Source organism: Dipodomys merriami, unplaced genomic scaffold, assembly GCF_024711535.1.
Source record: "Dipodomys merriami isolate MVZ:Mamm:240054 unplaced genomic scaffold, mDipMer1.0.p SCAF_5, whole genome shotgun sequence".
Lineage (NCBI taxonomy): Eukaryota > Metazoa > Chordata > Mammalia > Rodentia > Heteromyidae > Dipodomys > Dipodomys merriami.
The window spans coordinates 41,416,892-41,656,508 of NW_027206068.1; the positions used below are offsets into that span (position 1 = coordinate 41,416,892).

The 239,617-nt window shown below is 36.4% G+C and overlaps 4 protein-coding genes and 1 non-coding gene across 8 annotated transcripts; 1 reads left to right on the forward strand and 4 right to left on the reverse strand.

Annotated features, from left to right (window-relative positions):
* Nucleotides 1-18,881: 18,881 nt before the first annotated feature.
* Samd9 (sterile alpha motif domain containing 9) lies at nucleotides 18,882-45,740 on the reverse strand. Its single transcript, XM_069996498.1, has 2 exons — nucleotides 45,554-45,740; nucleotides 18,882-25,942 (listed from the first exon to the last, which is right to left on the reverse strand). The coding sequence occupies exon 2, from the start codon at nucleotides 25,932-25,934 to the stop codon at nucleotides 21,177-21,179; it is 4,758 nt and encodes a 1,585-aa protein (XP_069852599.1). The 5' UTR covers nucleotides 25,935-25,942; nucleotides 45,554-45,740; the 3' UTR covers nucleotides 18,882-21,176.
* Nucleotides 45,741-50,201: 4,461 nt separating this feature from the next.
* Nucleotides 50,202-70,647, reverse strand: Samd9l (sterile alpha motif domain containing 9 like). 2 transcript variants are annotated; one of them, XM_069996500.1, is made up of 3 exons: nucleotides 70,385-70,647; nucleotides 56,239-56,444; nucleotides 50,202-55,408 (listed from the first exon to the last, which is right to left on the reverse strand). In XM_069996500.1, exon 3 carries the CDS (start codon nucleotides 55,385-55,387, stop codon nucleotides 50,651-50,653), a length of 4,737 nt encoding a protein of 1,578 aa, XP_069852601.1. In that variant the 5' UTR covers nucleotides 55,388-55,408; nucleotides 56,239-56,444; nucleotides 70,385-70,647; the 3' UTR covers nucleotides 50,202-50,650. The 2 variants fall into 2 exon arrangements, with proteins under 2 accessions (XP_069852601.1, XP_069852600.1); XM_069996499.1 differs by having other exon boundaries at nucleotides 56,239-56,447.
* Nucleotides 70,648-84,940: 14,293 nt separating this feature from the next.
* Nucleotides 84,941-125,142, reverse strand: Hepacam2 (HEPACAM family member 2). Of its 3 annotated transcripts, none has more exons than XM_069996501.1 (10): nucleotides 124,967-125,142; nucleotides 116,538-116,888; nucleotides 114,134-114,418; nucleotides 106,520-106,816; nucleotides 98,601-98,726; nucleotides 98,488-98,512; nucleotides 98,364-98,401; nucleotides 97,077-97,150; nucleotides 93,733-93,842; nucleotides 84,941-85,212 (listed from the first exon to the last, which is right to left on the reverse strand). In XM_069996501.1, exons 1-10 carry the CDS (start codon nucleotides 125,043-125,045, stop codon nucleotides 85,134-85,136), a joined length of 1,464 nt encoding a protein of 487 aa, XP_069852602.1. In that variant the 5' UTR covers nucleotides 125,046-125,142; the 3' UTR covers nucleotides 84,941-85,133. The 3 variants fall into 3 exon arrangements, with proteins under 3 accessions (XP_069852602.1, XP_069852604.1, XP_069852605.1); XM_069996503.1 differs by lacking the exon at nucleotides 84,941-85,212 and adding an exon at nucleotides 88,938-92,183; XM_069996504.1 differs by lacking the exon at nucleotides 84,941-85,212 and having other exon boundaries at nucleotides 93,729-93,842.
* An 8,207-nt stretch (nucleotides 125,143-133,349) lies between these two features.
* On the forward strand, nucleotides 133,350-236,724 carry Vps50 (VPS50 subunit of EARP/GARPII complex). The gene is made up of 28 exons (XM_069996505.1): nucleotides 133,350-133,481; nucleotides 140,266-140,334; nucleotides 149,686-149,808; nucleotides 150,987-151,058; nucleotides 153,877-153,930; nucleotides 154,912-154,982; nucleotides 155,849-155,966; nucleotides 156,044-156,079; nucleotides 157,686-157,768; nucleotides 167,074-167,116; nucleotides 168,401-168,499; nucleotides 172,319-172,459; nucleotides 182,722-182,854; nucleotides 186,742-186,833; nucleotides 189,743-189,837; nucleotides 190,136-190,234; nucleotides 193,416-193,506; nucleotides 199,380-199,556; nucleotides 201,259-201,377; nucleotides 203,218-203,324; nucleotides 213,411-213,532; nucleotides 216,098-216,178; nucleotides 222,986-223,134; nucleotides 224,167-224,263; nucleotides 226,750-226,908; nucleotides 230,541-230,662; nucleotides 233,580-233,769; nucleotides 235,849-236,724. The coding sequence occupies exons 1-28, from the start codon at nucleotides 133,449-133,451 to the stop codon at nucleotides 235,966-235,968; spliced, it is 2,895 nt and encodes a 964-aa protein (XP_069852606.1). The 5' UTR covers nucleotides 133,350-133,448; the 3' UTR covers nucleotides 235,969-236,724.
* LOC138810273 (small nucleolar RNA SNORA40) lies at nucleotides 215,785-215,909 on the reverse strand. The gene has a single exon (XR_011367079.1). It is a non-coding gene; the product is annotated as a small nucleolar RNA SNORA40 (small nucleolar RNA).
* Nucleotides 236,725-239,617: the final 2,893 nt, after the last annotated feature.

The window sequence follows — 239,617 nt, forward strand, 5'->3', positions numbered from 1 at the left end:
CTACTTAAAGATAAACATAAAAATTTCTTCTAAACAAGACTACACAGCTGCTGAAAGAAACCATCATCTTATGCGTTTGAGATACTTTCATATGAAAGCAGACTACACAGCAGAATGTGCAATATTGTTTCAGTTCTGTAGACAAGTTCCTCCCCTTTCCCTTCCTTCTGTCTGTTCCTCCTCCTCTCTTCCCTCTTTCCTTTCCTTTCTTCCTTTTTTTCCCCCTCCAGTAAATGCATAGATATGCCCCAATGTATCCACAGGACACAGTTGTCACTGTGGGTCTGGAGCGGATGAAGAGGGATGGCTACTGACAACTAATCACTTTTTATGTTCTGTTTGCCTGTATTGTTTGATTCTTTTTCTTCTGGAATAATGTGTGGTTGTTTTGTACGAGAAAGGAAGGCAAGTGGAAAAAGAAAGAAAATAAGGGAAGGAAGCAAAATAGAAAAGAAAGATGAAAGAGAAAAGGAAGGGTTGAGGTTTGGGATGTGGCTCAGTAGTACGGCACTTGCCTACCACACTTGGAATCTTGGGTTTGATCTCCACCAACGGAGGAATAAGAAGGAGGGAGACAGGGAAGGAGAGAGAGAACAGCATCTATCTTCTAGAAGGAGCTTAACCATCAAGGTTCTGGGAAATTGATCCCTTGTAGTCTAAGCCTTGACTTCAGAATCCTTTCCTCAATATGGCTGGGAATGTTTCTTACTTTTGAAGATGGAGTAGTAGATTCCAGAACCCCCTTTGGTAATGATTTTCATGTATACTGCTCTGTCCGGCTTCCTAGTATCTTTTGGAACATTGCTTTGCCCACCCCATCCCCCAAACCCCAAATCTGTTCCTCCCCCGCTCCCCTCATGGAAACAAAAGCTAATTTAGGAACTCACTGTTAATTCTAGTCGACCTTGTTACAGGAGAGGGAGTGACTGCTTTTATCTTTGTATTTATTTTTCATTTTTAATTCAAAAAGATTTTATTTGCGTGTATTTTCTGGAAAAACTGAAACAAATAGAGTGCATGATGTAGGATAGCCTTGGCATCAAACTAGCCTGAAATCAAGTCTCCAACCAGCTGTGTGCCTTTGAGCAAAATTGATTAATATAGCAGGTGCTGGTGGCTCATGCCTATAATACTAGCTAGTCAGGAGTCTGAGATATGAGGAAAGAGGTTCAAAGCTAGCCCAAGCAGCAATGTCTGATACTCTTATCTCCAATTAACCAACAAAAAGCCAGAAGTGGAGGTGTGGCTGCAGTGGTATAGCTCCAGCCTTGAATAGAAAACCCAAGCAAGCATGGAAATCCCCAAAGTCCAAATCCTAGTACCAGCACACAAAAATACCAATCTTTCCTGAGTTTCCTAATTTGGAAGACAATTATAATCTTAATAGTAACGATGACCATAATAAGTTTTCTCCTAGTTGGGAGGCCTGTTGTATGGATCATCAATGATTAATTGAAGTGTTGGGCTTATTAAAGTTGCTCAATCAGGGTTCCATTGAATGAAAGCCCCTAAAATAATCCAGCATGCTAATGGAGCAGTGGTACAGTAAGAACTTGTATCTCTTTTCTTCAAGGTCATATATTTGAACTTGAAGGCCAGATCCCTTTACAAACAGGCTTTTCATAGGGTTTCTTTGAGGCTAGTAAAGTTGAGCTTGGGTTGTGGTTCAGGAAAGAATGTGTGACTGTAGTCCAGGATGTGAAGGGTTAGTCTCCATATCCCCAGATGTCCTTCGTCCTCACTGGAAATCTTCACACTACAGGAAATGGGACTAAACTTCATCAGAAGGGAAGAAGAACTTCCTGCCTGATGATTTCCTTCCCTAGATTCTTTAAAAATAGACTAGCTTACCATTTGTCAATTTTAAAGATGAGAACAGAATAGACTTTTTTTTCAAGGACCCCTTTCATTCCATTATATTCTGTATGCAGTATTTCTAAAAGGAATAGAGTTTGTTAGCATGTACAGACTGAAGACAATTTGGAAAATTTTTAGAAGTATTTTTTTCTGAAGTCATGGGAAATGCTTTTTGTCTAACCTTGTATGGGTATTTGAGTCAAACCTAAAAAGCATGGAATTAGGTTTGAAATTCAATTTCTTGAACTTAGACTGCAGCCAAATGAGAATAAATGTAGAGTAATACTGTCATCTAGTGGTTATTATGTGTTACAGCTACTGTTTTAGGCAGAGTTTAACCACATCTGTACACACACACACACACACACACACACACACACACACACACACACACACACACACACACACACACATACACACACACACACACACACACACACACACACACACACACACACACACGCACACACGAAGTTATACCTGGACTGTGCTGGACTTGGGAACAAGTTCATTCTTCTCATTTTTAAGATCACATTAAAATAAGTTTTAAGACATATGTTAGTGCTTATCTTTTCATTCGTGTTTTAATTTTACTGTGTAGTGTAATGTGATCTCTGTGAGCATTGATAAATTTGTTGAGATTACTTTTGAAAGTTAGCCTTGCTAGATTTTTAAAATTATTGTTAAATAACATTCATAAGAACAGATACTATCTTTTTGATACTTTTACAGATTTTTTTATACATGTCTATGAAACATAAATATTATGGACCTGGTTAAGGTTTCTGCAGTCAGGATTTGGGGGTATAGACATTTCTTGATTTTGATTTGCCAGCTCCTGAACTTTTTTGTGTTATAATTGCACAAATTTATTCTTTACAATTTTTTAACTTTTAAAATTATCAGTATTAGCAGTACAAAGGGGTTTCAATTCAACATTTCAATGTATGAGTTCATGCTCATTCTTATTATGTATCTTCTTAATGAATGAAATGCTACTAAGTTTTAATTATGTGGTTTCTCTCTTCATTTTCAAGACTGCATTTTGCCTTCAGTTCCTTTTTAGTGATACTGATCCTATTAAAATAGCCTTATTGTATCTCTTAAGAAAAGAATTAGCTTGGTATTTCTTAAATATTTTCTATGTCCTTTTATTTACGGTGTCTCTTGTAACTCACACATGACTATTTTTAGAAAGCAATTGAGATTCTTGTCTTTTAATAGATGAGCCAAATCTATTTATCTATTTAGTGAGTATTGATATGTTTTAAAGCTGGCTTTGTAGTCTGTGGGGTTAATTCATCATTGCATTTTATTTTTTCTACTAGCCTGTGTCTGTAAGGTTATTAAAGTTCTTCTCCCAGGAGAAAAGGCTTCCTTTCCCCCCACACCCTTGTAAATGTTTGTTTCTTGTTTTCTTTAATGTCTTCCATTCTGATTGGGTTGAGATTTTTTTTAATTTTTATTTATTTTTTATTGTGAAAATACTGTACAGAGGGGTTACAATTACATGGGCAAGATAATGAGTACATTTCTTATCAAGCATTGTAGCCTCCTCCTTTGTTTCCCCTTCACATCCCTTCCCAGCCTCCCCCCCACTCCCCCCCCAAAGTTGTAAAGTTCGTTTTTGACATGACAACTTGTACTTCTCATTGTTGCAACAGGTCCACCTGTATCCTTATTTAAACGACTTGTTTTCCCCCTTCCCCTCCACAAATTATACCGACATCAAATACAGTGAAAGCAGGGGTTATACTGTGGGGGAGGGACATACAAAACAACAAAGAAATAATCTTATAAATGCGTTAGAAACAAATGCATGAAAGAAAAAAATTTAAATACATATCTTAGGGTTCATTTTCCTAACATCACCTTATGTGACCTTTTCTGCTTGACTCGTACATATACTAGATATTGCAAATAAGGGAAACCATGGGGCCTATGTTTCTTTGGGCTTGGCTTATTATGTGAAATACTCTTTAAAAAAAGGAATTAAGAAATTGGGTGCTGGTGGATCATGCCTGTAATTCTAGCTACTCAGGAGGCTGAGATCTGAGGATCTCGGTTCAAAGCCAGCCCAGGCAGGAAAGTCCATGAAATTCTAATCTCATAAACCACCAGAAAACCCAAAGTGGCTCAAGTGGTAGAGTACAGAGTTCAAGCCCCATGACCAACAACAACAAAAAAAAGGATTAAGAATTTTAGCCTCAGTCCATGTCTCTTCCAGGAGGTAATTAATTCTGTGTTGGAAGTCTCTGCTCACTTAAAGTATTCACCACTTTTAATTGTTTCTTTGTGATAGCTTTCCAAAAACTCTTATTTTATGTGTGTATATGTTAATAAACCTCATAATCCCAATCCCAATGGATGCAGTCAATTTGGGTTGAGATTTTATAGCTAAAGATGTTAAACATTTAGGCCCTATTGGATTGTTTTTATTATCTTCACATTTTTCTCTTGTTTAATTTTTACTAGAAATAATTATTACTGTGAAATAATGCAAACACACAGATAAATATAAATGTAACATAAGACACGTATGTGCTCTCCACCCACTTTATGTAGTTTTAGTAAATCTAATGTTCTGCTATAATTGCTTCAGGATTTTTAAACATAAAATATGGAAGCCCCTGTGTGTCCTCTTCCATCCTGCTTCTCCTCTCTTCTTCAGAGAAAGTCTCTTCCAAGACAGTAGTGTTTAATTCCTTGCATGCTTTTCCTTTTATTCTGTGTCTTTGCTTGCTAAATGTTGATGCAAATAAAATATCTCCTATATTAGTATATGACATTCATTCATGTTGACTGATGTACTCTAGCAGATTATTTAAATTTCTGTATACTTATATATTATACATATTTTTATATATCTGAAATTCACCACTCATTTTTCTGTTGGTAGGTATTTAATTTCCTCATGAAGTTTTTCCCTCCCTCCCTTCCTCCCTCCCTCCTTCCTTCCTTCCTTCCTTCCTTCCTTCCTTCCTTCCTTCCTTCCTTCCTTCCTTCCTTCCTTCCTTCCTTCCTCTCTTCCTTCCTCCCCTCCCTCCTTCCCTCCTTCCTTTCCATACCCTATCTGTTGAATAGCTGGTAAAAATTTTCTTTCTTTCTGTGGGTTGTCCATTGATTCTGATAATTTCTTTAGATGTACACATACTTTTTAATTTGATGTGATTTCCATCTGTGAATTCCTATTCTTTATTTCCTGGGAAATTTATAAAGAAAATATCTATACTTGTATGTATCTTCCAGAATTTTTCTGAAATATTTTCACAGTTTTAAGGTTTTAAGATCTTTGCTACATTTCATGTTTATTTATTTATTTATTTATTTATTTATTTATTTATTTATTTATTTATTTACTTATTGTACAGGACAAGAGTTGGTGGTCTAGTTCTAGTCCTCTGCTTGTAGATAACTAGTTTTCTGAACAGCATTTTTAAAATAATTTAATTTTATTGTCACAGAGGGGTTATAGTTACAGATGTAAGGTAGTGAGTATGTTACGCCCTGTTTCATTATTTTCCCACTTTCCTTCCTCCCAGTTCCCTCACACAAGTTGCACAGTTCATTTCCAACATATTGCCTTGTGAATATTGTTGTTACATTAGTTTGCATTTTTCCTCTGTCTCACTATTTTATTGTTCCCCTTCCCTTCCCTAATTCAGATAAACATATATACAATACCCAGAGTACCAAAATCAAATACAGTGACAACAGGAGATAAACCATAGGGGGAAAAAAAGAAAAGAAAAAAGAAAGCACAGTACATTAAAAAAAAAACAAAGAAAAACCTCTTGTCTCCATATCTTGGAGTTGATTTTGCTTAGTATCATCTTATATGGTCATATGTACAGTTATTGAGCTATTCTGCTCATCTGCTAGGACTATCCTAGACATATATGACTTATTACAAATGAGGTAAGCCATGTGATCTATGTTTCTTTGGGTCTGGATTACTTCACTTAATATGATTTGTTAAAGACATTGTGGTTTTGGCTCCTTTATCAAATATCAAATAGCTGTGGCTATGTGGTTTTATTTATAGGTCTTCTATTCTTGTGTGTGTATGTGTGTGTGCTGGTACCATGGTATTTTTTTTAAACTATAGATCTGTAGTACAGTTTGAAGACTGGTATTGTTATTCCTCTATCATTGCTGTTTTTGCTCAAGATTATTTTTGAATTTTGTTTTTTTATGCTTCCTTATGAATGCTAAGATAGATTTTTTTTCTATTTCTTCAAAGAAGACATTGAATTTTGTGTGGGTGTTGCACAGAATCTATAGATTTCTTTCAGTACCATGGCCATTTTCATGATATTATTTCTGCCAATCAAAATGGACATAAGTGATTTTTCTGGTGTCTTCAATTTCTTTCTTAAATATTTTATAATTTTTATTTTAAAGGGCTTAGATATCTTTGGTTAATTTTATACCTAGTTTTTTTTTTAAAGGCCATAGTAAGTAGAACTGTTTTCTCTTATTTCTTTCTCAACCTATTTGTGCAGATATATAGAAAAGCTACCGATTTTTAAATGTTGATTTTATATCTTGTTACATTTCTGAATGTTTATGAGATCTAGGAGTTTAGGGATGATCTTTTAGGGATTTTAAATAGTTTTCCAGTTTATTTGAATTATCAGTTTTATAATCTAGATTTCATTCATATTTTTATGGTAGCCTGTTTTTATCTCTAATAATATAAACTTGGATCTTTTTTTCTTTCCTTTTAGTAAGATTGGCTAAAGGTTTATCTATCTCATTTATCTTTTCAAAGAGCCACCTTCTTGTTTGATTGACTTTCATATATAATCTATTTTATTAATTTCTTCCCTAATATTATTCCCTTCCATTTGCTAATTTGGGGTTTGGATTGGTCTTATGTTTTTGGGAACTTAAGGTGTATCACCAGACTATTATTTAGCATCTTTAAAATTTTTGTGGTGCTTGTGGTTACAAAAATTTTTCTTACAAAAAATTTCAGCATTGCCTTTGCTGTATCTGAAAGTTTGTAGTAGGATAGACTTTTTGTTCTTATTAAATTTAAGGAACATTTGCATTTTCTTTTTTATTTCTTCAAGGAATCACTCATTACTCAACAATGTGTTTTCAGTGTTCCTGTATTTGAATATTTTCTTTTGATGTTGAGTTCTAGTTTTATTCCATTACAGTCTAATAGAACACAAGAAGCTATTTAAATTTTCTTATATCTGCTAAGACTTAAAATATGATTTCTTTTGGAGAAAATTCCATGAGATGGTAAGAAGAACGTGCATTGTGCAACTGCCGGTAGAAATTATTTGTAGTTAAATTTTAGTCTATTTGGTCTACAGTGTCATTTAATTCTGAAATTTGTGTTCTTTTTTGTGTGGATGACATCTACTGGTGAAAACTGGGTATTGAAGTCTCCCAGCATAGTTGTGTTGGAATCTGTGTCGTTTATTAAAGTTGGATTCACAGATGTTTGGTGCATATATGTTAACAGTTGTTGTTTCTTCTTGATGGATTGTTCTGTTTATTAATATGAACTGGTTTTCTTTGTCTCTTCTGACTAATTTTGGTTCAAAGTCTACATTAGGTGTGAGTTACAGCTATTTCATAGTCCATTTGCTTGGAAGAACTTTGTTCACTGCAAACTTCTTCTTTTTTTTTTTTTTAAGTTTGTGAGAAGCATTTCTTTTATACAACAAATGGTCAAGTCTTGCCTTTTAATACAACTTACCATGCCAATCAGTTGGTCATCTAGCAACACAACTGCCTTGCTAGTGAACTTGGTAGTGTGAAAAACCTCAGGCTTTTTTTAAGAGTTCTGAATCCCCAGTCACTGTGCCCCTCACAGCCATCACTGATGTATCAATCTCAAGAGTAGCAAACCTGAATCTTTAAAATGTGTAGTAACCCTCTGGTGGACAGAATTCCCCTTTCCAAACTATTACTGTACAAATATTTTTTTGCAAGATAGTCTGGAGCAAGAAAATCATCATTCACTGCTTTGACAATTTTTTTTATTGTGAAAATACTGTACAGAGGGGTTGCAATTACATGGGCAAGATAATGAGTACATTTCTTATCAAGCATTGTAGCCTCCTCCTTTGTTTCCCCTTCCCATACCTTCCCATCCTCCCTCTGTTCCCCCCTGCTAAGTCACAATGTACTGAAAATTCTGAGACAGTGAACCTCAATAAGCTTTGATTTTCTCAGGTGTTTTGTCACAGCAACCCAAAACTACTACATTACTTTAGCCTTTATTTTTGTTATGACTATTTTCCTGTCTGATCTATATAATACCTCTCTATATCTTTCTGAAGGTCCACATTTCCACTTGAGAAGTAATATTTCTCCTGAGTCTGAAAAACCTATTTAGTATTTCTGGTAGTTTTGAGTGTCGTGGCTATGAATTGTTTCATATCTTACTTCCTAAAAAGTATATCTACATATTATTTATTTTTAGGAATATTATGTATTGAAGGATATTATGTCCATTTTACTGGCTATACAACACCACATTAATTTTTTATCATTATAAAGTTTATTCTAACATCTTTTTGCTTCCATTCTTTCTGTTTAAAACTCATCTAGAATTCTTGCTTTGCCCTGAATATAAAAATGTCTTTTCCTATGACTCTTTTAGAAGTCTGACTATACTAAGTTTTTATCTGTTGATGTTTTTTGACTCTCTGGGTTTATGAATTTAGAGTTTTATTATTAAAAAATCAAATTTAGGTCAGGTATTGGTGGCTTGTACCTATAATCCTAGCTACTTAAGAAGCCAAGATCTGAGGATCATAGTTCAAAGGGTTAGGGGAGTCAAGGAGACTCTTATCCCCAATTAACTACCCCCCAAAACCTGGAAGTCAACCAGACCTTGAGTTTAAGTCCCAGGACTAGAACACACACACACACACACACACACACACACACACACACACACACACACACACACACACACACACACACACACACACAATCATATTCGGAAATTTTGATAATTTTTATAAGCCTCCTTTCCTCTAGTTATACCAAGGTGGTTTGATGTTACATCACAGGTTGTGAATGCTGTTTTGACTTCTAAATGTATCCTCTGTTTCTTTATTTTGAATAATTTTTATTGACTTGTGCTTAAGACCATATATTACTTTTCTGCAGAATAGAGTTTGCTTTACTCCAGAATTCTTCACTGTAGGAATTATTATTTTTCAGTATTTTTAAATCTTCTATTTTTGGCTAAGGTTATTCATTCTTCCATTATGATCATCTTTTCCTTTTTCTTTTTTTGTAGTGATGGTGACTGAACACAGTGATATAATACTGAGCTACATCACAACCCTTTCCATAGATTAAAAAACAAAAACAAAAATACAGTCCAAAGCAATCTACAAATCCAGAGCCAGGCCCATCAAAATCCCAACACTGTCTTCACTAAAATAGAGAAAACATGTAAAAATGGCCAATAAATATGTTTGGTCATAAAAGAAATGAAAATCAAAACAGTACAAAATTTCAACTCACCCCAGTTAGAATGGCCATCATCTAGAGTACAAACAATAACAGGTGCTTGCACAAATGTGGGTGAAGAGGAACCCTAGTACACTGTTGCTGGGAATGTAAGCAGTATGGAGGTTCTTTTAAAACCTAAACATAGAGCCGGGAGCCAGTGGCTTACGCCTGTAATCCTAGCTACTCAGGAGGCTGAGATCTGAGGATCACGGTTTAAAGCCAGCCCTGGCAGGAAAGTGCATGAGACTCTAATCTCCAATAAACCATTAGAAAACCACAAGTGGCTCTGTGGCTCAAGCGGTAGAGTGCTCACCTTGAGCTGAAGAGTACAGGGACAGCGCCCAAGCCCAGAGTTCAAGCCCCATGACAGACAAAATAAATAAATAAATAAATAAATAGAAAGAAAAAGAAAAACAAAAAAAGCCCTAAACATAGAACTAACCTATAATCCAGCAATTCCACTTGGGCATTTATGCAAAAGATTACAAACTGAGCTACAGTAAAGCCACTTATACAACCATGTTCACTGCAGTACTATTCCCCATAGCCAAGGTATGGAATGAGGACATATGCCCCTAAATGGACAAATGGATCAAGAAAATGTGATATATATACACAGTGGAATTTTATTCATGCGTTTGAAAGAATGATATTATATCATTTGCAAACCCATGAAAGGACCTGGAAAAAAATCATGTTAAGTGAATTAAGTCCAGCCCAGAGAAAAAAAGAATATGTGTTTTCTTTCATATGTAGAACTTAGAATTAATTTATAAATATATAAACAAACGCTTCAAAGTGGTATCCAAGTGTACCTAAGTGTACTGAGGGGATTCAGGGGAGAACCTACATGGTTTAATTCCTTAGGCTAACTCATACTCCAACAAAATAAACAGCAGGAAACAGGTTCTTGAAAGAGGAGGTGAGGATCAAGGGGAATGGGATAGATGAATGAAGAGAGGAACGGGAGGAGAATGCAGTCATAAAATTTGATGCATACCTTACAAACTTAAGAAAATTGAGGGAAAGGATGGAAAGGAGGGATGGGGTAGAATGATGAAAGGGGTGGCATTGATCAAGATGCATTGTATTCATAAACTGCTTTGTTGAATGGCAACTCCTTTGTACAACTACTTAAAGATAAAATAAGCATGCATTGGCCATTCTTTTCTTAAAGTCTCTTTCTATTAATTCCAATATCTATATTTTATTTGAGTTACTCTATTGATAGTAATGTTGGTTATGGGTCACATTGCTATTTCTTTTCTATCGTAATTTTTAACTGTATGCTTCACCTCACAAGTAATCAGAGTAGGGTTTGAATATATTTTTGTTCATTTTCTGCTCCACCAAATTGCAAACTTAATTTTTTTTTTTCTGATGTCTATCTAGAGGGTTTGGCAATCAGGTTTCACAAAGAATTTAACTGAGCTTTAATAAGTTTGTTTACTTCACTTTTCAAACAGGATAAAAGAAACACCTCATTTTTTTGTAAGTGCACTTCTCTCCATTTTTCTGCAGTGTGGATGATCCTTTTGATCTTGTCATGACTTGAGTTTACATAAATGTACAGTTAGGCCTTAGACTCCAAACATTTAAAAAATTATTTTCTGCTTTCAACCTTATCTGTACTATTATTCAGTACGAATTACTGCAAGAAAAGTACTGGTAGGTTTAACCACTTAATTCTATTTTGCATGTGGGTAGTCTTACTGATTTTAGTGTGTGTTGGGGGGGAGAGAATGGGGGTTGGTGGAGATTGCCTTTCCCTTCACGTCAATGAAATTTGACTGGTTTCTGTTCCCAGGGGAAGGTCTGCTGCTCCGGCTCTTTTCATGTGGCTTAATTACTTGCCTTTAGGTGTGGGAGTAACTGCATTTTTTGCTCATATGTGGTAAAGATAAAACTTTTCAGGTTACTCAGTGTTTTCCTATTGTTTTTATGGAAAACCTTTCAGATTCTTCTATGTTTAAGCTGGAAATGGACTTCTCTTGAACTTTAAACAAAATTCAAGTATAAGCCAAACATATTGAACTGCATATATTTCAACTATGCATATAGGATCTGATACATTTGATTCTTGATGCTGTTGATGTTTCTTTCTCCTGTGTCTTTGGCTACCTTTCCACAGAACTGAAATGATTTCTAACTGGTTGATCATATCCCCCAGTAAAATATAAATCACATAAGAAGCATTTCTTCTTGGTTGGGACTTACAATATGGCAAAATGATGGTCCTTAGTTATCTTTGATGTGGGAAAAAGTGAAGGAAGAGATGAAATACCTTAGCAGATAATACACAGATTTTATTCAGGATTCAATTCTCTGCTAAGCTACCCACTAGTGTTTGATCCTTGCACAACGCTTAATTTCTCATCTATATAATGAATTTAATTTCTCATCTGTATAACTGAGTGTCCTCCTTGTGAAATTTAAGACAACAAAATGAAACACAAATGTAGGATGAGGATAACTGAGCTATAAAAACGAATGTGAAAAAGGCTAGATGAGTACCACAGCAGATTCTGTATCATTCAGGATAATGATGGGTAGTGATGGTAAAGTTTAAGCCTTGGTGGCATAATCAGTCTAGTATCTAGTGAGTCGGCCAGCGTGATCAACAGTGCCTCCTGCAGTATGTTCTATACTGAGCATAAATTTTAAGAATAAGTAAAATCTGAAGCACATCTAGGAAAGAGTTACTTAAGGGGTCTGGAAACAATCAAATGTCCTCAGTGGAATAATTTTATATTTGGTGATGCTGGTGTGTACAGAATGAAAGAGGCATATTTCAATTGGCTAATATTTGAAGTCTAATAGTCTTACCAATAGGGAGGAGACTTGATCTTCATTCCATAGGGCATGATTAGAACGAGTTGGTGTCATGCACAGGCCATAAATTTTGCCTTAAGAAAAACTGTCTGATGGTGGAGTGGCCTCATAAAACAGAGCTGATCCTGTTACCTGAAAGCCTTCTGATGGATGAATGACCATGTTGGGTAAAATCAGAGCAGGATTTCTACAGGGAAGGGAAGTTGAATCAAGTGACCCTGACAGCCCCTTCCAACTCTGAGTTTCTGTGATATCATGACTCACAAAGTCTTGGGAGCTTCTAAGTAATACCAGATGTAATTGCTGAGGGTGGATTACTACTTAGCTTGGGAAAGGTTCCTAGAAGAAGATAAAAAATAATTAGAAAAAGATTGACTCAACTGAATATTGGGATTTGTAAATATCCATGGAGGCCTCCATGTTGACAAAAAAAAAAAAAAGACAGGGTTTTAAGGAGTGGTGAATCATTATGGTCTGTGTTTTGAGGTACATTGAGATGAAATAACCTGTTCTACTTCTGTTACTGTTACTGTAGCTTCACCAAATAGGGTTGATTTTTTTTTAATCTTAGAGTTGTGATTTGTCAGTTAGCAGTTGGTTAAAGTGAATTAAACCATTTGCTAAAAATGTTTTAATTGGTAGAATTAATTTTTTTCTTTGGTCAGTCATGGGGCTTGAACTCTGGGCCTGGGCGCTGTCCCTCAGCTCTTCAGCTCAAGGCTAGGGCTCTACCACTTGAGCCACAGTGCCACTTCAGGCTTATGTGATGCTGAGGAATTGAACGCAGGCCCTCATGCATGCGAGGCTAACACTCTACCACTGAGCCAACTTCCTAGCCCCTGAATTTTTTTCTTTCAGTGGTAGTGTAATTTGAACTCAAGGCCTTGTACGTCTTCACTTACCAGGTCCCTAGTCCTTTTTTCATTTCGTTTATTTTTTAGATTGTCTCACTTTTACCCAGGGTTGGCCTATGAATCTGAGCAGTATCCTTCTATCTCTGCCTGTGAAATGTCTAGGATTACAAGTATGTAACACTATACTGAGCTTGGATTTTTTTGACATAAAGCCTCACTAACATTTTTTGGGGGCCCTGGGTTGGCCTCAAATCGTCATCCTTCTATCATAAATAGCTAGGATTATAGGAATGTGCCACCATGTCTGGCCTGAAATTTTTTTCAAAAAAAAATTAAAAAGTTTATAAGTGTTTTAGATGAAACATGTGTCAGAAAGTTCTGTCTGATACCACTGTTTCTATACTTTCTTCCACAATAAAACCTCCTAAAAACCTTCCATCAACATTTTGAATTCTATAGTACAAAGACTGGAAAACAATCCAGGAAATCACTAACCTCATTTGCCTTCAGATAAGTGAAGGTAATTGTCTGACCAGAGGGGAGGTAAGGAGGGAAAAAAAATCCAGATATGAATTTTGCTATTAGCATATGTATATATATATCTAGATATAATACATGAATGTGTACTATATATGCATATATATATAACCTAAACAATGTCTATAACTTAAAGTGATATGTTAGTTGGTCCTGGAAGGCTATAACTTAGTAAAATAATGTGGTAAATTTGGATGCATACAATGGAAAGAGCAGCACTCAAGTATGTGATGCATGTATCATTAGGTCTTACAGAGGAAATGGTAACTGCACAGCCAATAGAATTAGTGGTGACTATAGGCTCTCTTGATTCGATAAAGAGTGAATAACATATAGTTAGATCATTGAAGATGGATTCTACTATACAGCACCAAAGATTCACATTTCTCTGATTCTAAATCTTTGCTGATGTGTTTAAAAGAATGAAGAACTTCCTTTTCTATTGTGTGCCTACTGCATTACTTTCCAGTAGACCATACTCAAAACAATTTGTAGGTAGCTACACATGTGCTCTACAAATCTCACAACCTATCTTTACCCTTCCTTCAGATTCTCTCCTATATGAACCACAGTAATAGTACTTCTCTGGCCCTCTGGCTTCCCATTAGTATTTCTTATTTTCTCAACAAGAAACTGGAGAATATAAGTGCCAGTGGTTTACATCTGTAATTCTAGCTACTTGGGAGGCTGAGCCCTGCTAGAAACATTACTCAAGAGATAGAGCACCAGCTAAGCAAGCAAACTGAGCCAGTATGAAGCTCTGAGTTCAAACCCTGGTACTGGCAAAAAAAATTAAGTATAAAATGAGACATCAGGAAAATTATATATATGTAACTTAAACCATACACAATTTGTGCATATTTATATGTAAAAAAGCTATTTATGCTGAGTATTGGTAGTTCACCCTTGTAATATTAGCTACTTAGCATTGTGATTCAAAGCCAGCTCAGGTAGAAAAGTCCAAGAGATTCCATCTCAAAATAACCAGCAAAAAATCTAACTAGAGGCGTGGCTCAAGTGGTAGAATGCCAGCCATGAACCAGAAAGCCCTGAGTTTAAAACCCCAGTTCTTGAGAAAAACAGCCAAAGCTGTTTGTTTACTCATTGATCTCACTAACTTAAGTTATAGTTATACTTACAAAACCAACTTTATGAAAACAAGCTTAAAAGTATTATTATGACAAATAATGTATAAATACATTTTTCATATATATACATGAATTTAGTTAGTTAATGAGTTTCAAGTTTTTGTATAAATTATTTGACAGCAGTCAAAATCTTTTGGTAATTAATTTTTTTGAGATGCCTGGAGATTCCTGTGCAATTGTTAAGAAATAATGCACAGTGCTCCAATAACATCCTGTCCCTTTTTTCTCCTAATGGAACCATCTGGAAAACTATGACATAAAATCCATCCCCACAAGGACTGCTTCTGTTGGTTTTCTATGGCCATACCCATCTTCCTCCTGATTTCCCCAGATCCTTGACTACTGACAACCACTATTGTCTTCTTTGTGTCTACAATTCTGTCATTTCAAGAATGATGTATGAAGAGAATCCTTTTGTTTTTGGCTTTTTACTCAGCTAATTCTCTGAAGATCCATCCAACTTGTTATCAGTTGTTCATCCCATGCAGTTGCTGAATAGTATTTCCTAAAATGGTTTAGTATTTCCTAAAGTGGTTTGCTTAACAATGTTCTTATTGAAGGACTCACCTGGGTTGTTTCCAGTTTGGGGGATATTATGAACAAAGCTTTTTAAAACATTTAAATGTAAGTGTGTGGAAGAACCTAAGTTTTAATTTCTTCAGTTTGTTAAGTTTCTAACACTACAGTTGCTAGATCAAATAAGTGTTGCATTTTTAGGTTAAAAAAATCTTTCAAAATTGTTTTCTAGAGTTTTTAATGACATTTTATAACCAATAGTCCTACAAGCCTGATTTCTACTTTCTTTGCATCCTACCAGGGGATTCTGGTATATGTGTAATGGTAAGGCATTGTGAATTTAATCAACATTTCTCTAATGGCTAATAATGTTGACCATCTTTCTATATGCTCACTTATTATCCATCTACTTTGGTTAAATATCCATTCTTCTCTCTCTCACTCTCTCCCTTCTCTGTCTCTGTTTGTCTGTCTGTCTGTCTGTCTGTCTCTCTCTGTTTCTCAATAAAACCCAGAACTCCAGCACCTTGTACATGCTAGGCAAGTGCTCCAATGCTGAGCCATATCCTAAGCCTCCCAGATTCAATGTCCAGTACCAAAATTGGTTTTTAAATTTTGATCAACTCTAATTTATTAACTTAGAAATTGATTTTGATTTTGGTGTCAAGTCTAAGAACTCAGTCTATCTCTAGATACTAAAAGTTTTCTGTTACGCTTTCCCCCCAATGGTTTGTAATTTCATCAAATTGTAAAAACTTAAAACAATTTAAGTCTAAGATCTATTTTGAGTCCATTTTCGTATACAGTATGAAGGTTAAATTAAGGGTCATTGTTTTACCTATGCATGTCTAGTTTCATTTGCTGGAAGTCTATATTTTCCTTCCTGAATTGCTTTTACATGTTCGTTCAAATTCAGTTGAGCTTATTGGGCAAGTCTTTTCATGATTTCTCCATTCTGTCTCACATGTTTTTCTCTGTCAGTGCCATGCAGACTTGGTCACTGAAGCTGCATAAGTCTTGAAATCCTATTTAGGCTTACTCTGTATACTTTCTTCTTTCTGAAAGTAGTTTTGGTTTTCCACATTTTTTGTATTTTCATATAAATGTTATGGCAGTTTTGTCAAATCTATAAAAATTGTGCTGAGATTTTGATAGAAATTATATTAAACCAAAATATCAATTTATGGTGGACACAATGAGTCACCATGCTCAGTTTCTACTTTAGCCTAGTAACATGGGATTTGGGGGTATTGCTCCAGCATTGAATCCTAAATACAAACTTCACTTGCTTTGATATTTTATTCTTTTATATATTTCTGAATTCTATTCACTGAGGATTTTTTTTTGTAGGTCATGGAGCCTGAATTCTGGGCCTGGATGCTGTACCTTATCTCTTCAGCTCAAGGCTAGTGCTCTACCACTTGAGCCACAGCACCACTTCTGGATTTTTCTGCTTATGTGGTGCTGAGGAATTGAACCCAGAGCCTCATGCATGAAAGGCAAGCACTCTACCACTGAGCCACCTTCCCAGCTCTCATTCACTGTGTTTTAAAGGACCTTTGTGTTCACAAAGTGTATTTGTATCTACTTCAAGAGGGACTCCGTCTCTGTCTGGTTTTGCTATCAAGGTAATCCTAGATTTATAAATAAACTGGAAGCGCCCCTTCTTTTTATATTTTCTGGAAAAGATGGTATAGAATTTGTTTTTGTCTTTTTAACTGGTCAGGCAGAATTCTTTAGTAAAAACACTAATGCCTTTACATTTAATTTTGGGGAGTTTTAAAATTACAAATTCAATTTCCTTAGGATGTATCAGACTATCAAATGAACTGTTTCACACTGAATAGTAATTTGTGCATCTCTCAGAATTGCTTGCCTTCTTTTACATTATATATAGAAGACTTGTCTATCTCTGTATGTGCAGAGTTTTCAACTATTTCCTTATCTTTTTGAGACTGTGAAGTTAGTTTTATTCAATATTGGTCATTCAATTCTTTTTATATTAGTGTACAGTAATTGTACAAAGAAATTGGTATCATTGTGATACTTTCATACATGCATATTACGTACTTTGGGTCATATTCTCCTTCTTTAATACCTTCTTCATATCCCCTTTCTCCTCCCTCTGACCCCTCCCATTTCCCTCATGGCTCCTTATTTCACTTTCATGTCAGTTTTTTCTAAGTTTTATGCCATGTGATAGTTCTCTAGGTAACTTTTTTTGAGGAACCTCTGTGCTGATTTCCATAGTGACTGCACTAATTTACATTCCCTTCAGCAATGTATAAGAGTTCCTTTCATCTAGATGCTGGTGGTTCATACCTAAAATCCCAGCTACTCAGGAGGCTGAGATTGGAGGATCACAGTTTGAAGCCAGCTATGGCAGGAAAGCTTATGGGACTCTTAACTTCAATTAATCTCCAAAAGCTGGAAGTGGAGTTATGGCTTAAGTGGTAGAGTCTATGCTTGAGTAAAAAAGCTCAGGTGTAGCACCCAGGCCTCATGTGCAAGAGTTCCTTCTCTACTCCACATCCTTGCCAGAATTTGTTTATTGTTTTTTGGATAATAGCCATTTGGAGTAGGTGATGGAATCTCAATGTAGTTTTAATTTGCCTTTCCCTAACAACTCAGGATGTTGAATATTTCTTTATGTATTTAATGGCTGATAGATTAGATGGAACAAATGTTACTAAATGTCTTGAAATATTTCCTGCATATGTTTTCCATCTCAGTTTTTATTTGAATTTCTAAAAATTCTTTCATTCTTTTTATTCTTTATAGTCTATATTTGTTATATGTTTCCATTTTGTTGCTGAGACTTTTAATGTTTTTATGTCTTTCAGGTAGTTCTTTATGCAGCATATTTCTGACAGGTATTTCAAGGTTTTTGCAAGATAGCTTTGATACTGTCATAGTATCTCACAACTTTCAAAATTGTACCCCTAACAGTAGCTACCTTGACAGATGTGGCATGTTTGTTAGAACAGATTAAAATGACTTCAGGTATTAGTATGATGCCATTGATTGTGTCTAATCCTATCCCTAACATAGGGAAGAAAGTGGACAACAACATACAATTATAATTTTATCCCAGGGCAAGATAAACTTTTTGGGCCTTCATCATGACATCATCTGAATAGATCTCCACATCATATAGAAGACCACATTGGCCTCTTCTATTGATGGCATTCTATTGAGGCAGAAGAGCATGAAACAAGCACATTGCCCCAGAGAACAGAGAAATCCTATGAAGATTTAATTTTCAGTTAAAATTGCTATATAAATAAATAATATCTGTATAAGTAGAAATCTGTATAAATACTAGTATTTAATGCAGGCTAAAGTAAGTTCAAAGAACATTACTGCTACATTTCTTTTGTTGTTTTTCTGTTGTTAACACTCTGTCTAGATTTGTTCACAGACTGTTGAAATTCCAAAGTGCTGCTTCAGATTTCAAGAGATGAAACACAATACAAGAACGCAGTAAACAGCTCATTTCTGTGAATGGTTAATTCTTGTTTTATGTGATCCTCAACATTATTTCAAGTCATTTGCATGGACCAGTGAATCTGAACTATGTGGAGACCAACTTCTTTATTCCTTAACACTAGCAATAATATTTTTTTCCTGTATCATTCACAGCTCACTTAGATTTTTAAACATTTATTTTTTATTGTAAAAGTGATGTACAGAAGGGTTAAGGTTACATAAGTCAGATAAGGAGTACATTTCGTTTTGGACACCATTACCTCTTCCCTCATTTTCTCCCAGTTTTTTCCTCCCCACACGTCTCCCCTACAAGTTGTATAGTCATTTTCAACATAGTGTCTAGTAAGTATCACTGCTGCATTTGTTCACCCTTTGTCCCACCATTTATGTGCTCCCCTTATCCTCCCCCAAACAGATAAACATGTGTAAGACAAAAAGCACAGAGATAAAAAAACAGTGACAAAGAGAGAAAAAAATCAAAACAAAAACAAAGCTAAAACAACCAAAAAACTCTTGTTTCTAAGTGATCTTCCCTTTGCTATTTCCTTCTGAGATTTTTTTCTTTTTTCTTTTTTGCTAATACAATCCAAATAGCCAAAAGGAGAATATTGTATATTGTGCATTTTTAGGTTATCATTTGTTTTGATAGTATTGTTGGTAAACATTTTCTTTTTGATCACTGAATTATATTACAATTCATTACAACTCCATTACTATGCCTTCATGCTTTCAAGAGTTTCAAAAGTTTCTGATGCCTTCCTCTTTTGGCTGTACTTGACTTAGGAGATACCTTTGTGTCTGTCTGCCTTGTGGAAGAGTCATTCACTCATTCATTAATAAAAAAAATCTCTCCTTTTGCTATGACCAGAATGTGTCCCCCTTCAAATTTATATATGACTTAATCACCTTGGTGAAAGTTTTAAGAGGGTGGTTTAAAGAAGTGAGGAAGGGGCTGGGAAGGTGGCTCAGTGGCAGAGCGCTTGCCTTGCATGCCTGAGGCCCTGGGTTTGATTCCTCAGCACCACATAAGCAAAAAGAAAAAAGCTGGAAGTGGCACTGTGGCTCAAGTGGTAGAGCTCTAGCCTTGAGCTGAAGAGCTAAGGGACAGTGCCCAGGCCCAGAGTTCAGGCCCCATGACTGGACCCCCCCCCCAAAAAAAAATAAACAAAAAAAGAAGTGAGGAAGTCATAAGGCCTTATGAATGGGATTAATGACCTTATAGAAGACAAATGAGGACAAAGCAATTAGACACTAGACCATTAGTACCTAATCTTAGGCTCTAAAACTTTCTTTACAAATAATCAACTCTAGGATATTGTGTTCTAATAGCATTAACAGATTATGATACTTTCCAAGTTTCTTGTTTTTAAAATCGAATTCCAATTTCTAGGGAAGATATAAAACGAAAGAATCATGACAGCATGTTTGTCGCATTTATTCAGAATCAGTCAGACTCTTATTTTCAAAAGGCAAACATACTTTCACTACTCTGCTGTTTTTTGGAAAATAGACCTGGCTTACTATAATGTAGAACTATATTTTATCTGTTAAAAGTGATAAATGTCATATACCAAAATGAGTTCTAATGAATCGAAATGTGTATTTTTCAAAGGAGGTGTCTAATAATCAATCAATTAGACGAGAAAGACATAGTGTTGGCAGCAAAGAATAAGGCTTAGCCAACTTTTTCAGTAAAGAACCAAAGAGCAGCTGGGTGCTGGTGGCTCATACCTGTAATCTCAGGAAGCTGGGATCTGAGGGTCGTGGTTCAAAGCCAGCTCAGGCAGGAAAGTCCATGAGATTCTTATCTCCAATTAAGCACCAGAAAACTGGAAGTGGCACTGTAGCTCAAGTGGTAGAGTGCTAGCTTTGAGCTGAAGAGCACAGGGACAGCACCCAGGCACAGAGCTTAAGCCTTACAACTGACAAGGAAAAGAAGAAAAAAAAAAGAACCAAAGAGCCAATCTTTTAGGCTTTGTAGACTATATTGTTTCTATTTCACCTACTCATATCTATTATGGTGGTACAAAACCAGCCAAAGATAAAAGTTAAACAAGCATGCCCATGTTGCAATAAAACTCTATTTATAAAGACAGGTAATAATCTTGATTTGATCCACAGGCTGGAATTTGCCAGTTTCAGTCATTCAGGAAGAAAGAGTTTATGAGAGGTTATTTACATATTTATTTATTTTGTGGTGCCTTGGTTTCCTTAAAACTAAGGAAGATACTTGCTACTTTCTAATCTCTTTTCTTCCTTCTTTGCTGTAATCCGTATAGAATTTATAACCTGCTTAACATGGGAAAAAATTAAAAGTTGGTTGTACAGGGCTGAAAATACAGGGGTTATATCTATTAATTTGGCAGTTTAAAATATGTTTGTAGGGTCTAAAATTTTTTTAATAGAGAATTCCAGGACTATATTCCTGGAGGGAGAAAGAAGTTAAACTTTAAACAATTTTAATATCATAAGCAAGTAGACCTCCAATAGAAAACCCCAGATAAAAAGACACTTTTTCTATGCTTCTGCCACTTCTAAGTTGACCTAAGAAAGTGGGTTTGATGGGTATTGTGATTTTTTCATTGATTCCATATTCTACATATAAAACATTATTTTCAGCTCGTCCCTGTAAACGAAGCAAAAGTTTTTGGACTTTTTCATCTTCCCACACATCTCCACTTTGCCACAAGGAATTAATATCAACTTTCTTTCCAAAGCATTGATCAATTTTTCCTTTGTGGACAAGTCTGTTTGTATTGTTACCCTTTCCAAGAAAGAAATAGGCAATTGGTTGCTTTGTACGATACATGTGTTTATATCGCCCCCTGAAGGAAGTTTGCAATGCCTGAGCATACTTTTCCATTTGTTTAGAATCTTGATCTAACTTTTGGTTTTCTGGCCAGAATAAGAGGGAAGCTAAGAAATAAGGTTCTGGAAATCGATGAGTCAGTCCTATTGGTTGCAAGACATCTCTAAGCTGTTCTTTCAGCTTTTTAATTGGCTTTACTAATTTGGAGGTGGGTTTAATACAAGAGAGAATGATATTAGCTAAGATGAAATTTTGCTTTTCCTTTTGCTGTAGTCTGGTAGTGCTTTGTTCAAGGAGGAAAGTGTACTTGTTCACTATATCTTCCATGCTGCTTACTGACTCTTCTTGACTTTTGATAAGATATTCCAAGAGCCCAGAGAATTTGTCAGCTTTTAAAGCTTCCAGACTTCTTCGATACCTCTCTACTTGAAGTGGCAGACTAAGTTTTGAGCCAAGATCTCTGTTTCGTGTTTCTGCTAAGGGACCAAATATATCTAGATACTTATTAAAATTTACAGCCACCTTCCTCCTAGTTTTGGCTTCTTCATTTTGCTTAATGTTATTCCTGGGTTTGAGAAGGACAAAGTAATCATCAAAAAAATCAAAGGACTTTTTCAAAGAAGTATGCAAAGTAGTTAGATAAGGAATGAAGTTCTTGAGGGCTAATTTAAATTCATTTTGATCCCCTGGAATGTCACATTTTCCTGATACAAAATTGATCAGATCTTGCTTAGACAGTTCATTTTTATTGTCAAAAAAAGGAATGAGCTGGAGAATCTGGATCGCATAGAGCCCAACTTCTATCTCCCCTTGATAACCAGCTATATTGTATGTATCATACCGCCTTTTTGACTTCTGATACAACCTTTCCTTCACATCATATTCTCTATCTTCACTTTGTTGTTGTGATTCTTTGAATGCATCTGAGGCCTGCACTGCTAATTCCAAAAGCTCAGTTAGTTCGTCAACTGAAATGTTCCTGTTTCTGGCATTATCATCTATCCACCATCTTATTTTACTTTTGTAAACTTGACCCAGTGTATCTGAGATATATGAATTATCAGGTTGTATCTTTTTTGCTTCTTTTGCCCAGTATAAAGCATTGCTAAAGTCCTTCTCTTTAATGTAGAAATATCTTGCCAAGGCTTGGCAAATGAATGCATTTGGGTTGAACCGATGGATTGCTTCAAGCAACACGGTTTTAACAGCCTCATTTCCTTCATCTTTATGTAATGCTTCAATGAATGGGGAAAACCTGTTCTCTGTTTCACCCTCATGTTCATGTCGCTGTCTTGTGAGCAGCAATGTTTGCATATCTTGAAAAAATTTGCTTTTTCCTATGCCAGAATCATAGAACAAATTTTCTGTGAGCATATCCAGGATGATTTGACTCTTATCCAAGTTATAGCTTCTTTTCAGTTCTTCCAGTGAGAGTTCTGCAATCAGTGGGTGACTGATCCGGATCCCCCAATACTTTCCACATTCTATCACCTCAGTTTTGATCAGGATTGTTGAATAGGTGCCCATCTTATCTTCAAATTTTTCTGGTCCCCAGAAAGCCTTCTTATTTGCGATTCCTAAATAATCTTCACACTGTGATAGGGAAATGGTGGTATCGGGCACATATGAATTCAGAATAGCCAGAAAAGAAAAGAGCTTTGCTTCCTTGGTAGAAATGTTCTGTCCTTTCAGAATATTCCTGACCACCTTTTTGATGTACTCTTTATCAAAGTTGCTTTTCATGATCATGAAAGAATAGAAATCTTCAAAGTTTTTATGCTGTTCTTTGATTTCTTTCAATTTAAGCTCAAAAGCTCTCTGTTCTTTGGAAGATAGTTGTTGAGTTAGTGCAATACTGTCTGTAATCTTTGCACTTTTTTTAGGATTTTGAGATCTTGTGCAATTTAGGATGATCACGAGAGGTTTCTCATACCGAATGTACTTGTTAGCTACAGCTGTATGAATGGAGGTCTGCAGAAGATAGACATTATCTTGTTCTTCAAAATCATCGACGAGGAGCAGTACAGGCAAATATTCCTGATGGTTTGTGGCTCCATACGTGATTAAATTGGTTACCTGTTCTCCGATTTCTGAAAAATCTACTGTCTTGTTTTTTAGCACAGCACATCTGAATTTCTTCCTTAGCTCCCAGAGAATATGCATTGCAAGGGTAGTCCCTCCACAGCCTGGATGATGGTAAAGATGAATAATTTTGGCACATGTTGGTTTAGATGAATCCGCACAGTTCTGAATCATTTCTTCAAGTCTTTCATATTGGTCCCGCTTGACAAAAGGTGAAGAATAGTTTTGGGAAGAAAAGTAGAAATTCCACCAGGACACTTTGCCACCTCGATAGAAATCTTCCTCTTTTGATGCCTTAAATTCCAAGAACTTATTTTTGTCTTTCTCCAAGTGTGTACCTTCACATTCATTTTCACAAAGAATTTCCAGAGCAGTCATGATATCTTCTTCTTTTTGCAGAAGGACAGTAGATGAACCAATAGATGGCAAAAATCTATTTGATGTTTGAGTTACAGATTTTAGTTTAAGAATAGTGCCATTTATCTCTTCAAGATTTAAAGCAGATATACAGTGGTTTGATAACTCATCTTGCTGTTTTGTTAATCTTGCTTCAAGCAGGTCTTTCCATCCTTGACATATGTGTGAATTTGCACAAATACATAGTATATTTTCCATTCCTTTTAGATCTTGATAGAATGCACAGAAAGTTTCAATAAGAGGGTCTCGTGGATCATCCACAAAGGAAAGTAATAGAAACACCACCAAAAACTTCCCCCGTGGCATTATATCTTTATGTGTAAGAAATGAAATGAGTTTTCTGACATCAGAAGCTCTTTCTCTTTGCCAGGAACTTGGATCTAAGGGTTGATATTTTTCACTGTCAAGGTCTGACCTGCCATTGCAGAAAATCCAGCTGGGTTGCTGGTAAAGGTTCAGAGTAAGAATCTTCTCATCTGATGTGGATTTTTGTTCTACAAATAGACTTGGAAAGTGAAGATTTGCTACTCGGCTTTCTTTGAAAACTTTAACTGCTCCATTGCTCTCAGAGTCAGGATCAAACTCTAACACAGCAAACCATTTAATTTCCTTTAGGAAATCTAAGTGTTTTGTTTGATTTGGATGGCATTTGTTTATTACAAGAATGTACCAGTAATAGTATGAATTATCTAACAAGTCTTGATTTCCTGTCAACAGTTTAACTAGCTTTTGACCCTCACTATTGCTTCTAATTGTTTTTTCTTTGGCTTTTTCTTCTGCTTCTTTCCTAGACTCTGACATTGCTTTTAAGTCTAATTTAAAAGCTTTGAAATCAGTTTTATTTTTTAAAATGTTTTTACAGTTGGGCCCATCTCGCACAAAGATAGAGTATTTTGAACTTGGTTTCCATGTATTGTTGCTGTGGTTTTGCATTTTGATCTGGAAATAATCTTGTCCACATTCAGAATATTGTGGAATGACATCCACTTCAATAACAAATCTGTCAGAAAGAGTGCTATTTGGCAGTAGAACTTCCACAAATCTTGGTTCTCGAATGCACTTCTTTGCTTGTTGGACCTGATGGGATTCAAAATACTGATGTATCATAAGATTGAAGTGGTTAATTAGGGCTTCTTTGGTGTCACTGGTGACTTTTACACCAATAATTTCTCCGTGGGGTTTGTCCTTGACTCCAAAATGAATTGTGCCATTGGTACGTGAATTCATACAAGCTGAAGCAAATCGGAAGGTCTCATTGCTAAATTTCATCTTAATATCTGTTTCTGTGGCTCTCTCAGTATCTGTGAGAGCTTTGAATTCATGTACCGGATCAATGAGATTGAGTGGTCCTGTTTCAGGCTGTAGAATGAAATGTGATTTATAACGATATGGATCACTGAATTCATCAAAAGGGTATGGGACACATGTTGGTTCTGGGGATAGCTGTGTTCTCTGTAGCTCTGTTTCATTTTCTGTGAGCTCATTTTTTGACTTCAACCCTTCAGCCCCTGAACTCCTGTTAGAGGTATGAGCCACATCTGAATTCTCTTTAGCACTTTGATTTTGCTTAGGTGTCTCTGTATTTTTCATTTGCATCGAAGTTTGCTTTTGAGTAACATTTTCACTACTATTTTCCCCCTTAGATATCTGAATAGAATCTTTCGAGGATGTTTGTTGTAATTCTTTGAATAGTTCTTCTATTTGGATAGCTGTTCCATGTGTTATGCCTAAATCAACAAGACGTCTTCTATTTAACCACTTCAAGATCACTCCGTTCACATCCTCAGCAAACAAGATTTCCCTGTATTTTTTTTCAATCTTATGACTTTCCAACCACCGGTTTACATCCTGTTTTGTCCAGTCATTGGTATTGGATGGAAGATTTAGTTGCTCTGCCATTTTGATAACTGTGTAGAGAAAAAAATTAACTTAGTATTTTACAAGTAAAATTTAAAAATAATTTTTTTTTTTGTTGTTGTTGGGGCTTGAACTCAAAGCCTACATGCTGTCCCTGATCTCTTATTGTTCAAGGATGGTAATCTATCACTTTGAGCCACAGCATCACTCCTGATTTTCTGGTGGTTAACTGGAGATAATCTAGCAAATTTAGAACATGTACTTTGATACTCAGATAGGATTTTTGCATAATATCAATATTCTTATTTGTGCATTTTCAAAATCTTATTTTGTTTGCATTCTCTACTTGCATTCTTTATCTTTTTAAATATATATTTTTATTGTAAAGATACTGTACAAAGGTGTTACAGTAACATGAGTAAGGTAATGAATATATTTCCTATTGAGCATTGTTACCCCCTCCTTTGTTTTTCCCCTATCATCTTTTCCTGCCCCTCCTCCCTAACTCCTCCCTCCCCCGACATTCTTTATTCTGTGTTGTATGTCTTCTTCCTTTGTAGATGTTGATTGCTGATGCAGTTACATGATAGATTTTTTTTTTAATGAGGAAAGCACTGTAAAATTTACACTTTTTCCAGTCTGTTCACATAGTAATAAGAATTTATACAGATGTTTCATGTTTAAACAAAATTAAGAGCATGTTAAAGTTTATCTGACATATTAATTTTTTATTGTGAAAATACCATATAGAGGGGTTACAATTACATGGGCAAGATAATGAGTACATTTCTTATCAAGCATTGTTGCTTCCTCCTTTGTTTCCCCTTCCTACCCCTTCCCATCGGCACCCCCCCACCCCGCCCCGCCCGCAGCCAAAATCGTAAAGTTTACAACTTCACAACTTTTTGTTGTTGTTGTTGTTGGTCATGGGGCTTGAACTCTTGTCCTGAGCGCTGTCCCTCAACTCTTCAGCTCAAGGATAGCACTCTACCTCTTGAGCTACAGCACCACTTCTTGGTTTCTGGCGGTTTATTGGAGATAAGAGTTTCATGGACTTTCCTGCCTGGGCTGGCTTTGAACTGCGATCCTCAGATCTCAGCCTCCTGAGTAGCTAGGATTCCAGGCGTGAGCCACCGGTGCCCGGCCATATTAAATTTTATAAATATAAATATGCATTTTATTCTGTGTCAATGTAATACATATACTATTCATAAAATAAGAACCAGCCATTCTACCTTGTATAACCCCCAAATAGTAATAAAACATGTCCTTTGTTAGTGTTGTTTACCTATAAATAAAACAAATCTGTAACCATATAAAAAAAAGAATCTTATGGCTTTCCTTCCTGGGCTGGCTTTGAATTATGAGCCTCAGATATCAGCCTCCTGAGTAGGTAAGATTACAGGCATGAACCACTGACATGTGGCAAAAAAATTCATTTTTATAGGCAATACATGTGTTCTAAAACTTAGAGTTCCTATTACCATTTTCTTCTATACCTTTCCAGAGAAATATCACAAGTACAAATATGTGAGCACTTTCTTCCTTACATGACCATGAACAATCCCCTTTTCCTTTATTCTCTAAGTATGTGTTAGGGATGCTTCCATTCTGTACATATAGAAATGTTTCGTCTGTTATTAGCTATAATCTGTACTTGTGGTATCATTTCAGAATATTCAATTTTGCTATAGAAAATAAGAAAAAAGAGACAATAAACAAAACTATGTATAGAAGTGAGTAGTTTTGTAGTTGGGAATGTGGCTTATTGGTAGAGTGCTTGCCTAGCATGCATGAAGCCCTGGGATCGATTCCTTAGTACCACATAAACAGAAAAAGCTAGAAGTGGCACTGTGGCTTAAGTGGTAGAGTGCTAGCCTTGAGCAAAAGCAGCTCAGGGACAGCGCCTATGCCCTGAGTTCAAGCCCAAGGACTGGCCAAAAAAAAGTGAGTCATTTTCAAACATTTATGTCTATTTTTTATTTACTAGATATCAATGAACTGAAGAGAATATGTGTTAAACAAGAGGAAGGAAAAGAAGGACCAAATGAATATTAAGAATTCATGAGACACAGGAAGGGCTTAATGTTTTGGAGCTATTAATTGAGTTTATCCATTAGTAACACTATTCTGATCCTTTATGTCCCTTACTCAATAATAAAAATAAATTAATAAAATAAAATAAAATCCAGAGTAGCTTATTGGGTTATTTAATTACCGATAGCTAGGGTCAGGCAGAAAAGTCTGTGTCCCTATCTCTAATAATAACTATCACTTAGTGACTCAAGTGGTAGAATGCCATTGAGTAAGCAAACTGAGTGAGAGTGTGAAGGTTCTAGTTCAAACACTAATATTGCACAAAAGAAGATATCTAACTGTGTCTTGTACATATCTAATGATACAGCTAGGTTGAAAGAAAAAAAGAACAGACAAAACTTGATATAATTCAAATATTTATCAATAAATCCAGGAGTAGATATGCTAATGAGAGATAAAGTAGACTTTAGAGGAAAATACATTACCAAAGACCGGAATATGATATATTGATTTTTAAAAAGCCAAACATGATGTTATAACAATTTCCTAAAATGTATGCACTAGACAAAAATTGCAGAAAAATGTGTGAATACTGATTGAAACTTTTCAGATTTAAACAAATCCACAATTATAGTTGCAGTGCTGAAAAACTTTGCCTTACCAATTGATACAAAAATTAGAATAGTGGACATATAGAAAAAACAACAATATCATCAACAATACCAAATTCTATAAAGTATATTTATAGAACACAGCATTCAAGAACAGCTGAATACATTCTTTTCAAGTGTCCAAGCCTGACCATATCATAAATTATAAGGAAATGTCAACAACTTAAAAAAATTGAAATGATACAGAGTGCTTATGACCTGCAATACATTTTTGCCTGAGAATTAAACTCATATCTTCAAATTCTAGTACTTGAGCCATTCCTCCAGTTATCTTGTTTTTACTATGTTCTTTCTTTTACATAAAATTTTATGCTATGGGCTGGGAATGTGGCTCAGTGGTAGAGTGCTTCCCTAGCATTCATGAAGGTCTGGGTTCAATTCCTCAGTACCACATAAACAGAAAAAGCTGGAAGTAACGCTCCGTCTCAAGTGGTAGAGTTCAAGCCTTGAGCACAAAGAAGCTCAGGGACAGTGCCCAGTGCTTGAGTTCAACCTCCAGGACTGGGAAAAAAAAAGAAAAAGAAAAACCCCCAAATAATATAAACATTTATTGCAAAAACCTAGAAAAATAAGACCAAAATAATTTGAATGGAAGAAGACAAGAAATGGGGCTAGGAAGTTGGCTCAGTGGTAGAACGCTTGCCTTGCATGCCTGAGGCCCTGGGTTCGATTCCTCAGCACCACATAAGCAAAAAGAAAAAAAAAGCCAGAAGTGGCGCTGTGGCTCAAGTGGTAGAGCACTAGCCTTGAGCTGAAGAGCTGAGGGACAGCGCCCAGGCCCAGAGTTCAGGCCCCATGACCGGACCCCAAAAAAAAGAAAAAAAAAAAAAAAAAAAGAAACAAGAAATAAGAAAGCTAAGAGGATGTCAACTACATTTACAACAGAAAAATAATGAAGAAAATCATTGAAACAAAGTTAAAAGACCAATAAAACAGACACATTTCTACAAAATATAATAGCATAAAAAGAGAAAACCCAGTTTGCTAATGTGAAATTGATAATTAGAATATTCTTATAATTTCAAAAAAATCTGGCTTTATAATTTTAGAGATCTCCTATATACGCTGTCACATAGACATAATTTTGGTTGAGAATTCTGTTAAATATTTAAGGAATTGATAGTGATTCTACCCAACATATTCTCAAAAACAGAAAAAGATAAATACTTTCTAATTTATCAATGAAATCAGAATTATCCTATTAGAAACACCAAAAACACTATAAAGCATAACTCTATAAACCTTTATATATTCATAATATAGAAGAAAAAATTCTTAACCTAATTATTGCACATAGAACTTACAACATAGAAAAAGAATTATAAAAAAAGGAAAAAAAAAGAAAAAGAATTATAACCAGACCAAACATTTATTCTAAGATGCAAGGTGACTCGATATTCCAAAGCTGATAAATAAAATAGGCCATTACTATAGGCTATAGAAAAAAATCACACAATCACATAAAGTTCAACACATGTTCAATTCAAGCTAACCTAGATGAGAGTAGAGTCTCATAAAAACATCCATTAATGAAAATCTTACAGCTATCTAGGTATGATGGTGCTAATCCCTGGGAAGTAGAGGCAGGGGGATTATGAGTTTGAGATCATCTTGGGAAGAAAAGTAGTGAGACTGTCTCAAAACCAAAATTAGTAGAATGCTGGTAGCTCATGCCTATAATCCTAGCTACTCAAGAGGTTGAGATCTGAGAAGCATGGTTCAAAGCCATCCTGACAAGGAAATTCCTTGAGACTCTTATCTCCAATAAAATACTCAAAAAATCTGGAAATGGCACTGTGGCTCATAATGGTAGAATGCTCACCTTGAGCACTCTACTGGTGTGCTGGGATATTGAGTACCTTGGATAGTGCCCTGGCCAAGAGTTCAAGGCCCAGGACTTGCAAAACAAGCAACAGCAAAAGGGAGGGTTTGTGGTATAGTATGATTTGTGCACAAACATGTCTATCTGTCTATCTAGTTGTCTACATGAAAAATATGCAAAATGGTGATAGTTTCAAAGTTAGCAAGTATTCTGCTTGCTAAAAGATTTTTGTCAATGAAAATTTTGAGATCTGTCTACAAGCCAAAGGGAAAAAAACAGGCAGTTTTAAAAGGTCTTGGAAAGGAGTTAAAAACATTTAAATTGGCTGTGATTTATGTCATTCCTTATGTCTATCTATGCTAAAAGTTAAATGTTGTACATCTGATCATGGATGAAGCTAAGCTTTTGTTTTCCCATTTTCTCCTCTGTGCATTGATCAACTCTCTTTAAGATCAAGGGACCAGAGTAACTCAGGATGCAGTTTGTTTCCATGCATGGGAAAATGCCCAAAGAATAAAACAAAGTTGTCACAGCTGCCTAAACCAGTGGCACCAGCCTGCAAAAGCCAGTGTGAACCAGGTCTTTAATCAGTATGTGTAGAAATTTTGCAGGTAAACAGCAGGAGGTGCGACAATCATACATGCTGGAGAAGCCATAGTCTAGCCCAGATCCAGGCCTTGCTCCGTCACACATGACCAATGCCTGATGATTCGGGGTGAAAAGCACAAATCCTGCTGATTTGGGGTGAAAAGCACAAGCCACTTCAAATCCACTGAAGCTGAGACTTTTACATCCTCTGGATTTGTTTGTGTTCCCTTCCCGTCCACCTATTGGTAATATTAATCCCCACAAGTTTTGTCAGATGTAACTTTGGTCTTTAATTAAATGCTTATACAACGACTTTTACAACTACTGCCTTGACCACTTTTGTTGCATTTAATTGGAGTAAAAGTGGCCTTTTGAAAGATTCATTGATCTGAAACCTGCTGTTTGAAGCCAGTCTGGGCAGAGAAAGGTCCCTGTGAGATTGTCATCTCAAATCCACCAGCAGAGCCCTGGAAAAGCAGAGTTGATTTGGGACTCAAAGTGGCAGAGTGCTAGCCTTGAGCTGGAGAGCTGAGGGACAGCACTCAAACCCTAAGTTCAAGTTCAGCAATCAACCAAGGAAAATGCCAAAGGTGCATTTATCCCAGCATGGAGGACATTCCTGGGACCCTGGCAATGACAAGCCACTGCTTAGATGGCAGAGATGGTGTCATTTGTGCTCGGCCCTACAAAAATTAATCAGAGCCAGAAGGTCATGGGAAGGTAGCTCGTAAGCATGCCTTTCTAATGCCCATAATGTCTACTTCATAACTGGGCAGGAACTTGACAGTGTTCTGTGATAGTGGGTAGTAAAAAGCTAAGGTTGTGAAATGTGGGGGATAGTTTAAATCCCAACTTCCCTGTATATGCTCAAAGTCTAAATTGGCAGTGACTTTTAGGCTGGCAACAGTCACATAAATTCACCTGTCAGGGAAAGAAAGTTTGTGGATCTGAGATTATGTCCCTATTGAGATCTGTCTAAAAGCCTACACAGGTAGGCATTGTTAGGGTCACTAGAGATAACTTTCCTCAGCCAGCCAGGTATTTGTTAAAAGATAAATGTTGTAATTAGTTGCAGTTTAAAAACAACTACTGAGTTTTGTTATTACAAAACTCCAGCAAGTAATTGTTAGCCAATTGTTAACAAGTTATAGGTAAACTCTATCTCCATTGATCTCCTTGTTGTTTTAATTGGAAATAAAAAGGGCTTTTATGACAAAGACTCCTTTCTCTACAGTTCAAAACTGGCCCAGGCACAAAGAATCCCTCTAAAACTCTATCTCCTAACTAATCAGCAAAGAACTGGGCTGGAGGCATGGCTCAAAAGACTCTTACCTCAGCCGGGCGCTGGTGGCTCACGCCTGTAATCCTAGCTACTCAGGAGGCTGAGATCTGACGATCGCAGTTCAAAGCCAGCCCGGGCAGGAGAGACTGTGAGACTCCTATCTCCAATAAACCACCAGAAAACCGGAAGTGGCGCTGTAGCTCAAGTGGTAGAGCGCTCGCCTTGAGCTGAAGAGCTGAGGGACAGCGCCCAGGCCCAGAGTTCAAGCCCCACGACCGACAAAACAAAAAAAACAAAACAAAAAAAAAGACTCTTACCTCTAAGTAACCAGCCAAAGGCTGGAAATGGCATTGTGACTCTAAGTGATAAAGAACTAACCTCAAGGGCTGGGAAGGTGGCTCAGTGGTAGAGCGCTTGCCTTGCATGCCCGAGGCCCTGGGTTCGATTCCTCAGCACCACATAAGCAAAAAAAAAAAAAAAAAAAGCCAGAAGTGGCGCTGTGGCTCAAGTGGTAGAGTGCTAGCCTTGAGCTGAAGAGCTGAGGGACAGCGCCGAGGCCCAGAGTTCAGGCCCCACGACTGGACCCCCCCCCCCAAAAAAGAACTAACCTCAAGCAGAAGTGTTCGGGGACAGTGCCCAGACCTTGAGTTCATACCCTGTGAATGTCAAGTGGGACAAGGTACCCCAGCAATGAGCACTGAAACCCCCAGGATGAGATCAGTCCTGACAATGAAACCATGGAGAGGAGTAAGAGGAGATAACATTCTAAATGGAGTCATTTTACACTTGCCATTTCAAAATTAATCAGAGATCAAGAGAAGGAGTTGCTTGCCTACCTAATGTCATATCTATCTTCTAAGTGGACTGAAAATTACGATCTTGCCTTTGTTACCTGCTATTTGTATTTATAGTAGCCTCTGGCTGGTTACTCCCAACCAGTCTACTATGTTCATCCCTACCCAGTTACAAAAATCCCTAGATACCCCCTTCTTGCCCCCAGTCCAGTTATTCCTCCTTCCCTGTAATGGGACACAACAGGGCTTATGCTCCAAATGGAGCTTTTCTGGCCCATGGCCACTGTGTGTTCTCCTATGTCATTCATGTTAATGACTTTGTCACCTTGTCAGCTTTTTGCCTGACCTTCCCAAAAGTTTCCTTTAACAGGATAACAGCCCCCCACCCAGGCACCCTTGGTACAAGTCAATGCCATGCTGTTCCTACAGGCAACTGGACACTTCACTTACACTACCCTGCCTTGCCCAGTGCAGACCCAGATCCTAATGACCCCAGCTCCAGGGACTCCTCGACACCCCCAGGCCAGCAGGAAGTAGCCAAAAGAGCCCATGACACCCTTTGTTCTGATATTGTCATGCAAAAGATGTGGACCTTTACCAACCAACTGTCAAGCAAATGCTTCTTGGAAGGTATCTGGCTGAGCAACAAATCAGGGACCCCTGACTACTTCACCCTTTTACAGCAGAAAGTAGCTCCAGAAGAAAGAACCCCCTCCCATACCCCCGGCCTGGTACCCCTATTTTTATTAAACGACAAAGTGGGGAATGTTAGTAGTATCCCCACCTTTGGTCCTCAGTTCCACCTAGATCTGAGTTCCTCAGTGCCCTATAGATCTCACAATACAGCTGGCCACTCCCTTGCATTCACTTAACTCACTTCCGCCCTCACTTTCTCCTCCAGACCTGCCTGCCACTGGTTAAAGGCAGATGCCATGTGCTCCCTCTCCCAGGGAGATATGGCCACCATAATAAACCTTATAATAATCTTTGTCCTGTGCCTGCCTGCCTCTGCATGGTCCCTTGGGATGGTGGTGAAGGACTCTTACAGAATTGGCCAGTGCAATAAAAGAGCAGATTCACAAACAACTAGAAGAATACAAAGAGGAAATTATGAAGAAAACCCACCATTCAAAATATCATTAACAAGAAGACAGAAACTTTAAATGTTTCAATGAAGGAAATGAAAGATGATATTAACAAGGAGATAGCATTAAAACTTCCTTAAAGGATATGAGAAACAAAATCAACAAAGAGCTTGGAAGCATCAATAGCTCAAACTCCTTATAACAAATTACAGTTGAAAGCATAGGAAATAGCACAAAAGCAGTTGAAAACTGGGCATTAGGAATTGAAGATAAAGCAGAAGAATTAGAACATAATGTCAAAAACATGGAAAAAAGCACTTAGAACATAGCAAGGGGACATTCAAGAATGAACCCCTAAGATATCGACACAGAGGTTTTTCTTGGTTGTTGTTTTTTTATTGTAAAGATACTATACAGAGGGTTACAGTTACATGAGTGAGGTAATGAGTACACTTCCTCTTGAACATTGTTAACCCCTCCATTGTTTTCCCCCTACCATCCCCTCCCTCCCTCCCTTCCCCGAGGTTCTTTTTTTTTTTTTAATTGTGATTAAGTGATTACATAATTTCCTGAATTTCACAGTATTGTGGAATAATGATGCTCATTTAAAGTCACAAGTTCATTCTAACTTTCCTGGAGCAAATTGTCTATCACATTCTGTAACATATAACGGTGTTCACATGTTATACACCATATATGTGATCAGCAGTGTGGGGATATTTAGTAGTGGTTCAACCAAATGAGTGGGAGTTCTTTGTTTCTTAAGTCCTGTTAGTTTTGTCGTACCACCTAACATTTTGGATTTAGCATCCACTTATCAGGGAGACCATGTACCGTTTGTCTCTTCGTTCTTGGCTTACCTTGCTCAACATGATTCCTTCTAGCTCCATCCATTTCCCTGCAAATGCCATTATTTTGTCATTTCTAATGGCTGCATAATATTCCATTGTGTATAGATACCACAATTTTTGGATCCATTCATCTGTGGTGGGGCATCTGGGTTGTTTCCATATCCTAGCTATTGTGAACAGTGCTGCAATAAACATGGAGGTGCATGTGTCCTTGTATATTGTTTCCTGTTGTTCAGGGTAGATGCCTAGAAGTGGTATGACTGGGTCGTAAGGGAGGTCAATCTTTAGCTTTCTGAGGACCCTCCAGACTGCTTTCCAAAGTGGTTGTATAAGTGTACATTCCCACCAGCAGTGTAATAGGGTTCCTCTTTCTCCACATCCCCTCCAGCATTTGTCGTTGGCTGATTTGTGGATGTGGGACATTCTGACTGGGGTAAGGTGGTATCTCAGGATTGTCTTTATTTGCATTTCCTTCACCACCAGGGATGATGAACATTTCCTCATGTGTTTCTTTGCCATTTTTATTTCTTCATTTGAGAAGTCCCTCTTTAGTTCCCTTGCCCATTTAGTAATTGGTTTATTAGGTTTGGGAGGGATTAGTTTCTTGAGTTCCCTGTATATACAGGATGTTAACCCCTTGTCTGATATATTGCTGGTAAATATTTTTTCCAAGTTAGTTGGTTGTCTTTCTAGCTTAGTTGCGATAGATTTAGCTGTGCAGAAGCTTTTTATTTTAAGGTAGTCCCATTTGTCGAGTCTCTCTCCAACTTGTTGTGATCCTGGGACTCTGTTTAGGAAGTTCCTTCCTGTGCCTATTATTTCAAGTGTCTCTCCTACTCTGTCCTGAAGTAGTTTCAGAGATTCAGGTTTAATGTTAAGGTCTTTAATCCATTTTGAGTTGATGTTGGTGCATGGTGATAGGCTGGGGTCCACTTTTAGTTTTCTGCATGTGGCTGCCCAGTTTTCCCAGCACCAGCGGTTGAAGAGGCTGTGTTTCTTCCATTGTATGTCTTTGGCTCCTTTGTCGAATATCAGCTGGCTGTAGGCCTGTGGATTTATTTCTGGATCTTCTATTCTGTTCCATTGGTCTTTGGGTCTGTTTTTGTGCCAGTACCATGCTGTCTTTGTTATTATAGTTCTGTAGTAGAGTTTGAAGTTTGGCATGGATAGCCCTCCCATATTGTCTTTATCCCCTAGAATTGTTTTGGCTATTCTAGGTCTTTTGTTGTTCCATATGAATTTTTGGACTGTTTTCTGTATTTCAGTGATGTATGTCATTGGGATTTTAATAGGAATTGCATTGAATTTGTATATTAGTTTTGGAAGTATTACCATCTTTACTATATTAAGTCGGCCTATCCAGGAGCATGGGAGGTCTTTCCATTTCCTAGTGTCTTCTGCAATTTCTTTCTTTAACTTTTTATAGTTCTCATTAAATAGTTCTTTTATATCTTTGGTTAGGTTAATTCCTAAATATTTTATTTTTTGGGAGGTTATTGTGAATGGGGTTGCTCCCTTTATTTCCCTCTCTTCTTGTACATTGTCAGTGTATAGGAAGGAAACTGATTTTTGTGGGTTTATTTTGTATTCTGCTATTTTGCCAAAGTGATTTATGATTTCTAAGAGTTTGGGGATGGAGTTTTTGGGATCGTGAAGGTATAGTATCATGTCGTCTGCAAAAAGGGATAGTTTAACTTCTTCTTTCCCTATGCAGATCCCTTTAATGTCTTTTTCTTGCCTTATTGCCCTGGCTAAGGGTTCCAGGACTATATTGAAGAGGAGTGGAGACAGTGGGCATCCTTGCCTTGTTCCTGATTTTAGGAGAATTGGTTGTAGCTTTTCCCCATTAAGTATAATATTGGATATTGGTTTGTCATAAATGGCTTTTATTGTTTTTAGAAATGTTCCTTCTATTCCTATTTTCTCCAGAGCTTTTAGCATGAATGAATGTTGAATTTTATCAAAGGCCTTTTCTGCATCTGTGGCGATAATCATGTGATTCTTGACCTTGGCTCTGTTGATATGTTGGATTATATTTATTGACTTACGTATGTTAAACCATCCCTGTGTCTCTGGAATGAAGCCTACCTGGTCATAGTGTATAATTTTTTTATGTGTTTCTGGATTCTGTTAGCTAGAATCTTGTTAAGGATCTTTGCCTCTGTGTTCATCAAGGAAATTGGCCTGTAATTCTCCGTTGGGTCTTTGCCTGGTTTGGGGATGAGTGTGATATTGGCTTTGTAGAATGAGTTTGGGATAGCTCCCTCCTTCTCTGTTTCTCTGAAGAGCTTGAGGAGTGTGGGTATTAGTTCTTGTTTAAAGGTCTTATAGAATTGTGCTGTGAATCCATCTGGTCCTGGGCTTTTTTTTGTTGGAAGATTTTGATAGCTTCCTGTATCTCGTTATAGGATATTGGCTTATTTAATTGGTTAACTTCTTCTTTGCTCAGTTTGGGCAACTTGTATTTCTCTAAAAATGCATCCATTTCTGCCAGATTTTCTTCCTTTAGGGAGTATAGCTTTGAAAGTAGTCTGTTAGAATTGTTTGGATATCTTGGGTACGTGTTGTGATGTTTCCCGTGGCATCCCTAATCCTATTAATATGGGTTTCCTCTCTTCTTTTTTTAATTAATCTAGACAACGGGCCATCAATTTTGTTTATTTTTTCAAAGAACCAGCTTTTTGTTTGGTTTATTTTGGTTATGGTTTTCTGATTTTCTAATTGGTTAATCTCTGCTCTTAATTTGGTTATCTGGCTTCGTCTAGCAACTTTAGGTCCCATTTTTTCTTGTTTTTCTAGCTGTTTTAGTTGCAACATGAGATTATTTACTTGGTCTGTCTCCATTCTCTTGATGTGGGCACTGAGGGCAATAAATTTGCCCCTCAGGACTGCTTTTGCTGTGTCCCACAAGTTTCTTTGTGAGGTGTTTTCATTTTCATTGAGTTGTAGGAAATGCTTTATTTCTTCTCTGATCTCTTCTGTTACCCAGGCATTGTTAAGGAGTGTGCTGTTCAATTTCCATGTATTAGAGAAATTTCTGTGGTATGCTTTGTTATTGAGAGCTAGCTTGATTCCACTGTGGTGAGATAGGATACAAGGGATTATGTCGATCCCTTTGTATTTGCTTAAGTTCCTTGCATGAACTATGATATGGTCTATTTTGGAGAAAGTTCCATGAGCTGCTGAGAAGAATGTGTACTGTGTTGTTTTAGGGTGAAATACTCGGTAGATGTCAGTTATTTCCGCTTGAAGTATGGCCTCACTTAATTCGGTAGCTTCTTTGCCAATCCTCTGGTTGGTAGACCTGTCCTTTGGTGAGAGTGGTGTGTTAAAGTCTCTTAGTATTATCGTATTGGGATCTATTTTATTCTGTAAGTTTGAGAGCATTTGTTTAACATATCTGGGTGCACCAATATTTGGGGCATATAAGTTGATGATGGTTATATCCTCCTCTTGGATTGTTCCATGTATTAATATGTAGTGTCCGTCCTTGTCTTTCTGTACTGATTTTAATGAAAAGTTTATTTTGTCAGATATCAGGATAGCTACACCTGCTTTCTTACTGGGGGCATTTGATTGGTAGATCCTTTTCCACCCCTTCACTCTGAGTTTGTTTGTATGTTTGGCTGAGAGGTGGGTCTCCTGAAGGCAACAGATGGATGGGTCTTGTTTTCTGATCCAGTCCTCAGTTTGCTTTCTTTTAATTGGCGAATTCAGCCCATTTATATTAAGAGAAAGTATAGAGAGATGCATTGTTGTCCCTGCCATTCCGTTTTCCTAAGTTTTTCTTCTTTCCTTTCCTCCTGTGCTTGCTCAGTTAGACTTTGAGTAATGCCTGTTTGGGGCAGGTCCCAGTTCCTGGTTGCTTTCTTCAGGTTGTGTCCCCCCTCTTAGAATTCTTTGTAATGCTGGCTTAATGTTTATGTATTCATTTAGTTTTTCTTTGCTATTAAAAGTTTTCAGTTCTCCATCGAATGTAAATGCTAGCTTTGCCGGATATATCAGTCTGGGTTGGCAGTTATTGGCTTTCAGGGCTCGTATGGTGCTTTCCCAGGCTTTTCTTGCATTCATTGTTTGTGTGGAGAGATCTGCAGTGATTCTAATTTTTTTCCCATTGTAGTAAAGCTCCTTCTTCATTTTTGCTGCATGCAGGATTGTTTCCTTATTATTCAGATCTATCATTTTTACTATAATGTGTCTAGAAGTGTTTCTCCTGGGATCTTGCTTGTTGGGTGTTCTATAAGCTTTTGTAATGTAGGTAAGATGGTCATTTTTGGGGGAAAATTTTCATTGATTATCTTGTTAAATAGGTGTTGCATTCCCTTGCTCTGGAATTCCTCACCTTCGTCCACTCCGATTATGCGAAGGTTACATTTCTTGGCATTATCTGCTTGCTCTTGAATTTCCCTTTGGTTTAATTTGAGTGATTTTTCCATATCTGTCACTTTTTGGTCCAGTTGGTGTATTCTGTCTTCTGTATCTGACACTCTACCTTCCATTTCATTCACTCTGTTGACCATGGCTTCTATTGTGGTTTGCATGGAGGAAATGGATCCCTTTATTGATTCAATGTTGGTTCTCAGAGTACTGATCTCAGTATGTATTACTTCTAATTTGGTGTTTATCTCACTTCTTACTGAGGTTTGTGCAGCTTCTATTTTTGCATCCAACTTTTGTTTGATATCCTGTATCTCTTTTGATAGTTCATCCTTGTGCTCTTTCAATTTCTGATCATTTTCTCGCTTTATTTCTTGAGTCATTGCCTCTAGCAACCCTTGGATGTAGCTTTTGTCTTCAATTCCTGCTTTGCTCCCACTGGGGCTCTCCCCTGCATGGCTGCTGGCTTTTGAGGTGAGCTTGCTGTCCTGGGTGGTGGTGAATCTTGTGATTTTTCTCTGTGATTTTCGCATGGGGGTTCAGGAGACTGCTCTGCAATTTTGTTTTGGTGTGTCTGTCTTTGCTTGGTTGCTGATTCTGTATTGGTAGAGAGAGTCTGTGCCTGATCTGGGTTCTGTTGGGAGCCTATTTCCAGCTGCTATTCTGACCTACTTAGGATCAGCTCTCTGCTGTAGATTGCTGGCAATTCCCACCTTTGGAAGGGTTGAGCAGCCTAGACTGCTTGTGTTTGCTCCTACGGGTGCTCTTGGGAAGATCAGATGCTCTGGATGCACTCTCCCAAATACTGGAGTCTGCTATGGGCTCCTGATGTGTTTTTGTTTGTTTGTTTGTTTTGGGCTGGTTGTGGGCTTGAACTCTAGGTTTGGGTGCTGTCCCTCAGCTCTTCAGCTCAAGGCTGGCACCCTACCATTTGAGCCACAGCACCACTTCTGACCCTTTTTGCTTTTGTAATGCTGAGGAATCAGATCCAGGGCCTCATACATCCAAGACTATCACTCTACTGCTGAGCCGCCTTACCAGCCTGAGCTCCTGCCTACTATCAGGGGCTGGCAGCCTGTGTTGCCCAATTCCCAGCCTAGAGTATATGGGTAGAGTTTTGGTGGGGTTTGGGCTTCTCTTGTCCTGGGCCTCCAGGTCTTTTGTTGTCACAAGCGTGCTTCCCGGGGGAGTGTTGTTTCCTGATTTTCTCCCCTCTGTTGAGGTGTATGCTCAGCTTTTTACTTCAGTTGGGAGGAGTTGGGAGGAGGCCTGGTTCCGGCCCCAACCTGGAGCGCGCTCGTTAGGCCTGTGCTGATGTGTATACCACCTAGGTTATGCAGCCTGGAGGACACAGTTCAAATTTCTTCTACTGTTGGTAGTCTTGACCCAGGGGCGCTGTTCCTGGCTTGGGCATTTAAGCTCCCTTCCAGGGGCGCTCTTGCTCTAGCCTGGCCAGTGGAGTGTGCTCCACAGGCTGGTGGAGCTCTCGAACAGTTCCCAGTTTTAGTGGGTCCTGTGGTCTGGGTGCTGGGGTAGGGAGTCTAGGTCAGGGTCTGGGGATTCCCTCCAGCTCTGGTCTCCCTTGAGGGATACACTGTCCCCTGTGGGGTACTCACCCTGGAGCTGGTTGTTTCTGTGTGGTGTAGATCGTCAGTTGTTGCAATCCGAGTTCAGTTGGGGTGGTTGCAGGCTGGGTTGGGCGGTGGTGGCTCTGTGTGATTCTTTTCTGTCTCTGCCTCTATCGAAGCTGTCGGGTCCACAGTGTCCACGCTCAGGCGGCTTCTTCGCGGGTTGTAGAGATCCGGTGGGTCTGACGCCGGTGCCTCAGGTGACTTCTGCGTGGGTGATCTGCAGGCAGCCCCCTGTGCCTCTGGGACCCGGGCGGCCCCCACCGGGTCATTGCGATCACGAAGAGACGGGTCTAGTGCCTCAGGCAGCTTCTGCGCGGGTGGTCTGCAGACAGGTCCTTTTGTGCACTGCCTCAGGCGGCTTCTGTGCGGGTGGTCTGCAGACAGGTCCCTTTGTCGCACTGCCAGTGCCAGGCGGCTTTGGCGGGATGGAGCCTCTCTGCTCGGGTGGAGAGTGAGGGGTGGGGGTGGGATCCTCGTGGAGGCTCCCGGCTGGTAGGTTTCTCTGTTCCTGGTGATCAGTTGTTCTGCAAACCGGTACCTCAGGCGGTTTCTGCGCGGGTGATCTGCAGGCGGCCCCCTGTGTCTCTGGCCCAGCGGCTTGGTGCACTGCTGCGCGGCCAGTAAAGGTTGGGGGAGGGGTCTTCGCTCTTCTCTGTTCTGAAATTCTTCTTTTCCTCTCTTTCTTTTTTGTTATTTTCCACCTCCTGTTTTTCTCTGAGTGTTCGTCTTTTTGTTGTTGTCGGTCTCTTGGGGAGATTAAGCATTGGAACTCAAACTCTCTTTTTGGTTGGGGAGAGCTGTGGCATTTCCCTACTGCCCCATCACCATCTTGGTCTCCCCTCTGGTTGTTGTTGTTTTTAATGTACTATGTGACTTTTTTTTTTTTTGTTTCTATTGTATGTTCTTCTCCCCATGGTATATCCCCTGTTGTCACTGTATTTGATTTTGGCACCCTTCGTCTTGTATATACATTTACCTAATTTGGGGAGGGGAAAGGGAATAACAAAATTCTGAAACAAGGACACAGGATGACCCATTGCAACAATGATACTCACAAGACACTACATTGAAAATGGACTTTACAACTTTGGGGGGGGGGTCAGAGGGAGGAGTGGGGAAGGTGGGGGAAAGAAGGGATAGTAGGAAAAAACAAAGGAGGGGGTATCAATGCTCAACAAGAAATGTACTCATTACCTTACTCATGTAACTGTAACCCCGCTGTACAACATCCTTTTTTTTAAAATAAGTTTTTTTATTGTGAAAATACTGTACAGAGGGGTTATAGTTACATAAGCAAGGTAATGAGTACCTTTCTTATCCAGCAATGTTGCCTCCTCCTTTGTTTTTCCCTTACCATCCCATCCCTCCCACTTCCTCAACTATACCCCCCCAACCCCACCCTCCATCCCCGCCTCCCCGCCTAAATTGTAGTTCATTTTTTGACATAGCATCCTGCACATCTCATTGTTGCAATGGGTCAATCTGTATCCTTATTTAAACATTTTGTTTTTTTCCTTCCCCTCCACAAATTATACCAACATCAAATACAATGAAAAGCATTTTTACAATAAAATAAAATTAAATTAGAAGATTCAACTAAAAGATCAACTCACAATGCACAGATGAGATAGCTGAGGGAGTAGAATTTAAAAACTAATGGCATTCAACAAACGAATTCAACAAAATAATAACAGAAAACGTCCTTGACCTCAAGAAAGAGAATTTCAACAAAGGGTGAACAAATGAAGCAGTAATACTCACCAGACATTATGTTGGAGATGAATTATACAACTTATGGGTGGGGACAGGAGGGAAAAACTGGGAGAAAGTGAAGGAAGGGGTGATATTGTCCAAAAAGAAGGTCAGACATTACCTGATTAAACTGTAATCCATCTGTACATCACCTTTATAACAACAATAAAAAGACACTGAATCTCACCCACCTGACAGAGGCAGAACAGCAGACTGGACCAGAAGTTAATACTCCTAGACACAGTGTTGTGAAAAACTCTGGACTTTAAAAACAAGGAACTAATTATAAAGGCAGCGAAATCAAAGAGGGAACTTTATTACAATGGGAAGATAAGATAATCTTTCTCCATACAAACTGTGAAGGCAAGGAGAGTCAGGAGTGCTATAATTCAAGGTTTGAATGACAACAATTGCCAGTCTAAACTAGTGTATCCAGAAGAGCTATCATTCACAATTGTTGGAGAAATTAAAACCTTCCACAAGAAACAAAAATGAAAGGAATCCATGAACACTGAACCAGCACCACAAAGATACTAAAGAAGACAAAGTCAAAGAAACACAGCAATCAATAAAAATTAATTCAGTAAAACAAGCAAAGGAAGAAAGCATACTACAGGAAAACAATGAAATAGCAGGAAACATGGTATATTTGTCCATGGTAACATTAAATATCAATGGGGCCAATTTTCCAATCAAGAGATGCAGAGCAGCAACAACAAAAAAAACAGCAACCCCCCCACCCCCACCCCCAGGAGACAACCATTATTCATTACCTCTAAGAAACCCATCTCATGGTCAAAGATCAACACAAATTCCAAATGGAAAAAGTTCTTTCAAGCAAATACATCCTGCAGGAAGTCAGGAGTAGCCATTTTTGGTATCTTACAAAAAATAGATTTCTCATTAAAAGTGTAAAAAATGAGAAGTAAGCGACCAATATGGGGGACAGACCTGCTGGGCTGCTCTAAGCGGGAATGGAGGCAGCAGTGGTGGACAGGTGTGGGCAAAATTTAAACAAAATTTACGGGGCAGTTATGGGTCCCATTATTTGGCTATAGGAATCGGGGGCAGAGTCAAGTTCCGAGGAGTGTAACAAGAATTGTGCAACTGGAGTGGGGATTTGTAATGTGCCAGTGAAGCAAGGGTTTGCACATCATACTGGGGAAATGGTGCAGCATCAGGGAAAGAGAAACATAACAGATTTTTATAAAGAGGTAGGGATGCAGGGCGGGGACTTTCCAGAATCAGCAAGCTGACTCCAAGACTTAGAAAAACCAGCAAGGAGAGACAAAGAAGGTTCACTACATATTAAGAAAGGGAATAATCCACAAAAAGGAAATTTCAGTGGTCAATATATATGTGCCAAACAGTGAGCCACCTAAATACATAAGTCATTCTTAGACTTACAGAGTGTAGCTTCTGTACAACTCCTTCATAATAAAAATACAATTACATATACATCTATATACACCTATATCTATATCTATATCTATATCTATGAGCACCTGAGACTGAATCCATCTCAACCAATGGCTAATGGTATGGCATGTCCCTGTTATCCAAGCTATGGGAAAGCAAAATGGCTGGGTGCATTGGTATGCACCTGTCATCCCCAGAGACATGAAGAAACACAAGCAGAAAGACTAAAGTAGCTGGCCTGGACATAAAGCAAGACAATACCTCAAAATGAGCCAATGTAAAAACAAACTGGAGATGTGGCTCATACAGTAGAGCACCTGCCTGCTAGGCCCTGAATTCAATCCCCAGTACTCTTCCCCATCTCAAAATTGTTGAAGATCCTACTTTGGGGGAATATACCCTTTTACTAGAGGAAATAATTTTCTTTCTTGGAAAAATCTCAGAAAGGTTTTGAGTTTATTTAGAAAGTGAGACAGGAACACACACACACACACACACACACACACACACACACACACACAAAGCCCCCAAGAAAGCAGAGGGAGACTAAATGAGGTACAGGAGAAAAAAAAAAGAGGAAGCAATGCCCCAGAGTGATGTGAGTGCCTAGAATAGCTGTTTTTCATCCTATATGTTTTAAAAAGTAGCCTGGAAAGTTTCTCTAGAGCTTCTTAGCAACCAGTATGAAAAAAGAAACCACACAATTCACTCTATGATTGAACTAACATACATTTATAAGCTGTCAGGCTCACTGTGGGGTTTGTTGGTTTCCTAAAAAAGAGGCTGTTATTCAGAAAGGCAGTTCTTCATTCCCTTGCATTACTTTAGTAGATGCTTTGGGGGCATCATAAACCATGATTCTTACCAGGAATATAAAGCTGTCATAATCCCCAGGACCTCCTGTAGCAGAATAGCTACTTGGTCTCTCACAGATAAATCTTATTTGATACTAATACCAACATACTCTCAGGAATTCTGTTTTCCTAGATATCTTTTCCTTAGAGTACAAGGTATAAGGTATCTTTGATTAAGGTAAACTTTTATATTTCCATTTTTTCCCCTGGAGATCCTGTTATGCTTTTTTTTTGGGGGGGGGGAAATAGATTTAATGAATGAAATTGTCTTTAGTTTTAAATAGCAACTTTAATGAAACATTATGACTCATTGTTCACCTAATCTAAAGCAGATTCATGTCACAGTAACAGAGTCTAGAAATTCTAAGGTTACAATATTATTTATCTCTTTTTGTTGTTGTTCTGTAGTATTCTTAAATCTTCCCACGACAAAGTAGATTTATTGTAATTCAATAACTTTCTGATATACATACTATATTAATAAGATATTGTACTTACTCAGGTGGTCTTTCAAATTTCTTCTACATCAAAGGACGGAACAATAATCCATTTTAGTGAAGAAAATGTGGTGTTTCTATTTTTTCCTTCCCAAGAGGAAGGAGAGGAGGAAAGGATTCCAGTTTTAAAGAAAGCTTCCGTATCTTCTACTTCAATGCCAGTTCAAACTGGCTAAGAAACCATAGGGTGTGTCTGTTATAGGGAAGACTGAAGAATGGACTTGGTTTTAGTTTCATTTCCCAGATCTCAGAAATTATTTCTCTGTTTCACTTTTCCTTAATTACAACTTTGCCACCTGCTGGTACATTTGTTTAAAATGCAAAGTTTTGACATCTTTTACTTGAGAGTTTGGAGGGTTGCAGAGAGTATTGTTGTACTGGCTATCAACAAGCTGTGTGACATTTTGTCTTAATTTATTCCTTGGGAATGCTGTTTGCTTTCTTTTGATTACACTTAAATATTGTTTAAATCTGTTTTCTGTTGCTCTAATTGAGTATCACAGAGTAGAGTATTTACAACAAAATTTGTTTCTTATAGTTTTAGAGTCTAGGAAGGCAAGGTCAAGGGGCTGCTTCTGCTGACAGCATTCTTACTGATGGAGATTGCAGGGTTCCAAGGTGGTACAGAGCATCACCAGTGGGAGCAGGCCTTGCTTATATTGTTTTCTTTTTCTTTCTGTAGCTATTATTCATTTTTCTCTTGTTTCTTTTCTTCCATTTCAACTGTCACTTTGCATTTCCTAAGATACAGAGGCTATTCCTGTGGCTAGGTATGGCCAATGAACAACTTCAATCATTTGGAGACATGAGTTTCCTTGAAGTGCTGACTCCCCCCACATACTAGCATGGACCCTATGAGCTGCAGATACAACATTGTTAACTGTCCACCCAGGCAGGCCCAACTTTCCCACAGGGACTGGACATGTTTGGACAATGGAGTCTCTATTCCACAGAATGTTAAAAAAATAGATTAGTTAGTCTCAGAGGATTTATGACTAGGCTCTATTTACTCAAGTGCTATTCAGCTTTAAGGAGACACCTTTGACCTTTGGTTTCTTTTAAAAACTTCCTTCCTTCTTTTTATGCTTCTTTCAAGAGAAGAATCTGCAACCTTAAGTAAAATTCACATGGCTATAAATCCTCCCGAGTATGTAGTTCATGTCATAGTTATTTCCAAATGAATATATAAGTTACCAGGCTTAGTGTAAATGTAATTCTTTTCTATTCCAGTGTCTTTATTTGGCTCTGAGTTTTGAGTACATATTGGGAGTATTGTTTGTATTGAACATAGAATGACTCTCTCCTACAGCATTTGCTTCCTTGACATGTACATATTTATCTATCCCTCATGAGATATTATAATGTGGACTTCTCAGTCCTGAGTGGGAGCCAACCTGACTCTTAGATCATTCATGCATATGTGATAGTGCTTTGTTTGAATGTGATGTGTCACCCCAGAAATTCTAGTTGAAACTTCATTGTGAGATACAAGAGCAGGGGTTTTGTGAGACCTTTAAGAGATGATTAGAACTCTGCCTTGAGTGAATCCATTGATAGGATGCGTATCTTAATAGGACTCCATAGAGGATCTATGTCTTCCTCTGTGATACTTCTTGCCACTTATCTTCTGATGTGACTCATTCAGGGCTCTGCTGACATAATGCTATCACCACATTAGGTCTCTTGACCTTGGATCAGAACCATAAGCTATAATAAACCTCTTCATAACTTACCCAGTCTGTGGTATTGTGTTGCTAAAACAGAAAATAGATTGAGATATAATAATCAGGAATAATATTTTATTTCTCAAGTAAGTAGAGGGTTTCCAAGCCCAGGATGGTGAAAGAATTAAGAGGGAGGGAAGTAGGGGGAAAGTAGGACAGGCAGGAAAAGTGAAAGCTTTATTAGGCAGCAAAAGGAAACAGAAACTAGCAAAGTGAGTATAATTGCCACAAGGAAAGACTGAGTATAGTCTTTATACCTTGGTTTACATGACCTTTGATTGACTGTCTTTTTTTTTTATGGGTCGTAAGGCTTGAACTCTAGGCCTGGGTGCTGCCCCTGTGCTCTTCGGCTCAAGGCAAGCACGCTACCACTTCAGCTACAGTGCCACTTCCAGTTTTCTGGTGGTTTATTGGAGATAAGATTTTCACAGACTTTCCTGCCTGGGCTGGCTTTGAACCATGATCATCAGATCTCAGCCTTCTGAGTAGCTAAGATTACAGGCTTGAGCCACTGGTGCCCGGCTTTCCTTCCTTCCTTCCTTCCTTCCTGCCTGCCTGCCTGCCTGCCTGCCTTCCTTCCTTCCTCTCTCTCTCTCTTTCTTTCTTTCTTTCTTTCTTTCTTTCTTTCTTTCTTTCTTTCTTTCTTTCTTTCTTTCTTTCTTTCTTTCTTTCTTTCTTTTTCTTTCTCTCTCTCTCTCTCTTTCTTTCTCTCTCTCTTCCTCTCTCTTTCTTTTTTTCCCTCCCTCCCTTCACTTCCCTCTCCCCATTTCTCCCTCCCTCCCTCCCTCCCTTCTTTGTACCAGAGCTTGAACTTAAGGCTTCACATTTCTTCAGCTTACTTGCTTCCTCAGCTTACAACTGTAAGCTGTTAGGCAATGCCTCAGCCATAGCTGAGCCATGTATTCAGTCTGGCTTTTTGCTGGTTAAGTAGAGATAGAGTCTCATCTTGGGTTGATTTTTAGCTGAGATTCTCCAGTTCTCATCCTCCTGACTATCTAGGATTACAGATGTGAACCATCAGTGCCAAGAAAAGGATTTTTGTTGTTGTTATTATTGTTGTTGTTGTTGCTTTTGGTACTGGGGTTTGAACTGAGGGCCTTATGTCTACCACCTGGCCTATACCTTCAGCCTTCCTCCTTTTATTATAATTTTGTCACACTATGACATGTCTTTAGTTATTTATTACTGAATGCTGTAGTCTTGTTTTGATTGAGTTGTAGAGAATTTGAGGATGAATCTATCTCCACAGGCTTAGGAGCACTTCAGAGAGTGTTGCTACTTGGGACAGTCTGCTTGAATATTTTGTGGACCATAGAAGACAGAAGCAGATGTCAAGAGCAGAGTCTGGATCAAATATGGTTTTTAAAAACAGACATGTTTGAAGACCTTATTAGTACTCCCCAGATTCAAAGAAATACTGATGATCAGAACATTGAGAAGGCATAGACTGCTTGGTGACAAGAAAAATGGAATTTAAAGTCTGTAATAGCTTAAATCGCAGGCTCTAGTACACAGTGTGAGGCTGTGCTAGCTGTTACAGTTGTGGGAATGAGCTCCAAGTTGACATTCCTGGTATTGAAACATGGGAAGCACTGTTGCTGTGAGGAAACCTCTAATCTGCCAGGGACTGGGTGATCAGCAAAGAAATCCTGGTGGAAGTGACTCTTGAACTGAGTTGTGAAGGTCATATCAGAATAGCCCTAGATAGAATGCGGGAAGAAAATAAGAGAATCTCAAAGAGAAAGAGGAGAGTGAGCAAGTTAAGAAGTAGAACATTGTAATGAAAAAAGAAGCAGAAAGGGATGAACTGCAACATCCAGGTGGAGAAAAGGCCACCTTCACAAGAGATAAGAATGGAGAATGGAGCTAATTCACATGTACACTGGGCAAAAGAATGCCAGCAGGAGGCCTTTTTTGTCTTTTGCTCTCTTCTTCTTCCAGAAGCAAGAACTGGAAGGAAGAGGGCATGAAGTTCAAAGAAGTGTATCTGTGTGTGTGTGTGTGTGTGCTCTGAAAAGTTAAAGGTAGTGTGGAAAACAAAATTTTTACCTTATACATTTTTTTCCTTCTTGAAATAGAGTCTTTGTACATAGCCCAGAGTGGCCTCAAACATAGACTCTTCCTGCCTCCTCAGTGCTTGGATTATAGGTATGTGCCAACACTCAATGCTTTCATAGAATTTTTTTTGGCTATCATGGGGCTTGAACTCTGGGCCTGGGTGCTGTCCCTGAGCTCTTGAGCTCAAAGCGAGCGCACTACTACTTGAGCCACAGCACCACTTCCTCATAGAATTTTTTTATGGGTACCAAGATGAGGTAAATGGATCTTGAGAGTGCTTCTGTGACTTTGAGGTAAAAGATGCTTAGGTGGAACTTTCTCCTCCATATTCTTCAGTTAAATATAGTCCATAATGAAGAGATAATTCAGAAAGTGCATTAAAAACACATTTTATTGATTTTTAACCAGTTATGACATGACAGTGGCTATCAGTTGAAGCTTCTTAGATGCTAGTCTGAAATAACAAATATAAAATAGTGAATGATGGACTCTATTGTATGTCCTCCTCTGTGATGTAGGCTCATTTCATGTCCTAGAAAGGCTTCCAATATATTTAGAGAGAAAAACCAATATTTGTGATTAGAGTTTAGTCAATAAGGTCATCAAGATGCCATGAAGATGGAGAGAAGAAGTGCAATTTTACAAGATATAAATAAAGTTTTTTAAAATTCATTTATCTTCTTTGCTTTGTTGTTGTTGATTGTGGGACTTGAACTCACAGCCTGAGGACTATCTGGGAGCTCTTTTGCTCAAGGCTAGTGCTCTACCACTTTGAGCCACAGCTCTACTTGCATTTTTCTGGTGGTTAATTGGAGTTGCGTAGCAAGGACTACAAGCATGAGCCACCAGGGTCTAGCTTCATATATCTTCTTTTTTATTTAAAAAATTTTTTTATTGTGAAAATACCGTACAGAGGGGTTACAATTACATGGGCAAGATAGTGAGTACATTTCTTATCAAGCATTGTAGCCTCCTCCTTTGTTTACCCTTCCCGTCCCTTCCCATCCTCCCTCCCTCCCCACCCAATCCTCCCCCCCCCCACCCACAAGTTGTAAAGTTCGTTTTCGACATGACAACTTGTACTTCTCATTGTGCAACGGGTCCACCGGTATCCTTATTTAAATGACTTGTTTTTTCCCTTCCCCTCCACAAATTATACCGACATCAAATACAGTGAAAGCAGGGGTTATACTGTGGGGGAGGGACATACAAAGCAACAAAGAAATAATTTTATAATTGCGTTAGAAACAAATGCATGAAAGAAAAAAACATTTAAAATACATATCTTAGGGTTCATTTTCCTAACATCACCTTATTCATATATCTGCTTTAATGATTTCTATATCATATGCCAGAGGGCCTTCAATGGAAAATCCTAGGTAGAAAGACACTCTTTCTATGTTTCTCCCACTCCAGAGTAGGCCTGAATACACAGAGGTCACTGGTATTTTTATTTTTTCCTCTGTTCCATATTCTATAAAGATCAGCTTGCCTTCAGCTTGACCAACTAGCCGACGCAGGAGGGCTTTGACTTCAGTTTTTTTCCATACATCGCCACTCTGCCAGAGTGAATGTGTATTTGGTACTTCCCTAAAGTACTGTTCTATTTTGGCCTTGTGAACAAGACTGTTGAAACCTTTCATCTTCCCTAGATAGAAAAGTGTGCTTGCCTGCTTGGACCTGCACATGCGCCTGTACTGCCCGCTGAAGGATCGGTTCAAGGAGGAGACATACTTTCCCACTAGTTTAGAATCTTGATCTAGCTCTTGATTTTCTGGCCAGAATAGCAGGCAGGCTAAGAAGTAAGGATATGGATGTGGATGATTTACTTCTACAAGTTGTAAGACTTCTCGAAGCTGTTTTTTTAGCACAGTAAATGGTTGAATGAGCTTGGAGTTGGGTTTTAGACAACTGAGGATAATGTGTGCCAAAATGAAATTTTGTTTCTCCTTTATCAGTCGTTTATTTCGGTTTTGGTCCAATAGGAATGTGTACTCATTCACTATATTTTCCATGATAGTTGCAGCCTCTTTGTGACTTGGGTTAAGATATTCCAAGAGTCCAGAAAACCTATCTGCTTTCAAAGCTTCTAGTTTTTTCCTACAATTTTCTTCTAAGAGTAACTGACTCTCTCTGCCTTGTCCTAGACTTGAATCCAAATGGCAGAAAAGTTCTGTGTATTTCTTGAAACCACGGCTGACTTTCTTGCCTACTATGACTTCCATTAATTCTTTCTGGGCATTCCTTGTTTTTAGAAGGACCATGTAATCCATGAAAAAGTCAAAACACCTTTTCAAATCTGCTTGTAAATTTTGCAGGTGAGATGTGAACTTGCTGAGTGCCAAATAATACTCATTTTTTGGATCAGGAGGAATGCTCCCCTTTCCAGATAAAAATTCTACCATTGCTTTTTTCAATAGTTCATTATCTTTGGTGAAAAAGGGAGTGAGCTGAAGAATCTGGATAGTGTCAAGACCAACTTCTATTTCACCCAAGAAACCAGCAGTATTGTATGTGTCGTATCTTCTTTGGGATTTCTGTGGTGACCAGCCTTCAGTTTCATAGTCTTTACAATCAGTTTGCTGTTGAGATTCTTGGAAAGCTTTTGAGGCCTTTTCAGCAGATGCCAGGAGATGTGCAAGATCTTTAACATTAATGTTCTTACAGTTTTTGTTTTTATCCAACCACCATTTGATCTCACTTTTGTAGACTTGACCAAGTGTATCTGAAATATAGGAATTTTTAGGTGCTTTCTTTTTGGCTAAATTTGCCCAGTACAGAGCAGTGTTAAAATTCTTTTCTTTAATGTAGAAGTGTCTTGCTAAGGCTTGGCAAATGAAAACATTTTGTGGGAATCGAATGTTTCCTGCCATCAAGACCTCTTCTGTTTCTTTATTCTGCAAGGCTTCAATTAATGGGGAAAACAGAGTGTCTGTTTCAGCTCCATACTCCTTGCGCTGTCTTGTAAGCAGAAGAGTTTGAACATCGTCCTGGAATTTGTCTCTCCCTATTCCAGAATTATAGAATAAATCCTCACGTAGAATCTTGAGTGCAATTTGACATTTGTCCATGTGATAGCTTTTTTCCAGTTCTTTTAGACAGTAGATGGCAATCAGAGGGTGAATGATGCGCACACCTGTGTATCTCCCACGTTCCGAAACTTCTGTTCTTACTAGAAGTGTAGAATAGGTGCCCATCCTGTCTTCTAGACTTTCAGATTTCCAGGGTGTGCTAGTGTAGGTGAGTCCCAAAAATATTTCACACTGTGATAGCGAAATTGTAGAATCGGTAACATACGAGTTCAGTAAAGCCAAGAAGGAAATGAGTTCTGCTTCCTTGCTGTCAACATTCTGTTCTTTCAAGATGTTCCTTACTACATTTTCTATGTAGGTTTTATCAAAATTGCCTTTCAAAATCATGAAAGAATAAAAATTTTCACAGTTTTTGTGTTCCTTTTCAATCTCCTCCAATTTGGCCTCAAAAGCTCTTTGTTCTTTAGGAGAAAGTTCGTATGTTAGTGAAATGCTATCTGCCAGTTTTGCGCTTTCTTCAGGATTCTGGGATCTCATGCAGTTTAAGATAATTACCAATGTCTTTTCATAGTGCAAACCAGTTTCTGCTAAAAGGGAATTAATGGTATTCTGTAGAATATAGATATTTTCCTGTTCTTCAAAATCATCCACAAGGAGAAGGACAGGGATACAATCCTGGTGGCTAGTCTTATAGGTGATCAACTTGCTTACTTGTTCTCCAATTTCTATAAAGTCAGTTGCTTTGTTTTTTAGCACAGCACATCTGAATTTTTTCTTTAGGTCCCAGAGAACATGCATAGCCAATGTGGTACCTCCACAGCCTGGATGATGGTAAAGGTTGATGATTTTGGCAAATACTGGTTTGGGAGATTCTGCACAGCATTGCATTAAATCCTTAAGATTTTCATAACTGTCCCTTTTCACAAAAGCTGAAGAATAGTTTTCAGAAGAAAAATAGAAGTTCCACCAAGATACTTTACCACCTCGATAAAAGTGTTCTTCTTTTGATTTCTTAAATTCTGAGAATTTAGATTCATCTTTCTCTATGTCTGTGTCTCTACACTCATTTTCACAGAGGATCTCCAGTGCTGTCAGCAGATCTTCTTCCATTTTCTCTAGGATAACTGAAGAAGAGCCATGAGAGGGTAAAAACCTTCTTGATGACTGAGTCACTGGTTTCAATTTAAGGATTGTACTGTTCACAAGCCCTAAATTTAAAGTGGAGATGCTATGGTTTTCCAATTCATTTGCAATTTTCAGTTGCATTTGTAGTAAATCTTTCCACCGTTGGTAAATCTGTGAATCGACACAGATACACAATGTGTTTTCCAGTCCATTCAGAGCTCGATAGAAAGCACAGAATGTTTCAGCAAATGGATCTCCTGGGCTTTGCACTGAAGAGAGTAAGAGAAACACCACCAAAAATTTCCCTCTTGCCATGACATTTTCATCTGTGAGAAATGAAATCAATTTTGTAACTCCATAAGCTCTCTCTCTCTGCCATAAGTGTGGTTCAAGAGGTTTACATGATTCATCTTGCAGATCTGATCTGCCATTGCAGAAGATCCAGCTTGGCTGCTCAAAAAGTTTCAGAGTAGAAATTTTCTCCCCTATGGTGATTGTCTTTTCTTCATACTGACGTGGAAGGTGAAGGTTTGCAACTCGGCTTTCTCTGTAAGCTCTGACAACTCCCTTCATCAGAGATTCAGGATCAAAGTCTAACACAGCAAACCATCTAATTTCTTTTAGAAAATCTAGGTGCTTTATTTGATTTGGATTACATTTATTGATCACAAGAATGTACTCGTCATAGTATGAGTTATCCAGTGAGTCTCGGTTTCCAATGAGAAGTTTAACTAGCTTCAGTCCTTCACTCTCCTTCTTGGATGCCTTCATCACATATTCTTCTTCAGCCTCTTTTCTAGATGCTATCCATGACTTTAGATTTTCTAGAAATGCTTTGAACTCTGTATCGCGTTTCTTGACACTGGCCAGGATATTCTTAGAACTAGCGCCTTCTCTCACATATAGCGAATGATCTTGGTCTTGTTTCCATGTTTTATCCGCATTATTTTGCATCTTAATGTAAAAATACTTTTCTTTGCATACTGAATGTTTGGGAATAATATCCACTTCAATGACAAATCTATCCGATGGTGTGTTGTTTTGCAGTAGGACTTCCACAAACCTTGGCTCCCGAATACACTTCTTGGCTTCCTGGATCTCACTCTCTTCAAAATATTTTTTGATCATTACATTGAAGTGGTCGATGAAGACATCCTTACTGGTAACTTTCACACCAACGATTTCTCCATGGGGTTTGTCCTTGACTCCAAAATGGATGGTGCCATTCGTGCGTGAATTCATACAAGCAGATGCAAATCGGAAGACTTCATTGGTAAATTTCATCTTAACATCCTCTTCTGTAGCCATTTCTATGTTTGTGAGAGCTTTGAACTCATGTATAGGGTCAATGAGATTGAGTGGTCCTGTTTCAGGCTGTAGAATATAATGTTCTATGTAACGTTGGCTGTCATGGAAACGATCAAATGGATATGGCATGCAAGTAAATTGTTCAGCTTCTGGTTTATCCTTTTCCTTATCTTTAATCTCGACTTCACTTACTGTATTTTCTTTTGTATTACTGGTCTCTCTGAGATCATGTTCAATATTGGATGGCATTGATTTTTCCTCATTTTCTGTCTGCTTTGACTTTTTTTGCAGTTCCTTTTTGGAGGCTTTTGTATCATTGAATTGTCTGGAATTTGGGTTGTTACTTTCTAGGGAACTGTTACTCAATTTGTTATATGTGCGTTTTATCAGAAGTGATGGACCACGTGGTAGCCCCATGTCTTTAAGATCCTTTTCAGTTAATTCCTGAAGGACTAACCCTGTTACTTCTTCATTGAATAATATTTGCCCATATTTCTCATCAATCTTCAGGTCTTCAGTTACCCATTTCTTGACCTGTTCTTTGGTCCAGTCTTTGATCCTTTCAGGTAGATTTACTTGTTCATTCATGCCAAAGCTTTAAATTTACTCCTTGGAAAAAAAATACATTTAATATTTTAACATTATACTTTATCATTGAAATCACTTAGCTATTATGTATATTATCTCATACATAGCATATAGGCTGAATATTTTTCAGGGTTAACTGAAATCTGCATGATTTTTACTCTGAACAGTTTTTTTATTTTTTTATTTCTGAACAGTTTTATAGTCTTAATTCATGTCCTATTTCCCCAGGCATTTGTAGGCTATGAAGTGAGCAGTACCTTCTAACTAGGTAACACATACTTTTTTTAATGATAGTTTTCTTTTTTAGGCTTGACTTGGTAGAAGTGGAATTTTCATAATTTAAAAATAGAATCTTAAAAGCATCACAAATCAGTCTCCATAGCAGAATATTGCAACTAAACTTTAGAACTATAGGTAAGTAAAGGTGAAAGTCGAGTGGGGAAAGGAGACCCCATCCATATCTTGGAATCTGGCCTGTTTTGTTATATAGTAACAAAGAAAATGTGTAATCATCACTTACTATATTTTGGAACTCTAGCTCCTGGTCCACAAGGCTACAGCTTCAGGGATATGACAGTAAATAATTAACCAAGTTACCTAATTCTTGTGGCTACTAGAGACTACAAAAGACATTAGCTGTAGGTCAAGCTTGTCTTTTCTACCTAAAAATACGTAGGAAAAGTAAAATGTGTTTTAATCCTGTGTTAAAACTACTTGCACCTGAATTATTGGTATGAGATTGATGAAGAGCCCACTATCTGGACTCTGCCAGATTGCAAGGGCTATTTGGGATGCTTAATACAGGTATTCTCAATATTGGCTAAACAGGAGAATCATATGGAGCATTATACCTGAGATTCCAAAGTTATTGGTTGAAGGAATTTAAGGAGGGATGATATTTTCAGGCGTTAGTTCCTATAATCATATTTCTGGGTGATTCCGTTGTGAAGATAGTCAGGACAGTGGTTCTCAAGGTGTGGTCTCCAGACTCCAGCAACAGCAGCAGCATAGACCGGAAGCTCACATGATATGTAAATTCTCATACTCCATAGTGGACCTACTGATTTGTAATAAAAAATCAATAAATTGGTTGTAGGGAGAAACCCAAGAAAATGAAAGCATTTTAATAAGTAGAAACTATCAAAACTGAAACATTTTAAAAAAAATCAAGATTAAATCATAAAAAGAGAAAATGGCAACATTTTAAAAGATTTACAACTATTTACTTAATTATGCTGCTCCTAGGGCTTGAAATCAGGGAGAGTACAGAGGCCCTGTACTCTCCCTGATTTTCTTTTGCTTAAGGTGAGTGATTTATCACGTGAGCCACAGCTGTTCTTCCAGCTTTTTCTATAGTTCCTTGGAGACAAATAATAGTCTCATGGACTTTCCTACCTCAGTTGGCTTCAAACCATGATCCTCAGATCTCAACCTCCTGAGTAGCTAGGATTACAAGCAAGTCACCAGTGCCTGGCAGAAATTTACAACTTTTGAAATAAAAAAATGAAGGAAGCTAGTTTCTACACACACACACACACACACACACACACACACACACACACACACACACACACACACACATGCACCCCATAACAAAACAAAACAAAAACAACTAATGGTAACCAGCCAGACCCAAAGGCCAGTCAAATTGTAAATGTGACCCACACCCAACTACGTTTGACATTTCTTGTAAAACTCACCCACATCATCTTCTCAAAGCCAAACAAGGAGAAACAATGAGAAAACTGGTGTTTTAGCCTGCAGCTCTGTGATTGCCAGAGAAAAAATTTAACATTACTTATTCATGGTATAAATACAATATTTACACCAGAATGTTTGGGGTATATTAGTTTCCACATGCCTTGATAAAATTTTTCCTGGCAGTCTTAGTGTCTTGAATTCTCTTAATTACTGGTGACTTCCATCTATGGGTCATAATTAATCCCCAGTAAATTAGTAGAACTATGAGTAACTGACATAATGAGTCTTCTAAACATGATCAACTTCATTCCAATGTAGTGTAAAGGTTCCAAAATAATTAGTACATATATTGTCACCAGAGATAAGTACTATCTGACCCCAAACAGAGTCCTTTTTCATCCATTCAACAAATATTTAGTGCCTATTAGATACCAAGCATCACGCTTAAGAAAAAAAAAATTGTAACCCAAACAGATGTGCAGTTCTTTCACGATACTCATAGTCCATTAGAAAATAAAAAAACCTAAAAAGTCACAAGTGCACACTCAAAAACTTTCAAGTGACAAATTGTGATATGTGCTTTGCGTAAGTCAGAAGGAGTGATGTAGGGCTGAGATATGTGAACAGGGGCATATGGCTGGGAATAAGTAATAGTCTAGCTGGCTGTCCCTTCACAGGTGTGTTTGGTAAAGGTCTAAGGTATTACAATGTATGTGCTCCAGCAGCAGGTGGTACTTTCTGTGTCCAGAGCCAGTGTTTTGGCCTGCCTGCAAGTCCCTCTAGGCAGAGAGAGGCAGACCAGTATCTGGCTCTTGTAACTTGGGGCCCTGAGAGTTCCATCCCCAATCTTCCTACCTGTTTTGCAGAGGTCCTAAGTGTCATCTTGGGTTAGACCAAGAGAGGAATACTGCCTTACAAGAATCAGGTAGACCTGAAAGTATAGCCAGTTATTAAATTTCCAATGAAAGGTTTTCTTGAAGTCATTTTGGAGAAAAAGTTGAACTGAAAAAGTGACTACTCTCATTTAATGTGAAATATTAAAAATGTGACTGCAATATTACTTTATTTTTTAGTATATATTTTTATTGTAAAGATACTGTATGGAGGGTTACAGTCACATGAGTAAGGTAATGAGTACATTTCCTATTGAGTATTGTTACCTCCTTTGTTTTTCTCCTACCATCCCTTTCCTCCCCACCTCCTCTACTAGCTCCCCGCACTCCTGAAATTGTAGAGTTTGTTTCAACATAGTGTCTTGTATATCTCATTGTTACAATGGGTCAGCCTGTATCCTTATTTTAGCATTTTGTTATTCTCCTCCCCAAATTAGGTAAATGTACATACAAGATGCAGGCATTGGAATCAAATACAGTGAAAACATGTTATACCATGGAGGAAGAACATACTAAAGAAACAAAAAAATCACATAGTACATTATAAATACATTAAAAGTAACAGCAAGAAAGATAAAACCTCCTGTGTCGCTATCATGGGCTTCATTTCACTTAGCATCATCTTATGTGGTCATATGTACATAGCCTTTGACCTCTTCTGCTTGTCCTAGACATATACTAGTTATTGCAAATAAGGGAAACCATGGGACCTATGTACCTTGGGGCCTGGCTTACTTCACTTAATATAATTTTTCCCAAGTCTTTCCATTTCCTAACAAATGGGGCAATGTCATTCTTTCTGATGGAGGCATAGAATTCCATTGCATATATATACTATATTTTCTTGATCCATTCATCTACTGAGGGGCATGCATTATTACTTTAAACTTTGAAATACTTCAGGTATTAAGCTGGTTGCCAACAAGCCTAGCTATTCAGGAGGCAGAAATTGGGAAGATTATGGTTCAAGGCCAGCAGAGACAAAAAATTCGAGATCCCATTTCAATAGAAAAAGCTGGGCATGGTGGTGTATGCTTGTCATCCCAGCTATACTTGAAGCAGACATAAGGGACTGAGGTCCATGTTAGCCTGGGCAAAAAAATGAAACTTCATCTAAAAAATAACTAAAATAGCCAAGCACTGATGGCTCATTCCTGTAATTCTAGCTACATTGGAAGCTGAGATCTGAGGATAACAGTTCAAAGCCAGCCCAGGAAGGAAAATCGATGAAACTCTTATCTCTAATTAACCAACCAAGTGGAACTTGGAAGTGTGGAATTGAAGTGGAATTGTGGCTTAAGAGGTAGAGCACCAGTCCTGAGTTAAAAAACTAAGGGACAGCACCCAGGGTCCAAATTGAAACACCAGTTCCAGCACTCACAAACAAGTAAGTAGAACAAAAGCAAGCAGAAGTATAGCTGAATGGGCAGAGTGCTGGCCTGGGAAGCACAAAGCTCTGAGTTCAAATCCCAGCATTGCAAAAAATTTTCATCAATTATCTGGGTGCCAGTGGCTCACGCCTGTAATCCTAGCTACTCAGGAGGCTAAGATCTGAGGATCACGGTTCAAAGCCAGCCCGGGCAAGCAAAGTCTGTGAGACTCTTACTTCCAATAAACCACTAGAAAACCGGAAGTGGCGCTGTGGCTCAAGTGGTAGAGCACTCGCCTTGAGCTGAAGAGCTGAGGGACAGTGCCCAAGCCCAGAGTTCAAGCTCCACGACCGACCAAAAAAACAAAAACAAAAACCAAAACCAAACAAATTAATTCATAAATTAAGAATTTCTGAGTGCATAATTTTTATACTTTTTTTTTGCTTATGAGACAAGGTCTGGTATTGAAGTTGAGATTCTCATGCCTTAATCTCCCAATTACTAAGATTACCAAGATTATAGGCTTGTTCCACCATGACAACAGATTTTTTTTTGTAGGCACCTAAAGGGATACTATTTCTGTCATAATTATTGGTGGTTCAATAGACTTGTAATTGATCCTTTAAACACACTGGCCTGCCAAGCAAGTGACTTCATCTTGTTCAATGATCTCTGCCTTAACCTGTCTCTGCTCCCATGCTCATATCCGACCTTATTGTTACTGTTGAATTGGATTCTGCCCTCCTGAATATCCATGTGCTCAAGTACTAACCTCTAGTACTTCAGAATATGACCTTATTTGGAGACCAAGGCTATTGTCAATGTCACTAGCTGTCAACATGTCACTAAGGTAGACCCAGGCATTCTTTTAGTTTATTGTTATTATAAAGGTGGTTTAGAGAGGGATTGTAATTACATGCATCAGGTAATGAGTACATTTCCTTTCATACAGTGTCTTCTGTTCTCTTACTCTCTCCCAGTCCCTCCTAGACTCTGTTGTTGTTATGAAAAGGAGAAATCTGGGCCCAGGGGAAGCAGCATGTGGACATAAAGACAGAGACAAGATTGTGTTCTAGAAGCCTAGGATTGTCATAGATTGCTAGCACACCTCTAGATGAGGGGCGTGGAAGCGCTTCCTGCTCTCAGTCTTTTAACCTTGGACTTCTAGCTCCAGGATTCTGACAGTACATTCTGGTCATCGAAGTTACTCTATCTGTGATACTTTATAATGGCAGCCCTAAAAACTAGAGAGTAGTATTACCAGGACCACTCCAGGTAATAATAATAATAAGCAAGTACCTCATGATCATTGTCCCAAATGCTACCATCACTTTGGCTTCATGCTAACTCTATTAGGTACTCAAACATGACTATTTCTTCAGTTCTTTCCTCTCTCTATCCCCTCTTTTCTTCAATTTTCTCCTTTGACTGTCTTAATTTTGTTTAGCCATTCACTATAAGCATCACTTTTTCCTCTTCCATCCAACTGCTTTAGGTAAACTATAGTGGTTAAACCCATTCCATTGGCTGTCCGTAGGTGTCTGGACAATGATTCTCCATACCCTGACTGGTCTCGCCTTCATGTTGTCACTTGTCCGGTTGTATTTCTCTGCTCCATTTACCACATCACTCTCTTAAGTGAGTATTTGACCCTTTCTCTCCCATTGTCATCTCCCTACTTCCCAACACCTCCTCACCTTGGTCACTTCCGGCTGTGCTCTTGCGCCCTAGTAAAACCTGCAGAAGTAAAACAGTGCAGAGAATGCCCTGATCTCCTGGCCTGCTTCTTGACTTTTCTTCTGTTACTGCATCCATGTATTTGGAGTTTCTGTTCTCTGAATAGACTGTACACAGACACAGTGAGGTTGGCTTCTCTTCTAGTACCTGCCCTCCTACCCTCTCATCTACTCAAGAGATAATTCTAGAGATTTTCTGCCCAGGCTCTGGCTTTTTCAGTCTACTGGATCTTCCCTTTCAGCAGACAAATATGTGACATTGTTTTCATTAGATGAATGCCTTCATTATTTCCGAACTCTGTGTTTCTGCTTTTCTTCACAGTTCAACTGTCTCTTTTTGCTTGTCTTTGTTTTTCTCCTTCTATTCCCCTTTAGAACTTACTTCAAGTTGGCCACTGGTAGCTCAGGCCTGTAATCCTAGCTGCTCAGGAGGGATGGCAGTTCAAAGCCAGCCCCAGCAAAAATGTTCAAGAGATTCCATCTCCAATTAACCAGCAAAAACGGCAGTCTGGCCGGCGCTGGCGGCTCACACCTGTAATCCTAGCTACTCAGGAGGCTGAGATCTGAGGATCAGGGTTCAAAGCCAGTCCAGGCAGGAAAGACCGTGAGACTCCTACCTCCAATAAACCACCAGAAAACCGGAAGTGGCTCTGTGGCTCAAGTGGTAGAGCGCTTGCCTTGAGCTGAAGAGCTGAGGGACAGCGCCCAGGCCCAGAGTTCAAGCCCCATGACCGACAAAAACAAACAGACAAAAAAGGCAGTCTGGAGGTGTCTCTCAACTGGTAGAGTGCCAGCTGTGACCAAGCAAGTTGAAAAAGAGTGGAACGCTTGAGTTCAACCCCCCTACTGGTAAATGCCCATGTGTGTACACACACACACACACACACACACACACACATAACTTATTCCAACCTAGCTTTGATCTCAATATTCCACTAAAACTATGGTTGGCATTGATTTAAAACAAAACAAAGCAAGACAAAGTATGCTTGACATAAAAGTCTATTTGAAATAAATTATTGTTCTCATTTCTGTGACCCTCTCAGGCTTTTGGGCCACCACATTCTCTTCCTTTCCTCTTTTTTCTATATGGATCTTCTTGATTTTCCCAAGATCCATTGCTGTGTTTTCCTTTTCTAACTAGAGTTTCTCTGTATAAATCGTATTCATTTTGAATTTAAATACAGTCTCTGGACCCATAACTTCAAATTAAATATCATAAGTCCTGGCTTCTTTTAGAATGACCATATATCTATCTTATCTATGTCTACCTGAATATTTAACAATACGCAGAAATCGAATATGGCCACAATCCACCTCCTGACAATCTGCCCCTCCAACACCACAATCTCATCAATTAAATGAAAATTTCCAATTGTTCAAGGCAACCCCCCCCCAAAAAAAACCCTTAATGGTATCTTAGACAGATTCCTTTCTTTGATACTTCACGTCTGATGTAGCCGCAAATATTTTCAACCTCCCCTTCATGGTATACCTACCATTATACCATGTCTTACAGCTCTATTGCCACCATGCTGGTCTTAGCCATCATCTTATCTTTAGATTCTTTTAATAATTTGTTACCTGGTTTCTCTGACACTGGCTTTGCCCCTACTTCCTATTCTATTCATTCTACTTTCAAACTAGCTACCTATGTGTTTCTGTTCAAATATCAGTAGAGTCATGTCACTGCTCCAAATCTTCCCATGGCTTCTCATTTCTGTTGGAAGGGAAGCTAAAGTTGCTAAGTAAAGTCCTACATGTATCTTCCACCTCACTATGTTTATGGCCTTAGTACTCCTACTCACTTTACTGCAGACACCGAGTTGCCTTGCTGCGTCTCAAATATCACATTGCTGCCCCAGGCTGCCTATTAGCTATTGCTGATATCACTTGACGTTTGCCCTCAGTGTCATATGTACTCTGCTCTGAATTTGTCAGGAGCTATGCATTTTGTTCAAGTGTCAAATGACTTGGGCCCAAAATTTTAATATTTTTTTGGCTTTTTCCATGTCTTCAGCTTTAAATCCTGAACTGTTAAATACCTATTTTTAAACACAAGGGTCCCTATGTTTAGCAAGAAGCTAGGTAGGGTGCATAAAGGGGAAGGAATTGTAATCAGGAAACCTCTATCATTATGTAAAGTAGGTCATAATAGAGGGGAACTAGATGAGAGCCAGTATTGTCTTGGTTGTTGTGTTCTTTTCGTTCAGCTTCTTCAAAGGAAATTCATGTGAAATCTCCGTATCTAATTATGAGCAACTTACAGCTGGTTGGAGCGTTTGTCCTCCACCTTCTCCTCAGGCAAATGGAGTAATCCTGACACTCTGTTTGCTTATTAGTACTTAATTGCAGGATCTGTTCTCTAGTGACTTTCATTTCCTTTCTTTGGGGCTGGACATGAAAGATCAGAATAGTGTCATAGACTCTGGTGCATACCTGATCTCAGGGTGCCAAACCTTAGCCACTGCCTCAGTTCTGCCGTGCAATTCACCCCACCAGCAGCCTGGCTGAAGCCCAGCAGGCCCCACCCTGTGTTGTTACTCAGCAGAGATGAAACCAAACAGTTTCATTTTCCTGAACCGCACCTTTCATTTTTTTCCACATAGTCCCTGCACAGAATACTTGTGAAGGAAAATCTTCAATAAAATGATGATTCAGTGTTGGAAGGTTTTCGCGCCTTAATTAGGTCCAAACTTTTGGTATTATCTGAGGTTATATTGACAGAGTCTGCACAGTTTTCTCTCTGGTTCAGTATGTTAGTCTACATTTTATCTGTGTCTTCAGAAATATTATCTACGCTCACTCGGCATACTTGCTGACCACTGTTTTCTTTTTTAAAAGCAAAATAAGGGCTGGGAATGTGGCTCAATGTTGGAGTCCTTGCCTGCCATGCATGAGGCCCTGGGTTTGATGCATCAGCAGCACATATACAGAAAAAGCTGGAAGTGCTGCCGTGGCTCAAGTGATAGAGTGCAGTTTAAGGACAGTGCTCAGGCCCTGAGTTCAAGACCCAGGTCTGGCAAAAAAAAAAAAAAAAGCAAATTAAATTTTTTTTAAAAAAAGAATTCTGTCATCAGCATTGAAACTAATCTTTATCAAATATATCTTCCCATTAAGGTGCTGCTTAATCAGACTACCAACACTTTTCCCATTGCCCGGAATTTCTTATCTCTCTTTGGCTTTAGTTTTTGTTTACTAAGTACTTATCATAATCAAATCTCTACATATTTTTACTTATCATTTGTGCATTCCACCAGAACCAGAGATTTTGTCATGTCTTGTTTTCTATCTTACAATGCCTAGAACATGTTTCTCTTTCTTTATTAGAATCATTTTGTAAGAAATAGCTTATGCTCATTTAACGTTTTCCAAAATGGTGATCTTCATCTCATTAAACCAAACAGAATGAATTTTAAGCTCCCATGTGGAGTTTGGTTCTGTGAGTCAAGTCACTCTTCAAAATATGTTTCCTGCTTGCTCTAATTCTAATATCCCTTATTCCTGGGAATCATAACATGAACTTGAGAAAACAAAACTCTAAAGTTGTCTGAATTCACTGTATATTTTTTGTAGTCATGGTGAGGTGGAGAAACTTTTTCTTAAAGTTAAATATATTTCTTTTTGAAAAAAGTATATTCATATTAAAAGGTCTACTTTAGCTTTTGGAATCAGTTTTTTAAAAATATCTTTTAAAAAGAGTTGGCTAAATAAGACAATAATTAGAAACTTACCTGAACTTTCTGAAAACTTTGTATTTTAGAAATTTGCAATATGTCTTTATGAGGTTCTCTGATTGGGAAATTTTAGAGTAATTGCATTTGCTTGAAAATTTGCAAGTCATGTTGGTGTGTCAATGTGAAAGTAGAGATGCAGGCAGAAGAGTCATTCTTGTTCAGTATGCTGAAGAAGATATTTATTGAGAGTCTGTTACATCAAAAAAACAACCAAATGGGCTGGGAAGGTAGCCCAGTGGTAGAGTGCTTGCCTTGCATGCATAAAGCCCTGGGTTTGATTCCTCAGCATCACATAAGCAGAAAAAGCTGGAAGTGACACTATGGCTCAAATGGTAGAGCGCTAGCCTTGAGCTGAAGAGCTGAGGGACAGCGCCCAGGCTCAGAGTTCAGGCCCCATGACCAAAAAACAAAAACAAAACAAAACCAAAAATAAAACAACCCCCCCCCAAAAAAAACAAAAACAACACCAAAAACAACCAAGTGTGAGGAAAACATCTACAAAAACCAACATCATTGCAAATAAAAATGCTGTTGACTGGATTGCTGCTTAGAAAGTATTTATGGTGTAGATTTCTCTCCTAACTTTTTATTCCAAACATTTTCAGACGGGAAGAAAACTTTGAAAAATAGTGAAAGGGGTACTTGTTCCTTACGCTTAAATCTTTTTCATAAGGTAAATAAGCATTCAAGCACTTAGGCAAGCCTTTTCTCTCTTTCTTTATTCTGTATTCAATGTGGAGCATATCGTGTGCTGGCTAACGTGTATTCAGCATCTGATAATCTGCCACCATTCCCACTTGGTCCAAGGACCATCCCATCTCTCCCAGCTTGTAGGAATAGCTTCCTCTTTCCTCATAGCTCCCTCATTTCTCTTTTGCTATTATTGATCTTTAACATTTTAAAATGTAATAAGTTATATAATTGTCACTTTTTTTCCCACTCAAACATTTGAGAATTTTTTGGTTGCTTTTACATGGATAAAGTTGAAAGCAACTATTTGAGAGTGGAGAGTTGTATAGTAAAATCAATGTACAATATTTTCTGTGAAGAATTTGTCTAGTTCAGATTTCAGGTCACTCATAACAGTATTATTTCTAATATATACATGTGTGAAATCTTTTATGTAAAGAAATATTATTAAAAGGAAAACTTTTGGTTGTTTTTTTTTCCCAAGTGAGCTGTACAACTTGTAAGATTTATCATCAAGTTTTGAATTTGTGTTCTATGTGTATTTTTTTTTTTTTGTCAGTTGTGGGGCTTGAACTTTGGGGCTAGATGCTGTCCCTGAGTTCTTCAGCTCAAGGAAAGTGCTTTACCACTTGAACCATGGCATCACTTTCAGTTTTCTGGTGGTTAATTGGAGATAAGAGTATCATGGAATTTCCTGCCCCAGCTGGCTCTTAACTGTGGTCCTCAGATATCAACCTCCTGAGTAGCTAGGATTACATGTGTGAGCTACTGGCACCTGCCTTCCATGTGCAGTTTTTATGGATGAATGTGGGGTTTATAGTAAGTCTCATGAGGAGCAAGTATTAGTATCAGAAGCTGATATGTGGAGACTGTGGTCAAGTACAGCTTTCCTGAAGGGATTTCATTGCTGCAAATTCAAATCCATTCTACCTGCCAAGCAGTATATTCTAAAGGCTGCCAGTTTTGTAAACTGTGATCTAAATTTCAGGAAAACTTGAAGTTTATAAAAGAATAAAATTGTAAAATACTTAAATGATTTGGATTTACTTTGAAGTGTCATCTGTTACCTTTAATTTATCAGCATTAAGTTGTACTAAAACAAATGCTATGAAAACCAATTATTGTAAATTCTGTCTCTATCACATAACTTGTTGATTATTTAAAATTAATTATTGGTGTTATTTTTGTTGGTGTTTTGACAAGAAGAATTACAATTTTCACCTTTTTTCTCTTATCATGACCAGCACAATTGTAAACAAAACTTAATTTGGTCAACTTCTATTCTTTAATGTTATTTCAGGTAAAGATCTTTTTAGCCACACCTAAAAAAAGTCTTTAAAAAACATGACAACATGTTATCAAAATAACATATACTATTTTAGTTTGTTTATGATGATGGCATAATAGAAATTATTTAAGCTTTCTTTTGTCCTAACTTGGAGAGTATATATCAAAATGAATGTGTTTTCAACTCAAAATTATCCACTTAAATATGTTTACAACTTGTATGAAGCAAAAATGATTGCGTAACTATAGTGAGCAATGTACCTTTGCTCCTGTCACCTGATGTTTGTCAAATAAGAATAAATAACGGATAGATTATAAAAAAATTTAAAAAATATAGTAGTTAGCCAAGCACTAGTGGATCATGCTTGTAATCCTAGCCTCTTGAGAGGCTGAGACCAGAGGATCATGGTTTAAAACCAGGCAGGGCAAGATAGTGCTTGAGAATCTTATTTTCAATTAACCATCAGAAAACCACCAGAACCTGTGGCTCAAGAGGTAGAGTGCTAGCCTTGAGCACAGCAGCTCAGGGACAGTGTCCAGGCCCTGGTTTAAGCTCCAGGACTGGTATACACACACACACACACAATTAGATATTATTGTATATTATGATATTGTATACTACATTATTGTATTATATAATTTATTATTATATTTTTGTAATATATATATTTATATATAGTACATACATGTACTATATATTTGTAATATTATAGTAATATTCTATTTGATCTCTTAGTGATGTTCCATCAGATGCAGATTGAAAGCCAATTCTTTATAATGAACTTTAACCCCTATGTGACTTGGCACCCTGAGACCTTTCCTATTATACCTTATTGATTTCTTCCTTTCTAAATCTGGACTAGCTCCCAACGCCAATGAACTTCAGCCCCTATGTGACTTGGCACCCTGAAACCTTTCCTATTATACCTTACTGATATCTTCCTTTCTAAATCTGGACTAGTCCCCAACACCCATGCTACTCTGTATCCCAGGCAGCATGTTTTTCTGTTGGGGGCACTGCACTTGCTTCTTCTCCCTGGAATATCCTTGAAAACCCTCAGGCTTATACTTGCCTTCTGTGAAGTCTACCATATATATCTTCCCATTGAACCAACACATTCCTCATCGCCCAACATTTCCTATCTCTTTCGTTTCTGTTTACCAAAGACTTATTATAATCAAATCTCTAAATATTTTTACTTATCATTTGTGCACTCTATCAGAACAAGAGATTTGGTACATCTCTTGTTTACTCTCTTGCAATGCCTAGCACATGAGAGCTTCTTAACGAAAATGAATTGCTGAATGAATAACACGTTCTTAAAGTGGGTAAAATAAGGAAAAATTGAAAACCCTCAAGCTAATGATGGCTGTAGGTCAAAAGACCTTCCTTTTTCTACTGGTGTCATTATTTTACTTGGCTGAAACCCCAAACCTGAAGAAATCTCTTTGCTATGCCACTCAGTAGGCCAGAACTAACTCCAGATTCTATCAACTGGTTATAAAAATGCGTAGGAAGGGCTGTGAAGGTGGCGCAGTGGTAGAGTGCTTGCCTTGCATGCCTAAGACCCTGGGTTCCATTCCTCAGTACCACATAAGCAGAAAAAGCCAGATGTGGCGCTGTGGCTCAAGTGCTAGAGCACTAGCCTTAAGCTGAAGAGCTGAGGGACAGCGCCCAGGCCCAGAGTTCAGGCCCCATGGCTGGCAAAAACAAAAAATATTTTTAAAAAATGCGTAGGAAATTTTATCGAGGAAAGGAAAGTGAGTAAATAACAATTTCCATAACATACTATCTCACTTTTATGCTGAGTCACTCAGACTCCAAACCAGGCCGTATAAAAATCCCTTCATATGATGAAATCAAGAGAGTGGAGACCCCTCCACCAGAAGTCCTCAGTAAACTCTCAATACTGCTGCAGTACCTGCTGCCTTTGCTCCAGAAGTTGAGCTTTCCTGATGTCCTAGGGCTTCCCCTTTCCCACAGACCTACCTTGATCAAGTATCCTGAAACATCTTCTTTTATCCAGAGTCCTCTTCCAGCAATTTAATATCACCCTCTCTCTGTTTATCCAAAGAGAGGATGGACTCCAGACTTTTCTTTTGCATTAGCCAGTAAACACAGATTCTAATAAAACCCAATGATCTAGAATGAAGTATCACTTCAGGACTGTCTCTCTGCAGCCCCTTGCCTCTTTAAAATGGCTCTTTGGCCCCCTGTTGCTGGTGACTCATTCTTTATCTGTCTAGGGCAGGACTTGCAGTAACATAAACTTGGTACCTTGGAATAGGAAACAGCTCTGTATCACGTTTGTTCATATTCTGTCAGTAGATACCAGGGAGACAGAAATATTCCTCTCAGATAGACACACTAATATTTAGTCACTGAATCTAGAGTCTGTTCTTTTAAATAGAAAACTTGGTAATATCTTGACTCAGTATGTTAACCTCTTCAACAATACCCTTAGATCTACTATAGTGTTAAAAGATTTTTCAACCTGTCCCTCTAACATGCTAGCAATATGAGCATAGGATATTTCATAAAGCTTTTAAAAAATAGTTTACAATTCATGAACTTTAGGAGCCTCTGAACGCATAAAGTTGTAACTAAGTAAATTGCTACTTAACAGGACTCTTAATTTACTAGAGACCCCTAGCTTCCTGTTTTTAAACAAGTATGAAATAAATGTTATTATTATCAAGGTTGATTATTGACAAAAGAGCTACAGGATGTCATAACAAGGGAACACTTCAGTTTTCTTTCTTTAGTGTTAAAAAATACCAAGTCAGCAAAGCTTTCCAGGGCAAGCACTGGGGCCCACCTCTGTCTGTCTGAGGGGTTCCTTAGAAGCACTCTAGATCTCTATGCTCTGAGGAGCTGCTCTGCTCTGAAGGGCTCTTAGAGTTATTGGCATAGGAAGGAGGTTTGAGATCTTTAGCTTGGGCCCTGGAAGGCTCCACACACCCTCCCACCAGGGTCCGGTCTGAGGAAGTGAAACCACATACCAGCAAATTAGTTTTGTTTTCCTGAAGTACCCTGACACTTAAACGAAGTTTTCAATTAGATTGCCAGATGAGATGGCTATGAATAAAAGATTTAAATAGAAGAATAGCTAGCCTCTGGAGAGCATTATCTTTGATGAAAAACAACACTTTTTTATATTATCTTATTACAGGGGACAAATCTTGCATAATTATTCTGGACCTCAGCCTCTGTTATAATCCTTCATGCTGAAATTCGTGGCCCATTTTGCCTTGCTCCTCTGTCCCCTTTCCCATCACCAACTGGTCACAACCAGAAACCCTCTCACTCTCCAAAAGTTCATGCTCAGCATCCTAATCACATTCCTTTTTTAGCAAAGCAGTTACAAGTTAATATCAGTTATACATATTTACAAGTTAACGTAGATTAAAGATATGCAATATTGCTGTATTCACTGATAGTCTGCAGTACTTTAGTACGTTTACAAGTGATAGTTCATGTACAAATGTATTTAAAGAGAAAAGCACAACAGTAGTTTTAAGAAATAGCTATTTGTTTACAGGTATGAAAATGTTTTAAAAGAATTTTTACTTAAGAACTTACCAGAATTTCCTTGAAAACTTCTTTTCTTAATATCAGAAACTTGTCATTTTAACTTAGGTCTTCTTATTTTCCTTTTTGGATGGCCGTGTGACATATGAGTCTAAAGATCTTTTAAACACACACACACACACACACACACACACACACACACACACACAGACCAAAAAACAACAACCCCAAACCCCCCAAAACCCAACAAAACTAAGCCCTTAGGCAGGGATGCTTTCTGTCTTCCCTGTGAGCCGGCTGAATGTGGAAGGGGCTTTGGCTGTAGAAGCAGAATGAGCAAGCAAAATGCAGGTAGTTTCAGTTTTGCTTTAGAAGATACTTATTTGAATTTCTGAGGATATGTGCATTTTTTAGAGTTAGGATTGTAGATCATTGGTAGAGTGCTTGCCTAGCATGTGTGAGGCTCAGGCTGAAACCACAGCACCACAAAAATAATAGACTAATAAAATCAGAGAAAATTGCCAGAAAATATAAAGCATTGTTTATCAGATCTGTTTTGAAGTCATAAGAACTAAGAAATAAGGGGAACCTATAACAGAAATACCAGAAAGAACATAACATTAAAATCCTGGTCTAAGCCAAGTGTTGATGGCTCATGCCTGTAAACCCAGCTACCCAGGATGCTGAGATCTGAGGATTACAGTTCAAAACCAACCTGGACAGGAAAGTACAGGAGACTTTCTCTCCAATTAACCATCCCTATCCAAAAAAAAGAAAAAAGAAAAAGAGAAAATCCCTCAAAAAACCAGAAGTGGAACCATGGCTCAAAGTGGTAGACTGCTAGCCTTGAGCAAAAGACCTCAGCAACAGCACCCAAGAGCTGGGTTCAAGTTCCTTGACGGAGAAAAAAAAAATCATCTTGGTATAAACTTCAGGATAGCGATAAGAGTGGGGAAAAGGGGTGAGAACGATGGAAGGGGTGACATTTATCAAGATGCATTGTCCTCCTAACCTGACTTACGGAATTGAAAAGCCTTCGTTCAACTACCTAATAATCATTTTTTAAAAGTATTGGTCTAATTTAAATGCCTACTGTGGGTTCAATTAATCTCCCTCAAATTCATATACTAAAGCCCTCAGAATATGAATGCATTGGGAGACAGTCTCTTTTATAATTTTTTGAAAGATTTTGATCTTCATTTTCTTGTTATACAAAATAACGGATTTTATTGTGACATTTTCACACATACTTTGATCCTATTCACTCTCCTCATCCATTTTTATATCCTCCTCCTCTCTATGGGTCCGACCCCTAAATAATCTGGAGTTAAAGGAAGTTTAAGGATAAAAATAAAGTTTAAATGAGGTATCTTTTTGGACAAAGACTTATAGAGGCAAGATGGTGTGAAGATACAAGGAGGAGGAGGCAGCCATGTATAAGCAGAGCCAGAGTTCTCTGAGGAATGAGGAATTGGGTCCTGACCACACCTTGATTTCAGACTTGTAGCTTTCACAATTGTGATTAAATCAAATCTAATTTTTCTTTTTGGAGGATATGGATGTTCAGCAACTTGATTATGATGACAGTACCACAAGTGTATGCATATACCCAAACTAGATGTGTACATTAAGTGTATTTTATATAGTTGGTCGTGGGGCCTGAATTCTGGGCCTGAGTGCTGTCCCTCAGCTCTTCAGCTCAAGGCTAGCACTCTATCACTTGAGCCACAGTGCCACTTTAGGCTTTTTCTGGTTATGTGGTGCTGAGAAATTGAACCCAGGGCCTCATGCATTCAAGGCAAGGGCTCTGTCACTGAGCCACCTTCCCAGCCCCTGTATGTGATATTTTTAATATCAATTATACCCAGTAAAACAGATAATTTTTCCCATTACAAACATAACAATAGTTCATTTCCAACTAAAATATTGGATATACCAAAAAGAGAGAAAAATCATAGTATCCAAATAAACCTAATTTTTCCTATTGTATAGTTAAATTTGTTTTGATTTTTTTCTTTATTCCTTGAAATACATAAATTTAGCTGGGTGTTGGTGGCTCATGTCTATAATCCTAGCTACTCAGGAAGCTGAGATATGATGATCTCAGTTCAAAGGCATCCTAGGCAGGAAAGCTCACGAGAGTCTACCATAGGTGGAGCTGTGGCTCAAAATAGTATAGTGTTAGCTTTGAGCACAAAAAGTCAGGGATGGCACTGAAGCCTTGGGACCAGTACCAAATAAATAAATAAATAAATGTTTCAGAAAGCTTAGTAGTTCTGAAACCTATTGCTTTAAATAAACAATATACATTGTCTCATAGTCTATAGTCTATGTTTTTTGTTTTTCTGGTCATAGGGGCTGAACTCTGGGCCTGGGCACTGTCCCTCAGCTCTTCAGCTCAAGGCTAGCACTCTACCACTTGAGCCACAGTGCCACTTCCGGCTTTTTCTGCTTATGTGGTGCTGAGGAATTGAACCCAGGACCTCATGCATGCAAGTCCAGCACTCTGCCACTGAGCCACGTTCCCAAAGCAATCTATAGTTTATTATTTTCTTGAATATTTTAAAGGAATTGCCATTCAGCAAGGTAGTTTATAAATTAAACTATGCCTTTCTCTTTCAACAAGTATTATTTCATAGATTCTCCATTTTTCTATCCCATGACAACTTTGACCTCTGTACTCTTTAACTGATAACATTTCTTCTTATGTAATGGACAAAATGCCATCTGATGAGCTTTCTCATACTCTTCTCCACATCCTCAAATTTACTTTAAATCTTCTTTATATTTTTTTCTTGTCTCCAGTAGAGTAATGGTCCTCAGCTCACTTTCCTCACTGTTATCATGTGGGGACTTAAAGGACAAAGGGTGATCCAATGCAACAGCAAGACTCACAAGACACTATGTTGGAAATAAACTTTACAACTTGGGGGAAAGGGAGTCAGGAGGGGAGGGAAAGCTGAAGAAGGGAAGGGGAAACAATATTTGACAAGAATTGTACTCATTTCCTTACTTATGTAACTGTAACCCCTCTGTACATCACCTTTATAATAAAAACAAAAACAAAACCACAAAAGTCCCAGGACCTTTGCTGAACAAACACATATCTTTTGGGGAGAGGACCAAGTGTCAGTTTTAACAGTTCTCACAGCCATCCAAAGATGTTTAGAATAAAATGAACAAATGAACTCCTTCCTCTTCCTTTTCCTGTTTTCACCCTCTCTTTCTTCCTTTCCCATCATGAACAGTTCAATAATAAAACCATTCTATGGCAGAGAAACACTACATGGGAAGAGAAAGATGTCTGTGGTTGGGAGAATGGAAGTCAAGGTGGGCATGAAAGTCCAGGAAAGTGGCCCCACAGAGCAGTGATCTAATGTTGGACTCAAAGCAAGAGCAGAGTGAGGAGGATATACCTGCAAGGTCGGGCCTGGCATGGGGGCATCAGAGCCTGAGAAAGTTTGGAGGTGCCTGAATGGAGGACTGGTCTGGTGTAAAATATCAGAGCACAGCAGAAGGAAATGTCCCCTTGGGAGGGTACCCCAAATAAAGATAGATTGTCTTTGATGTTTACCTTTCAAAGTCATGGTCTTCTGGACATTATGAAAGACATTTTCTGGGTGTTAAACCGGGGGGGGGGGAGGGGAAAACAAAAACGAGGGCAAGGAAGAACATAACACTTCTTGTTTGTTGAAATAGATTTTTTTTTTTTTGTCAGTCATGGAGCTTGAACTCTGAGCCTGAGCACTGTCTTTGAGCTCTTCAGCTCAAGGCAAGCACTCTACCACTTGAGCCACAGCACCACTTCCGTTTCTTTGGTGGTTAATTGGAGATAAGAGTATCCTGGACTTTCTTGCCCGGGCTGGCTTTGAACTGCGATCCTCAGATCTCAGCCTCCTGAGTAGCTAGGATTACAGGTGTGAGCCACCGGCGCCTGACTGAAATAGATATTAAAGAATTAGAAGAGTAATGAGATATAGCTCACTCAAATTATTTATGAAACACTTTTGTCCTAGCAGGGCACCAGTGGCTCATGCCTGGAATCCTATCTACTCAGGAGGCTGAGATCTGAGGATTGGGGTTCAAAGCCAGTCTGGGGAAGAAAAGTCATCATGAGACTCTTTTTCTCTAGTTAACCACTCAAAAACTGGAAGTGGTGCTGTAGCTCAAAGTGGTAGAGCACTAGTCCTGAGCAAAAGAGTAGAAACGGTTCCAGGCCTTGAGTTCAAGCCATATGACCAATCAACACCCCCCCCCCCAACAATAAAACCCACAAAACGTTTGTTCTTGTATTTTACATTCTGTAAGATTGTGATTAGTGGATTATAGGTTTGAATTATACAAAAGTAAGAGAAAAACTGGAAACATACAGTAACAACACTCCTAGCTCCCAATGAAAGAAAGAACGAAATGTCTAAGGTTCATTTCCTCCTCTATTCTCATTAGTATAACATCAACAGTTTCCCTTCTTTTATTTATACTTCCACCTTCATGCTTTATTTCATTTTTATTTATTTTATTTTGTCAGTTTAGTTTTTGGTAAATATTCAAGCTGGCCTCAAATGCCTGATTCTTATGCCTCAGTTTCCTGAGTGCAGAGATTATAGGCATGAACTGTTTGGATCCATTTACTGCTTTAAATGACATCTTTTCTATTGGTATAAAATATGTGTGGAATAAATAAATAAATCTAAAAACCTGTTTAGATGTGTTTATTACATTGGATTGTGAGTATTCATCCATTTAGTATAGTTTCTGAGATTCTATTTCTGAGATTATGTGATCATGCTATGTATTACCCATCCTCCTGCTGATGAATGTTTGGGTAATATAATGCAATTCTGTACATACATTGCCTAGAAGGAACTATTGCTCTGCTGTAGAAAGAATATGAACATGGCCAGTAGATAATATGCAAAATAATGTTGAAGTGTTTCTCACACTTGCAGGACCAGTTTAAATTCCTACTAGTAATGGATTTGGAAGAATTCACCTTACTCTATATCCTTGGTAACTCTGACATCAGACTTTTAACCTTTGTCATTCAAGCAGGTATGAAATTTTCCTATGGTTTAAGTTTGCATTTTGCCCACCATTATGAGGTTGGGAAATCTTTGCATATGTTTAGGGCTTTTTATGCTTCCCTTGTATAGAATTCCTGTTCTTTTGTATGCTTTTACAAAATTAAATTGGTCATATTTTTCTTAGTTGTTTGATTATGTTTAATGTGCTCTACATCCTAATCTTTTGTACACTGAAGTTATTACAAATGTCTTCTAATTTTTAGTTTGTCCTTTTATTTTGTGTTGATAAGCAAAAATTCTTAACTTTAACAGTGATAAATTTATGAATCTTTTCCCTGTGGGGATTTTTTGTGTATCTCATTTAAACAATTTTTCAGGCTTGGTAATCATATTTTTTCACATTGTGTTATTTTCATTTGTCTTTACCTGGAGAATATGAGGTAGGAGTCCAATTCCATTCATTTTTATAGGATTAATAATTTTTTCCAGCACCATGTCTCTAAAATAGTCATGCAGTAAAAATATAAATATGCACTAAAGAATCACATTTCATGTATCAAGATAAGTGGGGGTCTCTTTCTGGGTGTCATAGTCTGTTTTAGTCTACTGACTATCAGTTTATGTACACAATATAGTTTTAATTTATGTTAGCAATGTAGTAACCCTTGATATCAAGTAAGGGAAATTTCTTTAGCTAATTTTAAAATATTAGCTTGGTTATATTTGTATATGTATATATTTAATATTTTCATTATATATAAGCAATTGTTCAAAGGAATTGTCATTCAACAAAGCAGTTTATGAGTAAGATGTATCCTGATCATCCCTTTCAACATTCTCATAGGAACCAGGTGGGTAAGTTGAATGGATAGGTGGCATTGGGAGATATGGGGAAGGACAAAGGGTAAGTAACATTAAACAAGATTCATTACACTCATAAACTGACATGTTGAATTGAAACTCTTTTATATAACTGTAATGACATACCATAATATATATACATAATAAAATCATTTTAAAATTAAGGTATATTAGTTGTACGCAGAAGTTCATTATGATGTATCCATACAGGTATGTGATATATCCTGATCAACCTCATCCCCGAGTCACTCTCTCATCCCACTATTTGCACTTCCATCATTCATATATAGACAAAGTAACTCAAATTAAAGAATTTCCTCATTGGAGATGCCTCATACAGAAATCATGTGATTCACAGTACTCACAGGACCATTTCTCAGGTCTGAGGGGAGGAAGGAATTGCAAAATAGTTAACCCATGAGTCTGGGAAGGTGGCTCAGTGGTAGAGTGATTGCCTTGCGTGCATGAGGCCCTGGGTTTGATTCCTCAGCACCACATAAGCAATAAAAAATCCAGAAATGGCACTGTGGCTCAAGTGGTAGGGCTCTAGCCTTGAGCTGAAGAGCTGAGGGACAGTGCCCAGGCCCAGAGTTCAAGCCCCATGACCGGCAAAAAAGCAAAACAAAAACAAACAACAACAAAAAACCCAGTTAACCCAATATAGAGGAACAGCTTGTGTTTTTTTCTTTTAGGGATTTGATAGGCAGTGAAAGAATCACAATGTGCAAAATTCCTTAAATAAAATTTACTGTCTTTAAAAAAGAATTTTCCTTTTCACAACTCAGTAAAATAAATAAAACAGAAGGTAGTAAGCAGAAGAAAATAATATTACCACATTCCACCAAAAGAAGGGGTGAAACATTTCTATAAATTATTAGACAGAATGATAATCACAAAGAGAGAGACAAAGTATTACAAGACTGATAGTTTCAAATTTTGAAACAAGGGACAAGATGGTTCCAAAAAGCTGTCCTGAAAAAATTTAAATATTTTTAATATCTTTTTTATTGTAAAAATACTGAACAGACTTATTATAGTTACATGAGTAAGGTAATGAGTACATTTCCTATGGAGCATTGTTACCTCCTCCTTTGTTTTTCCCTACCATCCCTTCTCCCCCCTCCACAATTCCCCCCCTCCTCAACTCCTCCCCCCCCAAAGTCGTTTTCAATATAGTGTCATGTACATCTCATTATTACAATGGGTCAACCTGTATCCTTATTTCAGCATTTTGTTATTTCCCTTACACTACCCAAATTAGAAAAATGTATGTACAAGATGCAGGGCACTGGGGCTGGGAAGGTGGCTCAGTGGCAGAGTGCTTGCCTTGCATGCCTGAGGCCCTGGGTTCGATTCCTCAGCACCAAATAAGCAAAAAGAAAAAACTCAGAAGTGGCGCTGTGGCTCAAGTGGTAGAGCGCTAGCCTTGAACTGAAGAGCTGAGAGACAGTGCCCAGGCCCAGAGTTCAGGCCCCACAACCGGACCCCCCCCCAAAAAAGATGCAGGGCACCAGCATCAAGTACAATGAAAATAGGGGTTATACCATGGGGGAAGAACATATAAGAGAAACAAAAAAAATCACATAATACATTTTAAATATGTTAAAAATAATAGCAAGAAAGAAATAAACAACTTGTGTCCCTATCTTGGGGTTCATTTCACTTACATCATCTTATATGGTCATATGTATATAGCTTTTGACCTTTTCTCCTTGTCCTAGACTTACATTAGTTATTGCAAATAAGGCAAACCATGGGACCTATGTTTCTTTGGGCCTGGCATACTTCAGTCAATATAATTTTTCCCAGCCTTTCCATTTCCTAACAAATGGGGCAATGCTATTCTTTCTGATGGAGGCATAGAATTCCATTGTATAAATATACCACAGAAAAAAAATTAAATATTCTTAACTTGTGGAAACATGAACAAATGTGTTGTAGGTAACCAAGTGAAGGCTGCATAAAAACCCTTTTTTGTCATCTTGGTGTTGCCACCCAAATCTCAACCAGAGAAAAGTAGTAGAGAGCTGGTAGAAGAATCACAGTTTCCTAATTTGCAATTCAACTTTAGCAATGAAGCCCTTTTGTATCCCTTTCAGGGAAAGAAATAGATGAGACCTAATAGGTAAGAACTTTGAGAACTGCATGGCAGGCTAAAGTAAGTAGGACCTGAAGAGCTTCTCAGGTTAGAATAAATAGGACCTGAAGAGTTTCTCAGGACACATACTTTTCATACTCATTCAATGCAGTCATCATAACTGAAAGATTAAGTGAAGGATGCCTCTGTTCCCTTTTCTATTGGTGAAGGGAATAGGGACAAGCATTGAAGAGGCAAGTGGAAACAAGGCACTTGAATGGTGACCTATGACCCTGAATAAGAAAAATGTATACTTGAGTGACCAAACTATGAATTATATTTCAGGATAGATTGGAGACTGTGCCTTTTCCTGGAACCAGTGTTTCTGTGGCTTTGCCTGGTTGAGAGAATGATGGCATGTATCCTGTCCGTACAACATAGTCCCTGATACAAGGCCAAACAAAATTCCATCACTTAGATCCCCATACCTTAAGTACCAAATAACTCAATGATTTATGTGTAATAACTAAATAGAACAAACTCAAAACATGACTAATATTGTGAAAAATAGTATTAAGTTCTGAAGGTATAATAAACACCCTCTAAGGCATATAAGAAAAATCTAATAATTTAAACTGCACAATAAGCTCTTAACTATCTTCTCTACAATATTGTATCTATAGCCAATGTTTTGTACACTTAAAAATTTCTTGAGGCCATATCTCATCTTAAGTGTTCTTACTGCAATAGAATAAAAAAGCAAGTTGCATAATCATGAAAGTCACTTGACAAAAAAAGCAAAAAGAATGCAGACTAACATTTAAATGACCTATAAAAATTGATTTTCTTGATGTGTACGAACAGACAAAGTCAGGAATTTTGGATGCTTGATTTAGCCACTTCATACTCTGCGCGGCAGATCACCACCCTATGGAAGGAAAGAGTCTGAGGAAGGCTGCATGATCCATGTGTCCTGGGCTCTTAGTCCTAGCTGGCAGCATATACTCTCATCTCAGTACTCTCATGGCCTCTCCAGCAGTATCCATCCTGTTTGTGTGGGAGCGAGAGGCTGGAGGAAATCATGTGATTTCCTGGACCTGTGGTCAGAGCTCTCAGCTTTGCCTGAGACCAACATGTGTAGCCAACTGGTAGTTTCCAGAGGCTAAGTACTTTGCATGCTATGGGCTCAGTGCTTGATCTCTGCTAAGATCCTCAGGCAGTATGGCTCATTCTTTGCCAGGGAATGTGGGACCACCAAACACTTATTCTTCTTTGCCTACTTTCCCTACTTCTTAATTTTCTCAGTGTGTCCACACCAGACCATATTCATGTGCATATATTGTGGGTATTTCTAACAGTATCTGTCCAGACACTGTAGTAGTGTATCCCAGGATTCCACGAGCCATGATTATTTCTTTTTTTTTTTTTTTTTTTTTTTTTTGTCGGTCGTGGGGCTTGAACTCTGGGCCTGGGCGCTGTCCCTCAGCTCTTCAGCTCAAGGCGAGCGTTCTACCACTTGCTACAGCGCCACTTCCGGTTTTCTGGTGGTTTATTGGAGATAGGAGTCTCACGGTCTTTCCTGCCCGGGCTGGCTTTGAACCGCGATCCTCAGATCTCAGCTTCCTGAGTAGCTAGGATTACAGGCGTGAGCCACCAGCGCCCAGCTCCATGATTATTTCTTAAGTCCTCAGAGTATTACAGTCTCATACAATAGGCCTTTTGTCAAGACAGCATCTTACTATAGCTCTCTGAAATAAGAGGAGTAACAAAATGTCATTTTTCTCTGAAGCTAGCTTGTTACTCAGAGCAGCCACTGTCAGAGCAAATTCCTGTACTGTGTTTCAGGCACCTGGAGAGTGTGGGATTCTCTTGAGGCTAGAATGGATAGTTTTACAACAATATCATCTGGCTTGTGTTTCTGTCTTTGGCTTTCCCTCCTAGGGAGGCCAGGATAGGAGTTGCAGACTGTTTTCTACTTTTCTGTTACCTTTCTGTTTCTCTTTTCTTTTCAGCTGTCCTATTACCTCTTTCTTGATTCTTTATTCTTCTTTCTCTCTCTCTCTTTCTCTCTCTCTCTCTCCTTTCTTTCTTCCTTCCTTCCTTCCTTCCTTCCTTCCTTCCTTCCTTCCTTCCTTCCTTTCTTCCTTCCTTCTTTTCTTCATAATATAATCTCTCTTTGGTTATTGTGATGTTTTTCATCCATGGAGTCAAACAGAGGATGTTTCTAATTTACCATGTTGCTATATCCTTGTATATTGACACTAGTATCTTTTAGAATCATTGTGATAACTGCCTGCTGAGGGCCAGAATCGTTAGTAGGAGATATGAACATAGAACTGGATTCAATAAGATGATCATATTCTAGAATGACAGTGTCTAACCGCAGTTATTATTGACTACATAGATGTGTGTGTGTGTGTGTGTGTGTGTGTGTGTGTGTGTGTGTGTGTTCTACTCTAAGGCTTGAACTCAGGGCCTGGGCACTGTGCCTGAACTATTGTCCTCAAGGCTAGCACTCTACCACTTGAGCCATAGCTCCACTTTTGGCTTTTCTTGATAGCTCATTGAAAATGAATGTTTCATAGTCTTTTCTACCCAGGTTGGTTTTGACCAAATCCTCAGATCTGAGCTTCTAGGGTAGCTAGGATTACAGGTGTGAGCCACCAACACCTGGCCATATAGATTATTTTATGTAGTGACAGGACTATATAGCAGAATGGAGTGGGTTTAGAGTTGAGTAACATGTGTGAAAACTATGATAGTGTATAAATAAAATTAAAAGATTGTGAAGTAAGTAACAGAATTGGTACTATAGTTTTCCAGAAGTAAGGAGATAGAAGATAAGAGTTGCATGAGGAATTCTTCTGTGTTGTATTTAAAATACTATTCACTTGGTATGTTTTAAAGCTGATGGGAAACATTGAATTGAGAGGAGAGATTGCATTGACAAAGCAGAAAAAAAGGGAAAGTGGCTAGTGTAAAGTTCTTGAGTAGACAGTAATTAGAAACCAAAACTGATGTAGAAAGATTAGTCCCTGGTATGGCAATTAGAGAGATGCAAGTCAGGAGGGACGCACAGGGAATGGAGGAGGGGCAATATGTTTTACTTTTTAAAGATGAAAGAATTTCACATGGTGACTTGTGTTTTCTTTGCCAAGCATTTATCTTGACTGGTGTATACACAAAATATAAGTTCTCTCATCATATTTTTAAATGCACTTATTAGGTACACAGCTCCTTAGTGTGTGTGTGTGTGTGTGTGTGTGTGTGTGTGTGTGTGTGTGTGTGTGTGTTGGTCCTGGGACTTAAACTCAGGGCCTGGGTGCTGTCTCTGAGTTTGTTTTGCTCAACGCTAGCACTCTATCACATGAGCCATAGCTCTTTGGTGGCTAATTGAAGATACAAGTCTCATGAACTTTCTTGCCCAGGCTGGCGTTGAACCATGATCCTCAGATCTCAGCCTTATGAGTAGTTAGGAGTACAAGTGTGAGTCACCAGTGCCTGGAACAGCTGTTTAATTTTGAGTTATGGATTCGGTTATATTTTTATGTGCTATGGAATTGTATGTCTATTTAGGTTTATAAAAGACATCTTTCATTAGAAAATATAATTGAAACTATTTTTCTTTCTTTTGACACATTTTAAAAGAGGATGAATCATCTCTTATCACACAGATGTCTTATCATTCACATATTAAATTGTGCTAAATTAGATTGTACTACACATTCCTCTACTTGTATCCTGATCTCTCATCATTTCCTGTACATGTGATTACCAAGTTAAAGAGTCTAACTTTTTGTCAGTACTAGAGTTTGAACTTAGGACCTTGTACTTGCTACTACGTAAATCATGTTGTCAGCCCTTTATAGCTTTAGTTAGTTTTTAGCTAGGATGTCTATTGCCTTTTTGTCCCAGTCTAGCCTTGGACTATTATCCTCCTACTGTGGTCTCTCACATAGCTGGGACTCTAGTGCTAGCACATCCAGCTTGTGCAATGGAGGTCTTGCTGACTTTCTGCCCAAGTTGGTTGGAACTGCAATCCTCCCTATCTCTGCTTTTAGACTAACTGTGGTTATACTCATGTGCCACCACACCTAGCAAGTCTAAACATTTAAAAATCTCCTAATGTATGAAGCCAGATTGTCCCCTTATAATTTATCCAGGTCATGTAGTTAAACCTGAAAGGTAAATTGAGTGATTATAGCGTTTAAATTTAAACCAGAGTACTTCATAACATCTAGAATTTGTTTTAAACCAACACTTTCTAATTTGAGACCATAGGTGGCAGTAAAGATTAAGGAATGTAACCACCTTTGGAATCCAAGATTGCAAGGGACTTTAAATGGACATTGTAGCCACTCTCTTTGAAAACCATTCCCTTTAAAACGATTTCTAGGAAAACAATCCTTTCTGTTCTTCACATGGCCCTTAAACATTGATTCTACATTTTAATCTCACACTTTTCACGTTAATCATTTATTGTCCTTGAGATTGTAACAACACATGTCTATTGAATTCCCTTCTAAGCCCCTTAGGAGTATATTTTCCCATGCCATTTGCCAAGTATTTCTTACAATGTCATTGTCTCACCCCCAAACCTTGCACCTTTCACTATTCTGCTTTTGTGAAAAAATCATACAGGTCATGATGACTCTCTAATTCTATGATCATAAAGTTCAGTGGTATAATTAACACTTGACATTACTTTAAGCAACTTAACTTGCTAAATTGTATGGTAACCTTTCAGTCAATAGTGTGAACATTATGTTAAGTAAGATACAAAAATTCCGAAGTGCTGTGTGCTGCTATGAATGTTGTTTTATTTTATTGTAAAGATGCTATACAGAGGGTTTAAAGTTACATGAGTAAGATAATGATAATAAGCATTATTACCCCCTCCTTTGTTTTTCTCTTACTATCCCTTCCCTTCCACACCTCCCCCCATCTCCCTCCCCTCCAAGTTGTAAAGTTTATTTCCAACATAGTGTTTTGTGAGTATCATTGTTGCAATGGGTCACTCTGTGTTCTTGTTTCTGCATTTTGTACATACAAAATACAAGGTTGGTATGAATGTTTTTAAAGTTTATTCCTGTCCATTGATTGTATTATAAAGTAGGAGTGGTTTTGGTGACTGTACCCAACATGTCTAGATTTCTGTAGTCTAATGATTGTAAATCGAACAGGATTGCAGCCTTGTTTTTCTCAAAAGATCAGCATAGCCTAGTCTCATATGTAAGGAGCATCCATTAAATACTTGCTTGAGTTTGCTTGAAATGGGTATCTGGGAGTTGGCTCCAGAAGTGATATTAGAAAATATTACTTTAAACTTTAGAAAGTTCAAAGAAATATATGTTCATTTACTTATAGGGTACAATGAGATAACTCAATACATGTATGTAATGCATAATAAACAAATTAGGGAAATTAGCATTTCCATCTTTTAGACCTTTATTTCTCTGCATTGGGAACCTTTGAATCCTTCCTTTGTAAACACATAATAAATGTTGTGAACTGTTGTCTGCCTGGTGTTCTGTATAGTGTACTGTATAGAACACTAGAACTTCTAATTGTACTTTGTTAAGTGTTATCCAGTGTTCCTTTGTCCTGCTCCTCCCTACTTTTTCCAGCCTTTAGTGACCAATATTATTCTCTATATTTCTGTAAAATCAACTTTTTTAGTTTCCAGATATGATGAAAAAACATGTAGCACTGTTTTTTCTTTCCTGTGCCTGGCTTATTTTACTTAACATCATGTCTTCTAGTTTCATCCATATTATTATAAATGACAAATTTTCATTCCTTTTCATTATTAATAGATTGCATTAGTTTTGCAGAGGAAAATTTCCTTGTTAAATTTCCAGACATGTTTATAATGTGTTCTAACTAATCTAATCTTACCACCCCCCTTTTTTTGTTGGTCATGGGGCTTGAACTCTGGGCCTGGGCACTGTCCCTCAGCTCTTCAGCTCAAGGCTAGTGCCCTACCACTTGAGCCATAGTGCCACTTCCAGCTTTCTGAGTGGTTTATTGGAGATAAGAGTCTCATGGACTTTCCTGCCCGGGCTGGCTTTGAACTGTGATCCTCAGATCTCAGCTCCTGAGTAACTATGATTAGGTGTGAGCTACTGGTACCCAGCTAATCTTACCTTTATCACTTTCCCTTCTCTCTTTATTCCTTCCCCCAAACAATTTCAACAGATTTCCTTGTGCAATTTTTTTTCCCAGTGGCAAACAATCTACTTCAACATATTCATCTTTTCAAATGCATTTAAAAATTATTTACCTTCTATTGCTTTACCCCTGTTTCCCTAGCACTACAATAAGGTGGAGGTTGTCTAGTCCACTCTCTTTATGTTCTGAGAGGGAAACCAAGACTCTAAATGACCTAGTCTCAGTTGCCCCATCTGTAAGATGTCTGGTGACCAGCGATCTGTGAGTCACAAACTATAAGTTACTTTCTAAGCAACGAAGACATTTTATAGATACAATTACACTCATGGCTGTCTACTTGTTGAAGAACAAAGCATTTTGATAGGGTCTCAGTGAACTGCAAGGAAAAACAGCTCCCAAAGTTATTAAGTGACCCTGAGAGTCAAATCCAAGGGAACTTGGTTATTGGATACACAGTAATTTATTTGCTTCCTGTACATGGTGCCTTTATTAAACATACAGAGGGCAGGCAATTCAATTGAATGCAATCCAGAAAACACTTACTGTTTGTGTTCTAAAATATGTCTGTTAAGATCTGGCTTTCTTTTGGGGTCTCTGAAATTTCACTTCCTGTGACAATTTTTATGGAGAATTTACAGAACTGTTTTGAAGCTTCAGAGCGTGTCGATCATAAATCTAAGGTAGACTTCTGGGAATTTTCACAGTTTATGCTCTTGTGATGGCAAGCCAATGAGCTGTCATCTTTCCTGCAAGCATATTCAAATGAGAACGTTCTTAGAGATAAACAAATCGATAAGTAACCATCGGATGCAGGCCTAATAGTGTTTGAAACTATAAAGTTCATAGGAGGCTGACAGAAGATACAGTGCCAGCTGATCCTCTCTAGGATGCCATAATCAAAGAACTCACGCACCCTACACTTGGAGCCAGAGTCATAGATCAAAGATCAATTAGTTCTACCATTCATTGATTTGGAGTCTTTAGCAAAATCATTGAGCTGATAGTGTCTTGGTTTCTCCTGTGTAGGTGTACTTATTGTCACCCAGGTTCTTTGTGATCTCTGTGAAGATCAAACAATGTCATGTATGGAAAGTGCTTATGACTTTGAAGGTTAATAATCACATAATAATCACAACAATAATAATCACATGATAATTGCAATAAACAATGTAGTTATGGGGTGACAAAGAAGGAGACTCAGAGTTAAGTCATCTACAAAAGAAGAAGCCTTTCTTTTCTTACTGTTTCATGAAACTAAGACATTTATGTATATTCAAACATGAATTTTAGTGGAATAAGGAAGAATGATAGGTGAATACAATGTTTACATAGAGCAGTGTAGAAGCAGAAAATAAAAATGAATAAATGAAATGAATGGAATATAGTAAAATTTTGAGCCCTTGCCAATTCCTTATCATTCAATTTTTATTTTTGGAATATAACTTTAGAAGGCATTCCAGTAGAAATGAAGGACAGTATGGATCTTGTATATGTTCCTTCCACTGAAATTGTCTTACATGGAAGTACAAGTTGCTAAAAAACAGTAAAAACTATATAAGTATTTTAATTTTTCACTTAATTTTCTCTATCCACAGGATATGCTCTTTGAAAATAATAAGTACTGAGAGTATGATTCTATTCCAGGTGAGAGCAGCAATATGAAATTAAAAACTAGCAGTACTTACGATCATGTGTAGATGAAGAAAGGAACTTTAGGCTGGTTTTTAAAGATTAATTTGTTAATTAGGTGAACATCTGGGTTTTGGTTCATCACTTCCCTTGGAAAACCTTGATTAATTTATGAGATTTGCATCCTCATTTATGAAAAAAGCAGTGAGTCATCCCATGTTATGCACCAATGATGGCAAAAGTTAATTGGATTCTAGATCTTTTCACGTTTCTCCCTCCAGCGATTCCTTGTTGCTTTGAGCAGAACCATGAGCTAAGGGAGTCTGTGCTCTGTGCTCTGTGTGTGTGTGTGTGGTGTGTGTGTGTGTGTGTGTGTGTGTGTGTGTGTGTGTGTGTGTGTGTTGTGTGTATGACAGAGACAGAAATGAGAGGAAAGTCAAGTCACTGGAAAGTGAGTTTGACAAAAATAGGAATATAGATTTCTATTTCCTTTGATTTGTAATGAAAAACTGTGGAAGAATGAACAAAAATAACTAAATGAAGGATTAATAAACATGTAAGTGTACAATTTTTACAGGATTTTGATTTGGGAATCATATGAATATATTGTTACCTCTTCTAGAAAGGGCTGTTGGAGATTTTCTGTGGGTGAAAGCATTGAGGGTTGAGTTTAGGAAAAGGAAGTCAGACACACAGCCATAGTTTATCGTAATTAATGTCTACCTCCAAATGAGAAACGCATCAGCCAAGAGTAAGCCCCAGGGGAAGAGGGGACAGAAGAAGGAGCTCAGAGGGCAGAGGTGGATACACTGAAGTGGATGAGTGACCATGGACACTGATTTGTTCTCTCTTGGCCCTGCAATAGGATTGCAAACTTTCTTTAGGTTCAGCATTTACAGATTGCATTCATTTTAGACCACACTTCTCAAACACACACTCAAATATGCCTTGTGATCTTGGTGGTATAAATCAATGCCTCAGGTGAAGAAGAATTCATAATACTGGTTTTTTAACTTCATTTCTCATTATTCTTTGTTTTGTTTTTATTAATGACATTGCCTTTTGTATATCTGGATCTTTTTGTGTATTTAATGTTATCTTTTATGCATATTAAATGCATTGGTATTGTAAGTTAGTAAACTCTTTCTGGAACTAGAAAAATTATGAGTAAGTAAAGGTAAAAGAGGGAAGTAAGCTATATGGCTAACTTTCCCCATAGCTAACACATATAAATATAAATAATACAAATATATAACTAATATATATATATATATATATATATAATCTAGGAAAATGCTAATAGGTTTTGTGGGAAGTGAATTACAAATGATTTTAATTGTCTTAGGGTAAGTATTTTGCATTCTCAAATACATGGATGGTTTATGAGGAGAATAAATTCCTTTTGTGATCGGATAAAGTAGCTTTTGATTATACTAAAGGTGGAAGAAAATATTTGTGATAACACTGACTTCTTCAACAGAAAATCATATAAATGTGGTAGATAGAAGACAAGAAAAGAACTGTGAGACTGTATTTTCTTTTCATTATATAGAGGGATTGTGTAAATAAAGTGATAGGCTTAAATATTTTTTAAAAGAATAGATAGATAGCCAGGTGCTGGTGGCTCACCCCTGTAATCCTAGCTACTTGGGAGGCTGGGATCTGAGGATCATGGTTCAAAGCCGGCCAGGCAGGAAAGTTCGTGAGACTCTTATCTCCAATAAAACCACTAGAAAAACCAGAAGTGGTGCTGTGGCTTAAGTTGTAGAGTGCTCACCTTGAGCTGAAGAGCTCAGGGACAGTGCCCAGGCCCAGAGTTCAAGCCAAAACAAAAAAGATAGATAGATAGATAGATAGATAGATAGATAGATAGATAGATAGATAGATAGGCCAGTCCTGGGGCTTGAACAGGGTCTGAATGCTGTACCTGAGCTTTTTTGCTCAAGACCAAATCTCTACCACTTGAATTACAGCTCCACTTTTGTCTTTTTGGTGGTTAATTGGAGGTAAGAATCTCATGGCCTTTTCTGCCCAGGCTGGCTTTGAACTGCAACTCTCATATTTCAGACTCCTGAGAAGATAGGATTATAGGTGTGAACCACTGGCACCTGGCAGAAATTATATCTATATCCATATCTATAACTCTCTCTATGTATATTCTTTTCTTAAAATAATAAGCTTTATGGGGGAATAAAACTTTTTATCTCTTTGTTATAACCTATACTTGAATACAAATTGGGAAAAAAGGTCAAAATAGATTCAATTCTGAAAATTGAATTTTATTTTTTTGGTACTAGTGTTTGACCTTAAAGTTTTGTGTTAGCTGGATAGGTGCTCTACTGTTTGAGACATGACTCAAACCCTTTTAGTTTTGGTTATTTTTGAGATAAGATCTCAAAATATAAGATCTCAAACTGTAAGATCTTAAAAAATTTGAAATAAGATCCCTCAGGTTAGCCTGAACTTTAATCCTTATATTTACAATTCCTGTGGTATCTAGGATAATAGGACCATGCCACCATCTCCAGCTTTTTCTGTTAAGATGAAGACCTTGAAATTCACCCCCCCCCCCCGCCTCTTGAGCTGACCTGGAAACTCCAGCCTTGAATCTCCTGATCTAAGCCCCATGTGTGATGAAAGCCATGTTCTACCATACATAGCTATTGGTTGACATGGGGTCTTGCTAACTTTTTGCCCTGGCTGGCTTTGAACCATAATACTCCTCATCTCCATCCTCTGATTAGCTAGGATTATAGGTTTGAGCCATTGGTGCCTACCTTTACAATCTGATTTTTATGTAAAGTTTTTTCTCTATAAGATGAAGAATCAAGATCACAAAAAGCAAAGACAGAATAATTTATTTGAATACATTTTTCTTTGAACAAAAATAAAAACAATGTTAGACATTTTCTTAAACATTTCACAAGTCTTTTCAAAACCACCCTTGACAATCAAGTTGATTGACGATGAGAGAGAAGGCACAGTGTTCTTGCTGGGAAAACCATCCTTGTTATTTTGTGGCACAAATAACAAGAAATGAATTTGGGAATTAAAAAAAAAACTACAGCTATCTTAACAGTAATGAGAACTTAATTGTTTTAGAAAACTACTGAAAAAAGCTTTACATATGTGGTTTCCATGTTTACAAGTGAACTAGAACAGCATCAACACTGATGGAAGGGGAACTATGCATTAGAATGCATTAGAATGTATATGCCTATTAGAATGGGCTTTTTAGAGAAATACAATATAGAAAGAGCCTTAATTCCTTCTTCCCAGGCATCATGACAAATAATGTGCACTGAAGACTACTTCCCTACCACTGTCCTTTGTAGCATAACCACATCCTGTGTGTGTGTGTGTGTGTGTGTGTGTGTGTGTGTGTGTGTGTGTGTGTGTGTGGTGTGGTGTGCATGGTTTATAAATGCTTCTGTTCTGCATTTAAAAGAAGTAATGAGTAAGGGGTATTGGGCTTGGTTTTTTCACTGATCACAGGTATTTTTCCTCAAAATATTCCTTCATTGTCTCACTTCAATGTACTCTTTGTCAAGAAAATTCACCTGATGAAGATAAATAGAAGATACTTGATCTATTTCAAAGATTTTCCAGTTCCATAGGTAAATAGCTGCAAATAATGTCAGTGCTTTGAGATGACTCAAGAGAATTATATTTATTAGGAGTGGAAGTATAAACAATCATTACATTTTGTAGATAATCATCTTTTGAAACTCAAAGCTTGCTTACTTCGATGTCCTTTTTTCAAGATTCTAATAATTGACTTTGGGTTGAAAACAAAGGTTCAAGAATTTTTAATGGTGTCAACAACATCTCAAAAATACAAATAAAATATAAGTAAATAATTGGGCTGAAAACTAGAGTATGAACATTGATCACCATTCCAATTGAACACCATTCCAATTAGTTAACAGGCACACATACTCAGGAAAATAGTCTCAGAGTCAAATAATAAATTGCTTAACCATTTTTCCTATCGCAGAAGTGATTGTCAAATAGAAGAAGCAGTAAGTTACATAGCTAAATTTCCCCATCACTAACCTATGCTCTTATGAATGGGGGAGAAGGGATACCTGTGATACTGCATTATTGATAAAATTGATTTCCTAGTTTAACTGGTCTCAGAGAACAATCAGAAAAAGGTCCCTTGTATAGGGAATATTTATTTATTTGTTTGTTTGTTTATTCAGGCAGCAAAAGAAGCTTATTTACGGAACTGCCGCCCCTGCTGTGCATGGTGGAGAGGCATGGCTGAAATAGATCCAGATGTGAACTCAGGGTCTGGGAACCGCCTATGGTCAGATGGGAGGCATGTGACCAGAAGTGGCCCAGGATGTGACTTAGCAGGAGGGGCAGGTGACTGCTTCCAGGTCTGCCAGTTACCTAGGTAACAGATACGGGGCAGAAACTTAGCCAAGAGGTAGGGAAGTGTCCCTGTGCAGACCTTACATTCCAGCCTTTTAATAATTATGAAAAAGGGTGAAGATTCTCTCTGGCTACTTCCTGCTGGCAAGGGGTGTGGACAGTAGGGGTAAAAGGCCGAGATGTGGTCCCCTCTGAGAGAAGGCAGCAAGCAGCAGCTGTCACTTGGTGGGTGTGAGTCCTTAGATGAAGTCTGGAGGAAGTCTCATGAGGCAGAGAGGCAGAGTACAGAAGTGGTGTGGACATGGATGTGAAGGCCAGCAATGGTATTGGTGAAAAGTCTCCCGTGGTGTCTCAAGGCAGTTCGGTTCACAGAAAAGGGGGGTTAGGAAATTCTCACATTTCCAACTCAAAAACCCCATCCGAGTCACGGCACCATAGGTAAGGTATATTAAATAGGTAGGTTTCATAAGGTAGCTGATGAAGAGAACACCATTCGCTATTCAAGCAGGAGACATTTATTTACCGAACTGCTGCCTCCACCCTGCATAGTGGAGAGGCATGGCTGAAAAATGAAGAGTAGGGGGGGGGTATTTATTGTATAAAGGAATTTTTACTTTTATGAAGGATCATTAACCTTAAAAATAAGCAAATAGGAGTCTACAAGTTTATGAAATCCTTAAGAGATGGAGTCTTGTTTAATTTCTCTTCTAGGCACATAATACGAAATGTTTGTGGATCAATTGTAAATAAAATAGTTTCTGAAAGAAGGAATAGATTCTACTTAATTGTTTTACATTTTCAAGTGGGTAATATAAGTCTGTGTTCAAATAATATTTAAAATGCTGGCTCTTTACTTATATAAGTTGGAAGATTGATGGTGAGAAAAAAATAAAGTAAGACTTAGAAGACAAGGGAGGAAAGTGAGAGGCGTGGGTGGCCACTCAGGTGGGGGGTGGGAACATGAATTGATATCGTGGAGGGGTGATGGCCTTTCTAAGGAGCATCTCAATAGTATGATGATGATGATGATGATGATGATGATGATGATGATGATGATGATGATGATGGTGATTTTAAAAAGAGGTAATTTATGTGCTTGAAAAAGCATCTTTGCTTTGCTGTCAGCATTCAAATTTTATTTTTCAAATAAATTAATTATTCTCAAGAAAGTCAAAGCTTTTTCATGGGTTTGAAAGGCATCTAATTTCAGAAGATGATCTTTTTTTCTTTTCTTGAGAATCAGCTTTTTCCACATGCAAAATTGTTGCTACCATAGTTACAATGCTAACAGTATTTATTTCATTCTTTGGAGCTTTAAAAGATAAGTCTGAGGTTTTCATTTGGTTTGTTTGGATTCTGATGGGGGAGGAGATGTTTAGGATAAAGGATGTATATATGTATATATATATATATACACACACACATATAAATGCATATACAAACACACGCATAAACGTGTGTGTGAACACATATAAAACATTTATAAGCTAGCCGCCAGTGGCTCACACCTATAATCCTAGCTACTCAGGAGGCTGAGATCTGAGGACTGTGGTTTAAAGCCAGTCAGGGAAGGAAAGTCTGTGAGACTCTTATCTCCAATCAACCAATAAAAGCCAGTAGTGCTGCTGTGGCTCAAATGGTAGAGCACTATCCTTGAGCACAAAAAAATCCAGGGACAGCGCCCAGGCCCTGGGTTCAAGGCTGAGGACTGGAAAAAAATGTATATACATTATTACACAAACACACACATTAAATACATATATATATATTAGATGTGTATATATATACCTAAACACATATGATATATAAACATTTATATATGTATAAATCTATGTTTAGATACCACAAACATAAAACACAAATATATGCATATATATGTGTATATATACATATATATGTATATATATATGTATACACACACACACACACACACACACACACACACACACACACACATGTCTCAACCCTTAGTAGTAAGTGTGCTCATTAATCTTATTCCATCCTTACACAATGTATTCATGGATCAAAATAGACTTTGTACTGTATAAGTATGTGTAATTACTATGTGTTATCAAAAATAGAAAGAAAGGGAAGAACACAAGAAAAACATCCTATCATTCCACCCCAGAAAGAGAGTGAGGGATCATTTTAGAGTTTTAATTTTTAAATGATCATGGAAAAATATCTAATTCTATAGTATTCTGTTAGGTTCATGACATGTTGCTTTAAACCAAGGTTCTTTTCTTTTCAAACCAGAAACTCCTAGATTCATCAGTGGCTGTTCCTAATTTACTTGACTGCAGTTAAGTTTTCTTACATGGGATCCTCAAGGTGTCTTGCCACTTATTTAGCCTTAGTCCCCCAGGATTGAGTTTCTGCTTCATCACATTTGCATTCATTCACCCTTTACCTGCTGTTTCTGGTATTTACACAGAGATGTGCATGAATTACTTTGCTAGAACTGTTTTTTTTTTTTTTTTTTTTTTTGCCAGAGGGGAAGTTCCAGTGTGTGGTTATTGATGTTCTTTTCAGAGTCAATAAGTGACAAATAAAGAAAGAATGGAAGATGATTTGTGGCGGTTATGCCTTGCAGGCAACTATAGTCTACAAAACAACAGACGTTCATTTCATTAGTTCAAAAGATGGTGGGCTTAGTTTCTCTATGGCAAACATGGACAGGCTTGCTAGTGATAGCCTTGAGCTTAACTGAATAACTGGTTTGCTGGCTTTGGCCTCCATCCAGGCTCTGTCCTCTCTGAGACTAATTCTTAGTGTGGTTCAATTCACTCGGAAACCAACAACTTTGAATTGTCCTGTGTTAGGCCTTTTACTCTGTGCTGGGAGCCTTTTGTTTGCCCTTCCTCCCCCTCATTTCTGAGTCCTATTTTTGGTAACACATCATCATGAGCACCAGAAAATCATGAAAGTAACCTAAAGTTTGAGAACTGGCTTGGGGGTGGGGGGAGAGTGATATTATAAGAGGGAGAAATACATTCAACAGACAATTGATTCTAGAATTCTGTGTGTCTGCTTGCTCAAGTGTATGGGCTCAGAAGATATTTGTGTGTTTGCCTGTTTCATTTATTTCAACATTATTCTGAGACAAGAAAGTGAATTATGCCTTTTCAAATGTATGCAAGATATAATTTCTCATTTCACTATCTTTTTATTGAGGCTTTCAAGACATTTTTATGAGGCAAGCAGAGGCTAAGTGTTGAGTTTCTCCATAATACCACCAAGTGCAGACTCATACTTACTCTGGATCGTCTGGCTGTTGGACAGGGATGTGCTGAATCACTTCATAAATCGTACCATGCAAATCTTGCCTTGATGTAGCATTGGAGGTTGGAATGGACCTACTTGGCATCTAGAAAATGTGACACATTAAAGAAAGTTAGCCCAAGATTAATTAGCCATGTTTCCATTATGCTGCACAGCAAAAAATAACTGGCAGTAGTGTTGGCTAGGGAAATAGAATGGTTTCTCATCCTTGGGGTGCTGTTTCTCCTTGCTGCAGGATCTTGCATTTGTCCTTTGGCACTTTGTACAGCAGCACAAGGAGGACAGAGCTGTCACTTTTTTTCAACATTTTAGAAGAAAACATAATGTAAAGAAAACATAATCGGAAGAAAAATAGAAAAAAAAAGGACAGTTTAGGACAGTAGCGTATCTACATTCTTCTTTTATTTTACGTCTTTTTTTCCTGTGTGTGAGTGTGTGTGTCTGTGTATGTGTCTGTGTGTCTGTGTGTATGTACATGTGTGTGTATGCACACCAATGCTGGAGCTTGAACTCAGGGTCATTTGATATTACTTTCCAAGTAAATGTTTAAGAGTAGCTTAAAAAAAGAAGAGGAATGTAGATCCCGCTATTCTAATCACATTGTAAGTGCAGCGCCGACAAAGGGAAATATTTTGGTTTGAATGTGATAATAGGCTCTAAAAACTAAAGGCTCAGATGAATGTAGGAAGAATAGCAGTGTGTTTTTCTCATAAAAAATGATCATATATTTGATTGAAACTGACATCCATGTTTTGTTCTCATTACTTACAGTTCATATTTTCCTTCTTTATAAACATTGCCTTCTAATTATTTAAAGGCAGAGTTTCCTCCCCATCCACTACCTATTTTCATCATACTTCTACCTACTTACAGTTTTTCATTTTTGTACAACCCCACCAGGAAGTCTCTTTGCCCTGTGTAAGCCTAAGGAATTCTCTCTCTCATCTCAATTTGACCTGTGCATTATAGTGCCATGTCTTGTCTTTGTTCTTTTTTGATAAAGTCTGCTTCCATTCTGCTTACTAAAGTTCTCTAGGGCAGCACTAGGACATGTGATTTGTAGAATCATTCTGTGTAGAGATTTTGATGCATTTGAGATCAACTCTTCATTTACTTTGGCCTAAAGATGGACTTGGGCATTGGTAAAACCAATTAACCAGCTTACTTAACCCAATATTAAAACTATTACACAAAAACTTTGTTCACTTTATGCAATGTCTTTCTTTCTTTCCAACTTCTGAAAAAGAGGCACTAACAATACACACACACACACACACAACACACACACACACACACACACACACACACACACACACGAACAGAGAGAGAGAAGAACAAGAGAGAAAGGAAGAGATATTACATTTATAAATGTACTTGGAAAAGTTAAGCAATTAATTGATTTTTAAAAATCTAAAGAAATGATTAAGTTAGTTTATTTATTTTCTTAGTGTCAACTTTGAGGTCTTGATTTTATTAATACTTTTCTTCTTTGGGCTATTTCCCATATAAATGTCCCTCTGGCTTCTCACTCAGATCTACCTCCTGTGTCTTTGTCCTCTGCTTGTTGGTTTTGATTTCTCACTTCTTCCCCAAAGCACCTGGCATGGCCAATTAAGAATCTCTGCAGATCCTTCAGGAGTTTTCAGCTTTGAAAACAGGCATGGTTCCAAGTCAAGTCACTCAGTTAATGACTGAAATAAGTGGGGCTTCTGAGATGCAATTGAATGTCCCATATCTCTGTTTATGTTCTCGAGGACTATAGCAAGTTGAGTCAATAAACGTTGTCCCCTCCAATTAGTCCTTTACAAATAGCCTTCTGATTCATCCTAAGGCTAAATTTAAAGTTTCTTATTACATGAATCTCAATCCTATCCATTAAATTCCTAAGAATTTATTCCACTTAATTCCTAGGAATTAAAAAGTGGGCATTATATCAAATGAACTCTTTGCTTCAAAAAATTTAATTATAAGCCCTCTTAGTTCTTCATTTTCCTGGCCTCCCATTTGAAAATACACCTTCAAAGGGTGCTTTCTTTGACTATGAGAATCCGTTTTAAATAAGTGACCCACCAAATATTTATTTTGCCTTTTTGGTTGTGGAAATGAAGTGTGAACCAATCTGCCTGAGATTGAATAAAAGGCGTTGCAAAGCCTTTCTAGAAGAGTTCTTTCCTTCATAGGTGATGGTGTGGATGCTGGTGCTACTGACTTTCCCTTAGGGAGGATGAAATCCAATCAAGTCCTCTCCATTACTCACAGGGCATCTCTAAAACATAGTCTGTGGCTAGGAAATGTACTGGATGAACCTTACGCAGTGATAGAATGCTCTGAACAAATGAACTAGCCATTTCCTAACAGCAAATAGTCCTTTTAAAAAATGAAAGTGAGAATGCCCAGAAGCAAGTAATCCATTTATGGCCCCTTCCATTAAGTGGACTATCAGAGGGGAATAAAGAAGCAACAGCAAACTCAGTCCTATAAAAACTGTAAGAGTGTTCATGAGATGATTAGCTCACAGATATTTTCTGCATATCTATTCAACAATACTTATCATTTTAAAAGATAATTTTGGGGGGGCTGGGAAGGTGGCTCAGTGGTAGAGTGCTTGCCTCACATGCATGAAGCCCTGAATTCGATTCCTCAGCACCACATAAACAGAAAAAGCTGGAAGTGGTACTCTGGGTCGAATGGTAGAGCACTAACCTTGAGCCAAAGAGCTGGGGGACAGCACCCAGGCCCAGAGTTCAAGCCTGGTGCTGAAAAAGTGGCTTCAACTTATAAAGACCCTTTACTCCCTTTAATTAAGGCACCTGTAGATAATAATAAGACATATACTTGTATACTTCAGGTTTATATTATATTATAATTTCCTTATGAAGATCATGAAGTACCTTTAAAGATGCAAAAATTATCTTTGAAATGTGCTCAGAAGTTATGAAGGAGCATGAAGAGAAATTGAGCAAAGAGTTCAGTAAAGTTATGATCATCTAAGTAAAGTGGAATAATTCAAACCAGGAATTCCTGATCCTCTGTTTATTCAGTTCTCTTGCCCTTGAACTGAATTAATTCCCTCTTCTCTGAGCTTGCCAGGTAAAGAATGTTCATTAATTAGCATAACTTCCTTATTTGTGTTAGCTTTTCTTATAAAGGCTGAGAAAAATGCTTTCCTCTTCCTTACTGAATCAATCAGCACTACTTAAATCTGTAGGGGTAATGCAGCCGCTGGACCACACTGCCCAAGTGCTTAAATGAAGCCTGCTGAAACCTCTGGTAAAACAGAATTCTACTTGTTGGTTAATCAGCCAGTAGAAAAACCAACCCTAGGAACACCAGAAGCATCTGGAAAAGCAACAAATTCGTATATTCCAAAGTCATCCAGAGCATCTTCATGGCCTGAAATGGAAAAACAATACTACTTAGAAATCCAATGTTTTCTTTCATTTACTGTTGCATTTGCAAAAACCTTTGTAAGACTTACCATTATTTTTTTGCTTTAAATACTATGTTTACAAAACTAACAACATTCCCTAATCCCTCATTGCCAATATGAGTGCTGAAAATCAATCCTTCTCAAACTGAGAACTGAATTGGAATAATTATTCCTAAAGCTTGTTGTGTGATCAGTGTATAACATATTCAAACATCCACATATGGACAAAATTGTCCTTTGTAATCCTTATCAGATACTTGTGACACTTAAAGCTTCAGCCTGGAGGTCACAGCAGACCCCAAACCACCCATAATATAGACTACATCTTACTAGATCTAACAGAGACCAGTAGTACAGAAGGCAATAAGTAAATAACTATAGCTTGTCAGTCATACAAAATATAGTGCAATACAATATGCTTATCATCTAATGTTCATCTGGAATGGGAATTGGGGAAGCTGAGGGGTACAGGTAGTGGAGGTCCTTCTTCTCTGTGGCATTCAGTCATTTGTAAGTGAGCAAGGGCTAGACATGAAGGCCCATCTTTATTAGGTATCCAGATATCATATGATTACCTGTAGTATTTTAGTTGTTTCATAGCAACTCTAAGAGGAAGTTTTTTTTTTATTATATAGATCACAAAGTCAAGGTCAAGAAAATAACTTTCCCAAGGAGAAACATGGCATGCCCAAGTTGGAAACCCAGCATCCTGTGACACAAAAGCCTGATGAAGGCAAATGAGGTTCATCTGGGGGCAACGAAGCAACACTGGCCCTTATCATAATTCCCTTTCCTCTTCTCCATACCACAGAGCTGCCTACTATGTCTCCCTTAGGAATTAACAAAATGAGAGAGATCTTTAGCCTTTTCTGATTACTACTAATAAGGTTGATGAATGAGCTTAAGCAGAAGTCATTGTCTTTGGGGAAGTAACTTGATCTCTCTGACTTTTAGTGGTGGTCTTGACTGTAAAATGGAGTTGCTAGTAAATTGTCCAGACTCAGATACCTTAAACAGGACCAGAATAGGGACAACATTTTGTGAAGGGAAGGCACTGATCTAAAGTGAGGGACTGTTTCTATTACATTAACTTATTATGTGACCCAGATCATAGTATCAGTGAATCTCAACAGTATTAACATATATTAACAGAGCTCTTTTCAGCTCAACCATTACCTGAAAATGTGTGAGTTTTCCTGTATTCTGTTTCTGGCCTGAAAAGACAAATTGTTATTAATATCAAAGATAGTAACTGAAGGGAAAAAGTTAAGAACAAAATTCAGAGAAATATATACATTACCTGCCTTCTAGCTTCTGTTTTATAGCTAAACCAAAAAGCAATAAACAAAAACACAGTAAGATTGTTTTTCTTAGTATATATCTACAACTTATTTTTTTCTAATTTTAACCTACCTTTGTAGGGTTGATATTTTTTCCACAGAAAGAGAATACTCATGGATATAATCAAAAATAGAGATATTCCAGTGATACTTGCTAAAGGGGACAGAGATTTCCCTTTCTGCTCAAGCTTCTCCAGTCCTACATAAAAAAAAAAAATAGACATAGTAATCTTTAGTAATTAATTAGATCATCACTTGAAATATTTATGATTTTTAATCTTAAACAAGATATTATTCCAAGTCTTTCCACCCCCCTCCCCCACCAAATGGAAGGCGTGCACTTAGTTGAGAATAGTTTTGGAACTCCCTAGGAACATTTGTGATTGGAAATGTGGCCAGTGCTGCGGGGGCTAATACTGGCACATTGCTGAAGATGTAGCAAATACCACATGCCATAATTCTTAGTTGTGTTTGCTACCTTAACTTTGATGATTTCCAGCTCATTGTCCCTATGTCTCCAGATGTTAGTCTATTTCCTCCAGTCTCATTTTATTAGTGCGATTCAACAGTGTGAACTTTCTTTGGAAGTGATGGTATTTAAAAATTAAAGGTTTGAAAGGGAAGTGTTTCAAAGTACAGTTTGCTAATCTCATTTTTAATCAATCAAGAGCCACCCCAAATAAACAAAGTGTGTTTTTTTTTTTTGTAAAATATTTGGTCTCAACTTGTAACTAAAATTTGTTTTGTTTTTATAAGTCATTCCCTTCATTGATGTCACTATATAAAAATATAGTGCAATGTATAGAGCATTGAATGCTCAGTGCTTAGAACATGTCAGGGAACGTGGTACAGATTCACTCAGTTAATGTTCATGACAGTCTTATTAGGGAGGTAGTGTTTTAACATCTTTTGTATGATGAGGTGAAGAAGCGGAGGTTTTCTCTAGGTTACTCAAGTTATAAGTGATAGATGCTACCTCCAGTTAATGTTATCTTACTACAGTTTATCAACCATGCCTGTGTTAATAGCAGCTCCAGACTGTATTACATTTAGTCAGATAGTTAAACTGCACAGCAGGAAGTAATTAAGGCCTCCAACAAACAAGAGTAACAGATGCCTTCCATATAATTATGTGACTCAGATTTTGATGTGGAAATGAATGATGGCAGCCCTATGTGCCCAGGTGATGTGGGAGCGACACCCCTTCTGCTCTCCATCAGTCAAACAGCCTGGAAAACCTGGTGGTGAAGACTATGGCAGCCACTAAGTTCTGCAGCAAATCCTTAGTCTGCATCCTGTTGCTTTCTACCATAAAGGCTCTGTTGATGGCTCCAGCAGCAAGAGAAGCAGGAACTCTTCCTATTTTCTTTTTCTTGGTATGAATCTATGTAAATGTCATTGGCTAGTTCATAAAAATTATTTTGATATTTTAAGTCTTCCTACTTTTTTCACAATGTAGTACAGATAATATACCAAACTCAAGTAAACAAGTCATGGGAAATCGTGTTATCTTTTATAATTTCTCCACGCGGTGCTGTTATAGTATTATATTGAAGCTCTGAAGAGATAAACAAGGTGTTTTTCATGATCAAAAGTAAGTTTTCTGGTCAGACGCCAGTGGCCCACACTGTAATTCTAACTACTCAGGAGACTGAGATCTGAGGATCACAGTTTGAGGCCAGCCTGGGCAGGAAAGCCTCTGAGACTCTTGTCTCCAATTAACCACCAGAAAACAAGAATTGGTGCTGTGGCTCAAAGTGATCAAGCACTAGCCTTGAGCAAAGAAGCTCAAGGACAGCGCCCAGGCCCAAATTCAAGCCCCAGAATTGTCAAAAAACAAACAAACAAACTTTCAGGCATTCTGACATTCAGAAAACTACATTTCTTTCTTTCTTTTTTTTTTTTTTTTGTCAGTCTTGGGGCCTCAACTCTGGGCCTGGGCACTGTGTCTCAGCTCTTCAGCTCAAGGCTAGCGCTCTACCATTTGAGCCACAGGGCCACTTCCAGTTTTCTGAATAGTTTATTGGAGATAAGAGTCTCATGGACTTTTCCTGCCCAGGCTGGCTTTGAACTGTAATCCCCAGATCTCAGCCTCCTGAGTAGGATTACAGGCGTGAGCCACCGGCGCCTGGCTGATAACTACATTCTTAAAACAGGAGAAAAGGACTATTTGTAGGTACATCTGATATCTATTTTTCTTTTCTTTTCTTTCCTTCTTGCCTCCTTTCTTTCTTTCTTTCTTTCTTTCTTTCTTTCTTTCTTTCTTTCTTTCTTTCTTTCTTTCTTTCTTTCCTTCCTTCCTCCTTTCCTCCCTCCCTTCTTCCTTCCTTCCTTCCTTCCTTCTTCCTTCCCTCCCTCCCTCCCTCTCTTTCTTTCTCTCTCTCTTTCTCTTTCTTTCTTTCTTTCTTTCTTTCTTTCTTTCTTTCTTTCTTTCTTTCTTTCTCTTTCTCTTTCTCTCTCTCTTTCTCTCTCTCTTTCTCTCTCTCTCTCTCTCTCTCTCTCTCTTTCTCTCTCTCTTTCTCTCTCTCTTTCTCTCTCTCTTTCTCTCTCTTTCTCTCTCTCTTTCTCTCTCTCTTTCTCTCTCTCTTTCTCTCTCTCTTTCTCTCTCTCTTTCTTTCTTTCTTTCTTTCTTTCTTTCTTTCTTTCTTTCTTTCTTTCTTTCTTTCTTTCTTTCTTTCTTTCTTTCTCTTTCTTTCTTTGTGAAAATACCATACAGAGGGGTTACAATGACACGAGCAAGGTAATGAGTACATTTCTTATCAAGCATTGCTGCCTCCTCCTTTGTTTCCTCTCCCTATCCCTTCCCATCACCCCATACCCCCCAGCGCCAAAGTTGTAGTGTTTGTTTTTGGACATAACGTCTTGTACATCTCATTGTTGCAATGGGTCCACCTGTATCCCTATTTAAATAATTTGTTTTTTTTCTTCCCCTCCACAAATTATACCAACATCAAATACAGTGAAAACAGGGGTTATACTGTGGGGGAGGGGCATACAAAGCAACAAAGAAATCATCTTATAAATATGTTAGAAACAGTAGCAAGAAAGAAAAACCATTTGAGTCCTTATCTTGGGGTTCATTTAGCCTAACATCAACTTATCTGACTGTTTCTGCTTGTCTCAGACATATACTAGTTATTGCAAATAAGGGAAAGCATGGGACCTATGTTTCTTTGGGCCTGTCTTCCTTCAAGAAAATGTGGTATGGGGCTGGGTAGGTGTTTCAGTGGTAGAGTGCTTGCCTTGCATGCATGAGGCCCTGGGTTCGATTCCTCAGCACCACATAAGCAAAAAGAAAAAAGCCAGAAGTGGTGCTGTGGCTCAAGTGGTAGAACGCTAGCTTTGAGCTGAAGAGCTGAGGGACAGCGCCCAGGCCCAGAGTTCAGACCCCATGACTGGACCCCCCCCCCCAAAAAAAGAAAATGTGGTATATACACACAATGGAATTTTATGCCTTCTTCAGAAAGAATGACATTGCCCCATTTGGAAAGGCTTGGAAAAAATTATATCTATTGTTTTTAAACAGTCATTTAAATTTTGGAGAAAGAAATAAATGTAGCAATGTTAAAAAGTGAGCGAGAATGATAGTGTACTGGTTGGTGTCAGATATAGGGTAGACCACCATAAAATGGAACAGAAAGAAAGCTGGCCTTTTTGCTTCATTCAGAAGTTGTATAATATACAATATTTTCCTAATATAGTGAATTAGTCTTTAGGTTTGGAATTACTTTAGCAGCTGGTAAATTTTGGGAGGTCTTAAATACATCTGCATACAATATTCTGTGTAAGTTATGTAAGCCACTTGACTTTCAGGATTTTGATTTTCATATTACTACAGTAAGAAGATGAAATGTAGCTTTAAGTTGTCTTCTTGCTCTGCTCTGCTATGATTTGGGGCAGACAGTTTGTATGAAGCTTAATATGTAAATAGGATACAGTATCATTGTATACTAATAACTCAGTGTCAACATATGTACTATATATGTATATATATACTATATTAACATAGGTTTGATATATAGATATAAAGGATGTATAACACATAATTCACAAATAACAAGAAAATATTATTCTTGTCAATTTGATATAGCTGGTTGATTCTCACAAGTACTTAGGATTTTTGTTCAACTCTTACATCTATAATTAACTAGGAGTGAAGTTCAACCATGTTTTGACAAAATTAAACTTCAAATAAATGCTTGATGGCTATCCAAATTCAGCAGCATTACTATGTTAGTTGATATTTCATAGGATAAAAGTGATATAATGATGTACATTGAAACTTTATTTATCATTACTTGTTGAACTGAATAAGTGTTTGAAGACTAAAGGAATTTTCTTCAGCTTTTTTTGTGTGTGTGTGCCATACATAATGTAATGATTGCAGACAGAACATTTAAATTTAAATTTAATCTATATTGCTATATTTTCCATAATTTTTTAAATGTAGATAAGCCAATTAAAGATAAAATCATCTGAGATTTTAAAAAGTAGTATTTTCATTTTTTTGTATATTGTATATATTCTATGTGTGCATAAAAGCAGATGTGTATATGTTCCCCGTTTACTTGGTGTAGTTGTACCCTATGAATAATAATGAGTATAATAAAAAATTACAGAACTACTTTTAGGTACAGATAAGAAATTGTCACTAAAATAATGGCCACAATAAGTGCTAACAGAGAGACTGGAATATATGTTGGAGTTGAATTTTTTTTCCTGTTAATATGTTCCAAGGTTTTCAAAATCAGCAAATAGACTCTAAAAGTCAGTTTTTCCCCTAACCTTTTTTAATACCCCACATCTTTTACTTCATGATGAAAATCAGGCCGCCTTTACCAAAATTCAGTAGCCCTTGAGCCTTAAGAAAGAGTTTAGTGTTAATTTATTCTATTGAAGCTCCTTTGATAGTCTTTACCATGAGTATAATGGAAGGAAAACAGCATAGTCTTTGTTGTTTTTCTTAATATTTTCAGCTTGAAAATATGTTAACAATAACTATTTCTCGTTCTCTTTACACATGTACCCTTTGCCAGACATTTTCGTGATTCTGATATCTGGTAGTAATTGTATCAAACAACATCGAATAGTCTTTCCCTGAAACACACAAGACATATTTTCTTCCCTCCTTCACTGTGAACTTTTTGTCCCTTTTGATGTGTATTTACTAACATGACCCAATTTGCCCATTCTCTTCTACAAAGGATCACACACTTCCCATCCTCCACTTTTCCTCTTTTCATTAGACTTCTTCCTTATTGCCCTCTTGCTTTTTCCCTTTGGCCTCTGTTTGTCCTACTTCAGAGAACCACCTTCTAATGACTAGTGCTTATCAGCCCCAAGCTTTGGCTAATCATGCCCAAGCTTGGAGAATGGGGAACAAGGAGTGGTCTTTCTGATCATTCTAATGAATATCAGAACAAACGTTCTTTCCTAGCCTTCTTTGCCTCTAGAACATTCTAGTTCTCTGCTCTTGGCACTTCTCTAGCCCAGAAGACAAACCAAAGACATAATTGTGCTCTCAGTCCTAGGCAAAGGTGTTTTACATAGATGAACTTTCTAAGAACCCCAACTTGAAAATCACATAGTGGAGAAACTCTGACTCTTGATCCAGAGAATGTGTGAATCCCTAATGCAGTTCTGGGCACTTTTAGGAGCTCTGCTTTTTTATTTCTTCTGCTTTTAGAGAGATCATATTATTCGTGAGCACATAGCATGCCATTCTCCTCCATTATTTAAACACCATGGACTCATTTACTAAAGCTTGAGTGCAAAAGCTATTCGCCCCCTCCCTAAGCAAACATATAAAATGGAATAACATGTTGAATGCAAATATGGGCAAGAGGTGTGGTATCCATGGCATCGTAACCCTGCTGTTTGAGACTGCACCCAAAACAGGCCAGACATATGCTACCAGTCAGCGTGTCTCTTTCTGGAACAGAATGGAGTCCAGAAAGTTCTCCCATCCAATCTGTTCACTGATTATGGCAGCAGATTCAGATCCCTATGGAGATGAAGGTGCCACATTGAGGTCTGTGCGGATTCACACTCCATCATGGCCCCGCCCTACCTAACAAACATTTTATAGTAGACGCTCATGGGGTGTCATCAAAGCGCTGAGTCTGGATGTTAAGGTGGTAGGTCTATATCAGTTGTTATTTCTAGTGACTAAAAGTGAGGTAGATCTCCTGGAAATTGCCTTGAGAAAGTGTATATAGGAGAAATTAGTAAATTAATTTTCCTACCTTGTATCTTTTACTTATACTTTTTTCATGAAAAATTCTGAATATGAATAGTTTTTAAATGACTGATTTCTTATATTTACAAAGTTGTTTAAAATATTTCTATTGTAACCCAATTGCAAGCTATATTTCTGTGATCTTAGGGCAATAGAAACATTGGGGTTCTCATCCCATAATTACAGTTTCATATGTGCAGTTTTTTATGTACACTAATTGCCATCACAGTGATCTAGTTTTATCTACCATTTTAAAGGAAAGGTATCTGCATTTACAGAAGTTCTTTATTAAGGCAACAAAATAATTACTTTTTAAAATACAAATACACATTTAATATTTAATAGCTTATTCTTTTCTTGAAACATCCAGTATATTTTAAGTTATAATACGTACATTTATCTATAGGTATACAGAATTAAATTAAGACAATGGAAAATATCTAATCTGTACTGCATGACTATGTATATGTGTATATATATATATATATATATATATTTTTTTAGAAAGACTGTAGTCCCCTCAATATTTTCAGTAATATGATGGGATACAATTTGTCTAGTAGTTAAAAAGAAAAAGTTTAGATATTATTTTATTACTCACTAGCCATGTGACCTTGACCATTGCCTCTGTTTTCTTTATCTATATAGAAAGGTTAATTAATATCTCAGATTAGATGTGAGTTAATATCCCACAGTGGTGGAAGTCACCAAATGGTCTAGTGTTCCAAGGGCAGAAAAATACAGGGTTAAGTGTCACATTCTTTAGCCTTCCTCTTCTCAAGTGAAAATCTCTAGTACAACTTTTAATCATTCTCTGACCTTGTTATTTTCTTTACATAGTTTTGACCTTGCAGTCATCTTTAAGTCTGTTTCCCTTTGCTCTCCACATCTCTCACTGGCTGACCATCATTGTTCTTTCTTCATTAAAAACAAAGAGCTTCATTTATTTCCTACAACTTGATTCTGGCTATATCAAACACAAGCCTGGTTCTGGAGACATTTCCAAGGCAGATACCTTGCCCTTGTAAATAATTTCAAATTCCCCACAGATTTTAATATAACTTATTCATCAGAGTGGATGGTCACTTGGTAGCTGTAAGTCATTTATAACTGGAGGTAAGTAGGAACTTAAACCACATTGCAGAAATGCACTTAGAAACGGAAAAATTACTTTATAAAGAACATCAATGCTACTTATTTTTTTCTCCATTTTGCTGGTTCCCTTGAGTTAATGTTCTGTAGACATTTGAGGGTTGAAAAATAGCTCTGAAAACCACAAAGAGGTCACTAATGTTGACAACCCTGAATCCCCTTTGAAAAATGAGCACCTGTTCTTCTTATTTACTGTAATAACAAATGCTGGTCTGCATACAGGTCAAACAGGTTCTTTTAGATTTTGCAAAAGGTAACTATCTGACATTAAGACTGCAGCCGTCTTTTTGGCCTTTAGTAAGATCTCAATAAAAAATGTGGCTTCTGCTATTATGAAAATACTTTAGCTAGATACTAATGGAGAAAGTTTAAGCAGTGGGAGATCCTTAAATTGAATACACTTCTAAGTAATATAGACACATTGTTACCTATAGTGAACATAAAGATGTAGTCTGACACCCAGATAATTAACCTAGGAAACAGAGCCCTTAAAAGGCCCCACAATGATTTTCTCTTTCACCTAGCGTTAGCTAGGTGAAAGTAAGGCCATCACACATTTGCACTACATTGAAGCCCCTTCCTTTTATGTCATATAGACTTACCCACAGAAGTGATGATGACTGTGAAATGAGTTTCATCCCTCCTTCCAGTTATGTTATTGTAAGCACAGCATACATAGTCAGTTGTCTTCTGAGCTACTTTCTCAGATGCAACTTCCAAGAGAGGCCCATGCTTAATGATATATGTTGTATTGTCAGTCCTCTGGATCCAGGAGTAAGTGTTGGGAGGATAAGAATCAGCAGAACAATCAAATAGGATGGCCTCTCCAAGGTCAACGGTGAACACTTCCCCTACTTTTAGGCCTTTATCAGAGTTAACTTGAAGTCCATAAGGTCCATCTTAATCAATGCAAAAAAGAAATAGGTAACTATGACAGCATAGTTTGGGAGAATTTGGTAGCATTTTACTTTTCTCTGCATGTCTTCTCTTTAGATGTGTATAAAAAACAGGTCCTTATTTGGACTTCCAATAAGTGATGAGGATCTACTCTATTTGATTCTGATATTTCTAAGAATCAAAACCATTGAGATTGAATTTATTTATAATAGTGAAAGCCTGAAACTTGGTTTCCAATTGTATAGACACTCTCATCCTTGTGAGGCTTAGCTTTCCAACAATTCTTGGAGAAATGTGCACTCTTGTTAGGCAAGCTCAGTCTTTCTGAAATGGTAATTGCACTTGGAAATATTTTTACACCATATTATGGGCACTTTTCTCTGACAACCATTCTTTGAAAATTGCCTATTTTTTTTCCTCAGTGCTAGGATAGCTCATGCAAATATTTATCAAAGACAGTTTCACAAGGAAGACGGATTTGTGCAAATAGATACAGGAGTGTTTCATATTTTCATAAGATTTTAAGTTAAAGATTTAAGAAAATTTCCCCACTAAGCTAAGTTTATAAGTTCACTTGGAAAGTGTGCATATTCACTGTCATGAACACTATAAACAACTTAATTACATATATCCCATGATGTTTTCCCTTATGCTACCATATTACTGTAGCATTTTAACTTTCTACATCAGAACACCAGAAGATAAGGTCATATCTTATTGCTTTCCCAAAAATAGGTTAAAATATTTTACAGCTATATAAATTTTTCCACTGGTTTATATCTTGGATTATATCTAAGATGCTTACATTTTAGATGTAAGTGTACTCATTTTTCAGGTGATCACAACGGACATTTATTGGCTATTTTCTAGGCGAAGGGATTTTAAATACTAATACATATAGCCACATTTAACCTTTAAAGAAATGACAAGAGCTGTAGTAACTATTAAAGAGAGTGGTGGGACTCTTAAAATACGTTCGATTAGTTATTTGTATTACTTTCCTAAAGAGAAATTTAAATGATGTAACTTTTGTATCAGAAAGCTTTTTGGTTGCCTAACTGTATTATAATTTCTATAATAAATCCAGTTACATAATTCTGTAACTAGGCAATCAACTATTCAGTAAATATGTATTTGGAAGATGCTCAAAGGTAACATGTTTAATGTATGAGAAACAAAAACAATTTGTTTTCTTTTGGAAATTACAAACCAGATAAAACTATAAATGGGTTGCCTAGTATTGACCTAATTACAAAAGTCCTGTTTTTGTTCTTAAATAATGCTGAGTATAATAAGCTGTAAGCATGTGTGATAATACAAATAGTGATTAGACCTTAGGGTAAATCAGTTGTAAATTAAGTGTTCTGTAGAAGTAATTTAAGCTTTTTTGGGTCTAACTTCCTTCCTCTTTTAATATAAAAGAAGATGAGCTGACTGGTTGCCAGGTTCTTACTACCTTTCCAATACCATGACCATGCCACATAAAGCTATTTGTTATAGACACTGGGAAACTAATCTCAAATTTCAGATTCCTAGAGTGATTCTCCTTTGAACTAACATTTTTTTGACCAATCTACTATTGGCAACAAATTTCCTACTATATATGAGAAAGTGAAGATACCAAACAATCAATTATATATAGCTAGAGAAGTTACTCTTATGCATATTTGCTTTCTAAGGACATGGAGAAAAAACCCTTTGGGTTTATATTAATTATGTTTACATGAGGTAACTCTATTTTCAGAAAGAAAACCTAAAAACTAGTTCATCCCTCTCAGTATTCTGGGTACTGGATTCTAGGCCTCCACGAGAATACCCAAATCTGTAGATGCTCAAGTCCCTGTATAAAACTTGAAGCATTTGGATTTAATCTGTACATATGTTCCTGTATATTTTAAATAATCACTAGATTGCTTATACTACTGAATACAATGTGAATGTTGTGAAAACAGTTGTCCCTTATTTTTTTAGGAAATAATGGCATGAAAAAAGTATGTGCATGTTCAGCATATATGATTTCTTTTCAAAAACACAATCTGAGCTTGGTTGAATATGCTGATTGAACATCTGATGCTACAGATGTGAAAGGCTAACTGTACCTTCAAATTAAAGCAATGAAATGAAATGAGGAGCAATGCATACCTTGTTCCTGTGACTACACTAGCATCTTGTCACACTGTATTCACATCTAAGCTGAAAGAAACCACAGGGCCATGGAGTGTAGAACAGTGCATATAAAGTTGAACCCTCAAAAAAAATAAAGTTGAATCCTCTTATTCTGAAGTCACTGAATGGTAAGTACTAGAATAAGAATGTAAATTTGCTTTTACCCACTCAGCAAAAATCAATTTTGAGATGGTATTGTACACATGATACTTAGGTATGGAGGGGTAAGTTGAGATATTGAAGACCCTTCAGGCTGTAAGCATCCTTAGAATATCAGGGAAGCAAAGTTCCTTCTGGCCAGGGGGCACTGGGCATGGTTCACATGGAAGGAAACCAATGGAAGAAATCCTCTGTGGTTTGCAAAAGTAAGGGATGAGTCTATATATACACAATTAAGTCTGAGAGCCATTTGAGAGCAGAGCAAGGCAAAATTTGATAGAAAAGTGTGATAAAAAAAATCTCATTAAATTTAGGCTTGTCTTCTCATTGAATTTTGAGGTGTACAAAATGTGACTATAAAAATAAAATTTCTTGTAATTTAATAAAAAATGAGAATTATGCCTTTCAAAGTATGTTAATGTTACTCAGAACTATGTTGGAATTCCTCATTTGGAATTGTCCTTGGATCCTGCCACAGAATGGAATGTTTTCACTGTAGAAATTCTTCAATTATAGAGGGTAGATTCATGTTGTGGGTTCATTTAGAACAAAGGTAACTGAACAAAGGTCAATAACTTTACTAAATAAAATCACTCTAGTATGACATAAAATATACTTTCAAAGAAAAAGATCTGATTATCTTACCTGACAAATCTGAGCTTTATTAGTTACTCATTTGTTTGGCTTCATGAAGTGCAATCTTTTCTTCATAACTCATTATATACCACATCAAGTTTTTCAGAGTCAACCTTAAATCCCTTCAACTAGCCTGTTTCCCCTCCCCAAGCATCTCTTCTAGATCCTGAAACATAACACCTTGAGGAACCCAATTTCCTTGTATCTGATATGATATCTTCAAAGGTAACATTTTATCTGACTACAAGAAATGTATAATCATTACCCAAATCCTAAAATTCCAAGATACCTTCCAATGAAAAGTCATTTGTAATTTGAGTAATAGCTCAAATGCAGATGTTGGCATTTCAGTGTATGATCAAGACTTCTCTGTCTCTGTTTGTCTCTGTCAATCTGTCTCACATAACCCCATACCTCTATTTTCAACATTCCACATACTTCCTACTATTTTCTTTTCACTATACTATGATGTTATTTCCTGTATCATTATCATTCCAGGCTGACCATCCCTCTACTGGAAGTAAAGCCTAGTGCATTATTCAAGTGAATAGGCAATCCAGTTGGAGACTTTTAGAGTGATTCAAACAGAACAGTCTCTTATAGTGAGGACGAAAGCAGAAAGATAATTCCATTTTAACTTTGGATAATGGTTCACTTTCTTGCCTTTGGCAGAGAATTCCCAGTGGAAATGAGCCCTTTGCCTCAGGAATACTTTACAAAAAGACATGTAAAACCACATATTAATATCATCTGTTCTCTGTAACATTTTATGGCTGGGTGGAACAATACCTAAATTTCCGTCATGACGCTGCTCACCACTCTTCTTGGGAGCAGATGGTAAGTATTTACCATGCTGACCTTTTCCCCCCTTTAATTTCATCACTTTGAGCAACCCCCTACAGCACTGCCATATGTCACACACAAAATGTTGTGGTTACTAGTTTGTTATTTACAGCTGGATCTAGAAGGCATATGCATTTTGTGAACTGCAAGTAGATATTTGTCTAAATAATTGATTTGACATTGTATTCTACCAGGACTAATAATAGATTATGACATCATAACCTTATAAATAATTATCAATCTTGCTTAACTTCATTAAACCTATTTTTCCTGCCAAAATAAAAACCAATTCCTGTTTTCATAAAGAAAACTGTCATGGAAACAGTGTGTTTTAGAAAACAGAATAGGTGATTCATGCTGAAATTCTAAATTATGCTTTGGACCTCTGTGGGGGAATATTAGAATATGACACTTACTAGATTATGGAGGAACTTTGCTAAAGGTCAGAAAAAAAGGGCTGAAGCACTATAATGAAGAGGCTGTCATCTTCTAATAGGAACTTAACCTTTCCACAGTATCATCAAATAACACTAGACTATGAAAGGAATATTAACAGAGATATCTATTCCATTTTGGTCGAGTTCAAAAACTTTATTGAGTTTTAAAATCTGTGTCAAGTTCTGCCCTACAGGTGTACACATGAATCATGTGGAACTCATGTTTGAAGGTGGGGTGTTTATGAGTGGAGAAGAATCAAGGAAAGCATAATGCAGTGAGAACCAGGGGAGAGATCTGCTCAGGACAGGGAAGGAACACAGTGAACTCCTGGATAGCATTAAGTCAGGCAGGCATATATTCCCTGTTAGCATGGAATGGTAAAAATTGGAAATACGCTGATCAACGTGTAATATCATAGAAGGACAAATTCTCATTTTATTCAATTCCTATTCCTGAAATGAAGAAAAAAAGTGATTTCAAGAGAACATTTTAAATGAATGATACTGGGTCATGTTTATATATTTATGATATGAGAGGTAATAGTCACTAGTGTAGCTCAGTGATAGAATATTTGCTTAACATGTTCAAGACTTTGGGTTTAGTTTCAGTATTGCCCCTCTCCCTAAGATCTAAGGGTTTTATAATTCTATAGAATAGATAAGAGATTTCAGTTTCTTTTGATATTAAATATTTACATTTGTAAATTTTCTAAGCATTTTTCATAGGCATTATCTCTAATAATGTAATGAAGGTTCATTTTGTAAGTGTAACATATTAGCACATTTTGGTTCTTCAATTAACATAGGAAAAACAGCTTACGAGTCTAAAGCACACTATTTAATATTTATAGTTATGATTATGTTTATTCTCTTATTTATGTTTTCTACACCATGTCTCAGCATGTTTCATACTAATAATTTGTTTGGTGCATAGACTTGCATATGTTCAAAGAAAGGTCTTCTTTTTGCTTTGCCAGATTAAACTACATAGCAAAAGAAATGTATGTTTCAATACTGGTATTTTCATGTTCCCGTAATTATTTCTTCAATCAATTCCCCTTTACACCTCTGGAATTTTCATTTAAGTCTTTAGTCAGAGTTAAGTGGTAGGTAGACAAATGAAGAATCACAGACAGAAAGCTATTGGGAAGAATTGATGTAAAAAACATATTTTACAAAAATATAAATGTATAAATATAATTGTAAAAACATTTTACAGAAGTATAAATGTAAAACTGTAAATATAAATGTGAAAAACATTTCACTGAAAAATAAAGTATGCTAAATTAAGGAATAATAGTGTTTGGAGGCAATAAAATTTCCTCTCCAGGTATTCTTTCAGTTTTGTCTTTGTAGGCATCTTCTGTATTATCTGCCATGTTTCCAATCATGTTAGCATAGTTTTAGGTTAAAGAAAAAAAGAGAGAAAATTGAAAAGAAAAAGAGCTAACACACTAAGTTCTTTTTTAACAAACATATTTGTTTTAGTACTGAGGATTGAACCCAGGGCTTCATAAAGGTAAAGCAAGCACTTTACCACTGAGCTATAACCTCAACCCATTATGAATTTTATTTTATTATTTTGAAAAAAAGATATTTACTTATTTATTTCTGTTTTTGTGTTGGGCCTGAGGTGGGAATTCAGGGTCTGGGTGCTGTCTCTGAGCTTTTTTTGCTTAGGCTAGCACTCTACTACTTGAGTCACAGATCCACTTCTAGCGTTAGACAGGAGAATCTTATGGACTTTCTTGCCTGGGCTGGTTTCAAACCACAGTCCTCAGATCTCAGACCCTTCTGGGTCGCTAGGATTACAGGCATGAACACTAGTGCCTGGCTTATTTATTTATGTATTTTGATAAAGGCTTTCACAATGTAGCTCAGGCTGGCTGGCTGGCTTCAAACTTGCTGTGTAGCATAGGCTGACCTAAAACTTACGATGCTTGTACCCCAGCTTCCAGGACGCTAGGATGCATGTAGCACTTTCATCCCACCATACACTAATTTCCTTATGTACAAATTCTTCATATTAATGCTTATTAAATTCTTATTTAATGCTTACCACTAATGCAATTAATTAGTATTACCCTGGGGTCAGCAGAAAAAAGGTGAGGAGGGGACTGATAAACGGAAAGAGAAAGTCACCCGAGAATACTTGTAATGGCAAGATAGCCCTTCCACTCAGTCCAAATGTACAACTCAAGCTCATATCTACTACGCTGTCTATCACACTCCTCAGAGACATGATATCAGCTACAGTACATGGCCAAAACCAAACATGATCAGATTTCTTTACTTTGCCCTTTTTTATATGAATGCCCATAGGTTAGACGAAACAATAAGAATAACATAGAGAAAACAATAAAAACAAAAAATAACATAAAGATGCCCAAATGCTCCTAGATTTAAAAAAAATGTACCTGTTAATATTTTCTTTCTCTTGTGTTTAAATAACTCAGGGGACATATTTTGTTGTTACACTGTAGATGGGGCTTCTGGTATGCAGTGGGTAGAGGCTTGGGATGCTGCTGCATAGCTCCTTATATTGCACAGGACAGTTCCTAAAACACAGCTATCATGGATTGAATCACAGACTGTATCCCAAATGGCATCTAGCCAGTATTTCAACTTGATCTTCAAGAAATAAGGGTGTGCTTATAGATATATTTCATGGAGTCTGGGAAGGTGGCTCAGTGGTAGAGTGCTCGCCTTGTATGCATGAAGCCCTGGGTTCGATTCCTCAGCACCACATAAGCAGGAAAAGCCAGAAGTGGTGCTGTGGCTCAAGTGGTAGAGCGCTAACCTTGAGCTGAAGATCTGAGGGACAGCAGCCAGGCTGAGTTCAAGCCCCACGACTGATAAAAAAAAATGAAATGATTAGCTATCAATACAAATTTATAAAAAATAGATATATTTCATGACCTAACAATATCTAGGAGATGTGATTGTGACTTTAGTAATGAATTCCATAATGGTAAAGGCCAAATGAGCTTTGATACTAGTATATACCTACCTCTATGAGAATGCCCGCAAGCACAACAAACAAACAAGCTTGTATACAAAACCAAAAGCAAAACTTACAATATATGGTAGGCACAAGGATGTCACTTTCCCGTTCACTAACAGCGTTCTTCACCAGGCAACTGTAATTCCCCACGTCTTCCTTGGTCACGGGAGCAATATGAAGGGTGTTGTTTTGGGGAGAAAATGAGTAGGTGGAAGTGGAATGAACAGGCCTCCCATTTTTTAGCCACTGGTAAAGCAGCCTGGTGCCCCCGTCCACCTGGCATGTCAGGGTCATATTCCCCACGTACTCCACAACCCCAGAGGAAGGATGTGTCTGCACCATCGGCTTTGTGACAGGATCTATAATGTCAAGAGAAATAAAAATGATTTTTCCATTCATAAATTTATAACAATACTCTATGAGCTGTTTCAAATATTAAATTCTGAGGAAATGATTCTGATGCTTTATGTTTCATAATTGTAAACATTTTAGGCAATAATGAAAGGAGAGAATAAAAAGGCATAAAAAGTACAAAATGACAAATTTAAAAACACTACTTGTCATCAGTTAAGCAAATTATCGACCATACTCTTCAATTATTGTCTAATAAAGAACTTTACAGATACTGTAATTAATGGTTAAGAATGCCAACTTCCTTATTTCCTAACAACATAAATGACTAAGTTTATAGGATTATTTCTTTCTCTTGACTTGTACTAAGAGCCATTGGTTGGAATGCATATTGTCACCTTGAAATTTCATCCATCATCTGCAAAATTATACAGTTCATATTGGAGAATTGAGGAAAAGTTTTGGAAACTCACATATGCACAATTTCCTTTTCTGTTTAAAAGTGCTGCTCAATTTTTGATTGTTTTGCAAGCTTGTTTTAACATTGGTGGTTATTTTAACAAAACAAAGGTTAAACTTCATCACTGATTTGTTCTGATCTCAGGATAAAGTGTACTATTGAGATTAAATCTGAGATAGAAAAGACAATTCCAATAAAATTTCTGTTAGAAAGTCAAGTTGTGGAAAAGGTTTTATTTGATGAGTGTGACACATGGCACATAATATTTATCAAATTAAAAAATTTCAAGAATAGTAAATACTTCTTCTGAGAATTTGAAATTAATAGATAAGGGTCAAAATTATATATATGCACATTCAGCAGCTTTCATCAATTTTTGAAAATTTTGAATATTCACATGATAAAAACAATGATTTTACCCCAGAGTTAAAGGACACTCAGGAGCAAAGGGCTTTACATCTGGCAATGTCTCCATCTAGCATTTAATAATCTTTTTTTTATGTTTTATTACAGAACACAGGGAGAACTAGGTGACATGAAAGTAACCAGGTGACATGTAATATAAATTGGCTCTAATACACACATAGACTTTAATTTCATACCAAACTTTTAGTTGAAATTGATGTATCTTCCTTAAGAAAATTTATTTTGTATGTTGCTTACATTTTCTTACAATGGAAAATATACATCAGGGCAGAAAGAGACCAAATTCTCCAGCCAGGAGGAGATAGAAGTAAATTAATGAAACAGAGAATTAAAGCTGAAGGGAGATAAACAGATGATGGGTATGTTGGTCTCTCCAGGTTATAGTTAGTAAAATGGACAGTTGTGGGAAGGCTTTAAGCTGCAGGAGGCAGAAGTAGAAGCTGAAGCGAGAAGCAGGACACTCCAGTCTTCATCTTGTGGTACCGAGCAGGATAGTAGCTGGGAATGCTTAGAAGTGGTTTGATTCTGACTATATTTTCAAGGTAATGCCAACAGACATGTCCTATGTGCTGGAAGTGGGATGTAAGAAAAGGAGGGAGTACATGATAAAATAGATTTAATATTCACTAAAATGAGAAATGTCAAATGAACAGAGAGGAAAAATGTCGGGAGAAAAACAAGTTATAAAAATAGAAAAGTCGGCAAAATCTGAAACTGGGTATGGAACATAGTGCATTTAAGGTATGTCACTTATATATCTTAATATAGAAAATAAATATCTGAAAGTTAGCTGACTCTGTTCTTTGTCTGAGGGACAAGAAACGTCTCTTGTCCTTTCATGTATTTCTTGAGCTCATCTTCCCTGAATAGCATAACAAATTCTTCACAGGACAAAAATTACAGCTCTTCTCAGGTTCCAGAAAGCATTCTACTATTGAGAAAATAAATCTTCCTTATCTCAGCATTTTTTGTACTTGATAATTCCCAGGGGGGGAATGAATCTTATTTATTTCTTGGTTATCTTTTATTGGTCACTGTGTATATCCTTTTCATGCCTGTCCAATTCAGTCCTCAGAATGTCTTATACAGTAAAAATATCACTAGCATCCTGCGAAACTGGGGTTTTAGGGTTAAGGAATGTGTCTAGTGTGGCAGAGACCAGGACCTAAAGCCAAGAGCCCTAGTGTCCTCACTATGCAAAATACATATTCATTTTCTATTTGTAGTAATTATGAACTCACCGTCAACAGTAACTTGTATCTTCTGACTTGAGGATAGAGTTCCATTTCTGTGGATGTTGACCTTGACGATGTAATTGCCCTCATCAGTGAACCGCAGTGGGTTGATCAGCAGGGATGCATTGGGTGGCATCATGGTGAACTTGTGTTGGAATTCCAAGTCGGGAACCACTGACTTATTCACAGAGCCCAGTAGATATTTGGGCATGGTGTGAGGTCTCTCAAACAGCCATATGATCTGGATGTCTGATGCTGGAATGTGGAAGTCATAGTGCACAGGGAGGTAGAGGGCCTGACCTCTGATACCATGGACAGTATGTGAAGGCACTGTCACTTTCAACCCCGAACAAGTACCTGTTACAAGGGAAAGAAAAGTGGTTAAGATTTCTAGCCACATGTAACAATTCGAAGGGGAAAAATGCAGGGAGAACTTGATCAGATGATAATCCTTTTCAAAGAAGAGAGCCTTCCTTATTACAGTACTAGTTTCAGGGAGAAGTAAATATTTGTCTCTGAAACCTTCTGTATTTTAAAGACTCCACCCAAAGGCTATTCTGATCACATGACTTCTCTAAAAGCAATGTGAAAAAGGGAAAGCAGAAGTTATTATCTCAAGAATAGTGGGAAAAGGAGAACTTGCAACGGTTATTAGTTCCAAAGTGCAGCAATACAATCAGGAACAATTGAAATTATGCTATATTAATGTCTATATCATGTCATATCCTAATCAAATTATAATTTCTGAACTGTTGGGGAATTTTCTTCTAAGATTTTCTTCAATGATTTATTAAATGACCCAGTACGCACTTTTTCGCACTTTTTATATTTTTAATTTAAAAATACTGTACAGAGGTGTTACAGTTACATGAGTAAGGTAATGAGTACATTTCCTATAGAGCATTATTACCTCTCCTTTGTTTCTCTTCTACTATCCCTTCCTCCCCACCGTCCCTACTCCTCCCTTCCTCCCTCCCTCCCTACCCACCAAAGTTATAAAGTTCATTGTGTACATCTCATTGTTACAGTGGGTCAACCTATATCCTTATTTCAGTATTTTGTTATTTCCCTTCCCCTACCCAAATTAGAAAAATGTATATACAAGCTTCAGGGCAACAGAATCAAATACAGTGAAAACAGGGGTTATACTGTGGAGGAAGAACATATAAAAGAAACAAAAAAAAATCACATAGTACATTATAAGTACATTAAAAACAATAGCAAGCAAGAAAAAAAACTACTTGTGTCTCTATCTTGGAGTTCATTTCGCTTAACATGATCTTATATTGTCATATGTACATAGCTTTTGACTTTTCCTGTTTGTTCTAGACATATAACTTGTTATCGCAAATAAGGGAAACCATGGGACCTATGTTTCTTTGGGCTTGGCTTACTTCACTTAATATGATTTTTTCCAAGTCTTTCAATTTCCTAACAAATAGGTTAGTGTCATTCTTTCAGATGGAGGCATAGAATTCCATTTTCTTGATCCATTCATCTACTGAGGGGCATCTGGGTTGGTTCCATATTTTAGCTATGGTGAATAATGTAAAGCACTTTTTTTTAAAAAAAGAAGTTTTTCCTTCTAGCCAACATCTTGCCAATTGTGAATAACTTAAGAAGAGTGGCATTAAACCATCATTGCTGCCACCAATCAGAATCTGGCTGGTGATTTGGGAAAATAGCAAAGGGCAGTCACAGAAGGACCAAAGTGGATCAGAAGAAGCAACACAGAGCATCAGGTCAGTGAGCTGGCTGTGGTAGATTGGGCAGGACCGACCTACCTCAGGATGAGAAAGACTTCAGCAATGGTACTCTGAAATGAGAATGCAACAGGAGTTTGCCAACAGAGGAAGAACATGATTTTTAAATGTTTTCTCAGACTCATTCTAGCAGCTATGACAAGAAACTGAACTGGAGGCAAGTACAAGTCGAGAGAGAAAACCAGAGGATGGGAAGGAGAACATGGTGCTGTGGACCAAGGTCATAGCAGTCGTGGGAAAATGCTGGTGATGCTGAAAAGGTGTTGTTGAAACACAAAGGTTGGAATAGAAGAAACAAAGGTGTCAAGAAGGATTTCAACGTTCTTGACTTACATGAATGAAACTCCAACTTTTGTGTGTATGTGGAGGGTGGGGGGAGATCAGGTGTCAGTTTTGACATGTTCATTTACAGATTCCCCATAGACACCCATTGGTAATGTTGAATGAATGGAATAGACATGGAGTCTGATTAAAGCTATTTTAGGAGAGAATGAGAGGCCTGAACTGCCCCAGAGCATGGAACTCTACCCAACACACAACTCTGGGCAGTGCCTAGGTTGTTTGCGGCCATACAGTCATTGCTAATTCTTATTTCTCAGTATTTCTTCTTATTTTTTGGCATCTAGAGATATCAAACCATTACATATATGTATATATATAATTTGATTTTTTTCTATTTCTATGTATTTGCGGTGCAAAAAGAGTTCTATTTAGCCCAGGCTACTGTGTTTCTGGTATTATAATGCAAAGCTCTTTGCTTCAAAACATTCTCTCTATGTGGAGGAAATTATGCTATCTCCATCTTTATGATAACTTTTCCTCTTTGATTGCTTTCCCTTTTCATTGTTACCAGGAAGAGATGGGTCTTTAAGAGCAGTGAAATTAGTAGGGCATTTAAATTTGAATGTAAGGAATTTAACTATGGAATATTTTGACCCCTGATAGAAGAAAGAATGAGATGGGAAATTGAGACTGTCAGTGCAGACACATTGGAAGAGTGTTGCTGTGAAAGGGATCAGAGGCTTGAGAGGGAAGGTAGAAATGGGAACTATGAGGTCAAGTTTGTAGCTCTGGGGAAGGAAAATACAAATGAAGCAGAAAGAGATAGATGGGGAAACTCTTTGATTAGTGTGAGAAGACATGGAAATTAGGAGCCCATAGAGGGATTTTATATATACCAAATGCCTTTCCTCTTTGATTGCTTTTCTTTTCATTGTTACCGGGAAGGGATAGGTCTTTAAGTTTCATCCATGACATGTTATGGGATGTCTTGGACATAGGGTAGGGAAGGTAGGTTGTGTTTTGTAATGACTTCTGCAGAGAAGCTCAAATAAATTGCTTGCTCCCAATCATGTTCTACCTGCAGCAAAATTTCCTTCCTTTATTTCTTCCTTCCTTCTTTCCTTCCTTCCTTAAGTAGGAGCTAAGATTCCTATGGCTTTCACCTTTAGGAATATTAAGAGCTAGGTCTAGCAGCAAAGAATTCAACAGAAAGCCCAAAGCAGAAGTGAGAAGAGGATTAGAGGGAGAAGACTCCTTGACACTTGACTGAAAGAGACTGTGAGGATGGAAAAGCATGTGACTCTGTGGGGAACATAGCCTGACTTTACTGTTGCCTTGGAATCTATATATTTGTGATTAATTCATAGTTTTTTTTTCTGATAATAGACTGTACTTGCACATTCATTTTAGTGAGGATTTGGTTCTGTATTCTATTCTGATAAAGCAAGATGGTTATGTGGCATTTCCCAGTTAGAGTTAGTAGAAAAAGAGGGAAATGTGTGTTGGCAAAACTGAACAGGAGACGTGCTGAATTGCAGAAAAAGGAATAGTAGTTTTTGCAAAGAAATGATGGGAGAGAAAAAGGAAGATGGAACATAAATCTGTGTCTTAAATACAGGTTGGGAGAGTTGTTGAAGCTCCTAATCAATAGTTTTAAAAAGACATTCAGCATTATTTTAACAGGAGTGGGATCTGAACTCAAGACTCTGAGTAATGATAAATGATTACTTATTTAACAATGCCTACTTATTAAACAATCACCTTACAGTTTGAATCATAACTTCAACCTTTTTGCTTTTGTTATTTATTTATTTATTTTTTGTCCGGTCGTGGGGCCTGAACTCTGGGCCTGGGTGCTGTCCCTCAGCTCTTCAGCTCAAGGCTAGCGCTCTACCACTTGAGCCAGACTCGCCACTTCCGGCTTTTTTCTTTTTGCTTATATGGTGCTGAGGAATCAAACCCAGGGCCTCATGCATGCAAGGCAAGTGCTCTACCACTGAGCCACCTTCCCAGCCCGTTGTTATTGTTTTAATAGGATCTTGCTCTTTTTTGCCCAGGCTGGTTTCAAACTATATCATTCCTACGTATACCTCCCACATAAGCTTGGATTATAAATGGGAACTACTTGGACAAGCTTGTTTGTTGAGGAGGTGTCTCACTGACTCTTGGCCTGAGGTGATTTTGAACCATAAACTTTCTTATTTCTGCCTAGCTGGGAACACAGATGAGAGCCACTTCACCTAGTCTCACATTGCATATTTGGAAGAGAGACCAAAACAGAAAAAGATTTCCCTTAGTCCCTGTGTTCTATGCACAAAACAAAATGCATTTCCATGCTTTTCATTGAAACGGGAAATATGTAACTCTTAATGACTTCCTGGTAAACAATAAATAAAAATGAGGGTTTTTTTGTACCCATTATTACTAAAGATATGTAAAATGTGACTTTGGCTATTTAGTGTTTCCTTTTTCCATTTGGATTCATATGAAAATATTTACATGGCTCATCTTAGATCTTGGACTTCATTGCTCTATGTTTGGCACTAAGTTTTAAATTTATCACTTGAAAATTTCCTTTCAGAAAGGAATTTAGGAATCTAGTCTTTAAACTTATTGAGAGATTATTGTGTTTGGTGCTTTGATAAAATTACAAATCCCTTGAAATTTTAATCTTAGTAAAGAACAGAGACAATATAAAATACCATTTGGGCAGTGATGTGACTTCAGGTAAGTCATTTTAAGACTCTCTTTGTTCATGCGTGAACAGAAAGAATAGTTAATGGAATCTAACGCTGCTCCATAATCTCTAGTTATTTATTGTTTGTATGCTTGATCTCCTGAAGTATTTTCATCAAATTGAAGCTGCCTACATTTGAAGGTGGAAGGTGCAAAGAATTTTGAGTCTCGTCCCACTTACTAAGTTGTCAACCTCTGGATATTCTTTAATAAAGTTGTGGCTCTGTGTTTATAACCAAGAAACCAAGGGGGCATGGTGGGAATCCACATCATTGCCTTGAGGATGCATTGGAAGAGTTACATGGTTGCTGACACATAATGAGGTGGCTGCCTCTGGCAGTTAACAGCTTGTCATTGACTTAGAGGTCCACTTAAGACATGTCGCAGCTTCCCCTAGAAAGCCCTGCTAGACTCAGTTGTGGATATAGATAGCTGGATGGCAATTTGAGCCTTATGCTCTTGTCATTTGGGGAAGGCATTGTAGGAGTTCTAGTGTGCTTTCTGTTTTGTTTTAGCAAAGGGAAGAAACCCATTTAATCTACTTTTTTTGCAACTATAGTTGGAAAAGATCAAAATTGAGTTAATAGTCTGCAAATGCTTGGGAGCTATTACACTGCCTTGGAGTACAGAAATGCAGAGTTGGGAGTACAGAAATGCAGAGTTCTGGATCCAATTCCAGAATAGAAATAGAACTTCCTTTTAGCTATTGATGCAGATTGTTGGACTTACAGATAAAAAGACTGATTCAATAGACTAGCACTAAAGTTATAAGAAGAAAATTTTATTTAATGTAATATTAAATCTATGTTAAATTATGTGGCCCAGAACAAATTACGCTAGTAGAAAAATAACTATATGCCATTTACAATCACTATTGAAGTGTGTGTGGGAGAACTAGTTCTTTGGGCTATAATATTAAAACTGAATATTGAATCCAGTATTGAATATATGAATATATTCTAAATATATAGAGTACTTCCATATAAAATGGAAAAAAGTGTTTTTTTTAACCCTAGAGTGTGCTTTCTTTTTCAGATGTATCTAGGACAAACAAAGATATGAAGGTGGCTCGGTGGTAGAGTGTTTGCCTTGCCTGCATGAGGCCCTGGGTTCGATTCCTCAGTACCAAATAAGCAGAAAAAGCCCGAAGTGGCACTGTGGCTCAAGTGATAGAGTGCTAACCTCCAGCTGAAGAGCTGAGGGACAGTGCTTGTAACAGGATGCTGTTACAATGGCTGTAAAGTTGCTTACACTATTTATGTGAACAATTATAGATCACAAATTATAAGAATGTCAGCAAGGAATAAATTTTTTTTAACTAGTATCTTACAGCAGCTGCTTAAATATGATACAGTTCTTACAGTGAAGTTTAGGGAATACGTGAGCAATTGGATGCTGCCTCTACATTTTAGACCCATATACTTCTGTCATTGATATATTTCCCACTATAGATGCAGACAGTGCCAGTTGAGAAACACAGTAGCTTAGAATTGCAGAGAAATTACCTTCATTCAGAGACACTTTCAAGTGGGCTTTTCTATCAGCAAACTTAAAAGACTGAAGCAATAATTTTATACAGTCATTTTCTACATGAACAAATAAATTTAACTAGAACATAAATGACATAAAATGCTGAAATTTTGAACTTGTTCTGATATTCCAAATACTTAGACTTGAAAGGAAGTTTAATTTTATTAGATTTATAGTCATAAAATATGTGTATTAGGTTTATATTCATGATTTCTGAGTATATAAAAGGAAAACGCTTATGCTTCTTGCTTAAAAGGCACTACCACAAAGGCTAATACCATTCCTAATGTGGCAGACAAAATTACAGCAATAATTTCATCTGTAGGGACTGTCTTAAGATGTATGATAATAGAATCATTTGAAAGTATACAGTGTTAAGTAATACTTGGAATTGTGCTGTAAAATTTATCTATATTCTAGCAACAAAGGACTCTCAAGAGTAGTTTTACTGTATTGAATATAAACTTGAGTGACCTCAGCTGTAGCTGAAAATAGTTGGTATTTCTTTCCCCATTACTATGCATGGTATTGGCAAGCATAACACAACTATTGTTGACTGAAAACAAACTCTTACATCTTTAGAGAAAATTAAAAGTATGAAATCGTATTTTGTACTGTATAACATGTATTGTATAACATGTACATAAATGATATATGTGTTTTCCATTTATAAGATTTTAAGGTATGTTTGTAAAGATAGAAACAAAAATTCAATACTCCTAGAAAAAAATTTTAATTAAAACATTAAAGCAAAAGGATTTCCACATTACTTGTGGTCTTTGTAATACAAATGAGGTATACATTTACATAAGAAGGAAAGTCTTGAATATAATAATTTCTCTAAAGTACATATTAATTTTATTTTATAACAAATTGGATGTTCTTCTTAAGACCAACTGCATAGACATCATTTAAATATCTATGCAAATAAAAATAACACAAACTTTCAAAGCTAAAAGAAGTTAAAGTTATGGCAAATTGATCAATTAAAAAAATCTACTATAGGCTTGAGACAGATAACAAAATACAGGAAAATACTTAAAAATAGAAGGCATGTTTACATATGTGTGGATTGTTCAATATTAAACATAAATATGAATTTATGTTTATGAGGAAAAGTTTAACAAAGCATATTAGAGAAAGGAAGGCTTTATCTGAAAATTCAAAACTCATATTGCTTCTATAGCTTGGTAGTTTTTAAAAATTTAAGAAATGGCTGTCTATCTGTTGAATGTAAACAAAATAAGAAAGAAAGTCAATCTTTAAAATCTGTGAACAGAAAAAATAGAAAAGGGGACATGGGGGGGGTGGGGGGTGGGAGATGAGAAGGGATGGGAAGGGGAAACAAAGGAGGAGGCTGCAATGCTTGATAAGAAATGTACTCATTCCCTTGCCCACGTAATTGTAACCCCTCTGTACGGTATTTTCACAATTATAAAAAAAGAAAAGAGAAAAGGGGACATGAGGTGAAAATAATGTTGATAGATAAAGCAGTAGGAACAGCACAGGGGACTCCTGTAGCTCTAAGGATGAAAAGGAGAAAGGGATAATGCTAACAGAGAACATTTTAATCAGCAAAGAGGAAAACCAAAGTTATTTTAGAGAAATGATCCTTGTGCATACAGGTATCTCTTGTCAATTCAGAGAGAATTTTGCTATATTTCAGAAGTTAGGTAATTTGTAATAAAGCAGATTCAACATTTTCGGCAAAGACTTTCATAGATATATTTCATTAAAAAAGAATTCACTCCCATAAATGGTTTGGAGTTTCATTCTAAGTGGTCATAATTTACACCTTATTAAAATATTTGGCCCAAAGGCATTAGTGACTTATTGATCCTATCAGTAAATTCTGTAGAAAGAAGAATTTATAATGTCTTAACTTTCTTAGCAAACATATTTGACAATAATTGTTCCAAGAAGACAATAACAATCTATTAATTGAACTTCATTTCTCCTACATGTGTGCTTCTTTTCTGGAACAGTAAAAAGGTTCTGACCTGCTCTGTATTTATCTGAGAAAAATCTAAAGCTTAAGGCAAATATTTTCTATATGCCTGCCACTCCCTCCAAAATAAAGCACCCCCCCAAAAAAACCCCAATACAATTCATGCAGAGCCTTACCTATGAGAAGGAGGTATATTTTGCACTGAATGATCCAAACTGTGCAGCTAAGGGGCTCCATGAAAGCATCCTGTCCCATGCATACAGTGGCCTGTTTTGAGTGGTAAGTTGGTTCATGGGCCAGCAGCTGCTGGTTTATTTGCCAGGGAAATTAGCAGTGAGGTAACAGACCCTATCCTGCTTCTTGCTTCTGTGATTTGAATACAGAATGAATGTGTATACACAAGACACAGGGAGCGGGAACACCTGTTCTATGCTTCGCAAGAACACAGGGTTGTGACTTTCAGAATCGTCTCTTAGCAATTATCAGTAAGTGCTCATGTATGTTATATTCCTATTAATAATTTCAAGAATAAAGACACCTTTTGGTTAACTTCATAATAAAAATAAAAGCTGGTTTCCTATCATTGAAAACTATGCCATGATTTTGATATTAATTTTTTTCTATAAAAATTGAAGTAGTTCATGTACTGTTAAGCAGTTATAAATCTTCATAAAGTTACTGATTAACATGTAAAAATTATACAAAAGAACCAAGACAGAGCACCAAATATCTTTGAAAGTGTGTATTTCTATGTAGTATTTCCTAGTAAAATGATAGCTCTAGTTTTATAGACTATATGAATCATTTCATTAAAAAAAAGCAAATCCTAGGTACATTTCCAGGTGGGGCTGAAACATGGACTACGCATAATAGTGAAGAATAGCTTATGATAACAGATAATATCTGACACCATGTTTTCACAGCTTAGAGGCAGTGAACCAATGATCAGACAAAATCTGGCCTCCACTGTGGTACCTGACTAAAGTTTTTTTTTTTTTTAAACTTAGTCTCTTTATTGTCACGGCAGCAGTGGCAGCAGGTAGCACTTCTGTCTAATTTGCTAAGTTTTAAGTGTACTCCCTTTTCAAGAAGTCCTTAGCCCATGTCTTCCACTATATGAAATGGAAAGTAGGTAAGATAACCAAATGTGCCTCAAATCAAGTAAAATTCTTTGCATCATTAGTAATTCTTCGTATCATTAATAATAAAGTCCCACCCAAGGAGTCTGATAATGAGAAAAAAGTGTTGCTCCTATGTAATTAAAGACAAAAAAAGGAATACTAGTTGTTTTGGAATCCAAGAGTAGAAATCCTCTTTGTATCAAGATTCTCAACAATATTAATTGCTTTGGAATCCAAGTTTAGAAATACTCTTTGTCAACTCCCAATCAAAGGAATTGGCTTTTGTTGGGAATTTGAGTCCTTTTCTGAAGTCAGTTCCTTTGTGAACTCTATAAAATAGTAAGAACACCAAACCCCAGGAATAACTGTACCCCAACTTTCTCTACACTACCTCTGAATCTTGTGCTTATGTCTGTTGCAGCACTTGTTTCATTAAAGTCATTTTTTTATTAGATGTTGATTTCCTCCTGGGGTCTTCAAATACAGAAAAAATGTTTTACTCATTTATGTATTATTATTATTATAATATCATCATCATCATCATCATCATAATGATTAGCTAGTAGTTTTTAGCTAATATTTTTGTTAATATACTTACCCCCAATCAAATTCCAACTGTTCTTTGACTCGTGTCTTCTCTCAGATGATATTTAATAAGTGAATTTAATTTTTATATTGTATTTCACAAAGTACAATTTGGATTGTAACACAGAAATCCTATCGATGTTATATAAGGTTCCCTCAATTGGTTTAGGTTAGTATTAGTCTCCAATTGCTCTTATTAAATAAGTTCTTTCTGTAGATTTCTAAACAAGTAATGATTTATTATGAAGTTTGATGGGTTCTTGGCAAATATCCAAGAAATAAAGAAAATGTTTAGTTTTCCTAATGTTAAGCAGACTCAACGTAAAGGTATATATATATTTTTTGGTCATGGGCTTGAACTCTGGGCCTGGGCACTGTCCCTCAGCTCTTCAGCTCAAGGAGAGTGCTCTACCACTTGAACCACAGTGCCACTTGCGGTTTTCTGAGTGGTTAATTGGAGATAAGAGTCTCATGGACTTTCCTGACTGGGCTGGCTTGAACCATGATCCTCAGATCTCAGTCTCCTGAGTAGCTAGGATTTACAGACATGGGCTATTGTGGGGGTTTTTTAAGACAAGATCTCATTATGTAGTTTAGGTTGTTTCAAACTTGTGATCTTCCTGCCTCAGCTTCTCAATTACCAGGATTCTAACAGTGTTCCATTATTCCTGTCAAAAGATATATGTATTATTCTGTTTTTAAATTATATTTCTTTTGTTGTTTAAAAAACCCATTGTTTTATGATGTGGGTGATAGGATATGTTATAATAATAAATTAGATACAGAATGAAGCATACTTGTGATCTTTCATGTCAGGACACACTTTAAGGAGTTGACACTGTGGTTTAAGGAAGCACTGTGTAGCAGAGCTATGACAATCTGCCCTCTAGTGGTAAGTGGGTAGGTCTAACCTACAAGCAAGACTGAAATTTAAATATTACTGTTGTTAATTTTTATGATTCTTGAAATTCTTGAAAACTGCTTTACTGTTATATGAAATTTCTCACATCAATATCTCATTTCACACATGTGCAACCCACTGAAGAGCTCTGTGGGTTGAACCACATTTTTCAGAAAAAAACCCTGTATTTTATTGTTTATTACCTTATTCATATTTGCATTTAAAATGAGAAGGCTTCTTGATATAAAATAATCTATACCCATGCTGATTAAATTTCAAGCAATTCTATGCTTGCAATACCTGAGGTTGTGTGTGTTTATAGTCACATATAAATACATACATGGTTTTGTGCAGGTATATGCATGTGTGTGAATTTGTGTATGTATGTATGTGTGTTGAATGGGGCATTTATGTTACCTGTAAACTCATACTTCATAGCTTGCAATCTAGTTGAAATTTTAAGCTTGGTCTTCTTTTTTTTTTTTTTTTTCCTTTTTGGGTCCGGTCGTGGGGCCTGAACTCTGGGCCTAGGCACTGTTCCTCAGCTCTTCAGCTCAAGGCTAGTAATCTACCACTTGAGCCACAGCGCCACTTCTGGCTTTTTTTTTTTTCTTTTTGCTTATGTGGTGCTGAGGAATAGAACCCAGGGCCTCATGCATGCAAGGCAAGCGCTCTACCACCGAGCTACCTTCCCAGCCCCCTTGGTCTTGTTTTATGTAGTAAATGTCTACTACATGAATTTTAAACATCTATATTCTTTTTTTTTTCCTATTGACACTGGGGCTTGAACTCTGGGCCTACGTGCTGTCCTTGAGCTTCTTTGGCTGGAGGCCAGCCCTCTACCACTTGAGCCACAGCTCCATTTGCAGCTTTTTGTGAGTAGTTTATTGGAGGTAAGGGTCTCACAGACTTCTTGTCTGGACTGGCTTGGAACAATGATCCTCAGATCTCAGCCTCCTGAGTATTTAGGATTTACAGACATGGCCTCTTGTGAGGTTTTTTTTTTTTTTAACTTTTAAAAGATGATTCTTGTGAGGTTTTTTGAGACAAGATCCCATTATGTAGTTTAGGTTGTTTCAAACTTGTGATCTTCCTGCCTCAGCTTCTCAATTACCAGGATTCTAACAGTGTGCCATTATTCCTGTCAAAAGATATATGTATTATTCTGTTTTTAAAGTATATTTCTTTTGTTGTTTAAAAAATCCATTGTTTTATGATGTGGGTGATAGGATATGTTATAATAATAAATTAGATACAGAATGAAGCATACTTGTAATCTTTCATGTCAGGACACACTTTAAGGAGTTGACACTGTGGTTTAAGGAAGCACTGTGTAGCAGAGCTATGACAATCTGCCCTCTAGTGGTAAGTGGGTAGGTCTAACCTACAAGCAAGACTGAAATTTAAATATTACTGTTGTTAATTTTTATGATTCTTGAAATTCTTGAAAACTGCTTTATTGTTATATGAAATTTCTCACATCAATATCTCATTTCACACATGTGCAACCCACTGAAGAGCTCTGTGGGTTGAACCACATTTTTCAGAAAAAAACCCTGTATTTTATTGTTTATTACCTTATTCATATTTGCATTTAAAATGAGAAGGCTTCTTGATATAAAATAATCTATACCCATGCTGATTAAATTTCAAGCAATTCTATGCTTGCAATACCTGAGGTTGTGTGTGTTTATAGTCACATATAAATACATACATGGTTTTGTGCAGGTGTATGCATGTGTGTGAATTTGTGTGTGTATGTATATGTGTTGAACAGGCATTTATGTTACCTGTAAACTCATACTTCATAGCTTGCAATCTAGTTGAAATTTTAAGCTTGGTCTTGTTTTATGTAGCAAATGTCTGCTACATGAATTTTAAACATCTGTATTTTTTTTTCCTACTGACACTGGAGCTTGAACTCTGGGCCTAGGTGCTATCCTTGAGCTTCTTTGACTCAAGGCCAGCCCTCTACCACTTGGGCCAGAGCTCCACTAGCAGCTTTTTGTGAATAGTTTATTGGAGGTAAGGGTCTCACAGACTTTCTTGCCTGGACTGGCTTGGAACAATGATCCTCAGATCTCAGCCTCCTGAGTAGGTAGGATTGTTTGCTCATAAATTACTATTCACTTAATTTAAACTCCTTGTAGTTGTTGGGATGACAGGCCTGTGTCACCACACCAAGATTCCTTCTGTTGAAATGAAGTCTTGTTAACTTTTCTGTCTAGGGCTAGCCTTGGACCTTGGTCTTCCCATTGTCATCCTCCCAAATAACTAGGATTACAGATGTGAGCCACAGTTGGTACAGATGTGTGCCTAATGCATATTCTTTGAGTATTTTGTAATGTCACAAGTGACACAGAACAATTGAGCTTAAGAAAAATTAGGGAAAGTAATCATTTACTTATTGCTTTGATCAGATTCCTTTTAAGGGTTAGTTTTCAAAGAGAATGTCTGTATTGATGTACACTCTAATGTAACTAAGTCTACGATGCTGCCCTCTAGTGGCCTATATCTTCTATAGCTGCAAATTGACCATTCAGCAGTCCTGGGTACAGCTCTAGGCCACTGTTTTACCTTCAGCAAGTGTCTGTTCCCTGGTACTACCTGCTTGGGAAGTATAGTCATGTCATCTGTAAGGCCCAACCTCTCCTCTGCTTTGATGTTTGTTGGAAGACAAAAAATTATTTTCCCCAGGAACAGTAGGATTTGATCTCTTTTTGGAGCTTCCAGAGGCTTCATCTTTTTGAGTTATTTGAAAAATGAAGTATATCTATCATCCAAAATCAAATCTATTTATGTAACACTGAGCTCTGCGGTTCTGCAAGCTAAAAATCTACCACATATTGCTTATTTTATATATTGTCAGAGTAACTGGATATAGTTAGGCAATAGCAGGAATTTACAGGTTTTCAATATTATAATTACAGCTTTTGAACTTTTGCACTTTATTTTTTATTTTATGTTATTTTTTGGTCGGTCGTTAGGCTTGAACTCTGAGCCTGGGCGCTGTCCCTCAGCTCTTCAGCTCACGGCAAGTGCTCTACCACTTGAGCCACAGTACCACTTCCCAGCTTTTGAACTTTTGGCAGCTCAAGTTGTTTACTTCTCCAGTTGTTAAGAAACTACATGATGGATTACTAGAATAAAACAAAATTTTAGTACATTCTTTAATTTTTGGTGTTTAATAGATGTGGCATGTATTTATTTTTTCAAATTTTGTCAATGGGAAATTAATAGACTGGGTTGAAAACCAAAACTCATTTAAAATTAGCTCTAACTTTGTGTATTTGAGTATGGGTGTGAGGGAAAACTGGGATTGCATTTATATTCAACCTAGAATCTATATTCTAGTTTCGGATTAAGCTTTAATAAAATGTGTGCCCCCTGAATCTTATTCAGATAAAATTTCTCATCTCTGTAAGAGGAAAATAATAATGGTAACAGTAGCAACACTGAATAGTTTGGGAGCCATTAGATTGCATCCATTCCTAAAATATAATTATCAGCAAATGGCACATTATTTGAGGACCACAACCATACTCTACTAATATAAGATATATATGTAATATATATATATATATACTAATATAAGATATATATATATATATATATATATAATGTAAGATAGCATTGCCACATGCCCAACAATTAACAAACATTTATTGACCTGGATTTAATTTTATATACTAATACAGTTGGCAGTTTCTCTTTCTTTTGATGCATTCAGACTTTTAAATACTGAAGGTATGCTGTTTAGTTTAAAATTAAGATTAAATAAAGAATGGAAGCTGTAAAGTAGTATTGTCCTAATAATGGGAGAAATAACAGAAATAACATAGTCAGAGAATTGTGTAAGTAAACATATAACTTCAAAAGGAATCGCTAAGCAGAATGACAGAGAAGTAGTATGCACAAGTTGTTCTGTAAAAGCAAAGGCATAGTCAGTTATAACTAATGATACTTCATAATAAAATACTACTGTGCAATGTACAAATTGCATTTACTTATGTAGTCTCATTTATAACAAAATTCTTGGTCAACTATTACAACCTCATCTACAAAATTTAATAAATGAGTGCATGAGAAAAACATTACTTTAGAATTCAAAATAATTTATAAACTTTAAGCCTCCAAAGAATCCTTACAACTTGTCATTTATAAATGACATTTACTATTTTTGTTACCAATTTTGACCACTTCTCATTCTATTGGTTAATATATATATATATATATATATAGTGAAACTACACTTTTTTAATATTTTATTTTATTTGAGAACATACTGTACAGAGGGGTTACAATTACATGGGCAGGATAATGCATACATTTCTTACCAAGCATTGCAGCCTCCTCCTTTGTTTACCCTTCACATCCCCTCCCAGCCTCCCCCCTCCCCCCCACCCAATCATACCCCCCTCCCCTCCCCCCACACTGACATTGTAAAGCTGGTTTTGACATGACATTTTGTACTTCTCATTGTTGCAACAGGTCCACCTGAATCCTTAAACGACTTGTTTGTCCCCATCTCCTCCACATGTTATACTGACATCAAATATAGTGAAAGCGGGGGTTACACTGTGTGGGAGGGACATACAAAGCAACAAAGAAATAATCTTATAAATGTGTTAGAAACACATGCATGAAAGAAACGAAAACATTAAAATACATATTTAAGGGTTCGTTTTCCTAACATCACTTTATCTGACCTTTTCCGCTTGACTCATACCTATACTAGATATTGCAAATAAGGGAAACCATGGGACCTATGTGAAACTACACTTTTTATTTGTTCTAAAATATAACAGACAGACCTATGATGTCAAAATTTTTTCTTTTCTTTTTTGTCGGTTGTGGGGCTTGAACTCTGGGCCTGGATGCTATCCCTCAGTTCTTCAGCTCAAAGACACCTAGCACTCTACCACTTGAGCCACAGGGCCACTTCTGGCCTTTTCTTGTTATGTGGTGCTGAGGAACTGAACCCAGGGCCTCAGGCAAGCAAAGCAAGCACTCTACCACTGAGCCACCTTCCTAGCCCAGGTCTATTATATTTTTCTAATAAATATGAAAATAAATGGAACTTTAAGAAGTCTTGATGCCGTGCTTTAGGAATCCATTTTCAGTATATCAAACCCTTTGTTAGAATGTCCCAAAAAAGTTTTACTGTTGCTGCTTACATCTGCAATGATATTAGCAGAGTTGTTCAAAATGGCTCCACACCTGTTACTTCATTTTTCAGATGGAAGTTCACTTTTTCCCGATATTCGCATAATTCGAAAGTTAAAATTGAGCCTCGAAATGCTCCCCTATTGCTTTCTCCCTAACTGCTAAAACTTAGAAATGGGATTTTAAAGTGACATGATGTGCACTCCTATTTTCTGTCTGCACTTGCCTTTTTACACAGGTAGTAAAATGATTGTGTGTGTGTGTGTGTGTGTGTGTGTGTGTGTGTGTGTGTGTGTGTGTGTGTGTGGTGTCAATCTCAATCGAAATCCTTTCATTTTGTAGGTCCTTTGCAGAGACTGAAGATCAGCCTCCTTCCGGGCAACCCGCGGGCCAAGCCCTGCACCCCCCTGGCTCTAAGTCCTTGGGGAGTTCCAGGCTCACCGCTCAAAACCTCGGGAGGTTTTCCTCCAGCGCACTCCGAGCGAGCAGTAAGTCAAGCTTCTCAATCTCGCCAGCGTTTACTCATTTATTTGTTTATTTTGGCTCAATGCCTGTCTCGCCTGAGATTTAAGTTTCAGCCTGGCAGAAACGGAACCACCAGGGGCAAGCCTACAAGCCAGCAGTCACCTGGGCCACCCGGGCCAATGAGTTTGGCTCCCGCGCTGTGCTTTTGGGGAAATGTAGTACCCGGACCGCGAGACTTCCATCGCCACAGCTACCGGAAGACTACATTTCCCGGCATGCCTAGTGATAGGCGGGCTGACCCCCAGTCGGCGGCTCCACGTGACCACCCACTATGGCTTCCTTGTGTTGGGGCCAGCTCTCTGGCCATCCGGTTTAATTGGTTACCTTTTGGTTATAGAACAATCTTTACAGGGTTTCAACATGCAGAAAATCAAGTCTCTTATGACCCGGCAGGTAAGTCCCGGGAGTTGAAGCAAATATCTCCTTTATTTCGGCTGGGGAAGGAACCGAGGTGGTCTGTCAGCAGGCCGCGGCGGGTGGGGACCCAAAGCAGGAGTGGTGGCGGGCGGCAGGGGTGTGGGTAAGCCGGGCACGCCCTGAAACGCCCACCTGAGCCCCTCCTGTGCCGATCTCTGCTGTAGTAGGCAGCGCCCTCCTAAACACATTCCGCTGGACAAGAGCGGTGATGGAGGCAGGTTGTCTCCTGTTCTCTCCATTTGCTATCATTCCAGGACAACACGGCTACCTCGTAGAGTCCCCTGCATCCCGGCTGACTGTCCTGAGAGAGGAAAGGAAGTGGCCCTTGAGCAATAGAGAGGTCCTGAGAAGATTGTGTGTAGGAGGGGGAGGTAGCAGATAAGTTGAAGACAGATTTGATAGCTTTGTGATTTTTTTTAATTTAATTTAATTTTATTTTATTTGAGAACATACTGTACAGAGGGGTTACAATTACATGGGCAGGATAATGCATATATTTTTTTACCAAGCATTGCAGCCTCCTCCTTTGTTTGAGTAGAGCTTCAGACCTTATAACTTAAGTCTGACAGTGGATATTAGAATAACAATTACTTTTTGGTTTATCCCATCTTACAGTGCTGCTTGTAAGGGTCATCAATTAGCTAATCCTTGTGGAATGCTTATTTACAAGTATCTCTCATGGTAAAATAATGGTCATATATATATATATATATATATATATATATATTTGCCAATATCGTAATTCATGAATAAGAGCTTTGGCGATTATGTAACACAGCTAATATATGTTACTAACTTCCCAATAATACATTAACTTCCTTCAAACCAGATGTGCTATATGTTTCCTCTTATGTAATATTGATCAAAACTGGAGTTTAGAAATAATCAGTTAAACTCCCAATATTTCACTAGAACTAGTCAGTCTTTATTTTTTAATATAAGACAAACATAATTGAGAACTTTGCATCATCATGGCATGGAGAAGTTTGAAGAATGAAAGACAGTCCTAATTTCACTTGTGATTTTTTTTTGAATCAAAAGTTCTAAATTAAAATCTTCACAGGTTTCAAATTATAAGTGATGTACAGTACACACATGATTCTTCTACGATTTTGCATTTTTCAAAATTATATTGTTGATGTCATGAAAACAAAATGTTCTGTGAATAATAATATTTAAGTAAATGGGCAATAATATTTCCTTCACATTTATTGAGTGCTGATGCTACACTTCTTATTTGATAATTAGTTGGATCCTGCTGTATTCTGCAGTAGGAGAAAAAAAGCAGGAAAACTGGATATAGTGTTGCACAACTTCAAGAAATAGATAATTCCGGGCCTGTTTTGGCATTTGTGTGACTTTTGAAACAGTGTACACTTTTTTGCATATTGCACTCTCTTTGGATTACTGAATTTGTACTTTGTACAACTTGCACTTTATACAATTTGAATTTGCACTGTAATACAATTCAGTGTAGTCAGTGTTGCCATAGGCACAGCAGCTGTTGTTGTTTTATTGTTTTTGGATCTTGCTCTGAAAACGTGAGTAGTAGAGGGAAAACCCCCCCAGAATTCCAGATATAAGCTTATGTTTTCTAAATTTAATAAAGTTGTATTGAATATACTAACTCTCAAGCCTCAGTCAGTTATTGAACTTCATCAGGTCATCTGTGTTTAAATGGAATGGATAAAAATCAGAATATATGTGTATATATATATATATCTGAAAAATTAGAATGAATAAAATATGAACTATATTGTGTAAAAAGTAATACAAAATTAGAACCTTTAATATTAAAAATATGTAATACAAGAATGTTCTCAAACTTACCTTTTTATTCCCCAGAGAAACTTCTTTAAACACTACTCCTAAGAAAGTTGTTCATTAAAAAAGTTGTTTATTAAAAAAGAATGTTGTTTATTAAAAGGTAATTAATCTTTTTGTTCTTCAAAATGGTGCCACCGTCAACCAAAACAAAATTTTACCAAATGTCAAAAAACTGATGTTTTACACACATTTTAAAAGCCATCTAAATTACATATGTCTATGGCTTGACTTATACACATTTAATTATACTAGTTCTGTATGGAGTCAGTGAGAAGACATGAATTTAAGGTCTCTGAAATTGAGGTGTATTCACAAGTGTGTGTGTGTGTGTGTGTGTGTGTGTGAGAGAGAGAGAGAGAGAGAGAGAGAGAGAGAGAGAGAGAGAGAGAGATTTCAGTTCTAGAATTTTTGTAAAAGATCTGAGGGCAATAAGAGTGTTGTTAGGTCTCTATTTAAAGGAGATCTATTGTTAATAACTGACCATTTTGTGGCCTCTGTTCTTTCAATTCATTCAACTTGAACATTCAGTTCAAATTGAATTGAGCCCTATTCTAAGTCTGGAGGATGAAGCAGAGAAAAAAAAAAGGACAAGATTTTTCCTTTTGTTTTTTCATAGTACTGAGGTTTGAATAGACAGACACTCTAGTTTTAAGGCAAACAGTGAAAAATTCTTTACAGAAAAAGAGTAGGAAACAATGGGAGTTGCTGGCAATTTGACATCATTTGTAATTTTAGATAAGGCAGTCATGGAAAGCCTCAGTGAGAAGATAATATAAAGATCCCAAGGAAATAGCAGGGTGAAGCAAGTAATACAAATGCAGATAGTGCAGGAACATGTTTGAGGAACATTACAGGACAAGTGTAAATGGAGTGAAGTGAGAGAGGAGAACAGCGGTACCAGATGAGGTGAGGTGGGGATGAGGTCAGAATGCTAAAGGCAGAACTCAGGATCACATAGAATATGATAGATCATAGCAAGACCATGGCTTTTATATTCAGCAAAATTGTAGAGAAGTGATGTAACACTAGCACTTCAGAAAGACCATTCCGACTTATGTTTATCCCTATCCACTAAGGAAAGGGATAAAAAACAAGGATTTCTGAAGGAGGCTACTAAAGTAATTCCAATGAGAAAAAGTATGGGCCTTATGCAGGGAGCTAGTGGTAGAAATGTTGAGAAAATGTGGATATCTTATGAATGTAGAGGTTGGGGGATTTCCTAATGGATTGGATTTGGATTATGGGGAAAGTGAGACAGACATTAAAGATGACCTGAAATGGTTCCGTTCCAGTAACAGAGAATGGAGTTGCTACTTACTGAGATACATAAAACGGAGGGAGGAATGCATTGAGTGGTGATGGCCCTTAGACTTGTTAATTTGAAAGCCTCTTATATATTTAAATGGAGAAGTAAAGCTAAATGAGTCTTATTTTTTGGGACAAAATTCAATGTACAAAGTTTCAGAAGTTATAAGCAAATAGATGGCTAGGATAGCCAGTGGAATGAGGGTAGATAATGTGAGCAGTAGAAGGTTGGTGTTTCTGAGAATTAAGTGTTGAAAGTTCAGGAAGAATGGGATTCTGCATAGCAGAATAACAGGGAGCAGGCAGTAAGGTAAAAAAAAAAAGTCTTCAGCATCTGAATGACTTCTAGCATATAACAGAAGCTCAATAAAAATTTGTGGAACAAACATGACTATTGAATAAAGAGAACAGCCAATAGGAGACCCACAAGCTGAGCAAATGTTTTGAAAGAGAGAATGAGAAGTTGTATGAATGCTGAAGATCCACCAAGTAAGGTGACATAATAAGCTTTTCAGTTGAACAGTGTCAGTCATTTGACAGTAACACTTTCCATGTATAGGTGTGTTCAAGAGAAAATAGGAGGAGAGAAACCGGAAACGGAGGGTAAACATTCTTGAGTTTTGAGGAAAGAAATGCAAATCCTTGCAGATGCTCATTTTGATCTGATAAGACAGAAATTGCTGATCTATTGGTAGAAATTGAGGAAGAAAGCTGAGAGTAGTCTGAAGGGCTAATCTGATTTGGTTGGGAAAAGATTAGCTAAAGTAGTCTAAAGGGTTAATCTGACTCATACTATAATTCTAGCTACTCAGGGGGCAGAGATCTGAGGATCCAGGTTTGAAGCCATCCCGCGCAGACAAATCCATGGGACTCTTTACCTCCAGTTAAGCAGCATAAAGCTGGAACTGGAGGCGCATACCTTAAGTGGTGGAGAGGTTAGCTGAGTGAGGGCTGAGGACCTGAGTACAAGTGTCAGCACTAACACACAAAGAAGATAATGTTGAGGTATGTGTTACCAATGCTCAACTTTATATATAAATTTAAATAAGGAAGTTATGAAAAATCAAATACAAGAAAATATCAAATAATGAGTAATGGTTATAATGAAAGTTTTAATTTAATAAAGGCAGAGTACTGGAGTTGTAATCACGAATTTGTGCTGTAGATTGCTGAATATAACATAAAAATGGCTTCATATTTGTTAGTAGGATATTCTAAAACTGACAATGAAAAGATTAAAGATGTATAATCCTAAATTCCAGTTGAATGGCAGGTAGTCTGCTTTGAGATATTTATGTAATTAGTCTTCATTTGTTTTGCTAAAAGAAAAACATGTCTTGTGATCATAATAATGTTGAGTAATTAAAATTATATTATTGTTATTTATATCAAGAGATTTAAATTTTTGTACAAAGCATTTCATTTGAGTAAATTTTAATAGTTAAATAATTCTTGCAGTGCACTAGTTCTGTTTTGCATCCACACATACTTTATCTCTTTTATTCCTTATAACAAATGAGTTATACACTGTAAGTAGGATAAGTAGATTGTTAGGCAGCATAGGACAGAAGCCCAGGTGGTCTGCCCCTTAGGCCCTTTGGGAATCATTCCACTCCTGATGTGGGCTTAGGGCTTCCTGTTCTTGGTATTGAATAGTTGTATGTAGTAACTAACTTGCAAAGAAAAACCTTTTTTTTTTCTTCTGGATATTGGTCTATATCACATTTATATTTCAGGCATGGTGTTCTTACTGAGAAGCTGTAGGGAAAGAAAATTAGCATGATGAATTTCTCTGAGGATTTCTTTTACATTGTAAAATATTTGTTTAAAAAGAAATGGCAATTATACTTCAAAAGGATATTTTAGGGCATAATTTTAAATCTAACTATGACACTTTTGAGTATATGTTTGTGTGCAGTACATATGCAATATACATAGAAATGTTTTTTTTGGGGGGGGGGTCTGGTTGTGGGGCCTGAACTCTGGGCCTGGGCACTGTCCCTCAGCTCTTCAGCTCAAGGCTAGCACTCTACCACTTGAGCCACAGCGCCACTTCCGGCTTTTTTCTTATGTGGTGCTGAGGAATCGAACCCAGGGCCTCGAGCATGCAAGGCAAGTGCTCTACCACTGAGCCACCTTCCCAGCCCCAGAAATGTATTTTTCTAATCCAACCTTGCATCCTATAGCAGTGTTGATGCTGTTACTGAGACATCTAGACAAGAAATAATAGCCCAAGGCTTGTAAGAGTTTAGATGTTCTTTTTTTTCTTTCATATTAGGCCTTTTTCTAGCATACCATCCTAGCAACTTCATTCTTTAGTTAGTTGAATATTCCCTGGAGAAAAGTGTGCTAATTAGCTGGAATTGGAGTCAGACCGGTCACTTCTACCATTTCTGTGGTGTTTACGATGTTCCAGGAACTTTGCTAGCCATTAGGCAATTGAGTCAAACAGGGCTTGGTTTTTCCCTTCTCTTGGGACTTGAGGTGTGGGAGTGAGAAGTGTTCAGAATTTATTTCGTCTTGGAAAATGTCTAGATGTGTTTCTAAACATTACAAATCATGTGAGTCACCTGAGGTCGAGTTGAAATGCTAAGTCCAGATCTGAATCCAGAAGTATCTATTTATTATGTCTGTAGTAAAGTAGACCCCTGAATCTTTAAAAGTCCCTTTGGTGAAGCTGATGAAGATGATCCTTCAGTTGCACTGACATATACTGTGAAAACTTGATAAAGGAGGTAATTCTGAAGATGTCATATTGGTTTCTTCTTGGAGTGTGTGTGGGATAGGAAGAGAGAGGGAGAGAAGAGAAAGGAAGAATAGTTACATACTCTGGGCTCTACAACTTGAACAACAGTGCCACTTGGGGCTTTTTCTGAGTGGTTTATTCCACTAAGAGTCTCATGGACTTTCCTGCAGGGCTGGCTTCAAAACATGATCTATAGATTGCAGCCTCCTGAGTAGGTAGAATTGCAGGCATGAGCTGAACCACTGGTGCACAGCTTGACTTGTAACATTTTCTAAAACACACACCTCTATAACTGAAAGATAAGCACATTCTGTTCTAAGTCTCATGCTTTTTAGTATCCCTCAGTTGCTGTGCATACAGAAAGAATAGGGCGAAAGCATAGGTAGAAAGCAGTGAGATGTGGAATTTAAATCTCGACTTAGGCAAAGTGAATTGTCTGCATTAGTGAGGAATAATCAAGAAAAATAAAGCCCCCCTTTTTATTAAGCAGTGAATATTACTTAAAAGACTGTTTACTCTCATGGGTAGTGCATTGTTGTGAATCATAATTCTATTTCTTAGTTCTTTTCTTTCCAGGTGAATTTGCTAATTGTTAATAGATAAATATTTTTATAGGACACTTTTTTTTTTGTCTGAGATGGGGATTGGAACTCACTATCTTACACTTGCTTTTGTTTGTTTCGAAATTATGACTAAGACTTCGACCATAACCTAATTCTATAACAGTACTGCATTTATTAAGTGTTTAGAATGTATGTTCTGTGTATTTTGAAGCAGGAAATGCACTTGTCCTTTAAAAATAATAATTTCTGTTTTTCTAGGTGTGTTATCCTTTAATCATTGGTCAGCAGTTAACCTTTGTTTTTTTCTCATTTTTTGAAGGGTTTAAAAAGCCCCCCAGAGAGCCTCAGTGATCTTGGTGCCATTGAGAGTCTGCGCGTCCCTGGAAAGGTATTGATCTACGTGTGCAAACGTGACTTTTCACCTCCTTAAGGAAATATTATTGCCTCTGGATGGCAATTGATTCACAGAAGCTTTTCTTTCCCACAGGCAGGTGGTGGTTAGGATAAGCTAGGTAAATTTGTGTAATATTATAGTCATATGGGGCTTGTTTTGCTTTCATTATGCATTTTCACTGAGATGTGTATGATTCATTAGAGTGAAACAGAAATGGCAAAATTAATAAATTTAGAGTTTATTATATCAAATTCTTAGCTCAAAGGCTAAGAATACACACATACATATGCATATTTAACTTAGCTGCTTTATCTGTATAGTTTAAATAAAATTAAGTAATTTGCTACAGACCTTGTATATTATAACATTCCAAGCCCCAAATTACAGTTACGTTTTTCTTTTAGTTGGAGATTTTTGAATCAGCAGCTAAAGCATAACTTGACTAAATTGCATATCCTTCAGATTTAAATATCTGATATTCATGCAGACTTCTCAGTTTACAGGTTTAATGTAGATTATTTGAAAGCTAGCTGGCTTCCCCCCAGGAAAATTATTAGCCATTGTTAAGTCCCTGCTGTCTGTAGTGCCGTTGCTTGGCATAGCGTCTCTCTAGCACAAAGGAAAGCTGGCACTTCTGAACGCCTGCTCTTAGGATTTTAAATTTGAGGATTACATTTGTTTTCTGTATCTCGGGTCTTAATGCTTATTTTTCTTGTTCTGTACTGTAAGGCTTCCCTTCCCCCTACCACCCCTTATCCAATACCTCTTCCCCCCTCCCCCAGTGCTTGTGGCTAAGAAGTATGGGTCCAGTCTCCTTGGGGCATCTTCTTCCTTGAAGCAAATTTGCATTTACAGCTTAGTCTTTGTGCTAGTTCAGACCTAAACATATTGTTCAAATACAGTGAAATTCTACCTAACCCTTTTGCATGAAATTGTTCAGACAAAAACATAGAGAGGCATTTTCAATACTATAGTTTTATGTTACATTAATGAAGATTATTGGATGTGATGCAGTTGGGAAATAAGGGATAACTGTTGCCTAACCAAGAACAGTTCCTGTTATTTCCTTGATTTAAAAAAATTAATATGCACTGTGAACGTACCTTGAATTAGACTGCTTTGCATGTTTTACACTCAGTGTCAAATTGATGAGTGAGTCTCATTAAGAAATGCAGGAATGTATTATTACGAACTTTCTTGTCTTTAAACCTTGAGCCTGTCTTTTCTCCAGCAGTGGAATTATGGTGCTCTTATTGCACACTCTATTTATAGATGCTCTACCGTGTACTTTTGGGTAGATTGGCCAATCAGGGACCACAGGGTCAGCAAATGAAAATGATTCAGGGGAAGATACCAGTGAAATAGTACCAGGCTACAAGTTATGTTCAGCTTTACACAGGACTAAACGGGCTGGCCAAGCATGTTTTCTCTGTGCTTGCTTGTCACATTGCAAGAGCCTGTATGATGAGAGCTGCTTTTTCTCTAGAAGAACTGCTCAGTCCAGAGTATGGCAAAGCTTTTGTTGGTAGACTGGGTATAAGTGGGGTGTAGTCAGAACTGAGAATGACAGTTAAGAAGATTTACATTCAGAGGTTCCCCCAGAGTGTGGTATAGTATAACTTTAATGCTGAGTGTATATTTTTATAACTTACATATGACTTTGTACTTTGTTTATTGCCCAGGTATATGAAATGTTCTACGTTTTATACAATTGCTTTAAAATGAATGTGCAACTAGTTCTTGCTGATGTAAAATTTGATGTTTTCAAAAGATGACCTTCATAGCTGGGTGTGGGGGTACATGCCCTTAGGTCCCAGCACTTGGAAAGTGGAAGCAAGAAGATAGTGAGGCAGACCTAGGCTGCATAGGAAGACTGTCTCAAAGAGCAAAACAAAACAAATCAGAAAAATTTTTATTTCAGGTTTTCAAATAAATAAAAGCATTTCAACAAAGTAGAGCATACTAATTTGAATATTGGAATAATCTTTTAAATATAAAGATAGTATATGATGTGCACAGCTGTATTAAACCTAAAAAAGTACCTAAATTAATCATACATAGTAATAAAACAGCAAAATTTAATACTGCCTTTTAGTATTTAGCACATCATTAATAATGTTTGAGTAGCTAGTAGGTGCTAGATTTTTGTAGGTACTGGCACTCTCTCTTCCAGAAGAGCATGAATGCCTTTTAGTGTGTGTGTGTGTGTGTGTGTGTGTGTGTGTGTGTGTGTGTGTGTGTGTGTGTGTGTGTGTGTGTGTGTGTGTGTGTGTGTGTGTGTGTGTGTGTGTGCGCGCGCGCCTGTGTGCCTGTGTGTGCCTCTGTCTGTGTGTGTGCCTGTGTGTGCCTGTCTTGAGGCTTGAATTCGGAGCCTGCATAGTGGCTCTGAACTTTTTATTTTATTTTTATTTTAATTTTTTTGGCTCTGAGCTCTTTTTTTTTTTTTTTTGTCGGTCGTGGGGCTTGAACTCTGGGCCTGGGCTGTCCCTCAGCTCTTTAGCTCAAGGCGAGCGCTCTACCACTTGAGCTACAGCACCACTTCCAGTTTTCTGGTGATTTATTGGAGATAGGAGTCTTATGGTCTCTCCTGCCTGGGCTGGCTTTGAACCGAGATCCTCAGATCTCAGCCTCCTGAGTAGCTAGGATTACAGGCGTGAGCTACCAGTGCCTGGCTCTCTGAGCTCTTTTGTTTGAGGCTAGCATTCTACCATTTGAGCCTCGAACTGCAGCTCCACTTTGAGGTTTTTGGTAATTATTTGGAGATAATAGTGTCACAGACTTTCCTGCACTGGTTAGCTTAGAATGGCAACTCTCAGATCTCAGCCTCCTCAGTAGCTAGGATTTTAGGTGTGAGCTACCAGTGCCCTGTAAATAAATAAATAAATAATAATAAAAGGAAATCCTTTTTATTTATTTATTTTAAAAAACTACTTACGTACTGATGAGTAAGGTGATTTAAAAAAAATGTCACTCTCTCTCTGTCTCTCTGTCTCTCTCTCTCTCTCTCTAGCTAGACCTATGGATTATGGGACTTGAACTCAGGGCCTGGGTGCTATGCCACTTCTGGTGTTTGGTGTTTTGGTGTTAATTGGAGATAAGTGTTTCATGGACTTTCCTAACTGGGCTGGCTTCAGTTTGAAGGATGATAGGCATGAGCCACCAGTGCCTGGCTTGAGGTGATGTTATTAAATGAAATAGTGAAATGTTTCTCCATGCACATAGACAGACTATTCAAATAGGACAGATAAGTCCAACAATACCTAATCTAAGCCAAACTATTGGGTAACTTGCTCGTTAAACACATAGAATGGGCCTGCTCAGGCTGGGAATGTGGCTTAGTGGTATGGTGCTTGTCAAGCATGTACGAAGTCCAAGTTTCCATTCCTCAACACCACATAAACAGAAAAAGCGTGAAGAGGCACTTTGGCTTAAGTGGTAGAGTGCAAGCCTTAAGCAAAAAGAAGGTCAGGGGCAGTGCTTAGACCCCAAGTTCAAGCCACAGGACTGGAAAAAAAAAAATTGGGTCTGCTACTCACTCCTTTGTGTCACAATGTCTTAAGTTGAAATAAGGAATTAAGATTTCAGTAATGTTTTCAAGAAAGATTAGGTTGCATTGTAATAAATTGAAAATTTCTTATATAAAGGTTAAGTGTGTGAATAATAGGATGAGTGATATGAAATGGCTCTTGGTATAGTTTAAAAATGGCCAGATATTTGCAAATTTCATGTGGTTCAACTCTGTAAGAAAAGGGGGTAATGAGGGGAAAGTGATGAAGGGCATGTGGATATGTTTTATAAACCAGAGGTTATTGTTTATTTCATATTTTTGAGAACTATATAAAATGTAAGGGAGAAAAAAATCTTGCATTTGGTATAATTTCCACGTTTTATAGACAAGATAATATTGTGGCCTATTATAAAAATGTAATTGTGATGATGATTCAAATACTGGAAATGTGATTTTTGGCAAATAAAGTATAGAAAACAATCACATAGTAGAGAAATATGAAAGGAAATATAACAAGTATTCTAGAAAAATTCCAATTTTACTGACAATTTTTGTGGGTAAAGTAGAAATATTTTAAATTCCATTCTTGAGAAACGGATTTTGCAATATTTTAAATTAGTGTTTTTTTCCTCAGCGGTAAAGGTCTGAAAAAACAGATTGTGTTTATTGATTGAACTTGATATTTATTTAAATGTCAAGGAGTTTTCCCATTGAATATAAGAATTAAAAAATTAAAATTAATCTTTATTATAAAATAATTATAGTAGCCCACAAAATTATTAGGGCATTAATTAGAACTGTGTTTAAGAGTATTGTTGAGCTTTGATCAAAAAAATTAAAAATACCATTATTCAGAACCTTAAAATTTATATCAATTTGTAATAAACGATGCTTATAGTGCTTCCAAAATGGCTGTGTCTTATTATAAACTTGAAAAGACTACCGATGTTTGTATTGTTTTATGAGTGGTTATGATGGCTTTTCTATCTCCTTATAAGTCTTTAAGAATTTTTTTTTGTCCTGATTAACTCATAAATATGACTCAGCTGTGTTTAGTATTATATGATTGGCTTAGTGATGCCTATTGTTCATGAAAGAAAAATAATGACTGTAATAACAAAGGAAGTACTTGTGGCTTTCCAGTTTGAGAATACATTTGTATAATTATAAATATAAAAAATTTTAATTCTGTGCTTTGTTAATTCTACTAGTATTTACTGATTGCTTTCCTGCTTTGTAGAATTTATGTTGCATATATACTGGGAGTTAAGCAGAATGTTTTCTGTAGTTTAAAATATGGGAAATATGCTAAATGGATTTGCCTTGACTTCTTAGCATTTGGGTAAATGAGACTTGGGTAAATCCTAAAACCTTTCATAAAAATTTCCTGTCTTTTTACTGAAACCTCTCAAGTTGTAGTCTCTCTAGTATTCCGCTAGATGGCACTGGAAGCCTAAGGAAAAACGGAGTACTTGTTAAAAGCTGTTGTTTTATTTAAAACACAAATAAAAACTGATGAACTGACTACCTTTGATGAATTATTATTGTTGTTCTAGTGGGATTTTAAGAAAATGTTCTACTTCCCCATGCAATCAAACATCTGGCAATTCATTATAAACTTATGTGGTACATGGTTTTAGGGTATGTGTGATCTTGAAATAGATTTTCATTGGAAGCAGATCAAACTGATATCTGGTTAGTGATTTATGGTTTTAATAGTACTGAGATAATAATGAAGACTTCATATTTTGTTCTTCCTTTGGATTTGGGTGGCTAAACATGTTTTTTTTCTTTCAATTACATTTCTGATATGGTGTTAAAAATTTAAGATTATGCAGTCTGTCTTTTAGAATTTCTTGTACGATTGTTTTTACTGATAAATGTTAACAGCAAAAACCAAACCAAACAAAAAACAAACAAAAACCTAACTCAAGCACTAAATTCATTAAAGAGCAAAATTCTCTCCACCTTTACTTTCACACACATTCTCTGTCTGTCTGTCTGTCTCTCTCTCTCTCTCTCACACACACACACACACACATTCTGTGTTACAGATACATAATCAACTATTCAGTGTGATCTGTGTTCTAATAATCTAAGTGCAAAAAGGAAAGTTGGGGCCTCAGTATTCTTACAAATTTTCTTCAGAGCTTTAAGACATGACCTATGAAGATTTTACATTTACTTTTTTCTTTGAATGAAATCTGCTACTGAAGATTATGAATTTCTAAGCTGTTTTGTGGGTTTAAAAATAAGGTTATATTACTTTTCAGAATTAAAGAGAATAATGAATTTAATAGTGACGAGGAGAACTGTTAAGCTGTCATAACACATCTTAGAGTGAATAGAATAGAAAGTTCTGAACTTGGATTGGTATTTTCAATGAGTACATGATTTTGGATAATTTAAAAGTAATGGTTGAATGCAAAATTGATAGTCTCTATTTTCTTTCTTAAACTTTGAAATATTCCCTTAAGAGATGAACCCTTAAATGGGAGGTGCTTTGTAAAGTTAAAGTCCTGGTTCTTTAGAAGCCATAAATGTTTTATAATACCTTAGATTGTATCAGAGGGCTCAAATAATTTTATAGGCTTGAGTCCCCAGTTCTCATAATTTTTTTGTTTTTATGTAGACAGTACAAAATGGCTTCAGTAAATCAAAAATCTTGATGTCTTAAATGTCCATTTTGATTTTTTTCATTTTTCATAAAGTAACATTTATAATGTACAATTTATTCATGTAGTTTTATCTCAGAGATAGAAAAGTAGAAAAGTAGTCTAGGAATAGTTACATATAGGTGTTAGGACTGTTTGAAAAACCAGCCTCTCAAAAAAAATCAAACGGATCTTTTCTTGTCTACCACTGTCCTAAAATCTTCCTGTTTGGTTTATTATAGTTAGAAATAATTTCATATTTATGCTTACGTTGATATAGTCTCTGATGCAAGGATAATACAATTCTTTGGTTTTAGTAAAGAAAAACAGAATTCACATATTTATATATATGGGCTTAAGATGTCAATAACTGCCTTATATTGCCTCAAGGTGTACTTGCAGACTGGGCCGGGTTAACCTTTCTTTATGCTGCAGGCAGCTAACACTTTATCACTTGAATCTGTTTCACTTTCCTGATAAACAGTTTTTACTTCAGTTTTCCTTTATATTTGTAACCCTATCTGTGCCTTAGTGTCTGAAATCTAAACTCTGCCTATTTGAATGTTCACTCAATACCATTTCTTCTATCACATGTAATCTCATGGTCTTTTGGTGCCCTTTATTTTGTTTGTATCTCCCTGAAGTTTTGCCTTGTGCTGTTGCTGTTTGCTTCTTTACCTGACCCCTCTTACGTTAGTAACAATTTGGGTCAAGAGCTGAATGTTGCTCATTTCTGTGTATGACATAGTTTGTGGAAGGTTTACATATTAAGAATAAAATAGTTTGCTTATGGATTTATATTGTCTGGAGAAAGTAAGGTCATTGAGCCCTGAAAGTAAGCAGATTGGTTCCTAAAAGTAAGATGGGAGAGAGACTTGACTTGATCATTTTTGCCTTTTATGCTTCCTTTCCCCCAGCTGCAGTTAAATGCATTAAATTATGACTTTAATTGTGGTTTGTCTCCGTCTTTAATTCTGGGTTGACATTGATGTTCATTTTCCAAAAGTTTTAGTTAATTACCATTGGCAAGCATGTTGTGGTGCATTTGATAGTCTATAGTTCTTTACAAATTATTTTACAAAGCACTTACCACTTACTATATTAATATGTATTTGGTTACATGTTATATGCCAGGAAATTTACCATAAAAGTCAATCCTTAAAAACATTTCATTAGTGCAACAAGTTATAAGGTATACTTTATTCTAAATAATTTTGTTCCAAATAATAAGATGGTAAGTTTTTTCTTTTTTTTGTACTATTTATTTTTTTAATTTTTAATGTTTTTTTATTGTGAAAATACTGTACAGAGGGGTTACAGTTTCATGAGCAAGGTAATGAGTACATTTCTTATCCAGAATTGTTGCCTCCTCCTTTGTTTCCCCCTACCATCCTGTCCCTCCCACCTTCTCAACTGCACCCCCAGCTCCCTCCCCCTCCCCCCCTAAATTGTAAAGTTCATTTTTCGACATAGCGTCTTGTACATCTCATTGTTGCAGTGGGTCAATCTGTATCCCTATTTAAACGTTTTGTTTTTTCCTTCCCCTCCACAAATTATACCAACATCAAATACAGTGAAAACGGGTTATACCATGGGGGTGGGACATACAGAGCAACAAAAAAAAAATCACATGGTAACTTATTGTAAGTTTTTCTTATGGAATTACATTTGGTACTGTTTTTTTTCCAGTGATACTATGATGTGAATTTTTTTTTTTACTGGCAAAATTAGAGGGCAATTGTATTAAAAAACATGGTGTAGCTGCTTAATTTTCTAAATTTATATGTTTCTAAAAATAAAGATACTTCAAAATATACAAGATATTTCTAAATCATATAACATTTGTTATTTCTGACTCAAAGAGACCTATTTTTAATAGTTGCTGGAAAATTTTGAATTAACTGTTCAATTAAGTTTAGTTTGATTAGTAATCATTATCTAGAAATGTGTCTTGGCACTATAGAGCATAATGAGGGAGACTCAGGAGCTTTCTTACTTCTGGGGAACTGATGAGCAGCTAGCTCTAACTCTATGAAGTATTTGGAGAACTCTTAGGGTAGAAGCAGAGTCTTAACCTCCTGTAGTTCAGTGAGACTGAAAAGACCATGGTGATCTGATTCTGTTGAGAATGCAGTTTGTGTATTCCCAATGAAGTCACCACCTGGCTGAAAGGAGAAGACATTTTGTAGGGATGTGATGATACATCAGGGCATTTGTTTTGGGGTGAATTCTTCATCATATGCTATATTTCTTTCCCTGCCTTTGTATGTTTTATTTTTCCCTTTAGTTCAGGTTTCTTGTTAGAGTGTCAGGTGTTCCATGTCAGCGATTTGAAATTATATGGATTTGGCTGTTGTCTGTGATATTGTTTGTTCAGTAGGAAGGAGAGCATCTGACCTTTCATACATACATATAGATGTTTGTTACAGATTCATCGGTTTTGAAAGGTACACCTGTGAGATATTTTTTAATGAAATCATTTTCCCTTTGTCATTTTTCATAACTTTGGATGTTTATTTCACTGAGAGAAGCAGGGTAGGAGAAGAGCAGGCTACCTTGTTATGTGTTTATAATAGTGTCTTGATTAGGTAGTGTGGTGAGGATGGGTATTTAATGTATTGAAATTTTCTAGTTAATTGAAGGATTATGTAATTATGCAGTAATTGCATAGGATAAGGATGCTAACATTAGGGATAGAGATTTGTCTTTCAAGCTTTTTTTGTTTTGTTACATCCATTCATGGAAGCCTCGTTCCATACTGTTAGAAAGCAATATATTTTACCAGATAAAGAACTTTAGGTTAATAATCATACTATAAATCACAATATTCAGTACACTGGGAAGGAAGCCCCATGGGATTACTGAGCTAAGCTTCAAACGTTTTCTGGAGCCGGTGTTGCTTAGCTTTACACTGAGGTTTCTCACCCTTGCTGGCACCTAGAAGGAAGAATAAAATCTAAAATCTTTCAGTGGGCCATTTTTTTTTCTCCAGTAGATGAGCAGTTTTTAGCACTTGACTATTTCCTAATTTTCCACAAATTTTCTGGTTCCTAATTAATTTGTATCCTTGAACAGAGTGGTTCTCAGAAGAGATGTGACTTTTAGGACAGATGATCATTTGTTTCTATTTTAATAGCTAGAAGCATTGTAATTGATAATTTTACATTTTTTTTTTCCTTAAAGGAGGAATTCAGGGAACTTCGAGAACAGCCAAGTGACCCTCAAGCTGAACAAGAACTAATTAATAGTATTGAACAAGTGTATTTTTCTGCAGACTCATTTGATATTGTTAAATATGAGCTGGAGGTAAAGGAAAATTTTCATCAATACATATCTTTTCTGTTTAGTGATTGAGTTTGAGATTTGAATTATTTATTTATTTATTTATGAAAGATGACCAGATCGGGTCTGTGATTATCACACTGTGACTAAAAAAGCTATGAGCATTGTTTAAAGGTCAGATTATTTTTAGAAAAGTAGTTTCAAGTGCAGCTGTAGGATATTGGTAAGGGAAACAGTTCTGTAATTTTGGTTTTCACCTGTAAACATCCCAGTATATTAGTGTTCTGTTTCTATTTTGTTTTATTTTGCCTAAATATCTTTAGGAAAGCTAGGACTTTTATTTTTTTGAGATAAGATTCACTCTTTCCCATGCTGGTCTCAAACTCTTAGACTCAAGTGATCTTCCCACCACACCCACCCAGGTAACTGGGATTATAAGTGTGCCCCACCATTCCTGGTTAATGCTCCTGAGACTTTTAATCATGAGTGCTTATTATGCTAAAATATCCATATGCAATAATGTTTATGATATTGACATTAAAATTTATAGGAACTCCCCAAAGATTGGGATAAAATTTGGTTTTAGATAAAACCAAATGCAATATGTATATATACTTTATGTGCAGTAGATACAAAATCAATCCTCAACTCGTTCTGAAGTTTTATTCCTCAGTTGACTGAGACTCAGAGTATGTTTCTCTGCATGTACAATTTCATCCATTTTAAAAATTATTTTTCCATACTGTCTTCTAAAAGTGGATATAATCCAGAACAACTGTCACTGTATTACCATTTATAATAGTACAGAGGGAAAGTTGTGTTGAGTTCTATTATAAGCATGTAGGGATGGGTGGCTTATAGATGGGAATTAGGGATGATAGCCCCATTTTCCTGGCACAGGTCATGGAAGTCCTGTCTTACTGTCTAGGGTCCATGTTCATTGCTAGGGGCTTTCCTAATGGTCAGAGCAGTAGCAGTGGAGATAAAAAGGCTGGGCAGGGTAGAAACCAGAGGATCATATAAAACAGATGTGTAGGTTTTTGCGGCAGGAGTCCAGTTAGGTGGGTTTGGATGAGACAGGAACCGTGGTGAACAGTTGATAAGCATGATACTTTTGTATGCACACTATTTATAGGTGTTCAAATAATTGTAACCAAAGTAAACACTGCTTTTTATTTTTAATTTATAATTTTTTTCTATAGAAACTTCCACCTATTCTCAATTTACAAGAATTAGAGGAGTACCGAGACAAATTGAAACAACAGCAAGCTGCAGTAAGTAATATTTCTAGTAAAACTGTAAGTAAACATAATAGAGATGTATTGTTTGCAAATTTCTTGGTTTGAACTAATATATTAATATATATTATTTAACACAACTAACTCAAACATTGATATTAATAAGTTTTAATACTCATGCAGTTTCTTTTGACAGATTTGTTTTGCTTCTATCAAAAGTAAATTTCTAGAACTTTAAATTATCTTAGGAATGTTAAATATGATCAAAGAATTTAAACTTGCTTTCAGAATAACAAGGACCCTTAGGCATGTATGTATGACTTTGCTATCCATAGTTTTATAGTGGAACATGTTTATATCAATGAAAGTCTCTACTTCTAGTTGAAATAGATCTAAAGAGAATTAGGACTAAGATTCAAAAAGGCTGGGTTGTAGTCAGCATATAGTTAGGACATTGACCAGGTCTCTGCACTTCATTAAATAATCTCTTTTGATTTTTTTTTAATTTGTTAAAGGCTATGTTAGGTCTGCATTTTCTCTGATACTCTGAAATTCCATGGTTTTATGCTTTCTTCATGTGAGGTTGAACCCACTTTTATCCAATTCACTGTGGAAGACTAGTTAATAGCATGCAGTCTTGTGATTTCTTTTTAAGTAGAGGAATAATAGTGTTTTCATCTAGTTGAGTTTATTCTGAGGTTAGCAATCATCAGCAAATCAAGGGAGATAAGTACTTCTCTTTTTTGTTACGCCCACTGGATAGCAGGAGTAGAGGGTATAAGTAGTAGGATTAGGCTGGAGAAAGAACTTGTAGTGAGTTGTGCTTTTAGGGAGTTGGTCTTTAGTGGAGTTTAGTCTTTAGTTGGTCTCTAGGACTTGGCTTCACCGTGTCCTCTTCCATATGAGTATTTTATGAGGTATTATTCTGTATGTAATGTGTCTCCCAACAAGGACTATGTAGCATCATGGCTTTTGGAATTTTGTAAATTTAGATTTGAATCTTGGTCTTAGAATTTACTAATTGTGGGACTGTGGGACTCTGTATGAGTTACTTTTGAAATTGCTTCTCTGGGCTCAAGGCATTGCTTAAGTGACAGAGTACCTGGGCATGAGGTTCTGAGTTTGGTTCCACCACAACCACAGAAAAGAAAAGACAAGAAAAGGAAAAAAAGAAAAGATTGCTTGTTTGGAGAAGGAGAAAGTATAGAACCCATTTCAATGGATTATCATGATTCCTAATAATGTAGAAAAAAGTACACTGCCTAGGATGGTGCAGACTAAGAATCATTAATGTATTTTTGTAATCTATTTGGGTAAAATTAGATAGGTTCTATCTGTGAACACTTATAAAAACTCATAGATATTAAAATAGATGGTACAGTTAGAGCTTACTGATTTCATTTTCTTACTGTGGCTCCTACTTGATTTTTTTTTTCTCACAGGGGTTATATGATCCTAATTAAGCTGTTGCTAGAGTGTCTGATGGAAGTCTTTGGAATTCTTAAATGATATAAAGCATTAATGTTGATCTCCATTAACTGAAGTGTAAAATTTATTTAAAGTTTGATTTTCTCAATCTTTCTTAAACTTTTTCTAGACAAAACCAATCTGTATCTAAAAAATAATTAACGCATTTCCAAGATGTTTGATGCAAATTAACACAATGCAAAATTGCCACACCCTGGTGACTCATGCCTGTAACTCTAGCAACTTAGGAAGCTAAAAATCTGAAGAACCTAGTTTTAAAGCAGTCTGGGCAGAAAAAAAACTAAGACTGTATTTATAAAAAGCTGGACTGGAGGCATGGTTCAGATGATAGAGTGCCAGCCAAGCCAGAAAGCTGAGTCAGTGTGAGGCTCTGAGTTCAAACCCAAGGACTGGCAAACAAAACAAAACAAAACAGAAAACCATTAAAGAATGAATCAGTATGATAGTATGTATACGATGATCTGTTCTTATTTGGCCTGGGCTATTGGAGCAAATTCTATGTAAGTATACACAAACATTCTGGGTATATACTTTGTGCTAGATGTGGTGTTTCTGGTATAGTTGTCACAACCCCTAAAATGTTGAATAAGAACCTGATTCTGACTGACTTTTGTCAACACTATACATGGAATTGAAGAACAAAACCTTGAAAGTTTTTGTATTACAAAAAACATGTATTTTCAATGTTTCAGAAGTGAGGTACCACATTGTTTTTCTTTTTAAGTGCTAAAATGCTTCTAAAGGTATCAGGCAAGTTCTCTGTTTCCCAGAGATTGTCTCCATACCTTCAACTGATGGAAAATTTGTCTTAACAAATTCATCTTTGTGGGGCTGGGAAGGAGGCTCAGTGGTAGAGCGCTTGCCTTGCATGCCTGAGGCCCTGGGTTTGATTCCTCAGCACCACATAAGCAAAAAGAAAAAAGCCGGAGTGGTACTGTGGCTCAAGTGGTAGAGCGCTAGTCTTGAGCTGAAGAGCTCAGGGACAGCGCCCAGGCCCAGAGTTCAGGCCCACGACTGGACACCCCCCCCCCAAAAAAAAAAGACAAATTCATCTTTATAAGTCATATCCTGTACCCTTAAAGATAGTGACACTTTCTTCATATTTGTTATATCAGATGATATCCAAGTTATAAACATTAATAATGACAAATACTAAATTTCTCCTAAGGTCTACGTTCAACATAATGTGTTTATTTTGTACCTGTTTAACTAATTTCAGAGCTTAGCTGTGGCCATAGCATTACAGTGCTGCTTTAATAGTTATGGAATGGCTTCTGGGCTGTTCTTGGTAAAAATTTTGACTATAAAATGTAATATGCAGTATGAGGCTTTTTTGTTTACATTATTTGATGGCATGTTCTTGTAGGTCTCTAAAAAAGTAGCAGATTTAATCCTTGAGAAACAGCCTGCTTATGTAAAGGTACGATAATGTTTACTATTTTAATCATAGAACTCTATAAATGATTGAATGATTTATATTTGAAACTTAATATTGTATTCTTTTGTCTATAATTCTATAGCAACATACTGCCTCTGTGGGATATGTGTGTATGTATGTATTCTCTCTCGTTTGGGGGAATTTATGAAGCTAAAGAAGCAAATTAATTTGTATATAAAATTCTAAAGTGATACGTTTTTCAAAGTTTAGTAAAAAATTGTTTCTGTGAATTTTGTATCATATGCATAGATCAGCAGTAGAATAATTTGCCTTACTGACAGTATACAATTTGGCTTCAAAATACGATGAAATTGGGCTGGGGATGTGGCTTCGTAGTAGAATGCTTGCCTGGCATGCATGAAGCCCTGAGTTCAGTACCACATAAATAGAAAAGGCCAGTGATGGCACTGTGGCTCATGTGGTAGAGTGCTAGCCTTGAGCAAAAGAAGCTCAGGAACAGTTCTAAAGCCCTGAATTCAAGCCCCAGGACTGGCAAAAAACAAAACAATGAAATTATTATTTCCTAGCTGAATCTGTATTTTTATGAGAAAAGAGAGCCTTCAAAAATCCATTGAAATGTCTAGCAGTGTTCAGATCATTATTCATTATCAGTGGATTTTAACAAGTAGAAGTCATACTTGTCTCTTCCTTAATTACTTTAAGAAGTTCTGTTGGGTGGAAACATGTAAATAGGTGTATTATTTATTTCTGTCTGGAAAAATTAGGTCTAGTTTTACCTAGAAGTAATAATAATACTAAATATTTTGTCATCTGTCATTGTGAAAATGGGAAGTAGTCATTTAAAATAACTTTGAAAAATATGCTGACATTTTTCAAGTTGCTACTTTGTTTTCTAGGCAGGCTTTTCTTTGAAATACACTAGAGCTTTTGTTGTAGTACCATGTGTGCAAGGAAGAAAAAGCAAATGCGTCAGTCATAAACCTGTACCTAATCCTTCCACAGGAACTTGAAAGAGTTACCTCATTACAGACAGGACTACAGTTAGCTGCTGTTATCTGCACAAATGGGAGGAGGTACTGCTTTTAGTGATACTTTGTCTTTAAGTTTGAAATATTTCAAGAATAACTCTGAAATCTATTACTGACACTTGGATTTTTTTAATTATTGTGGTAATTTCTAGAATTGGGTAAATATATGCAGTGATCTAAAAATTGCAGAGGGAATGTATGAAATATCTACAAATCTGCTACTAGGTTAAAAACATTACTGTTGGATATTACTTAGAGTAGTGCTTCCTAAACTATTGGTAGTGAAAGACCACTTTTGTTTTTGTTTTTTTTTTTTTGGTCATAGGGATTGAACTCTGGGCAAGCACTCTACTACTTGATCCAGCACCACTTTTAGTTTTCTGGTGGTTAATTGGAGATAAGAGTCTCACAGACTTTCCTGCCTGTGCTGGCTTTGAACCACTATCCTTAGATCTCAGCCTTCTGAGTAGCTAGTTTACAGGTATAAGCCACTGGCACCTGGTAAAGACCACTGTATTTATCTTTTTTCCCCCTTATCACCAAAGCATAATGAAAAATTAAATGTGATAGAAACTAATTCTTAAGAAAATAAAGGAAAGATATATATTGTCAATTTTTTATTATATGAATCACAAAAACAAAATTAGTCCCCCAATGCTTACGATAAGTTTTTAGATGCTTATTTTCAATTTCTGTGCTTTTCTTATCATGGACCATGAATAGTTTGCGTGTTGGCTTCCATTGAGCATGTATGAAAAATGCTGGTTTAGACTGAGAAATTTACTAATTTTTCAAATAATTGTCACAGTTCTCAGTTTTAATAGTAATCAAGGGCACTTCCTTATAGTTTTGTGTGGATAGTATTCATGTTATATTAGAAATTTTTAACTATTTATGTTTTGCTTTTACAGACATTTGAATATTGCAAAGGAAGGTTTTACTCAAGCTAGTTTAGGCCTTCTTGCAAATCAAAGGAAACGTCAGTTGCTGATTGGACTTCTGAAGTCTCTGAGAACTATAAAAACATTGGTATATATGGGTTTTAAAAAAATAATAACTTAGTTTTGTGGTTGAGACACATTTTACATTTGATTTTTGTTTTTCAGCAAAGAACAGATGTACGCTTAAGTGAAATGCTGGAGGTAAGTAATAGACTTGGAAATTTGGTAATGCTGCGTTAAAATTATATAGAAAAAATGTAATGGACTTAAATCAGATGTGCATTTTTCTTGAATTGCTATGTTCTATAAAGAGATCCCTTGTTTAAAAATAATAATCTAGAGCCCTAGAACCTTTTTCTATAAACATTCAGAAAATATTCACGGGAATGTTAACTCTAATCTTTTGAGTTCATGTGTCCAAATAAGAATAAAATTATCTTTTGCATTTGACATGCAGTAGCAATGTGTGGAATATGTGTAGGACTTTCATTATATTTAGTATCTCATGTATCAACTGGTTTTCTGAGTGAGCCATCTGTTTCTCTTTGGTAGTTTCTTAATATTCTGTGACTGTTTCTTTTATAATAAGGTTCAAAAGCCATAATGAAATATTAAATATTATAAGAAACATAATGGGGTAGTTACTTTGTCATTACCTCAGCATCCCTGTGGTTTGAATTGCATCCATTGACTTTAGAGATGGGCATAGGAGAAAAAGTATATGCAGCTTTCTGTATAAACTTGGTGTTGCTTCTAGATTGTTGCTAATATTCTTAAGTTATTGTGTTAGCTTTCTAAATCAGCTTTTCTAATTTTCGAATTAGCTTTTCTAAAAACAACTTAAACGAAGGAAAGTTTATTTTGGCTTAACATTTCAAAAGTTTCATTTTGTAGATGTTTGCCAAATTAGTTCTGGGCTGGTGGTAAGGCAGGGCTTCATGGCAGAAGATAGATGAAAGATGCTCACATGATGGTGACTGGGAGGTTGTGGGGAGAGGTCTCAATATAATTTTTAAGGTAACGTGCACAATGATCTACTTCCTCCCTCTAGGCCTCACCTTCCAAAGGTTTGCCACTTCCACCAGCACCATAGGCTGGAGATCATGTCTTTATTTAGCACATGGGCCTTTGGGGGACATTACGGACATTGCTAAGCCATACATTTAATATTTCACTTGTATGTCTAAATTTGTCTCCTTAGAAATATCTGTTATTCTGTAGGTGGTCATTTGATCGTGATTGTGTCATTTACAATAGATTTCCTACTGTTTCAAAACATTTTTATATAAACATTACTAAAAGAAGGTATGAGAACTATTAAAATGTTACTATGAAGCAGCTTCTATTTATAGACTTTATATATAAGTTAAGGTCTCAGAGGGGTGTTATGATACATGGGATGGAACAGAATATTTAAAAATTATTTTTCTTTGTTCATACTTTAGGTCTGGTTGTAGTTGTTACCTTATGTTTTTGTTGATTTTTTTATTTTTTGGTCTGGTCATGGGCCTGAACTCGGCCTGGGCGCTGTCCCTCAGCTCTTCAGCTCAAGGCTAGCGCTCTACCATTTGAGCCACAGCACCACTTTTGGCTTTTTTTTCTGCTTATGTGGTGCTGAGGAATTGAACCCAGGGCCTCATGCATGCAAGGCAAGCACTCTACCACTGAGCCACCTTCCCGGCCCTTTTTTTTTTTTTATCTTTAAGAGGAATTAATTCTGTAACTTTGGTTAGAATATGAACACTGATATATTTTATGGGGAAATAGTTAAGAAAAATGTTTAATGATTTGCTTTGTTTTTCTTAAGGAGGAAGACTATCCAGGAGCTATTCAGTTGTGCCTGGAATGTCAGAAGGCTGCCAGCACTTTTAAACATTACAGTTGTATAAGGTATGATAATGCAAGAACTGTAAAGCTGATTCTATTGCCAGTATTTTTTTTTATGTAGTTGTGTACCACGATGTTAATAAATGTTGGTAATTAATATAAAGTGCTGTGTTCTAGTTTAGAATTCACGTTCATACATGGGTAGTACAATAGAATATAAGTAATAGTGCTCAAAGTATGTTTCTTAGTCCTGCCTCTTGGTACTTCATTGGAACTCTTTTCCCTTGTTTTTTTTTTTTTTTTTTTTTAGTCTCAATGATGTCATTAATAAAAACAAAGTAGTAGTAACAAAAGTAAGTCTGCTCATATTTGTATTATATCTCCTGGGAATTTTTCTTCTTCCTTAACCTTTCCCATTGTAGAAATACTGAGCATGGTATTTTTGTTTGTTTGAGATCAGGACTCTGATCTTTTTTGCTTTTGCTCATTGGCTAGCACTCCACCAACTGAGTCATTCCTCCAGCTCCTACAGCTTATTTTTTAAGATGAAGTTCAGGTTTTTGGCTCGTCATGATAAGTCTTGAAAAATTTAAATATGATTTCAGGTTATGTAATAGCCTTCTTTGTACTACTTCAGTGATTGTGTATTTAGTGTGTTAGGTCTCCTGTTTAAAGTGTACTATTATAAAACATACAGTGCAGCAGTGGTTGCTAAATCTTTTGTTATTCTAACTTTATTAGTAGATTTTTGTGCTGGAATGTTAATCTTTTTTCTGCCAAGAGTTATTTGGATATTACTAACATCATTATTGGCCATATAGAATTATCAGTATAGGAAGATAGGCTGATGGCAGATAACAAGAAACATTACATGTCTGTCTTGTCTTATTTCAAATGCTTTTGCTGGTCTTCTTTGGCTCTCAAACCAGACCCTCTCCACCACTGAAGGGTTTATATTACTAGTATTGGGGAGGCTCTAATCCCTGGGTATAATTTACATCATCTTTTCAAAGCCATTCTGAGTAAGCAAGTTAAATAGTATGCTTGTTAAGCAAACCCAGTTTCAAATTAAATCCTAATTCAAATTAAATCTGCACCTATCCCAGAATGCAGCTCCTTGATTTCCTGTATGGAAATTCTGCCTTCCAATGAGCATAATTCACTTAGGTTATAAATGTTGATTGCTTGTATCTGAAAAGTAAAAGGATTATGATAGAATAGGACATTTATGTGGGTTTGAATCATGATTTAGCTTAAATATACTTTCATAAATAGACTTTCATGTTAATGTCTTTTGCTAGTCTAGCAAGAGCTAGAATATCTTTTTCTAAGGATCATGCAGCTTGAAGTAACATATTTTTTATTTGACTAGGATATACATAGTTGTATATGACCAGTAGTATTTTAGTTTTGTCTATTTGGAGAATGGTTAATTGTTACTAAAACTGTGATGATGTCATTTGTACTTACTAGACCGAGTGAACAGAGAATTAATTCTATAATGTTGAATGTAGTTGGAAACTTCTAATAAAGTGTGTGGGTTCTAAAAATTATCTTTCATTTAGTTCATGTTTTGTGGTGCATCTATTACAATGGTAACAACTTTTTTTTATTAGGGAGAAATAATTCTGGAAGTAATATGTTTACTGAGTATTTATACTAGGTATTTTGCTTTGAAATTGACAATATAATGGTCAACCATATACAATGATCAGTGTAAATCCTCCACATAAGCATGGCAAGAAGAGCTTGCATTGAAGTAGATACAAGCAGAGTTTAGGGAAGCTTGAGACAGAAGGGAATCAAGTATACAATTGTTGGAAACAGTAGGATCTCACTCTTTGGGAGGTCAAGACTAAGGAGAATCTGAAGCATAGAAGGAGTTAGGTCAAGATAGGAAGGACTGTCATGGAAAGTTCCAAGGAACATAAACAAAATCTTTGTTGCAGATAGTCATTGTTGCCAAACAAAATGAGGACTAATAGCTATTTATTGTATTTATAGCAACAAAGAAGCTATAGTCAAGCTTTTCAAGGACAAATTTGAGCTGTGAGAGTTGGTTGAAGTATTACTGTAATTGAGAAGATTTTGCCAAGAGGAAAGACATAGAATTAAAAGAGAGAAACTTGAATATTTGAAAATGGATGGAAAAGTGTGAGAGATTGAAAATAAAATAGGGGAACACAATAAAATGCCAGGTCTTTGTAGGAATTAATTTGGACACCATTCATTATAACAGGATAGAATGAATGTAGAATTTGGTGGCAGGAAATTGTGGAAGCAGGTTAACTGCTGAAACTATTTTTGATTAATTAAAAATTCAGTTTTAACCATGCTAAAGTAAATATATCACATGATGAAAGGTGGCTATGAAAATGTCTTTGAAAGAAATTCTTTCTTAGCCTTTGTGAAGTTTGAATGAAGTGGCTTCTAACCATTTTTATATTGATATCTGTCTGAACAAGTGGAGAAAGTATCAGTATATGCTATAGTTATCAGCTATTTTAAAAAAGTAGAAATTGGAGAATATCTATAATCATAACTTTGAGTATGAATAATTCTTATTTTAGGCTACACAGTATTTAAGAAGCATGTAGGTTAGTTCATGTGGGACAGATTGAGTTCACTCTTTTCTAACAACCTTTTAGTTTTATTTAGTTTATTAATTAGATGTAGACTTCTGTTATTGTGCATTCATTTTTCTTTTCCTCTAGTGTTCCAATAAAGTGCTATTGCCTGTTTTTTGAGCCGCGTAGTTGGGACTTGTTCAGCCAGGAACCATTAGTACTTTAAACTTTTTATTTAATTGACCTAAATTTTTGGAATTTTGCCAGAGACACGACTTAATCTTTGCTTAAATGGGAGTGAACCAGAGTAAAAAATCATAGTAATTAATTTCCGATTGAATTTTTATATTTCTGTTCTTTAAATTTTTATAAATACTTTAATTCTTGTTTTGTACCAGCAAATGATATATTTCCCTTAAATGTCCTTTAAGAGAACCAGTTCATGATTTAGATTTTTCTGCTCTAAATTTACTAATATTTTTTGTGCCCATTCTGGGACTAGAATTCGGGGCCTGGGTAAGGTTAGTTCTTGAACCACTTGAGCCACATTCTACCACTTGAGCCACAGCTCCACTTCTGCATTTTTGGTGGTTAATTGGAGATAAGAATCTCATGGACTTACTTGCTCAGCTATGTGTAGTTTTACTTTGGTAAATTGTATTATCCTCTTTTCTAGTCATACCTCATTTCTTTAATGGGAATGAGGTTATTGGTTGAGGGCAGTGACCTTATTGTATAAGGATTGATACTTGGAATAGATTGCATGGGACAACTAGGGGACTGATTTATGATTCTGAAAGTAGGAAAACCAGAATACATACATTTGTTTCTTTACAAAATAGCATTGTCTAATAAATCTCAGATAGTAAGATGATATAGTTTAATATATATAGTGCCAAACCATATCATCATGCACCATGTTCCAGTATCTTCAATAAAAGGAACTGTAGTGGAAACTTCATTTTTATGACTGGCAGCAAATGTTTTTATATGATTTGAAAACTCTTGAGTTGATTGACAGAGTCATAGCTGGAATTTACTGGAAATAAAAATCAGAATGGGTTTATGTTAAAGTATGTAAATGAAGCATTTTTTTATTTGAATTTATCTGAATTAGCTTCAAGAGAAGTTGTTCTGAAGAGTTAAAACTACTTTATTTTTCCTTCACTTGAGAGACATTATTTAATGGAATCTCAAAACAGTCTATATTACGTTTGAAAAGTTTACATGCTATCAGAAGTAGTTTGAGTACTGTACTTTTAACATAGATACAATGTGTTTAATTTTTCATAATTTTTAAATCATCCTTTATTTTCTGTTAGAATATAATATTGTCAGTTTTGTGAAAACTGTAGAACATAGAATGTAAGTCATACAGCCAATGAGTACAGCATTATATTTGTAAATATACTAGGGAATGATTTCAGTTCCTTTCTTAGGAAATGTGCCTGCAGTCTGTTTTTCTAGTCTCTGGCCAGGGACCACTGGTAATGTTGGAAGGCTAAATGATTTTGCTGGGTGATCAGGCTTAACCCTGAGTCCCGTTGTTCTGTGTACTCTGATTTGTTGATACTGTTCTATTTGCACTCCTTGCGTTATAATTTTTGTTTTCTTGCTCCTCTGCACAGTGCTCTTTAAGATTTAAGTAAATCTATAGATCCCAAAACCATAATATTTAACTGAAAAGGTCTTAAAAGGTAAAGGCTTTCTTTCTTGAACCATACACAAGGACATGATAATTGAGAAACCCATTTAGCATGTAGTAGAATCATTAGTCAAGCTGAAAGCAAACTTTTTGGTATATTTCCCCCCTCAACCACCTTGAATATGTATAGGAGGACTGAGGCTCATAGATACTAAGGGATTTGACCTTAAATCATATGGATTACTAAATAACAGACCAGGCCAATGATGCTAACTCTCCCTGTACTGTTGAGTCTTTTTGTATGGTTAAATTTGAACAAAATGTTGCTTTATTTATAATCTTTCTAGGATTAATTTTTGCTAGCTTGTGTGTCCTAGTGCAGCTGTTGAAAAGAACATTTAATTAGTTATTTATAAATATGTTGTATTCAATATTTTCTGTAGTAATGGCAGAAATACTCTGCAGAATTGTTCAATTCATCCAATTCAGCTTGCAGAGAGCTCGTAAAAGCTTTTAGCTTTCCATCTTGGAACTAGCAATTTTTCTAAATCATAATGTAGCTTTTATTTATCAAAATGCTTATGAGTAGATCCTTTTAACGTACTTGGATTAATTGACTGAAATGGGTTGAATTCACATTACTAATTGATAACCAAGGACCTCTTTAAAAGCTGTACAAGGTAATGTCCACTCCTTAACTACTAATTTTTATGTATGGATGTTTAATTAGCAGTCAATTGTTGTCAAACTGAAGTTGAAGATTTTGAAAGGCTTATTAATAAAATTAAATTTTTGATATGTTTTATATTTATATAGTCTTCTACTTGCTATTTATGTTGCCGTATTTGTAGTACTTCACTTTATGAAATTTAGAAACATCCAACTTGAAATAAAACCCCAGTAAAAGCAATAACTAGATTTATGATAATTAAAAATAGAAATGAATACTATCATTCACTTTTTTTGTGCCAGTCTTGGATTTGAACTCAGAGCATGGATGCTGTCCCTGACCAGTGTTATCTACGTGGGCCACAGATTGACTTTCAGCTTTTTTGGAAGTTAATTGAGATAGAGTCTCACGGGCTTTCCTGCCCATGCTGGCTCTAAACCATGGTCCTCATATCTTAGCCTCTTGAGTAGCTAGAATTACAGGAGTGAGCTACCAGCATCCAGCTAGTTTTTTTACATTTTATCTGGAGGCTGTGAGTGAATTTAGGTTATGCTTTTTCTCCAAACTCAACATTTTTCTTACCCTTTCTGGTTTTCCATTATTTCCATTATTTGCCTCTATTGTCTCTAGCTCCAGCCTTATGTGAACTCTAGAAGACTATACAGTAGAAGAATGAATCCAGTTTTAAATGCCATTTGTTTATTTTTCTCTTGTTAACTTCCTTTTGAGTCTAGTGTGGTTCTGTTTCTTCTGAAAAACTCCTTTTCCTATCTCCATAATTTTATTTAATGAAGTAGAAAAGTGGAGCCAAAGGAATGATGGTAAACCTTTCTCATTTTTATTGGAGCCAGAAATCTAACTATTTATTACTACTTCGAGTTAGGAAGTGAGTTTAATTTTCCGGTGGGTCACAGAAGAATTAGTGACAGTCTCTTAGAGGCTGTCTTGGAGGAAACCTGTCACAGGCAGCAGATATTTGATACTGTAGTGCTGCGTGCTATGAACAGAGCATTGTGAAAATTATTGGAAGTATTTAGTGAGTTGGATCTTCCAGAGGAGATGACATTTGAGTTGGGCCTGTAAAGTTAGATGGACATTTGCCAGTGACAGAGGAGGGACAGTCTGTGAACACTGTGTACAAGAATTGGGAGCATGAAAGTCTGTGATTGGGGTACACATTCTGTATGGCCATAATGCAGGTATTGAAAAGTAAGAAAATTGGTATTAAATGGTATGGTATGCTAATTTGGGCTCTGTCCAAATTAGTTTTAAGTTTTAGGGGAAATATCAAATATTTTTAAAGCAGGAGGTAAATGTGATTGCATTTCTGCTTTAAAAAAGCTGTGAACTCAGTTGTCTTTAGAAACCAAGCAAGAAATAGATGTGAAAGAAGCAGACAAAGAGCAAGGTCATGGGCAGGTTGACAGGACTGCCTTTCCCATAAAGGCTATTTGACTGTTCTATCAGATCACATAGAATATTGACCAAAGACAATGTGAAGTTAAGCCTTGCTCAAGGTTATCCCTGACAGATTTTTTTGAGGATGGTTTACAGCGTGTGGCAATTGTGTTTGTCAAGTAAATGGATGGATATTAGGGTGTATATGTTGTATATGCAAATTAATTGGGAGGCTATTCAAATAAAGCAAACAAAAAAGTGATAAGGTTTGAGTTAGGACATAAAATAGATAGGTACAGATATGGGAACTACTGAATGGGAATGTAGATCTCACTGTAGAACCCATTGGAATATCATTGCCAGTTAGATCCTAAGAAAGAGAAGCATGGAAGATAACTGGAAGATTCCAGTTTGAATGGAGTGGGGTGGTGGTGGTAATGCTCTGAATTAACACACACGACATTGGAGAAGAAAGCATGAGAGGAGAGGCTTTATTTTAATTTAAAACAAAATAATTTTATATATTCATTCATGAAATAACTCATCTTACCCTGGTAGTCACTATTCTATCCTCAGTGCTTTTGTTTTTATTTCTGTTTTATGTTGGTTTTGGTGCTGGAAATCAGGGTCTGTACTTGCAAGGCAGGCATCCTTCCAGTTGAATCATACCTCTAGCTCCTTTCACTTTATAGTTTGAATAGGACCTCACATTTATTCCTTGCCCATCTGGGAAATCCTCCAAATTTATGCTTTCCTCATTGCTGTGTTGTCAGGCACATGTCGCCATAGCCAGATTTTATTGGTTGAGAAGGAACTCTTGGACTTTTTGCCTGGATTGATTTTGAGTCATGATCCTCCCAATCTCTGCCTCTCCATTAGCTAAAGAGTATGGGTGTGAGTCATTACATGGGGCCCTACTCCCAACTTCATTGTGACCAACTTTTTCAGATTCTACATATGATTAATGTTATGCAGTGAATGTCTTTCCATGCTCAGCTTGTTTTACTTATTGAAATGTCTTCCAGGTTGAGCATCTTGTCCTATCTGGCAAGATGTCATCCTTTTTATGGCTGTGTTTTATGCTGTTATACCGCATTTTCTCCATACATTCATTCTTTTTTTTTTTTTTTTTTTCTGAGTGGGTGTGAGGTGAGGCTTAATTCCAAGTGCAAAGACACTATTATGGTTATCCTTTCAGAGGAACTGTTTTAGAGTCTGTAGCTCTTATTCATTCATTGGTTGGGGGGGGGGGCAGGAATTTTCCTAGAATCAGTCATTTTAAAGGAAAACCTCAGTCTTGCCTGTAAGCATTCCGTTAACCTATATATGTGTATTTGGCCATATATCAGGTATAATTTCTGATTGGAGATCTTAACTTTTCTAACAAGGTGTCATTAGGATTCTGTTGCTTGTCAAACAATATAATCGTGCTCATGCTCAGATTTTGCTATGGAATACAATTGCCTGTTCTCTGTGTCTGCCTCTCTCTGGGTTATGACCTCAGTGTACATTGAAAGGCTCAGTAAGAAGCAATAAAGGAATCATGTTCATGTATGCTGTCGTATTGGCAAGGCTCTTGAGCCTTTGTGAAGATATAAATTCTCCTTTATCAAGACATGAAGAAATTTTTCTTAGAACTTTATGTCAGTAAAAGGTTTTTTTTTTTCCTTTGTTTTGTTTTGTCTCTTACCTGCTGGTGTGTTTTGATATTGTGGACACTGAATTGTGTACTGTGTTCCTCTCTGTTAGGAATTTGAGAGTCGGTTCATAATTGGTAGGCAACAGTTGCAGTCTACCCGCCTTCCCCCCCCCACCCGTGTTCAACTCATTTTTCACTATATCTATTTTATACACAACTTAAGTCCGTTTTTTTAAAGTCAGTTTTTTTGTTAAAATATTTTCATTGGATTTATTTTGTTAAATCTCACTAATATTTTTAGTAACAGCATATAATAATTTAACATGTTTTACATATTTGCTTATTGCAAAATAATGCTGCAAGGATCATGTGATTTCAGATATGTATTCAGAAGTAGAGCTGCTGAGCTATGGTCAGTGTAGAATTTCATAGCTTTCCAAAGAGGTTGCATACATGTTCTCTCTAGCATTGAATGAGTGTTTCATTCCATTAACTGATGTTATTTCTGGTCTTTTACAAATATATTGGGCTGTTCTGCTTGTTGATTACAGTGGTTTTGTAGCCACTTTTTCCAGATGACTGATGGACTCCTGTCTGTATATTGTGGGTTTATTGTCATTTGGATATTCCTATCTATATATGTTCAAGCCATGCACCCTTTATTTTTATTTTGTCCTGTTGATGTGTTTATGTGTTCTTAGGACTGATACTTTATAGTAAGCCTTTGCCTAATTTTAGCTTAATAATTTAACATTGTTCCTCAAGATTTTCTTGTTTATTCTTTGCCTTTCAAATTGCCACATACATTTAAGAATGTGTTTTTTAGTTTCTACCAAGAAAAAAGCTTACTTGGATTTTGATTAGAATTTCAGTTACTCTAGATCATTTTGATGGGAACTCTACTGAGGATTGCACTCTGTGAACATGGTATATCCCTCTATGTATTTGTCTGACTTATTTTAGCTTGGTGTTATGTTGTGTAGCTTTTTATTAGACTTGTTTGCACATATTTGATTTTTAAAAGTAGTACATAAGAATTTTCATCTTCTGATTCCTTGCTTCTTCAGTATAGACATTAACTTCATGAATTTTGAAATTTAGTTTTTATTTAAACTATGCATTTCAGTCTTTAACATTGCTATTAGTTTTAATTTAAGTGGTTCCTTTCATCTGTAGATTCTTTAGGATTTTCTACTCATAGTCCTATTGTTTCTATAGTAACTCTCTTCCTATCCCTCCCCTTCTTCTCTCCCTTCTTATTTCCCTCCCTGCCTTGCTCCTTTCCTCCTTTCCTAATTTTTTTCATGCAGTATACAACTGGCATTTGTTGATTATTTATTTGGCTAACTTTTTGGTCACCCTTAGCTTGTCTCTTTTAAAGATAATATATGTAACTCTGTTTTGCTTGTCTCTTTTAAAGATGATATATCTAACTCTTTTATTTAATAGTGAGTTGAATTCAAAGCTGCAAGACACTTTGGAACAAATTGAGGTAAGAAGGGTTTTATCATTGGTAAGTGATTTTTCCTTTGTAGAGGCTTTTGAATATCACAGTGCATCATTATACTTTGACTTCATGTTATCAATGTTTTTAGATCACTATACTTAAGCTGTTGTTTTTGCTTTGGAATATCCATGAATTGTCAAATAGTGTTAATCTCCTTGTAAGTTTAATGACGCTTTTGGAATTATGGGACCTCAAAACAGTACATAAAAATACCACTATTTGTAGAAAAAAAATCTTTAGTCAGTTAATTTACTTAAGAGTAATTTTTGACTGATGAAAAATACTCTTAATTTTTTAAACTACTAGTAATATCTCATATAGTTGATCAAAATGGTAGAAAACTGGCAAGAATGGTATGTAGTATGAGCATGAAAACTTGCCTTTTCTTCTACTTATATGTAGATTCATCTCTTGTCAATCTTTGCCAGTAGAGCATTCATTTTAACAAAGTTAATAAAATTTCTTCTGATACTTTGTTTTATTGTTTTAATAATAAGGGTGTACTTATAAAAGTACCTTTTGTGAAATGGCCTTTTGTGAAAATGTTCTTTGATTATAAATGCAGTTATTTGTTAATTGTAAAATTGAAATATTTGATAATCACAAAAAACAGCTGCTTTGAATCTTGCAAGTAAACCTTTGCCTGAATACATTTAATGAGGGCTTTCTATCAAGAGCTTAGTATTTTTTCACTCTGTAATAGAAAATATTATTCTATAGATTCATATATAAAATATATCTAGTAGAATAGAATTCTATATACTTACATATAGTATATATTTATATACTTTGTAGAAAATCAGCATTTAAAAATTGAATCATTACAATAGAGATAAAGTTCACTTATTTAGATATAAACATCTAAATCTTGAGGTGTATGCTTTTGAAGGCATTGTTTTATTGAAAATTACGTCAGTGATTACAGAAAGTTTTTAAAAAATAGCCTCACAAATTCATTCATATTGTTATAAGATTTTAGCAGATATTGGAGGAAATATGAACTGAAGAAAAAAACACAAAATTAAAAAAAACTCATACTTGTTTTCCTTAAAGTCTAAGGTTTTCAATACTGAAACATTTATATTCACATTATTTTAGTAAACTTGGTGTGATAATTAAGAAATTATAATTTTAATATTTGTACTTAGTTTTGACTTTCTAATTCAGTGTGATACTAAATAGATATTAATTACTGTGAGAGTGGTCTTAATATTTTCATTGCCTTGAAAACTCAATTTTTAAGTCATTTCTTTCTCTTTTAATTATAAGGAACAATTAGATGTTGCACTTTCAAAAATCTGTAAGAATTTTGATATTAATCATTATACCAAGGTTCAACAAGCTTATCGACTTCTTGGAAAAACACAGGTTAGTGTTAAAAGGATGTTCTCCTATTGACTTTCATGCTTATTTAAAACTATATAATAGTAATGTAGCAGCCTCAATGTTTCATTTCATAGAGTACACTTACTAACAGTGGTGACATGGTTGTTTTAAGGATGGGAACATCTGGTCAGAAATCTGTTGATGCGGTCCTGCTAAGGCAACCTCAGTTGGGGAGTGAATTTGAATGACTCTAGGTCTGCAAATGATGTTACAAACATTAAAATGGCCCCTGGCAGAAAAGAGGCTCTCCATCTCTTTAGGTGTATGTAGTGTGATTAAAATGCTACATATATTTTTTGAATAAAGTGTTTTCCATGTTTAATATTTTCATAGTTTTGTACAGGTTTTTTTTTAAAAAAAGGGGTGTTAGAGTTGGAAGCTGTCGTAGGAGAATTATGGATTTAAGTCTAGTCTGGCTATACAGTAAGAACATATTTCAAAAAACTAAAATAAAAACTAAAATCAAACCAGATGGGGGATACACACACAGATACATACACACATACACGCAGGGTATATTGCAAAATAATTCAACGAGAGATGATTATCTAGTCTCTTTTTCCTCTGTTTTCGATTCGATTCTACAACATACTTTCTTTTTTTTTTCTTTTTTGCTTTTTACTTGTGAAAATACTGTATAGAGGAGTTACAATTACATGGGCAAGATAATGAGTACATTTCTTATCAAGCATTGTAGCCTCCTCCTTTGTTTCCCCTTCCCATCCCTTCCCATCCTCTCCCCGCCTGCTACCCCCACTGAACCCACCTTCTCTCTCCCCCTACCCCTCACCAAAGTTATAAAGTTAGTTTTTTGACATAACGACTTGTACATCTCATTGTTGCAACTGGTCCACCTGTATCCCTATTTAAATGATTTGTTTTTTTCCTTTCCCCTCCACAAATTATACTGACATCAAATACAATGAAAGCAGGGCTTATACCATGGGGGAGGGGCATACAAAGCAACAAAGAAATAATCTTATAAATATGTTAGAAACAATCGCAGGAAAGAAAAAAACATTTGAATACATATCTTAAGGTTCATTTCCCTAACATCAACTTATCTGACCTTTTCTGCCAACGTACCTTCTTATAGGTACTTTGACTACCTCAAAATGGTATATAAACTTTTATGCAGTGTTTCCATTTGCCTACAAAACAGGTCTAGTGCATTTGGTGGATGTCTCCAAGGATTGTTATTCTCCGAAATGTTATAATTTGCTTCCTAACATATGCCTTTTAATTCTCTTAATAGCCAAGAGTATCCTTGAAAACTTGAAGTAAGGCCCATGGTTTAAAAGTTAATCATATCTTTTGCATAAAGTTGCAGAGCTTCTGCAGGGCAAATGACATAGCTAGCAAGATCAATAGAAAGCCCACAGATTGGGAGAAGATCTTTACTAGCCATACAACGGACAAGGGTCTCATATCTAAATTATACTTGGAACTCAAAAAATTAAACCCCCCAACAACAAATCCTCAAAGAAACAACTGCCCAATAAATAAGTGGGCGAAAGACTTAAAGAGAAACTTCTCTGAAGAAGAAAGAAGGATGGCCAATAGACACATGAAGAAATGTTCAACATCCCTAGCCATAAAAGAAATGCAAATCAAAACAACATTGAGATATCACCTCACTCCAGTTAGAACGGCAAAAATCAAGAACTCTAACAACAACAGATGCTGGAGGGGATGTGGACAGAAAGGAACCTTACTTCATTGTTGGTGGGAATGTAAACTTGTTCAACCACTTTGGAAAACAGTATGGAGGTTCCTCAAAAGACTTCACATAGAACTCCCCTATGACCCAGCAATCCCACTTTTGGGCATTTACCCAAATGTTTACAAACAAGACCACACTAAAGCTACCAGCACGACTATGTTTATTGCAGCATTATTTACCATAGCTAAGATATGGAACCAACCCAGATGCCCCTCAGTAGATGAATGGATCAAGAAAATGTGGTATATATACACAATGGAATGAATTCTATGCCTCCATCAGAAAGAATGACATTGCCCCATTTGTTAGGAAATGGAAAAACTTGGAAAAAATTATATTAAGTGAAGTAAGCCAGGCCCAAAGAAACATAGGTCCCATGGTTTCCCTTATTTGTAATATCTAGTATATGTATGAGTCAAGCAGAAAAGGTCAGATAATGTGATGTCAGGAAAATGAACCCTTAGATGTGTATTTTAATGTTTTTTTCTTTCATGCTTGTGTTTCTAACGCATTTATAAGATTATCTCTTTGTTGCTTTGTATGTCCCTCCCCCACAGTATAACCCTTGCTTTCACTATATTTGATGTCAGTATAACTTGTGGAGGAGATGGGGAAAAACCAGTTGTTTAAGGATACAGGTGGACCTGTTGCAACAATGAGAAGTACAAGTTGTCATGTCCAAAACGAGCTTTACAACGTGGGTGTGGGGTGGGGGAAGGGGGGGAAGGAGAAGGATTGGGATTGGGGGGGAGGGGGGAGGCTGGGAAGGGATGTGAAGGGTAAACAAAGGAGGAGGCTGCAATGCTTGGTAAGAAATGTACGCATTATCCTGCCCATGTAATTTGTAACTCCTCTGTACAGTATGTTCACAAATAAAATAAAATAAAATTTTAAAAAAATACCTAAAAAAAGTTAATCATATCTTCTATGTACAGGATTATACATCTATCTATGTATGCATTTTGCCTCTTAAATGGTCCTCTCTTTTAGAAAGAAATTTAAGGCTTTTTCAGACTACTTAAATTCTGTTTATGGTTTAATGTGTGAGTTGCTATGTCTCACTACTTCCTTAAGCATTACCTAGAAAAAAATCTACAAGAACAAAGACACTGCCAGTTTTGGATTGTGATTTCTAATTTGTTCCTAAGATTGCTTTTTATTAACTCTTATGATCAATGAACTTACAGTTTAACAAAGAAAATACCAGGAAGCTAGAACATGAGTTGTCAAGAGTGGGAGTGGGGCTGGGGAAGGCAATGAGAGGAGTAGCAGGCAAATGAAGAGAGGAGAAGTGGGCAAGACAGTCATTATCAATGTGCATGTAAAAATGTAGAACATACATTGTACAATATGGAAATAGAGCCAGGTATCCCTTAGGGGATGGGTGGGGTTGGGAGAGATGGGGAGATGATACTGATGATGAAAGAGATGATGTTGACTAACATACATTGAACTCAAAAGCTGACATGATGAAACCCCTTGTAAAACTACTTAAAGATAATACTTCTTTAAAAAGCAGGAAAAGTCCTTTATATTCATTAAACCCTTTGGTATCTACTAGATAGATTACCTCAGGCCCCTGAATATTGACTTTCAAGTATATTTTATTCTAGTGAGGGATACAGACCTTAAAGAAACAAGCAAAGATACTGTCATGTGGTAACAAGTGCCATCCAGAACTATAAATTAGGGTAAGTGATTGGAAGTACTGCTTTATATGGAGAAGTCAACTATGAAAGTAAATCTTGAATTCTGTAAGGGAGTGAATACTTAATGCTGGAGGGGCTCCAGAGATATGCTTATGCATGAACCCCTGAGAAGGGCAGGATGAATAGCAGTTATAAATACAGAGCAACAGAATAGTGTTCACAGTCCACAGACTTCCTTGTATGCTATGATGTCCTGCTTATGTGAAGATTATTTGTAGGTAGTCAGCAAAGTAACAGTTAACTCTGGGAATAGAACTGATCTTAGTGCTATAATTATGATCGGTAAAGATTCTTTTCTCTGTGTTTTCCAATCTGTTGAAATTTATTTTAGGAACATGAAGTTAACTTGTATGGTTTTTCTTTCCACAGACTGCAATGGATCAACTTCATATGCACTTTACTCAAGCCATTCACAATACCGTATTTCAAGTTGTCCTTGGTTATGTGGAACTATGTGCAGGAAACACGGACACAAAATTCCAAAAGCTGCAATATAAAGACCTCTGTACGGTATGTAATATGTACATATATCTCCCTTAGGTTTAAAATTGATATTTCCTTTCTTTGTGCACCTACCATTGGATGATGCTAGAAAACAAAAACAAGTAAGTTGCTCAAAAGCTATTTCTTTTCTCCCATATTATTTTCTTCATAGGAAAACCAAAAACTCAGTCACACAAATGTAAGAGTGCTGAGATTGTAATATGGTTGCTTCTAAATCAATTCTACCCTGTAGCTTATTTTCCTCTTCTTTCACTGATCTAAATTCTCTTTGCAATTGCAAAGATTCCTCAGGAATCATCTTTTTCCAATCTTTCTATATACTGTTTCTGTCAGTGTCTGTAACCAGCTATTGAACCCAATAGGTGAGATGTCCAAATAAGTCCATCTGGGCTGTTTTAGAAGTAGGTCTTGTTGATGGGGTACAGTGTGTAAAAAAAGGATAAACGACTGCAAAATGGAAGTGTCATCTACTTTTACAAGGGAAGGTTGGTTAAAAGTAAGGGAGGCTAATTAAGGAGGGATGCACTTGTGTAGGAGCTGTGGCCTTGGAAGGGAGGTGAGCAAGTAGAGCCTGTAGGTAGAGGTCTGTGACTGGCGTGTTTTGGAAATGAGAAGAGAGAGGCTAGGCATGTTGGCAGTGTATTTGCTTCATATTGTAACAATATTTTGAAGGAAGTCTTTAATCATATATATAGTTTAAAAATAGCATTAAAATTAAGATCGGCAAATGGAGAGGAAAAAGGGACGTAGTAGGGAACAATTGTGCTTCCTTTCAATGGAAAGATTCTCAGAGTTATTTTCAACTACTTTCACATGTCAGCCTATGTGAATGGGAGTGAAATTTAACTAATTAAGTCCTTTTATAAAGAAATCTGGGGTAAAATTAGTGTTATATCTTATTATTTAATTCTGTTAAAGAGTCTCAGTTCTGAAGACCAGTAGCAGTTATTATTTAATTCTGTTAAAGAGTCTCAGTTCTGAAGACCAGTAGCAGCCTGTCTCATTATGAAGTCTCTTCCATTGGTTAGCTTTCACCATTTCTCTGAGTTTAAAAGTTTAGTTGGTTTTGAGCTTTTAAAAATGTTTTTGTAGCAAGGCAAAAAATCCCAATGAGTATGCAAGGCCCTGAGTTCATCCTCAGTTGTGCACACCTGCACGCACAAGCGCGCGCGCGCACACACACACACACACACACGTACACACATCCATACGTAAATGGAAAAAAAATGATTTTATAGCTGGATATAGTAGTGCATGGCTTTTATCAGTCTTTGGGATGCCCTTCTTTCTTTCTTTCCTTCTTTCTTTCCTTCTTTCTTTCCTTCTTTCTTTCCTTCTTTCTTTCCTTCTTCCTTCCTTCCTTCCTTCCTTCCTTCCTTCCTTCCTTCCTTCCTTCCTTCCTTCCTTCCTTCCTTCCTTCCTTCCTCTCTGTCTCTGTCTCTCTCTCTCTCTCTCTTTCTTTCAACTTGTGAAAATACTGTATAGAGGAGTTACAATTACATGGGCAAGATAACAAGTACATTTCTTATCAAGCATTGTTGCCTCCTTTTTGTTTCCCCTTCCCATCCCTTCCCATCCTCCCCCTCCCATCCTCCCCCCCACCTCCCACAAAGTTGTAAAGGGATTCTGAGGTAGGAGGATCACAACTTCAAGGTGAGTCTGAGCTGTATAGTAAGTTTCCATTCCCTTTCTCTCCTGCCTCCTCTTAAAAAAGTATAATTCACTGTCTTTTCTTCACCCCAATACTGAATCAGTTTTTCTTTTGGTAGTCTATTCTTTAGTCTGGCTCCCTGTCTTTTTTTTTTTAATATTAATGACAGACTAGTCATTTAGATTCTTTTTAACAAAAATGTATACATTATTATGCAGCCTAAATAAATATCTAATAATTAGAAGCAAAATTTCTTTTCTTTTCTTCTCTTTTCTTTTCAGTGGTAGTAGGGTTTGAACTTAGGGTCTTAGTTTGTTAGACAGGAAGTCTAGCTTTTGTTCATGTCCTCAGTCCTTTTTACATTATTTCATTTAGGGTTTTGTGTTTTTGCCCAGGGCCAGTCTCAGACCTAGATCATCTATGTAGATTGGATTTCAGTCATGGTCTGTCAAGCATAGCTATATTAATTGAGACGGAGTCTTGCCAAGTTTGTCAGGCTGGTCTTTGAATTGCAATCCTTTGCAGTCTGTGACCCTCATGTAGCTGGACTTAGAATCATGGGCCACCAAGTCTGCTCTGAACAGTAGTATTTGCACAGGAAAATGCAACTTAATTTATTACCAGAAAGGGACAATGTAATTTCCTGAAAAATATTAAGCTTTGTTTGTGATTTACTTATATTTTAGCATACCTATATGTTTAAAACACTAGGTGGAGAGATTTATAGTTGCCACATGGAAGATCATTATTTATTAACTTTGAAGGGAAATATGTTGTGCTTATTTGAAAGTTTATAAAATATTCACGTTTTTAATAATATTGTTGGTAGGCTGATGGGATTCCCTTGGGGGCCTATTAAAGATGTTAACTAGGATGTTATTAAGTTTATGATATACAGTTGGCTAAGCTGGCTGAAGTTTGCTCAATCATTTTTTCAATTGCTCATTTCCAGATAATGAGCTTTGTGTGTCTTCATGGTGTCTGGCATGTTAGAGGTGCTAAGCAAATGTTTCTTGAGTGAATTGGATTTTCATCTTTGTCTCCAGGAGGTGTGGTTGTTGACACAATTTACATCTAGTAGGGTAGGTGGGAGGGAAAGAATCCAACACTGAGTAAGTACCTTTTCTGGGCCATGAGTGCTCAGCATGTACACATAAGTGAGGCATAATAATGAAACTGACCTATTGCCTCTAGGCTTTTAGAGTTCCAGTCTTATGAAAGACATCCTTTCATTAATTGGATTATAATAATTCTATGGCCTTTCTTTTAAGGGTCAATAAATATAAAATTTTTCATGATATTAATAGAAAATACAAGTTATTCTTTTGTATAGAAAACACTTCTTTCTGTTCCTAGGTTCTCAGGGTGCTTTCTATTGTGAAGAATTAATGTATTTTTCCTCATCAGGTAATCTAACTGACTTTCTTTACTATAAAAATAAACTGCCAGCAGCTTTGGAGCTTCCTTGGTTTGGGGGTTCTGTAAATATTAACTACTTCATTAATACTCCAATTTTATGATCTTTTTTGGTGGTACTAGGGTTTGAACTCAGAATCTCAGCATGTGCTTTACCGCTTAAGTCTTGTCTCTAGTCATTTTGGTCTTTTTTTTTGAGTTAGGGTCTTATATTTTTGGCCAGAATGGCCTAGTACACTGTATTTCTATCCATGTTTTCCATGGTAGTGGGGATGTACAATAGGCATGTACTCCCATTTTCCACTGTTGTTTGAGATGGTATCTCACAAACTTTTTACACAAGCTTGCTGAGATTCTCTGGATCCCTACCTCCTGAATAGCTAAGATTACAAGTGTGAACCAGCCCTGTTTTTTGACTTTTTAAGCTAGATTTATGAATATTAATAATAAAACATTATAGAAAAAGACAAGCAAAAGAAAATAAAAATACATCTGGCTGGCTTTTTCAAATGTGTGTGTGTGTGTGTGTGTGTGTGTATGCGTGTGTGTATGAAGATAATTTAAAAGTAGCAGTATCTATTGTTTTATATAATTTTTCCTACTTACTGTGTTGCGAACAATTTTTCATTCAAGTAAATATATACTCAATATAACTTAATGACTTGACAGTATTTCAGTATAAGAGATCCTATGATTAATTAACTAGTTTACTGTTCTGGAATATTTATATTATTTGTCAGGTTTTGTCATTGTGAGCAACTTGGCATTAAGTATTCTTAAAGCTAAGTCTGTGCACACATCTTGAATGATTTCTTTGGGGTAGATCATGTGAAATGAAATTGCCTTGTCAAAGTGTTTACATTTCTAAGGCTTCTTGAAAGTGGGTTTGCTTACTCCACATCAGTGTTTGCTCTAGGCTCCTTCCCTGAATACATGAATGATTTATTTTGTTATTTAATATTTAATTGTCAGATATCACAAGGTAGCATATCAAAAATAATTTGTGCCAAGTGCTGGTGATTCATGTATGTAACTGTAGTTACTCAGAAGAGTGAGATCTGAGGATCATGGTTTAAAATTAGCCTGGGCAGAAAAATCTTTGAAACTCATCTCTAATTAACCAACAAAAAGCTGGAAGTGGAGCTGAGGCTCAAATGGTAGGATGATAAAGCTAAGCCTGAGTTCAAGGCCTGGCGCACACATACGTGAGGCCCCCCCCCCTTTTTTTTTTTTTTGCCTTTTTCATTTCTTTTTTCCCCAAATGCTATTGAGTTGAATATTGGGTCCACAAGAGAAAACACTTAAAGTACAAGGAATATTAATGTTTAGTTGAGGGCTTGCTTGGTTAACTTTAGAATAAACTCAGAACTTGGCTGTCAGCTGTCTCCTCACATTTGAAGAACCTGTGCACATGAGTGCAGGATGAAGAGGAAGTGTATGCAGTAGGGAGGTTGGGAGGGAGCGCAGGAGGCTGGAAGAGCAGCCAGTAGTCTGGAGTTAGTTTGGTTGTTGGTGTATATCCAGTAAGTGCTATGGATGGAGTATGTGCTTGGATGTCGCTCTCTGTTCACCTGAAGTGGATTGCAAGCTTCTCAGCTCTCCAAGTCTTGAAACCATCTGTGTAATTAAGACTTCTGCTGCATGATTTGTGGGAATGGACCAAAGGTAAAAGTTAAAAGTGCTAGCTTAGTTTAGAGGATGGTCCACAACTGCTAGCAGAAACAAATCTAATTTGCTAGTAGAAAGCCCTTTTGAAACCTACCAAAGAGTCACTTCTTAATTTGATAATTGTTTTTATATTTAAATACTACCTTTTACTGTCAGATAGCATAACGGTTAATTGACAGCATTGTATTACTTGAAATTTTGAAAGCTAGAATGTATTCTGATGACACATGCTTTGCTTATTTTGTGATATCAATGTATGCCTGTGATTTATGGGCACTTCACCGCAGTTAGAAAACCATTGAATGGTATTTAGGAATACCATTTTCTCTCATGTGGAAATTAGCTATACATTATAAATAAATATGTAAGCATATACAGATGTATTAACTGAAGTATAGTATATGCAGGGGAGAATTCTAGTGGTGGCCTTTGAACAATTAACTTACTTCCAGTCTAACAAAATAAATAGCATAAAGCTGGAATTTGGGCTGTCAAGGGAGGAAAGAAAGGTGAAGGGGATGAGGGCAGATGAATAACAGAGGAAGGGTGAAAGAATGCATTCATTATATATATGTGCAAATGGAACTAAAAAAATTGACGGCATGTGTGGGCTTGGGAGAGATGGGGAGAACCACAGAAGGGGTGACACTGATCAAGATTCATTATACTTATAAACTGATATGTTGAATGAATTGAAACCCCTTTGTACAAATACTTAAAGATAAAAACATAAATGAAGGAGCTCTTTATATTTCATAGTTTAGCAGTTGCTAGTTCCTTAGTTCCAGGTTGAGATCAGTCATGTTAACCAGGGTTACCTTGCCTTCCTGTGTCTAAACATACTGAGGACTGATGACACAGCTCCTGGCAGATAAGAATGACTGTGTTCCCCTAATATATTCATGCTTTTAAACAGTGAATGAATAAGTTCAAGTGCAAGGGAAATTATCCAAAGTTTATTTGTATTGTAGGGTTATAGAGATTCTAGGTGATTTTTTTTTAACCTTGGGGATTCCCATGCATGAAGCAGTCTGTAGGGATAATGAACAACACAATCACAAGGTTAGACTCCAAGCCCAAGCCCAGACATGTTCCCTCATCTCATTCACGGTCTGTGATGGTTAGGAATTGCTTAAGCTATTCATATTTGTGCAGCGTGGTACTTTGAGAGGTAGTTAGAGATTGCCAGGATCTTGAAGTTGCTTAGCTCAGAGGACCAGTATTCAGCCCCTCACAGATGAACCTTCTTGGGACTGTGAAACGTATTTCCAGAAGCATTTCTGCTCTCCTCAGCATCATCTTGTGATGGTAGCTTACCACTAAGAGCATTTATATAATGATACTGATAACCTTTTGATTTCTTTAGTGTGAGGGTATGTGCATGAGTGAGCGAGTGTGTGTGTGTGTGTGTGTGTGTGTGTGTGTGAGAGAGAGAGAGAGAGAGAGAGAGAGAGAGAGAGAGAGAGTGAGAGAGAGAGGAGAGAGGAGAAGAGAGAGAGGGAGGAGAGAGAACAGGTATGTGGACATGTGGATGGGGAGCTACCATGTTTGGATTCCTGTGAAACTGTCGGGACATCTGTTCTCTTCATATTTGTTAGGATGTGATGAGAGTACTAACTCTAAATGTGAGGCAAGAAATAATAATGCTTTCGGGATACCATGAAGAATTTCCATCTTGACATTTTAATATAAGAAACATCTTCCTAAAATTTCTTTAGGGTTTTGTTAAAAGAGATTTCTTTTTTTTTAAATAAAAAAGCAAAGACTAACCCTTAACAGCCATACTTTTTTCAAGTTTGTTATTTTACTTTGCACTTAATAACTTTTAAATGATGGCATTCTTTCTGGATGAGCATCAAATTCAGAAAGATTGCCTTTATTTACTGCTGGATTTATACTATTCTTTGAAAATACTTAAACTTACTGATTATAATCAAAGCTGACTTGCTGATTTTGATGACTTAATTTTATCATTTTAATTCTGATTAGTTTGGTTGGTGGAGATGGTCAATAGTGGAGTATTACTTTAAAGTAGTAATGCTGACACAGAAGATCAGATCTGTGGATTTTGTGAAAGCATTTATCAAGACTGGATTAATGGTACAGACCTGCAGTCTCAACTTTTCTGGAGGCAGAGTTGGGAAGATTTTGGTTTGAGAACAGCCTAGGAACAGTTAATGAGACTCTATTTCTGGAAACAAGCCAGGTGTGCACAGCTCACATGACAGCTAGGCTGGAGATTCAAGTAGGAACTCAGTCGGAAGCCTGCTATGGACCAAAATGTGAATTCTGTTTGAAAAAAAAAATACTTGGGATAGCATGGAAGAAATGCTGGGTAACTCTTTTACTGCATTGTAACATTTGGGTTTTAAAATCTCTGCATCTTAAATGCTGAGGTATTTGTTGCCTTGCACATAATTATCAAAATTATAAGACATATATGTCTTCTCTATAAAGATTGTAGATTATTTTCTTTAACTCTTGGGTTATGTAAAATATTTTTTCTTTTCTGCATTAAAAAAAAAAAAGAAAATTCTCAGGGTGGGTATGGTAGCCTAGGCCCAGCTATTCAGGAGGCAGAGATGGAAGGATATCAGTTCCATGCTAGCTTAGGCAAGAAGTGAGCTAACTCAACCAATAAGCTAGTCATGATACATGACCTATAGTCCCAGCTACAGGGTAGTACAAGATTACAGTCCAAAGCGAACAGTGAGACCTATAAAAAAAATACATAAACATTAAAAAAAGGCTCAGGGAGGGGGATGGAGAGGAGAGGGATAGGGAAGTAGCATGACTCAAGTTAGAGGACTGCATTTAAACCCCAGTAATAACACACACACACACACACACACACACACACACACACACACACACACACACACACACACACACACACACACACACACACACACACACACACACACACACACACACACACACACACACACACACACAGACAAGCACAACATAACACGGACACACATACTATACACTTAAGTATTTTTCAAAGGCTATAATAACCTTTTCTCTTTTTCACTCACTTTCATTTAAGGTAGGAAATTAGCTATAGACCACAGAGAAATACTGTTCATGAAAAATTTTTGTTTATAGTGGTGCTGTGGCTCAAGTGGTAGAGCACTCACCTTGAGGTGAAGAGCTCAGGGTCAGCACCCAGGCTCCAGAGTTCAAGCCCCACAACCAACCAACCAAAAAAAAAAAGTTCTTATTTATTTAAAAAAAACAACCTCCAAGACATTTCATTTTTAGGATGTTTTGCTATGAGAATATTTTCTAAATTGATTCATTAATTACTTCCTTTGCTATCTCCCAAACTTATAACTGGGATGTAGTGCTTCCTATTCCAGAAATTGTGATCTTATGTTGTGTCTTCCTTTAATTGTAACTTGTTGGATTTTCATGGTAGGCAGTGCGAATGACAAGCCAATGACAGGAAGTTCCAGGTCTGTCTCAGGTTGGATTGTCATCTCACATCAGGTGACTGGGATTCCTTGGCTAGGCCTCTCTGTCACACTGCAGGTGGAAGAGGTGAAACATCTGTTGTATGAGCTCTTAGTTCTGAAGTTCAGCTCTTCTTGGCCTGTCCTTTATTATTATTATTATTATTATTATTATTACATTGTTACTGCATATTTGTTGGTTTTCTGAATCTCTTTGGTCATGGTAGCTGTATAATAACATTTCTTGTTTGGAATTTGGAGGGGATTTTTATAATTAGAAAGTGCTAATTGCAATTGATATTAAGTTCACAATATTAAAAGCATGATAAGCATTTGTGGGTGTGAAGTTTTGGCACCAGTTGGTTGCATGTTACAGTGGAAGGTTGTCCCGTTTCACCCAGAATAACTAGTTTATTCTCAGCATAGTCTTCAAGTATTTATTCCGAGCATAGTCTTCGAGTATAGAGATAAACATATCTGCACATATACCTTTAGGAAAGAGTGTTTTTTTTTTTTTAATCTATCCTAATTTGGCTTCCTCTGAAACTGATAGATACCTATTTGTAAAGTGGTATATCTATATGTTTTTCTTTTAGATTATCATCTTGTTACCTGGTGTTGAACATACGGTCTTCTGCTTGTACATATGAATATATATGGAAATAATAAAGGTGGGGTTTTGTGAGAGACTTTTAGGTGAGCTTAGTGGTTTAGTTGGAACTGATAATCATTTATACTGGAATTAATGAGGGGAAAAAAGCTTGCTGTAACTTCACTGAATATTTTAAGCTTGTTCTTTAAAAAAATTCACATATGTGTATGTATATATGTGTGTGACTAAATCCATTAAAGTTCAGCAAATCTTCAATTTGACTTCTTTCTTTTTCTCAAATAAATAAGCAAATATGGTAGTGAGGCAATGATTGGCTGGAGAATGGAAGGTAGTACATGCCAAGTTTTAATTTTCTGGATTGTTTAACTCTGACAAGTATTAGAGAAATTAATCGGTGTACTATAACACAGTTATTTGTATAGTCATATATTTGTCTTTGGAAAAACTGTCTATTAACAGCCTTTGTCTCATCTACCAGAAAGAAATTTGAGATACATTCATACAATAGGAACATAAAGTTGAAGAAAATAGACTTGTAGAGGAGTGCCTGTATTTGAGTGAATCATTTTTTTGGGTTATGGACCATACAGAACTCAGTGGGTTTTTAAAATTTCCTTTGCTATCTGGTTTTACCTTTTTCCTGACCTTTTCATCAGTATTGTTTTCAGAGTATGTGTTTGGTATAATACATCAACAAAGGAAAAACATTAAGACTACTTCATAATAATGGTAGTATTTATAAAAGTAAGCATTGGAAATTCTTCAAGTTGTTTTTCTCTACTGCATAATATTCTTTCATGTGTGTGAGTGATAGTTTTTAATCCATCAACTGTTTGAATATTACTTTGTGGTTGCAAATAAACCTTAAATGAATAGGCTTATGTGCATGTATTCCATATTGTTGGAGATATGTCTTCAGGATAAATTTCTCAGAGTGTGGTTTCTGCTCGAAGGGGAAACCCATAAGCTCTTTTGTTATGTGTGCCAAGTTCTTTCTTGTGGTTGTAGTTTTGCATTCCTACCAGCAGTGTATGGAATGTTTCTTCACAGCCTCATCAACTGAGGGAAGATGAGGTCATAGCAATACTCTTAAGTACTTAGGACAGATTTTAATCTGCAATACACGGTTCCAAAAAGAAGGAGGCCAGTCTTAGCTGAATTTAGCTCCCTTCTGTATAGGAGCTGTTATGAGAATACTTGCTAATTCAGTGATTTCTTAAAAACTATGGTTCTGGGACTTCAGTTGGTTCATACTGCATAGGTTGCTTTTTCTGATGAATACTTTAAAAAAAATACTGAAATGGAAATGGCTTCAGAAGAATTTTTTACTATTGAGTTTTTTCTATAAATATAATGATGGAAGAACATTTCTTATCTCTAATTTTAATGAATTCAATTTATAATGGATCATTTTAATTAATGTCAAGTGTTTTAAAAATTAGCTTGTGTTCATTTTCTTCAGCATGTTACACCAGACAGCTACATTCCCTGCCTGGCAGACCTGTGTAAAGCACTGTGGGAAGTTATGCTCAGCTACTACAGGACCATGGAGTGGCATGAAAAGCACGACAATGAGGATGCAACTACAGCTTCTGGTATGAAAGAATTGGACTATAACAATATGAACTATTCCTGGAGCAAGAGAAAAAGGAAAGGGAAATACCTTGAGAATTTTAGATATTAGTGATTACGGAGTAAATGTGAAAGACATGTTTTAGCTATACAAAGCTCCATTGTCTTTGGGGATTCATTGGCCTAAAGGACTTTTTTTTTTTTTGCTGCTTGAACTCTGGGGCTTGAACTCAGACCCTGGGCACTGTCCCTGAGCTCTTTTTGCTCAAGACTAGCGACTAGCTCTCTTAATACTTGAGTCACAGCTCCACTTCAGTTTTCTGGTGGTTAATTGGAGATAAGAGTTTGATGGACTTTCCTGCTTAGGCTGGCTTTGAACTGTGATCGTCACATTGCAGCCTCCCGAGAAGCTAGGATTGTAGACATGAGCCACTGATGCCTGGTTGGCCAAAGGACTTTTAAGTGGCTGTTAGTACACGCTTATGGGAGAAGGTGCTATTGGCCTTAGGAGTGAATTATTTGGAAAGAACTTGTTTTAAGTGTGTGTGTATGTGTGTGTGCGTGCGTGTGTGCATGTGCATGTATGTGTGTTTGTATGTGTGTGTGTGTGTGTGTGTGTGTGTGTGTGTGTGTGTATGTGTGCTCTTATGAACCAGGTAAGCCCCATCAGACCATCCAAACTTACTATGAAATCCAAAATAAATGCTCATTGTTAATCTGTTTTACTAATGTCTAGGTTGTACTAATAAGGTTAGACTCTTAAGAATTTATCAGGCACCATGCCTCATGTCTAGTGTCTCCTGTTTCCTGATTCCCTTCTGGTCACCATGGTGTTCCACTTCAGCTCTCCATTGGAGTTGATCTGGTTTGTTGGTATTGTTCTTCTGCTCTTTCTTTCCTCTCTTGCTCTCATGGCTCGGTTTTCTGACAGTGTTAAGTATATTTGAGGGGCTGCAGGTCTTTGTGACAAGAATCCACCTGTGTTTGCCAGCTTTCCAATAAAGACTTATGATGCACCCTCTCTCTCAAAAAAAAAATTTATCACCATATTGATCTTTTCCTTGTTGAAAATGCAAGACGACTTTGAACTTTATACAATAATTAAGAATCTTTAAATGGAAAGCACAATTATAAATGACTGTAGTATAGACAACCAAACAATAAAGAACAAGGCTAAGAAATTACTGTATTTACTAGGCATTCTATTTAAATTGCCTCATTGGTATAATTATATATAAGTGATTAGTCTTTAAACAACAGTCAAGATTAACTATTCAGGGTGTTGGGAAGGTGGCTTAGTGGTAGAGTGCTTGCCTTGCATGCATGAGGCCCTTGGTTAGATTCCTCAGCACCACATAAGCAGAAAAAGCCAGAAGTTGTGCTATGGCTCAAGTGGTAGAGCGCTAGCCTGAGCTGAATAGCTGAGGGACAGTGCCCAGGCCCAGAGTTCAGGCCCATGACCACCACCACCACCACCAACAACAAAAAAGACCAACAACAATAACAACAACAAAAAAGATGAAGTATTCACAATATGTGTAAGAGCAACAAATGATTTTATCAGCATTTTGTTTAGTATGGAAAGAAGTCATAAAATTATATTGCATTCAGTTGTATCATGTACAATTTAATGTAAACTATTCAAAATTTTTAGTAACTTATAGTTTCTGAGGTGCTTGGCTTCTGTGACTGGGTAGTTCAAGAAACCCTCAATATTCCTGATAGAGGCATTGATAGGTTTCTTTTTTTTTTTTTTTTTTTTTTTTGGTCAGTTGTTGGGCTTGAACTCCATTCCTGAGCTTTTCAGCTCAAGGCAAGTGCTTTACCACTTGAGCCACAGTACCGCTTCTGGTTTTCTGGTGGTTAATTGGAGATGAAAGTCTTACAGACTTTTCTTGCTTAGGCTGGCTTTGAACTGTGATCCTCAGATCTCAGCCTCCTGAGTAGCTTAGATTACAGGTGTGAGCTACTAGCACCCAGCTACAAAATAAAAGTTTAATCTTTGTCTTGATTCATAAAATGATTATAAACACAGAAAGCAAAACAAAAAAGGAAAGTTCTATGGATGGATTTTCATTCACTGAGAAATATTGTCAGGGAGGGTAAAGGGAGAGAAGGAGGAGAAAAGAGAGGTAGTAGGCACTGAGCTAGGATTGCAGGCCAGCAGGATGCTGAGATGCAGCATCCACTTATTATAGGGTATATTAAATAGGTAGGTTTCATTAGATAGCTGATGAAGAGAACATCACACACTATTCAGGCAGGAAAAATTTATTTACCAAACTGCTGCTCCCACCATGCATGGTGGAGAGGCACGGCTGAAAAGGAAGGGTGGACCTACCCCATGGCCAGGACTTATCTAGGCCATGGACAGGAAGAGGTGTGGCGACCCTCCTAAGGTCAGATGGGAGGCACATGACCAGAGGTGGCCCAGGAGGGGAAAGTGACTGCTTCCAGGACTGCTAGTTACCTAGGTAACAGATGCTGGGCGGAATCTTAGCCAAGAGGTAGGGAGATGTCCTGTACAGACCTTACACTTACATCTGCAAAACCCTGGGTTCAAGGTTCAGTACTGAGAACAGAACCAGGCCAAATCAAAAGTGATATTCCTAGCTCTTTAAGGATACAGTTTTTCAGAAAGTTGATCTAGATTTGGCACCTTTTATAAAGTTTTCTTCTAGATGTGGATAGGATATATTTTTTTAGATAGTGTTAACAATATTTCAGCAACATTTTCTTTTCTGGTGCATCATTTAAGAGTAACCTGAAGGACAAGTTTCTAACAGAATTAGTATATAAATTAAGACTATAAGAATTCATAAATGTACTAAATTACTATGTATCAAAAATATTAAAAATTAAAAAGGAGTTAGAGGTCAGTATATACATTCATCATGGTAAAGCCTGTTTTCGCTTTAGGCAATTAGTATGCATTTCTTAGCGTACTGAATTCAGCATAAAATGACTTGAGCCTTGCTTATTCAGTCTTCTTGGCTAAAATTCCTTAACTGTGTGTTTTGAGTATTCAGGTTCTCCGATTAGTCTCACAGTCCATTGATAGTTTTGAGGACTCTAAAAGTTAATTGTTCACTTTAAATTAATTCTTTGCTTTTTTTATTCACATAAAGGTATATCTCTTCAAATAAATACATTTTCTGTTATTATATTTTATTCTTTTCAAAGTGGCAAAGAGTTTAATAAAAAGATAAAGTTACCATTAAAGGAAACTGTGGGCCCAAGCTAGGCAGCTTAAGATCCAATCTCTGTTGCTTTAAAAAGGGAAAACTTGATTTAAGGCAGATCATTGGTCTTAATTTGTTGAACTAGATAAGGTTGGAATATTTCTATAAAATGATGAATGCTCTTATTGTAATTAACATACAAAAGTATTCATCATTATTTCATTGCAGGAACACATCAACTCTGGTTGATGTGAATATTAATTCATTATTGGATTATTTGATCCTATAATGCCCCAGTACCAGCGTGTCCACTTATATATCAACAAGCACTATGTGACCATTGATAACCTAGTCACTGAGACCACACTACTGTGTTGGAATTCTTACTCTAGTCACACGAGTTAAGTGGTCTGAGGTATATTTAGCATTCCACTGGCTAACGTTATCAGTCTTACCAAATGGGTTTAATTCTGGTGCCTTTTTTTGACATTGTTTTGAATGTGTAAATATTTTATGTATTTATATTTTATGTATTTATGTATATTTTATATGTATTAAATATTTATATATGTATTATATTTATATACATATAAATGTATTATATATGTATATATGTATTATATATTTATATATTTCATGTAGTTTACAAAAATGAGACTGCAAATGGCTATTAGTTGGTAAACTTACTGAATTAAATTCTAAAAATATATATCATCTTTTATTTTCAGAAGGGAGTAATATGATGGGTACTGAAGAAACTAATTTTGATCGTGGCTACATAAAAAAGAAGTTAGAACATGGACTTACACGAATATGGCAGGTTTGGTTTTTTAAAAAAAAATTACAAAAGCAGTAGAAATCTTCATGTCAAAGTTGCTTTGCTAATTGAATTAAAAAGTTTTCTGTATTCTTTGTAGGTTTAGTCCTATGTTAGTTTTTCCTCAGAATGAGGCTACAATTTAATTGGAATTGAAATGACAGCATCTATGGTAGAATTTCTGTTAATGCAGTATATGTACTTTGAAATACCTAGCATTTCTTATAGCTAGTCTCTAGTCATTGTGGCAACCTAATGGCATTACTGATACAAGAAAATCAGTTAAATGTAAGGTTGATGAGCCTTTGTCACTGAAGAATTTGGTAAGCATTTCCAAGTTAATGGAAATCATCATGCTTTTAAGTATAGATAACTGTTTCAGCTTTAGAATATCTTTACCTCCTCACTGCTCAGTTCCCTCTTCATTCCCAGCCCTAATTCTCAGCTTTAGAACAGAGATTTACATATTTTAGGAACTCATTGAGTTTACTAAATTGAAATTACAAGGCTAAATACAGTATAATTGAAAACATTAATTTTGAATAAGGAATTCTTTTTTGTTAAGATAGCCAGCAGGTAAAATTTGATGGAAATAGTAATGAATTGATTTGGGATGTTGTCACATACTCCACTACCGGGATGTAATATAATATATGCTATATTTTAAATATTACAGTTGTTTCTTCTGTAAATGTAGAAATGTGTTCTTTTTTTGTTTGAGAGATAGTTTTCATTAGATTTAGTATTTGAAATTTTATTAATGTTGCAATTTTGCATATTATTTATATACTTTATGATTATTTATGTGGTAATATTTAATAACTTATTTGCTATTTATGTTATTTTTACTTAGGTTTACTTATTTTCACTGTGCAGATGGTTAGCATTTTTATATCAAACTATTGCCTTTCGTGAATTCTTATATGCTATCTTTATTCTTAAAAACTCCATGTAATGTTCAGTTACAAATTCATCTGATAATTATAATCATATAATATTTAAACTACAAGCACTATTACCTGGAACATTTAATGTGCTTTTTTTGTTGTTGGTCCTTAATGGTTTTTGTGGATAATTGATACATTACTAACATTATTTGCTTTAAATAAGGTTGATTAAAAACCCTGTATCGATAACTCTATATAGACAGTACAAGTCTTCCAACATTACCTTAACTTTTATTCAATTTTTACAAAGCCTTTAAATTTTTTTATTTTATTTTTTTATTTTTTTTATTTATTTTTTAATATTATTTTATTTTATTTGAGAACATACTGTACAGAGGGGCTACAATTACATGGGCAGGATAATGCATACATTTCTTACCAAGCATTGCAGCCTCCTCCTTTGTTTACCCTTCACCTCCCTTCCCAGCCTCCCCCCTCCCCCCACCCAATTATACCCCCCTACCCCCGCCACCGACATTGTAAAGCTGGTTTTGACATGACATTTTGTACTTCTCATTGTTGCAACAGGTCCACCTGAATCCTTAAACGACTTGTTTGCCCCCATCTCCTCCATATGTTATACTGACATCAAATATAGTGAAAGCGGGGGTTACACTGTGGGGGAGGGACATACAAAGCAACAAAGAAATAATCTTATAAATGCGTTAGAAACATATGCATGAAAGAAACGAAAACATTAAAATACATATTGTACAGATACAATAAGAGGGGTTACAGTTATAGAAAGCCTTACTTGAAGCCCATAAGTTATTGCCAGGTATAGGTTGCTCAGACCTACTTAGGAGGTTCAAAGCCAGTCTGTGATACTCTTATTTCCAATAAACTACCCCAAAAAGGCTGGAAGTGGAGTTATGGCTCAGATGGTAGGGTGCTAGCCTTTCACAAAATAAGTTCGGGGACAGAGGTACATGGACTCTAAGTTCTAGCCCCAGGAGACACACACACACACACACATACACACACACACACCACACACACACACCACACACACACACACACACACCACACACATACACCACACACACCACACACATACACCACACACACACACACACACACACACCATAAAATGCACGCACACACACACACACACACACACACACACACACACACACACACACACACACCATAAAACGTTATTACCTCTTGTTCTATGTGAATTTTAGAAATCAAAAGAAAAGGTCTTGTGATTTTGGTTAGAGTTTCATTGAACCTGAACATTGATTTGGAAAATCAGCATCTTTATACTATTTGGTCTCCTGTCTGATTCCATTACTCTCAATTTTTTTTTTATTTTTTCCAAGTTTCGTTTGTATTTCATAAACAATTGTGTGTGTGTGTCTTTTACATCATATAGCATAGCATTTAATAGAACTTGGTTATATTATAGTGAGATTCTTGTCATTACTATTTTGTATCTGATATTTATGAAACTGTCCCTGTAATATTGCCTTGACAGTTATTGGTTGTTAGCTTAAATAGTTTTAGTTAAGAATGGAACAGAATTGTTGGAAGAATAAGTTATAAAAATAATGAGTTATATAAGTAATGAATGAGCTTTGAGACTAAGTCTGTCATCATTGTCATCATTATTGTATACCAAGGATCATCCTTAGTTATGATGTCTAATCCAGTCCTCCCAACCCAGCGTTCACGCCTTTTTACGGAAGGGCTGACGATGGGACTCTAAACCTTACTCTAAAGCCTGGCTTATTCTTTCACAATCATCCAGGGCACAGCTTAACACATAGTGAATAACCACACTGACTATGTTATTAGTTTGCTTTGTCACCCTTTACAAGAAAAATTAGTAAGTGTAAGCAACTCAGAGGGAAAAAAAAATGGAACACATTCTTGTCTTATCTTCATCTGTACCTAGAATAATTGGATCTAAGAGCTTATTTTCTATATTTGAAGTTTTTGATTATCTTTTTTGTCTTATAGGATGTTCAGCTAAAAGTAAAAACCTACTTGCTTGGAACTGATTTGTCTATATTCAAATACGATGATTTCATCTTTGTTTTGGATATAATAAGCAGGTAGTGTTTGAGATTTTTATCTTAATCTTTAGTTTGATTCATTCAACCATAATAATCACAGAAATGAGGAATTAATTAGTTATTATGTCTAACTTCTTCATGCAAATGAAGATAATTGTACACTCAAAACTAATTGTTGCTGGGTTGGTTTGTGAATATGCTAAGCAGTTTGAATTTTGTAATCTGTAGAATTCTTTGCAATAAACAAGGTTTTATTGCTTGCTATCTTTGTACAAAGAACATCCAACTTCTTTGTGAGATATTTGCTGAAATTTACATAAACTTTTTGTCTAATTAGGTTGATGCAGGTTGGAGAAGAATTTTGTGGTAGCAAATCTGAAGTTTTACAAGAGTCTATTAGAAAACAGAGTGTCAATTATTTCAAGAACTATCATAGGTAAGAATTCTAATGCAATATGAATAAATTTAAGTAATGAGAATACTTTAGGCTTATGTTTACTGTTACAGCATTGTTTTAAAACCATACTGTTTATACTTAAATACGTTCTTCCTAGCTCTTTTCATAAAGCTAAAAATGTTTCATCTAATATATGATAAAACATTCTTTCTTATTCATTGAAAATCTTAGTATATTTTTGTCTTGCAGGCTTAAAGTACTGAATTAAATTTTGAATGTATTTCTTTAGGACTAAAGAAAATAATCACTACATCATAGTTTACTGAAAGAATTTGGCCTCTGTGTCATGCCATAGAGATTGTAATCAGTGAGGTATCCTCTTCTTAGTCTTTGGTGTAAGAAGTATTTTAGAGTAGAAGATGTGATACTCCCAAGAGTCTAGATGCAAAGCCAAGATTGTGTGCTCTGTTATTTTGCAAAACCATCACTGTTGACTTTAAAAAGGATGATAGGAATGGTTTTGGTGGGGGAAGGTGGGAAGGGGTACTTATATATCAGAATGTCTACTTGTTTAAACCAGTGTTCAACTGAGAGAGAAAGCTAGCATATTAGATCCTTACTGATAGAAACCAGATCCAGAGCTATGTTTAAAAAGAATATATTCTGTCATAATTTGACATATATTTTGTTGTTTGAGTTACAGTTTACTTTTTATTCTAAACCTTTACTTTTGTTATTGTTATTTTGGTGCCAGAGAGTGAAAATGTGAAATTCTCCTTTTTCTCTTTGTTCACAGTTAATACCTGCTCACAGTGATAATATGCTATATCAGGGAAGAGATTATTGGGCATCAAACCAATGATTAATCATTTGTTAAATATATTTGGGTACAGATGTGATGAAATATAGATCAAGTGTGTTTTCATTTTCTTAAAAATGTTTAAATGTGGACTGGAAATGTGGCTTAGTGGTGGAGTGCTTGCCTAGCATGCATAAGGCCTTGGGTTCAATTACTCTGTACTGTACCACATAAGTACAATATATAAAATTAAAAAAGGTTAAAAATGTTTACATGTACATATACTTTGTTTCGTGGTACTCTCCTACCAAGTAGAGGTCTTGAGAATGAAGTCGTTTTTGAACCAAATTATTCATGTGTTAAGTACATAGTTAGGTGATTATTATTAAGATACAGGCATAAAAAAGGTATACAAAAGCAGTCTACTTTTTGGAGGAATATCATCTATTTAGGAATTCTATTCATGTTATGCATGGCAGTTTTATAAAATGTGGCATGGTCATATTTTCTGAACAAGCTTTCAGAATTATCAGTTTTATTCCAACTTTATGTTCATGTACTCATAGATTATATACACCCCAACCTACCATTCTTTCACTAGAAATTACAAAACTTTAAAAAGCACAATATTCCAATTTCAACAATAATGACATAGAAATTATATAGCAATGTGTAATTGTCAAAACATTCTAGTTATAGAATGTGCATCAGATTTCTAATTACTGTAATTTTCAATGTTTATCAAATGTTTTCAAAGACCCTAAAAGTACATCGACAGATGTACCTATCTTTTTAATGAGAAAAAATTCTGTTGATATATAAAAGGTTTTTCCTTTCAGAAAATGTTGGGAAAAAAATAACACCCTCTTTTCTCCTCAGCACAAAAACAACAAATATCAGGTCTAAATAGCTAGAAACTATAAATGTTAACTTACTTATAAAAAATACCTACAGGTGTGATCATGTTAAGTTTGTGAAGAGATGCTAAAGAGGTTGTTGAATGGTAGAACACATGCAAGATTCAGGTTCCATCATTAGCACATAAAATGTACATTTTCTTTATTGTATAGGTGATAAAAAGAGGGGTTAGTTACATAACTAAGGTAATGAGTACATTTATTTTTGAACAGTGTTAACACTTTCCCTCATTTTCTCTGGTTTTCCCTCCCCTCTGACTTCCTTCCCCTGCAAGTTGTAAAGTTAATTTCCAACATAATGTCTAGTGACTATCACTGTTACATTGTCCTGCCATTTCTGTGATTCCCTTTCCCTTCCCCAAATCTTATAAACTTACATACAAGGGTACAGAAATAAAAAATAGTGACAATGGGGCATAAACCAAAGGAAAGACAATAAAGAAACAAGAAATAATAACAGTGCTGGCAGGGATGTGGTCAAAAGGGAAGGCTACTACACTGTTGGTGGGAATGTAAACTTGTTCAGCCACTCTGTAGTAGAGTGCAGACTCCGAACTCCTTGATTTCAATTCATTGATACAGAATTTTGGATTGTTGGCCTCCAGAACTGTAAATCATTCTAGTATGATAATTCAATTCTTTTGTTTCTTTTTATTGTCATTTTTGAAATACCTATTTGGTACATCTATCTCTGTTTTATTTAACTTATAATCCGTGTATAATGGCCTCAATATTTTGGGACATTCTTAGTTTTTATACACTCATCTACTCATTTCTCCTTTATTTTAAGGTGTTTGTATTTTAAAATAGTCTAGATTTTGTTTTTTAACATAGTAGTAACACCTTGTGGTAGGAAAGACAAGAAAAGGACAGGTACTGGCTGTTGTCAATTATCTTTTTTGGTCTGCCTTTGAAATGTGCTGATTACTGAGCATAGATAATGGCAGCAATAGCATTAGAGAAAGAAAAAGGTCAATGTGACATTAGTGATTAGTGGACTGTCAGGTACAGATATGCCTTACCTGCTAGTTCAGTTTTATAATGAGATAGACATTGAGCTAAAGGTGTCCAGAAAGTGATACTTACATTGATATTGTGGCTTAGTAAATATGGTTTAGATCTGTGGTGTTCAGTATGAAGTATATATTACTATTGACCATCTTATATAATTTGTAAATTATTTTTCTTTTTGACATTGACATATTATTAGCGATGAATATTTTAAGCAAAAAAGGTGCTAATAAGCTTTAAATTTAGCCCCTTAGTAAAAATGCTATTTCAGACATTCTTTTGCAATACAGTAAAAATATTCACGTAAGGAAATATTTAATAATTTTCCTCTTAAGGATTATAAGATATTAATGAGTAAAAAACAATAAACTTTTGTTACTGTGTTCATCTCAGTGGTTTCTCAGAGTTGATTATGATCATGATGATAAACCTGTAATTGGACTGTGCTCTTTCTTCAATTCTAATTTGTAAAGTTTTCCTTTTCTTTTTGAAGAACACGACTTGATGAACTCAGAATGTTCTTAGAGAATGAGACTTGGGAGCTTTGTCCTGTGAAGTCAAATTTCAGCATCTTGCAGCTTCATGTAAGTTTTTTCTTGTGAACAAATAATATTTTTAATCTTTTAAATTTTTTTAAATAAAAAAATCTTTTTAATCTTTTAAAATAAAAGACAGATATGTCGAGTCATTTATAAAACAGTCAGATGACTGAACAATGCTGATTCTGCCTTCCTTGAATGCTTTTAATGGCAAGCCCCTCCTATGAGAATTTCCTTTTATAGTTACGAAAAAATCTGTTTTTACAAATTTCATTTACATGCCTTAGGAAAACTCTTTTGCCTAAGGGGAGTTAACACTTAAAATGGTTTTTTTCTTTGAATTCTGCTAAATTACAAATTTTCAGAAAGTTATGCTATTTTAATAGTTTAATAAGAATGTTTATTACAATGCTTATTTGTAATTGCTTAAAGGGACTAATGGGTGTCAAAGTTTTACTACAATTCCTAAATTTGCCTGAAAAATAAGAAACACCATTATATTTTTAACTGATTTTTTTTCTTTTTTTAAATTTAATTTTATTTTATTTGTGAACATACTGTACAGAGGAGTTACAATTACATGGGTAGGATAATGCGTACATTTCTTACCAAGCATTGCAGCCTCCTCCTTTGTTTACCCTTCACATCCCTTCCCAGCCTCCCCCTCCCCCCCAATCCCAATCCTTCTCCTTCCCGCCCCCCCCCCCCCCCCCCGACGTTGTAAAGCTCGTTTTGGACATGACAACTTGTACTTCTCATTGTTGCAACAGGTCCACCTGTATCCTTAAACAACTGGTTTTTCCCCATCTCCTCCACAAGTTATACTGACATCAAATATAGTGAAAGCAGGGGTTATACTGTGGGGGAGGGACATACAAAGCAACAAAGAGATAATCTTATAAATGCGTTAGAAACACATGCATGAAAGAAAAAAAACATTAAAATACACATCTAAGGGTTCATTTTCCTGACATCACATTATCTGACCTTTTCCGCTTGACTCATACATATACTAGATATTACAAATAAGGGAAACCATGGGACCTGTGTTTCTTTGGGCCTGGCTTACTTCACTTAATATAATCTTTTCCAAGTTTTTCCATTTCCTAACAAATGGGGCAATGTCATTCTTTCTGATGGAGGCATAGAATTCATTCCATTGTGTATATATACCACATTTTCTTGATCCATTCATCTACTGAGGGGCATCTGGGTTGGTTCCATATCTTAGCTATGGTAAATAATGCTGCAGTAAACATAGTTGTGCTGGTAGCTTTAGTGTGGTCTTGTTTGTAAACATTTGGGTAAATGCCCAAAAGTGGGATTGCTGGGTCATAGGGGAGTTCTATGTGAAGTCTTTTGAGGAACCTCCATACTGTTTTCCAAAGTGGTTGAACAAGTTTACATTCCCACCAACAATGAAGTAAGGTTCCTTTCTGTCCACATCCCCTCCAGCATCTGTTGTTGTTAGAGTTCTTGATTTTTGCCGTTCTAACTGGAGTGAGGTGATATCTCAGTGTTGTTTTGATTTGCATTTCTTTTATGGCTAGGGATGTTGATCATTTCTTCATGTGTCTATTGGCCATCCTTCTTTCTTCTTCAGAGAAGTTTCTCTTTAAGTCTTTCGCCCACTTATTTATTGGGCAGTTGTTTCTTTGAGGATTTGTTGTTGGGGGGTTTAATTTTTTGAGTTCCAAGTATAATTTAGATATGAGACCCTTGTCGGTTATATGGCTAGTAAAGATCTTCTCCCAATCTGTGGGCTTTCTATTGATCTTGCTAGCTATGTCATTTGCCCTGCAGAAGCTCTGCAACTTTATGCAATCCCATTTGTCCAACCTTTCTTTGATTTGTTGTGTTTCCGGGTCTCTATTCAGAAAATTTCGGCCTGAGCCAAGGAGACCTAGGGTTTCTCCTATTCCATCTGTAATGTTTTCAGAGTGTCTGCTTTGAGTTCAACGTCTTTGATCCATTTGGAGTTGATTCTGGTGCAGGGTGATATATAAGGATCTAGCTTAAGTTTTCTACATGTTGTTAACCAATTTTGCCAGCACCATTTACTGAAGAGGTTGTCTTTCTTCCATTCTATTGTTTTAGCTCCCTTATCGAAGATTAGATGGCTATAGGTCTGTAGGTTCATTTCTGGGTTTTCAATTCTATTCCATTGGTCCTGAGGTCTGTTCTTATGCCAATACCAGGCTGTTTTGATTACTATGGCTTTATAGTAGTTTGAAGTTTGGTATTGATATTCTTCCAGCAGTGTTCTTTCCATTGAGGAGTGTTTTTGCTATTCGGGGTCTTTTATTGTTCCATATGAATTTTTGGATTGCCTCTTCTATTTCCTTGAAGAATGAGGTTGGAATTTTGATAGGTATTGCGTTGAATTTGTAGATAGCCTTGGGAAGTATTGCCATTTTCACGATGTTAATCTTTCCAATCCAGGAGCATGAGAGGTTTTGCCTTTTTTTTTTTTTTTTTGTCCGTCGTGGGGCTTGAACTCTGGGCTTGGGCGCTGTCCCTCAGCTCTTCAGCTCAAGGCAAGCGCTCTACCACTTGAGCTACAGCGCCACTTCCGGTTTTTTTTTCTGGTGGTTTATTGGAGATAGGAGTCTCACGGTCTCTCCTGTCCGGGCTGGCTTTGAACCGCGATCCTTAGATCTCAGCCTCCTGAGTAGCTAGGATTACAGGCGTGAGCCACCAGCGCCTGGCCGGTTTTGCCATTTTTTAAGTTCTGTGTTGATTTCCTTTTTTAAGATTTTAAAGTTTTCATCATAGAGGTCCTTCACTTCTTTAGTTAAGTTAATTCCTAGGTATTTTATTTTTTGTGGGGCTATTACAAATGGAGTTGCTTTCCTAATTTCAGCCACACTTTTCTCATTGTTGGCATACAGAAAAGCCATTGATTTTGGGGGGTTAATTTTATAACCTGCTACTTTGCCAAAGTTTTGAATCAGCTTGAGTAATTTGGGAGTGGAGTCTATGGGATTCTTTAAATACAAGATCATGTCATCTGCAAAGAGGGAGAGTTTTATTTCTTCTTTCCCTATTTGGATCTCCTTTATGTCTGCATCTTGTCTTATTGCTGTAGCTAGGCATTCTAATACTAGATTGAAGAGAAGTGGAGAGAGTGGGCATCCTTGTCTTGTTCCTGAGTTAAGAGGAAATGGCTTTAGTTTTTCACCATTGAGTATAATGCTGGCTGTAGGTTTGTCATATACAGCCTTTATTGTATTGAGGAATGTTCCATGGATTCCTAATTTTTCCAGAACCTTCATCATAAAGGGGTGTTGGATCTTGTCGAATGCTTTTTCTGCATCTATTGAGATAACCATGTGGTTCTTATTCTTGCTCCTGTTGATGTGATGAATAATATTAATTGATTTGCGTATATTGAACCAGCTTTGCATCCCTGAAATGAATCCTGTTTGATCATGGTGTATGATTTTTTGGATGAATTGTTGAAGTCGATTGGCCAAAATTTTGTTGAGAAGTTTTGCATCAATGTTCATCAAAGAAATGGGTCTATAGTTCTCTTTCTTTGATGAGTCCCTGCCTGGTTTTGGGATGAGGGTTATGATGGCTTCATAGAATGTGTTCGGTAGTGAGCTTTCTCTTTCAATTTCATTGAAGAGTTGGAGGAGTATTGGTGTGAGCTCTGCTTTGATTTTTAACTGATTTTTATTTTGAATTCCATTAACAGAGTAAATAGTAAATGAAAGAGTCTTCAATTTGTGTGATTTTGTTTTGATTGAAATACATTGCTGATATGTTCTCCAAATCTACAAATTCTAAGTTAATGTTAATTTTAGATTAATATCTGTTTAAGTATTTTACTCCAAGTTCTATTTAATCATTATATTACATGTGCATATTTACTCACATAGTTGGTAAAATTGTAACCTCTCTTAAGCAGTAAGTGGAAACATTTCTATTCCGGTGAATCTTATTTTCTTCAAAGAAGTTAATTTGGAGATCTCTTTTAAGTATAGAAAAATATTAATTAAATTTTTTGATAAGTTTTCCCAGTGTATATCTACATTTTGAGAGACCTGTGTGTTTGTTTTTTGCCTTTGAGGAAAATGCCTATCAGGAAATACATAATTTAGGTTTTTTTGATAGTGCTTATTTGCTTATGTTCATATTTTATAATAGCTCTTATCTAGTTCTGTCATGTTTAGTCTTAATTTGGAAATAGTAAAAAGACTGAAATATGTTGGTTAATCTATGCAGAAAGGCAATGTAATTATCATTAATTTTTAATTACAAATACTTAAAAATAATTCCTTAATGTTACTTAGAATTCTAAGTTAATGTTAATTTTAGAATATCTAATATCTGTTTAAATACTTTATTCCATGTTCTATTTAATCATTATATTATGTGTGCATATTTTGTAAGCCAGCCTCTTCTAAGCAGTATATTGAAACATTCCTATTCAGGTGAACATCATTTTCTTCAAAGAAGTTAATTTGGAAATCTCTTTTAGGTATAGAAAAAGTATTAATTAAAATTTTTACCACTTTGGAAAGTAGTATGGATATTCCTCAAAAGACTCCACATAGAGCTCCCCTATGACCCAGCAATCCCACTTTTGGACATTTACCCACATGATCACAAACAAGACTATACTAAAGCTACCAGCACAATTATGTTTATTGCAGCATTATCTACCATAGCTAAGATATGGAACCAATCCAGATGCCCCTCAGTAGATGAATGGATCAAGAAAATGTGGCATATATACACAATGGAATTCTATGCCTCTATCAGAAAGAATGACATTGCCCCATTTGTTAGAAAATGTAAAGATTGGAAAAGATTATATTAAGTGAAGTAAGCCAGGCCCACAGGACATAGGCACATAGGTTCCATGGTTTCCCTTATTTGCAATAACTAGTATATGTCTGAGACAAGCAGAAAAGGTCAGATAAGATGATGTTAGGCGAAATGAACCCCAAGATAAGGACACAAGTGGTTTTGTTTTTTCTTGCTATTATTTCTAACGTATTTATAAGGTATCATGTGATTTTTTTTGTTGCTTTGGATGTCCCACCCCCGCGGTATAACCCCTGTATTTGATGTTGGTATAATTTGGGGAGCTGAAAGGAAAAAACAAATTATTTAAATAGGGATACAGGTGGACCCATTGCCACAATGAGTTGTATGCTATGTCAAAAAATGAACTTTACAACTTTGGTGGGGGAAGGAGTGAGCCGGGGTGTAGTCGTGGAGATGGGATGGCAGGGGAAAAACAAAGGAGGAGGCAACAATGCTTGATAAGAAATGTACTCATTACCTTGCTCATGTGATTGTAACCCCTCTGTATGATATTTTCACAATAAAAAGCTTATTAAAAAAAGAAAAATATTAATTAAAATTTTTGATAAGTTTTCCCATCAATAGTTTTATAATTTAAATGATTTTTAGAGATTGTTTCAATGATTTCATTAATTAGACATATAATCTTCTACTTGGTCCTTAATTTCTCTAGATCATAAATTTTGGTATCTGTATAGAGTATCTTAAATGATTTATGAGTAAGCCAAGTGCTTGGTTTAACAATTCATTTTTATACATGATTTTAGTCTGCTCATAAGACTTTTGCTATTTAAAAATTTTTAGAAAATAGCCTTTACATTTCATATTATTTTCACAAACTTTTCTTAAAAGTTCTTTAAAGTAAACTAAAAGTAGTTCAAAGCAGATAACACTGATTTAAGTGATGTCATGGACTGAGTTAGCTCAGCAAAACCTTTAAACATGGATCACCAAAACTGTGGTTTCATAGAGCTTGTAAGATTGACTTACCTGAAGATCATGATTTTCTTTCTACTTACTCTACATTGGCAGGATATGTTTATGTACTTGAAGTTTATTGTTGTTGCTATAATGTATTTGGCTCCTTTTTCAATGTTTAGGAATTTAAATTCATGGAACAATCCCGATCCCCATCAGTTTCACCTAGTAAGCAGCCAGTGTCAAGTTCTTCAAAAGCAGCAACTCTGTTTGAGCAGTACTGTAGTGGTGGGAATCCATTTGAAATTCAAGCCAACCACAAAGATGAAGAAACAGAAGATGTCTTGGCTTCTAATGGAGTATGTTATATGGTGTATTTAGTGCCATGTATTTCCTATTTCTGTCCTTTTTGTTGGTGACTTCACTGTTCATAGAGTTCCATTTTTAATGAAGTGCAGAAGTGCTCTTTAGTGTTCCCCAGTGCAAGAAGGCTTTGATGTATCTTATGGAGAAATGGTTGTACTAGACAAGCTTTACTTGGGCATGAATTATAGTGCTGTTGAGCATGGGTTAGTGTTAATGAATGATGTATATTGTTACCAGAGGATCACTGGAATCTGATAGGAACAGAGTTCAGTATTTGCCAACTCAGTGTTCACAGTAACTTCATAGAAAAAGACACTTGTTTATAGTACAAGACCCAAATTAAGAAGGCAGATCATTGCTTTGCCCTTAGGTGGGAATGTTCATGTTGGATGACATGTCCATGAATGACTTGAAGAATAGGTATCTAAGGATGGGTTTGGGGATGTAGCAGATAAATCTTAATGTATCAATGAGTTTGAAAATATTGAATCCTTAAACAGAGAATACCAACAATACTGTGTAATCATGAAGCTTTGTTTGTATAACCAAAAAAAGCTAGTTTGTGTTGAACTTTGTGTGATATTAAGAATTTTGCTCATACTTGTAGGAGAAAGCTTACAGTGATTTTATTTTACAATTATTCACTTATGACCTGATCTTTCCAGCTATAAAGTAAGTCCTTGAGAAGCTGGAACCACATCTAAATATAGCTCAATAGATTAGTGGATTTTATTAATAGATTCTCAAGAAGTAGTTGTTGAATTATGACAAACTTCTTTCCATCTTGTCATTGTACTGTTTTTGTTCAGCTGTCATATGGAGATAAACATCATTAAAGAATTAATTTTTAGGATTCAGTGAAATAATTTGGGAAGTAATGTGGCTCATTGCTTAGTCAAAACCTCAATGAATGTTAGCCACTGTTGAATTATGTTAATCTATTACATCAATGATGATGATATTGCTACTATTGCTCCTTTTGGTCTAGTATGGGTTTCACTGTTTTCCCTTTCTGGCATAGGTCATGCATGAGAGTTAGGGAAATGTTTCTCTCAAGAGCAATCAGCATGGCTATTAATGTAACAGTAATTTTCTAAGTCGTTCGTCATAAGCATACACATGTATGTTGTGTTCACTAAACTGAGTCAATACTTTCAGTGTGTCAGAAATGGATATTCAGTGTCATAATGAGTTAGCAAATTGGATAGTAAGTGTGATGAAACTTTTAGACATTTTTTGTAAAATCATTAAATATATATTCTTTTCATCATTTGAGTTCCTTTTGATGTATTTGGTTTTTGTATATGGAAATTTGATTTTCTTTGTCATTTACAAATCTCTATACGTGTATTTTTGTTTTTCTTTTCAGCTGGGTAAGGTGTAATGATTAAGAAAAAAAAATGAAGTATAGGAAGTGGCTCTGTGGCTCAAGTGGTAGAGTGCTCGCCTTGAGCTGAAGAGCTCAGGGACAGTGTCCAGTCCCAGAGTTCAAGTCCCATGACTGACCAAAAAAAAAAAAAAAAAAGAACAAAAAAGTGAAGTATAGTATGATTCTTTGTAGTGAAATTAAAGCTAAATTATTAAGAATTTTTCTGTATTTAGTGGTCTCTTTCACAGTTACAATTGTATTAATTTCGTTGTGTAGAAGGATTGCAGTAAAGGTGCTTAATCCTAAACCCACTGTGTTCTGTTCAGTATGAGTCTGATGAACAAGAAAAGAGTGCCTATCAAGAGTATGACAGTGACAGTGATGTTCCTGAGGAACTCAAGCGAGATTATGTGGATGAGCAGACAGGTGATGCTCCAGTAAAAAGGTAATCATCCTTAGGTTGTATGCTTCTTTGGTTGTGGGCCTAACATCATAGAATTCTCTTTGAAGATTAATAGAAATTTTTTTTTAAAAATCAGATTTTTTTTGTGTTTATAACATTCTATAACAGAAGTTAATGTGTTTTAAAAATGATTCCAGAAAAGAGTAAAAAAGATAGGATTTCTCATATTTGGTAATAGTGAATTTTCAGGGAAAATGTAATGCTTATACAAGCTGTACCTAAGAAAACTTCCTTAGGCATTTTACAAACCAATGCATTTCACTGGGAGTTTACTTGTTAAAGTTGTGTCAAAAAAAACCAGTTGTTGACTTTATTACTTTAAAAAGTTGTTTTAAAGCCTTTCCTTTATGCAGATTGTTTGCCAGTGGTTTTTGTAGCAAGGTTCTAATTCCTTTTTAAAAATCCTACCAAAAGTTAATCTTTTTTAAAGTGCTTAAAAGTTTATCTGATGAAAATAATTGGGCATAATCAGAGCTTTCAACTCAGAGATGAAGTTCTTGCTGTTATACAATAAATAGAGCAACTCTCCACTTTTTTTTTATTGTGAAAATACTGTACAGAGGGGTTACAATTACATGGGCAAGATAGTGAGTACATTTCTTATCAAGCATTGTAGCCTCCTCCTTTTTACCCTTCCCATCCCTTCCCATCCTCCCCCCCCCACTGAATTCTCCCCCCCCCAAGTTGTAAAGTTCGTTTTCGACATGACAACTTGTACTTCTCATTGTTGCAACAAGTCCACCTGTATCCTTATTTAAATGACTTGTTTTTCCCCTTCCCCTCCACAAATTATACCGACATCAAATACGCAACTCTCCACTTTTACTTTCCCTGTGTCCTTTTGGTTTTATATTTGAATCTTGTATTAACATTTCCTGTTAGTGATTGAGGTTTGTTTTATGATAACCTATCCTTTTCTAAAGCATGATAGAGTTTTTTATTGGGGGGGGTCACTTTCTACCAGTTCAATACCTCTTGATTTTGATGTGTTCATATGAATTAATATCAGACAGTAACTACAAAGGTAGGTTTTGTTTTACATGATGGATTAAAACCCAAGATAGAATAATTTTTTCCTTAAAAATGAGCAAGTCATATAGCTTTAACTATATCAATTGTAAAATACTTTTTTATTGGTTTTTCCATATGTAATATATTGAAATACCTATAGATGTGAGCAATTTTGATCTGAATGGAGCTATTTTGTTTTATATCTTCATTAGTTAAATTTAGGTATGTTGGTCAAAGGAAACTCTGATTGAATTGAAATGAACAAGTAAGATAGGGTTGGCTAGTGTATGTTTGTATTACATTTTTGTTAGTGTTAATGTAGCCTCCTAAAGTTTGAATCATGTAATTAACTACAGAAACCAATCCGTTAACAGTTGCTATAGGATCTAGATTATTGTGTCCCTTGAAAATACAAATTTTTGTCATGTGTGTTGCAGTGACCATCGTACTTCATGCCAAATTTATCTTTGTGCCAAATTATTCAATCATCCTCCTTTACTATGCTGGGTTTCTACGTATGCTGGGTGTCTCTTATTTTCTACACTTTCCATATAACTTCTACTTCTCCTTTGACTCTGCTCCTTAACCCCTGATTCTGACATCACCCCATATATTGAATTTAGCTTCTAAGGAGGCTGTTTTTTCATGTTTCCAAAGTTAGGAAACAGTACATTTGCACCTAGACATATAATAATTTACCTAAAAATCTGTTTTTAAAGCTTACCAATTTTCAGTCATGACTAAAAACTGTATAACTTACTGGTTTATTACCTGGTAACCCTAATTGCAATTCTTGTTTTTCCATATTAAGTGTTTCTCGAGAAACCCTAAAAAGCAGGAAGAAATCAGATTACAGTCTTAATAAAGTGAATGCTCCTATCTTAACAAATACAACACTAAATGTGATAAGACTTGTTGGTAAGTAGTTATACCTTATTATAAAAAACTTTAGAGTTTTTAAATACAAACCTTAAATGAGTTTGCTTTTGCTGTTACATGAGTTTTATTTGATAACCAATGCCCTGTTCTGTGAGACTCTCATATGTCACTATGTGCCAGTGGCTGGAGGCTAAGATCTGAGGATCATGGTTTGAAGCTAGCTTGGGCAGGAAAGTCAGTGAGACTCTTTATCTCCAACTAGCCATCAGAAAATAAGAAGTGGAGCTGATGCTCAAGTAGCAGAACACTAGCCTTGAATAGAAAAGCTCAGTTGACAGTGCTCAGGCCCTGAGTTGAAGCCCCAGGACCAGCACACAAAACCTAACCCAAACAAAATAAAAAAGCCTCATGTCAATATTTCTCATCTTAAATGGTCCCAATAGTAAGATACAGATATTAAACTGTCAATTTCACATTTTTTACGTAACTGCCTATTAAATCTTTACATCTCTAAAATACTATAATTAAATGGAATGTAATAAAGATTCTCCTAGTTTTATGTGATAATGATACTATTAGTTATCATGCAGACATTTAGTTTTTTGTTTTTTGATTTTGTTTTGGTAAGTCATAGGGCTTGAATTCTGGGCCTGGACGCTGTCCCTGAGCTGTTTAGCTTAAGGTGAGCACTCTACCTTGAGCCACAGCACCACTCTGGTTTTCTGGTTGTTAATTGGAGATAAGAGTCTCACAGACCTTTCTGCCTGGGCTGCCTTTGAACCAGATCCTCAGATCTCAGTCTCCTGAGTAGCTAGGATTACGGGTTTGAGCTACCATTGCCTAGCCTATTCATTTAGTTTTAATGTCACATCACAGGAGGTGTTCTATGATCTGAATATATGGTTAGTAAAAGTATTCAGAGAATGTCTTTACTGATGATTTTATAGAAGACAACATGAAACCATTTTCAAAATGCAGGTTTAAGGATGATGTAGACTTTATCATGCTAGTATTTCAATGTCTTGTATGCTCTCAGCCTTTATATTTCACAAGAAACCTATACATTTGACAGATAAATTGAAGAGTGTTTTTTTCACATTAAGTCCTCTGAACTTTCTTGGTGAATATAGTATTTATTACATTGCCATGCTTGATTAACCCTAGGTCTGATGAAATGATTTATGCTCTTGAAGATAATTTTTAATTTAATTAATAAATAGACTAAAATGTACAAAATGTTTTAGTCCTACTTCAGAGAAAAATATGGGAAAGTAATGATGAATTGTGAAGAAAAGGTATACATTTTCATGCCACAAAAATTGAGATTCTAAAAAACTATTCTTTGGCTAATTATTGTCAGGATAATTCGGTTTTTTCTTTTACCCAAGAGAGCTAGCTGAAGATTGTTATGAGCCGGGCGCTGGTGGCTCACGCCTGTAATCCTAGCTACTCAGGAGGCTGAGATCCGAGGATCATGGTTCAAAGCCAGCCCTGGCAGGAGAGACCGTGAGACTCCTATCTCCAATAAACCACCAGAAAACCGGAAGTGGCGCTGTAGCTCAAGTGGTAGAGCACTCACCTTGAGCTGAAGAGCTGAGGGACAGCGCCCAGGCCCAGAGTTCAAGCCCCACGACCGACCAAAAAAAAAAAAAAAAAAAGATTGTTATGAGTAACCTTCTAGAATTTTCAGACCAGAATTGGAAGGGTGCTAAGAGATCATCTTGTATAAATTCCCACAAAATGAAGTTTTCTATCAATAATGTCGGTATATGTGGTAGCTTTTGTTTCATGACTCACAGTCACTCAAAGCATATTATTTTGTTAGACTATTTATTCTATTATTAGACTGCTCTAATTGCTAGAAATCTCTCCCCTATGGAAAAATCAGTCTCTCTCTCTCTCTCTTCCTCTCTCTCTCTCCTCTCTCTCTCAATTCTATTTTCTAATTTATTTATTAGACTTAATTCTTCCCTGATTGAAAAGCACATCTGTGGTTTTTTCCCCCCCTTCCCTCAAGTTCTTTTATGTAGTCACTTTTTGGGTGATGTAGTTATCTTGTTCTTTTCTTTCTTTATACCTGCCATCTCTAATCCATTTCCTAGACTCCGTGTGCAGCAATACCTTACCTATCCTTACTGATAGGAATTCCAAATATTTCTTAATCCTTGTCACTCCCTTCAGGCTTGTTTAAACTCTGTAGTTCTTGGTGTCTGAGCATGCTTCTTGAGATGTAGTTTGTTTGTTTTTGCTGAGTATGTTGGAGTGACAAACAGCTTACCATGGTGGCTTTTTATATCAGGGGCATTTGCTTTTGCATCAAAAAGCAGAGCAAGTCAAGGGAAGTGACTAGGGACATATAATATTCTTATAGAGTATGAGCAGAACCAATGATTGGGGAAAATAATGTAATAGGTCACATGTAATTGGATTTTCAGAAAGGAATAGAGATAGTCATGTTGTTTTTTACTCTAAAAAGGCATACATTATGGCAGTCAAATAAAATAAAATGCAGGCAAAACCAGATTGAAGATGGAGGATATCCTGTTTTGTTCAATGAAATATAGCTTTTAAGTTCTTACTAGGCATATGAATTTGAACAAGTAACGTGTTCTGCTATTCTCGTGGTTGAAAAAGATTACTTCTTTTATAATAATAGTAGAAATGTGCCCTGGATGCTAAATTCAAGATAATAGCAGCAATTTCTCATATAAGGATTACTGATTGTTCAAGTAGCCATTGTGTTGTTTTTTGTTTTTGTTTTTTATTTTGTTTTTCGCAATGGATTTATAGAAGCTGAGAAGAGCCACATTCTTGTGGATCTTTGTTATATTGGTCGTTTAAGTAGGACATCATCTTGAATCAAACCTTATTCAGGGAAAAGTCTGACCATTATAGCCTTCTCCAATACCATATCTTTCAGTAGAGTTATAATTAAGAAGCAACATTGAATATAATCATTTAATTTTTTTGTCTTTTTATTTAGAGCTTGGATGAGGCTCTGCCATTAACCCCCAGGTCCCCATTGGAGACTTTGGTGCCTTTTACTCTCTTTCTTCCTATAATGTATATTTCTCATTTATATGTGTTCATGAAATACAGTTTGAAGAGACCCTTTCATTCATGGACCTCTGACTGGTACAAATACTATTTCATCCCCTGTTACTGTTTGAAGATTCTAATTCAGTGAAGACCATGCCTCTTTTCATATTTGTATAAATAAGAAATATTAATTTTTTTAGCATCGTGGAACATGAAAGGTCTAATGATCAAGTACATAGGAAATACATTTTAAGATCCATTTAAGGTAATATTTTCCTAAGGTAATTAGGAAAGATTAAATGAAGGAGTGTTAATGGGACTTCCCAGCCCAGATGTACATGTGTTTCTTAGAAAGGCTCAGTGAGACATTCTACCAGTTAATGGGGCTAATCAGACCATTATGTAAGGAGAAAGTTGTGAGTACCTATATGCAGAGGCAGAGAACTGTGTCTGTCTCAATGCAACTAACACCAATACTGATGAATCTATCTCCTGGTGGCAGTTCTTACTTGAGTACATTTTATAGATCTCAGAGACAGGATCTGTATTACCAAAGGCCAAGTTTGTAACAACACAGTTTACAACATCAAAAGTACCGGATGAATAGCTAGGACAAAAATATACTAGCACATATATCGGGCCTTAAAATCAACCTAGGAAATACTCATCTAAGGAAAGTTTTAGAGCTAATGTAGCTTCCATAGTAATAGAGAGAAACCTGAAATGAGAGGGAAGTGATCTGTTCCATCGATGGCACATTCTTTTTCATTAATATTACTTTGTCACTGAGCATTTTTAAGTGAAAAGATAATATATAGGAATGGCTGATGATTAAAATACCCTACAGTATAAACAGAAACCCGAAAGAAAATTGTTCAGTATACTTTCGAAGATTTTTTTTTCCCAGTCCTAGGGCTTGAGCTCAGGGCCTGGGCACTATTCCTGAGCTCCTTTTGCTCAAGGCTACTAGCACTGTACTACCACTTCCACCTTTCCTCTTGATCTGGTACTTAGGAATGGAACCTGAGGCTTCATACACGCTAGGCAAGCATTCTACCACTAAGCCACATCCCAGCCCCTTATTATACTTTTACAAGCAAGTTTAATATTAAACTTGATTTTTTGTTTATATTTTAAAAACCGGACCACTCATAATGTTAGCATTCATTGGACTTTTTCACTTTATGTATTTTGATTATGCTTAAACCTTTAGTATTGTATAGGGTGACTTTCTTTGTCCTGGTCTTATTCTGTAGGTTTACCATAATTTATTTTACAGGTCTTCTGCTTTTGAACAGTTCTGTTTTTTTTTTCAAATCATTTGATACTATAAACAATGCCAAAGCAAAGTAATGGTCTCTGTAATAGAGAGAAGACATATTTGATAGGATTTAAAACATTGTCAGAATATATAATTTGAGTCATTAGAATAAACTGTATTAAAACCATAATGGTAGATGAGTTTTTTGAGCTGTGGCTTTTAACCTTTTGAATTTATAGAGAATCGGTTGCTAACTAATACCTTTTTACCTTCATGGTGCAGATAAACAAACATTTAAGCACAGGCTAATTGAGCAAAGAGACCTAGAGTATCATATTGGATATATATTAGATGCCTTCTCTACTTCTCTGCTGTGTATCAGTGCTGCATTCTGAACACTGACCACTTTTAAAATCAGACAGGCTAACATCAAGCCCTTGTTTTTATCAAGGTACCACATCTCATAGTGAAGTTGTTTACAAAAAAAAGAGCTTTTGAGAAGCAGCAGGAGACTCGCCCCAGTGCTGCCTGTCAGCAGCATGGAGGCGATTTCTTGGTCTGTTTGTTTGTCCCTTAGTTACTTCCCAGGAAAAGAGTGAGAAGTCATGTTTGGAATTCATGTCAGTCTGAAAATGTCTTTATTTTACTCTTTCATTTTGAGTACTGTTCAGCTGTGACTAGAAATGTAGATGAAAAATTATTGTCTCTGGAACTTTGAAACTTCTAAATGTTCCAGTTTTCTGTTGAAGGTGAATTTCTATCTTCTCTTTTCCCAACCCCACTATTCGTGTGGTCAATCTCTCAAATTGTTCTTGATGTCACACTTTCTATTTTTCCACATTTTTTCTTTTTTTCCCCTGTACCTTTTGGGAGGTTTTCCTGCCCATTTAAAAAATTTATTTTTAAAATTACATTGTTTTTAATCTTTAGGCACCCTTTCCATATTCCTTTGCCCTTCCCCATACTTCCCTGTTGTAAGGGTTTGACATAATTTTGATTTCTCTTCTGTAGCTTGAATTATTCTTGTTTCTTCAGTTTCTTTATTCACTTTCACACTTTGAGTTTTCCTCATACGCCTGAGGGTTTTTTTTTTCTCCATCTTTTCACATTTGATTAAAGCTTTAGACAGCTAGTCTGGGTCTCTTCTAAATAGAGCTGTGTCTGAACTGGCTTTACCCTCAGTAGAGTTCTGACTGGGAACATTGTGTAAGATAGGGAAAAACTGGTTGACTAAGGAGGACAAACCCAAATCTCAGAATTTGGTAGACTGTAATCTGTGGTGTTAATATCCAATCCAGAAGCTATAACTTTCTAATTTGTTATTTCTTCAAGTTTGTTTACTTTTTTTTTTTTTTTTTTTACTTCTTTTTACAGAAGTCATAAAATGAACATATCCCTCATGCTAGGTAGCATTAACTATCCTTAGATTAGTTAATGTCTGATACTTTATCGTTTGGGGTTTTGTTATAAAAAATATCCTCTTTTTGAAAAAAATTGTGTATAAATTGTTGTTGTTATATAGAAATTCCACTTACTGATTTTTGTAATCTATGTCTGGTACTTCCACTAAATTACTATGTCATTCATCTCAGCCCCACTCCTTATTCTGGACCAGCTTGATTTTAAGCAGTCACTATCCTGCCAAATACCTCCTAATGATGAATTGAGTTCTTTATATTTTTCCTTTTACATTTTGAATCTACTACCTAAAACAGGTTTGGGAAGCTGTAGCAGGTAGGACAGATCAGGATGATTTAGTGTTTTTTATGTTGTAAAAGGCAAAATAGAATGATTATGGTTTTAACCAATCTTTTTATTATAAAAGTGGAATTTTTCTTTTTAGCTCAAAAGTGGAAACAGTTTTTCTCTCCTGACCCTCCTCCCCCACAAGTTGTATAGTTTCATTTTCAACAGTGTCCAGTGAATATCATAGCTGCATTTGTTCATTCTTCGTTCCACTATTTCTGTGCTTCCTCTTGTGCTCCCCCAAAACAGATTAAACTTACATAAAAAGGTACAGAAATCAAAACAGTGCCAAAGGATAGAAAAAACAAAAAGCAAAATACCAAAAAAGAACCTCTTATTCCCATTTCTTGGGGTTCAATTCGATACACATCATTTTAAATGATCATAGCTATTGAACCTTTATGATCCTCTCCTAAGAATATCCTCTTTTGATCTCACTGTGTGAATGTTTAGACTCTTGTTTAGACAAATGTTTAGACATTTGTCATGTCCAGTGTAGTTTTTTTTCTTTTACCATCCATTGTGTTTACTTGTAGATTTATAGCCAAAATTTAATCACTAGAAATGAGAGAAACCATGAAATCTATGTTTGATTGGGTTTTAATATAATTTTTTCCTGAGTCTTTCCATTTCCTTACAAATGGTACAATATCATTCTTTCTGAAGGAAGCATAAAATTCCATCTTGTATATATACCACATTTTCTTGATTCATTCATCCACCAAGGGGCATCTCAGTTGATTCTATATCTTTGCTATGGTAAACAATGTTACAATGAACATGGTTGTGCTGGTGATTTTAGTATGGCCTGGTTTGTGGTCAATTTGTGGCCAATGCCCAGGAGTGGAATTGCTGGGTCATAAGGAAGTCAGTAGGGAGACTTTATGTTTTAGTCTTTGCCTTCCACAGTGGTTGAAAAAGTTTACATTCCCAACATTCCTGTTGGTTGCGTACCCCCCCCCCCCAATTTGTTACTGCTAGTTTTCTTGATAATGGACATTCTAAATGGGTTGAGGTGGTATCTCAATGTTGTTTTGATTTGCACTTCTTCTATGGCCAGAGATGTCAAACATTTCTTCATGTGTCAGTTGGCCATTGTTACTTCTTCTGAGAAGTCTCTAAGTCTTTAGCCCATTTATTAATTGTGTTGTTGGGGTTTGTTTTTGGGGGTTTAATTTTTTGAGCTCTAAGTATACTTTAGATAGCTATGAAGCCCTTGACTGATGCATAGCTAGTAAAAATCTTCTCCCATTCTGTGGGCTTTCTATTTATCGTGCTAGCTATATCCTTTGCCATGCAGAAACTTCAATTTGATGTAATCCCATTAATCCAGTCTTTCTTTGATTTGTTGTGATTCTGGATCTTTACTTAAGTTTTGACTTGTGTCAAGGAGCCCTAGTGTTTTCCCTATGCCTTCTTGAAAGTTTACATAGTATCTGATCTTACTTTGAGGTCTTTAATCAATTTGGAATTGATTCTGGTGCAGGGTAATATATATATATATATATATATATATATATATATATATATATATATATAGAGAGAGAGAGAGAGAGAGAGAGAGAGAGAGAGAGAGAGAGAGAGAGAGAGAGAGAGAGAGTAGGATCAGTTCTCTGAGTGTGGATAGCCAATTCTGCTAGCACCATTTGTTGAAGAGGCTGTTATTCTTTCATCCTGTGTTTTTGGCTCCCTTATCAAATATTAGGTGGATGTAGGTCTGTGGGTTCATCTTTGCAATTTCTACTAACATCATGAAAATGGCAATATTGCCCAAAGCTATCTACAAATTCAATGCAATGCCCATCAAAATCCCAACAATATTCTTCAATGAAATAGAGAAAGTAATCAATAACTTCATATGGAATGGTTAAAAAAAACATGAATAACAAAAGCAATCCTTAGCAGGAAGAACAGAACTCCAACAGTGTTGGAGTAATATCAATATCAAACTTCAAACTCTATTACAAAGCTGTAGTAATAAAAACATTTTGGTACTGGCACAAGAATAAGCCTGAAGAGCAATGGAATAGAATAGTAAGTAAAATTTGTTATAATACAGTCATGTCATTTCTTTACACTTGCCCATGGCTGCACTTACACTACATTGGCACAGGTGAGCAGTCTGAATAGAAATCAGCAAATCTGCAGTTGCCACAGAGATTGTATGCAGAGCCTTAACAATCTACTGTTTGGTCCTTTCAGGAAATAGTTACCCATCTCTATCTGTAGATACTTTGAGATTTATTTTCTGCCTGTCCTTGCCGTCTGCTTTTCCTTAATAAGTGTGGGATTCATTCATTGTGGAACCTTTTTAATTTAATAACATCTGATGAGATATGTAAGCTTCTCCAGGGCTCTGAAGGACTACTGTCTGCTTATGCAGTCCTCTTGAATGGCAAGCTGGACTCCTCACTCTTATGCTGTATAATGTACTGCTGTGTATAACCTTTCAGGGTATGGGAGCAGGGAATAGGCTGCCCAATACTTAGTCTTCAAATAGTGTTTGCTGAATGCCTTTCATTATTTCATATTTTTTAGATAAATGAGAAAAGATGCTCTTTTTACTTTTGAATGCTTAAAATAGCCTTTTCCTGTTAATAATCATTTTTAAATCTTAAGGTTTAACGTTAAATGAGCAATGGTTGATTTTAATCAGGAATGAAGAAAAGAGTGTGTTCTAGATATATTTTGGTTTAGTTACCTGTATTCTGTTTATTCATCTCTTTTTCTTCTAATGATTAAAGTAATATATTTTTCTATTTATTTTCTTGACAGTATCACATTGTTTTATATGTTTTCTACTTGCAGCTAAGAGCAGCTTAGTGAATCAGAATGCTGTAGGAGCATATCTGAATTATTATTAATGTGAATTTTAGAAAAATGTCTAAATTATGAAACAATTGCAAAAGTGATTTTTTAATGAAAGAGTTGTAAACAGGATTAAGGTAGAATCTAACCAGAATAGCTTTCGCTTGACTTTGATGTATGCTTGCGTTTCTCTCTTCCTGTCCATACACTTTTACTTGGAATTGCCCATCACATGAATTAAGACAGAGTATGGGGTTCATAGATAAAGAAATGGCTTTGAAAGCAGTATTTCTATGAAAGTAAAATTTTTATTTCTTGTTATTTATTGTTTGCTTTTGAGTCCTTCTATCTTCAATATCATACCAGTTTACAATTGATAGCTAACAGTTACATGAGTTATGTGCAAATTAAAAATGACTCATTTTAACATTTTACTTTTGCAAGAGAAAGTCTTAGAGCACGTTTAGTAGCTGTGCTTCTCTTTGTTTCTGTAGAAAAGAAACAGAACTAGGGACTTGTAGCCCATCTCTCCTGGGTCCTTCAAATATGTTAGCAAATTTGTAAGTGTAGTTACTTGTTTTTTTAGTTTTTTTCTTCTGTGACTATCTGATCACATGTTTGGAGGAAGAGAAGGAAGAGGAAGGTACAGGGACCATATGCTCTTGCCACTTTGAGGATACTGAGCTTGTGAATGATGCAGTGATTTAACAAAAAGGTTCTTGGCCTATACACAATATTTCACAGGTCCAGGCTTGAAAGGAAAGGACTGTGCTTTCTGTAGGTCCTTTTCTCCTCTTGCTGTTTTACTTTCACTGCATGTACGCTAAAGGGGAGAACAGAACAAACAAAACAAAAGCACTCACTTTTTCTCTAGCTTGTTATATTTATTATGCGTAAATATTTCTGAGGAAATTATTTTGAATGGTACCTCAACAGAAGAATGATGTATTATTCAGGGTCATTTCTAGGAAACTGTATGAGTTAAATAAAACTTTGACAAAGTTAAATAATACTTTTGATATAATAGGAAAACATTACAAGAGTAGAAATCATTCATCATTGCTGTCTAAAAGAACTTTCTAGGGTTTTGGAGCTAGTTGTAATCTCGGCTGTGTCTAATGCAGCAGCCACTAGCCTTTTGTAATTACTGAGCATTAAAGCATAGATCACTAGAGGAGTACAGTACTTAATTTTAAGTATTTTAATATAGTGTTTTTCTTGTTTTCAAATTATGGACAAAATGTTTAATTTTGTTCTTACTTTCTTTTCAGGGAAATATATGCAAATGATGAACATTCTTAAGCCAATTGCCTTTGATGTTATCCATTTCATGTCTCAGCTCTTTGATTATTACTTATATGCAATATATACCTTTTTTGGGCGGAATGATTCAGTAAGTCAAACTTAAATGGAAAATCTCATTTAAAATTTATTGTTCTTACAAACATAAAGCAAAGTTTTTCATTTTCTGTATAAAATATGTAGATAACATTTTGAGTATTTTCTGATAGATACAAAATTATCAGCTTTTGTCTATGTAACTGCCTAATATGTTAATTTAAGATTTGTTACAATTGTTGTATATTATTTACATGTCAGATGGAAAAGTGAAACATTTGTTTCTAATTTGACATATTTAGGACTTGAAAAATGTACAAGTTACTGTGTTTAAACTGGCTAAATCTGTGCAAACTAAGTTTAAATAAACTTAAGTATATTAAGTAAATAAGTATATTAAGTAAATTTAATACACAGTTAATTTGGCTTTCTAAATATTTACATTAATATATTAACTATCATTAATACATTTAGAAGATATTAACAAATGTCTATTAAAATAATTGGAGATAGTTGAACTGGCCCATCTGCTTGTCACAGAATTAATATATGAAGTTACCAAATTGACACTGTAAGAGGAAGACATTCAATTTTAGCTACATGTCAGAATCTTCCAGTCTTCTGGAAGAACCTTTATCTTCTGGACTCTGCTTCTAGACTGGCTCTGTCCAAGAGATTTTTCACTAAATAGAAATGTTCTGTATTTGCACTACCCTGTATTGTAGCCACAAGTGATTATTTGATCTTTGAGTGGTGACTGATGTGACTTAAGAAATGAATCTTTAATTGTATCCTAATGACAGTTAATTTGTCTCTGGATCCAAATATCTACATGTGAGTAATGACTATCATGTTGAAAGAAGAGTTATAGGCAACATTATGATAAAATGTGTTAAATAAGATTATTTTGAAATTTTTGAGGGCTTAAATGGTTTAAGGCATGACTTTCTAGCTGATTATGTACTGTCACAGATTTATATATAGTACTTCACTACATTCTGAGAAAGTTGGCAAAATCTAGTTAGAGATTACTGTTAAATATTCTGCATACTTTATTAAACATTGTTTTAAACAACACATTAATATTTTATATGAAAAGTATTTTTTATTCTATTAGACTCAGTAAGAACTATTTAATTATTGAAGCAATTAACTTTTAGATATAAAGAATTCTATCTTTAACATGGGTCCATCCCTTTGTGATGGTGCAGACTATATTTTTAGGCTCTATTATTATATGGATGGGCCAAAAAATGTGCAGATAAGTAAATATGTAAGAACAGCATTTTTGTTTCCTCTTACTTGTACTTTTTTTTTCTGCCAATCCTGGGTTTTGAACTCAGGGCCTGGGCACTGAGCTTCTTTTTGCTCAAGGCTACCCACTTGAGCCACAGCACCATTTCCAGCTTTTTCTGTGTATGTGGTACTGAGGAATCAAACCCAGGGCTTTATGCATGCTAGGCAAGTCTCTACCACTAAGCCACATTCCCAGCCTTCACTTGTACTTTTTAAGCTTTTCTATTACTAAATTATATGTAGTACTTTTTCTTGGCTACAATGTGAATATTGAAAATAAGCATATCTTCAAACATATCATTCAGATGCTACTATTGTCGGTCTTATAAAGCTGAATGAAATACCTAAGCAAAAACTTTGAATCTCTATGAAAGAGGTTTCTGAGTCAGGTGACTCCTCCTCAAAGAAAATCCTTGTCAGTTCACCCATTCAAGTCCCTTTGATGGGAGAAAGACACGTACAACCATGTATTTCTTCATCTCCTTCTACTCAGTATTTGATTCCTTCCCCCACTACTTAAGACTCAACAGCCAGCAGGCAATTTTGACTATGTATATATGTAGTTAGTTATTTTTGTGTCTTTTCATTTATACTGCTTATAAGTTTTTTGAAATGCTTTGGCCTTTTCATAGTGAATACAGTTCTATGAATTGTTTACTGAGCTTAAGAGAAAACTTCATTTATTTTTTAAGTGAGGATTTAAACTGCCTCCAGTTTGTGTATGAAAGACAATTGTACTGTCTCTACCTATCTAAAATGTCAAGATTTGTAATAATAATACTTTGTGAGGAAGAAATTTTGATGAATTATTTCTGGTGATTTCTAAGATTGGTGCTGGTGTGAACTGTATGTGCCTATGAAGAATGGCCCTTTGGTTTCCTTTGGGGCAAAGATTTGACTACTTTGCTTGATATGCTGGAATTTTCTTTTTAGTTTTTACATCAACTGTATTCTCAGAGCCAACCTGCATGAGTTAACTAACCCCCTGTCATTGCCAACTATTGTAGGAATCATATTCCTTCTTACATGTAGCAAACTTATACTCAACAATGAATTCTGGGTTGCAAAAGGATTTACTGTTTGCACCTATGTGTAAGGTTTGTTACAGATTAAATCAAGAGACATACACTAGTGCTACATGCTGTAATTTTTTAATGTAGTTTGAAAAATCTCTGAAAATTGAGCAGTTTATTTTCACCTGACAAAAACTCATCAGATACTTTGGTACGTTGGAAGATTTATCATTTGCAAGATTATTCAGAGTAACATGCTTTTCTCTACCCTCCCCCCTTACCCATCCTCCTCCCCCCCCCACCCCCCCCAGTTAGAATCAACAGGACTTGGTCTTAGCAGTAGTCGATTAAGAACAACTCTGAACAGGATACAGGAGAGCCTTATTGACCTGGTAAGTGATGAATTGAAATTAATTCATTTGAGTTGTATAAAATAGAAGTTAGCATCTAATCAACTCTGTATATGTGTATCTATATATCTTTGGAGTACTTGTACCCATTAGTATTAAATATAGGAGGTAAAACAGGTTGTGCATAGTCTCACAGATCTTTTGTGATTGGGAACTGTGAAATTCCATGAGGAAGTTTGGATTTAGTTTACTACGTAGTAAGGAGTCCCAGTTCTTGACTCTAGTCACATGATGAAATTCATGTGTTAAGAAGATTGATAGCAGCATGAACCTAATGAATATATTTTTAAAACTTTATTGTAAAGATGCTGTACAGAGGGGTTACAGTTACATGAGTAAGGCAATGAGTACATTACTTGTCGATCATTGTTACCCCTTCCCTTGTTGTTGTCCCACTATCGTTGTCCCACTATCCTTTCCCTCCCGCACTCGCCCTTCCCCCACCTGAAGTTGTAAAGTTCATTTCCAGGTATCATTGTTGCAATGGGTTATCCTGGTCCTTGTTTTAACATTTTATTTCCCTTCCCCAGATTAGACAGATGTATATACAAGATTAAGTACAGTGACAACAGAGGATATACCATACCATAGGGGGAAAAACATACAAAGGAAACAAAAAAAAATCACAAAGTACATTTTAAACAACAACAAAGACAGACCTCTTGTGTCCATATCTTGGGACTCGTTTCACTTAGCATCACTTTGTATGGTCATATGTACATAGATTTTGAGCTTTTCAGCTCATCTGATAAGATTATCCTATATGTATACTAATTGTTATAAATAAGGGAAACCATGGGACCTAAATTTCTTTGGGACTGGCTTACTTCACTTACTATGAGGTTCCACCTCACCCCAGTTAGAATGGTTATAATCAAGAAATCTAGATGTTGGAGGGGATGTGGCCAAAAGGAAACCCTACTGTATTGTTGGTGGGAGTGGAAACTTGTTCAACCACTCTGGAAAGCGGTATGGAGGTTCCTCAAAAGACTCCACATAGAGCTGCCCTATGACCCAGCAATCCCACTTTGGGGCATTTACCCAAATGAAAACAAACAAGGCTATACTAAAGCTACTAGCACAACTATGTTTATCACAGCATTATTCACCAGAGCTAAGGTATGGAACCACCCAGATTCCCCTCAGTAGATGAATGAATCAAGAAAATGTGGTGTACACACATACACACCGGAATTCTATGCCTCCATCAGAAAGAATGACACCACACACACACACACACACACACACACTGGAATTCTATGCCTCCATTAGAAAGAATGACACCACACACACACACACACACACACACACACACACACACACAGAAGAATTATGCCTCCATCAGAAAGAATAACACCACACACACACACACACACACACACACACACACATACACACACTGGAATTCTGTGCCTCCATCAGAAAGACTGACACCACCACACACACACACACACACACACACACACACACACACACACACACACTGGAATTCTATGCTTCCATCAGAAAGAATGACAACACACACACACACACACACACACACACACACACACACACACACACACACACACACACACACACACACACACACACACACACACACACACACACACACACACACACACACACACACACACACACACACACACACACACACACACACACTGGAATTCTATGCCTCCATCAGAAAGAATGACACCACCCCATTTGTAAGGAAATGGAAAGAGTTGGAAAAAATCATATTAAGCAAAGGTTGTTTTTAAGAATATGAATAAGAAAAGAAAATTCTGTGGTTGGTTGTTATAGTGACAAATTTGTTTCTCTGGACACGTTTCTGTAGCTACATTAGCCCTAGGCCTCTCTGGATTCTTCTCTTTTTCTTCAGTCTGCTCCAATTCTTTTTTATCATAGTGTCTGACTCTTTTCATAATGTCTACATTGTCTGTATGGTTATGCTATTGAACATTTTAGAAAGCAATATCATCATTCATTCTTTTCAGAAATACTTACTAGCTAGACCCATCAAGAGTTAAAGGCCTGCCTGAGCTATATAATAGTAAGACCAACCTCTTCTCAATCAAAAAGAAAAAATAATCTTACTGAAATAATTGTTGCTAAGAATCTATATCAATGAATAGATCATTTCTATCTCTTCATCTTAGAACTCATATTTTGTTGGATCCAAAAGACAAAGATATATAGCATGAGGAACTGATAACTGCTAAGATGAGAGTAAAGCTGAGCATGATGGAATGGTAATGCTAGGGCAAAATGTGCATAAGTGATACTGAGGCATGTGTTGATGTCGTAGGTGAACACTGAGCAGGGGAATAAGCAGTGTCCATCTCTACTATCCTTTGACTATTCTTTCTTTTCTTTTTTTCTTTTTTCTTTTTTGTCGGTCATGGGGCTTGAACTCTGAGCCTGGGTGCTGTCCCTCAGCTCTTCAGCTCAAGACTAGCACTCTACCACTTGAGCCACAGTGCCACTTCTGGTTTTCTGGTGGTTTATTGGAGATAGGAGTCTCACAGACTTTCCTGCCCGGGCTGGCTTTGAACTGCGATCCTCAGATCTCAGCCTCCTGAATAGCTAGGATTACAGGCATGAGCCACCAGTTCCCAGCTCCTTTGACTATTCTTGATCCAGTATTTCTTTTTCAGAATACAATTTTTCCTTTAGTATCTCTGGGGCATTAGTTTTAGGAATCTCCCAATGTGCACATAACCCAGTCCCATGTAGACTCAAGTCCCTTATGTAAAATATCATATTTCTGTACAACCTTTACAAATTTTCCTGTATACACTAAATCATCTTCAGATTAAATTACGTAGTGTAATGTAAATGCTCTGTAAATAACCACTACATTATGTTGTTTAGAGAATAATGGCAGAAAACATGTCTATTCATGTTCTATACAGGTGTTTCTTTTCTTTCAAATATTTTTTATCTCGAATTGTGAATATGGAGGGCTGACTACATGGTCATAGCAGTCTTCTTCACACATTTCTCTAATATAGGTTTTTAGAATAAATGAATAAACTATATTCTCTGGTTTTCATGTTAAGTCTGTTTTTAAAAATCCATTGGCTTTCAGCCCATTGGAAGTTTCTTGTGTTTGATTTGGACTTCTTTGTTTGATGCTTAGCATAGCTCTGACCCTCAGATCTTGTCCTACAGCTTAGTCCACAACTGAGGTTTCCTTCACTGTTGCTTTTTTTTTTTTTTTTTTTTTTTTTTTTTTTTTTTGTCATCTCTGCTAGTTACTGGTTTAGGATTTTCAAGCCATACACAGAAACTTGGCTTGTAAGGTTTGGGCTTATGCTTCAGGTTTTGTCACATGTGTATATTAGAACAAAATGGTATCAAACTAGCTCTTCTTTCAGACAGCTGCGCCCATCCCCTGATAATAAATGTCTATGACATTTGCCTGACTTCTGTGATCATGGGATGACTTAGAGGTATACATTTACAAACTAACTGTACCTTATCCCAATACATAAATATGCCTATGTTGTTATACAGTCAGTTTTGGCACATTATTTTTTTTAAAACTTTCCTTTCTTTACGTTCTTATCGTCTCTTGAATCAAAAGATTTCCCACTGGATGAGAAACCTATGTGCACTGTGGTCCTCCCTCTGTTAGTCTGGAGTACTGCCTTTTGATAGAGTTTCTTCAGTGTCCTTGCCTCTGTGGGTGAAACAACTCTACACAATCCAGTTGAAATTTCCTCAACAGTTTCCATTTGTGTTTTTTGTTTATTTTTCTGTTCTATGTTTTCATACTGTGAAGTGTTGACTTATTATTTTGATGATACTTGTTATTTACTGGACCTTGATCTCAGATCTTTTTAAGTTGGCATATTAGTTATCTTCATCAGTTTCATTGGCAGAAAGTTAACTGATTTCTTACTTTCTTTTGATAGTAAAATAATTGATAGCTTAATTAATAGGGAATCAATAAGGAAAAAGTAATATTTTTTCTTGTATATTTTTCTTACATGTCATTTAAGATCTTAGTAAACTTTTTTCATAGTTTATTTCTTCCATAGATACCATCTGATTTTTTTAAACTGTTCTTCAAGTTGTAAAAGTCAAAATAGAAAGATTGTGTTCTGAAAAAGGACACCTAAAATAATTTCTCATGTAAGTTCAATATAGGAAATTTTGTTTAGCATGTCAAAAAAATGTGCAACAAATGAAATGGAACTGTAGAACAGATAGGAAAAGCAGCTGGTGTAGGTGATGATTGCACCAGAACTGTAACTTACTAACTTTATCCATTTGGTGATGCTAACTAAATTATTTAAGACCTTTGAACTGTGGCCTACTTTGAATTTTTTTGCTTGGTTTTTCTTCATTTTTTGAGACAGTGTCTCACTGTGTGGTCCAGGCTGGCCGCAATCTGGCAATCTTTCTGCCTCAGCCTCCCTACTGCTGGGATTACAACCATGTGCAGCTTAAATCTTTGGTAATAAAAAATATTTTAAATTTGTCAACAAAAATCTACAACTATAAACACTCTTTTGTAGTAATACATTAATGTCAGGAAAAGGCTAACCAAATGTGTCTCTTTGTAACACTAAAGATTAAGATTTCATTTCTCAGTTGCCAAAAGAAGTTGTATCTTCTTTTATTCTTTGGGTTGTAATACATTGAAACAGGGATCCAGTTTAGGAGTTTCCACCAAAATGCACAATAAGTACTTACCATTTATTTATGTCAGCCTGACATTTTTTATTCACTTTTGCTCACTTCTTTTCCTTAAATGTAAACACTGACCTTTAGCCTTCCAGCAAATAATTACCATAATTTTTGTTCCTAAACTTCAAGTGGTAACTGGGAACAAAGGACTCCATTGTAATGAAAACCTTTGGGACTTGAGCAGCAATTGGAGATTGCTGAGTGTTTTTATAAAAGAGCTCTGTAAGTTAAGGGGGAACTCAACATTATATAGAAAGTACTAAGTACTAAGGTCATAGGTAAGTGCTTTGGGGCTCTACTGTTGTTCTTAAAAATATAATAGCACATTTGTGTAGCATTTACTAATTATTTTCTTCTTATAAATTCTGGAATTTTTGTTCAAAATGTAATGAATTGATTTTGTGGCCATGTCATTACTTGAAAAGGTACTGTAATTAAATGAAGAGTATAACTTCCATTTCTAAGTCAAGCTAATTGTTATTACAAATATATTTTGTTTTATTAAAGGGCTTCATGGCCTTCCACAGTATAGTGATTGAGTTTATAAAAGCATCAGCATTGTTAGGAGTTGTTCATTGAGACGCTCCCGTGGAATTGTTTTTTCACAAAACCATAGATGAGATTCTTTGATCTTGAGTGTAACAACTATTTAGGTAGGTAACTGGTCTGATGACATCACTGTTCTATGCAGAAGCTTTTCCTATTTGCTGTGCAAAGGCAATCCTGTTTACTTAAATACTTTAATTTGGAAATATTTGAGTGATGGGAATTCAGGTCTTCTGGCACTCTATTAGCTACTCTGAGTAAATCGTCTAGCACTGCATTACCTAAGATCTCATGATATTCTTTTCTCCCATGTTGTTTGTTTGTAATATGAGGTGTATTTCTGTGAAGTCCAGGGGGGGTGTATAAGTCATAGCCTAGGTATTCTTTTCCTAGTATCCTGAGAAGGATAAATTAGTAGCAAGAAGATTGCTAGTAAGCATGGCATCAGATGAAGTGAGACACCTTTGAAATCTATGAGTTTTCTTCAAAGTTCCTCAAATTGTACTGTCACTGATACTGACTACATGGCTGTTAGTCTAAACCAGTGACTATATATATATATATTTTTTTTTTTGGGGGGGGTCCAGTCATGGGGCCTGAACTCTGGGCCTGGGCTCTGTCCCTCAGCTCTTCAGCTCAAGGCTAGCGCTCTACCACTTGAACCACAGCGTCACTTCCGGCTTTTTTTTTCTGCTTATGTGGTGCTGAGAAATCAAACCTAGGGCCTCATGCATGCAAGGCAAGCGCTCTACCACTGAGCCACCTTCCCAGCCCAAGTGACTATATTTTGAGGAGCCTAGCTTTCTCTGCCCTATAGGTGTCTTTTTTATCTGTTTACATTGATCATCTTCCTTCTCCTCTTAAATCTTCCCCAAGACATCTACAGTCATTTGGTACTAGTTGTGCCTGCTTGAGATTATACCAAGAAAGGCTATCTTGATGAAGATTTTGGTGTGATATGGCTAGTCATACTATACTTTATGATTTTACCAGCCAGCTTCTTAAGGGGCAATCTTAGTTTTTTTGTAGATCAGTTCTCCAGGGGCATCTCTGTCAGTTTATCCAGGTTTCTGTCTAAACTGAATTTAGGTAGTGCACAGATGGTAACAACATATATTTGATATACAGAATAATTTTCTTTTAGTATAAAAAGTGAAAATTTCAACCAGGCACAGGTGGCTCACACCTGTAATCCTAGCTACTCAGGAGGCTGAGATCTGAGGATCATGATTCAGAGCCAGAGTGGGCAGGAAAGTCCACGAGACTCATCTCCAATAAACCACTAGAAAACTGGAAGTGGCACTGTGGCTCAAACAATAAAGTGCTCACCTGAACTAAAGAGCGCAGCGACAGCGTTGTCCGAGTTCAAGCCCCACAACTGACAAAAAAAAAAAAAAGTGAAAATTTCAGTACATAAAGTCATAAAAGCAGTTATGAAACTGTTGAAACTAAGTGTGATTACTGTATGGCCACATATTTAGATTGTAGTTCCAGTTATTAGATTTGTTGTTTCTGGTGTTTGCATGTGTGTTATATTTTCAGGAAGTCTCAGCTGATCCCACTGCCACACTCACAGCAGCAGAAGAAAGAAAGGAGAAGGTGCCCAGCCCACACCTTAGTCATCTAGTGGTTTTGACATCTGGGGATACATTGTATGGATTAGCAGAGAGAGTGGTAGCCACAGAATCCTTGTAAGTTACTTGCATTGCCATTAACTATTTAAGAAAAGCCCTAAAATAAGAATTGCATAAATGTATGTCTAAGAAGGATATGCTAACAGAGATGGTGAATTGCTTTTTGTAAGAGAAAGGTTGGTTTTCAATTTATAAATGAAAGGAAGAAGAGTCTTACAAATTTTGATCCTTAGCAACACAGACCTTATTTTGGATAATAGTTGTTTTTTTTTAATGTTAAGATATAGACCAGGTGTGGTCCTGAATGCATGTAATCATGGTATGCACCAGGAAGACAAGGGATGGCAAATTCAAGACCAGTCTAGGCAAACTTAATGAGACCCTGTCTCAGATACAAAAACAAATGGGCTGGGAGCATAGCTTAAATAATACTACATTTTGTACCACCAGGGAAAAAAAGTTATATTTCCTTTTGGATGGAAGATTCAATAGAATTTGGTGTAAGCGAGAATGCTTCCTGACCTTTGTTAATCCCTAAATTAATGTGTTAATTCAATTAACTTCTATAAAATGTAGCCTTGTATATATGAGAAAATAGGAGAGAAAAATTGGTTCACAACAGTGCCTCTGTAGGCTCAGTCCACGGCCATCTGATCAGCACTCCTTCATCCTGGACCTGAGTTCAGTTGTATGTGCTGAGTTCAGTTAAAATGTCATGTGTACAACCTATTATTCAAAGGTCTTTTTTATATAAATGAATGGGATCTTTAAAAGAAATTCTTTAAAAATGACTACCTTATTCTTTCTTCAGTCTTTGCATGCAAAGCAGCATTACTCTATACTTTGTGCTAATCAGATTATCTTCCTTAAGGTTGGTTTCTTTAACCTCAACTTCTATTCAGTGATAAAGTCAGCATTCATTGTTGCGTAGTAGATTATCAGTGAGCACGAGTACAAGGTGGTTCCTTAAATTGGGAAGTAATTTTTAATTGTTATGTTTTTCTTGGAGGCCTTGGATTGCTTGTATTGAATCACCGAGTGGCTAGAAGGCCTGCCTGGTTTGTTTATATGATTATTTATTCCCTCTAGGGTGTTCTTGGCTGAACAGTTTGAGTTCCTTCAGCCACATTTGGATGCTGTGATGCCTGCAGTCAAAAAGCCCTTTCTGCAGCAGTTCTACTCTCAGGTTAGTCATCTTCTACTAACCACTTCAACCCAATCAAGGTGGGACTCTCACCAATGTTTTTTGTTTGGTATGTTTTGGTATGTTTTTGGTATGTTTTGATTCATATTTTTTTTTAAATGGAGAGCTAGAGGAAGTCTTCATCTATTCACTCATAGATTCCTTATGTCAAATAAATACTTATTGGTGGGCTGGGAATGTGGCTTAGTGGTAGAATGCTTGCCTAGCATTCATGAAGCTCAGGGTTTGATTCCTCAGTGCCACATATACAGAAAACTGGAAATGGTGCTGTGGCTCAAGTGGTAGAGTGCTGGCCTTGAGCAAAAGAAGCTCAGGGAGAGTGCCCAGGCCCTGAGTTCAAACCCCAAGACTGGCAAAAAGAACCACCCCCCCCCAAAAAAAAAACAAAAGTACTTACTGAGTACCTCATGTAATTTTTAATCTAGTGAAAGAGGACTAATTAACACAACATTAATTTGCTTCTTTTGGAATTGCTTTTTTACTTCTGGGTTGTTCATTGTTACTGTATAGAATTACAATCTAATTAAAACTAATTACAATAAATTGTGATATGTGCTATGATAAGGGGAAAGAAGAATGACAGAAACTGCCACCTCGACTAAAAGAAGGGGGAGCTGAAGTTGTCCAAAGGAAATAATATTTACACGGTACCACCCAGGTAGAGAGTTTATTGGGGACAAATAAATTCCCAACTAAGAGGGTGGCATACATCAAGATCAGAGAGTGAGATGCATGTGAGTATCTGAAGACAGCTTACCTTGACAGAACATGGAAGAGTTAGTGATAAGAGTGACAGGCAGAAGCTGTATCCTGTAAAGTACGCCCGCCTAGAGTTGGACTTTATTCTGAATGCACTAGGAAGCTACTGGAGAGAGTTTAAAACAGTTATGCATTGTATAGCATAGAAGCTTAAAGGGTGTTAGTGTCTTCTAACCTTAGTTTCTGGAAATTCTCTACTGGGAGGGGAGTCTTAGAATAAACTATGCAGGAAAACTTAAATGACAGTCTGTCATTCTCAACTAGTTTGAACAACTAAACTCTTTACAGGCTCTTGTTTCCGTATCTGGTTTCACTACTTGGTCCCCTTGCAGTAAGGGATTTTGACAGCCACTTTGTCCTGATTCCTGAGGCAGGTTTCTACCCTGTTTTCAGAATTCTCTTGGTATTTTTTATTGTTATTATAAAAGTGATGTATAGAGAGATTATAATTACATAAGTCAGGTAATAAGTACATTTCTCCTTGCTTTTATCTTCTGATCCCTGTGTTAGTTTCACTTTATTCCTGTGGTTTGTGGCTTCTTATCAAGCTACTGGGAGTTAGGGAAGGTGTTTGATGGTAGGCCACATGTGCCTTGTAGGTTATAATTTATTAGATTCTGGTTTTGTCCCAAATACTGGTCATGTTATAATAGTATCTAAAACATCCAGTCTGGATAAGAATGGATAATGTGTCAAGCAAATTAAAAGGTTACAGTACCTGCTCCTTGTGAAGGAACAGCTAAAATAAACATGTAGATTATGGAATAGCATAAAGTAAAATGACCAGGCATAAAAAAGAGGGAAGATTAATAGGAATTTTAAGAAAAGTATTCTTCCCTCTGTCACTCACCCCATCCCACCTCCTTGATTTTTTTTTTATTAGTACCAATGATTGAACTCAAGGCCTCAAGCAAGACTCAGCTTTTTCACTCAAGGCTGATGCTCTACTACCTGAACCATACCTCCATTCCACCTTTTTTCTGGTTAATTGGAGGTGGATTCCCTTGGACTTAATAGGATGGCTTTAAACCATAGTCCTTGGATCTCAGCCTCCTGAGGACCTAGGATTACAGGCATGAGCCACTGGCTCCTGACCAGCACAGCTTTTTCAGTAATTGGAGTTAATGTTTTTTGTAGATCCCAAAGTTCAAACCATATTTATAAATGCATAATTCATTTACTGTTGGTTTAAATGGGGAAATGTTACCATTTTGCTACAGAGAAAATATTTTCCAATTTATGTATCAATGTACTTTTTAAATTAAACCCATTTTTTGTTTGCAATTTGTGTAATGGTTTCTCTGCAGTTGTACATAAAATGTTTTTACAGTAAACTGAGTTAATGTATAAAATACTGCTTTAATGCCGTAATAAAAATAGTAATACTTGAAAAAAAAACAAACAGGTATGCATTGTATTAGGGAGGCAGGTGAAGCATAGACTAGTTGGCATGTCTAGATGGAGAAAAACAAGACCAGTTTGAAGGTGAGAGATCCTGGAATCATGTACCAGGATACTGGGAATTGAAATGGAGAGGAGAAAATTATACTTTGAGTAAAGTCCTTGTATCAGAATATTTCATAATTTGTCTCCAGATTTATAGTGTTTTATTTTCTGGTATGATATATATTAGAATGAGGGGCAGAATATTTTTATAAACTTGATGCTTGTAAAGATAACTCTTTTCATCTCTGTGTAACACATTTCAGACAGTCTCAACTGCCAGTGAACTGCGCAAACCAATTTACTGGATTGTAGCTGGGAAAGCCATTGATTATGAACAGATGCTACTCCTAATGGCCAATGTGAAGTGGGATGTAAAGGAAATTATGTCACAGCACAACATGTATGTAGATGCATTGTTAAAGGCAAGTATCCTGGGTCACAGCATTCTATTAAGAGAAATGCTTCTTTAGTGCCTCTAAAATAGTGACATTATAGTTACTACCACAGTTTTCCCCTTACAGAATTAAAGTCCCTGAGTTAGAATAGGCTTATTGTCTGCATTTTGACTTATTTGGATCTAAGAATACCTCCTTCATAGATATTGTTGTTGTTGTTGTTGTTTTCCATGTTGAGTTAGACTTCTATTATTTCTTGTCATGGGTGACTTTTATATTACTTAACCCAATGACCTTGATCTAAATTCAAGAAGATATTCCTATTTAACTAGAAGTTATTTCTATAGTTGAGAGTGTATATATAACCATTCCCCTGATTTTTCCAACTTGTATTTCCTAGAAATCGTATTATTTTGCAGTGTGTCATAGATATAAACTCTTTGCTTTCAGTGACCTATATTAATAAGTTTCTTAGAATTTTAGTTCATTTTCATTTATATGTAAATAGCTATTTATGGATCATCTGACAAGTGTCAGGTACTAATAGAGATACTGGCAATGTAATTATGAATTAAGGAACTTACAAGCCCTCAAGGAACTTACTTGCCAGTGCAGAGACAGGAATAAACAGATGAATTGAGTTGTAATATCAAATGCTGTGAAAAAGAAAAATATCAAGAGCTAAAGAAAGAAAGGAAATGACAGGATATAGGTGAGAAAGAAACACCATTTATTTGCTCTGGTCCAGTGAAGTTATGAGCCATATGGATACCTAAATAGAGGAAATGGTATCTGAGAAGATAGATGCAGTGTTCAGAAGTAGTTCTTCTCTTTAAAAAATTTTTGTCCAAGTAAAGAAATTGACCAGCATCTCCCCTCTTTTTTTTTTTTTTTTTTTTTTTATTGGCATCAGGATTTGAATTCAGGAGATTGCACTTGATTAGCTTGCTTCCTTGGCTGATCCTCTACCATTTGAGCTATACTCTGCCTGGCTTTTACTAATTAATTGGAAATGGAGTTTTATTGTTGTCTTGGTCCAGGCTGGCTTCCAACTGCAATCTTCCAAGTCTCAGCCTTTAAGTTGGTAGGATTACAAGTGTGAGCCATTGGTACCAGCTAGAAATTGAGCCTTTTTAAACCCGCTGATTTTTATCTCATTTGCATGTTTTTGTTTAATTGCTTACCTCAAGGTAATAAGTAGTAGCCTGAGAAGCCTTGAGGACTCAGGAGCAATAGATTGAAACAAAAATAGCAGTGCCACTAGTCTATTCTTTTTTAGAAGTCCTGCTTTTCCCTGCCCCCTCCCTCCACTCCCCTTTTTGAAGAATTGGTAAACTGTGTCCAAATTCAATGTTTAGGAGTCTCCATGGAGACCCAAGAGGTCTCCATTAAATGATCATTGACCTGTAATGGTAATGGAAGGAAAAACAGATTTCCAGAGCATCCAGGAGATTCCAGTTGTGAATTCTAAATGGAATATAAAATACTAATATAATTTGCAAATGATGAACATCACCTCATTGCTCTTTTTTTTAACATTTGGTGTGTTAAAAAAAAGATTGTTTTTTATGACATGCTGATTTAGATTGTTTCAGGTGCTCTCACAGTGCAACAGACTGGATTGTTTATACACGCAACAACAAATCATTGTGGCTCATAATTCTGGAGGCCAGAAAGTTCAGGATCAGTGCTCAGATAGATTCTATCAGGTGATGGCCTGCTTTCTAATAGATGTCACCTTTTCATTGAACCCTCATACGGTAAAAAGGCACAACTTGCTTTTTAAAAAAGCACTTCGGGACCATTTCCTTACATAAGCCCCACTTTCAGTGCCATCACCATTGGAACTTGGATTTCTTTATGTAGATTTAGGAGGATACAAACATTTAGGCCATATCATATGTCATGATGCAGGAACAGTTTCTGTTGGTCCTAGTTTCTGTGGTCCTAGCTTTTTGAGAGTCTGAGATCTAGAGGATTTTAGTTGAAGGCCAGCTCAGGCAGAAAAGTTTGCAAGACCCTTTTTCAGTCCATAGCTGGGTACAGTGGTGTTTACCTATTATTCTAAGGTATGTGAAATCAGAAGAGTAGTTCCTGTCCAAGTGAGTCTGTTTTCCCAGAAGCTGGATGTGGTGATGCAAGCCTGTTTATCTCGGCTCAACAGCAAGATACTACCTTAAAACTAATCAGAGAAAATCAGGGCTGGAGGCATGACTCTGCTTTAGAGCTCCAAGCAAGTCCCTGAGTTGAAAACTCAGGAATGCAAAATAAATAAATGAAAAGACTAATACATGCACACTAGAGTGAGTTACTTGCTTCAGTTATTCCTAATTCCAAGAAGCATAATTATCAGGAAGAACCGATGTTTAGTAACCCAAATCCAATTTTTAGCAGACTAAAGCCTTCTTTAAGGTTAATTATTACTGGTAATTAATTATTACAAAGTTACAATTATTAATTATAACTTTGGATCTTTGGATTGCTTTTTCAACTTTGTTGCCATGAGAGACTTTTAAGTACAGTGAAATGGTTTTATTATTCATATAATGACTGCCATCCTTTAACATTGAACTTAGCGGTAAGTAGAATGTCAGTTTGTACCATGAGCATATAACTTTATCTTTAAACTATTAATGCAAATTATTGAACTATGATTCTTAAATTCAAAACAGTTTACTGTCATGAGCACACAAATAAATACCACATCAAATACTACTGCTCTTTTAGATCTGTGAAACAGAAAGTGCCATTATTTTATTTTACATTGATTTTCAGTGGCACACTTAGCGAATTTACTTCTTTTCATAATTAAAAGCAATGAACTGTTAAAAATAAATCAGCAAGGAATATCATGACTTAAGAAGTAATAAAGAGAACACAATTATCTTTACACCTGATGGGAAAATCAGCTTCATCTGTCTTGACTTTTTAGACATTATGTTACTTCTCTATTCAGGACACTAAAGAATTAGAACATCATTTTAAGCTTTCTTAAATATCTTGAAATATATTGCAAAAGAAGGGCAGTGGCACTTGCTCTTATAAGTGGCCATGTCTACATGATGAAAAGGAATCCAAACAGATCATCTGTAGAAGGACGCAACACAGTGTCTTGCTTTCATGTAATCATTTGAAGTTTCCAAATTAGCAGTATATAGTTTTATTTTTAGTACCATCATGTCATACAAATTAATAGCCAGTAAAGAGACTCCATTTTCCTGTGATTAATTGGAAGTACTTTTTGCATTTTTTTCCTTTGTATTAAAATTTTACATGTGCCATGGCTTGTAAATCATTTAGTTAATAATTACTTTCAAATAAGGTTAGGACAGGAAATAACTTATCAGATTACTCTCTCTAAGGAGAGAACATATTACAGAGAGTTAACTTTCAGTTGAAAATTTCTTAAAATAGCATTTAAAGACTGGATTCTCAAACATTGTTTTAAAGCCAAATTGAGTCATTGGGCCCTTCTAGTGTATAGTGACAACCATAGTAATGTTACAATGAAGCAACATTTGGACATAGTTGACATTGTTCAGCCACTAAGCCACTAATGACACTTTTTTTTCAGATGGAATGTTTTCTTTTACTGTTTTGGGGGGAAGTGCTATGCATTAAAATGACATTCACACTTGGTTACATGTTTGTTTTCTTAGGAATTTGAGCAGTTTAACAGGAGGTTAAATGATGTTTCAAAGAGAGTTCGGATACCCTTGCCTGTGTCTAATATACTATGGGAACATTGTATACGACTGGCTAATAGAACTATTGTGGAAGGGTAAGTTTTTAATGTATTCATGACAGTCTGTGCTATCACTGGTGAATGGTGAGAATTAGTTGAGGTAATAATAGTTAAATTTGGAATCTGATTTGAAAAGAAACTCTGAACCCCACTGTGCCTATATTTGTGATTTGGTATTTTTGCTGCTGATACCAAACCAAGCTAGTAGATGACTGAAAAATAATTAGGTTATCTGAAAGCTAAACTAATAATTATTATCTAAAGGAAAATAAAATTTATATTACAATGATTCCTAACATTTGAGCATGTGTCATTTTTCTCAATCAGATAGGTTAAATAATTTGTCCAAGTTCATACCGATTGAAAACTCAAAGAAAACATATGGACTTTTGATTTTCTGCTGGTAAAGTCAGTTCTCATAGTCCCAGTTTCAGTATTCTCATATCTCTGTCATATTTGAATTATTGTAAGCAGTATCATTTTTCATGTGTTAACTTACAGATCAGTTGTTAGCAGTTCTCCCACTTACTGAAAGACCATGCTTACTCTGCCACATGTAGAACACAGAGAAGAATCAGTAATATAACTAAAACACCCCAAAAGGTGAACAGATATATCAAATACCATGTACAGTACTGTAGAGTTGTACATTCAGTGAATCTTCACACATTCATTCATCCAATTCTCTTTAGTTCTTATTTGCCATAAAAAGGAAAGTATTAGAAAATGGCAACTTTATGGGGATGAACAGACAACATCTTGTCTCTCTGTATTGGGAAATCCAGTGCTACATTTCATAAAATGACTGTCTCAATAACTTTGAAAAATATTTTCAATCAATTTGTTTAAAGTAGAGAAGTAAGCAATAAATGTTAGGTTTCTGTATAATCACCTTATTGAAAATAAATGAAAGATTGGTCAATAAATAATGTAAGTTGTGTTTCTCTTGCAACTTCCCATAGGGGAAATAACTGATTCCCTAGGTTGAATTTTCCATGTTCTGTATGATTAATCGAAGGAACTGTATAGTTACTTAGGAGTAATAAAATGTTGTACTGTTAAAGTTAATATATTTATGCAGATTACTAATTTACCTTAAGACACATAATGCTTCAACAGTGTGGGAGATCATAATAAATCACAATTGTTTTATCATTAAAAATATATATAGTGTTAGTGGAAGAATTATTTATTTCCTTTGTATCAAGCGGTTATAGTAACAAATGGTTTTATAAAATGGATTACTTTAGAATATTCAAAGCTTTATTTTTTTATATTAATAAGTTTTTTAAATTGTGAAAATATTGTACAGAGAGGTTACAATTACATGAGCAAGGTAATGAGTACATTTCTTATCAAGCATTGTTGCCTCCTCCTTTGTTTTTCCCCTACTATCCCTTTCCTCCCATCTCCACAACTACATTCCCCTCCTCCCCCCCAGCCTAAATTTTAAAGTTCATTTTTCTTTTTTTTTTCTTTTTGGTCCGGTCCTGGGGCCTGAACTCTGGGCCTGGGCGCTGTCCCTCAGCTCTTCAGCTCAAGGCAAGCGCTGTACCACTTGAGCCACGGTGCCACTTCCGGCTTTTTTCTTTTTTGCTTATGTGGTGCTGAGGAATCGAACCCAGGGCCTCAAGCATGCAAGGCAAGCACTCTACCACTGAGCCACCTTCCCAGCTAAAGTTCATTTTTCAACATAGCGTCTTGTACATCGTATTTGTTGCAATGGATCCACCTGTATCCCTATTTAAACAATTTGTTTTTTCCCTTCCCCTCCACAAATTATACCAACATCAAATACAGTGTAAACAGGGGTTATACCATGGGGGAGGGACATACAAACAACAAAAAAATTCATCTTATAAATATTTTAGAAACAATAGCAAGAAAGAAAAACCATTTGAGTCCTTATCTTGGGGTTTATTTCATCTAACATCAACTTATCTGACCATTTCTGCTTGTCTAAGACATATACTAGTTATTGAAAATAAGGGAAACCATGGGATCTGTTTCTTTGGGCCTGGCTTACTTCACTTAATACGATTTTTTCCAAGTCTTTCCATTTCCTAACAAATGGGGCAATGTCATTCTTTCTGATGGAGGCATAGAATTCCATTGTGTATATATACCATATTTTCTTGATCCATTCATCTACTGAGGGGCATCTGGGTTGGTTCCATATCTTAGCTATGCTAAATAATGCTGCAGTAAACATAGTTGTGCTGGTAGCTTTAGTGTGGTCTTGTTTGTGATCATTTGGGTAAATGCCCAAAACTGGGTTTGCTGGGTCATAGGGGAGCTCTATGTGGAGTCTTTTGAGGAACCTCCATACTACTTTCCAAAGTGGTTGAACAAGTTTACACTCCCACCAACAATGCAATAGGGTTCCCTTCTGTCCACATCCCCTCCAGCATCTGTTGTTATTGGAGTTCTTGATTATAGCCATTCTAACTGGGGTGAGGTGGTATCTCAGTGTTGTTTTGATTTGCATTTCTTTTTTGGCTAGGAAGGTCGAGCATTTCTTCATGTGTGTATTGGCTATCCTTCTTTCCTCTTCAGAGAAGTTTCTCTGTAAGTCTTTAGCCCACTTATTTATTGGGCAGTTGTTTCTCAAAGCTTAATTTTATAAATAACTCTTGGCAGCCAGATTAACAGAAATAACAGTTCAACCTTCTCATACATAGATGTGTTAATTGGGTGCAAAGAGTTGTAGCCCATAGAGGAACAAAGAACCTTGAAGTCTTCAGTCTCTGCTTTACAAATAAAGAAAATGAAGGCCATCTAGTTAAAACAACCTATTTTCTTGTGACACAGGATCATGTGCTCTTTTTTTCTGAATGCTTTCATTGTTTTGGACCATCTACACAAATATGGTTTAGAGAAAAATTAAGGTGCCTAGCAGTTTCTTTTCCTAATCATGCCATCATCTATGCTGTCTTACTATTATGTATCTTAGATATGCCAACGTCAAAAAGTGCAGTAATGAAGGACGGGCCTTAATGCAGTTGGATTTCCAACAGTTTTTAATGAAACTTGAAAAACTGACTGATATTAGACCCATTCCTGATAAAGAATTTGTGGAAACCTACATCAAGGCTTACTACCTAACTGAGAATGACATGGAACGCTGGATCAAAGAGCATAGGGTAAGAGCTGGAAATTGTTAATTACATCATGTCTATGCAGTGCTGTTTTTCTAAATAAAATCTTGTGAGCACTTTTGAACTGTTTGAATAGTATCTGGAAATATAGCCACCATAAGAACATTACTAGTTTTCCTGCAACTGTTGCTGTTGAACCAGTTCATGAACTGTAGTACAAAGCTTTTTACTTCCCCAGTGTCATATAGACTAGCCTAAACATACTGGCATGTATTAATGATAACTGGAGGTAACAATATGTAAGTAACTAAATGTGTGTCCTAAATTAGATTTTAGCTTTATAAATTTGATTTTTTTTTGTTTGTGAGAAAAATACTGTAATTACTTAGGATGTTGAAGTTTCTAACAGTATAACTTAACGTGTCACTTAAGCATGCTTTATAGGCGTTTTTCTGTAGGACTTTTATATCATTTGGATAGATAGATTAGATAGATAGATAGATACATACATACATACATACATACACACATACACACATACATACATGTGTACATAGACAGATAGATGGAGTTAATGAAAACATGGGAGGTATTAAAATCACCAGTCTAAGCATGCAGGATCTAAGGTAGGTGATCAGGAATTCGAGCACAGCCCAGACTACATAGCCAGATCCTGTCCCCAAAATAAAACAACAGCAAACCCCTCCCCCCAAAAAAAAAAAGAATTACCACCAAATCTTGTTGCTTTATTTACTATTGTGTTCATCCTCAAGCTATAAAGGTAGAACCTAAGTGATGTCATTTAGATAAGGAAATACATAATATTTGTATTTACCTTATACGTGCATCCTTTCAAGTTTTAGTATTATAAAAAGATGGAATGAACTTTAGCACTGAGCACATTTGCTGGGTTTTGTGCAGAGTACAAAATATACAGATTTCTAGTGGTTTTTGACATAAGCCAGAACTGAGAAAAACCTCACCACTGAGCTGCAGTGATAGCTGCTAACCAAAATGCTAAATCTGTATGCAGATGGACTGCTGAATCCTGGGATGCATTGAAGTTAGTAAGCTGCAAAGGTTTCTTTATTTGTATCACAGTTCTTAATTAGCCATTATTAGATGCAAGAATGATACTTTAGGATTTATTCTTTTTTTAGACTAATACATTAAAATTTCTTAGCTTGATATTCTGATAAATACCTCTCATTCAGTGGCATTTTCTCTGTAGCAGTAGGGTAATTTCCTGCATGGTCTTTTCTCCTGGAAATCAGGAAATTTCTAGAAAACCTCCATCCAAGGCCAGATCTAGTACTCAGTAGCCGTGGATTCTCAGAGTGCTGACTGGTTAAATTAGATTTTACCCAGTGCTGATAGGTGCTTTGGGGTCAGATACACAAACTGAGTATTTTGCTGAGTCTTTAGAATGAACTCTTCATCCTGTTTTGAAATTATATTCTCTTTATTGGTTGTCTTAAAAAAAAAAAAGACTTTTTTCTTCTTAGATGACTGTACATGGCTGTTTACAACTTTTGCTGTTCATCCTTTATAACCAAACCATCAGGTGTTTCTGATAAATCCCAATTTATTCTTATCCTAGTATCTCATTGATTGAAATTCAGGAAACAGATTTGAATGGTAAAGGATACTTTAGTCTTAATTTTACTTACAATATGAAAGTGTAATAAAGTAAATTTAAAAATTTTGTATCTTGAGAATTTATCACAGAAACAAATGAACAGGTGTGACCTTTAAACTGATATAAACCATAGGCTTGTGCTATTTACCTGAGCATAAAACAGGTTCTGTTGCTTCCTGTTTCAAATGTAGATAGATAGGTGGATGGATAGATAGATAGATAGATGATAGGTAGATAGATAGATAGATATCGATTGATCGATTGATCTATCGATAGATAGATAAATAGATAGATAGATCTTTACTCCCTGTTTTTACAGCTCAGTCAACAAGTTGTCTCTGAGTCTCAACTATAATTTGTGCTGTTTCTCCCTGGCTTCTCATGTTCAGAAGTACTCACTGGCACTGAACTGGCCTGTTCTTTCCTATCATTGATCATATACATGCCCTTTATGTTCTGAATTTGCATCTTCTTTCTTTGCACAGGAATATTCAACGAAGCAGCTGACCAATCTGGTGAACGTTTGCTTGGGATCCCATATCAACAAGAAAGCAAGACAAAAACTTCTGGCAGCTATAGATGATATAGACAGACCTAAAAGATAATGAACACAGCTCTTCTTCCTCACTGGCATTGGTGTTCTCTCAAAATATGTGATATCAAAGGCAGTTTCCCTGTACCCCTGACAACTGTCTACTAAGAAAAATTTTGTGTACATTCCTTGCAACTGGAAGGTGGAAAACACTGAAATGTGTGTGGTGTTCTCAATGACTTTTATATGCTCCAGGCTCTTTCCTCAACTTTAGGTCTCATTTGTTGTGATTCCTTCCTGAAATAATATTATTGCCTTATCAAAAAGATTGTACCATTAATATATCATTAGAACAGTGGCTGGTTTATCTTTGAGCAGTTTTTGGAGAGTGACTTTATGTTGGCATTTTTTTTATGCTCTGAATTTGGTTCTTAGTAAGCATAATATGAAAGGATTGATGTACAGTATTTCCCAATTATGAGCACTGCATGCAAATTAAGAAGTACATGTAAGTAAAATAGTTAAAAAATCAGTATGTTATGTTTTTAAGTGTCAAAATTTATGTCAGGGTTAATTTGGTTATAATGAAGTGATCATAAATGATGAAATTTAATAAATGTAATACTGTAAAATAATCAGCTTGTGTGAGACTGCATTTTGATACATATTTTTTAACCTGGCAGGCAGAATTCTTGAAACTGTAATGCAGTTTCTAGCATGTCTTAATTCTAATTATTTTATACCCTGAAACAGATATGAGAATGTATGTACATTTTTAGTGCTGAGTAGAATACAGAATGACTATTGTGGGGTTTTCTTATATCTTCCTTTATAAAAATATGCAGTATTTCAATACAGTTTTCCTGTCTTTGAATTTAGCATAATAGGACAGCAAAACCTGAGTCCACTGATTTGGGGAAGAGCTGTCTTAACTTTTCATAAATGTAGGGCCATATTTTTGCTCTCCTTAAGTACTTGTTTGGCATGAGTGCAGTCAGTGATGAACTTTAGAACTTAGTCTGTAGTAGCCATGTCTATTCCTCTAAACGTTTCCCTGCAACCAGATAGCTTCTCTTAATATATACATGAACACTATTTTGGCATGCACCTCTGTCAGCTGACTGTGTAAAAGAAACTTTTTTCTTGCTCACTGTGTTGGTCCACTGATTACTTGCATGATCTATACTTACAGAAGTTCACAGGATCCTGAGAGGTTGCATTGGAGAGAGGTCTGTGTCCTGGAAGTCTCGGGTGCTGAGGTGAAGGGCAGTGGGTGGCATATGACCAAGCATGGAAATGATAAAGGGACAAAAGTCTATCTGCCCCTGCAGTGTTTAGAACTATATAGTATAAAGTACTCTTAGCATTTGTCTGGGGTGAGAGGGGTGTTTATGTGTGTGTCTCTGTGGAGCTTTTCATTTTCAGTCACACTTTATTGCCAATTTGAAACATTCTTCCTATAGAACAATGAGTTTGATGCTATTGTGATCTGCTTGTGTTATTAGCCTGTGTAGTGATAAAGTAGTTTCTGCAACCACTTAGACAAAACAGGAGATAATCCTTACGCTGAAATGGCTTATTCAGCTGAGCACGTAAAGAATCAATCAATCTTACTTATTTCTCAGTTGATTAGCGGATGCTTCCCTTTTCTTTTTATTTGCATGGATTTTATAGTTGTTTTCCATTCATTTCTACCTTCATGGGCTCTAGGTAAAATGAAGAGCAATTACTTGCTTAGTAGAGCCCACTTTTCCTCCCTGGTTACAAAAGACATACTAGCCTTGTGAGATTAGAGCCTCAAGCATACAATCAGACAGACCTTTTAACCTACCTTTAACTTGCTTCTCTATCTTCAAACTAAAAATGATAAATCTTCTCTAGACTCTTTAACAGTGTTCTTTTTTGTTTTTTTCTTTTTTGGTACTGAGTATCAAACCCAGACATTGCACGTACTAGGCAAGTGCTCTGCCACTCAGCTATATCCTAGCCCTTAAAAAATGTTTGTTTTTGTTTTTGTTTTTTTTTAACATTGGAAGGTAGCTTTGTAAATGCAAGTATCAAAACAATAACAAGAGATTCAAACCTTAGGATTACCTAATAGAATTACTGGACAGTTCTTAAATACATTATGCACTGATACTGATATGATACCTTGTGAAACTAATTTTAAGATAGAATTGAAAAGCCGATAAAACAAATGGAATTACACACTCAGAAAACTTTCATTAGCTACCCTAAATTTCTTTTGAGTATTAATTTTCCTTAACAGTTTAAAAGAAAGTATCCTGTAAAATTCTAGGTTTTGAATTGATATAGGAGCCTGGTAAACCAATGTCCTCTGAGAAAAGATGATTATTTATACTAACTCACTGTTTTGCATCTTAAAATGCTAGGAATTTAGATGACCTAATTTGCTTCAGTTTACAAAAATTCTATAGAGACCTCATTAGTCCACTTTAATAAGCTCATTTATTCAACTTTTAAAATATTTTGTCAATTTTTTTTTCTTGAAGCTAGAACCATATGATATATCTAAGTAGGTGTTTTTTTAAAAATTTCTGCTTAGCTGTGTGTTAATGTGCAACTTTAAGTTAGATTAAATAACTTTTTCCTTACTCGTTCATTGAAAAAAATGTCATAAAAAGCTTGTAATTTGTTTCAGTCTGAAAGCATAGTTATCTCTTATAATGAACAGTGTACCTGAAGACGATGAATAAAAATTTTACTCAAATCAAATAGAAATGGTACAAGGGAAGGAAAAATATATATTCATTACTTTGGAGTAATTTTGATATAGACTTTGTGGTCAATAAAATGATATTCAGCTCTGGATAGTGATTAATAACAAGAAAATCATTAATCCTCTGGTGTAATCTTCGTTAGATGTTTCACAGGTCCAGCTTTCTGCAGATTTTTTTTTTTTTTTGTGGAAAGTATTTGCCCAATTGTTACCTTTCACAGAATTTTAAAGGTCATTAAAAAGTTTAATCTTCATAATTATTACAAGGACAAAATGTTAGATAGTTCAAAATGAAGGGAGGATGAGGTGTATGGCTCAAGGGGTAGGTAGAACACCTGGTTGATATGAAATGAAGCCCTTAATTCAACCCCCAGTACCACCCAACCCCTCTCCCACAAAACCAAAATAAAAAAGAACAACCAAAAAAAAAAAACCACACACTAAAAGCCCAATTATAATGCTATCCCTCCTTGAAATAAACGTTCTCAAGGACAGCTTTTATGGAGAAAAATCAACAGGGAGCCATATAAGACATTCTAGTAATCTACTTTTTACAGAGCTGTTTGCAGAAGGCCTTCCAGGGAAGGAATTGAGGGGGCTGGCCATCAGATATCAAGCAGAGAGTTGTAGGCTGACAAAGTGGGATGTGAGAAGGCCCCAGAGTAGAGCTCTGTCTATAGAGAACAGAAAGAAGACCCATGTGGCTGGCACAGAATTGGAAAAGACTGAAAACAGAAAGGATATGGCAGGAGGAATGTTTGTGGGAAGGGCTTTGAATTTAATTTTGAAATGGAAAGTGTTTGGGGAACAGTGGCTACAGGATAGTGGCCTGATTTATTACTTCAGTTTTAGCTAAGTCATTGGGTATATTTGAAAACAGACTGTATAGGAACCCACAAGCAAAACAAGTCTCAGGTTGGAAAGCTAGTACACTAAGCCCTGAGAGACGGGAAAGGGGCTAGGACTGCAGTAATATTGGTGG

Bases quoted from the DNA above. Each gene is read 5' to 3' on its own strand.
- Samd9 (XM_069996498.1), bottom strand. From the start codon at position 25,934: ATGGCAGAGCAACTAAATCTTCCATCCAATACCAATGACTGGACAAAA.
- Samd9l (XM_069996500.1), bottom strand. From the start codon at position 55,387: ATGAATGAACAAGTAAATCTACCTGAAAGGATCAAAGACTGGACCAAA.
- Hepacam2 (XM_069996501.1), bottom strand. From the start codon at position 125,045: ATGGGACAGGATGCTTTCATGGAGCCCCTTAGCTGCACAGTTTGGATC. The intron at 114,419-116,537 runs GTGAGTTCATAA...TTGACATTATAG, and splicing joins GATACAAGTTACTGTTGACG to ATCCTGTCACAAAGCCGATG. The intron at 98,402-98,487 runs GTAATGTATATA...TTGTCTTTTCAG, and splicing joins AAACAGAAGCTAGAAGGCAG to GCCAGAAACAGAATACAGGA.
- Vps50 (XM_069996505.1), top strand. From the start codon at position 133,449: ATGCAGAAAATCAAGTCTCTTATGACCCGGCAG. The intron at 216,179-222,985 runs GTAAGTGATGAA...TTATATTTTCAG, and splicing joins AGGAGAGCCTTATTGACCTG to GAAGTCTCAGCTGATCCCAC. The intron at 223,135-224,166 runs GTAAGTTACTTG...TATTCCCTCTAG, and splicing joins GTGGTAGCCACAGAATCCTT to GGTGTTCTTGGCTGAACAGT.